The 288358-nt window shown below is 39.6% G+C and overlaps 6 protein-coding genes and 1 long non-coding RNA gene across 20 annotated transcripts in view; 3 read left to right on the top strand and 4 right to left on the bottom strand.

The window, feature by feature from the left end:
• Positions 1–4448: 4448 nt before the first annotated feature.
• Positions 4449–11967, top strand: cmc1 (C-x(9)-C motif containing 1). Of its 2 annotated transcripts, XR_003273849.1 has the most exons (5): positions 4449–4628; positions 5056–5148; positions 10971–11061; positions 11255–11507; positions 11688–11967. XR_003273849.1 is itself a non-coding variant. In XM_026185047.1 (4 exons), the coding sequence occupies exons 1-4, from the start codon at positions 4610–4612 to the stop codon at positions 11373–11375; spliced, it is 324 nt and encodes a 107-aa protein (XP_026040832.1). In that variant the 5' UTR covers positions 4449–4609; the 3' UTR covers positions 11376–11967. The 2 variants fall into 2 exon arrangements, 1 of the variants encoding a protein (XP_026040832.1); XM_026185047.1 differs by having other exon boundaries at positions 11255–11967.
• An 803-nt stretch (positions 11968–12770) lies between these two features.
• azi2 (5-azacytidine induced 2) lies at positions 12771–23509 on the bottom strand. The gene is given in 10 exon segments (XM_026184988.1): positions 12771–14681; positions 14683–14715; positions 14718–14809; positions 17317–17441; positions 18559–18623; positions 18972–19105; positions 20413–20518; positions 20767–20883; positions 21621–21875; positions 23345–23509. Coding segments are annotated over 9 exon segments (1221 nt in total). The 5' UTR covers positions 21855–21875; positions 23345–23509; the 3' UTR covers positions 12771–14366.
• A 1947-nt stretch (positions 23510–25456) lies between these two features.
• On the top strand, positions 25457–29293 carry LOC113032462 (uncharacterized). Of its 4 annotated transcripts, XR_003273879.1 has the most exons (5): positions 25457–25638; positions 26797–26873; positions 27491–27585; positions 28640–28801; positions 29069–29293. It is a non-coding gene; the product is annotated as an uncharacterized LOC113032462 (long non-coding RNA). The 4 variants fall into 4 exon arrangements; XR_003273876.1 differs by having other exon boundaries at positions 28640–29293; XR_003273878.1 differs by having other exon boundaries at positions 28595–29293.
• A 26934-nt stretch (positions 29294–56227) lies between these two features.
• LOC113032772 (RNA-binding motif, single-stranded-interacting protein 3-like) lies at positions 56228–219383 on the top strand. 4 transcript variants are annotated; one of them, XM_026185866.1, is made up of 15 exons: positions 56328–56385; positions 83951–84020; positions 135439–135617; positions 146892–146950; positions 157262–157353; positions 183185–183342; positions 184261–184340; positions 199646–199752; positions 204069–204112; positions 208140–208236; positions 209292–209342; positions 216229–216345; positions 216576–216662; positions 217041–217165; positions 217550–219383. In XM_026185866.1, exons 3-15 carry the CDS (start codon positions 135466–135468, stop codon positions 217551–217553), a joined length of 1173 nt encoding a protein of 390 aa, XP_026041651.1. In that variant the 5' UTR covers positions 56328–56385; positions 83951–84020; positions 135439–135465; the 3' UTR covers positions 217554–219383. The 4 variants fall into 4 exon arrangements, with proteins under 4 accessions (XP_026041649.1, XP_026041648.1, XP_026041651.1 ...); XM_026185864.1 differs by lacking the exon at positions 83951–84020 and having other exon boundaries at positions 56228–56385; positions 135442–135617; XM_026185863.1 differs by lacking the exon at positions 83951–84020 and having other exon boundaries at positions 56228–56385.
• Positions 219384–221714: 2331 nt separating this feature from the next.
• Positions 221715–231964, bottom strand: entpd3 (ectonucleoside triphosphate diphosphohydrolase 3). The gene is made up of 10 exons (XM_026185477.1): positions 231804–231964; positions 229384–229521; positions 228651–228768; positions 228337–228496; positions 226761–226920; positions 226420–226647; positions 225512–225775; positions 225313–225423; positions 223980–224108; positions 221715–223215 (listed from the first exon to the last, which is right to left on the bottom strand). Exons 2-10 carry the CDS (start codon positions 229516–229518, stop codon positions 223027–223029), a joined length of 1494 nt encoding a protein of 497 aa, XP_026041262.1. The 5' UTR covers positions 229519–229521; positions 231804–231964; the 3' UTR covers positions 221715–223026.
• A 6931-nt stretch (positions 231965–238895) lies between these two features.
• ddc (dopa decarboxylase) lies at positions 238896–270007 on the bottom strand. 4 transcript variants are annotated; one of them, XM_026185264.1, is made up of 14 exons: positions 269896–270007; positions 259581–259788; positions 259201–259314; positions 258975–259094; positions 256050–256184; positions 254781–254924; positions 254207–254273; positions 253838–253932; positions 252446–252513; positions 243544–243620; positions 242728–242747; positions 242544–242642; positions 240634–240735; positions 238896–240375 (listed from the first exon to the last, which is right to left on the bottom strand). In XM_026185264.1, the coding sequence occupies exons 2-14, from the start codon at positions 259779–259781 to the stop codon at positions 240175–240177; spliced, it is 1443 nt and encodes a 480-aa protein (XP_026041049.1). In that variant the 5' UTR covers positions 259782–259788; positions 269896–270007; the 3' UTR covers positions 238896–240174. The 4 variants fall into 4 exon arrangements, with proteins under 4 accessions (XP_026041049.1, XP_026041048.1, XP_026041050.1 ...); XM_026185263.1 differs by lacking the exon at positions 269896–270007 and adding an exon at positions 267096–267259; XM_026185265.1 differs by lacking the exon at positions 269896–270007 and adding an exon at positions 265689–265716.
• Positions 270008–273955: 3948 nt separating this feature from the next.
• grb10b (growth factor receptor-bound protein 10b) overlaps positions 273956–288358 on the bottom strand; it is a 64440-nt gene continuing 50037 nt past the window's right edge. For 2 of the 4 annotated variants that reach the window (XM_026185943.1, XM_026185944.1), the window contains exons 6-17: positions 284531–284687; positions 280577–280692; positions 280250–280324; positions 277787–277924; positions 277502–277612; positions 277080–277178; positions 276882–276959; positions 276636–276752; positions 276154–276220; positions 275949–276036; positions 275716–275809; positions 273956–274830 (exon numbers count right to left, since the gene is read on the bottom strand). In XM_026185943.1, the coding sequence (XP_026041728.1) occupies positions 274684–274830; positions 275716–275809; positions 275949–276036; positions 276154–276220; positions 276636–276752; positions 276882–276959; positions 277080–277178; positions 277502–277612; positions 277787–277924; positions 280250–280324; positions 280577–280692; positions 284531–284687 (1287 nt within the window). In that variant the 3' untranslated portion in view covers positions 273956–274683. Of the gene's footprint in view, positions 274831–275715; positions 275810–275948; positions 276037–276153; positions 276221–276635; positions 276753–276881; positions 276960–277079; positions 277179–277501; positions 277613–277786; positions 277925–280249; positions 280325–280576; positions 280693–284530; positions 284688–286223; positions 286632–288358 lie in introns of those variants that run through there. The other 2 variants (XM_026185946.1, XM_026185945.1) reach the window with 2 other exon arrangements.

Genomic DNA, 288358 nt, shown 5'->3' with positions numbered 1-288358 from the left:
ATAAAAAAAGTTCAAACACTACAATAATTGCTTTTCTACAGATCAATGACCCTTTAACATTCTCTGACAGGGGCCTTGTTTTGTGGCCGTCAGTGGACAGTTGGAGGAGCTGGTGGTTGGCCCTGAGCAGTGAGGCATGTCGTAAGAGGGTTTAACTTTGCTAACCTCCTTCTGCCAGGTTCATGGGGCCCTGCTGTTTGGGTAATATTGGATCAGTGTTGGGAGGCCATGTCCCTGCCATATCAGTCAGCACGCTACTTGGGGTAGTAGCGCTTTCCTCTATGGAGCCAACTGGACTTGTTCAGGATTCAATTTCTATGTTTTTTTTATATTTCATGTTTTTGAAATTCCTCGAACGTAGAATTTCATATGCGTTTAAGCCACATCAAGAAAGATTTGTTGACATCTCCGACAACAAATACTCTCTCACATAACAGAACAAAAACATGTGGGCCCATAGCAGTGAGTTAATTAGAAGCCAGGACAACAAATATTTTTCATGTAATTAGGAGTTCTCTTAAAGTTAATGTTCCAGTGTGTAACCAGTCCACAAACAGTACATTATATGTACTTTGTACGTGTGTTTTACCACAACCGCTTTTTTCACAAGAAAAAAAATAAAACCCACTGATAGAAAAGGGGAACCAGGGACTCTTTCACAAAGTAAATTAGGAAGTAGATTTGTAAAAGTATGTAGGTACTTTTGGCACAATACCACTTTTCTTTTTTTAAATACAGCCTATAAGAAAAAGAAATATCGTTAAGCACCTCTGCATTAGCTGTCTTTTCCCTTCCTTGTATTAAATAGTGAATGCAGCCAAACCACTATTGGTAACATTAAAAAACAAACAAAAAAAAACATGGAGTCAGAAGGAAACCACTCAACCTGAAAAATTCAAAGTATGCACCATACGTGGTCTTGGCCCGTTTAGGTACAGCCAGCACTAGGATCATAGTAAAACAGCCACACACTGTATAGAGATGAAAAACAAACATTGTTTTATATTTGTTTCTACAGTGAAAATCAAGCTTTCATAGAGATATCTGATTTATCACGGGAAAAAAAAGATTTTGGTCAGAAAGCTGTTGAGTGCTCATAAATATCAAATATTTGTATATTGTAGACTTACATTACTTTTTTTTTCAAAACAGTTTTGCAGGATGACACGTACCACATAAAGCTCTTGTATTTGTCAAGAATTCAAGCGATATTAAAATATCATTTTTATCATATTTGCTTCAGTGGTTGTGCAATCATTCGTATGAGGCCCATTTGGCCCTGCTGTGGAAATTTGGCGAATGTTGCATATTGGAGGAGCTCTGCTGATATTAAAATCTGCAGATGCCCACCTGGTGTGAGAAGGGGTAGAAACAGAAGAGTGTGCTGTCTGGACTTGGAGGTGTGTATATCCATCTGTTCGTTTAAGTTCAAGGTTCAAGAAAATGAAATAAAAAGCATGTACACGTGTGCATACAGGTGATGGCCTGTGGTCTCTTTTTGTTAAAGGAGTGGGTTTTTTGTGCTTGTAGAAATCATAGATTTGCTCTTTCTGGTCTTTGATTTTCAGATGAAAAGGCTGTTTTTCTCCACAGAGGAAAGCGACAGCTTTACCGGTGTAAGGTCAGAGAGTCGTGAGAACTACAGGCAGACGGGCTAGAGATTCACTATATCGCCTCTGGCGGTGGTGGTGTGTGGGTGAGTGTGAGCTGTAAAGGTGCACTGGGTGTGTGTCTGTGTGGTTTGGATGTGGAGGTGGGTAGTTCACACCTGTTTCTTATCGTAGTCTGTATGTGTGAAGACTGTCTTTTTCTTAAAGGTGTGTATATGTCTGTGAGCTGGGTACCTGTTTCTTTGATTGAACAGGTGGGCCTTCTTTGCATGGGATCCAGACAGCCGATCCGCTGCACAGCTGACTGTGGTCAGGCTTACTGTGCGCAACACACAGGCTGTGGTTCAGGTACAGATACACTGTGGTTGGATGCTGACTTTCAGGAGTCGTTTTTCAATGATTTTGCTATGATTTTATTTCACAATTGCCACATGGTACAAATATTGTTTTAAAAACAAGTCTTACTGCTTGCATTAAAAATGTGTAGCCACTGTACATAGTTTGAGAGTACAGAAAAAAGCCCTGGCAGTTAAAACACACAAAACTAACAATGTAATTGTATTTGATGCAACATAGCTTACATAATAGTACGGTTTTTACAGCTTCAGCCTCTTAACCTACTTTATTTGGAAGACAGTCATCAGACAAACTGGGACGTTTATCCGAAGGTGTTTCTACAGTTATTTCATAATCATTTTTTAAACCTGAATACGCCCTTTTCAAAGTTGACACAAGGGGAAGTACAGGTGTTACTCTGAAAATAGTCATTGCAATGACATCCCTGTAAAAGTCTTTTGTTTGTGTGATCCAAAAAAGGAGATTAGACACATGAAAAAAAGACACCACTATACAGGCAGGTTAAAAGAAACTAGGCCATTTTTATACATATTGCACAGTGCCATTGCTTTTTCAACAAAAAGTAAGCAAAACTGTAGAATCAGTGTGTAAAAAAAACTAAACACACTCCATGATTCAAATTCGCGTAGTAACACTTTCAGCAGGAATAACTGGAAATATGTTTTCTATATGACTTTCTCTGTCTCTCACTTCACTGCGGGGAAATTTTGGTCCATTTTTTGCTGCAGTTCACTGAAGTTTGCCAGCATTTGCTTATGTACAGCATTTCAATCTGGCAACATCTTGATTCTTTTCTTTTTCAACTAGTCTGTAATAGATTTGCTGATGTGCTTGCAATCATTTTTCTGTTGCATGAATTAATTTTGGCTAAGTTTTCACTGTCAGGCAGATGACCTCAGATTTGAGTTTTTGGTATACTTTGGTATGCAGAGGAGTTCCTGCTTGACTCAGTGACTGCAAGGTGCCCGGGTGACTACAAAACAAGCTTAAATCATCACCCTCCACCACCATGCTGACAGTTGGTATGAGGTGTTAGTGCTGTTGTGCTGTATTTGGTTTTCACCAAACATGGTACTGTGCATTACGGCCAAACAACTCCACTTTTTCTGTCCAAAGGCCATTGTTGTGGTTTGTTCAGATGCAATTTTGAAAAGCCAAACTGCGCTGCCATGTTATTTTTAGAGAGAAGAGGCTTTCTCCTGGCAAGCCTTCAAAACAAACCATACTTGTTCAGTCTTTTTTTAATTGTGCTGTCATGAACTTAGCATGCAATTTAGCATGCTGACTGAGGACTATAGAGTCTGAGATATAGCTCTTGGGGTTTGGGTTTTTTTGCAGTTTCTCTCAGCATTGCATTGTGTGATCTTGGGATGAATTTGCTGGGACATCTATATCTGAGAAGATAGTGTTTTCCACTTGTGAGTAATCTTTCTCACTGCAGAGTGAAGGACAGATGATTAGAAACAGCCTTATAACCCTTCCCAGATTTATGAGCAGTAACTGTTACTAAAATCATTACCGATATCTTTTCTCCTTTCTAATGTGTGAAAACACACCTGGCGAAAAAAACTGCCAAAACTGCTGTTAAAAGAGGTGCTTGCACTTGTTTATGATCAGTTAGTGAAGTGCATTTAATTACCCTCCATGGAGGTAGTAAGGGTTTCACAGGAAAAAAGAAGCGACTGCATCTTAATTTTGTTTCAATTTTTGTTAAATAAATAATGACACAGTGTAATATGCTACGTGTTGTAGTTCATTTGGGGTTGCATTTACCTCATTTAAGACCTGTTAAGGACCGAATTATATTTAATATGTTTAGAAATGTAAAAACTTACTGTATTTTTACCATAACTGTATATGGCTTTTTGACAGGCTTATGGAGTTTTAATGTTTATGATCTGTGGTCGCATTAGGGTCTAAAAGAAAGTGAAATTTATTTTTACAGTGCAAAATGTTAATTACGTAATTAGTTGTAAAATGTAAACATTTAATATCATCATATGATTAATTCCTAAAAACCAGCACATTACATAAATAAATGTTTTTTCTGCATGATATAACTTGCACACCGTTGTTTACAAAGAGCACTTACATGGAGCTTCACACTCCCAATAACTTCAATTTGTGAAAAAACAGAGAACGTAAAAGCTTTCGTTTCATCATTTATAACGAAAAGAAAGAAAATAAAACAGAAAAATAAGTGTTTTGAAGCTCTAAATGTATATAGTTCTGTTTTCTTCTTGTTTAAGGGTTTTGATTCCACCTCCCATCTAGACCGGCAACTTACTGTGGCTGGTGCAATCACAATTAATCACAATTAATATTATTAGCATTACTAGTATTCCCTGAATCGCATTAGTGAATAAGAGATATTTCTAATAATAAAGGTTGTAACTGAGACTGTCTCTTTAATATGATAAAACATAAGAAATCCTTTTCCTCAGTCTTCCACAAAAATGAGCGTGGAGCTAAACCAGTAAGCATCACTCGGTCACCTGTAGCCTCCTGCTTCTCCGCCCAGAGTGACTCTGGGAATTGCAGTTTTTCAGGCCACCATACTACGTCAGCGGAAGTGTTTTGAGCGTTCGCGAGCTAGGTCACATTGATTCAGTGGGGGTAATGTTTTAAGAAACATCATCGCAATGGAGGCAACAAATACAGGTATTAAAGTCCGTAATGCTCTCAAATGCTTTTCGTGTATTTCGTGGCATACTTTTAATCAAAGCTGTCCGAGTTAGCTCGTTCTTTATTGGCTGTATTGAACTGTAATGGACCTGAGACGCTATAATAACGTTAGCTAAATGCACTTAAAGAGGCTGTCGCCACTCTAAAGGAAAATGCTGAGTTAATTACTCATAAAGGAGAACTTCTGTGCCCAGCGTCTCAGTTAATGGTCCTAAACATGCCTCGCCTTTAGCTGCGTGCGGTAACCCGCGTTTAACGACAGTTGAGCACAAGCACGCATGTCTCCCACGTACACCTATGATAATTAAGGGAAATCATATTCAGTAGGCTTGATGCGGTTGATGCTTATTGTGATGCTTACTTGTGATACTCACATTTGCTTTGCTTTGCTCTGCCGTGTCAGAGGAAGCCCATCTGAGGCATGTGGAGAAGGATGTGCTGATCCCCAAGAAGATGAGGGAGAAAGCCAAGGAGCTCTGTGCTGACAAGGTTGAAGGTGGGATTTTCTCCTGTCCACACTAAAGTGTCGCTCAGGAATCGACTTTACACAGCAGGGTCACTTTTTAAGGAGGCCGTTTTGAACTGTCACAGTCAAGAAACATATGCCAGTTCACCTAATTGTTCCAGTAAGCCATTAGAGTCAACCAGCATACAACTGAACCCAAATAGAAAGCAGCCATCATTAAAACGTGTGTTTGTGCACTGCCTTATGTCAAACAGCTTTTAGTTTAAAAAAAAGCAGAGATCTTGGTTAAATCTGTGCCTCAAAGAGACTTTTCTTTGGTCTTCAGTAAGAACCAGAGTACCCAGAGCTTTGATTGGGATTGACTAGAAAAGTTTGAAAATTCAAGTTGCTAACTATAACACTGTGATGCTAGTCAACAAAACGAGGGCGAACATCAACATTTGCCTAATTTCACAATTGGCAGTAAGATGGAAATGGAAGTAATTCAGTCTAACTTGTCTACTTTGTTTGTTTCTTTTTCTAAATTATTTTTGATTTGCCACAGTTGGAAAGGTATAGGTTAAAAATAGAAATGTATTGTAACCAATGGATGTACTGGTAGCTGCTTTATCTTCAGGCCCTGGGTATATCCTGGTTCATGGTGACACTACAGTTATTCAGCTGCACAGTGATCATAGGTACCTAAAATATCTCAAGTTCTATCAAAACCAAAGTAAAAAAAACAAAACACAATGATAACTGACCACTGACTTGAGTATATGCCATTGACAGGCTAATTAGCTTAGTGTCCTGTACATCCATCACGTCAACAAACTTTTTCTGTTTTTTCTTCTTTTTTTTTAAGGCTGGAGCCTATCCCAGCTGTCCCTGCGTGAGAGCCCAGTTATACCATGTGTAGGTCACCAGTCTTTTAGATGGTTAGCACAGAGAGATACATTCACACCAATGGCAAATTTACAATACTTGGAAAGAGGGAAGGGTGTAACATTGCTGTTCTTAATTTGTCTTTTAATGCAGGGTTGTCAAAAATGTGGCCCACAACACAATTTTATATGTCAAGAGAGACTTTATTTTGTTGGACAAACCATGCAGCCAGTCACACGCAAAGGCAGATTGGGATCATAGCGTTAAATGAAAGAAAGGAGGAGGGCAAGTTCTGAAGACAGCAAGTGTAGTGGTTCAGGCCAGGTACACAGAGACACAGGGAAGCTGGATTTAAATGCAAGCATGTCAGGAAAAAGTGAAGAAATGAGTGAAAACGTGAAGTGAGCAGCATCTGGCTGCATTTCAACGATCTTGGGTTTCACAGGCCTGAATGTGCGCTTGAAGCCATTTATAATTCTTAACTTGTTTGATCTGCTGCTCACCACAATCAAGCACAAGCAGGAATTTTGGACTTTTAACTGTATTTTCAAAAGTTTTACAGCTTTTCATACTGATAAAAACCTCCCTTATGGCCATTCATACTACACAAAGTAATAGGCAATAAACAATTAACCTCTTAAACCGCAATGCTCCCAGTAACAGAGGCAAGAAGGAGAGCATCTGCTTTAATGGGATTTGCCACCAGATCTGTTATTTTAATATAGACCCGTGTGGTATCCACAGAAATGTTAAAATCTCAGCTAAAAGCTTACAAAGCAATTTCAACAATCACCAAACAGCTAAAATATTAAACGATTAAACAGCAGGTAAATAGATTCGGAAAAAAGATGTAAAACCAAAGGGTGAATCCCCCCGTTCACCCGACGACATGTACATGGACATGCCGTCAGGTGCTGAAAGCCAACATCTCCCAGATTCCAGAACCCGCAGGTCTCATCACTCTCCAAACAAAATTCAGCTGAACGGCAGCAAAACAGACCAAAATCCTGCTTTATGTTTAAAGAAACACTTTAATGAATCCTCACTTACTTTTGCCGTCTTGCTTCCACCACGATAAAATCGCACTTCCTGCACAGCTCTATCTCCCTGTGTGCTTCAAGACTAGTTTCCCATCAGAAGTCTCTACTTTCTGCTTTATTTCCTTGCTAATAAGGCACCAGTCTGCCATTGCGTACAGCGCTGTTGGCCACTGTTTTGGCGTCCCCCCCCCCCCCCAAAAAAAATGACCCCTGACAAGAAAGCCCAACTCCTCCTACAATTTAAGTCCAAAGACTCATGCTGACAGCATGTCACAGCAGCCTTTTCTTTATCATGTAGAAAAACATTTAAATATGTAGTTTCTTTGCACTGATAGAAAAGGGAGTTTCACCTGTCCGGTCCACTTAAGATCAAAGTGAGCTATATGTGGCCCTCGTGTAAAATGAGTTTGTGTTCACATTAAAGCAGGGGTGTCAATCTATCAATCTTTTAGAGAAATGACTTGATGTCATTGCAGACACTGAGGGTGAGGTAAAATGTTGTAGTTAATGCTGTTCATGTTATACAGTGGTTAGCTTAGCAACTCAGCAGTATGCACAGGAGACATGCCGGGGCATTGGTGTTTCATTGTTTACACAGAATTGATCTGTATGAAGCATGATTTGGGCTGGTTCAAGTAACTTCAAGGTTAACATTGGGTTTTCTGTTTTATGAAGGCGATCATTCCTTACTTGGGTGCATCACCGTGGTAACATGGTTAGGGAATCTATCCAAACCTACCTGGCCCTGTGCGAAACATAATTAAACTTTTAATTTTTTGAGCCCTGTTATATTTGGTGTAAAAATGAACACATCGTTTCATAAAAAGTACCAGCCATCGAACATGGTCTGCGCCTGCTGCTGTTTTAGCACCTGGATGAGTTACTGCGATTGATGGAGTCATGAATTGTGCTCTCTAACAAATCTTAAAGGCTCTTAAGTTCAATTCAAATTTCTCCAAAGAAGAGTGGGTCAAAATTCTTCTACACCCACAAGTCAGCTATTCACCTGCTAGTCAGGCTCTCCATTTTTATTGGTCAGATGCTGTCAGCGCCACACCTTTAGTGTGAATGCGCTCGTTGTTAAACCCTGGCTTTCCTCCCTGACTTAATATCAATAATCACCTTCGTCTTATTGGATGCTCAATCATCCAGGTAAGTAAATCTCCAAAAGTTTATTCTGTTCATCTGGATTTAGCGGGGTTTTTTTTTTTTTTGGTTTTTCTTTAATCAATTTTATATCATGCTTTTTATTTGTTTTTGTTCTTTAATGTCTCTGTAAAGCACTTTGAATCACCTTGTTGTTGAATTGTGCTATATAAATAAACTTGCCTTGGCTTCAGTGGGAGAAACGTTTCGCTGACTTCCTAGCGCATTGTTCCTTCAGTGGGCTGGTTTCAGTCATTATGCAAATGTACTGTTTATAAGATTGGGGAAACCTGCAGTCAGCTGAGACTGAAGAAGTCACTTGGATGAGTGACGAAACGTTTCTCGCACTGAAAACGCTCCATCCCAATGAACAGAATCAACTTTTGGAGAATAATCACCTTTGCGTGACCACTTAGCCTTGTTGCTTATGTTAAGTAAAGCCAGATGAGAGGGGTATGTTGCTTTATATTTCAGGCCTTGGGGAGCTCATTGAAACATGACAGCAAAATAATTAGACGCCATCAGACTGATAGAAGAGTCTAAGAGAGGCTTCAGGAATGGAAGCATAAACTTAAAGCGTTATTAAAACGTTGTTCTTCAAAATGGGGACTGCATGTGGCGCTGCATGTTGCTGCCCCCATTTTTGTGTCATATTGCAACATTGCATCTTTCCTTCCTCAGGAATTTACTTTACTCTTGACCTTCTTGAATCAGACCCTTCTACTTCTTCTTCTTTCCGGTATTGAGTAGCAGGCTAATTGGCATTACAGCAGTTGCCTCTTTATCTACACAGACGCACGCACGCACTTGGCTACACCTCTGCTCCAGTGTGCCCCGTTTACTGCAGCAACACATCAGCCCGACAGTCACGGTTTTATGTGGTTTTTAGAAATCTGATGACAGCTTCTATGAGCTAGGGTGTACTGCTCACACGAGGAGGCAGACAGAGGTGATGGGACATACATGGCTGGGCTGTGGGTAGTGGAAACCCCCCTCACATTACAAGTTTCTCGTCCCACTCATTTTCACACCTTCATCCTCCGCCCTCAATCATCTATTCTGTCTGTTTGTGTCTGCACTACTGGGCTCCTGTGTGTGTGTGTGCGCGTCTGTGATTGTGTTTTACAAAGACAGTGCCAAAAAAAAAAGAACCAACACAATCTACAAGTATGTTTTCCTGTGTTATTGGTATCTGCATATATGCCTCTGCACACCCCACAGTTGTGTATTGTAGGCTTTGTTGTTCACGCAGATATGTAGCACTGACCTGTACAGAACTCCTTTTGTAGTTTCACCTGATGAGTTTTCCTACTACGCTGATGATTCATGTCAGGACTCACATGCCTTTCAGAGTCTTAAGTTTTTGAACAACCCCCACACGTTCATTTTGATTACTGTTGTGTTTTTGCAGAAAAGTGATTGGCTGCTAATTGAATTCCTTAAATTTAAGGTCCGGATCACAAAATCAAAAATGTGGACAAAAGGTGGGGAAACAAGAATGAATGAATGAATGGATTTTTCAGTTTGTCGGTTAGAAATGAATAAATCCTGCTCAAGATCCTAACATTTATTTTCTACCATAACTAATTATGTATAAGGTCTTTTTACACCACATCTTCCTCTAAAGTACCAAATCTCCCGAAATGTTCAAGCCTCATGCTTCTGCTTTCCACTAACTGCCACTTCTGCGTCGGTAAAAATGGCAAACCGAACGACCTCAAAGCGAAGGTGGCATCACACTTTTCTTCAGAAGGGCCTCTTTTCGCATGAAACCAGTCTCGTAGATTCGTCTCCTTATCCTAACTATTCATGTGCGATCAGAAACGCAGCCTCTATTAGTGCCGTGGGACAGGGATGAGGCGCTCTTTGATTAGATTAGTCGCACAGTTCTGCTTCTCTAAATTGGTTTTGCAGTTAGTCTGCATCCTCGTGAAAGAGTGTGTGATAACCATACTGATGCCGCAGATGAAGGTAATTACGATGTCAGCTGTTTGAAGGGGACACAGGGGCAGCGGTTTTAATTAAAGCCTCGAGAAAGAGCTTGCTAACAAGGTGAAGACTCACTCGTCGACACCTTGTTCAGTGCCTTTAATGTGGAAAATACCACTAACAGGGGCATGAAGTCACTGTTGCATCTTTATAGAAGAAGGGCTTCTCGTTTTGGGCTCCAGTTTTATTTTCCGGGCACAGGCACCAGCAATTGATGTTGGCCAGAGAAGAAGGAAGGCAGCAAAGGTTGAACATATCTAGTAAAACTGCAACCATTAGCAGCAATTCTTAAGTTTAACATTTCTGATAATATCTAGTCTGATTTCTGGAAAAGCTCCACTTACTTGTTCAGTTATTGTAAATAACCTCGTCTATCTCCAGGCCTCACTGGGCACCGTGTTCAGTGTAGCATTACCTATATTTAATTCTTGGGGGCATAGACGTGTGTATATTTGAGGATGGTGGGATGACTGTTACAGGGCTAATGTGGGAGCAGTGCGACCACAGATATAACCACTCTGTGGATAGTACGGTTAAGTTCAGTCCTCATATGAACAAGGAAACATGGGTTTCGGTTTGATAAGAGGCTTGGCAGGGTGACTTCCGACTGGGTTCCTTCTCGTGGAGATGGGGCCCGTCTCGGTTTGCTCGTAGCTATTCGTTTTCTTGTTTGCGGTAAAAAAAGGTAGGCTCTTAATTGTGATTTTTGCTTTGAGGTTACTGTACGCATTGAGCCAGTTTCCCTTTTTCTTTTTTTTTTGTTGTTGATTTGTCCTTTCTGACTTCTACACTCCTCTCTCTCCCTCCCTCCAGCCTTCAGCCACTGCTGTAAAGAGTCTGGTTTCTTCATGGTGTTTAAGTGTCGAGGGGAGAACGCAGCCCTGAAGGAATGTCTGACACGACAGTGAGTATTGTGCGACAACACTCATATAGAAAGGTGGCTCCCCATGTGTTATAACAGAATCACGCCAGTAGCTTTTACACACGCTTGCCTACTCTCTCCCACTCCTGTTGACTCTCTGAATTGCCGCCTGTAAAGTCTTAGTAATCTCAAAACCTATCAGAGTGATGAAGGTCTACCTTTTGTGTTCCACCAGCTACCAGGACCCCGCGTTTTTTGAAGAGTGCAAGCAGGAGTACATTCGAGAGAAGCTGGAATTTGAGAGGACGGGGATTCCAGCCAAGAACATGAAACAAAAACTTCCGACTAGCATGTAAAATAACAACACAACAAGCTTTATTTTTAAAGTGTACACAGACTTACACTCTGCCCAGAACTGCAGGATTACGTGGCAGTGCTATGGACAAGTGGTTGTATTTCTTGTAAAGCTACATGCTTATGCGTGAAAGGTGAGTGAAATTATTTGGATCATAAAGAGTGATCAGAATGTCACAAATATGTGATTGTACTGTGATATAGCAGCCACCTGGAAGAGTTTCAGTGCAGGGCAGCACATGGTGCGCAGCTGTAAACTGAGGGATGCTTTGCACCTGTTGAACCACTTGAACATGTGTCTATTGCTCCTGCAGTGACGGCACGAGTGACGAATCTGCTCAGTTGCCTTTGGCTGGACCCACAGCTTTGAAATTCACCTGCAGAAGTTGTTGTGTAATAACTTACAAAGGAATTGATTTTAAAAAAGAAGAGAAAAAAAAGTAATGGAAATCAGAGATGGAGATTTGTACACTATAACTTGGAGGTAATAATAAAACCCTGTGTGATCATGTGATTGTTGCAAATATTAGAAAATTTTAAGGGCAGTCAACATGAAATGTTTCTGAATAAAGGTTTAATATCTGTTTAACTCCATCAGACTTAAAAGATGTGTTTTTTATGATGGTTTGCATTTTTCAGCAGTGGGACTAAAGAGTCGCACGGTGAAAATTTCCTTTCTGTTTATTTAGTGTATTCGAAAGCAGGATCAACAGAACTATAAAAATTGTAAAAAGAAAAAAAGCTACAGCTGACTCAGTTTGTTCTTTTACATGTTCAGGACTTTTACCTCCAGTGGCTAAATTGAGCTAAATGCATACTTTTTTTGCATTAATAATTTTTTTGTTATGGTTATAATAAGAACCAATTTACCATTAGCAACCAGCATAAGTATGTATTGTATATAATCTACAACTGCTTATGTACTAATGGCACCGATGGAAAGAGTTGCTATAGAGGTCCTATATTACTACTGCTTTAAATAATAAGCTACAAAATTACAAATTATAAAATTAGATCATTACAAACATTAGCATGTTTAACATGACAATAGCCTGGGATTAAGGTTGATAGTGTAAAATTTTCTATAATTTTTTTTTAAACAATTTTCCCCCTCTACAATTTTGTTTCTAGAAACTAAAATTTTGTTTGAAATTGTGAAACAGGATTTAAAATTTAAGATAATTTAGGAAAAACAACTTTTTTTTTTCTTTTTTTTTTTTAACATGGATGTTTCAATTCATCATTTAGGCTTTGTGGTACAGAGAAGGGCTTGCTGTCCCCTTTGCAGATATTTAGCTTTAAAAAAATGATTTAATCATCGTGGCTTTGTGTTCAGTGTTCAGTTTTAACAAACCACATAACATCATGCTTGAAGTGAAAACAGCGCAACCTCACGGTGTTGATTCCTTTCATTCATTTATTCGATCATATTTACAAACAGCCGGAAGTGCAGTAAATCTAAAATATAATCCATATCTACTGTACATTGCATTTTGGTTTGCAAATTGTTTACAGAAGTATGAAACTACTGCTGTAAAATAACATTTCTTAGAAATTAAGAACAAAAGACCACAATCATGATACAGATAAGAAAAAACTAAAACAAAGAAACTTACCCATGGGCCTTTGTGCTTTGTGCACCTATTTGTTAAGTCACATCTCATATTTAATCAGGTTATTACATTATTGTGTTGCCCCCAGCACAGGTAGCTCTTAGACATATCAGGCATCTTGGGGGAGAAAAAGCAAAAGCTAAGTTTTGGAGTGTATAACCATGTTTGGCAGAGTACTGAAGCCCACCATATACATTTATACAGATATGCACATTTCTTTCAGTTTCTTCTGTTTATTTGGTCTAAGATTCTTCAGTGCCCTTAGTTTATACTTTTTCACTACTGGGAGACCAGAGAGAGACTACCCTCAGTCCTAAACAGCAGGATTAACAATCAGCACAGTGCATAGTTCACATTTTCTAATGTTCAAAATGATGTGCCAAGTGTATGCGGTGCATTCTGCGAGTCCTTCAAAATAAATGCCGTGCTAAGAAACCAGCAATTCACAGCCTTACATCTACATGTCACTTCAGAGGTGAAAAAAGAAAGCAACACAATAGATGGTGTTGTCAGATACCAGACAGACTTGAGTTGTGAAGGTTATGAGAAATCATTGAACCTTCTCTGCCTTCTCTCTCTTTACTTTGATATTAATCCACCTCAGTAAAAAGAAAACTTAATTAGCATTTCAAATTTGGAGCCAAAACCTGTAATTATCCTACAGTCAGTGTATGTATGTCTGTCTTCACCGTACAAAAACAAACACATCAACTCCTCCTACCAACACATCTCCTTCACATGACCATTAGACAAACATGGAACTACATACCCTCTGTAATTTACAGTGATCAAATGTAAAAAGACTTGCATTGGAGGAAGTACAGTTATACAAATTCTAGCACTATGCTGTGGCTCCAGTGATCAACAGCCACAGTTTATGGTGGAAGAGGCCCTATGATGAGATACAGATACAGGCACACTGTTGGATGTGAATATACACACACACATGCACGCACGTGCATGTGCTCACACACAAATTAAACTGCTTGTATGCATACTTGCACACAGTTATGCATGCGCATACAAGGACACAAACATGGACAAACTATTCTGTTGAGGATTTCTCATCAACTTTTTCTCTGCAAAGTCAGAAATGTTCACCGATGCGGTGAGCAGAGATGGCAGATTAATGAGTTTAAAGTCTTTACCTCAGAAAAAAAAGAAAAAGGCCTCATCTGGCCTCGTTTAGTTCCCACAACCAGGAGGTCCAGTCTCATCCGCCCCACAAAAGTGGTCTTATCACATTAAGGCAGGTAAGGTGGTAGCTATGTGGCAGGGTTGGAGAGTTTATTCATTGTTCCATTTGTTTATGTTCCATCAAATTTCTAACATTTATTTATCTTCCAATAAATTATTAATCATCTGTTCTCCCACTGTAACTTAATAAGGCTTGGCCCAATCTGTATGGGGAGGGCTCCTGGGGCTGCAGTTACCCATTGAGGACGAGGAGTTGGACGCAGCGGAGTGTCCCTCCCAGAACATGGCGTCACTGGGTTTTGGGGGACTGGGGAAGGATCGTGAACTGTCATCCAGAGAGGCCTGGTTCAGGGGAGGCGGGGGAAGTACAACGGAGCAGGCGTCGCTCCCAACCAGACCCTCTCCCGAACAACTCTGGGGGGGCCATGGGCCGTTGTACCAGCAGTCCTCCCTCAGACTATCTGGCAGCAGGGTGCCTGACGGACAGCCGGTGGGGGGGCAGGGGCGGCCAGAGCATGAGGGCAGTGGGGGGGCACTGGGGGGACGAGGCACTGATGGCCGAGGAACTGGGGGGTGGTTGTTCTTTTCCACGTCGTCCAGACACTGGACGGGAACTGTTGAGGCAGCTGCAGGAAGAGAGGAGGGTGAGTGCAAGAAAAAAAAAAGGATGAGGAAAAACGAGGGTAAAAGATAATCAAATGTTAGATGTGGTTGCACAAAACTGCATTTTTCTAGTGAGACCTGCACAGACAATCACTGCATGGACTGTGGCAATGTCCGTAAAACAAGCACAAATATTAGAGGCAATTGTTCAATTACCTTTTCTATCATTTTGGTGATACTTCAGTGACAAATTTCACTGTTGATTTAGTGACACTACTAGCTTTCAGTCATCACTGCCAAGTACTGAAAGCCTTACATAACGAATAAACAAATGCTGCCTGCCTTCACGTTAGACATGTTTACAAGCGATATGTCACTTAGACCAATGGTTCTTAATATTTAGAATGGTGAGCCTTTCATGACGTTGGAAATATTAAATAAAGATTGATCAATCTGACAGATCTTAAGTGGTGATTTTTGGCTGAATGCTATAACTTTGCAAAACCCTGCACGACTCCAAGATGGTTTTTTTTAGTAAATCTGGAAACTTTAAAAAGAATAATAATTTTATTGCACTTATTAGCAGTGTTTTACTAGACAGTAAAGGTGTTTGTTTTAATGAATTTCTCTAGCAAATAAAAATAGCGTGTTTTCTGTCATTTTAACTAAATGATGTCGGCAGCACAAATGAAATGCTCTTTCCTCACCCAGCTAAACACGTCTTTTTTTCTTTTCTTTTTTTATTTAGCACTGAGATAACAACTCTGTATTTTTTTTCTTTTTTTTAACAAGTGGATTAAACTTTGGTTTCTAAAGCGGTTAAAAAAAAAAAAATCTAAGCTCTGATCTCTAACTGTATAATAGACCTCAGTGTAAAAACAGAACCGGAGTAAAAATCGCACCCTGTGCAGCGGGCGGCGAGTTCCACAATGAAACCTTTGCACCATGTAAAAGTCACCGCTTGGGAATCAGTAAATAACAAAAGCAATAATTAGATTTTGTCCTCGAGAACAAAACCTAATCAGACCTGAACGCACAAACACATTTTCTTTCATTTCATACAAAGCATATCCTTACACAAATCACATGTCCTAATCTCACACAGACACATCATTGCTTTGCTTTCAAATCATCATCTTGAGCGAATAATAAAGTTTAAATGAGAGTATCTGCTCCTGCTTTTTTTTTTTCCATACCTCTCTCCATCCACACATCTATCCATCCATCCCTCCCTGCTATGCTTCCATGAGATGGTCTCCTGAGTCTAGGATTTGAATAAAAGTGATTCCAAAGGAGGAACATTAGAAGAATACAGATACACAGTATGACTGAATAAATACATAGCACACCCCCCTCCTCCCTCTGCCCCGCTCCATTTCTTTTGCCGCTCCTGCTTTCCTCATTTCACTCCATCTGCTTCATCTAAGTTACAGGATTACCCTCTTATTCAGTGGAATAAATAGGGCAAGATTTATTTTCTTGCCATATTTCGTTCTAATTTTCACCTCCTGGTCTCCTCTTCTGACACTCCGAGGGAATCGACAACAGAGGTAATCCCTCCTAGGGTAGCATACATCATCACAGAGGGAGGGGAATGGAAGGATAGACCATTTCATGATGTCCTTTATCAAAGTGTTGGAGGACTTTGATAATATCCACAGTCTTATCACACTCTTATACAAACTGCAAAAAGAAGCAGGAGGAGAAAACTTCTTGGGAGGGGGAAAAAAAACACTCCCGTTACTGAACAGAAGCAGTTCATTAGTTTCCCTGTTGTAATTACTTCAAGTACTCATTAACAGTGTTAGATCAGCTAAATGTGTTTGTCTCTCTATTAATTTACTCTGTAGTTACATCTACATACAATTGTTGCAATTTGTTTTCTTAATCTTTCATCATTTGTCCTCACTTCTTTAATAAGTTGCAAGCTTTTTTCAGGGGCTTGGGTAAGAACTGCATGTGTGTGCAGATGTGACGTACAACAACAACAACAACGTAGGGTTTGAGTTTTTCTTTTTAAGAGCCCTCTATGGGAGGTGGACTCTGCTTTGCTAATATAATGGCATGGGGAAAAGAATGAAAAACACACTGAGGTTAAATCAGATGTAAAGCAGATCAAATGTAAAAGATTAAATAAAATATATAAATATTGGGAAAAAATGAAATATGATAAGAACAGGATAAACATTCAAGAAAATGTCAAATAAAACAAACAAAAATATTACCTGGTTCCTAAAGGGAATGATATAAATGTCAATTATTTTTAGGGTAAAGACATGAAGAGACTGAATACATTTTGTATGGTTGCTTTTAGGAGGTTCATTTAGGTGGCGACCTACACAACAATGCATTAATGCTATAAAGGAGACTCCTCACTGTACAGGAGCTGAGGTGGTGTGAAAAGGACACAGTGGAGCACAGTTGATTATCACACGCACTAAAACAAACATTAAGCATGGGATGATTTGTATTCAGACACCAACTGTGGCGCAATCCTGAGCTCACTCACATTTCTGCAGATGTGCCTCACCTTGTCGCGTCTCACTGATCAGTGGCCTGAGTTTCCTAATCAGGCCTGTTTGGTGCTTCAGCTCTGAATGGAGACGGCCGACCTCAGAACACAGAGCTTTGTATGTCTGCTGCATGCTCTTCTCCCTACACAATAAACAAAGCATTTCACTTAAATGCAAGTTTCCTCAAAGCTGGTGTTAGAAACACCCAACTGTCAGACAGGATCTTGTGGTAAATATCATGAGCAGCTATAGAGTACGCTCAGGAAAAGGAAATATTTTAGAACAATCTTATTCTGAAGTCAAATTCACCTGTTCACTGAAATTTCACAATGCCAAAATGCCACCCATTATGTCAATTTTAGTCAAAAATTAGTGGATTAAATGTACATATAAGATTAATCTATTAAATAAATTATAGACATACCAAGGTGATCATGTGCTTCTTTGCTGACACAATTAATATCAGTGACTACAGTCAGACAATACTTAAGAGGAAAAACAACAACAAGTACTGGTTGATTTGATGCTTAATCAGCCAATAACATTATCTGTATTACAAACAAGAAGACAAAATAAATAAAAACAGTGATGTATTTAAGGATGGCAACACCTACAAAACACTCTTATAAAGATGCAAAATGTATCAGCACTTGTTTTGAGTCCTAACACCTGCCTCACACAGCAAAAAACATGAACAGAAAGCCTATGGTGGAAAAACTAGGTTTTTGTGGTGCTTAAAATAATTAAAAAGGTAGACAAATTATAACATTTTCTTTCTTAATAAATGTTAATAAATAAATTCCATACAGACGTTAAGCATGTCAAAATTCTGGACTTAAATTTGACTTGTGTTGAGCACCCAAGTTTAGGGTCTAGCTCTTCATATACTTTTGAGGTTACCTCCACATCATGCTGCAGACATGCATGCAGTCTATGATGAGCAGATTCATAACGCTGCACCCTCCTCTAGTGGCCAAACAGGACAAGTACAATTGAAACTGTGGCCATACAGAGCACTGCATTCACAAGCTTTAGCTTTCAAAGCAAAGACATAAAAACAGTATATTCTGTAGTTTCGTGTAAACAGTGTTCCTACCTGATTCTCTGTAGTTTCATCAGGGCGGATCATTTAAAACTGATTTTTTTGCTTAAGACTGTGCTTTAGGCAAGACTTCCCATCTATTTACAGTTGCTTCGTAACTACAGGTTACAGAAATTATGGTTGGGCACTTTTTAATGATATTCATAAAACACTATACCTTGCATTATACTTTGCATCACAGGTCTGGTCCAAGTCTGGTCCGTTAAGGCCATGCGGCTCCCCCTAAAACAGAGTTAAGTTATGCAAAACAGAGAGTGGAGGTGCAGTCTCTTGGTTGTTTCGGACAACCCTCCCCCCCAAAAAAACCAAACAAATCTGCATCCTCCACTCCACAACAACTCACACTTATGTCCGTCTGTCTTTTAAGAGTTCATCTCCCAACTGTTAAAGATGTAGCATACCCACCCTGGCTTTGTCTTCACTACTGTGTTTCCCAGTGTCACCCTGTCTCTCTCTGCCCTAACACCTCTACCGATTTCTCCTCCTTTTGTTATGCGACAAGAGCGTCTCTCATCTCAAGCGCCCCCTCTATCCTGTTCTCTGAAACTCCTTCTTCCCTGTTTCACTCACCGCACTTCTCTCTAGTAGCCGATTGTTCTCCAGTGTCACCCTCTCCAGCTCTTCCTGCAGTTTGTGGATCTTTAGCTCAGTGTTGATCCTTTCCACCTGCCAGGAGTCCTGAGAGCTGTTCAGGCTCTTCATCACTGTGGACAAGCACGCAGAAAAACAGATGGAATTTGTGTTACAAATGGTACAAAAGGCATAATTAATTAAAGACACTGACTTTTACACTTTTAGCAACCAAATATTTTAACATCAGTTTAATCATAGAGCAACATTTTACATTTACATTTTCATAGAAAATCATAGGTAGTATGGAAGTAAAGGAGAATGGCACATGAGTCAAAATACTCGAGCCTGTCCTGTATTTAAATTGTACTTGAATCAACATATATGTTATATATAACCACAAAAAAACCAAATGTACTTAAGAGTATTGCAACATAAAAATGTTATCATATCATATAAATCAGGTTGCTGGATTTTTTCCCCTACTGACTATATGACACTATTTATTCTTCTAGTACTGTATTAGATAAAAGTGTTGAAATAAATGTAATTGTTACTCTGTTACTAATCACATTCTGGATGTCAAGGGTTCCTCTCAGCTTTAGGAGGATGTAAGTGTACCCTTTGGGATATTACAATTAGTTCTCATTATTTGAAAATGATACGATTTTGCTGGTTTCGTCAGACCTTCGACATTGCCTGCAATGGTTTTCAGTGTGAAGTGGGTAGGATAAGAGGCTACCAAAACAACTGGTGTTTGAGTAAAGAATCTGAGAACCGTGCCATGTTCATGACTGAGCATAAAATGGATTGACAGAAGGGCTGGTGCTGTGTCAGATGTAATGCAGGGGATGCTGGAATATGAATGACTGTTAACGCGCTCTAATGGCCGCAAGCTTCCGTTACAGAATAAGAGAAGTTACTTTCCTCTGAAGGGTGGCTGGTTAAGCAGGTGGGACATCCAGATCGAGAACAGACTGGAGTATCTGCAACTCTACTCCAAACAGGTGCCAGCTGAGATTTTTCAAACTTCTCATCAGGTTGTCGCTTCGAGGTATAATGGGCACACCCAACTAGTAGGTGATCCCAAGGTAGACCAAGAGCTCATAGAAGACATTATATAGCTTCTATGGTCTGAAAACATGTGGGAGAGAGGGACGTCTGAACTAGCTCAAATACTCTACTGCTACCATGGTTTAACTCATGAAAATGGATGGATGGAGATATTTTAAAGAGTAGATTATTACTTCGATTGTCCGACATAGCTAATTATCAAACAATTTCAGTCCTTGAATTTAATATGATTAAAATTCAGGAACAGGATTCTTTTCCTTGTATTTCATCCAAATCTCATGTGCTCTAAATGTCCACTATCTGTTTCATCAGAGGACAGAACCATTTCCACTGAACAGTTCAGAGACAGCAGGCCTGTGTACTCTACCTGTACCTTGGCTGGTGTCCATTTCTGTCCTCAGCTGAAGCAGCTCCACCTCTTTGGTGTGAAGCTGCTCCATCAGAATCCTTTCTCTCTCACTCGTCTCCCTTTTCTGACAGAGGAAAAAAAACAAAAAAACAAAACAGACAGTGAGCCAAAGAGCATGAAGGTAGAGTCAGTGTATTTAAAACAATGTTTCAAACTCTTACTTTTGCAGTCCCAGGTGGGCAAAAAAACCAAACTCTCTTTATTATCCTTATACTTGAAAATAAGCTACTGTCAGGTTTGGAAGACATTAAGCCTTTAAGCTTGGCTGCACTGTTAGTTTATGAGATGTTCAGATTAATCAGTAAAACGCACCAGTTTGTTAAGCTCCATCTGCAGGTCCTCCTTCTCTATATAGATACCTCGGTAAGCACTGAAGGCCTTGTTCACGTACTGGGGCCCCTCTGATGAATGAGCATCTGGCCTGAAAAGCTACAGTGGTGAAAGAAGAAATAACAGAGAAGAAAGTAGAGGAGAAAAAAAATGTTCAATTTAAAATGTTGCGGTAGGAAGTCACTTTCCTCCCACCACATCCTATCTTGATGGACCAAGTGCTGCAGCACATAAAACTAAAACTGACAGATTTTAAACAAACAAGCTCGTGCTCTGCCCACATGTTGTGCCCAACTTTCGCTTCGGTCTGCAATCGGTATTAAGACCTTTGCTGTTCAAATAACTCACTCTCTCACTATATCCGTTTACTGGATCCTTTGTTCTTAATTCCAATTTCAAGAGCATTCTTCTCTGCTGAATATGAGCACAGTGTTTGCCAAAGACATACTTCTCCAGACCGCCTTTCTTTTTTAAACAAAGCACATTTATTTCTCATTGTTGGGTTTTTTCTGTTTTGACAACAGACAAACAATATTAATGATGCTGACATGCATACACTCCAAGAGGTTATTTTTCTTTTTTTTTTTTTCTTTTTTTTTTTTTTGCAGTGAGATATTAGTATTTTGTGTTTGTCCATCATTCTGAAGTCGTGCACAATAGAAAAATCATTCATCTTTGTTCATAGGTCACCCTTTGTAAACATTGCTCTCTGGTTGTTTAGACAGCATGATAAGCTCTATGTTCTTAAATTTTGTCTCTCTCTCTCTTTTCTATCCCCATCTTCCCTTTGTTGTGCCATCCTCCTACTCTTTCCTACTCTATTCTTCCATCTATACCTTGTCTTCAAGCTGCTTCACTCTCTTCTTCAGCAGGGCATTGTCTCGCTCTGTCTCTCTCAGCCTCTTTTTGATGTCCTCGTATGCCGTGACCAGGGCAAAGTGGGAGGCGACCGATTCGTCACCGGCACACACCGACACAGGACTCTCAGCAGCAGTGGTGTAGGCTGTCTCATGTTTAAGGATGCAAATGTCATCATCCACTGCTGGGGAATCCATACCTACACAGGCCATATTCTGAGGCAGATAGAAGACCTGGGGGATACATGAAGAACTTCTTTAAATATCCTATATTTGTGTGAAGAAAAACAAAGTCAAACTATATTAGATTTATTATCATATTAAGAAATAAATATTTTCTATATTATCCAACAAACAGTCTACACTGTCAACTTGTTCTATTCATTCATAAGGCATTTAATGTCTGTAAGTAGAATTCTCCTAACAGTCAATGGTCTTTTTAAACCACAGTTTCACAAAAGAAGAAAGCCCCGCCAGAGGTTGACATCAGAAAAGCCCTAAAGACAACGAGAGGTTTTTAGCATGCAAAATCAGTTTGTTCACATATTGCATGCAATTTTGTGCTGGTGCTTCCTATTACCCTTGGGCACTTGACACTGGAATTACATGATTTTGATTTAACACCAGGGATGAATGTACTTGGAAGGTAGGTCCTCTTCAATTACCAACACTGAACAATAAAGGAGTCAGATCTGTAATAGTCTACAAAAGATCTACCCCCCAAAAAAGGCAATTTGCAATGTGTGATTTCCATAACATGTACATAACATTGTGTACACTAAGTTTCTGGCCTATGGCTTTGAATGAGAGGCTGAAAAAGAATTTATCAAAAAGAAACTTTAACTCTGCACATTTACAAAGAAATATCTCACACTGACTTGAATGCCTTTGTTAAAGGAAGTGCCAGCAGAGCTGACTTCCAGGAACGATATGAGTGTTTCAGTAAAGCTACTTGACATTTCCCCCACACCCTCCTGGATAATTTCTGCTCGGAGTAGCTCGGTTTCAGAGACGGTGCAGCTTCTTGATGATGTCAGCATGCAATGATGCAGCAAACACACAGGAGCCAAGTTTTTATCACTAAAGGCCTAAGCCTTTAGAAAAATAAGTTTAAGCAGAGTTACCGAATAGGTTGATAGACCCGCGGAGATGAATAGAAACGGAGAAATAGAGAGAAAAAGGAAAACTGCTGACTTTGACGACAGTCGGCATGAAAGCGAAAGCGACCCACAACAAGTACTTAAAAACGAAAGTGGACGTGAATCCAAAACAAGGCAAGAAGAGCGACGTAATTCCGTTAAGACTTCTCCACTTAAAACAGGAAAGCTAACAGCTAAAAATCTTATCTCAGCTGAAAAAACACAATCTTCCACACAAAGCGACAGCAGAAAACATCTATAATCGTTCTGAAAACAATCAATGAATTTCGCGTGTATACAAAGCTAACGTTACGCCGTTAGCTTCCGCGAACAGTGCTGACAAACACCAAACAACCCTGACGTCCGGTTGTGAAACAGCCAACAATAAGAATAACACAACAATTAAGCAACGGTCTTTAGAGAAACATAAATACATATCGACAGCTCCGCGCATCAAAATGATTGATCTATTATGATGATAACGGCTAGCTATGCTTGGCTAACGTCTTCTGGCTAGGTGCAGAAAAAGGATACGATTATTTTTTATTCTCGACTTTCAGTTACCGTGTTAAACGCTGTCCTCAGTTAGGTATCGACTGACCACATAGGACTGTCATTTAATTTGGAAAAAACAAGAGCTGGTTCAAGGAGAAAACAAAGAGACAAGGCTCGGCACTGGTGCCGTGTCTCGACCGAACTGACAGGTGAGAAAAACAAAAACTTCCGGGAGTCACTCCGCTGCTCAAGTCCTTTCAAAGTAAAAGCACAGTCTTAAAGAGCGTGTGCACTTTCTCACACACTGTTACGATCACCATAGCTCCCATTATCCTTTCCTCGGTATATGCATACCACACGCTTCATGAATTCTGCCATAAAAATATAAATATTTGCTCCATGTTCTATACTTCCAACCTTTTATGTTTCTCATATGACTCCTCCATTGTGAAACCTGGCCCCACCTTATCATGCGAATTCCTGAGGTCAGATGGCCCAGGATGTGAGTGGGCGTTAAGGCGTCTGGGAAGGGATCTCAAAACTGGATTATAGATGGCAGAGAGTTGGTGTCGTAAACCGCCGCCTCTGTTCAAAGATGGTCGCTCACAGTGGACATAGATGGATTCTTTCACTCCTCTTTCAAACCATCTGTCCTCTCTGTCCAAAATGTGAACATTGGCATCCTCGAAAGAGTGTCCTTTATCCTTAAGATGCAGATGGACTGCTGAGTCTAAACATATCACATGTCACAGTCGAGGGCAGAAGGCACTTCCTCTCCCCTCCTAAAATCTCCAGCAGCAAATGATGAAGTATTTGCTGCAAGTATCTGAAAAACTGAGATTTAGGGCTTGGTCTAGAAGGTGCTTTGCCGCTTCAGGACCTGGGCATCTTGCTGTAATTAATGGAAGCATGAATTCTGTTCTCTACCAGAAAATCCCGAAGAAGAATGTCTGTCCATCAGTTCATGTGCTGATGCTCAAGTACAAATGTATTACATGTTTAAAAGTTGAATACAAATTTAATGCCACAAACTTGAGTTGTCATATACATCTGTGAGTTTATGTGTACAACAGTATGCACATGTGGTCTGTGCATGTACACACACATTTTAATCTAAAAAATTTGCTGAAATTAAAGTCAGAAGCTTTCTCAGAATGCTGACTTTTTCCCCAGAATTAGTTTTTCTCAGAATTCTGACTTAAACCTCAGAATTCTGAGAAAAAAAACTCAGAATTCTGATGGAACTCTGACTTTAATCTCAGAATTTTAACCTTTTTCTTAGAATTCTGACTTTTTTTCCCGCGCAGAAGTCTGGAAAAGAAGAAAAAAAAAGACCTGCTGACTTTCCCCACCCCCAGTGGCTCTTCTTCTTCTTCTTCTTCTTCTTCTTCTTCTTCTTCTAAAATCACTCTTTAAAAAATGTGGTTTGTATTTGCTCCAGGTACCTTTTGTTGTAATATGCAATATATACAATCTGAAACAGGTAAGTGTCACAGATATGTCAAAAAAGGAAAGAAAGAAATCAGGTAGTGTGTGTATATTTTTCATGGCACTATATTAATAGATAAAGCTAAAACTTGGCACATATTTTTACTTGTGGTCCTTATATTGATTAAAAATTAGCTCTCTATTGTGTGTGTGTTTTTGTGTTAAAAGGACAAAAGAGTACAGGGACTACTTGTTAAGCTAAAGAATGACTTAAGAAACAGGCAAGAAAACAAGTAATGCCCTGAACCATGTTTAAAGGTAATAGTGAACAGGCAATTATTTCACGAGTAGCACGAGTGTTATAGCTAGGGTTGCCGAATCTTTAACTATCAAATAGCACAATGCACAGTCAGCTGGGCATAGCGTAAATATGCACTGTCCATCCATAATCTTATAACAAAAATACTGTAAAATGTTGGTTTTCAGTTTAATCAATACCTCATGTAAAACAATAAAGACAAATACAGTAAATTATAACAGAAGTCACAAGGGCATTTCCTTTGAAAAATAAGCAAAAAGGAAACAAATACTGTAAATACAGTCTTCATTTACCCAGCTTATTCTACTACGCAGACCAAACAAACGACCCCTTCTTTTCACTAATCACGTATTACTCCACACTTGTATGCGGGACAGGCCGTCACTGTATGGAACGCGAAGTACGATTGCGGTCAAATCAGATTTGGTATTTGTAAGAGTGCCATCTGTTGGTCAGAAAGTGACATTGCAGTAACGGTCCGGGGCATTTAAGGTCGAGTAAGGGACAAACCAATGACAGTATAGAAATCAGTTTTGCGCATTATACTGTGGTATCCCTTAGTTGCCACTTGCCTAAATTAGGATTATCTTCCAGTGACAATTCCCAAATATAACGGGTAAGCAAGAAAATCAAATAGTTATAATACTAATAATAAATATTTAATGTTAACAAAAACACAGGTTTGGTTCATTTTTTGTCACAGTACCTAAAACTGATTAGCTGCTAGCGCTAATGTAGCACTTACCATTAGCTTATTGCTCAGGTTCTTGATAACCTTTTGTTAAGTTTTCGTTTGTGACATACATCATGTTTTTTATATGTGGGTGTTTCTTTTAATTATAGCGATATTTACTTCTTTATAAAGTGATGCCTTTACAAGCAGTTAACCTAGTAAAAAGCAATTCCCTAATGCCTAGCAGCCCGTCCTTACTGATGTTTGTATTTTGTCAGTGCAGTTGATGGTAACTTGATGGTAAGTTGATGGTGTAGTCCTGAAGGTATCTTAAATATTAGTCATTCTCTATAGGTTTAGTGCAGCTAATTAAAAGTTTTACATAACAAGGCTTAACAGGTTGATATTCATAATCCCATCACATGATACTTTTAAAGCAGTAGATCTAGTCAGTCTGCATACCGAAAGACTAAGCCAAGCTGATCAAGAGGTTTTAACCTTAAATAGGTCCATAGTAAACATTGAAATTGCTTTATGGAAAGTGAGAGAAGCATTGGTTTTAGCCCTCATGAGTTTTATCTAAAGCTAGTAGCAGTATATGTGTAGGCTGCAATATGGAAGCGTGTTTGATTAAAATAAGAATTTGATCAACATATTGTATGGGCAGCTGTGGCTCAGATGGTAGAGCGCACCATCTATCAGTTGGAAAGCTGATTGCTCAATTCCTGATTTCTGTAGCCCACATGCTGAAGTATCCTTGGGCAAGATACTGAACCCCAAGTTACCTCTGATTCATGATCAGAGTGTGTTTGTGAATGTTATAAAGTGCTTAGGCATATATAAAATTGCTGTACGAATGTGTGAGTGATTAGGTGGATGAGACTTGCAGTAGTACTTGAAGTGTTGAGTAGAAAGGTGCTTTTTAAGTACCAGTCCATTTATTTATTTATTTCTAACTGAATTGTTTTCATGATTTCTGAAGTTGGGCATACTCCACTGTGCATTATCCTATTAACTATTAAGGTGTATATTTTTCTCTGTTCACTGTATCAGCTCAGTTGTATCACAGATATCCTAAAAGTGCTATGTTGTCTTTTGCAGTGTAAGAGAAGCTGCAAAGATCACTGACATGACATGTGAAGAGAAATCTGAGATCTCCATGGCAAAGACACGTCAGCGTAAGCCCAGCAATTGCATATATTAGCAGTATTTTTTACTCGCTTTCAGAAAAACATTTGTTTAGATTTGTTTTTTTGTGATTTGAAGAAGAAAATGTTCTCAAGATTCATTTAACTGTCATAATGCAACACAAGTGTTGTTTGTAACTGCGTGAGTGGAGGTGGTATCATAAATACATCTCACAATTAGAGTTCTCTTTATTACAGGCCACTAGATTGAAATAAAGATTTCTTTGCTGTCCATGAGATCAGGATTTATTTGAGGCTAACACAGTTACATATTTTTTTCTTTGTGGCGTTTGAATGTTATCCCTATTCCTGAGTGGGTTTCCTCACATACTCCAACTTGCTCCCACAGTTCAAAGACTTGTGTGTCAGGTTAATTGATGAGCCTAAATTAGACAGAGATGAATGGCAGATAATATGCTTAAAGTGTACAGAACAGAGAGCATTGCATGATTGTATGATTAAATGTGGCTTGTAGTCTAAAGTGCTCTGAGTGGTCAGTAAGACTAGAAAGACTTCCGAAGTGAAATTGTTAAAAATCAACTAGTAAAAGCATTGTGGGTATTAGTAGTGGTATCTATTATTGAGTATTTGCATCAATGTCATTACAGTGTTGTCAGAAGCTCAGTTACTTATGAGAGACATTGAAGAGATGATGAATTGGTGTGCATCGTTAGATCTCTCCAACCAGAGACAGCAAAGAATGGTATGTTTACAGTGAACCACGTGACTGTGCTGCAGACCACAGTCAGCCCAGAATCAAGTATTTTTATTTGTCAAATCTCAACCATATTCCTTTGAGGAAACTTACCCGGCTGAGTTTACATAATGTTTGTCTTCTTTGTTTCTAACCCACTGTCTTTCTGTTTTTAAATGGGTTTATTTGTTTAATTAATTTAATCCTGTCTCTATCATACTTAATGAAGCTGATACTATACTTCTGTTATAACAAGGTCACAAGTGGTCAGGTTATGAGTTCCCTATAGTTGCATAGCAACCCAGTTAATTTCTCTTCTTAGCTGCAAGAAAAGGATATGCAAAGTAAATCTGAATTGCCATTAATATAAAATATATTTGACACAGACGTTAACCGTTTCAGTCCATTTAGTTTCACTTTAGGCTTAGCCTCTGGACATCTCTTACATTGTCTTCCATTCCTTCCATGCACTCTAAGCACTAGACTAGACCCTCCTGACCTCTTTCCCAAAGTGCCACAGGGGGTGACGGATAAATAAAACTTTTTGCCAGAACCACTGGGCAGAATCAGAAAAAGAATTCTATTTGCTAAACCATAATATCTTTAATGCATGTCGTTCTGATTTAGGAGCTGTTATTTCAGTGAGTAGATTTACAGCAGCCTTGACAGCTGCATCAATTTCATCCGCACGTGTTGCCAGCCTCAGCCCCACCTACAAATGTAACGATTGGCCCAATCGTTTCAGGAAACAAGACGACCAGCGATCCATGAGAGACTGTTCAGTCTCACAAAAATAAAATTTGAGCTCCAGGTTTCTACCTCTAGAACCTAATTAGCAGGAGTGAGGACTCCCTATAAATAATTTTTCTCACAGGACAGATATAATAGTGTGTGTACGCACGCACACACACACTAGAAAACACATAAATGAATGCGCAGCTTCTGTCTATTGCAGCTGTTAACAAAGCACAAAGGATGCACAAATGACCTTGTTATTATTTTATGTGCTGAGGCATAGTGTGCACAGCACAGCCTTGTGTGCATGTTGTTGTTGTTGTGACAGAATCAGCAGGAGTGTCGGGCCAGCATAGAGGAGGACGGAGAGACCTTGGTCATAGAGGGCTTCAGGTTTGAGAGTGCAGCAAGCAGGCAGGAGCTGAAGAGGCTGAGTTCACAGGCTGCTGCAGGAGGATGCCAGGGTGACACGTGACTGACTTCCAACTTTGTGAGTCCATTATGCAGGCTGATCAAGGTCGCATGACTGACAGCGGTAGAGGAAAAAAAACCAACATAACACATGTTTACTCTTATATATATCTCTGAAGCCATATATATGATCTAGTATAAAGAATACTTACTATTTTAAGGAAAAGTGTTTCTAAATATTTTCTGTAAGACTATAAATTTCCATTTATTGTTGGTTTTTAAAAAAATATCTTTTATTAGTAGTTTGTCTGCTTGTTGTATTCAACTGTGGTGCATTTAATTATAGTGCTGGACATTTTCCCCGGTATGCAACAACACGCTGTGAATGAGAGCTGAGGGGAGGACATGGTCTGCTCTCTGATTACACGGAGCTTTTAGGCTGTTCAGTGTCTTTCCTGTTTATACTATAGTGTAGCTTGTGAGTGCTTTTATTATAGTGAAGTTTCATAGCTCACTGTGCTTACTAGTACAGCTGGCTTAACAAAGTACTGTATTATAAATAAAATATTACATTGCCTTTCTTGGACATCTAAGAGTCATATTTTTGTGTGTTTTTAATCCATGGTGAAACTAGTATTTACAAACCTTTATGATGAGTTTATAAACTTGTTTTACTACTTTTTGTCTGTAATTTAAAATATATATTAACATCATTGTATTCATTTCAAAAGGGAAAGGGCTGTAAAGATAATTGTTAAAATTAGTTTATTCACTTGGTTATTCTTAAATATTTGTGTTATCTATGTTTTACCTTACAGTTACCTTAGTATTCTTGCAGAAGCAAATGAGGTTACAGCTCAGGTCATTATATATTGTTTGACTGTACTGCGTCGGACAAACCAGAGCGCAGTGTCCTGCAGAACAATACGCTTTAGCCATTTATTATCTTGTCAAATCCCCTAAAATGTCGAGGGCTTTAGGATTGCAGTCCGGCCTCGTAACGTCTTTCAAAAGAAGCACCATCACTATGCTGACATTGAATTAAACATGAAAATCTGCAGTTTGTCAAATATATTCTGAAGCTGGTGAATCCATTGCTCTGTTCGTGGTCGAGAAGGACTAGAGGCTGTTTGGCTGCGACGTGAACCAACAAGACCTGGCAGAAGAATAAAAAGTGTCAGAGCATCAATGTAACCAATTCACAAACTCCCAATTAGAATGTCAGATGAACGATTAAGCCCAGAAGTTTACCAAGCATTAACATACTAAACAGACTGACATAATATATGCAAATAAGGTCATTATTATGCATGTGCTAGTTCAGTGCCCAAATTAAGTCCTCTTTTGGAGCACTCGGGATATGTTTGCAAGCACCAGCTCTATGACAACATGTTATAGAAATAATGGTCACTTGAAAAATCTAATTAGCTCTACATTTGATTGTAAGCTGTATTAGTCACTGGAACATGAAGAAAGCTTGAATTAAAATTAGCAACTGAAGCTAGGGAGAGGAATAGAAGGCAGAATCTAATCGTGGATTGTTTGGACATGCGATGCGCAGACATGCTGACGAAAGCATCCTGTAATCAGACTGAGTGGCATAAGAAGTGGTGAAAAAGCATTTAGCAGATGCTGAATTAGTGATGACTGAAGTTACTTTGTTGTTTATCAGTCTTGTGTTTTCATCCTTAAGTGCTGCATGAATTATTTATGTTTCAGCCCACGTAATTGGTGGGAAAACAAACAACAACAACAGAAAGAATGGGGAAAAAATACCAGACCAGGAGAACACAAGTATTAATCAGTTGTGTGGTCCTTAATAAATTTTTCTAACTCTCGGGACTTTGAACCTCTTCAAACTGTTGCTGCAGCTGCTGCAGCCCCCTCTTTAAAACGTCTTGTAAAGGAGCCATGGTGCTTTATTGCTCCGTGTCTTTTTGATTGCAGTTGCGGTTTGTTGTCGGCTGATCTTCTCATGTCTGTTTTTCATATAAACATCTGCTCTCAATAAATCTGCACTGATGAAACCACGAGGTCTGAACCAACAGCAGTTGCCTGCTATGCACACTTTCTGCCAGAAGGGGATGCCGTTTCTTGTGATTTTATGTCATTTGTCCCCGTGTGTTAGGCACTCGAGTGATTACAGCGAATGGCAGCATCTGTGGAGGTAATGTGCCTGAAGGCTGGGCCCTTAATCAGTTGTCTTTTACAGTCTTTATGCCTGATATAGAAATAGTAGAGAGTAAGGTATGCAGAATACATTCATCTTTGTCCCTTGGCAAAAAAGAACAATTTCACCTATTATTAATCACCAGTGAAACGCGTGTGGATGGTAGGTCACAGTAGACTCTCTCTGATCTTTTTCTCTGCTATATAACACCCCATCAAGTACCACTGCACTACTGCAGTTAAAGTTAAGATCTATGATACCAGCAGTACAGTCATATTTCACAGTGCTGAACTAAACTGCACCAACACTTACCCCGCTTATTCTTTTCTCTCTCTGTGTTTCACAACACTGAGGAAGTTTGACAGCTGTGGATTGCATGCAGTGAAGGCTTATCGCCCATCAGCTATGTGTGAAGCTGCACTGGCAGAACTGGTGTAAACTTTTTGGGGGCGAGATCTGAGCAGGAGTTCTGGATTTTGACAAACACACTTGATGAGAAAATGGCTTGACCAAACATTGCGTATTCTGTGATGTGATGCTCAGCCTCCAAATCGCCATTTGCATGTAGCGTTCAGGGGACCTCGATTGTTTGGAGCATTCTTGGCAACCCACAGGGTGTTTTCATATTGTGTTTTAAAAGTGCACTGAACTGAAGTGTACTTGCCTGCTTACTGATTCATCACAGACCCTGAAACTGTGCCATGTAATCAGAAACTGGCCTTCTTTACACAGCGCAGAGGTCAGCCATATCCAAGGACCCTGTATGTGTGTTGGTCCTGCAGAGGACATCCCTGTAGACTGGAAGAGCATAGCTGCAGCGGGGCATCCAAGGCCCTTCCTTTGTTTTTGCTGAGCCAATTAGAGAGAGATAGCATCTGCTGTGAAAGGAGAACAATGGCTTGTTCACTGTGTTTGAGTTTATGTGTGTGAATAAAGTTTGTGTGGGTGTATCTGTAGGCTAGTTAGTGCGTGTGTGTGTTTGTGTAGCTACACTATATGAGCATGTGGCGTGCTGAATAGTAATGAGAGAGGAGTATTGTATACAGCAGACGAGAGGAAACAAGAAAGTGACTGCCTACAAAGTATGACAGACAGCATATGGCTTCATCTACTTTGATTCAGTTAACACACACACACACACACACACACACAGCAAATCACCAGAGAAGCACATATAAATTGAGAAGACTTCCTGCATTTATGAGTGAGGCACATACAATGCTTGTAATTAAAAAGTCACTGTTGCTGAGTGACAGTCTGCCTCACGCGCAGTCAGTTTGTGTCCTCGCTCGAATTTCTGTAAAACTTTTTGACAGGAAGTGCGGTGATGATTTCACAGTCGGCCGTAACACCCCCATCTATCCAAAGAGCCTAGAGGTCCTTAACCCCTACCTGCTGCTATCTTGAGTTATGCAGTTTGATGGCTCTTCAATTCTAGGTACGGATTAACAAGCGAGATATTTGAGGATGTGTGAATGTGTGCGTGTTTAGCTTGCTAGCACCCCTGTCTTGGCCAGCCGGCTCCACCATATGGCCACATTTATCATTTATCTCGCTATTCATTAAGACTGCCCTTGCTGGGTGCAGAAGCACTGCTGGGTGCCTCAGCCTCACCTGCCTCACCTCTACAGTGCTGTGGACAATTGACCGCAGTCCACTCTAATTTTGGATGTGAATGCTGTAAAATGAAATGTCCAACCCCTTTTAACTTAATCTTTTTTTCCACTACAAGCAAGCTGTTTATCCATCAGAGGAGAGGGCTCATTAAAGGGCTGCATCAATATAAAAATAAATAATCTAAATACACAATTTTATTGCGCTCAAACGTCGAAGGATGCAACAACAAGCGAACATTTGTGGACAGTTTAACACAGGAGTATGTTATGAGCTTGAAAGTCAATATTTGGTATGATCAGGCACAGCCTGAGCTCTCTTAGGCAAGATTTCTTGTCTTAAAGTAATCTGTAGGAATAGTTCTGCAGGCTTCTTGAACCTCTGGGGAGACCAATCCATGACTAATGGTGTTCCTTTGTGTGTGTGTTTTTAATGCATTTATGCTTTTCCTGCATTGACAGTGTGTTTAGGGACATGGTGAAAAATGAAGCCATTGTCAGACAGATGCTTTCCTAGTGGTTTTGCATGGTGGCTCAAAATCTGATGGTACTTTTTGTTCATAATTCCATCAATCTGGACAAGATTTCCAACACCACTGGCTGAAATGCTGCCCCAAACCACGAGAGAGCCCACACTATGTTTTACAGATGATTCCAGACTCTCACTGTTTTATCTCTCCCCTGACCTCTTCTGCACAAATTTAACCTAAAAATTTCAAATTTCGATTCATCACTTCGTAAGACCTGTTGCCACTGATTTTCAGTCAAGTTCTTGTGCAATTTTGCATATTTCAACCTTTTCTCCCTACCCTAAGAATGGCTTCTTGATAGCCACCCTCCCACTGAGACCATTTCTGTTCACTGGCTTCAGTGAACACTAGATGGATCAACTGAAGGGCCAGATACATCTCTCAGTTCCTGTGCCAGGTCTATGATCTTTTTTCCCCCCTATTTCTCCAGAACATGACTTTCACATACTGTTATGCCAAACAGTCAGCTAATAGCTTTTTTAGAAATAACCTGTTAGTACAAAAATATTATGTTATGGCTGTCAAACTGTGTTATCTTTGTCATTTTTCATAGATTCAGCTAAAGAAATTGGAACAAATTACCACTTTTTGCAAAAGGCTGTTAGTAACGAAGCGCCTGAAGATACAACTTAAAATTGGTTCTTTGCTAAGAGGTCTGTCATGTGTAGACACAACGCTGGTTCATCCCTTAAGGTGGGTGCCTTTTTTATGCATGAATGATTCATAAGTCATTGTTAAAAGACTTAACACGAAAAACAAACACACAGAGAAACCCTTAATCCTCTCAGAATGGTCAGATAGAAGGACTGGACTGGAAATAAGCAGCCAATGTCCATGAAAGGCAGTAAACTACTGTTCTAGACTATTTTGAAAAAACACACAATCTGGCTTCTTAGAAGCAAAATAAAGAAATGAGAGGTGGCTCAACACTTTTGCAAACAAACAACAGCAAACATGTTGGTCAAAAATAATTGCGAAACTGCACATTTCTTTGGGCCTGTAATGTTTATGCTTTCAGTTTCCTGTGTAAGAAATGCATCATTCATTGTTACATAAAAGAAAAGGAAAGTGTACATTTCTGACATGATGTATCATTAAGAAACGCTCTCCTGCATCAGCAACACATAACACTCTGATTAACATATGAGTTTTGTTTCCTGAGCTAAGTGTGTCAGTGTGAAATAATTACCTGTGTGGGGGGATTTGTTCTGTTTTGTTTTACTTTCTCTTCACTCAGTGCAGCATATGAAGTGATATTTTTCCAATGCAATCATCATCTTTCAGTTTCAGATTTTGATTGCAGTAATTTTGTTAGAATAAATTATAAAAGAAAGAAAAAAATGGAAAAATCATCTCAGCATTGCAGAAAAATCCTGATCTGGTCTAGACACAGCCTGCGCTAAGCCTGGCTAAAGATCTGCATGGATGAAATGGAGAGGGATTTGTGATCTCATTGAATGGACCCATTTGATAGCTGGCTGTGGTGAAAATTGAACTGAATGGGCGGAGGTAAGCGGAGGTTGTTTTTTTTTTTTTGACAGAACCAAGGTTATTCATAGTTGGGCCAAAATCCGGTTGATTGAAATGAGTCACTCCTCCTTTAAAGTAGCTGGAGATAAATGAGGGAAAAAGTATAAAATATACCAGGGGAGTAGGTCTGAGCTCTGTAAGAAGGAAAAATAATCTGTAAATAGTAGTTTATGTGTGCTTTTGTGTTAGTTATGCACAATTCTGAGGGGTCCAGTGTGCATCTCACTGTTATTCATTAGTATGCATTCTACACCATTTTCTCCAGATACCAAGTAGGTGATTCATCCTAAAACAGCAGGACTATTTCACTTTCTGCAGCCTGTGTAGGGACTGTGAGGCCAGCTGTTGTTTTAGCGCGTCCCCGTTAAGCATCAAAACATCAAACAGCAAGCATGACTTAACTGCCCTCAGAAGATCACAGACTGTTGTTGTGCTTGTCATTTTTATCTCAGGAAGAAGTCTTTGCATTTCTCCCCTTCTCTGTAGTGCACTCTTGATTTTTCTCTTATCCTGCCTGTCTGTCTTCCTCTGTCTCTTCTTGATGGTTTGACAGTGTGACAGCGGTTCATCTTCAGTCTTGTGTGGGGATGTCAGCAGGAGAGAGATGTCTGTCTTGGCACCACTGATTGCTCAGTGTGTGGGTGCGTGTCAGTGGTTGTGTGATTTAGACACTTGCATGTGGATACCGGAGGTGTGCTTATGTGTTGTGTATGAAATATGTTCTGGTGCATACTCACTTTTGCTTATGAGAGTTTGGGTATTGACAGTCTCCAGTAATTTGTCTCTTTGTGAGATGGATAAGTATTTGTTATGACGTAGTACCAGGTTGGATTGTCTTTTTCCTTCGTAACTGTCTTAATTCTTTGTAGTATAGATTTAACGAGGTGCTGGAAACAATCAGAAATATCTGTCTGCATTGATGTGACAGCGTCGCACAGTTGCAGGAGATTTGTCAGCTACGCATCCATCACGTGACGCTCCCATTCCACACATCCCAACATCACATCCAAAGTTGCTCTACTGGATTGAGATCTAGTGACTGTGGAGGCCACTTGAATGCAGTGAACTCACTGTCATGTTCAAGAAACCAGTCTGAAATGTTTTGAGGCTCACTTTCTTGTTCTTAGCTGACAGGAGTGACAAGTGTGCTCTTCTGCTGGTGTAAGATAAGATAAGATAAGATAACCTTTATTAGTCCCACACGTGGGAAATTTGTTTTGTCACAGCAGGAAGTGGACAGTGCAAAAGTTATGACGCAAAAATTAGAATACAATAAGAATAAATACAGTACACAGCTGTACAGAATAGAATAAAATAAAATACTATATACAGTAGAATAAAATAGAATAAAAATATACAATAAGATAAAAATAGAATACGAATGCTATATACAACTGAGTAAAAATACAATGATGCCAGAAAAGATTATTGCACTTAGTGTTATTGCACATGTGTGGATGTGTGTGTTTGTTCAGTTAAAGTCTTTGTTGTGGAGTCTGACAGCAGTGGGGAGGAAAGACCTGCGAAATCTCTCCGTCCCACACCGTGGGTGCCGCAGTCTCCCACTGAAGGAGCTGCTCAGTGCTGTCACAGTCTGCTGCATGGGGTGGGAGACGTTGTCCATCAGGGATGACAGCTTAGCCGCCGTTCTCCTGTCACTCACCACCTCCACTGGGTCCAGAGGGCATCCTAGAACAGAGCTGGCCCTTCGGATCACCCTGTTCAGTCTCTTCCTGTCCCCAGCAGAGATGCTGCCGCCCCAGCAGACCACACCATAAAAGATAGCAGAAGCCACCACAGAGTCATAGAAGGTCTTCAGGAGTGGGCCCTCCACCCCAAACGACCTGAGTCTCCGCAGCAGGTACAGCCTGCTCTGCCCTTTCCTGTAGAGGGCGTCTGAGTTATGAGTCCAGTCCAGTCTGTTGTTCAGATGAACACCAAGGTACCTGTAGCTGTCCACAGCCTCAATGTCCATACCCTGGATGTTCAGTGGTTGCAGTGGAGAATGCTTGTGCCTGCGGAAGTCTACCACCAGCTCCTTGGTTTTACTGGCGTTGATCTGGAGGTAGTTCAGCTGGCACCAGTCCACAAAGTCTTGAGTCAGTCCTCTGTACTCCTTGTCGTCCCCATCAGTGATGAGGCCGACTATTGCAGAGTCATCAGAGAACTTCTGCAGGAAGCACTGGGTGGAATTGTGGGAGAAGTCTGCAGTGTAGATGGTGAAGAGGAACGGAGCCAGAACCGTTCCCTGTGGGGCCCCCGTACTGCAGACGACCCTGTCCGACACACAGCCCTGAGTCCTCACATACTGTGGTCGGTCGGTGAGGTAGTCCAAAATCCAGGTAGTGAGGTGATGGTCCACTCCAGAGTTCTCCAGCTTGTCCTTTAGAACCGAGGGAAGAATAGTGTTGAAGGCACTGGAGAAATCAAAGAACATGATTCTCACAGTGCTTCCAGCGGTCTCCAGGTGAGCGAGGGAACGATGTAGGAGGTGAATGACGGCATCATCCGCGCCAATGCCAGGCTGGTAGGCAAACTGAAGTGGGTCCAGTGATGAGCTTGTTAGGCGCCGAAGCTGAGCCAGGACCAACCGCTCCAGGGTCTTCATCAGGTGGGATGTCAGAGCCACCGGCCTGTAGCTGTTGAGGTCCTTGGGGCGTGAAGTCTTTGGCACTGGTACAACACAGGAGGTTTTCCAGAGCTGTGGGACTCTTCCCAACCTCAGGCTCAGGTTACCCAAGTGTACCCAAGTATTCAAGGCTTGACAGTTTGTGCATTCAGAGATTTTCTCCCGCATGTTGTTGTAGCAAGTGATTATTTGAGCTACCATTCTCCTCTGACCTCTGACATCAGCAGGGTATTTTCTTCCAGAGAACTGCTGCTCACTGGATATTTTCTGTCTTCTTCTGTTTTTTTGGACCATTCCCTCTACACCAGAGTGATAGTTGTATTTGGCTGGTCTACTGGAATTTTCAATCTTCCACCAACAACCATATCATGTTCAAAGTAATCTTCCTCATTCTGATGCTCATCTTCACCATGTCTACAGGCATGGAGTTGCTACAACTTCATTAGCTCATTAGATATTTGCATTAACAAGCAGTTGAATTAAGTTTCTGGTGAGTGTATCTGACAGTACCAAAAACATGAAAGGAGGGAGTTTCGTTGTCTTTAATTGAGGTTAAAGTTGTCAGGTAGAGCTTCGTCTAGGTTGGAGCACTTTCCTCTATGATGCCAGTGATGTTGAAGATGCTTCAAGTCTGAGGCAAGCTAAACTGCCTGACACAACAGCAACTGAGACTCAGGTTTTTTTAGGAATGTCAGCCACATAGATGTCACATATACAAATGATATATGGTATAAATGATTGACAATAATTTACTATTACTGGAAGACCACATTAGAATTATGGCATTATTCGTCAAGAAAACAATAATTCTAGTTAATTACTTGAGAGCTTCTTAACTCAGCTTGGCTATTCACAAAAAAAAATCTATATAAGTGCTTATTGTGTGGTTTCTTGCTTTCATCCTTCTTCTCACATTTGCAGGTAATATGATCTTATATGCATTTTAAAACCCAGCAGGACTGGTAGAAATAAGGAGGAAAGTAGTGCCTTTTGACAGTTTGTAAAATCTCATTGCTGTGCATTCCACAGTGGATTTGTTAGGATAGATGTTATGAAAGAAGGCCTAATAAACTACATGACAGTCTTGTCTCTTTTATTCAGACGTTAAAGTCTCTGTTTTTAGTTCTCTGAAATGCAATTACAGCTTTTCTCTTTTAGTTGACAGACTGTTTGCATGAAATAATGTGGGCAGATTATAGGTATCAAAGTATAAACTCCTGCTATTTGTGCTCTGCCTCTCATTGTTATGCAGCATGTATCTATGGACTGATGTTTATTCAGAGACTTATATATTTAGGACTTTAGAGTCTTCTAAAATCTTTTCTTTGTCCAAGCCTCCTTTTAAAATCCCCTTTAGATTCCCAGCACCAAAAAGCAAACACAATAAACAATGCTCTTGGCTCCTGTGGGTATACCTTAAATAGTGACTTGCCAAGAGGTCAGGAAACTGTGTTGAAGAAATGTATTTTCAAAGCAGCTTTACGGTGTTAAATGGCAGGTCGTATTTTTTCTTAGATTTTTTTTGTTTGTTTTATTAAGGTTATGTTTATTAGTTAGCAAACCGTAGCTTATATTTTACAGTGCTTTGTTTATGCTCAGCTGTTCCACTACTGGATTTACGGGAGATGGGTTTCAAATACACCCTCAAATCAGTTTTATTTGACACATAAATGTAAAACAGAACAACAAAGTTGCACTTTTTGGATTTTTTTTATGCCACCTTACTGGCAGCGCCCATAACAGAAGGCTGTCAGGGTGTCCATCTCCATTCTCAGTAGTTTTAAGTCATTTTTTTTTAAAAATGTGCTTCAAACTTCATTTTAACACATAAATGAATAAGGTGTGACCTGATAAAATATATATATATATATTTTTTTTAGTGGGATATGGTATTTACGATCAAATTTCCTGTAGGATAAACTTGTAAAGTGGTGGATATTTTATATCCAAAAGGTCAAAGGTTACCTTGACTAATCACAATGTTCTGAACCCAGGACAAAGAGGAAGACAGTGACCACAATTTAGTTTCAAATACTGAATTTTAGGCATTCACTGTGATGGCTTGTGCTAAAAAGCTAAGCTGGAGCTGTTGGGGCTCAGGAGGTAAAGTGGGCCGTCTACTAATTGGAAGGTCGGAGGTTTGCTTCCTGTCTCCTCCAGTCTGCATGAAAGGCTGGAGGAGTGTTGAAAGGAAAGTATCCTTGGGCTAAATACTGAACCCTGAGTTGAACACGTTTATTCATCAAGTGTGTGATTATTAGACAAGTTCCTTGTGTATTTGGAAAAAAAAGCAGTAGTATGAATGTGTTTGATTAGGTGAAAGCGCTTGTATTGCTTTGAATGCTCAGTTAGAGCAGAATAGTACTATATAAATACCAGTCCATTTACCATGCAAAACATTTGTGTACATGTTTTCCACTTTGTGACCCGTTATAAGCAAACGTATACTTACATAAATGCCTTTTATTATTGCTTCAGAATCTTCTCCACATAAACGAATCTGGACAGACATGGATGTAAGCTGCACCTTGACTGGTATTCAGAGCATTCAACTGTGAGGAGTTACTGTAATTGTAGTTATTGCAGGCAGGCACAAAGCAACGATGATGTCAAGTGGATACGTTTGCAAAAGAAACAACAAGATTTCAATGTGAAATGCTGAAATAAAGCAGCTGGCAGAAAGACACGCGGAGGCACATGAACCCAGTGGAATGAGAGGGTGGCCACAGATAAGAGTGAAAACCATGACATTAGCATAGTATTGATGACAGATTTGGTCACATATAATCTTTGATGACAAAAGAGGCCTTCATTGCTGCACGGTGGGGAACTCCTATGTGGGCGATGTTGGCATTCTGAAAATGAAAAACTAATCCGTTTTATTGTGTATGTGTTTTTTTTTTTTTTCTTATCTGTGATGGAGTATGCAATGGAATTTCCCCATTCCTTCTATTCCTGTCTATGGAATTACCCCTCAGGACACCTGATGCTTCTTAACATGTCTAACAGTCACACACTCAGCAGGCCTTGTCAAAGTGACAGGGATTTATTTGTCTGGTGTCTCTTTGGGTGTTGATAGGTCACCGCCGTTCTCTCATGTGTCATACCTATATGACATATTGCACTAATATGAAGCAATATAGAGGGGAGAACCTGCTGTTAGTCTACTGGCTTTACTCTCTTCTTATAAGAAGTTTTCTGATTTCTTTTAGATCATGCAGGTGAGGGGAAAAAAACATAATGATAATCCTGTAAATAGACTTACACTACCTCTAAAAGCAGTAGCTTTTAGCATGGCACCACTTCTTTGTAATTTTTGCCTTCATACAACATCATGGGGGTTTTTAAATGAAACATTCAAGATGTGATTGAAGTGACTTTAACAAAATTGAAATTCAAATTGAACTTTGACAAAATGATTGCATGAACATGAAGTGATGTAGTATTTTCAAAATGATATCACATGGTGCATCTATTCAAAATCTCGGACGAGCTTCAAGATGAGTTTGAGGTTTTCTGAAAATCTGGTAAATTGGCAGCAGCTACCAAATAAGGTCCACTAATGAGCTAATGACCTGAAGGTCCACAGAAGACAACTGAAGTGGATGTCTAAGGAGCTTGGAAAGAAAAGCGATTGGACTTCTTTAAGTTTCTTGAAGACGTTTCACCACTCATCCGAGAAGCTTCGTCAGTTCTAAGCTTCCTCTAACTGAAGAAGCTTCTTGGATGAGAGGTGGAACATCTTTCCAAGCTCCTTAGACTGCGATGACCTGGATGACTGAGAACCTTCGCAGACAACTGAAGTGGATGATGGCAGAATTCTTTCCAGTGTTAAGAAAAACCCTTCAATAAATCTAACAAGGTCAAGAAAACTCTCAAGGAGGTAGATGTACAATTTTCTACTATGAAAAAAATTGTCTTCATGAATGTAAAAATACAGAGTGTTTCAACCAAGGTGCTGGATTTTGAACTGTACAGGGCTATACTCTCTGCTTAGATCCAGCTAAATGCTGAAAACTGATTAGATGACACTTCATAAAGCAAATTGGCAATGATCCACAGCAAAATGTGAAATGGGATATTCTTCAATAGCCAAGTCAGTCACCTGATCTCCCCCAATACAGCATGCCTTACAGTTACTGAAGACAAAGCTGAAGGCAAAGAGACTCACAAACAAACAGCAACTGAAGATGTTTCCAGTAAAGGTGATGTCCAAAAAATGTTCATCCAATTACGAAAAACAGTATTTAAAATATTCAAATATCAAAAAAATTGTGTTAGTTTGTCCAATAACTTTTGAGCTCCTGAAAACAGCATACTATAAATATAAAATGCTCTATTGTCTGAAAAGTAAAGTAGTACTTTGTTAAATATCTTGAATTAAATCTAAAAGTCTGCACTCCAGTCACATTTTAATTATTTGATTTAAAATCCACTTTTGTGGTGTGCAGAGGCAAAACTACCAAAAAATGCGTAGTTCTCCAAAAACCTATGGACCCAAGTGCACACCAGTCTTAATAAGTTAGAGAAAGAAACTTTTGTAGTAGTGTTGCCTCTGCTGTGTTCAAAAGAGTCCTATTGTGAACACAGAAATATCGGCACATCCTTGTGCTGATTGTATGTCATTAAGTGCTCGGGCGCGTCAGTTCTTCATGTTTTCTATATGAGGCTCTAATCAAAGCCAGCTTCAGCCCTTCTGCCGGAACCCAGCACACACACAGAGACTTTGGACTGGAGTATGATGTTATTTTCCAGGCTGAGCTAATTGTCTCTGGGGCTCAGTTCTCTCTCTCTGGTTGCTGTCGGACTTTGCACTGTTACACGATGCAGCCGTGGATCCCTGGGAATGCTCTAATGAAGACTTATGAGAAGCTGGATGTCTCTTGGCTGTGGAGGGAGGGATGTAGGGAGGACACTGAAAGATGGAAGATGGGAGTGAAGCAGAAAAGGGTGAGGAGTGAAGCGTGAGAAGAAGGAGGGAGAGAGCATGCAGTGAGACAGAAAGATGGATGGATGGAAGGAAAGCTAGCAGGAGTGGCTGTACGAGAGAGACTCAATACTGGTTGAAGGCTGTGCAAACCAAAAGTCTGTTAAAACTTTCTGGCTTTCCTTCACGTGTACATTACACACACTTTATATGCAGTGTAATGTGCCTATAGGGGACTTGATGTCTTTGGAAAAGTGCTGAATCAACTTATTGAAATCTTTTACTTAAATGGGAAGATTGTTGGTGTTTTCTGATGAGAATGTATGTATTTTAAGCTTCCTATTTTTCTGTATTTTGGAGTATATATGTGAGATATCCTCATTCAGGCTCATGTGTCACCCCAAAAAGCATATTTCTATCCATAGGCATGCTGCAGAAGTGCAATTAGAGGAAATCCACCTCCTTTAAAGCCACTCTGTTGAAGCTATTCTTCTCTACTTGTCTGAAAAATATGAGCTTGTATGGTGATTACATGTGTAATTTTTCAGAGTTCTAAGCTCTCTGCCTGTCTCTTTTCTTCTTGCTTACACTTTTGTGCCAAGCATCTTGTTTTCATGCAGACCCACTGCGGGCTTTTTCACAAACATCTGAAACATTTAAAAAGCAAATCTCAGGATTTATTCAGTCTGTTTTCACAATGTGCCCCTTTATTTTCTCGTGCGGTAATCAAAGTGTTGTCTTCAGGTTTTGTTTATCACATTTTGATAAAACCAAATGGTAACAAACTGGCAAAAGGGAGTACCTTGACTAAGAGTCTATTACTTTATCTTGCAATGCACTCAGATCTTTCTTTCTTTCTTTCTTTCTTTCTTTCTATGCTTGTTGGCTAGACAGGGCTAACACAGGTATTTGGTTTTCTGAGGCTAAAGCGGCTAAGATAAGCAAGCTCACGTGAAGATAAGGATGTGAGGCCTCAGTTAGCCATCTTAGTAGGCAGAATAGAAAAACATCTAACAAAAAAAATGAAGATGTGCCTTTATAGCTAGAAACACCAGGTTGTGGATGTTAACAGTAACTGTGTCAGCATCTGAGCCACCTAAAACCACACACACAGGCCTAAAGACCAACTAGCAACCCCCAGGAACCTCTGGTTACTTGGGAAAAATGTGTGTTCCCTGACTGGTTGGTGAGTAGTTGTTGGTTGCTACTAGGTGTGATTGGTCACAAAGATGTATGTGGTGCTGCCCCAAAAACCTGTGGGTGGCTATAGGAGTCTGCTAGTGATCAAAACCGATCACAAGGAGGTTTTCAGCACAGCCCGATATGCCTTTTTGCAAAATACTTTACCTAGAAACTGTAAACAACCTCCTGCAGCCATCCACAAATCAGTCAGGGAATACATATTTTTCCCTAGCAACTGGTTACCATCACACATACATTCACAGGCATGTGTGACTGTGGCTCAGCGTAGAGTTCAGCCGACTGCTAGCGGCCTTCAACAACCACTTGAAACCGGTTGGGGAATGCACATTTTCCCTAGCAACCAGTGGTTGCCAGGCAATTCCCTCCTGATCTCTAGGCCTGCGTGACTGGGATCTAATTAAGATCCTCTTGATTTTACTTTTTCTCTGTTTTGGTCCAAGAAAAGCAGTAGAATGATAGTTATGTGCTGTTGACTTTTTCCTGTGATTTATCGAAACAACAGGAAACGCTGAAAAGATGAGAGCTTCAGCCTGCCTGGACTGCCAAACGACACCACATATTAATTAGTGTGAAATACATCACACAACACTCTGTCTCTTATCTTGATAAGCCGCAGTCATGCAGAGTACTTTATATTTCAAGTGCGTATAATTTCCCATAAGCTGCCATTTATTTTGAATGTTTCTTGCATACATAACAAAGACCCACTGCTTCTCCTGTGATTTAAATTGCCCCTCCTGTGAGTGATAGAGAAGCTTTGGCCGTTTTGATTTAAGATGGGGTTGACCGGGTTGAGCCCTTCGAGGGTAGAGAAGGCTCCTTCTGTCCCTTTTCAGGGGAGAATCCTTTCTTTAACTTCCTCTCCCTCTTCTGTCTTCACTCCAGTCTAAATGTCAGCCAGCCTGAGAGCGAGAGAGACAGAGAAAGAAAGAGGGAAAGCTGCGGTCTTCTGGGAAAAAGCCATTGAAAGCATACATGATGACACACTTCCTCCATTCAGTCTGATGAGCTATTGAAAAGCAAGATGACATTTTGCAATAATACACCATATAGCTCCAGAGTTTAGGGAGATTAAATATTATTCATAAATATGTGATGCCTGGCATTTATTGATGTTTGTGGCCAGATTTTCTGTCAAATCATTTTCTGTGTCAGCTCGCAGTTCCAGCTTTATACGTGAGGAAATATACCGCATCTACTCAAGATGATGAACCATGACAGTGAGCTGTTATAATCAGCTATCCGACCAGATTGTTTAGCCAAAGGAACGTAAAGAGTTGCAGAGGATAATATAGAAAGATTTATAATACACCTCAAGCGTAATTATGAAAAATGAGCTATCGTGCGTGTTGTGCAAGCAAACCATGTGATCGTTGAGGTAACAGAACACCAAGAATCGAGTTCAGGCTTCAGCTTTGTGTCCTACTTACAGTAGAAAATTTTGCTACATCAGCTTGCACACCAGCCTGGAAAATCAGTTTTAGGTGATGAGAAAAATGATTTAGTTGACATGCTTTCCCACGAGAGTGTGTCTGAAAGCTTCTCGTTTTTTATGCTGAGAGGTGTGTGTGTGGGTTTGTGTAGCTGCATTTGCCAGTATGTGCAAGCACACGTCAGGTGGAAAACTAACAATATAGCAATTTTGGGAAATCAGTTTGCCTTTTTGGGAGCGGCAGGCGAGATCATGCTTTTATGTCTGTTCTCCCTCCTCCTCTGCCTCCCTCAATTTTTACCCTTTTCACCTTCCTCTGTGTTGCGTTCTTCTATCATTCCTCCTTCTGTGAGAAGAGGAATGCATGTTATTTCCTTTTATGTCCCCAAATCGGTGTGAAGTCCCCATGAAGGGTAGCAGATTAGTACCATTTTCATCCAGATAATTTCAACAGCTGCAGCGATGGCGGTGCTGCCGACATCTGTAGCCTCTTGTCTCCTGAGAGACACTCTGGCTGTTGGTTAAATTTCTGTCGCTTCAGATCAGCCCAGCTGGAGAAACACTAAACAGGCACATTTTATTCGCTCTGGGCCCCCACGGATGTTCTGGATTCACAATGCTGGAGCTGAAGTATCAATGAAGTATTGACTGTTGCATGCAGAGAAGGGAACAGCGAGGGTAGCAAGGGGACCTGAGTTAAATTTTACAGGGGGAAAAATGTTTGGTTGAAGACAGCAGAAGACTTTTAGAAGACTAGGGAAGTTTTTAAGTTTGGGTTAAATAAGTAAAACAGCGTAAATCTCATTAAAGGCTCATTAGACTTGCAGTCATGGGTATTCATATTTTGCAAATATGCGCTTTTTATGTCGTCTTGTTCTTTATTTGATCTAATAATCTTTCAGTTTTAGGGTTTTACCTTTGAGAACATCATAAAAATAATCCGACCCCTAAAATGAGGTTAATATGACCTCAGATCAACTACAAAACATGGCACGTCACACTGTGAAATATTTATTTAACAAAACATAAGCCAAAATACAGAAAGTACATTATTACTGCTTCCATAGGAAATATGAGGGTAAGAAGCAGCTTGGTGCTGCTAATCAAACGCATGTGGTTCACCGATCGTCAGTAAGTGTGGGCACTTCTATAAAAGCAGAACCTTTGGCAGTTTGCTGGTCTCAGAGCATCCAAGTGTTTGTTAAAACAATACAACAGAGGAAAGACATCAGCACTGATTTTAGAGAAGCAATTGTTGCTACCCGCCAATCTGGGAAGGGTTATAAGACCGTTTCCAAACAATTTGAAGTCCATCATTCTGCAGTGAAGATGATTATTTAGAAGTGGAAAATATTCAGAACACTTGCCCAGCAAAGTAACCCCAAGGTCAGACCGTACAAGGCTGAGAGAAACTGCAAAACACCCAAGAGCTATGTCTCGGCTCTTCGGGCCTCAGTTTGCATGTTAAATGTTAAACTGTCAATCCACAAAACCTCTGAAACAGTGTCTTTTGGACAGAGAAGACCAAAGTGGGGATGTTTGCTATAATGCACAGTACCATATTTGGCATTACGTCCTGATATGCAAAACCTTAGATATGACCGTGACAGTATATTGGGGAAACTCCGTCTTTCATCTAGCTTTATTTCATTTTGTTTTAATTACTTGAATGCTATCACTGTTAGTACACTTTTAATAATATTATAATGAATGTTTCTTTTTTTTTTTGCTTTCGTCTCTTATTGAGTGCATCTGTTCAGATGTCTTGCTCTGACAGACTTACTCTCGAAAAACAGAAGCAATCTGGAAATGTTCAAGCTGTCATAACAACTGAGGGTCACAGATTGCTCTGGACCCTCAACATCCTTTACATGTTGAAATCCCTGATATTCTGGGTGCTTCAGTCATTTCTGACTGAAGCACCCAGAATATCAGGGATGCAGGTGCAATGAATAGATAGTCCCATCTTTTAAAACAAACTTTAACCTATAATCTCACAGCAACTCTTATATTGTATTACAAAAATGTAAATCAAATTGCCCTGCAGAGACACTAAAGTTTTACTCTCTTCTAATATGTTAATATCAGTGATCTATTTATGCACTACACAGCCAGCTTGCCTTGGACTCTGAATGCACTGAATAACAAGAACCCCATAAAACAAATATCACCAGTCATGTAGCTTTGTATTAAAAGGAAAACACTGTGTTTAGAGTACAACGAGTGAAGCATTTCTGATGGCTCTGACAGAAACAAAGGGTGGTTGTTTTTTTTTCAGCTCTCTAATCACTAAACTCAGTTGCACAGCATGAGTGAGTGTCATTGGCAGATCTGCAGAACTGCCTGTGTGCTGTGTTTGCATTGGGTGGGTATTGATTTTGTGTTTTTCCTGGTAAATACTGTATTTTGGAACCTGCTGCTTCACTGAAATCTGGACAGAGTTGCTGGCTGGTAACAGAGGAGATGGAATGACACGCATGGGAGAGAGGTAAAAGAGTGCATGGCGCAACAGTAATACAGCCTGTGGCAAAGAGGGAGGGAAAGTGTGCGCTCGACAACTAACAAAGAGAAGGAGTGTGGAGAGCGGGGAAACAATAGGAGGTACAAAAGAAGGGGATAAAAAAAGAAATAAGACAATGGGGTAAAAACGCAAGATTTGAAGAAAAAGAATAATGAAGCGGAGGATGAAGGAGAATTTGTGGGCTGCTAATTCTCACTTGGAATACATATACTCCAATTCACTTCCAGTACAGACGGGATTTGTAGCCAAATCATCATTCGATCCTCCCACTCGTTCCCCTCGCTGTTCAAGAACTTAATTGCAGAGTTATTTTGGCCTTGTCTGTTGTTGTCGTTGTTGCATTCAGTCAGCTAATGAAAACAAAGACCACACATCAGAGATGAGATCAGGTCCTTTTCTAAAAAGTTAAAATGAAAGAAAAGAGAAAAGTTAAGAAAGAGTCGTCAGACTTTGTGTCAGCGTTCTGACAAGGATAATGAACGGCAAAGCTTTTCCTCTGCACGCTGGTGCCAGGAGGCATGATTAAGAAAGAATCATCAGACAAAGAAAAGAATAAATAAAATAAAAATGAGTTTATACTTAATCTTGGCTGTTGACTGTCCTGTGTCATTTTTGGAAAATGAGACAGTGAGAGATAAATGATCCTCTTAATGCTTGCTTTGTCTTTAATTAAGTGAAATTACAGACTTTTTGTCATTTAAACATCAACTAAAAACACTTCAAGTTCCAGACAGGACTAATTACATAGAATAGCAGCATGCGCCAGAAATGCTGTTCCCCTTCAACTTCAGCAGTGCTTTAAATGGAGTGTTTTTTGGGCATAAAGAGATGGAACACAGAAGAATGTAAACAAATAGAAGAAAAAGGCAGATGAGTAATCTGTGACAAAGAATTAAGCTTTGATTTGGGATTTGGCCTGGGATGTATTTGCTTAGGAATAAAAGTGAAATCTGAGAATTGTTTTAGTTTAATGGCTTTTTAATGCTAACGTATAAATACATCCGGCTATGTTTAGCAAGTGTTGGCTGCTTTTACAATCATATTTTTTTACTAATTTCAATGGCCGATTTAAAAGCAGCAAGGGTGACCAAAGTTTTTTAAAAGTTAGTTCAGAAAAATCAAAATGAGATAAATAAAACATGACATCAATCAAACACAACAAAATTGATTAAGAGCAGGCTAAAGCAAAAAGACAGCACATTATAAAAAATGTTAAAAAAAAACAAAAAAAAAAACCTGACGGGGTTTAAACTGGACGAGGTATAAAATGGTAAATGGCCTGTATTTGTATAGCGCTTTTCTAGTCGCTAAGGACCCCAAAGCGCTTTACACAACCAGTCATCCACCCATTCACACACCGGTGATGGCAAGCTACATTGTAGCCACAGCCACCCTGGGGCGCGCTGACAGAGGCGAGGCTGCCGGACACTGGCGCCACCACCACCAGTAGGCAACGGGTGAAGTGTCTTGCCCAAGGACACAACGGCAGAGACTGTCCAAGCCGGGGCTCAAACCGGCAACCTTCCGATTACAAGGCAAACATCAACAAGAACCTTGATTAACAAGGAGCCTCAACACCATTCAAGTGGATCAAAATATCTGGTAAGGAACAGACGACTGAACTACAAAGCAGGATTTCATCTTATCCAGGTAACTTCAGGGTTAACCCTCAGTTTTCTGTACTACAAAGGTGAACCACCATGGTAACTAAATGCAAATCTAACCTGCTCTGGAGTGGGTTATTTGCATTATATAAGCATGAAATCACTGCCTACTGACAGATCAGTTCTCCAGAAAATAGCGTCGCCAACCCTGGAAGATCCCACAGACCTCTGCAGGGAGAGTATGAGGGTCTAAAATTTTTCAGTAGTGTCTAATGCGTTTGTATAATTATTATTATTACACTTGATTCCCCCCCATTGGTTACAAACTACTTTACAACAATATTGTTGTATATGCATTAATATATCATGAAAACAGAGGATCAGTTTGTACTTGTTGACCTTGCATCAAACTTGCTATGTTTGAATTCTGTTTTTATGTTTATTCTTTATTCTCAGACCGTTAAACACCAGTGGACCTGCAGCTGACGTAATGAAAAATACAACTGTCTAACGCAGATTTAAACATCAATTTAATGAAATACTCAATTAGAATTGATCAAATCCTCCTACTAACTCACTGTACAGTGATCTTTCACGCACACTGATTTGTCTCCAGCAGTTGAGTTGATTTGCCAACAACACACCTTTCGTGTGAATACACGAGGGAAACCCTGGTTTAATTTGGTGAGTTGATAACCTTATTAGTGGCGTAAGTAAATCCAGATAACATAAAGATTCCTGAGGTCGGTTGAACTCACTCCACGGTACAGCCCTGGAAGAGCTGGCGCTTATAGGTGAGGGGAGACTGGCTGCAAGTGTGGGAGCCAGCAGAATGCAGAGACCTGGAGAAAGACACACCTTCACTGAAAGGGAAAGGTGAAAGACAAAGAGAGATGGAGAAGGAAAGATAGAAAATGAGGTGCTGGAGGACAGGAGGGACCATGGTATGAAGTTGTATTTGCAGCTTATAAAACTTAAAAAATGAACTGCTGTATGTAGTTGTAGTCCTGAGATAGTAGTATTAAGAGTACAAGCCTGAGTAACAAACTGATCATCCAAAGTTGTTGCCATCAGCCTCAGTGACAGAAAAGAAGCTGGCATGGCTGGTACTTTAACCAGGCGAACTTGTAAACCTTAATTAACCGAGTCTCTAAAGAAAGAGCGAAAATGCACCTTGATGGGAGGACTGACATGAAAAGAATGTGGTGACATGTAAATGCAAGGGGAGCACTGTTTCACTTACTGATTACTGTCAAGTACAGAAAAGGTTAAGTAAAATGTCAAATAGCATTTTCACTTTAAAACTGTTAAAACCTGCTTTTTCTTTTGGATTCTACTGACATGTAAATGTATTAAACTGGAGGAGTGTTTTCGTCTATTTCCACTGAATGTTTCCACTGAAGAGCAAGTTTTTGAAAATTGAATAAGAAATGTCTTTTCCATTTTTTAATGTCAGATTTCAACAAATAAAACTGCATTTCAAGATGAAGCTTTTTTGAATAAAATTTTCATTGTCATTTTAATATAGATTCTTACGGGTTTCTTTAATAGTACAAATTAAATTACAATAATAAGCAAATTGATTAGAGCAGCTAGTAATAACAAGATACACAAAGATTTTAGAAATCTGTCGGAAACTTGTTTAAGACTAAAAATTGCAGTTTACTTGGCAAATAACAAAATTAATTCACATTTTTATGCCTAAATTTGAGCCAGCACATTCTCAGACTCAAATCAAGTAAAACACACTTTTCTGTTCAGGAATGTAAGTAAACAACTGTAATTTGACATCTTAATCACAAATATAATAATGTGCTTTACTATTTTTTCAGCTTTTTGGGGGGTAAAATAGTACATTTGAAAAATTTTGGATAACATTATTTATATTTTAGCATTAAATATATAATTTCAAGTAAATATTTTGCACATACTAGTAAATTAGCTATTACAGATTACATTAAATTACATATTTTTGTAATTACCGTTACTGTTAATTCAGGGCAGCTGTGATGTAAACCTTACATTGGGTGCTGTTCTAGTAAATTTCTTGAAGACCATACTGGTAGTCTCTCTAGTACATTTATATAATGTCAATTAGTATTTTCAAATATTTTCATTGATTCCAAGGACCAGAGTTCTTGCAAGGCTTTAGTGGAGAATTGTGTGAATTAGCAAATTGCTTCCACTAAGTTAAGGTTTGGATTTCCAACCCATACCAGATGCTTATAGATCAGCACAAGAAATACAACTGTGGAAATGGCCATCAGTGGAAGTGTGGATTTTAAGTGAGACAAAGGAACTGCCACAGTTGGAGACTGCATTAGTTGAAGTCCTGACTAGATAAATTGCAGACAAAGCTCGTCCTGAAGCACCACTCAGTCTCTAGAACCCTGAGGAGGTATTCAAGTCTGCAGGGATGCCCCCCTCCATTTATTAAATGATTTTGCCGCAGTTACATAGCTATATAAATGTCACTTGACATGTGGGCGAAACTCCATTTAAAGCTTGTCAGAGAGATTTATCAGGGTATTAAAAACTTTTAAATGTGGTCTCTCTCTGTCTCTGTCTCTCTTTTTTAAAGCTGTTTTGATGTACCGTATACTTTCACAGCTGTGCATCATTGCAGGAGGGTGAAATAAATTCGCTAGTAAATAAACAGCGTGTGTTTAACTCTCGCACCATTGATCCATTCAAAGTACAGTTATTGTTTTTTATCCATTGTGCAGCATATAGCTCAACTGAACCGTAATGTATAAAATATTATTATAGGCTATTACATTTGCTTAAGTACTGTTGCACGGTCACTTTATTAAAAAGAGGTTATCGTGGGCTTTTTAAAAAAATTAATACAGTAAAATGAAAGATAACTAGTATAGCAGAAAGGATGTAGTATATCACTGGCCTAACTAGGATGTGTGCACTCCACTAGCCTGGAAATACATGGGTCACATATCTGGCTTTGGCTCCCTGTGGTGTCAAATACATACCTTGACTAAGCACAAATGGGCCACAACGAGGCCACCACTGACCCCCACTTTCCAGATGAGACACACTCATATGTTCCACAGGCTGCATTGCTAGTCGCCTGGTGCATAACATGAAATTATGACAGCAGTGTCATTTTTATAATCCTTCTTCTGGAATTAGGGCTGATGCAACCAGGCCAACTGTGGGGTTTCCGTCATGGCGGCTGCTGTGCACGACATAAAAGTTCCCCTGGTGCTTTTACACGCATGCACACACACATACACACACAGAGACTGTGTGCACTGTCCCTTCTCATTTACTGATGCACAAAGCCACAGACTGTGGACCAGTGGATTTATGGTCTGTGAACAACACTCCCCCCCCCTCCTTTAAAAAAAAAGGGGGATTAGGTAAACAGTGTTTGGAGCCAACTGATCATTTTGCTGTACATTATCCCATTTGCTGGAACACAATTGCCGCTTTGCCAGTAACACTGGCTAGAACTTGGCAAAATGGGCCAGTGGACCAATTGCTTGTTGTTTCCTTAACAAAGGAGTTTAGACAATATATTTTTGAGCCAATTCTATTTTCTTTATATTGTCATCTACTTAACAGCTTTAATGGTATTTCTTACCACTACTATGATGATGTGTAACTGTACTTTTCTGTTAAGCAAGACAACCTCAACAGCCTTTCTTACCTCATCGACGACTTCACTGCTATTACTAATCGGATGGCTTTAAATTTCCTCCGTCTTAACCCTGGCAAAACAGGGGTTCCTGTTTTCAGCTCTGACAGCTTTTCCAAGAAGGTTCATCATTACATCAGCTTTCATGCCACCAATATCAAATGACCTGCTAAGAATCTGAGTTTTGACCAGCATTTTGGTTTCAATTTTTTCACCTGTCTAATGTTATTCAGTCTTGATGACCTTAGACAGACCTTATGTATCAAAATATCCTTAAATATCAAAGTGATGTCAGTGATGTCCTGTTTGATGTTCCATTATGAAACGTTATGCTGCAGCTAACATCATTAAAAAACAATAAAGGAAGCCTTTTGTTTTATAATCTGGTGCTTTATTGTAACACATATTACAGTTTAAAAAAAGAAGAATCCTTTTTTATGTGCCTTTACATAACAAAGGCACATAAAAACGGCTTAACAAACTCAAACAGCAGACACGGTCCTTCTTGCTGGCAGGTGCTCTATGCAGTGTGGCGCTGGATCAGACAGAATCCTGCAGAGGTGTTAAGAAGTCCCACAGCTATCTAAGGAGAGTAGAAAATGTCTGTAAGCAAGACTTCCAAATTTTTCACACAGTAATATTAGGTTTTTTAAAATAAAACAAAAAAATGGAAAGGAGCCATTTAAAGGGGAACAGCTTTGTTTTTGTTGTTGTCTCAAGATATACTGTATATAGGATCAACATGACTCCATAAAAGGAATATCAATCAATCTAACTTTTAGCAAGTGTTACATAGAGTATTTGATCATTTTTTCTGCAAAGTCAAAAAAGATACAATAATGCTTTTAGAAGTCATAAGGGGTGTTTTTTTTTTTTTTTAATAGTTAATTGGTATTTTATTGATATTAATTAATTCACCTGAATAAAAGCCTAGGAGGGTGCCATTCAGTAATTGTGTTTTTCATTGGTAGCTTAATAATAATAAACTGCTTGTTTACATTATTGTATTTTGCACAACTCTGTTGCTTGTGACGCTCGCACACAAGAATTTCACTCACATGTACTGTACCAATGTACCTGCACATGTGATGTGACAATAAAAGTGATTTGATTTGATTTGAACTAAACTCATAAATCTTAATCGAACAAGCATGTAACAACAGGAACAAGCAAGTGAACGAATAGGCCAGGTGTGACCAAAATGCTTGCTAAATATAAAAGCAAAAAGCAAACCGAAAAAATCATCTTGGAAAAAAAATCATTCTTGCTAATTAAATTTGTTTTAAATTGTTTGTTGTCATCAGCAATTGTGAGGGTTTTATGTAGAAAATTGTGTTTGAATGTCACTTCCTCATGACATGCAGATCAAGGAACTATTTGGCATGAGAGTCTAAAATTCTTTCAGCTTTCAGATGTTTTGTTTTCCTGCCACAATTCTGCACTTTCTTACTGATACAAGAGATTTGCTGATACTCAGAAGCAGCAGCCTCCCTCTACCCACTGTCTTTTCATGATGAGGAACAAGAATGCCTAAAGGACTTATGGATAATGCTCTGGGGAAGCTTGGGGAAAAGTTCGGTTTTAAAGTTCACACTGGTTCTTGCTACAAGGTACTGTTGATGTTCAAGTGATACTTGAGAAAAAGACATCATTTCTGTTACTGCTACATTAGTAGGTTTTGTCCATCTCTTTGGAAAAAATGCCATACTCAAAGTGGAGAAGACACCCTTACATCCAACTGGCTTGGCTAATTCAATTAAAGCAACATTTGATTAAGTCCAAGCCTGAGAGCTTAATTAAATACTAAGGGTTAGGGGGATGCAGTTGTACGTGCATGTTTAGTATGCAATTACACATCTGGGGGAGTGGATGCACATGAATGGTGTGTGTGTGTCTGTGTGTGTGAGAGGCTGCAGGTGCATGTCTAATTCAGTTTGTGTGCTTATGCTTGCATTGCTGTTTGGGTGTGTGTGTTTTATAACTGGTTGCTAGGCAAGGGATGAGATAAACTGAGACACAAGAGATTTCCAACTCGCTCTTAAGCTGCTGAATACACAATAGGATGGAGTTCAACAAAGTTCACATCAACCACTTCTGAATACTAAGTCAATGCTACATGAATATGAATTTGTGTTAGTTAGTCAGATTTTTTTCAAAGGGATAAAATTCAGAAAAACGCCTTGCAGCCAAAACAAACAGGCAAAGATGTTCACGCACAAGGTAAGGGCACGCACGCCCCCAAGACTTTGAACTATCAACTTGACATCAACAAAGACAGGGCATTAGCACAGGCACAAGGTAAATTATGTGTTTTGCATAGAAATATTCACAATCAGCATAGAACAAAACACTAGCTGAGGTTTTGACAAAAATGGTCTTCTTTATGGCTATGCACGCACCGTTGTTTTGGGTCAGAGCGAGTCTGATTTATGGGTCAGCCAGTATTATCAGACAAGTCTGGCCCATCACAGATAAATGGCTATGAGGATATACTGGAAAGTCTTTATCCTGGCAATTATTGGACAATAAATATGTTATCAGCACTGACTCTCAAAATGTAATCTCAGTCTATCTCTATAAAGCGCATGATAAGAAGTAATTCAAGAACATCTTTATTTATGTATAATTAAAAAGAATCCAGACAGCTTTATATTTATTATTTTAACATTTATTTGAAAGTTGAGTTAGGAAATCTGTAACAAAAAAGCTCATATTATCGAATAATCCAGTTTATGAATACAATGCACATCAAATGACGATCTTAAGTTAGTATTCATTTGAAGGTTGGCCTGTCACTTCTTCCTTTGTCCTCCTTCCTTTGTCCTCCACTTGTAGTCAAATGTTTTTAAACCCACATCACATACCATGCCATGATATGCCAGTTTTTGAGGCTAATGGCTCTATTGGGATCACCTTTTTGGTCCAAAAATACTATTTTATTCCTATCAAATTTGTTATCTTTGGCATTGATCAGAGACTTAACAAAAAAAAAAGACACACTTCCCTTGAGTAAACAAAAAATTCAAGGACGTTTGGCTTCATTGAAGTATAAAGAAATGTAATGAAAGAAGCAGTACAGTGTGTCAGTGCTAGGCCTACAGGTTAACATCTAAAATTACTTTTCAGGACTAAAGTAGTGAACCAAGGTGGCTGTGTGATTCAAAGGTCAGTGTTAAGTGGCTTAACAAAGAAAGAGAACACTTCTCTGAAAATGATCAACCTCAAGGACTCAACTAAAATCGAATGAAAAAACAGCTAATATCCAAAACTAGTTCGGAAAATGATTTTAAAAAAAGCCCAACTCCTTAGAAGCAAAATATACAGAAATGAGGGGTGGCTCAAGACCTTTACACAGTCCTGTACATAAACATGTTTGATTGCTGTATTGGGATTAAAAATCAATGTTTTCTTTTGTTTTTCTGGGAACAGATTTTGCATAGTTTTTCGCTGTAGGCAGGGATAAAGATTTTTGGTACTGGAAGTTTTTCTGGTTTTCTGCTTGTAGGCCAAGCAAAGTTTGTATTTTCTATACATCCAAATGATCACTTTTTAATTTCTTGGAAGCTTTATTTAGCAGGGGTCTAAGCCTACCAGATTATTCATTAGATTAGTCCTAATTTACAATTTTCAATTTTCATCCATTTAGATTCGATAAAGGTTTTAGGGGCGTGGCTTCTCTCACGGACAGGTTTGCCGCCACACCTGGGCTGATTGAAGTCACTGAAGCGGACCTGTGTCTTACCTTTGTGGTGCTGCTGCAGCTTTGGTGCATTCTTTTGGAATTATCTGAAAAATAATATGACTTGTCATCTTCAACAGCTTGTCCAAGAAGTTTGTGCTTCGGTTTTGGTGAGTGAAATTCTAGTATTTTAGTAGCTGTTATGTTGCACTAATTAGCAGGTATATGCGACCATGCGTAGCAGGTGCTGCTCGCTAACAACACTATAGCCTTAGCACTTCACACTCTCATTCAAATATTATTACTTCATATTCATATTACTTCAAATATTATTAACAAATAAAACATGGTGACGACTAAAATGGTAACATTGAGATTTCAAAACGCAGTATCACACTGTGGCATTTCCATGTCGTTTATAGTGAATAGCTCAGTGTGCAAACTGCACTACAACACAACAACACACTATGATAGTGCGTTTTCAATAAGTGACAGCAGCAGTGTGTGCATGCAGTGTTGTTTGAAATGATGAAGACAGTGTATTTTCATTTGGCTCCTAAATTCTCCTGCAGTATTTGTTTGGATAACTATTTTCTAACTATAAATTGTTCTTGTTTTTTCTTTATTTATTTTTTAGAAAGAGGGGCAATACATATTAATGAACATTTTAACAAATGTAAATATGCCAGATTATAGCCTTGGGCTAATTTCCATCTGCAGACCCTCTGGCAGGTTGGTGTTAAACACAAGTTAGTAAAAACATACAGAGACACTATTTACAGGTCATGTGACAAGGACAAAAACAGTGATCACATTATACTAGAACAAACAATGACAAGGAGAGTGGACACAGAGGACAGTATTTTTTTTTATTTTGGACTGTTTAAAAGTTTTCCTTACATAACCTGATTTGAATCCTTCTCATTTATGCAACTAAGGAAATAGTCACCAGAACATCCCTAGAAGAATGCTTGGTTGTCCTCCTTTGGTGAAACAGGGCTAAAAGCACAGTTTTGTGAAGTGATGCAGCCAGTGTTAGGATAGTGGCTTTTTTGCCCTCTTTGACACAGGTGGGCAGTGATTGAGGTTGTAGACTCAAAGCCTCTGCACTGAAGAATCTCACTGTCTACCTCTAAAAAGTAATTTTTGGGAGCAACGCCACTCTGTCTGCAGCCATAGCTCTTGAAGAGACACACATGGTCATTTCAGCCATTAGCAGCAGGATACCCATTACTCTTGGGGCACACCTGGACATGTAGTTAACACTGAGCACATGCCTGTGTACTGTGGCCCCATTTCCATGCTTTACTTAGAATGGATTATCATCACCTTTATGGCCATTTAAATTCACACTTGGAAAACACTTAAAGTTCAGTTCACTTAGTTTATAAACAGTGAACTAAATTTTCAAAGACTGACTAGTTCAAATTATTATTATTCTTTATTGTTCCGTGTGAGCCCTTGCTTCACAGACAGGGGACTTTAAGTGTTTTTGTCTTTTAGCATTTAAACAATGTTGCATAAACCAGAACAACTGAAAGCAGGCCAGCCTACAAATGTAATTCAGCTCTATAAGAATGTCTGCAGCTGTTAGTTGTTTGCATGATCTTATCCTTTGGTAGTGATTACTTCTTATCATCAATCACTAGCCAGATGCTCCAACTCAGTGTTGCATTTAAAATTGGTTGCTGATGTTCTGACTTTTGAAAATGTGAGATTTTTTTTTTTTTTTTTTGGTCACAATCTGAGGATCTGTACTGATGGCTTCCTTTAAATGTACATAAGGACTGACTTCAGCAGTTCCTTTGGGAGCTGCATTGTCTAAAATCTTTCACCTCTTTCTTCCTTTCCATTCAACAAGAACAGTCCACGTTAGTGGAGATGAAGTAAACAAATATGAACAATTTACCATACTAAAATAAGTTGAAAGTGATAACAGACTTGGTTTGACATGAGCCATTCTTTGAGATGTGCCTTTTAAAGTTTCATATGTTGAACTCTCCTCTAGGAAGTGGGCAAGTCTGTGGAAAATCTTTATCTATACATCTATACAGCAAAACAATCATACTAGAACTTGCCATGCTGACAGGCTGTATTTCTGTTTTGCAGCATCCTTTCATGGGTACCTGTTAACTTCTGAGAGAATGAGTGATGCTGACATCATGTTCTTTATTTGAAAACAATTGAAGCAATGCAAAGAAGTCTGTTTCTCACAGTCTTTTTTTATACAATGTCATAATGTGTATTTTTAAAGTTTTAGTCCCATTTACAGTAAACTTGATGATACAGCAGGATATGCTTTAGGACGTGGCTACCTTGTGGTTGACAAATCACCGCTGTATGGGTGTGGAATCCTCTCATTCTTAGTCAGATCCACTCCTTGCTTGTCACAACTTTAGAACTTAAAGCCATGTTGGCTAAAATGCAAAACCCAAGACTTCGAAAGAGCACAAACCAAATGCTGACTTAGCATAGTGGTTACATCCATCTTTTGTGTACAGGCATGTGAAAAAGAGCATTTTCACAGCTTTACTACTTCCATAAGAATTAAGAGGGTGGCAATCAGGTGCTGTTAATCAAATACACTTGACAGAGCATCCACGAGTGTGATCACCTCTATTAAAGCAGATGTTTTGGGAATTTGCTGGTGTGGAGTATTCGAGTGCGAGTCAACACAATGCCAGTTTTCCCAAGAGTGGACATATCTCAGCAAATTTACACCAAGGTCAGACCATACAATAATTAGAAAATTAAATACAAAAACAAGAGCTACATCTCAAACTATAGACTTTGGTTAGCTTTTGAAATGTTTATGACATTAAAACTGGAAAAAGACTGAACAAATATGGCTTGTTTGAATGAGTTGTCATGAAAAAGCCTTTTCTAATTATTTTTTTGGCCTTTTATCAGCCTTTATTGGATAGGGACAGTGAAGATGGACAAGAAAGTGGGGGTGTAGAGGGCCACGGGTTTGGACTCGAACCCGGCCTACTGCTCTCCAGGCATTTTTTTTCCCACTTGTACAAGTGCTGTGTTGTGGTATACATTAATGCTCTCAGAAGATTTTTTTTTTTTTTTTTTTGACGGGGTGTGTGTGATAAGTCGAGCATATTAATTGATTAATTATTTTCTAGCTAATTGTACATGTTTTATCACCCTGATACAATCAGCTCCTAGCTGGGGCTACAGCGCCCCCATTCTGTTTGTCTGGTTGTTGGTAACTGCCAAATTGTAAACTTTATTTTTTGTTGTACAAGAACAAAAATAAATCCTCCAGTCTTGTTTTTCTCTCCCTTTCTGACTGGCTGTAAGGATATTAATCTAGGGTGTGTTCAGTCTTCTCAGAGAGCCTGCTGGGCTGTAAAAATAAAATTCAGTCCATCCATGTGACACAAACTGCATTCAGCAGGTCACATGACACAGGAGAATTGGCTCCAGGCACAGGGACATCAACAGAGTAACAAAGATGGTCACTGAGACAATTTTCAGCAGGATATAAAGTACTTGAATTGACCTCTATTTTCAGCTCTAAATGACTCACCCAGTGTCAGGGGGCCTTTTATGGTCACATGACAATTGGAGAATGTTTGTTTATGAGATACGCCTGAAGGAAAAAAAAGGGAACCACTTCAAGTCATGCTAGTCTCCTTAGTCTTGCAGTGAAGCAGTGTAATACCTGTCTTTTTGATGAGACTGGAAAATGACACAAATAAGTTCAGACTTGCTGTTACAAAATCATTTAAGCTTGACTTTGCTGTTTGTGATGACAATTTATCAAGAGACCAAAAAAAAAAAGATTTGGATGCTTTCGTGGATAGCACACATTTATCCAGCTCGTCAAAACAAAAGTAGGTATTGCAGTTTCTAGCCTAATTCATTTACACAGTAGCTTATGTACTGTAATAGCTGATGGCAGTATGTGGGGTGATCTGGGAGCCTTTGGTGAAGAAAGGAACTGGACTTGATGTCAGATGAGTAGTTTTCAGCCTCCCATGCTGACTGAGAGCAGCCTCCTTCCTATAATTTACCTTTTTTGGAAATGATCTGCTAAGTAATTAAAAATTTATTTCCCCCTCAAATCCCATAAGGGCAGAATATCTGCAAGGCATGCAAAGAATATCTCGTGCCATCTGGGACACAAATTGCTGCAATATCCCCGCTCAGTACTGACTTACAGCATTGTGTAAACGATTACCTGCATCGGCTTTTGTAGTAATGATGCAGCAAGTGTGCACAGTAGGCAGATTCTGTGGTTCCCTCAGCATGAAAGAGCACTTTGTTTATAAGTAAGTAGTTGAGGAATACCCGTGCCTCTGTCAGGGTTCAGAGTTATGCTCCCATTGGAGCCACTAGTATTAAACACAAGAACACAGTTTGGCTGAGGCAAACAGCAAAAAAGGTTTGTTGTATTTGCCCGAGGTGTCTTAATACCCATGTGCACAGCTGCTTTTTTTTATTCAGAGTTAACTCTTCACCTGTCCCATTTTACTTTTGTAGTATTTTAAAATTTATCACTAAAAGTGAGTTTGCCTATGTGTGTCTATGGTCCAATTACAGTGTAGTTGTCAGTTATTTGATCATATTGATGCTACTTTTTGTCTGTTCTGTCAGGAGAGGGGTCCTCTGTCAGTTTTCCTACATCCCATCTGCCCTTCTGTCTCTCAGTACTTGTTTGTTCCACAAACATATATGTATAGCATTTTTCTATTTTATTACAGCTTCAAACCTTGTCCAATTCAGGAATACAAGCACAATATATATTGTTACGAAATCAGTTTCACCCCGGTTCTTTTATTCCTCTGGCATCCAGAGACGGCACTGGACCTCAGTAGTCATTTCACAAAACCTTTATTCATCTTCATTTAAGCATGCATCTTCTAGAAGGGAAGACGTGCAAGGCCGGTGTCCCTCTGCAGATCTTCCACTCCTTTGTTTGTTACAGCCAGCTTTATAGAAGTGACCCCATCATAAAACCCCCATGGTGTGCTGCAAACTCTGTGTGTGTATGCACGAGCACGTGAGTGCCTGTGTGTGCGCGTACCCGTGTGTCTATGTGAGTGACTGTGCATGTAGGTGTGGGTGCGTCATAACAGTCAAAGCACTGTGTGTGTGTGTGACTTCCTGGGGGTCATAAAAGTAATCTCACCCAAGCTACACCAAATTCCTTTAGACAACATACAAAACAGAGTTAACATATTACAAACACTGAGACCCCCACTCTGCATCCACTGGGCCAGTGGCCTCTTGTTGTCTTACATTTACAGATCATGTGGAGAGTCTCCTGCAAACCTACTTCTAAGTTATAACAATTATGAGTTTCTATTAAAGGTACAAGCATCAGCAACCCCCAACTGTAGCTTCCTGTCTCCTTTTATGACGGCAGAACCCAGTGTCCATAAATTCCTTTCTCTCTAAACAATTACACACAATCTCAGGCTACAGCTAAGCCAAACTAAAACACACAAACAAATCCTTCCCTATTCCTCTGACCTATTGCTGGACCCTCTCATCTAAGCAAATTTAACACATTACATTCTAATAATTATTTTCATGTATTCACTGTGTGTGTGTGTGTGTGTGTGTGTGTCTTTATAATGAAACAAGGTCATTAAGACTTTGTGGTGCAATATGAGATTTAAAATGTTGTTTAGATCATGAGTTCCCACAGCTTGGGTCTCTCTTCTCCTCTCCTTCTAGGTCTTTCTTTCTCTCCTCAGGTGACAGAGTGATGGATTAATCCCAAATAAACTCGTTCATCTTTCAATTAGAGCCAGTGTTGAGGAGGTGCCAGGCATTATGAAGCTGTCTGGAAGACTGGGACTAAGGTAGTGATGGAGAGAAGAAGGGAGGAGGAGAAAAGGGTGAGAGTGAGTTATGGCATTGGTGTGAGGGACAGAGATAGGTGTTTGTAAAAGACTGAGTGAGGAAAAAAAGTGAGCACAAAATAAGATTTCTGTGTACATGGGGGAAGAAATGCATTGGTTGAGGGAGCACATCCAACTATTAAAACATCAATCAGATTAGAACTCCCATGCCTGGCTGACCATCCAAAGCCTGCCCCCTTCCATCATCCCCACCGTGGTTTGCACTTTTACACAACTTTGGATTTCACTGATTTTGTTTTTTTGTCCCCTTTGTTTCTTGTGTGTGTGTGTGTGTGTGTGTGTGTGTGTGTGTGTGCGGTTTGTTTTTTCCCCCACTTTAGTTGTTTAGATTGTTATCTATCACATTAAAACTTCGTAAGCTATATAAATGCTAAAACCTTTTTTTTTTTTTTTTTTTTTTTTTTTTTTTTTTTTGGAAAAAGTAGTAAAACAACTTGAGTCAAATGAGTACAAAAGTAGCTCTTGAGTTGAGTTCTCTATTCAATGGTTCATTCTTAATTTGGTGATAGACTGCCCAGCCAAATAACTTTAGCTTTGATGATGTTTTAATAAGCTTATGTAATGGCAGAACATTTATTTTCATCTAAAATTGCAATTTTTTTTTTTCTTGCATTGATAGGGTCAAGTCTTCTCCTCCAGTGTATCCCACATGTTGTCAGTGGAGTTCAGACCCAGATTAATCACCAGATTAGTTATTTAAAGATATTAAATTGTCTTCGTATTGGTTTTATAGTATAGTGGTTAACATACATGTGTATTCAAAAGATCCTTGGATTGAGACCAGGAGGAGCCACAAATCTCTGAGAGGGTTGCGTAAAGGAAATGCATCTGCTGTTAAAAATCTGCCAGATCAAATATGCACTTGAATCGGCTGGTACTACTCCATTATTGATAAGAAATTACAGAAGCTTAAATTGTATGCACAGGGTTCTACAAAGCACTTTGTCATTCAGGTTGGACTTAAATTTTTTTAAATTGTATTGGCTTTGTGCAACACAGTTTTAAATCAATCTTTCAGCATTGTTGATTTGGTCTAAACCATGGGTCGGCAACCCTAGGCACGCGTGCCACAGTTGGCATGCGAAGGGTTAACTGATGGCACAACCATAGCTGGACTGGCCATCGGGCATACCGGGCATTTGTTTGGTGGCCCGATGATTTTTTTAATTTTTTATTTATTTATTTTTTTGTAATGGTATAAACAATGAAAGGTGGTGAATTGGCCAAATGCTGGCTGGTGTGTAAAAATAACTCAGTTGTTTGGTGGTGGCTATGGCGTAGCTTCCACAGATTCAGTAAAATTAACAAGTGGTGGAGGCCAGCAGGTGGATGAGGGAGAGGGGAGGCAGGAGGAGGAGAGACCCGAGGCGGCCGCCGGTCCGAGAGTGTCAGGTGAACTGAACTTCAGGTAAGAAGTTATGACCTGCAGTCTATCTGGGTCAGATATGAACCAAGTTTAGGTGGAGTTTATTTTCGTTGTGCTGACTTTTTACCGTCAGTTACAATAACTCGTACTTCGTACTAGCTAGCATGACGGAGTTTCTATACAGCTGGGTGGGTGCTATGATGTTACTGATAGTGAACTTTATTTTATTCATAAGGTTAGTTAGTAGAGTTGCCAAGCATCCAGTAAAAAGACGGAATCGTCCCGCATTCAGAGAAATTATTACTCGTTTCGTGTTGAGCTGAGAAGGGACGCAGTTTGTCTAGGATGGAAAAAGACACAAAGGTGGATTTATTCTGTCGTTACGCTGCACAGCTGCCTCTTCTTCTCCTCTTATTCTCTCCCCCTCCCTCTCCAGTTGCTACTTGACTGATCAATGATCAGCTGATTGGCTTTTCTCTCTTGTTTGTTTATCGCCCACTTTGCGCTAGAAAGAGGAAACCGCCGGATGTCGCGCTAAACAGCAGCAGCACGTTTAAGCTTGATCAGCTGTTGTTAGAATTTATTTAATATTAATTTTAAGTATCAGCTGATGTTTGCTGGAGCCACAGCTGTAAAAGCTCGTGGTCATGATATCGGTTTGGTTATCTGGTGAGAGGGAAACATGAAGATGAAACCAGGAGATGTCCTTACTGAATCATCAGCGCTGAACAGGTGATGGAGAAACAGGTTTACCTTTTAGGTGACATGAATGAGTTGAAGGGAAGTTATGAACTGTTTCTGAGAGACAAATAACCCCAGGATCCTTTTTTTAATGTAGCTGACAGCTGGTAACTGTGCAGGGGCGGGTCTAGAAAAGTTTTGCCAGGGGGCCAGGTAGGGCATTAACAGGGAAAGGGGGGCACAGAGAAATACTTTCTTATTCTCATTTAAAATGTCTAGTTTTTATTAAATAATTGTGTGAATCTTACAACCAAAGTTTTTATCTGACATAAAATGTATCATACATATACCAACAAGATTGTACATCACTGTCACAACAGCGTTTGTTTTTATTCAAAGGCTTTATGGCTTTAATACCCGGTGGGCCGGTCTTTAGTCAAAATGCCCGGGCCGATTTTTTTCGTCCCAGTACAGCCCTGGGCACGACATGCAGTGAATTAATCTGAGAAGGTGCATCAAAAAATAAATGGCCGCGCCAGTGGTGCACATCGCAAATCAGCTCGCATAGACACATTAGTTGTTCCTCTTCTTAATGATGGTATCTTAACTAACAACCCGAACTACCAGATTCAACTTGTAATTGGCTAAAAATAACAATAAAGCTAACAAAAAGGGACGTTGTTAGCTTTCCACATTCTGACACTTCAAAAGCTTCAGCAGCTGTCCGCTCAGCACAGCATTAGCACCACGGAAATACACGGATACATCCGTAGACTCGAGACACAATGCGTTTTTGGGACTTTCAGGTGTATGGACCAATGTTTTATTTTCTGATCAAACCAGAAATCTTTAATGAGGAGCTAGATTTGTCTCGCATTAACTGGCTGAGTTAATGCAACATCGAAGCAGCTGGAATCCACAGCTGTGCGTGTTCATGGAGCTTGCATTTTCACCTGCTGGACATCACTACCTGACAAGTTTAACTGTCTTCAGAACATTGCAGAGGCCTTATTGACAGTATTTGGCTCTACATATCTGTGTGAGCAGAATTCTTCTCACATGAAGAGATCAGAGATCAGTGTGTATTAACAAACATGCCATATTGGCTCAGTTTATTTTTCTTATCATTGTTGTGAGACCATAAATAGCATTTGCATTTTCTGTTGTACAGTTCATTTGCTGTTATGGATAAAAAGTGTCTTTTTTTGTTTTCTTTTTTTTTTTCCAAAATGGCTGATAACTATTCGCTGATAGCTGCCAACATCTGCCAACATAATTCTATAAAGTGGTTCTATATAGTGTGTAACTGTTCATATAGTGTTATTAAATTTATTGCTAATGTAATCATATGGCACACTGACTTCTGAGGAAATTTTAAATGGCACTCGCCATCAGAAAAGTTGCCTACCCCTGGTCTAAACGCTCTTAGGGTTTGAGTTTCAGAAACATTGTGCATGTTTTAACTAAATACAGCACTGTTAGTTTCATTGTGTTTATAAAAAAATTGAAATTCTAAATTGTCATAGATGGTGTTTGAAGACACTGGCTGAATAGTCTTACACGGTCTGCTCTAGTATGTTTGTTCTCTAAAAGATGTTAAAGTGGAACAGCGAAAAGATTGCAAATCATTGTGGATACATCAGTTTTTGCACCATGCAACAGATGGGCACGGCCCCCCATATACCTGTAGTCCTGATCTTAACATCACTGAGTCTGTGTGGGATTACTAGAGACAGATGACACTCCAATATGATTCCAATATGTTTGCAGTAACCTACCTGCCAAGTAGCTAGAAATTGTACATTTTTCAAATCAACTTCAGCACCCAAATTGTTTGCACAGTTAAATGTAGGTGTAAGCATTGATATTAGTCTGCAAATTTGTGTACTTAATCACAGTGTGTGCGCTCATATCCTATTATTGTGTGTAAATACAGTATGTGTATTTATATACAGTAATAATGTGTGGGTACAAGAGGAAGAATAAGGCGGTGGTGTTTGAGGAGGCTGTTATGACTTTGTACCCTCACTTTCATTCTCACCTAGAAACCAATACCGAGCTGTTGGCATATTTTCATTTCTTCCATTTTACTTCTTCTGCTTCTTCAAGGAATATTATGTACTGTAGGCACACAGGGACGAGTTCTAATGAATTTGAATGAGCGTCTCAATTTATTTTCCATGTTTTATTTATTTTTTCAGGGTTTGGGGAGTAAATTGAATCGACGGCGGTGATGCGTGTGCTAGTCAGGAGCAATATAGGGACCTGCTGTTCTGATTAAGTTCCTGTTATGGAGCCGTTCATTATTGATTTCATTTCTCCTCACTTCTCCTCCCTCTCGCATTCACATTTACTCCATATCTCTTTCTTCTCAGCAGGGCTCTCCCTTGTTCTCTATGCCTCTTATTCTTCCCTGCTTCTTTGCAGTCAACTTTCGTCTAAAAGCAGCGACTTGTCATTTATAAAACTAAGAAAAATGTAAAATAAAACAATTTTGAAAAAAATTTATTACAGTATTTGATTTCTTTTTTTCTACTAATCCCACTAATGTTTGGCTTTTGAGGTTACCAGTGTTGCTTAGTTCTTACAGGGACAAAACATGCATTCAGCGACATCTGTAATTCATTTATTTACCACATACAGAGATCCAGATACAGAGATCAAAATTTAATTATCATAGTTTGTGTTGATACACTGATTTAATTTTCTCTCTGTGCTCTTAGAGCTATGTTAGAACTTATGACAGGACAATATACAGCTAAAAAAAAGTAACAAGATTAATATTGAGTCATAAATTGTTCTTATACTGTTTTATATTGTGTTTGTGTAGATTACAACACTTTTTTTGTCTTATACACATGCCTGCATCACTGTAAATCACTAGTTGTTTGTTTTCCTTCTCGCACAAGAGCTCTGTGGACCACACTCGCACTGAGTCACTTACTGGCAGTCATACTCTTTGGGATTTCAAATCATTGTTTACCCTGCCTGTGGAGGTTCTGATACGTTCTTAGGTTTTCCAAATAATCTAGCTAGACATGCAGCCGAGAGTTTTCCAATAATCTCTCCAACCTTAAAATCCAACATTTCCAAACTTGATAGTATCAGCGGTGGCCAAGAAAACCATCTCACACACAACAAAGTCTTTGAATTTGGCAAATTTTGCAAATTTAAACTCAATGCAGATTTTGAGTTTTACATTTAATACAATTAGGACAGTCTCACTAGGATTAGCTGTATAAATAAATGTCTGACTTTTCAAGGTAAATGTTGTCAGTATGGAATAACTGATGGACAAACTGCTGCAGTGTAATGCTTCTGATGGAATTTGGTGCTCTAGTTTTTATGTTAAAAGTGCAAGTTTGACATATGACAATGATCTTTTGGTTGTTATTCTATACCGAACTTGGCAAAATTTCCCACCCAGCTGAATGGTTTGAGACAAATACACCCACTGAACCCCCTATTTGACCCTTTCTTTTCCCTTTAGCACCGCAGGAAAACATGGGTCTGAAGTGCTCATGGAGCTTTTAAGACATGGGTTCTTGAATAAAACAGAATTCCTTTTAGCGAGCCTGTGGTAAATCTCTTTTGTTTGCGATTAAGTAGTGCTAAATAGTCTGCAGCTGTGTTGAGACTGAGCTATGGTTAGGAGGCCATCTGAAGTCCTCTGTGTTGTTATGACTAACTTCCTATAACCTGACCTCTCCATGAGTCAAGAGCCAAGTCATAGAAAAAGGAATGCGGTGACAGGTTCCACGGAACAAAGAAGAGGACCTGTTGTTTTTAATGAGCCCCTGGCCTTTTCCACTGGCTGGCAGGTTCGTGTGCTGGCAGTGTGGATAGCAGTTTGGATCACAAATGGGCCAGTTACGGCTAAGGTTGTTTTTTTTCTCCTCTGACTAATAATCTTAATTTGCCTGGCTTCCTGAGGCCGCCTTCATGGTTTCTGGTGTGCTGACTTCATGTGTGGCAGTTCTCATGCTAAGGTATTAAATTTTTACCATATACATCTGTCTGGTGTATTTATTTATACAGTTCATCACGTATAGGCATTTGTGAGCTAAGCTTTAAAGTAAGCTTTCACATGTAGTTTTGTCTGGCAGCCTTAGTCTGCCTTTTTAAAGAAACCACCCTGTCAAAAGTTTGGCCTTCATACCCCAAACTGTGAGAGCGGCGGGCTGAAACATCTGTGGTCTTGGCTGGGAATAAGAGGCTGCAGAGACTTGGATTTAGGATCTAATATGCAATCTCTGGGGTGGGGTAATGGGGAACTTGGCTTGGGGTTATGAACTAGGATTGTGAGGTGAGGTGAGGGGTAAGGGTGTTGGGCTGGGAAATTTGGAGAGCTAAGAATTTAGCTCTCCAAATTTGAGAGTTCGGCATTAGGTGATGAGAGGATGGAGTGTATCAGGGTAGCCTGGATAGGGGGAAGGGCGTGGTGAATTTTGAGAAACTGGGGTTAAGGCTGGGACAAATGCTGTTGGAAAGACAAGGGATCTTAATTTTGTAGCTGTACAGTGTTTTTAAAAATAGCAATAAATATGCCAAATAGACGTTTACTTAAACACTTCAAATACTGAACAGAATAAATTACTATAATGCTAAGTCAATGTTTTTACTAAGGGATTTTGTGTAAGGGAGACAATAAGAATTAGGTCGCCTACATGGTTAAGGAAGAGGCTTGTGTTTCTGTGATGTGGAAACCGTGGTGAAGCATAACTCTGGAGCTGGTTTAAGGTCCATGAATTGAGGTTTGTGGGCAGGGGATTGGGTGTTTTTTCTGTTTTTTGCTTTTTTCTTTTTTTTTTTTTCTTTTTTTTTTTTTAAGGACTGCAAAGGGAGGCTAATGTTGAAAAGTGTCCGCTAAAGCTGTAGCAAATGAATGGATGGATTAGTTGGAATACAAAGAATTCGAATGGAGTTGGAGCATGTGTGAGTGCTGTTGGCTTTCCGGCTGGGAAATTGGTCTGGAGGGTTGGGTGAGGGTCATTTGATGCTATTTTGGCTGTTCCCGGCTCAGTAACGGCTGGATAAGAAGAGGGTCTCTCTTTCTCTGACGCCCTCCCTCCCCTCACTCAAACGCATACATGCACATGCACACACTCCTTTCATGTTCGGCCAGTTGCATCCAACACTGGGGAGACTTTTGGGAAGATGATATTATGGATGATACGGAGTGGAAGATGACTCAGCCACAGGAATCCCAGAAAACCCACAGTGGTTGGCTGGAGTACATAGACAGAGAGAGACAGTGAAACAGAGGGAGGCAGAGGAAGTGTGTGTGTGTGTGTGTGTGTGTGTGTGTGTGTGTGTGTGTGTGTGTGGTATAAAAGCCAAGGAGAAGTAAAGGAGAAAGGGAGTCATGGGAATGTGTCATTGAAGTTGTCATTTTTATTTTTGGCTGTTATTAATGTGACTTTCCTTTAGTTCAGTTTAGCAGTCCATTAAAATAAGTACTTTAATGTTTCATGTATTTGTGTGCATTAGATATTAATGTTCAATAATAACGTGTCAGATCTATATCACTGAGGAAGTATGGACGCCTTCATTTAAGCATGTGCTTTCTGCTGCTTTTTTCTGCAAAGTTACCGTAATGTAAAGGCTACCAAATGTAACATTAGCATCAGTGAATAATTTATGACCTTTCATGACTGACTGTAACAGTGAGCAACCCAGAATTATTCCAGCCTAAGCTTTAGATGTGTTTGTTAGGTTCTAGATGCATCATTTTGTTTTTCATAACTATAGTTTGTTTACTCGGGTCTGAATCAGTTGATGAGTTTGACATTTTTTTGCTTTTTCCTGTGGTTTGGTTTTCATTGACACAGAGAAAACCCCAAGTGAACTCCAAGCAAACCAAAACTCTGTCAGGAGCAACAAAAATAAATGCATGAAGAGGGGGCCATGTTCTGGACTAGTGAATAACGTTCATGTTACAGCTAGTTGTCACAGTTTGTGTTCTGGGATGCTGGGAAATACACAAAGCATACCTGGCTAGGTAAAGGCATTTATCTCACACCTGCAGCTTATGCCTGGTGTTTGGGTAGGATTGATGTTGCATCATGTTCTCACCATAAACAAACCAGATTCAGGCGCCCTCCTCTAAAGGAGCTTAGGGTTTGTTTGTTTGTTTTTGGGGGGGGGGGGGCATGGTTACACCTGCAATTGAACAACTTTGGCTAAATGGACTAAACAGCACAGGAGTGAAAACACCCTTACGTCTCTGACTTTATTCATTATTTGGTAACCTAAAGAGTTTGTAAGTTTTGTCATGTTCAGCTGTGCTCTTTGGTTCGGTTTCTAGCACAAAGAAGGAAAAGGCTGCAGCTATTCCAGTGCATATCTGGCTTTCTTTCGGTTAGTGATGGTAAAATGAGCAATTCCTAGTTGTGGAAGGAGATACCAATACTTTCTTAATAAGCCAAAGACTTCTGGGGGATGTGGTTTTAATGTTTTGGAACACCAACAACATTTACAGCGTAATTTAGACATTATGGTCTTCTCTAGCAAGGACTTAAGGTCATTGTGCAACAAGACCGCAACTAATTTGAGAATGATGGCTTAAATGTTAAATATCCAACATGTAAGTCTTGTCTTTTTTTTGCCTTTGACTCTGTGCTGTGATTGGAGCTGACATTGTGGCTTTTATCTGTTATCCTGCCAAGCTGAACTAGAGGCAGGCCTGGGATCAGCTCAAGTCCAATATGCTGTAAACGCTCAGTTTGTTGAACAGACACAAATGGAAGTTGAAATGTCCAGGTGAATGGGGTTTCAAGCTTTATTTCTGGCTGCATGCCTACCCACAGACTAGTTTTGTGAATTTGTCAGTTGATTCTCATTAATGGTGATAAAGCGATCTGTAAAATCAGATCTGTTTTCTGCCAGCCCATTTTCTCAATATAAAAGCTTTCTAAAATGCAGAGAGGAAAGCTAAGAGAGACTCAAATTGTGAGTAAACACTTACTTTAAGTGCGGATAGTAAAACTATAATTTGTGACAGTACGGCACAGATTTATTTTTATTGAAAGCAGAATTAGAGGCAGTTTGTGTAAAAACTGGATGTGAACAAAAGAGCATGAAGTAACATGGCCAAAACATCTGTAAAGCTGTGGTGCAACAGCAGATTTGACATTTTATTAACAAAGAATAGTTTTTACCCATAATGCCACCAGCAGTGTCATGCAATGGAGATACAATTTGATAATTAACAGCTTTTACACTTGCTCTTGTGCAATTTAAAATAAGCAGAGGAGTGGAAAAGTGCTGTCTCACCACTGAGCTCTTGGTATCGCGTGCCTTCCAAACTTTCACTGTGTTGCAGTGACCTTGAGCGCTGCAGAAAACAGCCTGTGAGTAACTCAGGAAAATGAGGAGTGGAAAAGAGAGAGGGAACCCTCCAGCTTGCTTGTCGACAGATAATCTGTCAACCCCCCACTGGTCCCCAGACTCACGGTACATGTGGCATACACACACATGCTATGCAGAACACACACACACACACACCTCTCACCAGCCACCTACTCATGCTGCACAGCTGAGTGTCTGACAGTGAGGTAGCTGGTGGAGAACGTACTTACCTCCCTCCTCTCCTCATCTGTTTCAGCTTCATCCATCACACCCTACACACACCTTTCTCTCCCTATCTTTAACTTTCTGCCCTCTCTCTTCTGTTGTCTCTCTTCTCTATCATAACCTTTCTCTTTCTTCCTGTGGGTCTATCATGGTTTGTCCCTCCCTCGGTTTCTGCTCCTTCTCTCCAATTTATCTTCTCTTATTTGTCTTTGCCTGAACTCCCTGAGATGGTTGCAAAAAGAGAAGGCGAAAAAGTCATCAGTGAAAAATGGACACTGTGGAGAACACACACTGGTCTGTAATCTAAGTACATGCTGGAACACTCTTGATTATATTAGCCCTGTGATGTGCTGGAGCTAAGATGTAAAACAAGGCTCGCCATGAATGGTGGCTGTTAATAAACTCAGAATTGCAAACTATTGATTGGCTCACTCAGTATTAATCGTGCATGTGTGTGTGAAATGCACATCCGTGCATACTTCAGCAGTGATAGCCCAGTAGTTTTGAAAATAATGGTATCAAGATCTGTACACAGTTCTGCTCAGTGATTGCCTCCAGGCCTTTAATACCCTACAACTGACCCCTGCCTTGGGTCAGAACAAAGCATAGTCTTTAGTAAATGCTTCACTACTACCTACTAAGAATGCCTAAGGATCAAACCTTTGAATGAATGCCAACCATTTGCATAGACCATGAACACACAGGCATTGTAGAAACAGTGCTGCTGTAGCAATCATCATTTCATTTAGGTATAATCTGAAATAATACGCCAAATCAACGCAATGCACCATATTTTTTTGATGGATATCTCAGGGTGTTTTTTGTGCTACAGAAAACGCTCCCAGAACGTGCTGTTCATCTACAAATAAGAGAGAATCTCAAAGCGTGTAACCAAATCTAGGTTTTGACAAAATGTCAACAGAGCTGAGGTTTTGTTTGTTGCTTCCTGCTGTCTAATGGTCTTCCTTCCAAGTTTATTAAGCACCAGCATCACACACATGAAAGTTGTCCTTTCATTAATAATTTAAAATTATATAACATCTGTGACGTGATGACAGGATCAGGCAGGATCTAAAAGTGAAAGATTGTTTGGTATGATCACAACTGGGAGAAGAAAAGGTCTTGACATTTGCACATCTTGACTGTTGGGTAAAGTGTGCATATACACATCTAAGCATGTAGCTTTTAGACACATAATATGAAGGCACTGTGCATCAGTTGGCTTACATGTTTGACACCTCGTTCATGCATGCACGTGTAGAATTGGTGCCGTCTTTGCACGTAAAAATAAAACTGCAACTTCTAAGTCAGTCAGCTACATTATCTTGTATGCAATGAACTTACTCAGTCAGTGGGCAAACATGTGAAAGCTACCCATGAGAGTTGTCATATAACATGGAACTGGATACAGCAGTTAAATTTTTTTTTCTTTTCCCCGTGAGTGGGTAGAGTGCAGAATGAGTCAGTGGGTTGACATTAACTGGCAGTTGTGCAAAGTGCGCAGATGTATTGCAAAAAACCCAGATGAGTCACTCCTCACTTCAGAAATGGTAATTGCACTTAATGACTCAATGACCACATTTGGATTGGAATTATTTCTTTGGAAGTTGTAGAACAAACTAAAGTGATATCATGGGCAGAAAGACAGGCAGGAAGGCAAATGGGAGAAATGAGTTGGATGGAAAGTGAGTGAAAGAAACTGATGAGAAAGATGGATTTAGAGTGGCAAAATATCCTCCACCACGTGGAGTTGTTTAGGCCATTACTGGCCATGTTGTTTGTTCTTCACTGTTCTTGTGCATCTTGCTGCCAACTTAGTGTCAGGGTAATGTGATGGTTAGATTTATAGATGTGTCCCCCTCTGGGCTGCCACAGGAGTTTGGGCAGCACAGATGTGATGAAGCACTGTCCAGAATCCAACAGCTACAGTTAAGTTCCCAGTCTGTGCCAAGAGCCACGTGAATTTGGGTGGGGATGGTGGAAGCGGATGGAACTTCTGGAGTTGCTGTGAACTAAATTCAATTTAACAGCTGTGGAGGGAAATGTCCACATGCTCATCATCTGGGTGGGTAAAGAGATGAGGTTGGGTTATGGATTGAATCCAAAACGTGTATTTTTTTCTTTCTTTTTTGTATATACACAGGTCTGCGGCATATGTAGTCATGTATTTGTCTATGACCCAACATTACTGAAACCTCCCAATCTCACCTAAAGGTCATATAAACCATTTCTACAACCATCAAACACAGCAAAAACAACAATTGAAAGCACAATTGCGACATTTTTGCATAATTTGCATAAACACAAACAACCAAAACCCTGTGTTAACATCACTGTGTCTAACCAGGCAAACGACACATTGTCTAAATGCCGAGATAAAAGTTTTGTCACGTTCTGACCAAAGTTCACTGAACCAACCACAACAGAAGATCACAAATGTTTTCACGCTTGATCAATAATAACATGATATCAGTTTTACCTTTCCAGTCGCTTCCAAACCAAACATCCTTTTGAGACTACGGCTTATTTCCTGAATAACTCAATCTCCCACAATCCCTCAGGAGATTGTCAACACAGCGTTTGTAATTGCAGAGAAATACGCTATTCATTTTTGGGCTTGTCATTTTTGAGCAGGCACCTAACAAATACCCTTGGGGCTAAAGAGGTTAAGACTGTCTGAGCAGCTGTATTTAAGAAGTGTTTAAAGGTTGTAGACTATGTTTAGTGCTATCTTTTGTCAGTACAGAACATGGCGTCACTGGGTTGGTTGGTTGTTGCTAATAGGCTTCTAGTAACAGAACCAGTAACTCAGTGGAAAATAAGGACACTAAAACTAAAAATCGGTCTAACATTAATGAGTTTTATGTTAAGAACCCAAGGATACACTGTCCACATTCACTCTGTCTCTGAAGCAGTAAGTTATTTTTCATTGTTTCCCGTTTCAGTGCAGCTGGGCAAAGTCCACCTGTTACCTGTGATGTTTGGATTTGTAAAGCATTTTATAATTGAGAACTATCTCATCAGTGAGATGAGGGAAAAGGTCTCAAAAGTACAGCATCTCTTCCTTCGTCACTTTTCAGACGGAGCAACGGAGAGCTAAAATGTGCTATTTAACCTCCTAAGACTCGAACTCTTCCACGGCATGCATTTTTAATTTCTCTTTGATATTTGGGCATATTGGGGCCCGATGAATGTAAAAACAAAGAATTACCAGATTTTTTTTTCTTACCTTTGTTTTTAAGAAAAATAAGGGCCACATGAGGATATTCATTTAACATTTTGATAGAACAGTAGCAGTATAATGTCCTCATGAGTGGATATCAGGCCCTTGTAGAGCAAAATTGAGTATTTTGGTCTAAATAACCCAAAATGTGATGTCCACATATGTGGACGCCAGGTCCTAGGAGGTTAATGTGGTTGAGATGTAGGCTCATAAGGTCACCAACATAAACCGTGTAAAATCACAAAACGCTGATCCATTTGTTTTCTGCTGATAATTTCGTTATTGTACTCATACCAATAAAATGATAAAGACCTCTGTACACAAAGAAGAGCTCTGAGGCAGTGCAAGTCTGTGTACATAAAGGAACTTCCGAATTCATCAGCCTGTCAAAACAAAAGCCATAGCTGTTGCTTAATGAAGCATTTCATTTCCATCATTGTTTCTGCTCCCTCACAGGATTTCACTGTATCTTTTTACTTGATGTATGTGAAGTGCAGCAGAGCACTGTATCTGCATAATTTTAGAATAGAGGGCTCTGAAGCAGTGCCTCAGTATTCAGAATGGACTGGTAATGAGTCACAATGCTTTATTGAAAAAGTGTGTGTGCGTGAAAAATAATTGAATGTAAGTGGTGCCTATCAAGTTGTGGTTGTTTCTCTCTGGTAGTGAAACCTACGGAGATTTGAAAACTCATTTAGCTGTGCCACTTCAAAGAAAAGGAAGTATTACGTAAAATCGTTGTTGGACGGGGTGGCACGCTGCTCTGGGAAGAACTGCGCAAAAGACCTGGCGTGGTGAAAATGAATCAAGACGATCGAGTCGCTGTTTTCACTGTACTGTGGTTTTGTGCGTGTATGCGTGCGTGTGTTCACATCTTTGTCTAGGCTAAGTAAATGTTTGTATTCATGCTAATTAGTGTGTCCATTGAATAACAGGAAGCTGTTCCCAGTCTGCAAAGATGAAAGGCATTAGAACTGTGTCCAGTATTTCCTCCCTGGTGTGTTCACTCTAGCTCTGCAGGCTTTAACAATGAGATCTCTGAAAAGAAAGAAAGAACCAGAAAGGAGTTTGATAAGCTCTCTTTAACAGCAACATCAGAGTGAAAGCCTCAGATGAGTGCAGCCAGGTCGGGAAGGTTCCAGTGCAGAGCAAACTAAAAAAGCAAAACACATGCTTTCTGTCAAATCCACGAAATAAAAAAATAAAAAGATAAAAATGTGTGTATAGGGTTATAAACATACATTTACAGTGTTGCATATCCTATGTCATATTTGTCATATCTGCCAAAAACTTGTGTGTGCATGTGTTTCTTTGTATGTTTACAACTAAGCCAGCCAATCTAATGAGCTGCCTGGCTTGAAATGGATTTAATTAAGTTAAAACAAGATTTGACTATTAAATTTAATTGAGGTAAATATTATTATAACACGGGTTTAATACACACAGTGGGAACATAAAATGGTAATGTAACATTGTAGTTTTGCTGATGCTGCTTTAATAGAAATCTAATTGTGATCTAATTGTTTTCTGGTATCTCGGGAATTGCTTTTTACAGTTAAACGGCATAAAATAATTATAGCATGTGTCACATGCAATTTGAGTGATTACTAAAGAAAAAGAAAGTATCCTATCTAAATCAAGTAAACAAACAGCCTAGTCTCTGACAGACTTCATAGTTTCTATAAACATAAAAACTGATAGGTGAATTATAACGTAGCTTATTGGCCTGTAGAACTTTTATAATTAGAGTGGAAAAGGTTTTTGTTTTGTTTTGTTGTTGTTTTTTTTTGTTTTGTTCCCCCCCCCCCCAGGCTTACATGACAGAAGTGGCTGAAGGGGACAACTCTCCAAGTCTAATTATACAAAGAAGCTATTCATAATATCCTATGAATTATTCATAAAATGTCACAGATACGCAGTCTTCAAATTTCATTTTGCGTTTGAGAAATCTTAGGAAAGCCTTTGTTTTAGTTGCCTGTCCTAGGATCACAGATCAGCTTGATACTGATAATATTGTTGTTATTGTTGTTATTAAATTTCTCTGCAAATTTAATAACAACAATGCATAAAGTCCCTTCCAATTTATCCACTTGTTTCAGGTAATCTGGCGTTTTAATTTGTCTGAATATGTACCCTGGTCTCTCTTAAACGCCACAACAGGAGTTTTAGTAACAGATCTGATTAAGCATCACTTTTAATACAACACAAGTCTGAATGCATGCAGTCACATTATGTTTGATGTTTCAAAATAATATAGATTTAGGTATCTGACAAATCTATAGCTGTTAGTAAATATGACACGTGAGCCTAGTAGCACAGCTCATCCTTTAATTCTTTTTAAAGAAGAAGACTCGATTTTCCTAGAGTAAAACAGGACAGAACCGCATTGCAACTAGAAGAAAATGTCTGGTAGCTTTGTTTTTTTTTTTTTTTTTTTTTTTTCTTTCTTTCTTTCAGGTTCATTATCCAATTGCAAGCAGTTGCAGGAACCACTTTTGAATGCAAGGTGATTGGACGTATTGGCTGATGGGATTCAGATTCACACTCAAACTGGCGAAGATTTGCAAATAATCAGTGTCTAATTTATGAATGCAAAAAGATTGCCAACATGTTGCAATAGCTGGAAGTTGGTCTGCATCTGCGATTCAATGGGGCGACTCAACTCAAATGATTACCACCTTTTTGCCAAGTACCTATGTCATTTTGCAGTTAAAATGCTTTTCTGCATTTGTGGAGGAATTTCTAAATTTGTTTTAATTTGGGGTTCTAGTTACTTACAATGTAAGCAGTTTTTGGGAAGTCAAATTCCCTGAAATGTCTCTGTCAACGCATTTTGGCAGTTTGTCCAAATTTTGTTCATTCTGCACTCCAGATGGGTTGAGCGTTAAATTTTTTTTTTAATCATGATGACCGCGTTTAAGCGGCGTTAACGCTGACAGCATTTTTTTTTTTTTTTTTGTTTTGTTTGTTTGTTTTTTGGAAACTAGTTTGTCCATGTTTGGACTGCTTCTGTGTTGTAAACGCGCAAATCAGTCCGTGCATGATTACGTTGCCCCGCCCATCAAAAAGTCTGCGCATGCGCAAATATATCGGCCATCGGCATTTGTTGGACTGACGATTGCCGATTGGAAAATGTTTACATACCGCCCAACCCTATTTCCAGTTTGATATATACCTGAGGTATCAAATAGCAGCACAAACCTGTCATGATTGTATTTTTTTTTTTTTTTAACTGAGTGTGTCATACCTATAAGCTAACACAATAGCATTAACAATACATAATAAATTCTCCCTGACATGAGGACAGGATTGATCAGGATATTAAAGGAAATGATGAGCTGTCCTAGAGAGTCACAGTTTAGTAGATTAATCAGACAGTTATAAAGTGTGTTTTTATATGCGTTTCTATAATCACTTGTCGGATTTGGCCTCTAATTATCAAAACAACTCTGAATATATAGCTGCTAAGTAGGTGTGGGCGATATGCTGATGAAATTATATCACAATATTTCAAGTAACTCTTGAAATATCTTTATCAATGTCAATTATATTTTTGTTTGTTAGCATAAACAAAATGAACATTTTCAGTCTTCGTTTTCCATTGAGCCACTATCAGCATAATGTCCAGTGACACAGCACAAGTCAAATGTAATTACAAAAGTATTCTAGGAGGTGTTTTTCTGGAAAGTTTAAGTATAGCATATAGCATATAGCATAGCATAACTGCTTAATAGCTTAACAGTGACTAAAATAATTTAACCTTGTACCTCCTCAGGAGCTGTGCAGTATTTTCACAAAGTAAAACAGAAAATATTTTCTCCGTGGGACGTATCTTGGGGTGAGCTTTTTAAACCAGCTCCTTAAAGCCCTCCTCTATCATTGTGTAATCACATTTTCCTGTTAAATGGAGTGCAACTAACAAGTGCTGGTTGAGTCATGTGTTTACTTCTGGGTCACACATCACCAGTTGCTAATAGGGCTAGGGGTTTGATCCAAAATGAATTAAAACTGACATTCAGAACCTCTGATCAATGTAAGCTTGTCCATGTCATTTATTTATTTATTTTATTGTGTTTAGACTCTCCCCTATTATATACTTTGGGCTGGGTAGACTCATAACAACAATCTGCAACATGGAAACATGATGGAGGAAAACTCAAATGCTGAGCTGACTGCACATCTCGAGCAATTTGGACACCGCATTTTCATTTACATTCTTTCAACACATTTTTGACTTAAGTAAAGACAACATCAAACAAAAGAAAAAATCAGAGTGAAAATTGGTGATATTACTTTTGGCCACAATCTGTTACAACATTTGAAGCACCGTCATATTAAAACAAAAGAAGAAAATCCCAGGTTTTAGTTGAGCAAATGAAACGAGAGAGTGTGTGTTTGTGTCTGTATGTGTGCGTGTGTATATTTGTGTTGCTGAAAATAATTTTTCATCCAAGTTGAGGTAAAATTTTGAACCAATTTTTTTTTGCGGTCACATGGCCCAGCTCTAGTTGGTATTATATCCTGCTTCATAGCGTGGTTGTAGTCAGTGGTGTTTTTGCCATAAGTGGTGAAACAAGTTTGTTGTTTTTACCTTTATCTTGGTCAGTTTTCTTGCTTATTTTTAAAGCAGTGTGTTGCTTTGCAGGTTGTTGAACATGGCTGTTGTGCGCTCCAGGGAGCTTAAATTCATGGTGTTGCTACATGACTGATATTTTATGTAAAAATGTATGCTTGTATCATCGTGCATGAGAGTTGGCACAGTCCCATCGCTAAGTTAAGAATATTCAGATCTAATGCATTAGGTTTAGTTCCACAGTTATTTAGACGATGACATAATCCTTGTAATCTTGCCTCAGTACAGAGGTTTTAAATCTGCTAGTTTAAAATCAAACAATCAAAATCTTATTAAGTGGAAACTTAGGAGTAGGAAATGTCACAAAACACATTAAAATACAACAAACTGTCATTCTTGAAGCATATCACAATCATACCATTTAAATAAATGAATCCTTCAACTGTCTCCCTTGTGTTTGATTGACCGTAACAAATGGAGGGAGCAGAGTAGCAGTCAGAAATCCACTGGCACAGATTCACACATTTAAACAGCAAAGGAAAGAATAAACAAAAACTCCACACTTAAGCTGAAACGAAACCAGTGCGCACAGATGCATACAGGTGTACAAAGCTTTGCTAAAGTTAAATCGGCCTTATCACAAGTTAACCCCACACCTAAAGGGTGTGTGTGTGTGTGTGTGTGTGTGTGTGTGTGTGAGAGAGAGAGATGACCAGCTATTGTGTTTTGTGTTATGTTTATATCTATTTTAGCATGACCAGAGATCTGGTCAAGAGGATACCACCATTATGTAAATTATATAAATATAAATCAAGAAAATCAAATGGGCAGCTCTAATGTTCTCTGAAGGTTAAGTTGCATCTTGCTCATGTAATGAGATCAGATGGCTACCCTAAAAATGAACAAAGTAATCCAACTGTCTGAAGGTGTTGGAAGTTCATACAGGCTTTGTATATAAAACTGTGCCAGTAAACCAAATTATCAATTAGACAGTGATGTGCACTAGACAATAAAGCTGATATAAAATCAAAAGAACTGTGATAGTCTAGACAAAGTGCAGAGGAGGAAGCATGCATGCAATTAATGTCATCATAATTAAGAATATTTAAGAAACCCAGTGAAACTTGTACAAGGATTTTCCCACTTAATAAATTCAGACCGGCCTTATTTCAGCAATAAAACAAACAAACATTGTAACCTTTATCTTTTTCACTAAGTGCTCATTTTGCACACTAAATACTTGTAGGATGATACAAGTCTGCTCCTAGGGTATGACTGCCAACATTGTCTAAGATTTGGATTCATTTCTGGAAAACATGAATGTTTTTTTTTTTTAAAGCACTGAGAACCAACTGTAAACCTTGCAGTGATGCCTGTAGTTGCTGAAAGGCAGTTTGAAGTTTGTGAACAGCTTAAATTAGAGTAGAGCCTACTGAGTAAAGTGCAGTATAATTTGCATAAAGGCACACTTTAGCTGTAGACATATTAGTCTTAATATTAATAGAAATGGGGCCTAAAGTTTAACTCCTTTTAAAATCCTGAGACAATTTGACTTGTATTCAGATGTATAAATGCACTGCTTCCTATCTGTAGTGTTTGAACCACCCTATAGCCCCAATGTCACTGAGACTACTCATGGTCAACAGAATCAACAAACAAATGGCAGAAGGCAGTTTTACTTAGTGTAAGGTATTATTGTCAAGTTTTTTTCAAATGACTTTATTACAAAATGTAGAATCTTAATATGAGAAGCTGCAGATATATGATGCTAATTTCATAAATCTGAATGATGCCCAACCCTAAATAAGGGCAGAGCATGGGATGCTTTACAGTTTGTTTTTTTTCTTCTTCTCTTTTTTTTTTTTAAGGATTATATTAGTCTGACTCAAATATGAGTAAAAAAATCCACTGTAAGCTTTAGAAGATGGGGATTCAGATGACTGTTTTTTTTGGCTCAGTAGATTTCAAAGGTTTATTGATTGTCACAAAAGAAATGGATCCAGAGAGAATTCAAATTAGAAAACTGAGACTTTGCTACATTTGGATGAAAAACAGAACTAGTTGATATAAATTGTTCATCAAAATGCTGAATATCAGTTTTACTTTTGATTTTAACTGAGTTTTCCTATATAGAACTAATGTCGTTTTGTGATGGTCAAACTTCCATCTGAGGTCTATTTCTTACCCCTCTGTAGGAAGTTCAGTCTGCAGGGGAATTTGTTGACCTAGCATTGGCATTCATTTCCCTGAGTACTTATACTGTGAACCATGTATTTCACAGATAATCCAAATTTCTTTATAGGAGCATATTCATTGCCTATTGTAAAAATGTTCCCATGCAAACTCAACATAATGTATTACATTAACTCTGCTAATATCACTATTGTACATGTAATTTAAAAGAGCTTATTCATCAGATTCTTTAAAATATCTTTTAAAAACACAAGGTTTGAACTAGTATGTCTTACAGAAGTGTTACCACAATGTTCGCGTAAGTCATTAAAAGTACTGCAGTGGATGAATAGTTGTTGGGTGGATTTGTAGGGTCTTGGATCTTTTGAGTTAACCCTTATAGGAACATTAAGAAATTGCATTAGGTTTAAAGATTCCTGCAGGCACTTGGATGCAGAACATGACCAAATCCCATTTTAAGTCACACAGGACAATTAATTTTGAATCTCTCAGACTTTGTAAGATGGCAGAGAGGAAATGGCATCTTTTATATCATCCTACTCATATTTTAACTGCAAGCAGTTCAAACTGTCTGGCTTTAGGTTTGTTAGATTTTGTTAAGGAGGTACAAAACTGATTTGACAAACATTGCAACTCTACCACCGTTATGATCAGTGCTGCAAACACTCTAGGAAAAAAATCTTGTCAGATTATCAGGTACTGACTCTTTTGGCTGAGTTTATAATAACACCATAATATCCATGTTAATTGGGGCAGCCGAGATCTTGATCAAGTCCATTTTATGGAGAGTTCTTCTAACATTAGCATACACAAAGCCAGGATCTACTATATTTTTAATAGTGGTAATATTTTTCATAGGGCCAAGGTTTGATTGCACATTCCCAGTTAAAAATAGCAGCAAAATAAAACCATTCAATATCCTAGAATGTGTGTTAGTCTCTGGCAGTAGAGCGTTAAGAGTACTTTTTGCACAGTGAGGATGCAATTCAGAGCTTTGAGATTGAAAATACAGCAGCGCCATCAATTGTGATTGGAGAGAGAGAGAGCCATCCAATCACATGGGATATAAAGGTTTTACTTAAAGATTAAATGAGTCTTTTCCCATAGAAGTTCTAAAACTTGGTGAGGGGATAAAGATCCCAGATGGTCCAGAGAGAGACATGTTAATTAAAAAAAACAACAGATGTGTGTTGGCAGCAGTGTCCGGAAGAGCCAGTCACACTGCTGCCTGTGGTCATTGATAAACAGCAGCAACCACAATACAGAAGGTAAGCTAGGCAACCAAACTAGGCCCCAATAAGCCAACACAATTCGTCCATAACCCAAGAGCAGTAGCTCAGTTCAGGAGAGTCCCTTAGCATCTCTTGTGTAATCAAAATGAGCTTCATAGGAGGTGTAAAGGTTTCTATCAAACAGCCGTGCCCATGTAGTCTAGTGCTAGCTGTAATCCATGAATGCAGCAGCACTAAAAAACTTAAATCTCCTGGCGGTATAAACTGCAATACATTTCTTTTGTTGATGTATAAAAATGTTACTATTCATGACTGTATTATCAATAGAACCCATATGGAAAAGATATATATAAATCTTATAAAGTTTGTATCTGTCTTGTGTGAAACTTGTATGAAAAGCATATAAGTGTGAAAACAGATATAAGATCCCTTGAAAAATTATATAATGAAACTTGTATGTTTTGGATACTTACTAAAACAATGTATGAAAGTAATGCGAAAGTGGCCACTTTCATGAGTAAATCATGTAAGCCTTATATGATTTACTCATGAAAGTGGCCACTTTCATGAGTAATCACATATAAGTTTTTACTATTTCTTTTCCGTATGGGAAGACACGGGAGAGGGGAATCAAATTTCAAATATCCCATGCAGGCACACAAACTGGTGAGACTGGTGTCCTCCTTGGGAGCCAACATGCTTAACTCATCTCTAAACATGCGTTTCAAATTAATGCCAGAAAGTTATACTGCTACAAATCATCAGACAGGGCAGATATTAACTCTAAAGATTGTTCCTTTGAAGAATAAAGACTCTGGGAGCTATCATTAAAAGAGTTTTCTTTTTCCTGTTTTCTCATAATCAGTAATCGTTGACTCAAACTGGAATCCTGCTTGATGCTAGACTTAAAGTAGGGTGTAGTTTACTTTCTCTGTATTAAAACTGCTAGATTAAATGCAACAGCAGGGCAAGGGCAGTATAACTTAATGACTCCTTTTTTATTGTAGCTTTTTAGGTCGTTGCCGTACCGCTCAGTGAACGACATCTTCATATTCAGCAACAGGGAGACCAGAGAAGGTAAAAATATTGTTTTCACTGATTTTTCTTTCAAAGTTAACAAGGGCAATGCATGACATATTTTGTGTTAACAAGGGAAATGCTGTCCCCCCCACTCAAATTGCCCCTCTCCCGTTAAAAGCCACCAGGGTATGAAGCAGAAGCCGTTGCTGTGAGGAATGAAAGCCATTGAGTTAAGCTTGTTGAGTTTAATGGAGCAGGAAGGCTATAGTAGAAGTAATGGCTGAGGGTGAGCTTAGCTGCAGGCCTGTCAGGTACCGCAGGGAGAGCAGAGGAAGGCTATATCCTGCAAGATCCTGCTATTATTTACCCCTGACATCCCTTCATTTTTTAAATTAAATACTGTATTTTCTTAGTTGTGGCTTTAGGTCACCATATATAGTTTTGTGCTGTTGCAGCTAGAGAACTTGATTAGTTAAGGCAACAGGAAGTGGACGCCGTTTTGTGTAAAATTTCTGTTAAATCATAAATTGGCTATTAGTCCACTCTTCTGTGATGTGCAACTTTAAAAGCGATACCACTATATCTTTGCAAAGTTAACAGATTGTTTTAATGTGTTTTGGCTTTTGCAGTATCCACTATTGGTGAAGTGTTACCCTTATTGTACTTCCTTTGTATACTTTGCGACTTCTTGATCAGCCATGATGCTTTTGAAAAGCAAACATCCCTGCGGTAACTTTGGTGAGGCTTGATTTGGAAGATCATTAGTGATAATTTTGGTGAGCATGGGTTGAAGAAAGTGTCCTTACAAAACCTTAGATTTTTGTTTTTTGTAGATGCTTTTAACTTGCCTTGATCAAAATAATCTAGCATTTGATACAACCAAATGGGCTATAGGGTTCTTCTTTTGCTTTTTTCCTTCTCTCTACTTAATTCAAAACAACTTTAAGAATTATTTTTACAATGACAAACAGGCAACTAAAAGACAAATGGCAATGAAAAAGAAGCCTTCTTGGTGGAGGTACTTGGTACCTCTCAGTTGCCTTTATGCTTTAAACCAGGGGTCTCAAGCTTAAATGAGCTGTGGGCCACTGTTGGTGCTGTCATCTCATTGGAGGGCCACTTTAGTGTTCAAGTAGTACAAAAACACAAACAAGAAAACACCCACAAATATTTCCTCACTCTTAACTGAAGTCTTTCATTGACCATTCATTGAACTACCAAAAAAACAAATTGGTACTCTCTTTCTGGCCAGACACGTGACAGCACTTCTGTTATAATTTTGTTCGTATTTAACAAAATAAGAATACAGATGTAAGTGTACACATTAGTTTTTGACTGCTAGTGAAAATTGTTTTCTCTACAAATAACTCTCACTGAACTAACACAGCCAATCCCTCAACATGTTTGTACTCTCTGCTCATATTGCCTTCATATTAAGTCTTTTTTTTTTTTTTTTTGCTTTTTAAAGAAATTATTTTAACATTGCACTCAACAACAAACATCTCCTCCCTAACAAAATAACTTCAAGGGCCACATTTTATTATATTTCTTCGTGGCCACAAGTAGGGGTGACGTGGGCTGCAAGTGGCCACCAGGCCGTGACTTTGAGACCTCTGTGTTAAACTAACATGGCTTTAGATAAGGCCACCTGTTCTTACCCATCACTACTTGTTGATAATAATGTCTTAAGTGATTGCTTGGTTGGCTAATTAACAGCAGCTTGGAAAAAGAAGTAGCAAATGATGACATTTGGCTCTCATAATATGCTAATGTCAACTAGATGTTGGCTACAGACACTGGTGGTTTATGTCTGCGTGATGGTGATATCAGGCAGGTGTTGCAGTTGTTAATGGTCAGTTTTATGTCTCGTATAGTTTGTTCTAGAGGCTGAACTGCAATTCTACTGATTGATTATAGTACAGACATGTCTGCATGGGCATAATGACTACAATGGCAGGATTGATTTTATTTATTAAAGTAGAGGTTACAGTCTCTCCTCTCCTCCTCTTTTCTCTTCTCCTCTCCTCTCCTCTGCCAGATGGCTGCTCCTTAATCAAACTCTCGTACCTTAGAGAGGTAAACACATTATGCTGCCCTGATTACACTAGCTTGGTGAAGCGTACAATGGAATGTGCGTGTAGGCTTTGCATGTGCATGACGGCTAGTGCATATGTACTTGTGTGTATGGACAAACTAGACAGGGGTGGGGGGGCTCCTATTAAGAGGCGGTGCTGTGGGGTATACACTTGGGAACCTTCAGTCTTACAAAAAGCTCCCGTCCAGAAGGGATACACACACGGGAACAGAAATTGTTACTCAGCATAAAGATCTTCAGTTATTCTCTCATTCTCGGACAGTAAACAATCCCCCGCCCACTGTAGCTATGGAAACACTAGCTGCCGCAGGCCCTCATATGGCTCCACTAGTCTGTTCTACACTGTGGTATACTATAGTTATCCCTGCCAAGTATTGAGGCAGGCATACTGCTGTCATACATTCCAGCAAATGCCATAAAGGGTCCTGTCATACAATCCAGCAGATCAATAAGCCCCTGGGCTTGATGTCACACAGTAATATATGTCTAGCTGTGAAAACACTGACATAGAGGCAAGCCATGTAACTTGCTTTGGCAAGGGGAACAAAGCAGAGTGGGGCTGCAGTGCTAATAGTCTGGCAACCCGATAGTGTTAGAGGCAAACACTACGGTTTTCACAGGACTCAGCTGACAGAGTGCCGAATGACTGCGGTGTGGCTCTGCACGTCTTGGTCTCTGGAAATTCAGAGGGGGGAAGAAAGCAGTGTTACATGCTGCTAAGTTATAAAAACAGTCTTGCACTGAGAAAACCAAGCTGCTTTAGTGTTATTGACCTTTTAGGAGGGTGCAGAAAATTGTAAGCGGGTCATATTTGGAGTAGAAATGTAAAGGAGGTGAATATAGAATATGGACCCTGACAGCTTCCGTCTCTGTCTATAAAAACCAGGAGCAATTTCCTACATGGCTGAAAAGAAAATCCAGATGAAAGAAATGAGAATGATTTTATTTGTCCTTTTGTGATTCATTGTCTTTCTAGTTACTGCAGAAAGTGGCATCTTTCTGAAATCAGTATTTCCTTGTAGTAGTTAAGCACTCCTGGGATATGCTTATAGGTCGAGTCAGTCAGAAAAAATGCTGTATATTTAATTAGCTACAGAGAGGATAATTCAGACAAAAATCACAATACGTTATCTGTTTATCTAATTTCTTATGGTAATTAATGTAGTTTGTATCTCCTTTAATAAAGTTCTTTGTAGATTCAGCTGTATTTTCCGAGTGGTGCAGCCTATATTTCAAGGATGCAAGGGTGAATAGTTGGGTGGAGGTTGCCCGAGCAGTTATTCTTCGGATTTAAGAGATGATGTCTAGATTTAAGTAATTACAGCAAACAGTAACCAGACATTGTTCAGTACTATCACAGCCGAGTCACAGCCAATTCAAACATTTTCTCTAACAAAAGGAGGACATTATTGTGACATAGTTGCCTTTTCCCCCCTTCCTCTTCTCCAATGATTCCAAATATGGGCAGTGACATTAATAAGTAGAAAATTGGTCTGTTCAGGTGTCTGTGCCAGGATACAGATGAAGACAGTCATTTTGGTTATCAAATTAAGCTTAGATCTAGAGTAGTGTCATTTGACTAGAGTACCACAATGATGTTTATTCCACTGTGGAACACGTAATTAGCAGTGATGATACTGGCCTTTGATGAGGCCGGATGAGATGTAGTGAAATCCTTCATGCATTATAATTTGTGTGGTGTGCAACAGCGTAGGCGTCAAGAGAATTAAGACTATGAATATGGATGTTGGGTGAGCATCATGAGAGTAAATGTGCTTACTCTATTGATTAAATCTCCCATCAGTCACCTAGCAGCGTGGTCCCCATCCCCTGTCTCTCCCCCCGTCTATCCTTTCCTCTCCTACATCTCTCTACTCATCTCTGTCAAGGCGGGCTCAGTGGAGTGGTTAAATTGTCCATAGCGCGTAAACGGTCGTTTATAAAAGTCGACAGACGTGGCGGTCGTTTGCTGAAATTAATTACCCCCTCGAAGCCACAGCAAGCATGGGCTCTAGTCAGTCAGTCACGGTCCACCACCTCACATGCCCTGTACCTGCACAGAAAGACAGAGAAAGAGAGGGCTGGAGAGAGCCAGGTAGACTGGCATCATTTTTTGCAAGAGTGCAGTGACTGAAGGACGGGGATGATTAAAACTGGGAATGAATTATGAGTGATATATTATTCCATAAAGTGGAAGAAGTGGAGGTACAAAATCGACCCCCTATATTATGTTGTGATACCACAACAAAACACAGAAGACATCTTGGTATTAATCCAACTTGTGCACTTTTTAATTGTGAAGTACCACCCCGTGTGCATATATTACTGGAGCAAAAGATCCATGGGGAGTTTTGCGCTGACACAGCCCAGGAAGATAATGTGATACAGACCACAGTGACGTGAAACTAATCAGAATGTGTTCATCTTCAGCAGGAGTAACTTAATGAACTTCTGCAGTATCTGATGCAACACTTCTCTAACATTAATAAAAGCTTCATCTCCTGTCTGATTTGCATAATTGTTAAAATGAATCCACTGACGCGCTGCTCTTTTTTTCATTTTTAATAAAATGATGATCTGTGTTAAAGTGAGCCATCCCTTACTGTTGAGATGGGAGGGGAGAGGGAGGGAGAAGAAAAGAGCATGGGAGGAGTGGGATTTGCAAAGGGGCCTAAGGTGATTTGTCACAGTTTTGATTCAGTCATGTAATGAAGCATACACTGTTGTACAAGGGGTTATTGGTTTGAAGTGATATTTCATATGGCCTTATGGCAGTGGAGATGGTTTGGAATTTTTCCCATATACTGTAACACAATCTCTCCACTAGCTTGTCTGCCTGTCTCATTGCCTGAAACATGAACGTGTGTCCTCTGTTCTTAATCTGCTTCTTGCTGTTGTCCATTTAAAAATGCTGTGCCTCATATTTCAGAATATTTTTGCTAGTGTCACTTGCTATCATAGATGCTTAAGTAAAAATACTTAAAGTTGGTAAATGGACTGGTTCTTGTATAGCGCTTTTCTACTCTCACTGAGCACTCAATGCGCTTTACACAACTTGTGCATTCACCCAATCATGTGCATTTACACAAGCACTTATCTAAGGTTTTTAGTGCTTCTATCTAACATTCACTCACATTCATGCTCTGATGGATGCATCGGAGGGCAACATGGGGTTAGTATCTTGCCCAAGGATATTTGGCATGCAGACTAGAGCAGACTGGGATTGAACCACCAATCTTGCGGTGAGTAGGTGTCCCGCTCTACCAACTGAGCTAGAGCCATCCCATTATTTGTGTCGTAGAACTGAAGATGATTTCCTGATTTATTTAGAGGTGCTGTATGTGATTAGTTTCAGGCTGAACATTACATTAGGATTAGACTACCTACAGCACAGTACAGCTACTGCACTAACAGAGTCATGCATTCTGTCTGTCAGTACTTCTCCAAAGCGTCGGAATACTTTAGATAAGATCTTACATTACTTAAAATTCCATGTATTTGGATTAACCAAATCTAACAACTAGTATCTGTTATAAGAAAGACTAGAATCTGAGCTAGTCTGAGCCGACACTGCCCCAGTAAGCCTACAGGCATTTTTGCTGGTTAAAGACAAGTGTTGGCTAGTATCATCCTGTAACATTTCTCAGTATAAACCCAGTCAAAGCCAAAATGACTGTCAATACATTCAATATTGGTGTAGGAAATAATTATTAAAAATTGCATTTATTTTCTTTTTGCTGCAAGCTTTCTCCACATTATCTGACATTACACCAGACACAAAAGAACTTTCCTTGGCAACAAAACAACAATATAATAGCTACATAATGGGGACCCTTGAAATTAGTTTTAAAAAAAAATTAAATGAATGGGGCAGCATACAAGTGTTCTAGCCTCTACACATGTTGAAGAAGGATGACAATAAACACAGTAAAAACTACAATGGTGACTACTGCAGCTGCCAAGATGGTGCCAACCTGACTTGTTGATGAAGGCAGTAAGAGTTGGGTATGGAAATACTTTGGTCATCCACCTCAAAATGCAAAGGGGAATAACTGATCCCTAAAAGGAAATATACAATAAACATTAGGTTTAGTAAAGCACCTAAAAACCCAACTACCTGATTTATTCACAGATTTCAAGGTGAATGAGTTTCAGTCAATATCCAGCAACATCCAAATGATCATTCTCCTTATGTTACTGCGAAGTATGCATTTCCATTTAGGTTGGGAAAGCTGGCATTGCAGTTGTAAAGTCAGCTACATCACAAAGGCTATAATATTTGTAATGGCTCATGTCATATAAATGTTTAAGATAATTTGATGTAAATAACTTGTCCTGTGAGCAGAATCTTAGCATTTAAATGGTGTGCTATAACCATGCCATTCATTTAAAAAAATAAAATAAAATAAAAATAATAAAAAAAAACAATTAAATTATTTTTTTTTTTAAAAATTAAAGTTTTTTTTTTTTTTTTTAATCGAGGATTTTATGTTTAGGTACATGGAATAATATGTATCAAATTGGGTGTGAAAAATTGTGTAATTATACTGGTATTGGTATTGACTGCTAAACTGTCATTCCAACTTACAGTAATACTTACAATACTTACAATATACTCTGGTAGCCCATTGACTGAGTTTAGCACTTAATCTTACTTCTTATCAATACTTTGAGGCTGCGTGTGGCTTTACTTACCTCTGCTATTAAAGAAGTCTTTGAGAATGTGGGAAGGTGTAAAGATTCACTAAATTTCAAGACTTGGATATTAACTTCAAGACATTTTATTTGTATATTCACATTATTTACAATTGTATTTAAAAAACAACAACAAATTAATTAGTACATAAAGGAGACCCAGTTGAAATAGATGAGTGGCAAATTAAATCAATGCAATAAATCAGCAGGGAAGTTTTGAATTGCAGGTGAGATGTGTAACTTTTGGTCTTTCCTAGCTGCTACATTAGAGGCTTGAATCAGTCTTTGTGTCCTACATCATCACACAGCAGGAGCAATCTGAGGTATCAGGGGGGAGGAAGAGCAGGTTATTAAACCACCAGCCTTACCTGTGTTTAAGATAAGATAGAACTTTATTAATCCCTCGGGTGGGTTCCTCTGGGAAATTCGGTTTCCAAAAGCACAGCACCGACAGAAGTTACAGTTACAGTTGCCAATTCACTTTCTTTAAAATCTTCAGCAGTACTGACAATGTGCAAAAAACAGTTGAGAGAATGTGGCATAGATGTAAACACACAATGCCAATGATATCATTTCTTTAGGTCTAATTTCTTCCCCTTTGAGTTCCTGGATTGAGGAAACCGTTTATTCTGCATTCTGTGTAGTCCCCATGTTTGTATCTCAGGAGACTCACAATGAGACAAATTTCCTCATGCTGTGTGTGGCAATTGGATGTAATAGTCCATTTACCACTGTAAATCTGCTGTGTGCGAATACCACTGTGTGTGTGCGCGTGTGTGGTGATATCCTGGCAAGTGTTTTTCCTGAATCCTACCAGTGCAGCTTCTGTAGAGGACTATCATCATCATATGACCTCTTGTATTTTTCCAGCTGTATCTGAACTAACATGTAAGGATTTGACTCTTGTTTTTTCTTCTTTTTTTTTCCCTCACTCTCTTTTGTGGCTCAGTGTTTGTTATACATCTGGTGGTCAGTGATGAGAGAAACGCATCCCTGAGACACAGCATGGCCTTTCCTGCTCCATTTACAAACTGCTTTGATGTCTGTTATTTGTTAAACATTGGACTTGGAAAAATCCTTAGAACAATGTCCTTTTTGTTAAGAAATGCAGATGCAGCAGGGACACATTCAGTCTGTAGAAACTGGCTGAGAATTAGATTGTGCTTATAAGTCTGTTTGATATTAAAATTAAGACAATTAACTGGCGTGAACTTACTATAGTAATTAAGGCTGTCCTGTCACTGGATAAGGTAATTAGGAAGCTTTATTCTGGCAGCGTATGGAGTGAGATGTAAAGATTGTGCTGCTCATAATAGAACTATGAAGTTGTGGAGGAATCAATTCCCTCTCTTTCGTAAACTTCAGTGTCAGCAGAATCTTAAGAATTCATGAAACATTCGGTTGGTATGCTACTGATATTACACACATACACATCCCTTGGCTCCTTGTATGCATTGTTTTTTGGCATTCTGCACATGGTGTTGAATGAATGTGCAACCTTACTCGATCAAACACTGTGTGTGAGAGTCTGACAGGGAATGGATGCTCTTTAAAGGTATACTTACATAATTTCTGCTGCTGGCAGTTTCTCACAAATCGCTTGTTTTATTTCCCCAACATAATAAAAATAGTGATTTGATCATTTGAAATGATTCAAGATTGGACATGATGGAATAGAATTCTGTGAAAACTACCCAAAATTATCTGCTCAAATCAGCTTTCCTTTTAATAAAACTGTTGAGCCAGTTTAGTTTCCTAAACTTGTGAAATTGTTGAATATCTGTTGCAATTTTCTTTTTTTATGATTACACTAAAACAGATCAGGCACATTATGATGATCATTAATGCAAATGCTTTTTTTTTATTTTATTTTTTTTATTTATACTACAGACTCACCTGTCTGGTATAGAAAAGTGTTCAGGAGTAACTGTTTGCTCCTGACAGTTGATTTTAGAGCAGAAATCTATGAAAGTCTCTCGATTTGGGGATGTTTAAATGGATCATGTCTAGAGACTCCTACGCACACAGCAATAAACTACCCTTCAAGCCTCATTAACATTTTGTTAAACCTGGATTGCATGAATCATCTAGAGCTTCTTTATTATCCTTCGGAAAGTTTAAGTGTTTAAACTGTCTCAGATGCCTTGTTGTTTATGGACAAGTGGTGTTATTAAAATATGAAAGTTGCCATTCGCACATTAAAAAAGACTTTGAGGCCTCTTCCTTTGAGTGTGAGGAAAAAATGAGTGTGAGAGTTGGTGATGCTGCTTTAGCTTGGATAATTTGATGTCCTGCTTGCCAGAATGGTTGCCATGGTTAATGTTACACATGTAATGTAGCAAAGTCCAGCACTGTTAAAGTTTAAAGCAACTATAGTAAATATGACCTTTTGAGCCTAACATTAACAGGTGCTAGCATGCTGTAACAGTAGAGGGATGTCACTGTTAGCCTTCAGCTCAGAGGAATATTGTTTCTAAGCCTCATAGAGCAGCTTGTATGGTTATAAAAATATGTGGCATCATATTTTAACTTAACTTTTTTTCTTTTTAATTGAAGAGTGTGTGTCAAAGCAGGAACCTGTTTTCTTCATGCAAAAGAGAAATCTTGATGGTTTGTACTTGTGCTTAATTGCTTGTCGGCTAATGACTTCAATCTGAGTCACTTGTCTCCCATTTCAAGTACATCATACACACTGTAAGATGAGCAGCCATTTATCTGATGACTTACTACCTTCCAGGATTACTTTGGGTTGAAAAGAATTTGATTTTATGGTTAGTAATAATTTACTGTAATGAATAATCACAGGTTCTTTAGAAGAAATATAGTCTAAAACTAAGTGGTTGACAGTATATAAGCAAATTTGAAGACTAAACCATGCAAAAACAATTCTTAAACATCACCTACATTTGCACAAAAACACAATTGTAAAGATCAAGTTATTTTGATTACCTAACACTCTTATTGTATTGAAATAAATGTATGCACTCCTGATGACACATTTGTTTCAGAAGCAGAGTAAACAAGCTCAATTTGTCAAATGGTTAACAAGGCAGATGAAAGGGATTTACAGTGCTGAATTCAGGCTTGCCTACGGGCACGATGAAAGGTTAGAACTGTGTTGCACACTTTGACTCAGACCTGCATTCACACATCAGTGCTAAGGTAAGACCGGTAAGATTTTCCTCAATTAACTCTTGAAAACCCAGTTAGATCCTAATAAGAGCTTTATTTGACCAAGCGGTTCTGAGGACTACCTGGTGGTAAATACCCACTGGGGAAATTCCCTGGAAACAACAAACCTTTTTAATGTTTGTTTTTGCGTTGCTGAGAGAAATTGGATGTTATAGCTGGCCAGCAGTTGGTGATGCAGCATAACCTCTTCTTTTATTTCCTCGTTATCCAGTTTCACCCTCTGTTTTCTTTCTATGTTGCTTCCCTGTGTGGTGGATGACTATAGGGGAGTTACGTGGAATTGGTAGTGAAGATTTAGAATATTTCATACTGGGTCAAAGTTGCCCTTCATTTCATTTATTGTATACACACTCCACAAACCTTGGACATTAAATTTGTTGTGTTTTTCTTCCATTTTTAAGGACTGTGTTAAGAGCTTTTGTTAACATGGGTAATATGTTGGCAGTGGCTGCTGGAGCTGCATCAGTGTGTTCAACCAGTCACCCTACAATTAAATCTGTACCAATTACACTACGCCTATGTCAGTAAGAACTCATATTTTGTACCTTCTCTGTAGTAAGAGCTAAAAGAGGACAATAAACTGAGTTCTAACACTACAGTGGTCTCTAATTCCTGCATTTTGGACACGGGACACAAGAGAATAGTTCATCCAAAAGTCAGAATTATAAAGTTCTCTGGGTTCAGAAGTGCATAAACTCTGACCTGAGTGTGCTTGGTCCACAAAAGGCTGTAAAGATCATCGTTATCAGTGGTATAGAATTTTTTACCCATCTCTTATATATGGAGCAGTGTTTATGTTCATCCCCTGAAGATGTCTGTACATAAATGTTGCAGGTCTGCTGCTAAGGGCGGTGGGTAGATTCTTGGCATCTTTACTCTGCATGTCGAAGTATCCTAGCGCAAGATGCTGAACTCAATTACTCCTGATGCATACGAACAATGAGTGTGTCTGAATGTTAGGTGTAGAAAAAAACAGTCCTTGTTTGTCCATTTCTTTTTGTAGCATGTCCTTATTTAGGCAAGAAGCATGGTGCACCAGCCTTTAGCCACTCTATCACCAGTCTGTTGCAGGGGAAAACTGCATGAATGCACGTGTCTTCACAATTTTGACGTTAAACAGCCCAACACAACAGTTTGTTTCAGGGTGACTTACAGCACCACATATCAACCAGTTACCTCAAGATTCTTAAAAGTAGAGATGGTGTCTGTCTTCCAAATCCAAACTGGAAGTTGGTTCCACAGAAGAGAGGCCTGGAATCTGAAGGCTCTACCACCCATTCAACTTGTAAATATTGAGTATCTAAGGCCACGGTGAAGAAAAGCAGGAGCATAAACATCATTTTCTCCTCTTGGGTTTTCCACTTTTGTGAACTATGGGGAAAACAACGAAACAGGGATTGATTTGGTCAATAATATTTAGTAATTTCAAGGACCATTTCACTTTCATAGTCTTTGGTCGAGAGCCATGTTTCTCAAACATTATGTTAGTAGTAGTAGTAGAGACAAGTGTTGCTGTCTTTACCACTACTGCCAAAAAATACTCTGTGACAATGGGAATAGTTCAACAGTCAGTTTTAGTAAAGTACGTGAAGTTTCCCTTTAAACCAGAGAGGGAGATGCTACAGTATATTTTTAAGGTGAAAAATATAATTTTGGTTATCCAGTTTTGCTTAAGTGGTTTGTCCTGACCAGTATTGCTGCTATTATGAAAACCTTATATGGTCAGAAGCTGTTATGTAGGAAAACGGTTTCATCTTCAAAAGATGTTCAAAGAATAAAGTTATATTAGAATTTCAGAGCAAAACTCAGTATAGTTGTTACAGTTTGGTTTTTGCTGAAAATGTGACTTTTTATGACTACAGTGAGTGTAAACTAAGGTAGACCGGCCGAATGTTATTTGAGTTAACTGACCAGAGCAATGACTTCTCTACTCACCAGATTAGCTCGACTTGCTTATAACTTGCACGACTCACTCAAACCTGTGGAGAGTGGTATGAAAAAATTAATGTACATGTAGGCATAGTGACAAATGGCTCTTAGAGGAGCCCACAATATTAATGTGTTTTTGCATCACAGGCTGTAAAGTAGTTTAATTGCCCACAAGAAATGAAGCTCTTATCTAAGAGTTTTCATGTATGCTTTCTGTTCTTGTGCCCCCTCTTTCCACTGCAGTGCATTGTCTGCCAACCCTTGTATCTTTCTTTCTCACAGAGAGCTGTAGTCAGAGGGCAGAGCAGCCTTTTCATGCATGGCTCACTTTGCTTATGTAAGAGCACTACTTAAACCTGGTTACATCACATAACAGGCAGCACTGTGTCAGTGGGTCACTGTGCCATACAACCACTGAACTACATACACCCTCCATGTCGGGCCCTTTTGCTGACATGTGTGAAAGTAGCATTGCTGTGTGCAGCAAGGCATCCTGTGCAGTTTGGAAGGGACTGTTTTAAGCTTATAAGCTTTTATGTATTAATTTATCTCTGCTGGTTATATTAGATAATCTCAACAGTCTGTTTAAACCAGGATGGCATTAATTAATCACGTACATGTAGTGAAAAATGACCATTTTGCTGCTCAATTGTTGCTGCACCTGTAGGGTGCCAGCAGGGGGTCCTCTGTTTTCCAAATATTCTTTATGTATCCTCGTTGCACTCTTCACTCCAGCTCACACCGCCACCCACCTCCACCTTTCAAGCTGAGCAGCCCTTATCGGTCTTTCTTTTTCTCATATTCTATTTAGCACAAACACACTCACAAGGGCTTGGAAGAGGGCAGGACCAGCCACTCCCACTGTTCTATAGTTCCATCATAAACACAGAGGGCGAGAGAGCCAGACAGCGAGAGGAAGAGAGAGAGCGAGGGAGGAGCATAGCTGCGCTGAGCCGAGCCCCTCTATGCCTCAGCACGCACAGTGGAGCAGACGCCAACAGCCACACAAACACACTCCCCTCTCAGTTACATGCACAGTCACACACATACCGCACGCACACACCACCACCTCCACCACCGCTGTTGCCGCCACCACTTCCACCACACACACACAGTGACGGCTGCCAGGCGCAGTGGGAAGCAAGCCGTCAGGGAGTGAGCTTGAGAAGAAAGAGAGGGGAAGAGAAGAGAGTTGGAGGGGGCACCTTGTGGATCAGAAGGGATTTTCCTCTGTGTGAGTGCACGTCTGGATAACGCCATCTGCTTCTTCCTCAGCTAGAGGAGTTTTCACCACGGCTTTTTCTTTTTGCTCATCCTCCACGCCGGGCTTCAGCAGTATCTACCTATCTATCCCCGGAGCTTAACAAAAGAGGGAGGGAGTGAGGAAAAAAAAAGGCAGTCACAGCTTCAGCTCTAGACCACCCTCTCTCCTCCTCCGCCTCCGCCTCCTCTTCCTCCTCCTCCTCTTTTCTCCCCAGCTCCACATCCATGTGTGAGTTCATCGCTGATTTCCCTGTCTTTTAAGGATAGAGAAGAGGACAGCGTGTGTTCTCCAGGATACAGCCGAGCTCCCAGAGGGATCAGGGTCTCGTCTGGTACACAAGAGGGGGAGGAAGAACGAGACAGGGAAACGGATACACAGGAAGAGAGAGAGAGAGCTGGAGAGAGACAAGAGAAAGACACTGGAAAGCAAATTAAGGGGCATGTTCAGGGCAGCACAGAAGAAGAGTGAGTCAAATTTTTAGAGCGGAGTGTGCAGGGAACCGGCAACCGAAACCCAGCCGTTCATCCCTCCTCCTCCTTATCATCCTCTTCTTCTTCCCTCTGCTTTCCCCCCCCCTCTCAGTCAGGCTTTTCAATTCCCTCTATTGTTTCCCGTATTTCTGCTATCCTTTCATATCTTCCTTTCCTCACTCCACACCTCCTTCTCCCCAAACCTCTTTCTGCTGCCACTCCGGAATCTCTTTCCAGACCCACGCAAGGAATGGTTCTGTGAGATTCCCTTTGAGCTCTCAGACAAGTAGACGGACTAAAATCTCAAGCACTATCTGTTCTTCTATCCATTCCTCCTTCTGCGCGTGTATCACCTTCACCAGTGAGAGGAGAGCGTTCTCTCTTCATCCCCCACTCTTGGAAGCAGTCATTTAAAGAATTCAGGCCATCCCCTCGGAAGTGATCAGCCTCCAGGACCTTCAACTGGATTCCAGCTACATGGGAAAACGTTTGGAACAGCAGCCAATGTACCCCCACTACACCTACTACTACCCCCACTATCTCCAGACCAAGGTAAGATGGTCAGCAAGGTTTGACTTATTGCGTTTCTGTGTTGCAAATGTAGATCAGCACGTCGTCTTAAAACTGTTGCAAAATTGCACTCTTCAACTCCCCTGTTAAAGTTTCGCCTTCCATATCTTGTATCTCTTTAAATCTTTCCTAACCAGTGTGAATCAGTCCAGAGTGTCGAAGTTGTTGCCCCCCCCACACACACACACACCTTTGTTGGGTCACGTTCCTAAGTCTGTGCATCAGGATCCAAAGAGTGATTGTGGCATATCTCAGGCGATCATTCTTGCCTGTGTTTTACAAAACCAGCAAACACTGAATGACGGTAAAACGAGCATCAGTGTATATATGCTGGGATTGTCTTGGAACAGAGCGTGCTAAATAGCACTCTGTCCCTTGTTCCCCCATCTGCCTTTAAGCTGGGAGATATTGATGTCACTCAACTGGATTTTTTTTCCTTTTCCAGCTGCGCTGAGTGCTTGACCCTCTCCTCCCTTCTCTGACCCCACCAGCTCCAAGTTCAAGTTCAGGGCAGGAGGCCCATCCTTCCCTCAATCCTTATATTCCCCCCTACTTTGTCCCCCAACCCCCACCACCCTGAGAACTCCACCCTGTACCCCTCCCTTCTCTGGCAGTCCCTAGTCCATGCAACTCACCCATTATGATATGTTGTAGAAATGATTGATGGAACCTGATTTACTTCTCGGATTACCTAGAATGCAGAAAAACAAGCTCAGTTTATTTATTTTTTCCCTCCGCTTTGTCAGTTTGATCCCAGTATTCTCGCGCTCGCATAGAATGCATACACAGAGCATCTTGATAAATTCATTTCACACATGCACGCACTGACATGTACTGGTTCTTCTACCACCGAGAAGGCAGAAAATGGGTTACGAAGGGCCTGATCGATAGCTCCTGCATCATATCACCCGCCATTCCCTCTGTCTGCTCTGATTCGTGTGTGTGTGTGTGTGTGCGACTGTCTTTTTTTTTTTTTTTTTTTTCTTTCTTTTGTCATGATAGTAAATATGAGGAGTTGGCAGGTTTGCTGCAATATTTAGTAAATATGTACATGTCAGTGGGCAAGAGCGATGGTGAGAGAGGCAATGAAAAAGTGTGGGAGTAGAATGCTATGAGAATAGAGAGATCATGTTACTGGTGGACAGAGTGTGGGAAGAACAGGTAAGAAAATTATTGCTCGGCTGTTAAAAATATGTTGAACTGTGAGCCAAGCAAAAACTGCACGGTGCGATTGCAGGCCAACAGCAACACGTTTATGTGGAGTTCCAGACGCTGTTGGTCGAATTGCCCTCCCAATTACCGCTTTCCTGCGCTCATTCTCAGTAAGCATCTAGAGAAGTCTTGATGCAGGTTATAGAGGATTTACCTTAAAATACCCAAATGACTCTCTTACTAACAAAATAAAAAGCAAAAGTGCAAGTGTCCATTTGAGCACAAAATATTGACCACAAAGAATAGAGACTTTAAAAATTTTCTAGTGTTTCTCTTGCGTCTCAAAGATCACAAGCGCGTGTTGGTCTGCTTTCATTTTGTAAATTGAAATGGTTCCACATGGAAGACTTTTTTCACTGCTCGTTAACTTTTATATTGCATGCCTCACTGCAACAAGTTGTGGACAATTACTATACAGCTCAAAGCTGGTGGAGTCCACTAAACAATTAAACTTTTTGAGGCTCTGTATAACTGAAACTGATCAACCAAAACATGTCTTAACTAGCCAAAGTATCAACTTTGAATTATCTGGTTGATCAGTATACTAATGCAGGGATGGGTAGATTTTGTTCATGTTCACATGTTGGGCACATGAACTCTAAGAAAAGGGTCATCTCACAATGACTAAAAGGTATTGTAGTCCAAGGCTTCAATACTTCCAGTTTTAGCAGCTATTTGGCTTCACCATATGAAGTCTAAGATTTTTTTCCTATTTAATTAAGGGATGCTTTTACAGATGACACATGCAGATTGTATTTGCAGCGTGTCGACATTACCCACTTATCTGCTGATCTCAGTGCTGCACACATTCACATCTGGGATCTGTCTGATGTTTTTAAGAGCGTGCTCAAGACGAACAAACAGAAGCTGAGAACTGTTTGTTAATGCACATCTGTGATTTGCTTGTAATAAACGTCTTCAATGATAAGCGCGCCTTTCTGTTTGCTAATTTGCACCAGAAAATTCACGTCTGCTAGTAGAGAATATGAAACATGTTGTTTTTAATTTTCCTTTTAATGGAAGAAACTTAAAGGCTATAGATGGTAATTGTCTCTTGGCACTCTTGTTTATGTTTTTTTCTTAAACCGGATGGGGGGGAACAAATTATTGAATTTATCATCTTAACAAACCTTTTTTTTTTTTTTTTGTCAGAATGAGTTTTTGACAGTGTTCATTTTGTGTTTAAATGCTGTGCATTTACGCTTGTTGTTATGATTGAAGAAAATTCACGTTGAACTTAAAAGATTACTTTTTAAATTCTGTGCCGATATCTAGCATATCTGTAAATCTGGAGCCATCAAAATAAAACTGACTGTGATTTGTTGCTTTATTACACCGTACTATGCTGCATGAACACGTAGGTTAGATTAACTTCAACACTTGATGCATGCCCGTTTTACGTGTACAGATGTCACTGTGTCACACTGCTGTGGCTTGTTCTATTATTTATCTCAGTCAGTTCAAGGTCATCTCATTTCTCACAAGTATTTGCAACAGGCATCTGACTGAAACCATCACTTCATTCCTCACACTCCATCCCTCTCTTCCACCAGACCTCTCTCTGCTCTCAAGGTCATATCAAATTGGATCCTTCCTACCCCAGAGTACACTCGCACTGCAAGCACAGCTGAAAGGGTGTGTGTTCACGTATGCATTCATAGACAAATAAAACCAGTATCCGTGACTGTACATGAGCCTGCAACTTTGTCAATTCATGTATGAGCGTGAACTGAATTTATTTGCTCACTTTTGTGTGGATAAGTGTGGGCGTGTTATCCTGTGTGAGGTAAAGTGACTCTGTGTGTGTGTGTGTGTGTGCGCGCGCGCGTGTGTGGCCTCTGAACAATGAGTCGTCCCCCCCCCCCGTGCCTGACCCCTTTTCAGTGCAGCTTGCTGTCATTAAAGCCCCCCATGTCCCAGAAGAACAGTCTCCTTAGAGTGTGCGTGCCCGCACGTCTAACTCTCCATAGAAGTTCAGGCTTAGTTATGAGTCTATATGGACCTTGACAAAAGCCTTGTGTTGGATCGGCTCTTCTACTCTGACTTATATCGGGCAGGGGTAGAGGATTGTTGGGTGGAAATGTAGCCGTGCAGGTATTTTTCTGGCTTCTTTCCTTTGTGTGCAGAGAGACTAAACTGGTAGTATGTGTAGTATGTATTGTGTGCTCTCTTCGTTACTTTCTCCTAATTTACAGATATCTTTTTCCGTTTCTTCCCCTCTTTTTTTTTTTTTTTTTTTCCCTCCTACTTTTGCTAACTGATCTGATGGGCCTCTTATTAATCTTGATTCCAGCAAGAGGAGCTTCTCCCTTTCTGAAAATCAATTGCGTGTGTGTGTGTGTGTGTGTGTGTGTGTGTGTGTGTGTACACATGAAGTTTGCCTTTGCTGCCCTTCAGTACTAGTCTTTAAACCTACACACTTCCTCACTGTCATTAACACACATGCACCACCTTCACATAGAGGCAGTTATGAAATGGCTGGCTTAAACTAACAACGGGGCAGATGACGGAGTGCGTGTAAATGCGCGGCTGTTAAACGGAAATTTACTCTTGCTCTGCTTCCATAATGGGCTATAGGTACAGTTGGTGTACATTAGCAGGGTGTGGGGAGTGATAGCATGGCCTCTTGCGTGAGCCCAGTGGCCCTTAATCATGGCTGTAAGAGGGTGTGAGGGGATCAGGGTGAGGGTTAATGCACAAGTGCAGCTGCACTGTTAGATTCTGTGATTTGTTAAAATTTAACCTGTGTGTGTGTGTGTGTGTGTGTGTGTGTGTGTGTGTGTGTGTGTGTGTGTGTGTGTGTGTGTGCTGCTGGATGGACTAAAGCTCAAATCTGCCATTCTTGAATATGAGCAATGTTTTGGATTTTTCTGATTGCGCTTGTGAGCTGGTTTCATTTGCTTTATTTTCTATGCTTGTTGTATTGCTTAATAGTTACAATTATTTAATGAAAGGATTTTTTTTTTTTTTTTTAAGAAATGAAGACTGCAAAAATCCCTAACAAAATGTGCAAAGTATTTTAGCTTGTTATTATTGCTGTAATTTCCTGTGTGTTTTCCTGAGGTTGTGGTGGTGTCACTGCAAATTTAGCAAAAACAACAAACTGACATCTCTCCTGTTTGAGAAGAGGAAACATGGCATTCATGACACACGACTTTTAGTTTTGACAAGGCAGATTTTCTTAACTTCGTGTTACATACCTTTTAATCTGTTACAGTGTAACAATATTAAATTAGCTCTATAACCTGATGGAGAAAGGCAAGGATTTCTTAAATCAATCAAGATGAAGTGCAGGCTTTCAGCTTTAATTCAAATAGTTTACATCAACCTTTGAGGAATTACACCCATTTTTACACACAGGCCCCAATTTTAGAGGCTCAAAAGAAACTCAACAAACTAATATCATTTTAAAAGTAAGATTCTTTCTAATACTTGGATGAAAATCCTTTCCAGACAATGACTGCCTGAAGTCTAGAACCCACAGACATCACCAAATTGTCTGTTTCCTCCCTTAATATGCTGCAAGGCCTTTTAATGCATCCACCTGCAGTTGCTGCTTGTCTTTTTCCCTTCAGTTTTGGATTTAATAGTAGAAAAGCATGCCCTGTTGGGTTGAGATCAGGCGACTGACTTGGCCATTGAACAATATCCCATTTCCTTTACCTTGAGAAACTCTTGGGTTGCTTTTGCAGAATGCTTTGGGTCATTATTTGTACTGCTCGATCTGGCTCAGGAGGTAGAGAAGGTCGTCTATTATTCGGCAGGTTGGTGGTTTAATGTCTGGTATCCTTAGGCAAGACTGAACAAGTTCATCCTGATGCCTTCATCAGAGTCTAATTATTGGATAGAAAACACTTAGGCATAGAAAAAAGTGCTTGCATGAATGGGTGACTGAGGCTTGTATGCAGTAGAGTAGGAAAGCGCTATATAACAACCAGTCCTTTTATATTTACAGTGTTCTATTATTTTTGCAATATTTGGCTGAACACGAGAGTGCAGCCCCGTTTGCTATTATCAGTTACCAGTATACAGTTAGTGGCCTGGTTCAACTGGCAGCTATACATGTCAATGCCCCATAACACTGTCTCCACAGTCTTTGACAGTTCATCATCCAAAGCATATCATTGTTTCTGTCCTTGTCCATATCAGTCTTCCCATCATTCGCTTCTCGTGTTGCAAGTAAATTTAGATTTTAGTTTTTTTTTTTTTCTCTTTTAGTCTCCAGTCCTTAAGATCGAATGCATTAGCCAGCTATCTATGATAATTGTTAAATGGCAGGCTTCTTCTGCCCACGAAACTGATTGTCATTCATTGTTCAGTTAATTGTGAGTCTTTGGTGGTGTGCAGAAGCAAAACCACAAAATAATTGTGCATTCCAACAATTTATGGACCTAACTTTTTACCTGCACACTTCCAAATATAAGCCAGCACTCTTGCTTGTCTTCAGTTAAAATGCAGAAACTTTCGAGTCTTTCTCAGCTCCCCAATGTTTTCATTTTGCTCATCTTTTTCGTGTATAGCTGTTTGACTACGCAAATGATTTTTGTCTCCGTATGCATGAATTTGCTAGTGAACTTTGATCTTTATCCATCATGCCTCTCTAACTATAGCAGCTATTCATTTTTTTTTTTTTTTTTTTTTATTTTAATCTTTGCAGCTTGTGGTGATGATTGACTGAGGATGTGAATCTTTGATGATAATCACTAAGAGGGAGATAAGAGAGGCTAACAGGAAAAAAAAGTCATATTATCAACCAACTAATCATTAGTTTGCTGCAGATCAGTGTGCTAATATGCTCAGCGGCACACAAGGAGCTTTAATTAGGATAATGAGAAACAGCATTTAGTTGATATCAAAGTAATGACACATGTGGACATGCCTGGACATCTAAATAGAATATTTTGTCCCTTCAAAAATGAGCTTTTCACATTCAATTACTCCCCATTATGTGTTAGATAAATGTGGTCAGTAGTTGGCTTTGTTGTGATGAGTAAACCTCATAAAGGAAGGAGGGAAACGGAGCACACAAAACATGCCTGACCTCTTTTCGGCTTAGCTCGCTGTCATTAAAACACCCTGCATTGTGTAAACACAAAGAGAACATTAAAAATTTGATTAACTCATTCACCCATCATCCATTTCACATAACCTTCCCCCTTCTTTCCTCGTCTCCTCCCAAGCTTCTGTTCCTCCTCTTGTCAAATATAAAGTACTTCGTCTTAGCAGAAACAGCCGCCATAAATTATGCAGCACACATCTCACACACACAGAGACGCTGAAAAGTGTGTGTTTAGTGTGCAAAGTAAACAGAGGGTATAAGCTTTATAGCCTTGCATGCATTCTGCTCATGCCCTGTTTCTTCTCACACATCTGCCTGCCTGCATCAGTTGTAGTTTTACAACCGGCAGTATTATTATGTGCATGTTGTTTAAAGACCCAGCTATTCTGTTTAGATTTCAACTCTGATCTCCATAGCATCGCATGCCAATGAAGAGAAGAGAGAATGGCCTTATGTTGCCGCCTTCTACTCTCCCTCCTTTTTTTTTTTTTTTTTTTTTTCCCTCTCTCTCGCTTTTCCAGCCCCTATCCCACTGTGTTCTGGGCTCTCTCTCTCCCCTTTCCTCTCTCCTACCATCTGTTCAGTTTGCTGGGCCTGGGTAGTTTTTACTGCTTAAAAGGGACTCTCCTAACCACCCATATATGTCCATTTATTATTCTCCGTGGGCTGTTCTATTCTTGTCCCAGTACAGTAGTGGTTGCTGACCATTGCCTTACTATGTTAAATAGGAATGAAAAAGCTTCAGTGGGTCAGCTCATGCACAGAGGGGTGAGAGAAGCTCACCCCTGCCAGTTTTGTAATAGAAAAATATGTGCAGGAGGGAAGGAGAAGGCAGGATAGAGGCAAAAAAGGGATGTGAAGGAGACATATCAAAAAGAGAACAGATGGCTGTAGCAAAAAGAATTCAAAAGAAGAAGAAGAGATAACGATCCAAAGGGAAATAAAGAGCGACGCTGTGAAGGAGACAGGAGTTGCAGGCTCAGTCAGGGAATAATGGTGCTGCTGCATTTTTAATAGTTGGCCACTTTGTAGCGACCCTTGTCTAATGGATTCTCTGCCTCTTAAAAGCTCCTGTCAGAGCCCTCTACCTCTAACGGTTACACAACGGAAATTACTGAAGGCTCCAACAGTCCCCAACACTTCCTGATAGAATAATAATATTGTCTGGCATCAAACATAATTCCAGTCCACAGATTTTTTTTTTTTTTTTTTTTTTTTTTTTTTTTTTTGGGGAAAAATATGTTCCGAGTTAAATTTACTTGCAGGAAGCAGAAACTAAAACACTGAGGGCTTAAGAAATGTCCAAGACTCGCACTGATATTACAACTCTTTGAGACGAACAGCTCTGGCCGTCACTTTGCTTCCTTTTAGAACACCGCTAAGTGCCTGACAAAGACTTTATTGGTGAGGTGAAAAGGGAGAGACACAGAGCACAACCTCTAGCTGTTAGCTATTTTAAGTGTGTGTGTGTGTGTGATTCAGTGTACAGACTATGGCCCCTGGCCATGAGCCTGATCTAGTTTGTAGAGATGGTAGATACTGTTCAGGTCTTCACAAATTACAGTGGGACAGCTCCAGATTTGCATTTTATGGCTTGTGGCCTAGAAACCTACTGTAAATACAGAATGTTAATAATCCTTAACGGTTTGTGAACAGATGGAAGGCTAAGAAATATGATGTGTAAAAAGGAAAACTTTTAAATACTTTGGTTAACATAATTTTGTTTTTCATAGAAAGAATTTCAGTTTTTGCAGTGGTCAGTCAAATGCCAAGTGTTTCAGTCAGAGCTAAAATAATACCATGTGTTGTGTTTTAAAGATTCTTGTAGAGCATTTAGTTGACTGGTCAAGAGGCATTACATCAGTGCCCCTAAAGTACATTTGGTGGAAATATGATCACCATCATTTCTGAGGTGAAAAGTTTAAGACCTTAAAAACTGCTAATGGGGAAAAAAAGTGAGTTATGAAAGAATCCTGGACACTTTGGTGTAAACCTTCAGCCAACCTGCACAAATTGGAGGAGAGCAATAACAGCATGACTTTGAACTGCAAACTAACTTGGCTTAGTCTCAGAAGTAGAAATATTAACTTTTATTTTGAAGACCAAGTAAAGTACAGTGTTGTGGCTTCATTGCTTCATCTGGAAAAGAAGAGGGAGATCTGCAACCTCAACAAAATTTATATGGGGATCTAATGCTTCAGAGGTGCTGTCGGAGGGAGGACATGGTACCTAGTACTTTAGCCACAACTAACATATTAGGGTGCTGCTACTTTGCTAATTCAAGATCATTTGTATGCCTTGGCATAAGATGAATGGGAAAAGCTTAAAACACTGCAACATATTCAGTATCCTTAAAAGTTGCATGCAGGAACATCTGACAAATAACACATTAAAAGATTTTTCTAGCTATCTGAAATTGGTTATTCTTCCTGTTTTCATGTCAAAGCAAGAAAATCATTCACATGATCATTTTTTTGTATTTCACAAAATATTATGAAACTTACAGCACAGTTGTGGTTCTCTTTGGCATTCAACCTACATCCTCCTGCCTATGATCAAATCACAGCTGTACATTCAGTACAAGAGCACTCCCTTGTGAAATTGTTTAATCAGTCTGGCTTCTGATCTAGAAGCGTCCTGTGATTCTCAGTACAACTGATTATATATCTAGGATTTTATGTAAGTTGGCAGAAGCCTTCAACTTAACAACTGTGTGTGAGATAAATGCATTTTTGGAAAACTGGCCAAACTTGTTGGACTCATAAATATAATAAATGTAATGACCAACAATGTTTGTTTGTTTTTTTTTATGATAAACTTTCAGATTTGTGCAGAACTCCAGTCTGCGTTGCTCATCTTGAGCTCTCTCTATATATCGCTGCACATGTAAAACTTTTCCTCTAATTATTTGTATTTTCGGCTAAGAAAATAGTTTTTAGTTGCCACTTCTTGTTTGCCAGTAGAACCACAAAATATACTACGAAATACACATTGAATCTATGAAGCAAAACATTCAGTTGTGATCATTGTGCTGTTTTTGTTGATAAACACAATCAGATTTCATTAAAATACTTTGTATGAAAAAGTGCATTTTTGGTCAGGACTGTAGTTAAGAATATAACTCTATAACAAACAGACATTATTTGCATGTATGGTGTGCATATAATCTTATAATCAATATCGGGGTTTGGTTTTCTTAATCATGTTTTCCATTTATTGTGTGTGCTCCCCGATGGAAATGCAGCAGGGTAGGTTTGTGCATTGGTGGATGTGTGATCTCTACACTAGGGACCAGATAGATAATTGAAAGATGGGCCTAAGGGATTTTCCCCATGTGGTGTTCTTTGGCACTTCCTCCTTTACATCTCCCTTTTTTGTCTCTCCCCCCCCCCCCCCCCATTGCCCCTCATCTCTTTCTATCTCATGCGGTTTCAGGATAGTGCTGGCTGTTCAGAGGAAAATTTCCCCCTGTAAAATTCCATACATAGTTATGAGTCATTGCATTTTGTTAAAGATGTAGCAGTGGTATTTCCCTTTCCTTCTCTTGAATACACGAAATCAGCAGTTGTGCTAGAGTAGTCATAGCTGTTGTACTTTGTTTAAAAAAAAAAAAAAAAAGAGGAAGAATGCGAAAAATCTGCATACAATATCATGGAAGAACCTCTTGACTTCTGGGCATGAATAGCTAATAATTAAAACCGTAAGTTGTAGAACTATGACCTTGATGTCAATTTGTACTGAAAATCTTCTCCCCACCCACTTTACCTGCTTGTCTCATATCTCTCATATTTCAAAAAGCTCAAAGCTTTCCAGTGTTGCGTAGAGGTTACTGGAGTATGACTGACTGGCGATGCTGTCCAATCATGTACGATAAATCCCTCCAGAGTTGTGGTGAGTCAAAACCAACTAAATAGGTGCCAGGAGTGAGACCCCTGCAAAAACTGTGCATTAACTAGAAATCCAGCTTAAGATGTGCACAGGTTGGGGGGTGGAAAATCCTAGAGCTCAGTATATCCCACAAATTTTCTTTGCTAACACCTATGGTAAACTTTAAAACACACATTAAGGTTATACCCCACAACATAAGACCTCAGTATTTAGAGATTTCTCACAAGTCTTTTCTGGGCCAAATAACTGCAGACTGATGGGATTTTGAGTGTGTATTTCTGTTTGAAACTTTCGTTTGTGTATGCTGGAAAGTAATGTGCATATGGAATGAAAGTTTCACTTTTCACTGCATTAAAGTGTGCTTTCAATGTGCAGTCAGTCTCTTCATAATGGCTGCTTCCCACTGATACCATTTCAGTCCTGGTCACTTTTAGATTGCTTGCAAAAACATTGTTTTTTTTGTATCCAGAAGAAAAATGGATCGTCTCCAAGTGGGAACAAAGTCTGGTGCTCAACCTCTGTACATTTTCTTTCTTTGTTTGAGAGGAATTTTTAAAGAAACCAAGTTTAACTCCATAAAACTGCCACAGTGTTTGCCCTTGCAGACAGTTTAGCTGGGTTACAGACACACTCTTGTCCCTGAGCCAGAGGTGGCTGGCCAGAACAAACATCTCCTATTCCCTGTTAATGAAATCCTGAATAAAATTCTCCCTCCTCAGCTTGCCCCAAATACCCCCCCCCCCCCCCCCCCCCCCCCCCCCATGTACACACACACAATTGCACAAGTACAAATAGAGACACCCTCTATCTACAGTTCTGGTACACTTTCACACATAAAACCATGTACTGAACCCCTATAGCCACACTCCTTGTCAGGGATTATCCTGTGAAAACACTTCTTTAGTTGGACCCCAGTCAAATTACTTTTTGGACCTCTTGTGCTTTTATCAGAGCTGTCTGTGTGGGGGGAGGAGTGGTATACATGTGAATGCAGTCCAAATATAGGCTGATGCTGATTGCAGAGTTAGTCCAAGTGAATGCCTACTAATGACACTTGGAAGTTTGTATTTCACAGAATTTGTGTGTTAGAAATTCTGTGTTGCCTATATGCCAGTCATTTTCTAAAGATAAAAAGAGCAAATCGCCAAGTTGTGTTGCCTGCTGGAAAGCTGGGTTGAGGTTTATGAAAAATGAATTTGACATTTACAAATAGCAGGCATGGATATGAAGAACACGGCTAAAGCCCCCAATCCAGTAGGCTTTTGGAAACGTTATACTAGCAGTCAGCATATAGTCATCCTTTTGTTTACAGGGGTACCAACTTACTGCCTGGGCAATGGCCAGCTCACTCGGCTGAGCACAGATTGTTAGGCTACATTCAGCTTTTATTCATTCACACTGCAGCATCTCCTCGGAGACTACCAGCCTTTTTCAAAGTTGTGCTAGAGTCTGCTGTAAGTATGTTTTGGTGTGTGACTTGAAGAGTGTGTGAGCATGCGCATGCACAGGAGTGTGCCTTTGTGTGATGTGTTTTCCTGCTTGTGCCTGAGACACAGAGAGATGAGGCGAGTGTGCCAAAGTGAAAGATAAACAGACTAACGATGAAGGAGGAGAAGTCAAGTGTGCGCCTGTGTGCACGTGCACATGCGTAGTGGATGTGTCGAGGATGCAAACTAGCTTTGTAGCTCTCAGTGAAGTGTTGATTTAAGTGGAAGTGGAGGGAGGAGATGGGATAAAAGGCCTGACTAGATTAGGCTGGCACACACTACTGAGGCGTGTTGTACTGCCTGGCCTTTCAGCGCACTCTGAGCGCGTGCATACGCGCCTGAGAGACGCGTTCTTGTGTGACAATGTTGGAATCGGGTTTGTGCGTGCGACTGTTGGACGCACTTGCTCTGGTGCTGATATCGGTGCTGCTGTACAATAAAGCAGCAGATTAGCCAAGCCACCAGAGCCGCTAGAACAGCACTGAGAACACTAATCATTGTTCTGGCATCTAGCAATACTCTTTGCTGTACATTGTTTGTTACCACAGAGAAGTGGCATTGTGAAGATGAGGTATGGAGGTTTTACAGTGTCAGCCACAGTGTATACCAGATTCTTTATCTCGGTGAAGATGGGAGGTAGATTACAGCTAATGCAGCTGTTTATTTCTTTAAAAGTACTTACAACCTTTCAGTTCCTGCCAGTACTGAGGCCAAAATACTACATATTCAAGCACCCCTATCCAGGCAGCCCTTAAAGAGTATCCAACCATAATAGTTCTTTGAGTAAGGCTTGCAGAACTGTCTCTCTGAGAGTGGGAGAGTGATGTCTGAGGGTTAAAAATAACTTTTAAAGTGGTTTCAAATGCTTGAGGTGAGGTTATTTTAACTTGAACAGACAACCTAGCCGCTTCAAAACGCTTTTTTTTTTTTTTTTGGAAGTCTTCTGCCTTTTACTGACTTTCTTTTTAACATTTCTGTTACATTCTGCAGCTGTTCAGGCAAGATGTAAGGGTTGCTTATAGGTGTTATTTGTGCAGTGCAGTTTCAGCTATTGAGACATTAACAAATACATGCTAACAAAACACTTGAATGAGTACCTGTCTATGGTTTGTCACATTTGGCAGCAGCAACCTGAGCGTAAATTGAAGATGCTGCTAAATAAGGGTTTATACAAATGTAGTTATTGCTTCTGTTCACAGTAAGTAAACAGTGAACTGTCAGAGGCAAGAAAAAGGGGGGAAAAATTTGTGAATTCCACACAAGCATGCTGTCATTTGTGCTGAACCATTGGAGGAGACAGGGACATTTGTCTGCTACATGTGGTACAAGAGCAATCTGCATTTTTCATTGATTTAACTTCCTGCATAAATAATTAAGAGCCTGAGAGGCAGTATCTTCATGTACTGTACATTTTCATCTTTATATATGCACAATCAATTTGTCTGGCTAAGTAGAAAGTGCATGGTTGATGGGTGCTTTTACAGGGTTAGTATGAACATGCGTCTAATTCTATGGAGCCCATTTTGACATTCATTAAAATGTACTTTGTGCATTTAGGATGTTTGGCAATGCAGTACATACTGCTGAACATCATTAGGAGAATTCTCTTATCAGAGCTTGACATTGTTGTTGGACTCATGCTGACTTTGAACTGACCTGTGACTTAGGACTGACTCAGTCTCCCGATGCTGAATTTCACAGAACTTTACCAAATTTCCAAATCAATGCTAATATTGAACTTTATGGTGTGTATTCATTTTAATTAATAAGTGCTGTAACATTATTGACTTATTGACATCAAGAGAAGATTCATTGTCCTGGTATAGTGCCCACCATAATGATTGGGACAAACAATTTCTGTAGTTTTGCCATTTTGTACTTTTGCGTTTGCACATTACCACAGCAACATGTAAATCAATATATGATCAGAGTGCAGACTTTTAGCGTTACTTCAGTGGGTTTCAAATTTTTTATTTTTTTTTTCGTACAAACTGCTTAAGAATTACAGCCATTTTTCTTCAGTCCCACATTTCCAGAGGTTCAAAATTAATTGGACAATTGACTGACAAACAGTTCTACAGCAAGGTGAGGCTCGCTCCCTTGCTGTTTCATGTGAAATGAAGCAGACACAATATCTGAAGTTGAGTCAAAGTAGTGAGTTTGTATTTTTATAGCTCTCACTGTTATGTTACATATGAGACCCATAGAGATGGCAGTGAAAGTGAGAGAATCTCTAAACCCAAACAAACCTATCACAGAGAAATGGGAGGAGGCAGGTGCATCACCGTCAAAGTCGAGACGGCTTTCTGAATGGAAACGGAAAGTATGTACAAAAAGTTACAAAACACTGAATATACTCAAGAACACTAGATTTGGCCACAAAACATCTAAAACGCCTGCAAAGTACAGAAAAAGTCTGTGGAAAGATGAAACAAAGATTAACTTGAAACTGCTTACGATTCAAAGCAATGCCACATTATCTGCTAAACATCGTGGATGTAACATGGGTATGGGTATAATGCCTGCCAGTCACTAGTGTTTATTAAAGATGTGATTGCTAATAGAAATAGCAGGATAAATCTTTAAGGCTATACTCTCTCCTCAGATTTAGCCTAATGCCACAAAACTGACTGGACAGTGGGTCATTTACAGTACACTGTGAAGCAAGGCAAAGAAATGAGAGATTCTTCTATGGCCTAGTCATTCGCCTGATCTCAATTCAGTAAAGGATGTTTTAAAAACAAAACAATGCAAAAAGACAACAAACAAGCAGAAACTGAAAGTGGCTGCAGTAAAGTGAAGCTTGGGATCAAAAGCAGCATTTATTGGTGTCCATGGATTGCAGGCTTCAGGCAGACACCGGCTGCAAAGGAGTTTCATCCAAGTATTAAAATCTTTACATTTATTTTATTTTCATTTTGAGCCTTTGAAAGGAGAACTGTGTATAAAAATGACTTTAATTCCTAAACAGTCCAACAAAAATTTTGTGAAACCTCTTGAATTAAAGATTACAGTCTGCACTTGAGTCACACATTCATTGTTTGTGTACAAACAATGAATGTGGATTGTAAATCTGAGGCAAAACTACGTCTTTATACAGGACACTGCATATAGAAACAATTACTATTTTAGTTTAGGAACCGTTTTTATGGTTTTTATTCAAGTTTTTTTCCCCACAGCAACATTAATAGCACATAAATATTACTTATTTAGTCCTTGCAACAATTTTGTAAAATTATAGCCATCAGACCCCCAACTACCATTATGATTAAAATCAAAGGCCTATGCGTGCACACAGGATTAAATGAGACTGATAGCAAGTAGTTTAATGTAAAATCTCACACTCCTCAGTTACACACAGAGACACACAGAGAAAGTGTCAGCCCCTAGATTAGATGCAGTGGAGACTCTGCGTATATCAGGAGGAGCTTTCAGTGCACTGCAGATAATACTAACTGTAGCACTCTTACCAATACCAACCCTAGAATTATCCTCTCAGTGGAGGTCTCAGAGTCCTCTCTGTCTCTCTCAAGAAGAAATCAATGATGTGTGGGACACTCAGGCAGTACAGTGGGGGACCCACCTGCATGCAAGGCATACAATAATTCCAGATTAGTCTCTTCTTGGTACAGAATAAGAAGATAATACAGTTGTAAGCTGCTGATATTATTTTCAGTCTGAAAGATTTAACAAGCAGAATGTTTTTCTTTTTAAAGATAGTTTAGAGTGCTTCCTATTATTAAAAAATAATAAAAAATCACACTGATGAATTCATGCACTTAGGCAAAGTGGATTAAATACGAAGCATACAGAGGTGAAACTGCTACCAATCCTCTTGCACTGCAGTAAGTTCATCCAAAAGATTATTTTCAAAAAGTCACTGTATTCCAGTCATGGATATTTCTTTTTACACGGCACAGTGACTGACTGCATACTAAGGAACAGACCTGCTTATAAGGATGGGTGGGTTAAGTTAAGACCTTAGGAGCATACTGCAGTGATACAGTTGGTAGGTGTCCTGCTATGAATTTTAGGGTCTTCCACAACACATAAGTTGGAATAAGGTCTTTGACTTGTCCAATAGCACATTATCATTCCTGGACATTTCTTTTGGTAGAATAACCTGAGTGCTGAAGTTGTCCTTCTGCTTGGCACTCTCTTTTGGGATTTAGCTAGTGAACAGGTGTCCTGACATTTTGATTCAGTTTAAAGATAGAATGATGTTATTATGCTTAGATTTTTTTTCTTTCCTCAAACAGAATGCGCCTCATTTTAAATGAAACAAAATATTGTTCCAACAGCATTCTGGCTGAGCAGTTGCTTTCTGCGTGAAGGTCCCACCCTACCGTAATAAGTGTTCTCACCCCTCAGACTATTACACACTTTGTAGTCAGCGAGTCCTAGCGAGGACAACAAGAGCCTTGAATTTTCTTCATTTGTAATCAATCTGTCTGAGGAATTTTGGAGTTTAAACTCAAAGAAGTCTTTCTTGGAAATCTTACAGTGAATTACTTCCTCCAACATGTTGTGAAAATCAGATCTTCGTCATCCTGTTTATTGAAAACAACTGAAATCTCTTTACCGGTTCCTTTTTTCCCTCCTTTTCTTTTAAAGACACTAAAAGACACTAAGACGCTAAAGTGAAAAAGGAGAGTTGTTAGTTCGCCTGGAAGCATGTGGTAGTTTAAACGTCCACAGAGAATTCTGGGTCAAAAACAAAGTTAAAGCAAAACAGCTGAGGAAAAGTGAAGCAAATAATCGGATTAGAGTAAGGAGTGCAAAGGCAAAAATAACCCAGTCAGGGAAAGAAAGGGGGGGGGGGGGGGGTGTAAAATATGTAGAGCCTATAAGATAATCTTACATGAAGAGAGTTGTTTGGTTTAAAGATCTACTGTCACTCTGGTATAGGAATCTCATTGTGCATCCCTCTGTATTGCCAGTGTACTAGAGTGGTATATGAGACATGTCAGGCGAAAAGCTGAAAGACAGTCCTAGAGAGTTCAAAACATACAATCTGGACTTTACAACAGTCAACCAGAGACATAGTCTAGCTGAATTCCAGATTGAGTGACACACTCAGACAGAAGGAAAATGGGGCTGACAAAAGAGGAGTGGCAAAACAGAGACAAAGCAGTGGAGACAGACTTTTGCTTTCTTCCAAAGTATTGCCACAAGCTGTTGGGCTCAGTCTGCCAACCTAACACAACTTCCCAGCCATAGATAAGCTTCGTGTGCAAGCGCATGTGTCTGTGAGTGTGTGTACATAATTCATAAGCAAAGCCAAATCATGATCTAGAGATTATCATGTCCAGTGGCACAGAAGTAGAGCAAAGAGAGAAAACTATAGATGGACTGGTGGATGGACGGAAAAGTGTTTATAAGGGGAAAACTGCAAGGTTTATAGTACAAAATCATTTATAGGATATATATATATATATATATATATATATATATATATATATATATATATATATATATATATATATATATATATATATGGAATAAGAGAACAGCACCACCAAGGCTGGAGACGGAGCAATACTGGAAGAGCATATGGGAGAAGGATGCAACCCATAACGGCAATGCTCAGTGGCTAGAGGATCTGAGGGCTGACCACAGCGACCTCCCTGAACAGGGTCCAGTAACCATCACAGTGGCAGATATCCAAGAAAGGGTCTCCAGTATGAAGAGTTGGACAGCACCAGGGCCCGACATGGTTCACGCCTACTGGCTGAAGAAGCTGACTTCACTCCACGAGCGTCTGGCAGCACAAATGAACCAGCTGCTAGTTAACGAGAGACACCCGGAATGGCTAACTGAAGGCCGGACGGTCCTGATCCCCAAGGACCCCAAGAAGGGACCGGTCCCCTCCAACTACCGACCAATAACCTGCCTCAGTACTACATGGAAGCTCCTGTCAGGCATCATATCGGCTAAGATGAACAGGCACATGGGTCAATACATGAGCGGGACACAGAAAGGAATTGGCAAGAATACCAGAGGCGCAAAACACCAGCTACTGGTAGACAGAACAATCAGCCGAGACTGCAAGACCAGACTGACCAACCTGTGCACTGCCTGGATTGATTACAAGAAGGCCTATGACTCAATGCCCCACAGCTGGATACTGGAATGCCTAGAATTGTACAAGATCAATGGGACCCTAAGAGCCTTCATCAGGAACTCAATGGGGATGTGGCGTACAACACTAGAGGCCAACTCCAAGCCCATAGCACAAGTCACCATCAAGTGCGGGATCTACCAAGGAGATGCTCTGTCCCCACTGCTGTTCTGCATAGGCCTGAACCACCTCAGTGAGATCATTAACAAGACTGGCTACGGATACCGACTACAGAACGGAGCAGTTGTCAGCCACCTCCTGTACATGGATGACATCAAGCTGTATGCCAAGAGTGAACGAGACATCGATTCACTGATCCACACTACCAGGCTATACAGCAATGACATCGGAATGTCGTTCGGACTGGAGAAGTGTAGTCGGATGGTAACAAAGAGAGGGAAGGTAGTCAGAACTGAGGGGATTGAACTACCAGAAGGCAACATTGCAGACATAGAGGACAGTTACAAGTACTTGGGGATCCCACAGGCGAATGGGAACCATGAAGAGGCCGCTAGAAAAGCTGCAACCACCAAGTACCTGCAGAGGGTCAGGCAAGTCCTGAGGAGTCAGCTGAATGGTAAGAACAAGATCCGGGCCATCAACACGTACGCCCTGCCCGTGATCAGGTACCCTGCTGGGGTAATAGGCTGGCCAAAGGAGGAGATAGAAGCCACTGACATAAAGACAAGAAAGCTCCTTACCATGCATGGAGGGTTTCACCCCAAATCCAGCACCCTGAGGCTGTACGCTAAGCGGAAGGAAGGGGGCCGGGGACTGGTGAGTGTCAGCACCACAGTCCAGGATGAGACAACGAACATCCAAGAATACATTAGGAAGATGGCCCCAACTGACCGAGTGCTCAGTGAATACCTCAGGCAGCAGAAACCCAAGAAAGAGGAGGGAGACGAGGAACCATCATGGAAGGACAGGCCCCTGCACGGTATGTACCACCGGCAGATAGAGGAGGTGGCTGATATCCAGAAATCCTACCAGTGGCTGGACAAAGCTGGACTGAAAGACAGCACAGAGGCACTAATCATGGCAGCACAAGAACAAGCTCTGAGTACAAGATCCATAGAGGCTGGGGTCTATCACACCAGGCAAGACCCCAGGTGCAGGCTGTGTAAAGATGCCCCAGAGACAATCCAGCACATAACAGCAGGGTGCAAGATGCTAGCAGGCAAGGCATACATGGAACGCCATAACCAAGTGGCCGGCATAGTGTACAGGAACATCTGTGCCGAGTATAACCTGGAAGTCCCGAGGTCAAAATGGGAGATGCCCCCAAGGGTGGTGGAGAATGACCGAGCTAAGATCCTGTGGGACTTCCAGATACAGACAGACAAAATGGTGGTGGCTAACCAACCGGACATAGTGGTGGTAGACAAACAGAAGAAGATGGCCGTAGTGATCGATGTAGCAGTTCCGAATGACAGCAATATCAGGAAGAAGGAACACGAGAAGCTGGAGAAATACCAAGGGCTCAGAGAAGAGCTCGAGAGGATGTGGAGGGTGAAGGTAACGGTGGTCCCCGTGGTAATCGGAGCACTAGGTGCGGTGACTCCCAAGCTAGACGAGTGGCTCCAGCAGATCCCGGGAACAACATCGGAGATCTCTGTCCAGAAGAGCGCAGTCCTGGGAACAGCTAAGATACTGCGCAGGACCCTCAAGCTCCCAGGCCTCTGGTAGAGGACCCGAGCTTGAAGGATAAACCGCCCGCAGGGGCGTGCTGGGTGTTTTTTTTATTTATATTTTTATAAATAAATAAATAAATAAATAAATAAATAAATATATATATATATATATATATATATATATATATATATATATATATATATATATATATATATATATATATACTTTTTAAAAAAAATTTTTTTATTTAGTAACCCCATACTTAATGCAACAGCGTGTGTTCACATACCCATTCCCAGGCACCTTCTGTTTCTCTATCTCCTTTCAGTGGCTCCCTCGCTCTTTTACTTTCAAGGAAGGGTAATCCCTCTTGTAGTTAATGTGCTGTGACATTTCATGGTACAATAGGATTTGGAAGACACTATGTATTCTCATGGTGCCGGGGTCTGGCTGATAACCTTGCTGTCTGGGTGATTTTGGACTCCAGCAACTCTTGGGCTAGCTTTTATCTCACTTTGGAAATCTAATTCTCAAGGTAGAAATGCAATTCACGGTAACACAGACTGTGAGGTGACGCACCGGGGGTTATTGTAAAACCACAGTAACTGCATGCTGTCATGCATCATCTCAATTTCACAAATTCACTGCTAGTAACATCTGATTCATAGATTTAATGTGGCATCAGCTGCTGTGACAGATTAACGTTTTGCTGAGCGGCAGTGCAAGTGACAGCCAGTGAAATCTTTATACTTATGGAGTGGTGCATGCTGGATACGTACCATGTGCTGTTGGAGCCACTTGCCTTTGAGAAAAGCCTTTAATATTAGACAGTGTAAAAATATTGTATTCTAGGTTGTTTCCTGGAACGTTAGGGATGAGATGAAATGGTTGAGAATTTCCATGTTTTGCTGAGGGACATGAAGGGAGCAGAACATGTAATCATAACCAAGGAAGGAGGGCCTGTTCTCTGCTGCCACTTTTATTGTATTTGAAAACATGGTGCCAGCTATCACTGTCACCTGAAGAGGCATGTGAGATACAGCTCAACTTAGAGGAAAATCAAGTGAGTAGTCCATGGTGAGCTTTGACTTTTACTTGAAGCAAGTTGTGTAACGTGACATCATGTCATAGACCACATCTGTAAAGTCAGCCACATTTAAATCTTTGCTCTGTGAGAGTTTTGGGCTTCTTTATATGGACAGTAAAGAAAAGTGCCAACTGCAAACAGTAAAAGAAGAACAATTAGAGAGCAGGACAGGACAAAAGTCTCCAGCTTCCTGTGCTTTTTTGCTGAATTGAGACAGAATGTCTAAATTTTAGGAAGTATCTTGGCGTATGCAATTTGACATGATACAGGCAGCAGGGTTTCGACTTTGGATGAGCTCACGGCCAAAGTTCTTATCATGCCTGCAGAGCTGATGTGAGACGGTTGGATATAAGGATTTTCCCCATCGCCCTTCAGACCAACTGCCTAGACAAAGGCAGTGTTGGAAGGGATGATGTTAAATGTTTTACATGACATTTCATTGTTTTCTTCTTTGTTTGGAGGAAGTTTAAGTGCCATAAATAACAGCATTAGCAACTTAATTCCCCTCAGTTATACCTTCTCAGAATTAAAACAAAACAGCTTTAAACAACCTTTGATTTGGATATGACATAATAATAATAATAAATGTTTATATTATCACTTAGTTATTTAAACTGTAGTGAAGCCTCCTGTCTGAAAAGGCTAATTCGATTCACAGGTTGTCATTTTGATCTACACTAAGACGAGCCTTAAATCATCAAATGAATGACTTTAATCCAAATCATGCAAAAAGGCTCCAACATAGTACAGAACATCTTCTGCTTAAGCTAAATGCAGATTACAGCTGAAGTGAACTGAGTGTTTATCTAGCTAACAGCCATACCAAGGGACTAACGTCTTGTCGCTTTGATTTGCCGTAAGATTTCTTTTGAGAGCGTGACAGCGAGCGTGAGACAGTGAGAAGTGTCACGCCCAGATTTATGAGACGGGCTTGGCAGCCCTGATATTGCTGTTTTGGCTGACTGTGTTATACCTGGAGGGAACTCGCTGCTGCCGCCGCTACACTGTAGCCAATTTAGCTGGAGCACAGCTGCTAAGAGGCTCCCCGAGGTGTGTGTGTGTGTGTGTGTGTTTCAGGATTAGCCACGGCACCAATTAAAGCCTCACACTGGTTTTTAAAGGATAAATTATTAACAGCAGAAGTGACCCCTCTGGTGGCCTTTCTTTCCTCCTTTGCTGTTCGCATGTCTTTTTTTCTTCCTCCTTTCCTCTCCAGTATTCACACACTTTTATCAGACTTGCTTCCCTTTCGTTTTCTTGTATTTGCCTTTCCTTGCTCTTGTTCTTATTCGCTACATTTCAGTCCTTAAAACTTAGTCTTTGTGCAACCTCTAAAAGATTGGGGCAGGCTTTTTTTTTTTTTTTGTCCTGAAATCAAGTGTCCTTAAAGCTGCAATTTTACATCATATGTGTATTCCCCGTACTGAGTTTTTAGGCAGATTGATGCCTTCAGGATACAGCTGGGTAAGATTGTTGCTCTATGCAGCTCTGTTTCATTCTCCTTTTTCTCCCTGTGCTCAATAGCAAAAGCATGTTAGCCGGTAATGGATACTTTTAACCTTTTCCAGGTAATTTGATCAGGCCTTTAAATCAATCCAAACACTGTGTCGGGGTTATGATTTAATGCGAATACACGACTGCTACTTCTGTTGAGCTTCTGTGTTTTTAAATAAATGGACGAACCATGTCTTTCTGTTGTGAATGCTTTAATCCTGGATTCTGAATTGCAGACGTGAGATGCTGTGCACCATCTCTCACAATAACAAAAGACATGAGACTTGAAATGCTTCACAAGCATAAATGTATTAAACACCACTTCATGTTGCCATTCAGTATTCCAGCTAATGGAATGTCCTGTGGAAAATTCTGCGACATCCCCTCGTCATAGTTGCTCATCATTATCCAGATGTGTTTTGATTTGGCAGTTGACTCTAAAATGTGATTTTCATTTCAACAGTAAAGTGCATTTTTGAATTAGAGTCCCTGGTGTAAAATTATTAAGCTTAACTCACTCCATGGACATCAGATTTTTACTCTGCCTCTGCCTGGCCAGCTGTGTTATGCATTTCCTTTTAAGTCATGGTTTGGGTTCCTGTCCAATCATCCACCTGCAAAATAAAAATATTAATTCTCTGGCTCAGTTATGACTTTGTTCTGGTATCAGAATCTTCCCTCTAGATATCGTCAGGTCATCATCTGATCTCACAGAGGGCAGATTTCACTAAATATGTTCCTGTTTCTCACACTCTGATTTCTTCATCCTTCTATCCCACCAATTTTCCCATTCCTCCCACCTCTGTCTTCTCTCATTCCCTGAATATTTGCCCCTCTCAGATTTGATTAAGGAATTTAATTACAGCGAGGGACATAGTGGAGGAAGGCAGGAAGCGGCTAATAAATGTTCGGTGACCCAGAGAGAACAAAAGGTAAAGATAAGTGTATTTAAGTCAGACCTGGGGAATCTGAAGTGGAGGAGCTTATTGAACCTTATGTCAATAGCCAAGACTGCATAGATTTAGTTGTGCATTGATGCTGCATCACTGCTCCTACAGGTAAATCCTGCAGCACCCTTGAAGATTTACATTCACCAACCACTTTATTAGTCACACCAGGCTGGTGCTAGACAACTATTTACTTTCAGAACTGCCTTAATTCTTTATGGCGCAGAATCAACAAGGTGCTGAAGAAATTCCTGAGATTCTCGTGCATATTGAGCAGCTGTATCTCTATTAATTGAAGATTTTACATGTTGTGCATTCAGAGATGTCTTTTTTTGGTATACTAGCGAAGGATGGTTGGGAGAATGACCCAAAATAGGATATGCGGTAAAGAAAGATGCCACTTGCTTAGGTTGTGTTCCCTTTAAAACTTATTCCTTAACAGAAGGTAGTAAAACATAACCTCTTATGTTTACTAGATGATGGTGGAGGGTACCATATTGTGTTGAAGTATGGCTGAGCAGCTAGCTGTACAATGCTGTCTCTAGAAGCACATACTTTGCTGTTTTAAGGGCATAGATGCACTTAAACTGCATGTAGTACACTACAAGTACCTGGATGTTGGCGCTATGTTGGCGCCTTAGCAGACTGGGAGGGACTTCAAAGCACTTTTCAGCCAGCTGGAGAATGTCGTGGCCATGAAAGAAGTAACCATAAAACGGGCACTTAAGCAGGACCCAGGAGACAACAGTCCAAAGTTCACAGATTTTACTGGCACAACAGGTGTCTTCACAAAAGGAATGTTAAACAGGATGTTCATGGGAAGGAGTCTCTGGCAACTTGGGACAGCAATCCTGAGACAGAGGAGATGAGCGTTGGAGACAGTCCAAAGTATGAGTGAGTCCAAAGCTGTGAGCAAAAAGCACATTTAAATTGTGAGGTCTTACTTGGAAGTGATGTGAGGTGAGCTGTGGGAGGAGCCACTGATCAGGGTTTGAGTGGCAGAGGAGGCAGGTAAGTCCAGAGGCTTAGTATTTGACAAAGTTTTCCCAGAGAAGGCAGGCCAGCTCAATAGAAACAGGTGAGTGAAATTGGATTTGTAACTACTATTCAGCCACAGAGGAATCACTGGAGGAGAAACACAAGGGGGTTAGCATGGGAGATACTGAGGTTTTGCTTAGAGCCATAGAGAAGTCTGATTACCGCTCGGTAGGACAACAATCTGGCAGAGACTCTGTGTTGGAGCAGGTGACAGAATAATAGGGGACAGGTGTGCAGGCCGAAGAGCAGGAACATGGAGACCTGCACCCTATCCTCCTCGAAACAGAAAATGTTAGCATTACAGAAAATGACAGATGACCAGTGCAGACTATGACAGAGTGAGATTTGTCAGCAACAATGGTGACTTTAATCGTGACCAGCTATAAAACAGTTGCTTATTATTATTTTTAATCAGGCACTGATAAAATATTGTTTGGTCTTCATGCATATTAAGTTGGCATCATCACTGCAGAAAAAAATATTGTGTGGCTTTTAAGTGTGTTCTACTTACAGTGGCGATTGTTACTGTAAGTGCACACCTCAACGCTCCTCATTTGAGAAAAGACAACCCTGTTAAAGAATTCAGGCTATGGAATTAATGTACACAGTGTATTACAGGTATTTAGGCTTGTTTTTTTTGCATTATGGCAGTACCTGGAAAAATGTCATGTATCCATGTATTGTGACAGTAAATCGGAATGTCTTAACTTAATTTAAGCAATTTGGGCTAGTGAATCTAAACCTTTTTGTTCTAAAATCCATCTTTACAATGTTGAATATGCGCACAAACCTTTTAAAAATTTTTGTTTTAATAATGTAGCAAGTTACTATTCTGTTGCCTTGCATTTTTCGATGTACTGTATGTCCCCACCTCTGATGTTGCTGCATTTGGCATTTTAATTGATTCACTAATGAGAGTAGACCACCCCCAACACCCAAGCCTAGACACGCATGTTGGGGAATTACTGAACGATAATTCTTATCGCACTGTTTCTTATTGTTGTAAGATGATGAACCCAACACACACCAGTCTGTACACTCAGACGCATGCAGATACACATACAGGACTGCACCAAATCCTATCTTTTCAGCTTCTCATTGTTGCTGTGGAGAGACATTATTCTGTCTGCACACTTATTCTATAGTCTCCATTCTTTGACCTGACGCTATATAAGCATTCTGTCTTATTCTTATGCCCTCTTATTCTGATGGTAATTTGACTGCCTGAAAAGACTGGCAGAGGATTGTTCTGTCTCATTCAACAAAATACGGTAAAAAGTCATTCCTGGGATTTAAAAAAAAAAAAAAAAAAAAAAAATCCTCTGCGGTGGATTTCCAGGGCTCTGTCGTCGTGTCTGCAGTTGCCTGTCGGCCTCCCGTTCATATGCTAATGAGCCAGAGCTTGATTGTTTCCTCATATTTTAATCTCCTGCATGGTGCTGGAGGGGAGGGGGCAGCAGATAGGAAGAGGGTGGGTATGAGGAAGAAAGATGAGACTGAAGGGAACGAGATGATGGATGAGGAAAACAGGACAGGGCAGAGGATGTTGGAAACTGAGGAATGGAGAGGAGAAAGTTGAAAGGGAAAGATTTTTTAATTTTTTTTGAGACTGCTGACTGAGATGATATATTGAAGGAAAATGTTTGACAAGAACAGTAAAGAGGTGAGGGACGGGGTGGGGGGCAGGATGAGGTTATTAATATGCAAGAAGTAGGCGATAAGATAAAGACGGATAGAATCACTGCAGGATGATAAGCTGCAGATGGAATACACAGTTCACCTTATCAGGAGACATCCAGAGTTTATTAGCGGTGACACAAAAGAGGTACTACTACAGATGGAACTCTGCAATATTTTATATTACTTAATTTTAAACTTCAAGGGGGGTCATTGAAGATCAATGAAACTTCTGCACTTTTTCTTTTTGTAGAAGTCTGTTTTAAACCATTCATGATTCACCAACCCTGTCTGCCACCGCTTTTCATACATACTGCCGGATTGAAACACATTGACCAGGGGGCAATGAGAGGAGGAGCGAGAGAGACTTTCTTGAATAAACCAACGTTGAATTTGCATAAATATACATAATAAAAGAGCTTTGTGCAATGCGCCTCTTCAATATGCATGTTTTTTTTCCTCTTTTTGTAACTTGTATGCTAGAGGTCATGCAATTTAGAAGGAAGAATGTAGAATGAGATTTGTTTTTTTTGGAGGGGAAATATACTCGGAGAGGTGGAGATAAAATCATCTGGGTGGGTTTTGAAGTATAATGTAGTGGAATGTTTTTGTTGGGTGTCACTCAGGAAGGGTTTTCTTTAGAAAAAGCATACAAGGTCAACCTTTTTTTGTAGTTGGATTTGAAAGTTGCTGTGATTGTGGCAGGCAGCAGAGATGGCACACATGCAAGGATATGGCTTGACCAAGGACTTGAATCTGAGCCAGTGTGTGCACCGCACCTACAGGATGTATTTGGTGGGAAATACAGTACCTGCACTGGTGGAGCCTTTCTTAAAATGAAAACTACTGAAGGAAAATGACAGTATTGCCAAATCTGAGCATACTATATGCTAGCCATTAACCACCAACCAACAAATTTCATTTTTGGAAGCACCTGCTTGGCCAGATATATTTCTTTGGATGTTCTGACACACAGAATTCAAACTACCTTCATTTTAAACAGTCAGAGCAGTATGCACCCATTTTCTGTTACATACAGCAGAAGATCACACAGGTTGGGAAAATGTTCCAACCTCTTTGAGGCATACGCTGTTACATAACTCCATTATTTAGACAACTGCCAATATTGCGGTAATTGTTGTAATATATGCTTTCCAGCATATTTACAGTGCAAGTGCATTCTTGTTGATATACAATTCAGGTGCCTGTGTACATGATAAGGTGTGGTTATAACAGCAGGTTTGTTGCTATGGCTACAGCTTGATAAATATACGGTTAAGATCGGCAGCTAAAAATGTTAAGACACTGATTACAGCCAAAGAAACAAAAAACAAAACCCAAAAACATCAGATGCAGGTAGAACTGGGCCATATCATACCGTTCACGGTGATACTGGTATAATGTTGGGCAATGATAAGAAAATGAAATATCGTGATAGAATCTGGGTTAAACGCGCGTGCACAGTGCCTTTGTTTCCGCACATGGCAGAAAAAGCATGGCGGTGACGGAGAATGAGAAGGGTGAAAGCGGATTGTTGAATGAAACTGATGAACCAGAATTGGTTTGTAAAAATGCTGCAACTTCAGTTGTGGAATTGGTTTAGCTTTCGTCCGTCAGATACACACCACAGCACTATTTTTGGTAGCGCATGCTAGCGGACCGTCGTTATTACAGTGTTTTTTGGAAAATACAGCGCACATAAAATCAATCCTTTGATTTTTCTGAAAATCAAACCTTATAATCCCGTGTGCCTTATGTATGAATTCTGGTTGTGTTTACTGACCTCAAAATGATTTTAAGTGGTACACGGCGCTCGAAAATCTGTCAATGTTTTAGTACGACTTTGCTAAGCCACGAACCCGCACTACTTAATGGATTGTTGGAGCATTACGGCCATCGTAGGCAGGAGCCACGCGGAGTGATACGTACTGCGCTTCAACATAATATTACTGTATTGTGTGTATAACCTCTTTTAAGTTTTGTGGATATTATACATGGTTATGCTGAGGATATTTGGGTCAATTTCCACTGGAAATGCCTTTTGCTTAAACTGTCAGCGAGGAATTTGCATTTGCACTGTTAAATTCTTGATGTTTTTTTTTTTTTTTTTTTTTTGTACTAATAAAGTTGTGGAGTTGTAAAGTATTTTGTCTAGAGTCAATTATATCGTCAGTTATATCGGTATCGCAAATTTTCAAATGTATATCGTGATAAATATTTTTGGTCATATCGCCCTGCTCTAGATGCAGGTCAAAAAAGTCCATCATCCACACTGATATTCACATGCTATGTTTTGCTTTACCACCAATTGGGCGTATTACTTAACAGCTGGTAACTGTGAGGTGCACAATTGACAAAGAATAGCAGGGATGGCTGTTTAATAGAAAACACATGGGAAGGCTCAAAGATGCTTTTCAACTCTAATTTCTTTGCTGTAATGTAATGGTGCATTACTCTGTGTTTAGGTTACCTTTTTCCAAGTGAATTGCTGTCTGACTTGAGATGCAAATGCATTTAGATAAAGTGCCATATGTTTGTGCTTTTCAACATTTCCCATAACCCTACACACCAACGGTGACTCAGCCTTGGTCTCCAGAACAATAGGTGGGCAGCCTAATACAACTTTGAATCAATCACAGCTTGCCTGTATATGCACAGATAGCCTGAACCACCCCTCCTCGACCCACCCACCCACTACCCTCCCCATGACCTTCTCAAAAACACAGCCGCAGGAATTCGCTGAGAGTTCAGCAACCTACCACAGCCTCTCTCCATCATCTCTTTATCTCCCACCAGGCCTGTGAGCACAAAGTCCAAACTGCATGCCTCCTGGGATGCTTGTGCAACATGTTTATGACAGCCCAAGTGTTGTTGATGCTGCTATTGCTGATGTTAACGAGAGAGGGAGAGGTAAAAGGCTGGAACATGTCGTTCCACTGGGAAGCAACCTTGACGACCTTGATCTTCTAAGGAGACAGAGAAGTAGAGAAGGATTCATATGGGAAGGTGGTGGCTGAGGAGACTGGAGAAAGGGAAAAGCTAAAAAAAAAAGATTCTAGAAAGACTAAGTGGCAGCAGATTAAATATAATGATAGATCAAAAAAGTATTGAGATTTTTATCATTTAGACAACGAAAACATTTTGATGAAAATATGAGCAATTTTCAAGTCGAATATCCTGCATCTATATATTAAGTAAACAGTCTATATATTAAACACCTTGCTGCAGTTTCCTGCTGCACTTTTGCTTTGGCAGCAAGTTAAATAGGTCAGACTGTTTTGATTGGCTCATGTTCTGTTTTAATTAAAGTGAAACTCTTTGGTGTGACTGACCTCACACTTAGATGTAGTCTGATGAAACTTGCAGACACCCTGGTAAAACCTGAGCATGCCTTTGAACTTAGGAAGCCTTCAATTACAATAACCGTGCTATGGTAGCTCAAAGGGTATGGTTAGGTTTAGTATTACAATTATATATAATGCTAAATATAATGCTTGGTCTGATATGACAGACATTGGCACAATACTGTATGTGTATGGGTGCCACAGCCTGGACCTCTGAACCACGATCTGAAGGTCCACGTGATGACAATGCTATATAGAGCTGTTTAAAATGACAATAGGTTTACAGACTGACAAGATCATTTTGGTGTGGCATACTTTGAGTATTTTAGTATGGCTTTGTCATACAAAGTCAACAGTTTAATTACGTTACATTTACATTGTTCTTGAAGGGGTTTATTTTCAATATAATAGACTTGTGATCAAAATCTTTTTGTATTTGATATTTATGATAAAACATTGGAAATAATTTTACTAAACAGTAAAATAAATGCTACACATGTCCTGTAGCACCAATAATAAAAATCATAAAATAATCTTCAAAAATTTATGGAGTAAAAGGCTCGCAAAATTTCAAAATCCCTGGTAGCCCTTCGGGCCGGCACTCTTCAGTTTTTGGTATCCCAAAATAAATTTAAGTAGCCCGAATAAAAAGAGCAATTTATGTTTTGTTTCCCGTTTTGTTTCCATTACAATATTATACATTAAAGTATAATATTGTAACAGAAACTAAAATTAATCAAAAACTTGTTAAAATACAAATCACAACAACTGAATAAAAATTACAATCATCAACTCAAATACTTGGTTCTCATTGAACAGAAATTTCTATGACCTTGTAAGAACTGTGTAGAACATGAATCAGTCTGTGCCAGATCCTGAATCTGACATTTCCACTGGAGTCACTGGTAAGAGGTAAGTGGAACCAAGATCTAGGCCATTTGCTTTTTGAAGTTTGCAAAGACTGCTAAATTTTGCCAAAGGTAGTTCACTCTTTGCAACATGGTACGCTGTTCTAAACAGCTTTTTCAGGACTTCTTCTGTGTGCTTGGTTCATTTTTAGAATGTTTTTTGCAATTGCTGTTTGTTCTGGGAAAGATATTGCAGACTGAGCAATAATGCATTTCTTGCATTTCTCATGGGTTCTGATGGGGTCTTTCTTAAAATTACTGGTCCCAGTAACAAAGGTGCTTGTCGACTCACAACACACCTGGCAGAACATCATGTTATTTAGCTCGTCATATTCCAGCCACAGAAATTCTTTTGTCCATGAAACCAAAAAAGCTGCGCTTTTTTTGCCTTATAGTCTGATTTGTCATAACTTTTCCGTTTTGTGGTTGGCTTTTCTTTGGCTGCCCCTTCTTCACCCTGACCTGTCTTATCTGGCTGAGCAGAACTAAAATACCTGCTACTGAAATCTCTGCGCAATCAACCTCACATGTTTAAGCTTGCTGTGGGAGATTTCACTTGTCATGTCTGAATAGTAAGCTAATGAGTGATAAGACGATGCCAGAGGAATTGGTGCGCAAATAATCGTCACTCACCAATCAGTGCTGCTGCTCTCTACACAGATTTTGGTAGCCCGACTGGAAAAATCGTTAGCCCCGGGACATCGGGCTAGCGATTTTGCAAGCCCTGGAGTAGATTAAAATGGGTTTCAAAAAGGGCAAATAACAAAAGCCTGCACTTGTTTTGTTTTTTTAACTGCACTATGCACTTCCTAAAGTACATTTAGTAGAACAAAGATAACAGTATAATACCATTCCCTTAAAAGTAAATAGTGCCCAGAGGGTGAGCTGCCTTGGTTTGGGTTTGTGCTCTTGGAGTGCTTCTTGTTTGTACTGTCTTGATCTTGACCACAGTTATCACTTTGACTATTTATCTGCATATTTTCTTCTTAATAAAGCATGTAGACCATCTGTTGAATCAAGGTTGCACCTCATGTAGGGACAAAGGACTGCAGATCTTCTTTTACTAGGAACTCGGCTGCTAATGGAGATAGTTTTATTAAATAACCCTACGGTGTGATTTACCCAGGCGTATCATATACTCTCCAGACTAATCACAGGCTGGGCTACACCTCTTGCCTACACATTCCTGAGCTTGACACTTGGAAACAAGCAAGTATTCTGTATTGGATATCATTAGGCTTGTCTCCAAGAAGACTATTTATACCTGTGCACAGCATTAGCTGAACTCTCTGCAGTCTTCTCCGCTTCCCCTAACTTACAGTAAATGTGCTATTTTTCTTTTCCTTCATTAAAAACAATGTAAAGCACTCTGTGTAGAGCTTTAATATTCAGCTGCACCCTGAAGCCACATCTTTCAAGGAAACAAAGCCTGGATACAATAGTTTGACAATCAAGTTACATTTATGAATTCCTGAAAAGATGATTTGTTGTCTTTTCAGGCATTCTGACAGAAGCACTGGCTGAGGCTTAATTTAGCTGCTTGTGTAATATCAAAACAAGGACAGTATATTGGGTGCCATGTTTCCATTCGGATGTACTGTATTCATAAGCGCTTCCTTAAACCCTTCCGCTGCTGTGTTTAGAGGCACAGTGAGTAAGAGAGAATCTTAGAACTGGACCCAAAAATAGCTCGCATTCTTTCCTCTGTTTCAGGAAGCATCAGAAGAGGTCAGAACAACCCTCTCTCTCTCTCCCATGTCCGCCTCTTTCCTTTGTCCCATGTATCTTTAGCTTTACCCGTATCCTTTCTTACTTAACACTCTTTATCAGCCTTTCCTCTTCTATAGTTTTTTTTTCTGTCTTCCCTCATGTCATCCAAAGTTCACCAGTATGCGATGTTGTGCAATACCTTCACCCACATCTATACTTAGTTTGTTTTTCCCCCCTCCCCTAATGTTGTTGCAGATAAGTTTGGAGATAAGTTTGATCATCACAAAGACACCTCTGCACATACAAGACTTTTCAGTAGCTATTCATTGTTTAGAAGTTAAAGAACTGAGTTTAATGTATTCTGTTTAAATTATTCCTAAAGCAAAACAATAGCGGGAAAGTGGAGATTGGCAGATTTGGGTGGGTGGATGGGAAAAGTCTACAGAGTACAATGAAATAAGTTATTTTGCAGGAATTACTGCCATGACGAGAGTTCAGTAGCTGGAACAAGTAAATATTCCTGCATTATTTTTTTTTTTTTCCCTTTTTGAGTAAAATTCAACCTCGATGCGGTTGATTGAGGCATCCTTTCATTACACTTTAAAAAGAAATGCAACAGATTATTGTTATTGTTATAGTTCTCATTTGCTTTTTCTCTATTTATTTGCTACATGCAAGGACTAGTGTGAAATATCATTGTCATGATGAGCATAAATGAAGATCAATGCTAGCACATCTACTGTCAGACAGTTAGGCACACAAAGGGTAATCATACTCCTGCATCTTCACAAAGCAAGCAAATGTGTTTAATAAAACCATGCAAATATGGAGCAATGTGACTCTAAAGTGTATTAGAAATGTAAATGATACAGAACTTCATTCTTGAAGTCTGCAGTAGAAAGGAATAGAGTAACAGCTGAAAGTGGGGTTGATCTCAGCTGGTACGTGACAGAGCTTGGATCTCCTTCACATGGCATGTCAGACTCATTTTCCATTGTGGACCACATACAGCCCACTTTGATGTCCATTTTCCTACATGATAAAGAAATGGGGCTATAGTCAGGGGTGCACATAAGTGGTCCGCAGGTGCGCATTCGCTGTCAAAATAAAAGACGCGCACCGGATAAGAAGTTGCAACGCGTGTTTGCGTACGTTAGATTTTCTGGAGGAGGACAGACATTTGTTTAGAACTCTTAAAAATGTCGAAGAAGCAAGCTCCTTTAAGCAGTTACTTTGGTGTTTCTCCACCTCCAAAGAAATGTCAGGAGTCCGAACCGCAAAAGAAACGCGTATTCTCGGAAAAGTGGTTGCAGGAGGTGAGCTGGCTTCAAACAAATAATGAACGCACAGAGATGTGGTGCAGAATATGATGTGAAAATCCCACTCTAGCTGACAAAAACACTGCCTTTTATATGTACACAAACACGCGTTGCAACTTCTTATCTGGTGCACGTCTTTTTATTTTGACAGCGAATGCGCACCTGCGGACCACTTATGTGCACCCCGGCTATAGTAAATTAAAGAGATCTGTCACCGTGACTCTTTGGGACTTAAATTACAGAAATCTGTCATTTTATTACTTTCAGGTAAAACTTGTGAAAATACAATTAAGTCCAAAACTTATGGCCTCATAAGTTTTGGACTTCCGATGGACGGTCAGTGCCTTGAAAAAAGTAACTACTTCATAGTAATTCCTCTGCTTTTGCTCTGAAATGTACACCAGCATCAGTCAGCAGCATGCATGTGCGTCACACTAAAATAATATTTCGCAGCACGTTTGTGTTTCAGGACTCAGTTGTGCATGAAATCTGCAATAATCCCAGTGACTGTGCTTGCCTTGTGTGACAGTTTGTGTCGCTGCCTCTGAGCCTTTTTCCCAGTGTGAGAACTGCTCCACTGTACTAAGTGTGTCAACAATACCAGCTGAGAGGCAGCCTTCAGTCCACACACAGCAACTGCAGACTAATCCTTAAAAGAGAGAAACTGGATGAAAGCACGGAGGGAGGGAAGCACAGAGGAGGAAGAAATATAGAGCAAGCATATGGGAAAGTGGAAGGATGGAGATGATAAGAGCAAGAGACGGAGCGATGGTGGAGTTGAGCTTGACAGTGAAAGACGGAGAGAGGAGAGGTGGAAGTGTGAATGCTAGAGAGAGAGAGAGAGACGGAACGATTTTAATGTTTCAAAGGATTTCCCTATCACAGTCTCTGACACATTACATACACAGCTCACTATCAGCCCAACCCTGACAGCTGCACAAATTGGCTGAAAGAGGTTCCCTGGGCAAGGCCTTTGATCAGGTTTGTGTGTGTGTTGTGTCAGCAACACGAGGGGAAGGGGAGAGGTTTTGTACATTTGTGCATACCTGGACATCTGCGTAGTGGAGTGAAGAAAGACTCTTTCTGCTCCAGATCAGTGTAATGAAATGAATGTACAAAGATAAGGCTAACTGTGTGCATGTTTGTTAATAGTCTAACAGTCTGGTTTTGCTTCATGAGCTTATATTGTGTTTACCATGCAGTGGTGTGCAGTGTGTTATCTTAAGCGTGTATAGCTTTTACCCCTGTGATATTTCTCCATAAGATTTCAGCCCGGTGTCTTTTATGTGTCTGACACTCCCCATCAACCATGTGTCTGTGTTATCTTTCCGAGGAGGTTGGTAAACAAACCCATTGTTGAAAGGCTCATATCGAGCCGGTCCGCTGCACAGTTCAGGCTTTGAGGCGGTGAGGTTTCCAATATCGTGATTGCAGACACCACATGGGGAAAAAAAGATATGCGCTTCTTTACTTTCCTCTAACAGTGACACATTATACAATAAACTTTTATAAAATGTCCTGAGAAAGCACACTTATGACAGACTTCACGTGAATTGTTGATTCTAATGATTGGTTGTTTAGCTTTGTCAAAAATGGTGTAAAATGACCATAATTTTAAAAAGTTTGAAATTGTGAAACCATTTGTCTATGACTCAAAAATATAAAGGCAATTATGTCCTGTCAACTAGATTGACTAATTAAGGAATTGATTATATTTAGCACATTTTAGTATATTATATAGTTCTGTTTTGTGTCTGAAGTGGCTGATACAAAGTTGTTGAGCCAGTATCAATATTCTTCTCAGTGAATACTGCTTTAGGAGTAGAGGCTGGAGATATCACGATATTTAAAGAAAATTTGCACTAACGATGCCTCTGATGATGCAGAAAAAATGATAAACGATGTTTTATGTTTGGAGCATGAGAGCAGCAGTAAGTAAATGAAGAGCATTTTCCATCCTCTTCCTGCGAGTTATTGTCATTGATGACACACTACCTAATTCAAAGTGTGACACTATTGAAATGAGGACCGGTAGCAGAAGCATTCTAATTCAACAGGGGCGACATAGCATGAGCCAAATATTAGAGCAAAAGTAGCCCAGCTGCTTTAGTTGAACAATAAACTCTTCAGGACCCTGGTCAATATGGTCACATAGTAAAACTAAAAAATACTTTATACCTGGGAAGCTGTTTAACCAGCTCTGTAAAGTTCTGCTTTTCCAACATTTAACTGTGTCAGTAATTTGCATTCACTGTTTGCCCATCCTGTCATACGGAGTTCAGCTTGCAATGCTTGGTTGGGTCTTTTTTTTTTTTTTTTTTTTCTAACCTTTGCGTCGCATATCAGTATCTGCTCCATTGTAGCCTTGTTGTACTCGATGTGTTTTTCCCTCAAATGGTGAAACTCGTTGTTTCCACATTACCGGGAACAATTTTCTTGCATATTTTGCAAAGTAGCGTGCTGCTTTGGAGGTGATTTAAAATCGCTTCTGTTTTAGTAGCCAAAAATGATTCTTTCTCTCTGACATGCTTGGAATTGTTTCATTCATTGCACTGGTAAATGTAAATGTGTGGCATTGCTACAGCAACGATATGACATCTTTTTGACATTATCATGTAAAAATTTGTCGGTGGTATTGTGAAAAATGTATGGCGCAGCCCTAAATTGAAGTTATTCAGGAAATAACATCAAACTGCAAATCTCAGAGACACTGGTAATACAGAGTATTATTTGTCCCAGCTGTTAAACTGAAGTATTACCCAGCATAGCCTCTCTTTCACCTCTGCACTTTGTTTGTGTTTGAGCTGAAGTGTACAGGCTCATTGTTGGCTGCTGGTGTGAGGTGCTGGCCTGTAAATGACATAAGCGCCTTCTCCTTTTACTCCTGCGTGTCTTCCATACATGTGTTGAATCCTGTTAGCGCTGTCTGTCTGAGCTGCTAGCATGCGTCTGAGTGTGTGTTAGGATTTGTGCACCAGCTGAGAGAAAATACAGGTAATGGATTAATATCAGAGCTGGCTCAGACTCCACATTGCTCTGTGGTGACAGCCTGTCATTATCACAAACACCGGCTCACACTCGTGCACGCACACACAAGCTCACACAAGCTTCCTTGCAATTGTGCATACATATCCACACACAACTCCAAATACAGGATTCACCTTAAGTATGTACACGCTTCCTTTCCTTACCTGTCTCTATCCTTTCTCTTCCTGTCTCTCATTTTCTCGTCATTACGGCACACAGTGCTGCTGCGCTGTGATCATCTCAAGCTGCAGCAGCTTCTTGAACTTGTTCTATCCACTTTCCAACAGTGGAACCAACACTGGGACTACACATCTTTGCGGTGTAGCTGTTTTCCTCCAAGGCAGCAGACGGAGTGTTTTGAATGCTGCTGTCATATGGGCCATCAAGCTTGTTTGCTTCCTCCAAACTTAACCTAATAGTTTGCCTAAGGCAGCGGGCAGGCAGGGGTGGGTGTGCCTTCAGTGCCAGGCACTCATTAATCCTTGCACTGCTCTTCTCCCTGCCAGAAATGGTCATCTTATTAAGCCATTTAGTCAGTATTGAGCTGTGTAATTGGACAGTGGAGGCCAATAGGAAATGTTTGAGTAAGTTAAAGGTGATAAAAGGACCTTGCTTGATTTAAATGCTGTACAGCCTGCTCGGTTCACCCATGGCATAAATTTATTAATACAAATTATAGCGGTGTTTGCTTTAAGACTTTCTTGCCTGACAGTGGCTTGATACCTTTGCATTACAAGAGATGTTTTGAATATCTTTCATTTTTCTGGTCTACGTTTGCTTGCATTGTAACTAAGGTTAAACAACCAGAAAGCAATTTGTGCTGCTTTTAATGTTTGCTGATTTGTGCACACACACAAACAAACCTGTTTTTCATGAAAATTATCAATGGTTTGAAACATTTCCTTATCTAAATCACTGTAGAAGTCACTGCACCTTTACACTTCAGTCAGCGCTGAAAGGAAGTCCCTACTGCCTTGTCATTATGTGCAGAACCTTATGTGAAGATTCAGCACAGCACGCTATTGTTATTTGGGCAAGCCCCAGTGGTTGGGTACCATGAACATCACGGACTAATTTCAGATCTCTTGCTTTCCTAATTTTATGTACTTCCTCTAGAATAAAGAGATAATTGGGACAGGAAAAGATGTGGATGTGAGATTGGTAGATGGAATTTAGCTGAGGAGCGGAATCTGCAGTGAAGTACTTTTTTTGTGGTGTTATCAAATACGTGATTCATGTGACACCAAACATAACAGTAAAGACCTAATGTGACGTTTGCCTTTCTGTGTGTTTTTCTGTCTTTGCAGCAGTCCTATGCCCCTCCCCCTCCACCCATGGCTCCACCCAGCCCTGGCAACACAGGAGGAGGAGGTGGTGGTGGAGGTCAGGGAGGAGGGCTAGTGGAGCAACTTAGTAAGACCAACCTGTACATCAGAGGCCTGCCGCCTGCCACCACCGACCAGGACCTCATCAAACTCTGCCAGCCGTGAGTTCTATTTTCTTCTACTGTCCCTGCCTTCGCTCTGCAGATGCATTAAACGTCCTCAATACAGCTGAGTTCAGTTCATTCCTGCTCAGTTCAGTTTAGTTCAGCTTGTGGTAATTAGTGTTGCGTGAGTGTGACAGGAGCTTATAATGGGTATCAACAATTTGCTCTTGACCCCTGTGTTCCTCCTCTCTGCTTCCTCAGAGGAAAAGACACAACCCAGCTGGGCCTAGCCCATCCGCTCCTTTCTGCCCTGCGTCATCTACACACACAAGGATAGATAATCCTCCTGTCCATCGGTGGAGGCTTGAAACTCCTCAGTCACACGAAGATTTACTTCTCACATGGATGACAATATGATGGATCAGTCCACATTCCATGTTAATAGTAATATAAATGAGCTGTGGGAAATTAAATTGCATCAAATTACCAGTTCAATCTAAAATTTGATGACTTGATGCAGCAACTATATTTGATAAACATCTGAATATTTTAGTAATGGCTGTATCTAGAGTGATTTAGAAGATTTCCATTGGAACTGATGAAGGCATATTTTCATTTTTAGCAGCTTTGTTACGTCTGAGCAAACTCTGATCCAGCGTTTATTTTAACCCATTAGGCAGCTGTTTCCTGATCAGATTTTAGATCAGGGTTCTCATCATAGTGTCTAATCAGATTTAGACTAGGTTCAGAAATATACAGAGTTACTGTTTTGAAAAAACGATGAGACTTTTCAACATGATTTTGTTTTTCTAAGCTTCTTTTCCTCTTTTTAAGGGATCCTGTCACATTTGTTAAAAGCTAATTATTATAGACATTTAAAAAATATCAATTTATCTGTAATTGGAATAATAATACTACACAACAGCGGCTGTGATAATACTGTAGTGTACTTTTCCTGATTAATCACTGAATGTAGTAACTTAAGCTGCAAGAGCAGAAACACTTGACAGGTAATAGGGCCGTACTCTGTTAATTTCAGTATCTAGCTTTGTCCTTTTCTATTGTTTCTTTGTGTTAAAAGTTGGTCCTGCGCATTTAATCCCTACATATCCCAAATGTGGCTCAGGTGGTAGAGTGGGTTATCTACAAATAGGGACGTCGGTGGTTCGCTCCCTGGCTCGAGGTTATCCTTGGGCGAGGTACTGAACCCCAAGTTGCCTCTGATGGATCTGTCAGTGAGGATGTGTGCGTGAATGTTAGACAAGGTGCTTTGGTATAGGAGGGAAAAATGCGCTTATATGAATGTGTGTGAGATTTGGTGGTTGGTTACAGTAAAAAGCTCTATATTAGTACTGCTGCCATTTTCCATTTAAATTTTGTAAACAATTTAAACCTGCTTTTCTTATTTGCCTTCTAGCTTGTGTTGGTCGATAATATCAAATGTAATTAGTGAGTTGTATGTTAATAATTATAGTGATTGCTTGTCTTGAAACTATGGGCTTTAAATATTTTCAAAAGCAATTTGATTGTATAGATTTTGTGAAACAGAGAAGACGGATAAAAAATAAAATGCAAAGACACGTTCACATATGCACACACTGTATCTTTCCTTTCTGTGTGTCAGCTGCAGTTCAAGCCTGTTGTATTTCAGCTCAGCCCTGGAGGCAGTTCTGGAAAAACGGGGTGAAAAATGGGGGCCAATAAAAGTTTCATTAGAGGCCCAGTCAGTGTGCCAAGTGGCCAGTAACATTTAGGAAAGGTCATGGAGGAGTGGAGGGGTGCGTGTGCTGTTGGGCAGCATCATAGTGTTGGGTTTCTAACTTGCTCCAGCTTTTGGAAATAGAGTGGCAGCTTCCTGTCAGTCACTTACATGATATGCACGCATGCACACACAAACAGGCCTTTCTTTCATGCACAGTTGCAGTGAGTAACAGGAGGACAGTACTTACACTGATGCACATATACAGACATGCACACTCTTTCAATTCAGTGTCATCCATAATTGGTCGCCAACCATGGCTTTTTTTTTTTTTTTTTGATTGTACCAAACCTCCCATCAGCATCACACACACCCTTACCATTCTTTCATCCTCCTCATTTCCTCCTTCCATCCTTTCCTCTCTGTCCGCCCTTCCCTCTCTCCCTCACCCCTGTTTCCCCCTTCTTTCTCTCTCTGTCTCCGTGCCAGTTCTCAGAGTGTCAGTGAAAAGTGCTGTTGTCAGCTGACATTTCCAATCACTCCCCCGGTCGCCAAAACTATGGACACACTTTTAACGTCTGGGGACAGAGCAGAACGTGAGCGGAATCTAAAGTGTAGCACAAGGGCAATTTCTCTCTCTCTCACTCACTTGCTTTCACTTCCCCCTGTTGTCTTTCTGTCTCTCTCTCACGCTTGATTCCCAGCTGTCTGTCTGCATATCGATCTATAACTTAATCTGTGGTTAAAACCTGCAGTGTAGCTCATGATGATCTTAAAAAAAAAAAAAAGTGCTTCCTGTTGTGGTTGATGGATATGAAACTTAAACCTTACAAATATCTTTTTGTCCACACATTTCAGAGTTTCCATCTTAAATTTCAGTTTCCGTGATATTACTCATTACATCAGAGTGAAACTCATGGATTAAAAATGTTCAGCTGCTAGAGAAATCTGTTATGGGAGCCATATTGTTCAAACTGTAACCATATTGTAAACACCTGTACCTAGTCATTTTTTTTTTAATGTGATTAAACTAGAGCCTGAGGAATATAGTATTTTTAAGACCTCTAAAAATTCCCTGGAAAGTGACAATTAATCTACCAGCATCTGGAAAGAGATCAGAGTTCCCCTATATTGGAAGTTGGAGTCAGCACTTATAACTTTTTTTTTTCAAAGGGTTTTTGTCCAGTTTGCATTTATCAGATTTTAAAACATGATGAGTTGTAAATGTTAAAAAAAATGAAAAGGCAGAGCTGACACCAAGACTTTCACTGGGATGGACAAGGTATCAACACAGGAATGAGTATATCAGAGGGACAACTCGGGTTGAAAGCTTTGGAGATAAAGTTAGAGAGGCAAGCCTGAGATGAACATGGGACATGTGCGGGCTAGAGGAGTGATAGTGGATTTATTTGACAAAGACTGCTTGTGAAGCTGCAATGCTGGAGGAAAAGAAAGACCACAGAAAGTTCATGGATTTAGTGAACAATGATATGCAGGGGGTTTTTATGACAGAGGATGCTTGGGACGGATGATCTGATATCCTCGTGTTGGTGTTGTTCCCACATCATCATAATAAATGTTGTTCCAGGTTCGATATTGCAAGTGACCAGGATAAATTCAAATTGCTGGATTGGCAGACAGAGGCAGTTTTTCGCAAGTTAAGTAGATTTTTTTTAAGGTGTTTTTTTTCCCCAAAGTCGCAAAAGTATGATGTCACAACAATGTGATTGGTCACTTGCAATGTTAAACCTGGAACAATATTTATTATGATGATATGGGAACAACACCGACACGAGGATATCAGATCGTGCGCTTGGGCCAGCAGGTGATGGAGGCAAACGATCCACTGTTCCATCCCTTAGAGCAGGGATGGGGGAACTCCAGGCTTCAAGGGCCGGTGTCCTGCAGGTTTTAGATGTGTCCTTGATCCAACGCAGCTGATTTAAATGGCTAAATTACCTCCTCAACATGTCTCCAAGTTCTCCAGAGGCCTGGTAATGAACTACCGTAAATGTCGGGCTATAAGCCGCTACTTTTTGCACAAGCTTTGAACCCTGCGGCTTTTAGTCAGGTGCGGCTTTTCTATGGATTGTCCGTGATTTTTGTCATATCGTAAGACGATTTGTTTTGTGTTCCGCTGTTGTACGGCACTACGTTGCCTGGCGGAAGGATCGGGGTTCAAGAGTGGTATGTTAGTCACATGTCCGTCCGCCAGGCAACGTAGTGCCGTACGAAGTAGCGCGAAAAACAAACTTCAAAGTAGCGCTACGCGTTCAGCGGGAGTCGTGGATGATGAGCGGCGATAAACTTGCAAGTTATGCCCAAAAAGCAAGTTATGCCCAACTCCACCGGTGGATTCTGACAGCGTGGAAAAGTGTGAAAACATCCACGATCACCAACGGATTTTGAAGAGCTGGACTGCTGCATGATGGAGAGGAGGACACCGCCACGGCCCTTCTGAGGGTGTTTGACTCTGACACTGACAATGAGGATTTCTTTGGTTTTGAAAGTGACAATGAAGGAGAGAAGCGGAGAGTGGATGACGAAGCCATCATGAGCCTGTTTGTATCCGACACTGGAGAAGAGGACTTTGGTGGTTTTAGTGCGTAGGAAGAAGAGAAAGATGGTGAATGACTGACTTTTCTTCTTGTTAAAGCTGTGTCACTGCACCTGAGCCTAAAAGGTAGGCCGAATCTATTGTTCTGGTGTGCTGTAGGTTATTGTTATGTACTACATGTGCAAATATGTACCCATAACTTGTTTTTCAAAATATTAATAAAAGTGATGTCTCCAAACAGCCATCTCTTTCCTGACAATTCCCTTTGTGCATATTCTCTTACATATGATAAGTCAACATTGAAACACCTGCGGCTTTTGGTCAGGTGCGGCTAATGTATGTACAAAACAGGATTTTCCCCTGATTTTAGCTTGTGCGGCTAATATTTAGGTGCGCTTTGTAGTCCGCGAAATACGGTAATCATTTGATTCAGGTGTGTTGACCCTGGGTGAGATCTAAAACCTGCAGGACACCGGCCCTTGAGTTCCCCCACCCCTGCCTTAGAGTTAGCAGCTGGAAGAGGAAGTGCTTCTTGTGGTACATCGGCAAATGTCAGCTACCAGTGTACAGATAAATTAATCAGGCTCAACCTAAAATGTTTGCAAATGCTCGCCGAGCATTGAAAGGGCTCCTTATATTTTGAAGGTTTTAATTTTTTTTATTTAAATTTTTTTATTTCAAGAATTAAACCAAAGCAACTGTAAAAAAATAAATAAAAAATGCCTGACTAATAACCAGCTGTATTACATATATCATGCACCAGTATTGGTCCAGTAAGATCTTCTGCTCTTTATCTGAGCCTCCATATTGACGTGTCAAAGCAGCAAAATATTGTTATTAAAATGACTATATTCCTTTTCCAGGCTTTTGTGCAGTCTGGCTTTTTTTTTCTTAACCACTTAATGGCACCACAGAATAACTCGTAGTGCTTTATTCAAGACTAAAGAAGTCTGTTGGATGACTTTTTCTTCTTTTTGAGCAAATAATGTTGGATCTGATGCTCTCGAGGCCTTAATGTCTTAGAAATTATTTAAATGTTTAAAATAACCCTCTGCTTGTAAGATCCTAAATGAAATATTGAACTATCTGATCTGAAGCGTTGTGGTTAGGATGAAGTGGAGATGAAACTATATTTAACTCAGATTAGAGTTTGGTCTGACATGGATCACCACACAGCATTATCTAATAAAAGCAAACAAAAAGTTGATAAAAGACAGCTCTTTGTTTGTTGCTTATACTAGTGGCTGTTTACTCTGTCATGGACACAAATTACTTTTCTGCTATAATGCCAACTCTTGAATGTGCCACCTAACTGGAGAGCCTGGGAGCTTATGATTTACACTTCATGGAAAGGTCTTTTGGCAGACAAACCTAATGTTTCAGTGACATTAAGCCATCGTCTAAACTCACAGCGCATTGGCTTTTCATCATGGAAACAGTCCAAGACTTTATTTCTTCATAGTGCCTAAAGATGTTAAACTACATATGGGGAATGGATTTGAAGACTTCTGAAGCATTGCTGTCTCGGTCCTCCCTCTGTGTTTGCCTGTGTGAGTCTAACTGGCAGAGAGGGAGGAAAATGAGGGAAATGCGAGAGACAAGACAGCTGTATCGGATCCCCAATTAGGAGCTACCACACACAGAGACCAACCTGCACGTACACTAATGCATGCACAATCGCACACATGCAGACAAACGCACAAGTTCTGACAGAACTCGCACAATTTGCAAGCGCAGAGGACGCGTACATATACATAATGTATATAAACACTCTTGGATATCCTGGAGAGATGCAGAAATGATGCACGTTGGTGTGGGTGGGAACTGTGGTTCAGAAGACATCAAACGGTGAGCATCCATAGGCTGACTGTGTTCCACAAGGGAATGAAAACACAGATCTGATGCTGTGAGGGCCCTCTGAGGACTGTCATTAACACTTCACTCACACACAGACAGGGTTGCACACAGATTTTGTCAAGCCTGCCAAAACGGGGTGCGTTGAGTTTCGTATCGACATCCCTCCTTAAATCTCGGCAGTCTAGAAAATGCTGTCAATTTCAGTGGTCTTGGCAAGGATTCGGAGGAGTTTCCATGTGTTGAGGAAGACACATGGCTCATCCTTGAAAGACTGTCATTCTAAAAGTCAGCTCTACCCCCCACCAAACTAACCCAGACTGATGCTACAGAAAGACATTCTTCTCTGGCTTAGCACAGTGTTATTCAGCTTTGTAGCATTTCTATGAAGCCAAAGAAAACAGATTTTAGGTTAGCTCAGTGTCCTCCAGCGGCGATGTGTCTTCCCCTTTGGATTGCATGAACTCTTTGATTTCAACCAAAAGTGACAAAAAACGAAGCAAAATCCGTCCCCTGCTGAGTCATCGGATTTCCGTATGTAGTAGCAGGTCACCATATTCAGCTGACAGCTCCTTCAATAGCACCTTGAATGTTCTGTGCTGTTTAGCTCTGGAGCGGATGCTGTTTATGATCTTCACGACGGGAGTCATTACGTGCTCGAAGCCGATCACCTTTGTGCATAACGCCTGCTGGTGAATGATGCAGTGGTATTGCATGAAGTTTGGGAACTCTGTGTCACCTTTACAGTGAGCGATGAATCCTGTATGTCGGCCGATCATAGCAGGAGCCCCGTCGGTAGTCACTGATACCTGCTTTTCCAACGGTACCTTTTTCTTCGCGAAAACTCCTTCACCGCGTTATAGATGTCAACTCCCTTCGTAGTTGTCTTTAGCGGCAGTAGTGTCAGAAGTTCTTCTTTTGTGGAGAAACCATCAAACACCATCCGGATAAAGACCATCAGCTGTGCTGCACTGCTGCTGTCCACGGACTCGTCACACTGGATGCTAAACCACCTGCACTTTGCCAGATCCTGATCCAACTGATCGGCCAAGTTCCCGGACATAGCCGACACTCTTCTAACGATTGTAGTTGCCCCCAGCTGGACATCGGAGAGAGTGGAGATTATATCGTTTCCATATTTCTCGTCTTTAAGCATAGTTTTTGCAATTATCATCATTGCTTCTTTGAAAACCTCCCCGTCTAAAAATGCCTTCTTTTTCTTAATCATGAAATGTGTAGCTCTAAATGAGGCTACGGTTGCTTTTTGGGAGGTTTTTTTTGCTCAAACCTGTCTTTAGCTCGCGGGCTTTTTCCACTCGCAGTGTGCTGCCCTTTGGGTAGTTAGCATGGTAGCTTGTGTGACACGTTCGGAAATGTCTCTCCACGTTGTGCTGCTTTGCCGTTGCCACAGTCGCCCCGCAAATGAGACACACCCATGAATCTTTCACAGTGGTAAAAAACTCTTCCTCCCATTCACTGTGACAATGATATGTTTTCTTCTTCTTCTTTTTTCCGCCATTTTTTCCTTATCTCTTCACCTTTGCTGGTCTTCACGGCAACTGTTTCCATGGAGACCAGCTAGAGCTCATCTAATATTTAATAATAATTTTTTTTTAATATATTATCTCTAACAAATTGACACCAATGCAATTGTGATTTAAAAAAAAATGGCAAGAAAAAATAAAAATAGATGCAGCTAACTGGTAAGTTGTTATGGTGAGCTATTTTTAGAACAGGCCCGCGGGCGACTCATGTGGTCCTTGCGGGCGACCTGGTGCCCGCGGGCACCGTGTTGGTGACCTCTGGGTCAGAGAAATGGCAACTCCCTTGCCCCAAAAAGCCCAACTAAGAGCTATATCTGACTCCACAGGCCTCAGTTAGTGTGTAAAATGCTAAAATTTGTGACAATACAATTAGGAAAAAGCCTGAACTAGTGTGAAAGGGTTTCCAAGAAAGAGCCTCTTCTCCCTAAAAAGAAAATGACAGCTTAGATTTACAAAGTCGCATCTGAAGAATCCACAAGATTTCTGGAACAAGACTTCTGTCCTTTGGACAAGCAAGACCAATATAGAGATCTGTGGCAAATCAGCACAAAAACCTCATACCAACTGTCAAACACTGTGGAGAAGGGGTGATGATTTGGACTTGTTCTGCAGCCACAGGACCTGGGTATCTTGCAGTCACTGAGTCAACTATCGAGTCCTCTGTATACCAAAGTATTCTAGGGTGAAATCTGAAGCCGTCTTTCTAACAGCAAAAGCTTGGCCCAAATTAGTTCATGCAACAGGGCAATGATCCTGTGCAAAGTAGGAAATCTACAACAGAACAGTTAACAAAGAAAAAAATTAAGATGTTGCAATAGCCCAGTCAGTCCAGACCTCATCCTGACTGAAAAAAGAGAGCTGTGCATAAACAAATGTCCACAGACCTCAATGAACTGAAGAGACTGAAACAGTCATACAGAAAATGTATTTTGTTTCTCTTTCCAAAGTATTTTGTTAAAGGACTCTGTGTAATAAGCCTTGTGGTGGTGTTCATCTGAGGGTTGTCTGAAACCTTAGAATTAATAAGGGTATGTTTTTTCTTTTGGCTCACCGTGACTTTTCAGGGATTTAACTCAAACTTCTAGCCTGTAACCTGTCAATACAAATTTACTTTAAAATACAGTTAAAATACAGAAAGAACAGAATAATTGACAATGAAAATAATAGGTGTAACCCTCCATTTGGTGCTTAGGAAATAGAGAAAATAATCTAATTTCTTCTAATGAAAGTTACACATGTAGCCGTAGGTTATACCAATTTATTTTTTTTTGCTTCCTGGAGAATTACTTTAAATTAGAAGTAAAATTACATCCCCAGATATTTTTCAGAACAAATTTCTCTATTTTTTAGGCACAATGGAAAGTAATTGATAAGGAAGTGCTGACCTTTCCTTTCTGGCTCCTTGTAGTCTTTTATTGGTATGTTTTAAGTATTTCAGTAGTTTTTATGGCTCTCTTACGTGTCATTGCTATTGATTGAAGTGTAGGTCGATGTTATTTGACTCCAGGTTTCTGTTGGAATCAACCAAAATGTTCCAGTTGGGACTTGAAGAGGACATTCTGCACTTTCCTCTCCTCTTATTCCATGATCTAAAATTTCCTCACTTAACCATCTGATCTGTTATCAATACTTTTTTCCATTTCTTCTGCACAATAGTAGATTGTTGTAGCTGTCTGGATAAAATGAAATGTTGCCATTGAATCACAGATTTGGATGGTGCATTGTTGTTGTAATAGGACATTTCCCCAAGGCCATGGCGTCATCCTCTCTCTTCTCCTCTCCTCTCGCTAACCTGCGTAACTACAGAGGGAACAGGTGGACATACAGTCTGACAATAATGTACCCAAACATGGAAACATGTTTTTTGTTTTCCTCTTTTTGAAATTAGACCAGTGCGACCATTTTTTATTTTTTATTTTTTCCCTCTTCAAGATTCATAGTGTAACTACCCAGGCACCCCCATCCCCCCACACCCCCGCTGTCCAGAGTCTGGATATGTTTCAGTCTTCTGCTGGGAAAAACAAGTTGGCAAAACACGTGGATGATGTATGAGATCTTTGACATGGATTCAAACTTCCACAAACATACTCTGTCACACACGTAATTACACCTACACAAGTATTTGCATGCTCAAGTGTTCGGTCACATGCACTTGAGTCATGCTGATGTAGAAGTCACTGAGAGTTGGTCTTGCTATTGCCAGATGGTGTGTGTAGTGTGTGTGTGATTACTGCTTTGGTGTAGGTTTTTTCTTTTCTTTTTGATCTGTGCCGTTGCGTATACGTGTGGGCGATTAGCCTTGTTTTCTTCAGATATAGATTTAAATTGCAGGAATGAAAATGTGTGAAAACTGAGTGTTGTTCAAATGTTTGATTTTTGACAAAAACAGTGATTTTTCTCTCTGCCAATTGCGAGATCATACGCTGCTCATCTGTCATGTTAGGTGTGATAGCAGTCCTTTAAAGCCTTTTTTCCTGTCCCAATAGAGTTTGATATGAGGCTGTCAGGCGAGCTAGACTCGGTTCTCTTCTTCTTAATGACAGAGTTGGCTGACAGAGACTCTCCTGATGCTGACAACTAAATGATCTCTTCTTTATTAAACACCTCTTACTATCTCTCCATCTCCCCCGGACTATCTCACTTCCTGCTCGCCTTGAGTATCTTTTTATCTTTTGACTGACTGCTCTCCCTCTCCTTGTCTATTTCACATTCCTTAGTCTCTCCAACCCTTCCGCTGCTTTTCTCACCTCCTTTGCTAGTAGGAAGCTTCTGCATTGTTTTCTCATTGAGTTGTTTTTGCTTCTACCTTCATTGTTTCCCTTTTTTTTTTTCTTTTCTTCCCATCTCTCAAACAGAAGAGGGAATATACTTCCATCCTTTACCTGGGGCTATCAGCCAGTCTGCTAGCCAGTCAGCGAGCTTGTCGGGCAGAGTGTCAATCTGTTTGATAGTCAGCCAGCCAGCCAGTCAGTCATTGTGCACCAGTGTGAAAACATTAATTAAAAGTCTCATCCACAAAGCCAGGCAGTGATCCAGGCTGATCTCAACAATTCAAGCTTTCTGTCTTCGTCTTTTTCTGACTCTACCTTCCTTTCTGTCTCTGTTATCCTCTCTCTTCATACCTTCTCAGCCTCTTTCTGGGTTTTGTCTGTTTCTTTCTCCTCTTTCCTTGAGCACTAAAAGACTGGTCTGATAAGAAACATTATTAACTTCTTTCTGAGAACCCAAGAACAGAAAGCTCGAGAATAGAAGTGGGATGTGGGGGGAAAATAAGGAAGTAGACAAAGAGAGGCAGAGGTGTCAAACATAAGAGAGTAAGGTGGTGAATCGGACAGGAGACATTAAAAGTTGGTAGAGGGAGCAGATGGAGAGACGGACTTTTTGTTTCTCCATCTGCTGGATGGAGGTTGTGTGTCTATCTTGTTAATAATTCTGACGCAAGTCATCCTGTGGTGACCATTTCGTGTACATATTTTGTGGTAGTCCATCACTGCGTTGTTTCCTTTGACTGGACCAAACTTGTGACTCAACGATAGACCAGAATTATAACCCTGCAGCTCTGCCTGCAGCACAGCTAAATATTTACCCAAGACTCAAATAACTAATATTGATCCAGATGTTAAAAATGGGCCAGCAGCAAATCAGAATGTTACATTGTTGTTGTTTTTGTTTTGCAGATATGGGAAAATTGTCTCTACAAAGGCCATCTTGGACAAAAACACCAATCAGTGCAAAGGTGAGTGAGTTTCATTCTACTTGTTTCTGCAAGGATGCAGTATCTGCACTCTACTTCACAACCTCAGGTCTTGATTTGATATTTAAGTCTTTTTATTTATAGAGACCATTTCCTTTACTTAAACACCGACAGTGTAAGTCCATGTGTTGGAGAACACATGGCCGCTGACTATAAAGGCCATGTTATCCTTTAATCTATCGTAATAATGCACTTCTAGAGAATCTCTATTTTGCTTAACTTCACCGTGATGATGATTTCAGGATTGCTCTCTAATGATACTCAGAGTTGAGCGCATTTTGAAAGCAAGCTGTTGGTATTGTTGTCGTATGCAAAATCAGGATGGGGAACACCAGACAATAGACACAATATGTTTCAAATCGTCTCTGCGGTAAACGGGGCTCACTCAAGTGTCCTCTGATGAGGGTCTGCTTGATTGTTAGAGTGGTCTGAACAAAGCACTAATCAATATGATTGTAGTCGTCTGTTTTGAAGAGGCACACAAGAGCGTGCGTTCAGAATGATTGCTGCTCATCTGTCAGAGCTGTACTCAAAGGTATCCTGACACGGTTTAGGACAACAGCACAAAGGTCCTGTAATCACAGTTTCAGGTTGGACGGTGTGAGTGAAGGAAAACCCAGACTGATTGGTTCTGATAGGAGAAATGTTAATGTGAATTTTAAGTCTTCATCTGTGCTGATTACTTAGGATAAAATATTTTGATTCCACTCCTGCTTGTCTTAACATAATAATGGGAAAACCAAATCTCAGTAAGGCTCCTCTGGAAAGTCTTTTACTTCGCTCATTATCTTGAATCTTTCTAATTGGCTAGTTATGTAAATCTTAAACTTCATCTTGCTGCTACCTGCTTCACCATCACATAATCAAATATGGCTTGGGAGTCTTGAGCGCATATTAAAATGCCTTTCCTGACTGCTTTACAGCACAGCCAAAGGAAGGGAAGAAAATTCTATAAGTCCAGTGATAGTTATCAGTTATTCTTTCTCGGCTCATTAATTTTTGTCATTGGTGTTTTGTGAAATGAGTTTTTCAAAACCTGTTTCAGTATGGCCTCCAGTTCATAATTGTGATGTCTGCCAATTATGTCTTCGTGTTCATGCTTCTTTATAGTATGGAAAAGTTATCATTTTTGATCGTACTGCACGAGTGCTTACAAATTAAATGGAAAACGAACGTAATTTCTGCTTTCAATTATATTTCCTGGATATGGGTGATGATATGGTTTCATTGTTCACCAATCCCAGGCAAACACAGTTTATTTGAAAGTCTAAAGCTTATTAGTGTTTACCAGTGCTGTACTTTTGTATAAAAATGCTGTTAGGAGCACGTCAGTGAGCCACGATATTGGGTGAGATCTCTCTAATGGATGCTGACACTCTGTTTCCAACCTGTGCACATCTGGTGCTCAAATACATCGGCTATGTATCAATCCATGGTAGAAAGTAGTCCACAATATAGATTTACACCTATTATAAAAACATTGTGGAAAAGCTGTTTCGGCTAATACAATATGTTTGTGACTTGGGTTTTAAACAACCACATGGGAAGATAAAAAATGATTAAATGAACAGTTATGTATTGACTTTTCTTTGCAATAAATAAAATAAAAGACTAAGATTAATGCCACATGGTGTCAATTTTGACTCATTGGCACTTCATTAAATATACCTGTGCATCTGCTAATCAACTCGTATCCAATCGGTCAATCACATGGCAGCACCTCTATGCATTTATGCATGTAGACGTGGTCAAAACAATCTGCTGAAATTGGACCCAAAGATGCTTTACGAAGAAAAGGGAGAAACGTGATTTAAGTGTCGTGTTGTTGTTCAGACAGGTTTTCTAGGAATTTCCATTCAGTTGTCTTTAAGGTTTCTAGCAAGCAGTCTAAAAGAGAGAAAATAGCCAGATATTGAGCTAATAGACAGGCAGCCTAAACCTAAAACAACACATTGAATGTTAAAGCAGATGTGCAAGAAGACCACACTACCCATATGGAAAAGAAATAGTAAAAACATATATGATTTACTCATGTATAAATCATATAAGCCTTACATGATTTACTCATGAAAGTGGCCACTTTCTCATTACTTTCATATATATTTTTTAGTAAGTATACAAAACATACAAGTTTCATTATATGATTTTTCAAGGGATTTTATGTGTGTTCACTCTTGTATGCTTTTCATACAAGTTTCATACAAGACAGATAAAAACTTTATAAGATTTATATATATCTTTTCCATATGGGTATGCACCACTCCTGTCAGGAAAGAACAGAAACTCGGGTTACATTTTAAACAAATAGAAGATTGGAAAGATGTTGCCTGAATACTCTCGATTTCTGCTTTGACATTTAGGGGATGTGGTCAGAATTTGGCATAAACAACATGAAAGCATGGATCCATTCTGCCTCGTATCAACCGTTCAGATTAGTTGTTGGTGGTGTGATGGAGTTGAAGATATCTTCTTGGCACACGTTGGGCACCTTAGTACCAAGTGACAGTCATTTCAGTGCCACAGTCTACCGGAGTATTGTTGCTGACTATGCTCCATTCCTTTATGACCACAATATACCCATCTGCTGATGGATGCTTCCCGCTGGGTAATGTGATATGTCACAAAGCTCAAATCATCTCAAACTGGTTTCTTGAAGATGGCAATGACTTCATTGTGCTCAAATGGCCTCCACAGTCACCAGATCTCAATCCAATAGAGCAGCTTTGGGATGTGATGGAGTGGGAGATTTGTATCATGGATGTGCAGCCAACCAATCTGCAGCAACTGTGTGGGGCTATCACATCTCTGTAGAATATTTCCAGCACATTGTTGAATCTGTCCCAGTGAAGAATGGATGCATTTATAAAGGCAAACTGGCCTTCCCACTACTAATAAGGTGTACCTAATGAAGTGGCTGAGGTTGGACCCTATTACTATGTGGGTTTTATATTTAGAGTCCAGAATTTGTAACTGCACAGACTTTTATTTCTCTTCTGGGTTCAATTTCAAGTAAGATAAAAAGTTTAGTGAATAAAATTTTATTCTAATAAGAATAAAAGTCAGACTGTGACTTAACAGTCTGACTGTTAAGTCACTGATTTTTTGCAACGTCAGTTAATGGCTTCAGACCAAAGAAGACAAATTGACAGCTTGTTTTAATCACATTCACTCACATTTTGTTTGGCACTGTTGACTAATCAATCCAGAGAAAAGTTCACGCAGCTCGTTGCCTGTAATAGTCAGCATGGGAGGTAAGAGCATACACGAAGCTGGTGTCTTTGTTCCTTGTAAAAAATGAATAAATAAAAATTACATTTGAAAACTTGCCACCCTGTCCTAGTTATATTGCAGACATGACTAGGGAAACTAAACATGAGAGAAACTTTTTTCAGAATGCAATCACTGTACAACAAGCTATGAACTGATGCACAATATTTAATGCACAGTCTACCATAATACACTAGCTGCAGCAGCATAGGCGATTACAGGCTGTGGCTCTCATCAGCAATTTCGCTGCTTGTGATGTAGACTTCATACATCTTTTAGCCAGTTGTTAACTCACAATGAAGGAGTTTCATTATCAGTCGGCCATTAGAGTGCCTTACAACCGGATAAGTGTTGGTTTGATTGCAAAGGCATTCAGTAGGGACAAGATAAGTGCTTAGCGTGACTAAGAGAGTACAAATTGGCACAGAGAGCTCTCTTGGAAAGGGAGGGATGGATGGGTGGAGGCACAGAGAGGTGGAGGGACGGGGTAAAAATAAACTGGGGCTGACAGAAAAGGAAGGAGACCCTTTGAAACTGATGATTTAGCAGACAGCCTTTTCTTTTCAGGAAGACTATGCAGAGAGCCAGAAAGCATGAAAAATGTACTCAAAGAGACAGGTACATAAATAAAGCCATCTTCCCCTGCAGTCCGAGGAGACGCACAGTTCGATTGGTTTGCATACTTTTGCTGTCATGCGGAACCATGTGATCTCAGTTTCTGTGATGTTTTTCTTGGTCTTTATCCCTGAAAAATTGATGTTTCGTCTTCAGGGCAATGTAAATATATTGTTTGATGCCATGAAATGAGATGCACTGTTTTTAGAATTACTGTTTAATTAAGTAAACAAAGAAAATAAAAGTTTTACTTTATTCTCTGAAATAAAAGTATTATGTTTGTAGAGTCCTATGCTTTGTTGGGAGCTCGGTGTTAAATACACTGGCAGTTTTGTTGTTAGCGGGATCTCTGAGGGAGGGAGAGTGTATGCTGCACAGGATAGAGGAAGGGAGAGGAAACCACTAGATTGTAAAGGACTTCCATTTCCTAAAGCAAGCACCCTCCCTCTCACTGTCTCTGTGTCTCCAGTAGAATCCCCCCCTCCCTTAAAATTCAGTCTGCCTGTGCCTCTCGCTTGCCCTCTGTTCCCATCTCACTGCAACCCCCAAATTCCTCCATTGCTTCGTCTCTTTCTTTGAGTTCCTTGTGTTTCCTTGTGTACTCGGGCCATTAGAATATGCTAACCAAGGCCAGGAGCTCAGGAGATTGGATTGAATCTAGTGGTGTTTGTGTGTTCATGCTCATATTTATCTGTCCTTCCATCGGTGTCTATGAATCATTTGTGCATCTTTGTGTGCACTTAATCACTTTTTGTATTATCACAAGTGGAATATTTGTTGGAGTGACCACAGAGGAGAGGGTCAAGTGCACAAACATGAATGATTAAATGTTTTAGATTTTCAATTTTTGTTATGTAGACTTATAACATGTGTTCAATCACATTCACATTTTGTTTGAATAGAAAGCACACAGTCTTTCAGTTAAGATTTGGCATCTCAGGACATAGTAAAAATAACATGGTCCTTACACCATGTAATTATTTAACAAAAACCTAAACCAAAATGCTGCTTTCATTAAGAGAAACTGAGACTAAAAAATCATTTGGAATTGATCATGTGATCATCAGTAAGTGAGAGCACACCTATAAAAGTAGTTTGCTGGTCTGGAGCATTCAGATCTGTGTGTGTGTGTGCGTGTGCGTGTGCGCGCAGTGCCAGCAATCTGGGAATTATCAAGACAATTTGACATCCATTAATCTTCAGTGAGAAAAATTTACAAGTGGAAAATATTCAACAGAGTCACCAATCTTCCTAGGAGTGGACCTGCCGAATGCACCCCTATTCACCTCAGACTGTGCAATTCTGATAGAAACTGCAAAAAACCCAAGAGCTGCATCTCAGTCTCTACAGGCCTCAGTTAGCATGTTAAAGTCAAAGTGGAGACCTTTGGCCATAATAATTTGTTTGGGCAAAAATCAAGAACATCATATGACTACTAACGCCTCATACCAGCTGTCAAGCACAGTGGTGGTGATTTGGGTTTGTTTTGCAGCCACTGTGTCAACCATAAACATTTGTATAACAAAATATTCAAGATATTAATGTGAGGTCAAATGTCCAACAGCTTAAGCTTGTTCCAAATTGGGTCATACAAAAGACACCAACAAATCTACAACAGAATATCTGAAAAAGAAAAGGTTTTTCCGTGGAGAAGTGGAAGTCCAGACCTCAACCTGAAACTGTATTCCTCCAGAAATATGCAAGAGACTAGTACAGAAAAGGATTACTTCAAGTTAGTCAAGTAACTGTTATTCTACCAGAGTCATTTTTACTTAGGTTATTACTTAGGTAACAACACAGTTTAATATGTTAAACCTGCTATGTAAAAACCTTAGAATTGAGATGCTCTTTTTGGGGGGGGGGGGGGTACTTTCTTTTTACCATGACTGTATTGTATGATTTACAAATTACAAAGTGGACAGAAGTTTGTTGTATTCACCAGCAGAACTGTCCATCAGCTTGAAAGGCAGGCATATGCTCGTCAATTCAACAAGCGTCCAGGCTTCTGAAGTGTCCTTGAGGAAGACAATGAATCCCTACCAGCTTCTAGGGTGCACTCTGTCACTGATACTTGACCTCAGACCTCGCTGGAGAGAAGGCCAAATAGATGTTCAGAAAACAGAACTCTCCTTGAGTGATGAATAGATTCAAAACAAATGGCACATTCTCTTCAAGGCTGATGTTTTGTCAAACCTAACCAGTCAGTGAGATGAGCACTTTGAGGGAAAAAAAAACTGTCTCCATCATTCTTGCTTAAAGGAGAGTGAATGGTGCCAGGGCTGAGCAACACACACCTGTGCTAGGAGAATAAAATGCACACTAATTCCCTGAGGTCTTTAGATGTAAGGACCAACTTAAATGTGCAAGGCAGAGCAAGATTACACGCCAACAGCTACAACTCAGTATTTTATTTACAGAGCGCGTACAAGGCTCCTGAGACACACTCTTGTGCTACTTTAGCACAAGAACGTGTTGGATATGAGCCTCTGATCAGTAAGTCACTGTAAACAGAACGGCTTCAAGGAGTGACTGTTGGTTACATTACAGATCAGTCTGGTATTTGAATGCTGTAAATATGATTACACCCAAGTTGCTTTCTTTTAACTCTGTTTAATGTTACTACCATAACTTTACTTAATATACTAGTTCATAATACATAGATTATATATAAAAGATAATATATAGGTTAAGAAATCAAATGTAAATCATCATATTAATGCAAGAAACAGGAATTAGATGTAATCATTAACACCAGCTTAATTGGCACTAAAAACACAATTTTTCTTATGTATGATAACTTATTCTTTTTTCTCAGTTTTTCACAGGGTTTGCTGCAATGATTCTGTAAATTATGTGACACAAATAGTAACTTTTTTTAATATATTATCGCAGATGGGTCCAAAAGGCTTTTAAGACCACACTTTACTAATAGTGGGTTTTTATATAGATCTGGTATACTGTGGAGCTACCTGCTGCTGTGATAATAGACAAACCTAATGAATTTCATTTTTAATTATTACACAAATGAGATTTTTTTTAAAAAGATCTCGATAACTGCGCTACAATAAATGAATTCAATTTGAAGGAGTCGTGTTTCCATGATTTTATCAGGCCTCGATATGCGTGAGTGTTCAGGCAGGTGTTTGTCTTTCTGGACACATTTTGTCAGCACAAAAGCATCACAGTCATGGACGTGCGGTTAACGTCACAGTGAAGGCTTAAAGTAAAGATGTTGTATAATAACTCACTGGTGTTCAGATCTAAGTTAATCAGAAAACTAGTGAGTGAAATCATTTTACACACAGCTCTGATTTACAAATGTTGTCATTTCTGCCCATTGAAGCTCCAGTTATATCAACACAGCTGTGCTATGCTGATGACGCTGAAGATGTGCTGTCGAACAAAGGGTCTCAGATTTGGATTAGTGGTGACTGACTTAACCAGTTTCACATCTGCTTTGGGTTTCCTCCCCCCACTAATTAAATGGACACTCCAAAATTAAGCAGCACCCATTATAGTTAGTGTGAGAACTGATATGGAACTTTTCAACATTCCCTGGAATAAAATGAAAGCATCCCTAATGCACAGCTGACAAATACTGTGTGCGCAATCTCAATTAGTGGAACTGTTTCAGAGTGGCACTAATTAAATAAATATAGATTTAAAAAGCAGTCAGTACTGCTGTAGGTAGCGTGGATATTTGCATGCTTGCATATATTGTGTATCCATCTGTGTTTGCCACAGAGGCTAATGTGTGCACATCACGTGTGTGTTCCACAGGAAGAACTTGAATGCGTGTTTGTGTAACCCTATTTAGGCTAAATTATGAGTTTCTCATTAGCAACAGTATAAATATTTGTGTGTGCAGTGCAGATCTTGCTGTGAAAGCAGCTTGCTGCCTTTGAACAATAAAATATCATCTGCTTATCAGCAAAATGGAGCGCATTTCCAAACCCTGGAACAGACAGACAGACGACAACAGATGTTAGGGATGAGGCGTATGCGTGTTTCCAGCGTTCTTATCATGTTTACACTTAGGATTGTGGTAAGTGAGGCTTTTGACATGTGGATCATTTAACTGTGTTAACATGCAGCCCACTCCATACCACAGCTAGAATTTCAAGGCTTTTGTGCTCCCCCCCCCCCTTTCCCCCCCCTCTTCATGCATGTTTCATACAGATATACAGTCAAAATCACTCACACAAGCATTTTACAGTTTTCTTCACATATGCCTCACGCAATTGCATCCAAGCTGTCTGACACACTGCAGACAGAAGTCTTTCTTTCCTTTTCCATTTTTTTTTTTTTTTTTTTTTTTTGACATCTCACTTAACTCGGCCCCATACCCAGTAAAAGAAAATTAGATTATTTTGTGTGCTCCTTCATTAGTCAATCTAGATTCACAGAGCTTCAAATTAAATGGATATCATTGTACATTTTACTTTTAACTTATTAATTTGACTTGAGCAAAGGTAACTTCAGCTGTTGCAAATGCTGCAGTAATTGTATGTTGCATGAGTTTTTGTCTTTTATATATACTGCAGAGACATTCAACACTGATCATTACTTAAGAATATATGTATGTATCTCTAGTGTTTTGTTTGAGAAGTCAGATACAATACAATGGAAGTAATTAGAAATACCAGCTTTTTTTAAAGATAATTCTGATTTCTGAATCATGGGGTTACTTAACCTTATTTCTTATTCTATTCTTTCTTTCTTATTCTATATGTTAAATTTGACCTTTTAAATACAGTTTTTCTTTTTTGTTTTTTTGCATATTCAAATTTCCTTTCTGAGAAATGTAACTGACAGCATACACATACAATACACTTTTCTTCAATGTAGAATTTTACTTTCATTATAAAAAATTATTAAACCTGACAATTTCTCCCAAACTGCAGTAAGTTACAGGATCCTCTCTCAACTGAAAATGTAGTAACTGTACACCCAATGTTGCTTGGCATATTTTAGCTTATCAAACAAAAACAGATGCAACAGATTTTATATAACATAACAAATGTCAGTTATTTGCTGGACAGTAGCTTTTTGGTTGATTTTTCATTTATAACCTGTGATCTATAATCTACTTCATAGTCAGTAACAACCCTTGTTGCACATTGTTTTTGATTTCTTTTTTGTGAGTTTCAATATTGACTTTTAGGGGCAGGGGAAAATCTATTAATTATCAAGCTATTTTGCATGGCAATACAGTGTAAATACCAGGAGACAAATAAATTTCTGTTAAATATGAATTTCTGTCTACATAGACAACAACAGATATGCGATTCTCATTCTCAGTTTATCACAGGTAATTGATATATTATCAGAAACCCATTGCATTTTTTTGCCAACTTGACCCCATTCAATTACAGACTGATATCAGACCCATAGCAGACTGTCTGTCTTATGGCAACGTATAAGGCGTGCTTTTAAAACAGTGTTGGTTCAGTGCTTGACAATCTAAAATGAGACAAACTGAAATGAGATCTTTATCTTCTTGGATAAAACAGATACTAACAAAGTTAAACTTTGGGGCACTGTGATAAACGTATGATACTATAATACTCAGCATATCAAGAACTGTTAAAAATCACAATAACATTGGATTGTGAGTGAAGTATTGCAGTAAGGTATTGTGAGATGCCCGGTGCTTCCCTCCTTTGAGGTGGATCAGCTAAACCTAAGTGACACTGGGTCATATAACAGGACAGTGGCAAATGTACAACAGAATGACTGAAAAAGAAAAGAGCCGAGGTGATGCAATGGCCTAGTCAAAGTCCAGACCTCAGCCTGGTTGAAATGCTGTGGCAGGACCTTAAAACAGTTGTGGACCACAGTGAAATGAAAGACACTGTAAAGAACACCGGACCAAAATTCCTCCACAGAGATGTGAGAGACTGATGGTGATATAGAAACTGTTTGCTTCAAATTGTTGCTGTGAAAGGTACTGAAGAACTTGGTTTTTCACAGACCTGCACAGAGCGCTGTTGAAGTTTTCTTTTTCACATAACTAATCTACAGAGACTGTACAGTGAGCAGCTTTTAGTAGTGTATTTCAGTGCTGTGTTGCACTGAAATACACTAAAAATCATTACAAAAACATGGATCATAAACATGGTATAGTTATTGTTGTATCACCAGTTTTCTTCTGTGCAAAAATGCATTCAAAGGGAGAACTAGCAGCTTTCATTAAATACGTGACCTGACTATATTTCGACATATTTATTGCATTAATGCACTGAAAACACAGCCTCAGGTCTGTGATAGAAATCAGTAGTGAGCTTCCTCAGCACTATTCAGAACTTTACCCATTCCTGATTATTTTTTAATCATTTTTTTCTTTCCTCCTTACCATCCTCCATCTTCCTGACACTTTCTGCATCTGTGTTACTTCTGTTGTGTGTACAGGGTATGGTTTTGTGGACTTCGACAGCCCTGCAGCAGCTCAGAAGGCTGTGGCCTCGCTCAAAGCCAGCGGAGTCCAGGCACAGATGGCAAAGGTAAGCTCCGTCACACGCTCCAGTCTGTGGTCTGATTAACTTGGCGGTGTTGGTGTTGATGAGGTGGTGTTGTAACTCCTGAAGAAAACGGATTATAATAGATGGTGAGATTACTTTTTTAATAGCTTGCGATGACATAAATGAGATGATCAAAACTTTTGCCGTGACCGCTTGGTTTACACGCGAGTAATACTTTTGGGTTGACTCGAGACTGACAGGTGCAGGTTTGCTTGAGTCGGTTTGAGATTACTGATCGAATTAGTCCTGGAGTTAATTTTTTCATGGCAAACAAACAAAATGACGCAGATTAAGGCTTGACTGCCTTCCTACATTCCCACAATCTTTCTTTACTTTTTGGTCTTATGTGGCCCTTTAGTAATGCTCTGTTTTATTTTCAAAAACGTGTGTGAAAGACAGATGAGATTAGAGAAAGTGGGTGTTTGTTAAATTTATATCCTTATGTTAGTATATCTTATAAGACTGCATAGTAGCAGGGAACACGCCTATCTTTCTTTTCTCTTAAGGAAAGCATGCAGGTTAATCTGCAGTGTGCGCATGTGTGCATGTTAGAGGACAACAATGCTGTGACGAAACTTGGACCTAACCAGCACAATCACATTATCCTGCCTGAGAGAAAGACAGAGAGACAGTGAATAGCCTGTCTTGTTTTCAGATTCATTAAAGCTGTATTGCTGCATACTTCCTTTTCTAAATGAGAGAGGAGTGCAATTAAAAATAGGCCAGTCTTCAGGCACCAAGAGCATCCCATTGAATTAAACAGCAGCAAGCCTTTGAGCCACCTTTGCCTTGCTCTTCTATTAAACCTCTTTTCATTAGACTTCCATCTCTTATTTTGTTCGTAACGGCTTAGGGGTGGTGGGTGGGGGGGTATTGGGATAGGGAGGAGCAGGGTTGATGTGTTTAGCTGTTATAGAGGGGAGAACCCTCGACTCCTTGGAGATTGAGTTCTCTGGAGGGATGGAACGGAGGGCAAAGAGTCCATTTCAAATGAAATTACAGACTTCTTCCAGTTTCATGAACTAATTATGCAGAAGAGCTGCTGACGTCCCACATAACTTTCCCAGATCAGTGAGCAGTAAATAAATCTTACAGTCTTAAAACACTGATGGAGGATGTTCCATCTCAAGCCTAACCTTGAACATTTTGTAAGTTGAGCAACTTTTTTTTTTAAATTAGAGAGACTGACAATTGAAAACTTATAGCAGTACAATGAGATTTTGTGTAGGCTAGCTGAGACGGTAAGCTTTGATGTTGCGTCTAATCTGCAAGATAGTTGAGTCTTTCAAACAAAGTGAAGGGCGGAGAGAGAGAGAGAGAGATGATCAGCTTGTTTTAAAGAGGGATGAAACATCTAAGACAAATATTACCTATTTTGGGGTTTCGGGATGTTTGGATAGCGTCACTACTGAGCCAGTGCTGGCCTTAAATGTCATAGCATCCAATCTGCAAAGATAAATCTAGCCAAGCATGCCATATGCATATTACGTTTAAATATCTGAAAACATATTCTGTGTTGAAAGCAATTGTTCAGATAAATAAAGGCAGGCTTATAATCCCATATTGAGAACATAAATGGTGTGGGATATTTCATGATGCTCCCTGAAGCTCTTTACGTACATTTTTCCTACTTGTATCAAAGTCTCATAGTGTTGATCTATGCAGCCTATACAGTATAAAAATTATATCTCACAACTTTATATTCTTATTTTATAGTTACTCCCAGCTACCAGGAAGCACAGAGGCTTACTATATTCTGATACAGTAAAAAGCATGAGATCTACTGCCTTTTAAAACTGATTGGAAGAGACTTGAACATAGTAACTGGGGATAGAATAGGTTTTGAGAGGAAGTACTATATCATTGACCTTGTTTGGAAGGATGAATAAAAAAAAAATGAATCTGTAGAGACAAGAAGAGCATGGAAATTGCTTATCTGTGGATCTGGTTCTTAAAATATCTTTTCTCTTTTCCTTTCTTTATATTAAAAAAAAGGAAAAGGCAAACATGATTGTGAATCTACAGATCCCAGGATCTAGGTTTTGCTTAACTTCCTCTGCAACGGTATAAATAGTTAAAAGTTGTGTTGTATAAAAAAACCACTTTTAAGAGCCATTGTTGGACAAATAAATCTACACGGGAGACGAGATGATATGTCATAGATGTAAGCATTTGTGCCTACAGGAGCTCAGAAGAGAAATGGACTACACCACATAATGCTTATAGCCATCCCTAGTGTTATCTGCGTGTTTGTTTAAATGCCGAACCAGCAGTTTGGTCAGTCAAGACAACGAATCAGAAATGTCAGACAGGTTTATACACATGACAGACGACAGAAACGAATCAATGGGCAGCAGGAAAACCAAACACGGGAACCATCATGCTGCATGTCAGATAATTTAAGAGATGTAGGGGGCTTGTGCTGAGAGGTTGCATTTAGGGCAAGACGCTGGAAATAGCTTAAAATAGAGCTGGAAGCAGCAGTATATGTCACAGTGTAAGCAGTCTGTGTTAGCCATGATTACAGTAACTTCCTGACATCACTCATGAATTAATTAGAGCACAGTTGAAGCAAGATTAGACTGCTAGTGTGTATATAACTGGATTTACTGCGAGAAACCTTTATCCATTAAACCCTGCAGCTTGCACTGACATCTTCTTTTGTAGCAGGTGCATGTTTTGGTTGTGAAATAAATGAGACGAGAAGAAAACACAGCAAGCCAAGATGAGAGAAGAGACAAGAAACTGTGTGTATGTGCGTGTGTCCTATACTCACTTCCTCAGTCTTCTTGGTAATTACTGTTGACCTGAAAGATGATTACTTCTACAGCTGTACTCCCTCACGCTCTCGCCAGCTCACTCACAGTTAGTTTTTCTGTCTCCCAGCCTCATTCTTGCTTTCTTTTTGTAAGAGTATCTGTAGGTTGAATCCCCCTAACATTATTACACAGAGTACAGCGAATGATTTAAATTCTAGCTCTGATTTTTAACCAATATGTGAATCGGTGCTTCTCTGCATTTTATGCACTACAAAATGTTTTGTGAAAAGCATGTGTAGCCCTGTAAGAACATTCAGCAATGTGAAAGTATTGAATATTAACATTCATATCAGGGCATTATTTTATTTTGCAAACACAAAATCACCTAAGCCCGTGTGTGTGTGTGTGTGTGTGTGTGTGCGCGCGCGTGTGTGTGGGTGGGTATATAATAACAGTTACACAGGGCCAAGGTCACTATGCTAATTAGAGAGATGGTACTACTGGCAGTGACACTTCACACCTCCCTCCCTTATTCTCTCCCTTCTTTCTTCTCCCCTCCACTTTGTCCTTGGCACCTCCTGTCTTTGTATTCACTTCTCTCTCTCTCTTTTTTAACCCCCAATCCCACCATTTAATCCTATTTTAGGGGTTGGTTTAGTTGCGCGCGCGCACACACACACACACACACACACACACACACACACACACACACACACACACACACACACACACACACACACACACACACACACACACACCCCTCCCCATTTCCTCTGTTGTACATTCCCCCCAAACCGTGTGTGTATGTGTGCAGCAGGTGCTGCAATGCCTCCTCCAGAGTCGTTAGTTACAGGGTTGAGAAAGGACAGTGTGTGAAGGGTAGAAAGAAAACGGGCACTCGTAAAGTTAACGACACTGGTTGACTGTCATTTATCTGCCTCTTTTTTTTTTCTTTTTCTTTCTTTCATTCTTTCTTACCTTTCTTCCTTCGCTCCCCCGGACTTTATTTACTGATATAAACGGTGTGTGCAAGCTTTCTTGCATGTGTACTGCTTTTATGTGGCTGTCTGTGTGTGTCTGACAGCTGAGGTTAGTGATGGGAAGACGTGGCCAGCAGGACCAACTGAGACATAAAATAAAGATGAACCAGACAAAAACACATACACAGGAAGACAAGAGCATTTCTTTTTCCCCCCACTCTGCTTCCTGCTTGTCTATCACTCTGTTACCCGTTTGTTTCTAACCTGTTTGTTTTTTTCCTCTTCTTTTTTTTCTTTCAGCCATTTGTTTGAGTGTATTTTTTATTTTGTCAGCCAGATATACAGTAATACACCTGAATACTTTCACCAGCCAGCACATATAATGTAAATGTTGGTGTTATTCTGCTTTGTAAAGAGCAGCCTGTGACTGAAAAGCCGAGTTTTAAATTGAAAACCCTGGGCTAGGTGATAATGGTAATGTTCCTTTCTTCTGTTGTAAAATCTGAAGTGACCCATCTCTTTAGAGGACTCTTCTTTTTATAAACTATGTAGATTATTTTTGAATACACAGCTATGACAAAGAAGGTTGTCTCTGTGCAGTTAAACAAAATGTATTTGGATTCTCTATTTGTGTTCAGAGATATCAACTATAATATTTCTATATTCTTTAAAAAAAAACATGCCATCAACTTGCATTGCAAGTTGCTCAGATCTGAGTGGTTAAGGATGTTATAAAGCTGAATTTACTGTCTTTTTGTTAGACCTGACAGCCCCTAGCCAAACAATAGCAGGAAGAGGACATTCAGGAGGAGGACAGAAAGGAAAATAGGAATGGGAGGGATCCTAGTGAGTGAAACCCAATCGAATTAAATGTAATCTGGCCTGAATGTGCACAACCATCAGCTGCTTTCCAATCATATTAACCCTGCATTACCATCCCTTGGCTTTGTGTGTGCGCGTGTATGTGCATGTGTCTTTTTATGTTAGTGTGCGTAGAGGGTGATGGGAGAGAGATGTAGGAGTTAAGTGGATAAGTGAGAAAACAAAAGAAAGAGATGGACTGGATGGGGGAGAGAGCGTGAGAGGCAGGGAGACTGAGAGGAAAATGAAGATGAATATAGGTGTTTGGGTGATTAATGCGCCGCTGTTGCATTGCTAATGAAAAAATATTTCTCATCATTACAGTAATCATGATAATTCCTAGTGACACACAACAGTTTCTTCATTTTACTGCTTTACTAAGTTGTGTATTATGCCATCAAAAAAGATTACTTACACAACAGTAAATGTTAGAGTACTGAAAACAGAACTGAAGTCTTTTAGTATATGAGCATAAAGAGTACACGAGAACACGTATACTGTTTTTGGTAGAGACCTTTATAAATCTGTATAATGTCAACGTTCTAGTTGAATAACAAAAATGGTAAACATTGAAGATGTTAATAAAAGATAAGTGACTCATTATCCGTTCGTGACATTTTTTTTCTCCCTCCTCAGTGTACAGTACCGCTAAAGGATAGATTGCAAGAACCTGAGGTTATTGAGCTTATGCAATATGCAGCCACGAAGAGCATTCTTTCGAAAGGCCCTGGCTCATAAATGCTTCATTAACAAAAGTAATATCAGTAAAATGCTCGCCTTTTTTGAGATGGCAGAGCAGGCAATAAAAACAGAGGATACTTTTTTCTTTTGTGGCAAACTTGTTGCTGCTTACACCAAATGCTGCGGCTTAGATAATGCAAATGCTGTCATGGGTTGTTCTGTACTGAGTCCTCCATAGGTCTTTTGATGAGACAACTGAAGAGGGGGTGTGTGTGTGTGTGTGTGTGTGTGTGTGTGTGTGTACACATATGTATGTATAGATCAAAGTCCCTGGTTGTTAACTTAAGTTATTAGCTTCATAACTTAATTTGCTATATGTTTTGTAGTCTCTGTGGGCAGCAGTAGTAGTTTTTCCCAGACATCTTACCTTCCTCACAGCAGATGGAGCCACATTTTTGATGTGGCTCCATACAACACATGCTCTTCCTGACACAACCTTCTTAGGGATTTGTTTCCTCCTATTCTCAAACTTGGGATCTATCGCCTGTTGTGTAAATGTACAAACCGCTGCACTATGAAGCTGGTGTAATGGCCAAGAAAAAGAATAGCAAGGTGCTTGTGACTGGGATAAATTGTTGGTTGGCCACTGATTGCACTGATTTATTTTCACATTTGGTGACCAATTGCAAGTATTTGTGGACCAAAGCGATTCCACAGGTGGGAGGCCACTTGTCTCTAAACAAGCACTATCTGACTCTGATGATTTGCAAATAATTGCCATCTGATTTATAAACGCAGCCAGTACATTGTAGTAAATCTGAGTCACTTTGAAAGAGAACTAAAATAGAGCGAGAGCGTCATGGAAATGGAATCAAGCTAACAATCATGTTTGCTAACATCAGTACAGGTTGGGGATGAATTTGAAGTTTGTCATGTTTAAGAAGACAGTCAGTAAAGGATGGATTCCCAAGCAAATGCACGATTTGTTTGGTGGTGAATGAAAGCATTACATCTTCATAGCCTCATATTTCAGCAATGGAATGCAATCAGCTACAGCAATAACATGTGAAATTATATTATTTTAGAGGAATTGCATAATACATTTCAAGCAATTTTCAGTCATTTTGGTAGAGTAAGATGCTTTTCAACTACTGAATGGCTCATTAAGAAAAACCCTTCAGATTTGGTTTCACCCCAGCATTACCCGCGAGAGAACGGAAAACAAAGACGAATGAGGGAAGTACTGCCATGAACAGAGGAGGGATGGAGTAGGCAGCTAGAGAGTGGGGGTGGTGCTTGGTTTGATGGAGCTGGGTTGAGAACAGCTCTATAAGGACAGAGATAACTGGAAAACACTATAAAATGCCTATCCTCACATTTTCTCCCTCTGTGGAATTAGCCTTTGAGTGGGCTGCTGGAGCGAGGGAGGGTGCGTGCGGTGATTGATGGAGGGAGGGAGTGGGAAGCCCAAACTGTAGCAAGGGAGGGTGGAGAGAGATGGAGTATATGTGGAGTGGGCAGCCTGAACTATGAGAGGGAGGAAGTATAAGAAGGAAATAAAAGGCTAGCAGAAAAGGAGGGTGTGAGGAAGAAAATGGTGGCGCTGCATTTACAATCTTTTTTTCCCCACACACTCAGTGGAATACATATGAGTGAAGTATATTAATGGCAGTGAGAGAGGCTGTGTGAAAGGTCCCTTTTTATGGGGACACTATTGCTTCTATTTTTTGATTGGCTGTTCGGTCCTCACATCTCTCATTGTTATTGGTGGCCAGGCACGTTCGTTGTTTGTCATTGGGCAGACAGCATAGTCGGCTAGGTTCGCAATCCGATGGCATAATTCAGCCATCGATCAAACTTTGTGGACAGCAGTAGCCAAACTGCTCCTCCAGACAGAGACAGAGCCTTTAGAGTGGAATATCACAAATCAAATGCTGTAACCTTTTAGTACGTCTGAGTCTGTACATGCCCACTGAAAACCAATGAAGCCTTTTCCTCTCGCTCTGCCATGCAGTCTGACTATTCTTCACTTATCTATTTTTTAAGTATTTATTCATTTCAATTACATATCTCCATTCTGCCTCTTCATTTAGAAAAATCTCTTCACTGAAATCCTTGAAGTCATTTGTGCTTGTTGATTTAGAGGGTGGTGCACAGAGTTGTGGTGATTATTGAGTTGGACACCTGCAATGCTTACCAGTTGCTGTTACCTGGATGCCTGGTGGCGATATCTTTGAGACTGATTACAGCTGATAATGACCACTCAGTGGGACGATAACATTTGAGTTGGGTGTCCTTGTAACATTTACTCAGATGAAGGATTTGTGGTTTCAGAGAAAATAATGGCACTTGTATGCTAGAGATGTATTGTGTTAATTACCTCAGCTCTTGGTCCTGTTGTATTTTTCTAATGATTATTTACAATGTGCAATTTCACACATGGAGGGTTTAGATATGTTATAGCTACTCCACCACATTTGTAATACAAGGTTCCAATTAAACTATACATAATAAATTGCAGTGAATTGTATGGCGCTAGTTGTAGTGTGAGTGGGGTTGTTAGCAACAATTATATAACAAGTACCTAAAGAAATCTTAATCTTTCTGTTGACAGTGTTATAAATACGTATGATTTATGACCTACACTTAATTTGAAAGGGTTTTCCAAATATATGCTAGTATCTCTTTTCAAGCCATTGGTTAGGACAGTTGAGAAAAACAACATGTTTGAAAGTGAGATGAAAGTTGTGTATTAAACAACACTACAGTGAAAATTGGCTAAATATAATAATAATGAATGCACTTGTAATTCTGTGTGTATTTATAGAAATAAAAAATGATCTATATGTATGTATATATGGAAACGTGTGTGTGTGTGTGTGTGTGTGTGTGGGGTGGGGGGTAGTCCATCGTAGTCAACATTTATTATTTTGCAGTCTGTTTCGCTCCTGTTGCATAAACTGTTCTTCGTCTGCATCATCTGTCTCTCGTTGCATATCCTTCAGGCAAACTTTAGCTGTTTAACATCTTCTCCAATTTTGACTGGAGCAAAAACATTGATAAAGAGTATTGCCCACTTAGCAGAATGATTGCTTGGAGTTTTGTAGAATTATCCTTGTGTCCCTGACACAAGTTTTCTTAAATCCCTTCCATTGCAATAGGTCATTCCATGATTATCTATTTCTTCTTTTCGCCATGTGAGGATGCACTAATGTTCTTATTATTATTCAAGTAAAAACTCAAGTTCCACTTAAGCTTAATAGTTAAGCTGTTTTGTGTAACAGAATCAGACTGCAGATTGTGTACTAATGCAGTGAAGCAACCCCAAACAGCATAACATTTCCGCCGCCATACTTCACAGCCGGTTTGACATTCTTGTACTGAAAAGTTCTTTGATCTGCACTCTGCGAGTTACTTGCAGTTTAGTGTGACCAAATGTTTCTGTTCTTGTAGACTTCTTTAGGCATCAAACAGTCTGTTCCAGAGAAGAGTGGGGCGGTGGAGGGTCACTTGCCAGACTCAAAGCTAGACAGAGCTTATTTTTGAAGGCCTTAGAGAGCTCTTTAGATCTTGGTGTAGTGATACCACATACCTCTATAGCAATGAAAACAACAGAATCAAGATGTCACAAGTTTTAATTATCCAGGGTCTATTTGTGTGGGGAGACCCAAACAGACATGGAGAAGATCTGTCGAGAGCGAAGTGAAGGCCGCCGGAATGACGTGGACCCAGCTGAAGAGAACGGCCCAGAACAGTCCGTTGCCGTGGTGTTGTTGCGGCCCTATGCTCCACCAGGAGTCTACAGGAAAATTGATTGATTGAGGGTCTATTTGTAACTCCTTAAGGAGGTTTGTATTTTTATGGCAAAATCCTCATAATTTGAGATCTGATTTATAGATTTTGTATTACAAAAATGTGCATCTCTTTTTAAAACCATATTTTTATACATACTTTAGGCTAACTTTTTTTCCTAATATTTTTGTATGAAGGACTTTGATATTTATCTTGATGAGGTCCTATAGAAACAAAATTGTACTTATTTTACTTACTGAAAGTATATGAGCCTTGTCATCTGTTTGATTGTATCTCTAGTTTATTGAAAAAGTTAGCAATTTAACATGGGATGTCCCCCAGGTTTCATTTCAAGATCTTTTTCTAGATACACACCAAATGCTTCAGATTTATATTGGATGCAAATATAAACAAAATGCAAATAGATTGTAGAGGTGGAACTTCAGTACAGACAAAATGATATATTAAATGTCAATGAATTTGTTTATATTAAAGCTGATATAATCAGTTCTGTAAATGTGCCAAGTTGAGTTAATGCTTGCTAAGGACATAAATAATGTTGCTCAGTATAAAAGAACCGTATGACCAGACTCCATCGTTATGACCTTTGGCTGGCTTAATTTGAGGGTGCAACTAAAAATGAAAATGACTGATAATGTCAAGAACTTTGAGAATCCTAATGACAGCCACTGGCTGTCCTTTTTCAGGAACGTTCACATTCTGACTAGAGAAAGGAAATTGGACATTAGCAACCAAAGTTCAGCATGAGGGTAAAAATTCCTGGCTCATCCTATGAATGTTAAATATAAGGGTGGTTGGCTCTCTGCTGCTATGCATACTATTATAATAAATCATATGTAATTGCTTCTGGTTTTTCCTTTGTGTGTGTGTGTGTGTGTGTGTGGAGTGTGAGTGTTGGTAGTGGGGTTATTATTAATTATTTCACTGCTTATTCCTGGTTATCAGATCCTATACATGCACAATTTGGGGTAATGCCCCTGAAATAGAAGACAGGCCAGGTTGTTGCGGCTGCTCCTAATGACGCAGCTTTAACAAGGTTCTGTCTCAGGAGGACACTAAACCTGCTCAGTTTGGACTGGGAGGGTTTAAGAACCCTTGTTAAGGCATAATGGCTTTGTAAGAGGGGAGGATGTGGTCTGTACATGTAAAATGAATAGATGAGTATGAGCCTGCCATCATGAGGTGTCCTTGGTAGAGGATATGATGGTAATTAGACTGCTGTTTTCTCAATGGTGTTCCTGTGATGAGACTATTTAAACTCTTGGTGCTGCGTGTGTAGGTGTGTAGTTCGGCAAGGGTGGGATGTGCGTATGTGTCTTCGCTTGAGTGTGTGTGAATGTGCGTATGTGTGACTGCCCTTTAGTGTTTGCTGACTCAGGCTGGTTTTCCCTTTCTAAAAGTAAATAACCTTGGCCCAACAAGCTGTCAGCTGGCCCCACTGTGCCCTCGTCCCGACATCAAAAGATGGCGAGAAAATCTCTACTCTCTCATCTTAGCTCCTCAGCAACACACACTGAAAACGCATCTTCACAACGACCACATACTGCAAATGAAGTTGCATCTTCAAAAGCCCATCTCCTGATGCAAAACGGCTGCAGCTGAAATTCTTTTTTATGCTTCCATGTTACATTAATTCCATTAAATGTCTCTACATGTGCTTTCTGTGTCTGTAACACAGACACTCTGCAGCCAGAGCCCTTGGTTCAAACTCTCACTCTTGAAGTTGAGAAAGAGGATCATTTGCTGTACTATGTTTTTCTCAGCGTGTAACATCTATGGCTTTTGTTGCTTTTCACAACAAAGCATAACAACTGAAAATGAAAAGGCAACATCTCAGTGAGAGAATCCCAATATTTAGTTTTGAAATGTGCTGTGTGACAGTGGTTTCTGTGTAGCCCAAATCAACAGAGCTGGGCCAAAAGAAAAATTTAAGAAGGGGATCAAGTTGGCAGTATTACAGATGTAAATAAAGTCAGTCACAGATTTGTTTTTATGTTTTGTCACTTGTAAGATTATAGTGCTGATTATGTTTCTAGTATTGCAGGTACACCAGTCCTTTCTATTAAAAAGAAACGGTTCGAATCATGTGCTTTAAAAAACAATATGGGGAAAAAACAATTCATGGTACCCAGTGTTTGTTCAGTTATTTTTACTTAATCAAAACAACCCAACAGCAGTGTGATTGTTGATTTATACTCCCTGTGGTGCAGAAAACTTTGGGGGGGGGGAAACAACACGTCACATTTTGGGGGGTTAATGGACACTGCTGTGTCTCTGGCCCTCTGTTTATTATTGTCACTTTGGCTTATTTCGTTACTCATTGGATTTCTCACTCCTCCTTGTTTTTCCTACACCTTTTCCCTCTCGTTTTGCTCCTCTGTCTCATTTTTTCTATCTTCCTGTCTCTCTCCCAAGCCAAACAGAGGTTAATCCCTCTGGTTTCAAATAGAGATAACCATGGCAACAGGCCACAGCTTTTGAGCTTTGGGTCTGTAGGACAAAGGCATTGATCAGGATGAAATAGTGTCATGTGAAAGCACAAAACACACAACTGGCAGATGTGTACACATGTTTGTGTGTTTGTATTGGGGCAAAAAAAAAAAAATCCTCTAGTGGCTGCTCAGTCACTCGTGTAGACTGTGTGAAAATGAAATATGCATTTGGTGTCTAAGTGTATTTCTGTTTTTAAAAAGTTGATAGACATGCTGAGAATTAAAGATAAGGTCAGAAGTATGCATTTTAGCTTAACATGTGTTTGGCACTGAAGAGCTAAGCTAACTTAAACTGCACAGAGTCCTTGAGAAAATGAAACCCCAGAACTCCATTAGAGCTGCTCAGTGGCCTCTTAAGGAAAAATGATCTGTGCAGGAAAGTAGGTGTGAATGTTTAAGAGTGAAATGATGGAAGTGCAACTATTAGATTAGATGCTAGTGCTTTGACCCAAATAACACTTTTCATTCAGGCCACTCTGATTGAATCACAGTTAGGAAAAATAAATATTCAAAGTTGTGGAGGAAAGTTGCACTAATGCTGTTTTCCTTTATTTTGATTGCCCTGAGATTAAACTTGCCTTCTTGCAGCACACAGTCATTCTCGCATACTCACGCACATACACATACTTGACCTTGATGGTTGGATTACAGCGAGACTGATGTAGTCAGAAGAGCAGAGTTGATGAAAAAGGTCTTTTATTGAAGTGTAAACCAGTATTTCTCTCCTCTTGAACTTTATAGCCGAGGCCAGCGGAAGGTGTGGGCGGATACAGACGGCTTAACCGTTATACAGCAAATCTACCAGCTCGTCAAAATTTCTGCTCCTTTCATAAAGTACTACAAGTGTTACATACCCTGGTATGACAGCCACATTTTTTTGACTTTTATGGCAATTCAATGAAGTTGAGAGTACGGTTGTAGCTCTTGCCTTAAAATCCTGCATTTATACTTTTTTCATGCATTTTCTCAAATGTTTTCATGAAGATGAAACGAATTAGATGGTATTTTTCCTGCACCAGTTTTCAAACGGCAGCCTCCTTTACACTTATGTATCTTGGCATTTTTACATGTAACATGAAATAATGGGGGGAACAAATACATCGTTGAATACCTCATCTTCTTTCAGAGTTTGATTCAGAACTCAGAAGCGTTTTAATCACTGCCAAGAGCACAAATCTTCTCTTCACTTGAATTTTTCAGGACCTTTTTTAAAAAAAAAAGATATTGTAGTTTCCTTTTAATTTGTTTTCTCTCTGGCTGTGGCTCTTCACTTCTTTTTCTAGTGCTTTGTCTGACAAGCTACATACCATTTAAGAAAAGGGGGGGGGGGGCAAAGGAAAAAAATGCATTTTAATAAGTTTGTCTGAAAACTTTCTTTATTAATTTTCGCTTTCCTTATCCGAGAAAGTGCTTCCTCAATGATAATCCAGCTATCCAGCAGGCCTTCTGGTTTATTGCATTTGTCTAATGAAATGCTCCAATACAGACAGACAATCAAGGAACAATTCAGTGAAAGAAAGAGATAGAGAGAGTGGGGGTGGAAGAGGTAATGTGTGAGTGAATTTAGGAGCTGAACTCCACTTTGTTTTAATCTGTTAAAGTGGTATTAAGAGTAGCAGAGTTACTGTGAAGGATGCAGACCATGTATCCAGGACTGCAGGCTTTGAATCTTTGATTTTCTTTGTAACTTTTCCCTGCATTTTACTGGCACACTGCAGGGTGTTACAAAGCTTAAATACTCCTGTGCAAAGTGCTGACTTTATTTAAAGAAAAAGAATGAAAACTGATGAAAAGTCCAGTAGCTATAATTGGTTATTGTTGCTTGTTAACACAAAACACTTGTTTTGCTCATTAGAGAACGTAGGGGCACAGTTAACAAATCAGCATTGTGTTGTAGTTTAGATATTTGACAATTTCAAGAATGATAATTACTATACTTAATATAAGCACTCAGGATCTGATCCTTCCTAAAAGATTTCCTGAAATAACATCAAAATGAGGAAAAAAGATGATTTAAGTGACTTTGAATTGGCAAAGGTTTACAGAGAATCTTCTGAAAATGAGAAGATATCCAGTGGACATCAGTTCTCTGGGTGAAAATGCCTTGTTGATGCCAGAATGAGATGACCGCTATGAACTGATAAGAATGCAACAGACAATACCTGCAGAGGAGCATCTGCTACAGCAGGAGAAGACCACAGCGTTCTGTTAGCTAATAGGAAAATGAGGCTGCATTTTGAACAACAAAATATTGGAAAACATCGCCCGATCTGATGAGTCTCGATTGCTGCAAGATTTGGATGGTAAGGTCTGAATTTGGCATAAAAAAAGTTGAAAGCGTGGCTCTGTCCTTAAACCACCACCTGGCAGGTGGTATAATAGTTTGGGGGATTGGTTTTGGGGTGGGGGTTGTTTGTTTTTTGGAACAGTTGTTGCTGACCATGTCCATGCCTTTAGTGTACCCATTTCCTGATGGCTGCTTCCAGAAGGATAAGGCTCACAAAGTACAAACCATCTCAAACTAGTTTCTTGAACTTTAATGGGCTCCACAGTCACCAGTAGAGGACCTTTGGCATGCAGTGGAATGGGATATTTGTATCATGGATGTGCAGCTGCTAAATCTGCAGCAGGTGTGATGTTGTGTTAATATGGACCAAAATCTCTGAGGTGTCCAGCTCCTTGTTGCCCCTGTGGCTCAGAGCAGTTCTAAAGGTTAAAGGGGTCCAGCCCAGAACTGGTAACATGTATATTTCACATGCGTTCTGCAGTCACGTGATAGATAATCATTGTCATCTATTTAAAATTTCTTTTTGCTCATCTCTTTTGTTTACCCATCACTTCCTCTCCAGAAGTTCTGCCTTGATCATTTGCAGTCAGTGTGACACCTCTGGGTGTGTGTTTGTCTATGTAGTTGTAATCATTAACAAATCCCTCTGAAGTAGCTTTAAACAGCCCTTCAAATGCTGACCCCAACCCACCACACACACATCGTTCCCCACCCCACATACTCAAAGGTGTTACATGCTCTATGTACCTGCAGAGTGACAGACAAGTCCTCGCCTTGGTTCCAGGTTGTATTAATCATTTAGATTGAGGATTTCCCCCGAGCCCATTCTTTCCTCAGGCAGACAGTATGACATCAGGCTGATGAGGCCTCGGATGACACAGACACATTCGTCAGACATACAAAAGATTTGTTTCAAAATCTCTGTTTTTATGAACATTTAAGTCTTAAAAATATCTTTGTTGTTCTATCTCGTGAGACTTGGAAGACTGTTGTTGTTGTTGTGAAATGTTTTATGTCCTTAACAGCATTTCAGTGTGCCCTATTTCTACTATAAAAGGTACAAATTCTTGATCCTTTTATTGTATATTGCATTATGTGAGGCTTTCAGAGTACTAGGTGCTGCTCTGTCACAACCGTGGCAGAAAAAAGAAGGTTTAACTCAAGGTTATTTTACTTTAGTTTTGTTTCTCCTTGTTTCTCAGCTCCTTCAAGAAGTTTTTCTTTGTCCAGTCGTTGGTTAGAGGTAAATGGCACAAGTGAAATTAATGGGAAAATATAGCTAGGGAAAATCACTGGAATCATTCGGTTAATATAAAACTGAGGCATAAAGAATGAAGAGGTTTTGTGTAAATTTAACAACGTGATTTTTCTCTGCCAGGCTTTTTACTTGGACTTCCTGAGTAGGAGAAGAAGCATAAACAGTTAGAAGCTAAATGTATTTGCTTCTTACTGACTTTTTGCAAATGCATCCACACGCAATCTCTAAAAGCACATGTCGCCAAAACACCACATAAAACCAAGACTGCAGAGAGACACACACACACAAAGTGGCAGGTGCATGAAAGTAAAATACTGCAGTGTGTGTCTGTGTGCAGTGGTATTAATTATACTGTGGGGACAAATTACACAATCACATTGTGAAGACATGTGTTTGGGGATAAACTCAAAGCTCCATTAGGCAAATCATTACATTTTAAGGTGAAGACTTAAGGTTTAATTTTAGGTTTGAGTTAGGATAAGGACTCGAACGAAGATATTGGTTGTGATTTAGGTTAGAGTCTGTCTTTAGGAAATGAAGTTAATGTAATGTCCTCTGAAGTGATGGAAACCTGACTCTGTGTGTGTGTGTGTGTGTGTGTGTGTGTGTGTGTGTGTGTGTGTGTGTGTGTGGGCCTGCTTCAGTGATCATCTGTCTGCATTCCAGGTAATTAGACTGGCCAACAGCTGAGTCCCATTAGTGTTGATTACAGCATTCAGTACTACAGAAGAGAAAGAAAGGGAGAACTAAATAGAGAGAAGTGTGTGTACAATGTGCACACAGGGTGGGCTGTGGAGGTGTTTGTGTGTATCATCCTTGTGCTTGGATTTTTGTGTTATAGTACTATCTTCCCATGGCTTATTACCTTGCGTTCTAGCAATCAGCTATAAGGAATTAATGTAACATTTGTTATACATTTTCTTTAAAAACTTCTCAAGGAGGATCCTCAAACTTTTTACCAGTCAGCTAAAAGCATAGTCTTAATCCCAACAGGGATCACTCACCTGTTTCTGCTGGCATCGCATAAGATGAGAAACTTGAGATGAAAAAGATTCAGCGCAGTGCCAGAAAGCAACAACAGCCACATAACCACAGGAAATGACACCACTTCTACTCAGCTGCTAGGAATCAGGCCCACACTCATAAGTTACATTTGTGTGGTCACTTTGAAGAATAAACAGCAACAACAACAAAAAAAGCAATATGACTGATGGAACGTTACATCTGGACCAGCGTTTTGTTTAGTCTATTGATGTTGCCTATCTCATGATTTCTGTTCTTATTTCAAATCACACCCAAGGGAAATTAAATTGCTCAACTTATGAAACCTTTTTGTCTGTATCCAGTCAAGGAAATGTTTACTTAATCCACACAAGGCTTTTCTGTCTGCATGTCCACCTACACTCTTTCTGTCTTCCTCTCCATGTACTTGTGTGTCTCTTTCTCCTCTGTCTGACCCTCCCTGATGGTTTCAGTGTCTCAGGATTGGGTGATTGATTCCAGCTCTGGGCGGCTGGAAGACGAGCAGCCTGCACACTGATGTGCAGCAGGAACTGCACTTTGTGACGAATTACTGGCCTTTTAATACACAGTAGAGACAGAGTGAGTAAAACATGAGAAGAGTGGAAGAAGCCATATTGAAATTGCAATGCCAGGACAGGGGAGAAGTCCAAGAAAAGAGGGAAAAGGAAACAAGTAAACATGTAAATTAATGGATAGATGGGTAAACGGATTAATCGCTTTATGTGTAACTGTGAGATCTTTGTGTGTGTGTGTGTAGCGCCAATTATCTAGAAAGGCATCTCCTAATGCTTGAAATGAGTCATACAGAGTGTGAAGATGCAGTGTTAGAAGCCTGTGGAAGAAAAAAACTGTCCTGTAATTGAATTAAACATTGAAACATAGTCAGTCTCTCACTTAGTCAAGAGTGATGCCATTTCTTTGAGTCATCAGGGTTTCTTTGCCACTTCACAGCCACTAGAGAGTCACAGAGTGGAAAACAGCTTTTCTACTTCTGAATATATTCTCATATGTCATCACTCGAAAAACCTTGAACTACAGTTTTAATGATCCTGGAACGTTACTGCAATCCTTTAAAGGTTAGCTAAGCTAATTGACCTTTTGTAGCCAATTAACCAGAGCAGAAAACTGGAATTTACAGAGTGCATGGATTTGTCTCGTTTTTATCTTATTTATTTTTGATTGAAAAATGTGTGTTTGGATGTTGAAAGCATGTGCCCCACTCACAGAAAGTTGATTCGGGTCATCTGGGCGCAGCGTTTTCAGTGGGAGAAGTCACTTGGATGAGTGATGAAACGTTTCTCCCTCTGAAAAACGCTTCGCCCAGATGACCCGAATCAACTTTTTGGGATTTTCTTACCTGGATGATTAAATAGGGCATGTGCCCTATTGCATATCAAACCCAATTCCCTCAAAATACTCACACATCCATTAGGAATAAATTGACATGTAGTTGGAATTGCAAAGCAGTTTAATATGTGTGGGTGGCGTATCAAAAGCGTTAGAATTACTACAAAAGATACATCCCATGTATCGCTACAGCTGGGTAAAATGGCATCTTGCATAGACAATTTTTTAATGATCTGTCTGTTACAGACACATAAACACACGTAACTTAGAAGCAGCTGCAGCTGCCATTGCTACGATAATATGTACTGACCAGAGACTAAATGATGATGTAATCAGTATCCAGTGTTGATTTCAGTGAGCTTCCAGTCATGTCGAAGATGTAGAAAAGTGTATATCTCCATGGCTAATGAAACCCTGGGGATTTCAGGGTTTAGGGTTCATAAAGTATTTATGGTATGTTCATTAAGTATTGATTAAGCCGTTAGAGAGCATTTAGACACTCAGACAATCATTATGAAAGATTAGAACTTAAGGAAGAGCAAGATGAAAGAAGTTAGAAATGCAGATGGCGAGAGCTGGCCATGAGAGATGAAGGAAAATGACACAGAAGCAGAGAAAAGTGGAAGGAGGACGGGAAAAGAATGAGAAGGGAGAGGAGGGAAATTTCTGCCCTTTAAATATTAATTAAGCATTCAGATAGTGTTTTAGACTGCAAGGCTACCATTATAGGAGATTCGGTTTTAATCTGAGCAGAGAGGAGCAGCAAATAGCAAGTAGGGGAAAAAAGGAGAGAAAAGGGGGAGGATGAACAGATTGGAGGAGGTTAGAGCATTGGAAGGAGGTGAGTGAAGGAGAAGTAAGAATGGATGGATTAGGTAAAACGGAAGACTCAACACATAATGCTTTCTCAAATCAGCCTGCTTCTGGTTGAAAGTGGTCAGCTGTCTGTTTTCAAAGCGTTTCTGTCTACACTGTTTTTCTTCATCTTTCCTTCCATACATGTTCAATTCCTGCTCATTTCTTTAAGGGTCGTGGGAGGTAATAAAGTGTTAGTTCTGATGTGAAGTGTTGGGATTTCAGATATGAGCTGAATTGCGGAGAAAAGTGATGCTCGAGTACCGTCTCAGCTCATGCAGATTGACACGCAGACTGATCTGGCATTTCTCACAGATATTTAACCGTTGCTTTGCCCTCGCTTTACCCTCCAGCTCCTCAGCAGGTGCCTTTGCCTTGCAGTGTAGGAGCATTAGAGGCATAGACCTGTTATAATAATGCAGCAATGAGGTTTAATGGGGCTGAAAACACTGGCTGACTAGCTGGCAGGCAGGCTACCCAGTCAGAGAGAGGCACAGTTGGTGTGAAGCAGCTTCCAGCTTGCGACAGATGTTACAACGAGAGAGAGCGAGTGAGACATAGAGAATGATGTGGGGACAGAGGAAGAGAGAAGTGAGTCATTTGCAACATGCAGAGTGAGAGATCACTGTGAAGTAACTTTGTGCAAACAGCAACTTTAAGCAAAGTCAAGTAGAGTTCATTCACGTGTGGGTGCTCCAGAGCACCTTAGCTCATATCCCACTTGCAGTGCAAATGCACAGGTTGTGCAGAAATCTGTTTTGAAAGGAGGTATTGTAGTAAAATTTAAATTGTGACAGTAAAACATTACATTGCCCCCATTGATTTTCATGCTCATCTTCCACGAGATTTCCCCCGATGGAGCCAATAAGAATGATGGAAAGAGAGCCTAAAATTTTTAGGCACGAAAGACATAAATTTAGAAGAATAGTAGTGAGGTTATGACTTCCACCTTGTTTTTTCTGCATTCATTCCCCTTGTTAGAGAAATTACAAACTATATGTAAAATGTGTGCCTAAACAGCTGACCCAGTTTTTTTTTCTGAAATTGGCGAACTGCTGAAAGATACTGTATAAGACACATGATGACCAAACTGACCACAGGGTTAGGAAATTTTCTGGTTTACCATTTAATCTTTTAGTGGTTTGCAAACAGCAGGAGAGGGGTTCTGTCAGTGGTACCACAGTAAGAGTAATGCACAGCATAGACTCTGCAGCTTATTTGTTTGAATGACAGAAATTCAGACTTTCAACAGTCTAATTGCTGTGTTTTAGTTTCCTCTGCGATTTCTCTAGTGGTTTCCTGTAACTTGGATGTGCAGCGATAGAGTTTTGCAGCTTTCTCCCTTATTAGCTTTGGAGTGTTTCACTGCTGAATCTTCTCTTGGGTTTTTACAGTTTAGAGAGCCTTAAAACTGGTTGTGCATTGTAACAATTTTTCACATAGCTATATAAATCCACTGGACATGTTATATTAAGGCTTTGGTTGACAAATAATAATAGAGCCTGGCTGATGTAGGATTTTTAAGATCGATGTGATACCGATATTAGATGATTTAAAAATCTGGAAATCTGATATATTAGCCAATTTTTTTTCCTTTCAGACAAAGGAAACATGACCAGATTTCTCAGTTATGTGTAGTTATTTATTTAATGATTTATGCTCTGCCGAACTCTGATTGGATTAGCTTTGGTTGCATAAATGGCATTCCAAAAGGGAAGTTGCAGAGTGCCTTCTGGTGGACAAACTATGCAACATCAACATAAAATGTTTGAGGATATTTTTTTTTTCATGTCTATTTGATCTTTATTAAATTTTCATCTATTGCCTGTTATAAATGCACACACCAATATTTTGGCTAATAGCTAATATCACCCAACAATATTGGCCTGCCAGTATTATTGGTAGATTATTTCTTCAAAATCAAAGCTCTGTGTTGAAGCAAAAATTGATTTTTCTGTGTTATTTTCATTACTAGTAAACTCACGGTATCGTCAGACACACATGTTTGTTTGTTTGAATCATAATAAAAGATCCTTGAGATCATCTTTGTGTGGCGATAACATTTTTAACCACTTTAAAACTCAGGTGCCCGCATTAACATACTCATTCTTTTTCTTTATAATGGGCATGAAGACATCAACCCCTGTCCTTACTGTGCTTCCAGTGTCTGTGACAAATTACAGGAAAGAAAAATGGAAACTGTGCCACTCCACAGTAAGTGGACCCAGTGGCTCTGTTATGCTATAGAAGGAATTTCTTTGGAATGGTTTGGGAACCGTCCCACCACCATCATCAAGAAAAGGGTGGGGGGAAGGTAGATGCAAATCAATACAAACTTGCTTTAGTGACCACCGTTATCATATGTTTTAGATTTCTTTCATGACTGAAATTGTCTCTTCTAGGATGGGGCTCAAAGGGTCATTGAATGGTTTAATCGGCATGAAAATTATGTGAAAAATATGTGAATTGTATGCCTTCATGGTGACCTTGGTAAAGAAGATTTCTCAGAACAATTCTGTCTCAGAATAGTTTCGTATTTCTCTGCAGTAGACCCAAACCATGCTCACAGCACATCATAGCCACTGGCTCCCCAAGGTTTAGAGATCAGCAGTTTGGGTGTGTGTACATGTGTTTGTGTGTGAATACCTTTGTGTTTATGCAATAAAAGAGCTACCTGATGAGCCTGTCTTTAAATCTAAATGTTTTCTTCATCCACTGAAGTCTTTTCTTTGCATGCACCAGAGATGCTTGGAAAGTGGGAGACCCAAGCTTGGCAGACTGTGACCGAAGCAATCTATGCAATCAGTGACTCAGAATCAGCAGAACGAGTTCAGTGAAGAAGTCTGAAATATTTTACCTTTCTTTCTAACATCTGAATATATCTCTCCATCAGCAAGGGTTTTCCTTTGGCTGAGTGTCCAATGTAAGATGACATAATTGTCTTCCCACACAGAGCCTCTGACTTTGGACATACTCCTTTACATTTGCGTGCATGTTTCTGTGCGCTCCCATTTATAAAAGCAGTGACAGACGAAAGAAGCAACATCAAAGCTGCAGAATTTTACAGCTGTAGTATCTGTCATTGCTTTCAGAGTCATCTCCCTGAAAGAGTTACATCACTGAAATCATCAAAGTCTTGTGCTCGCTTCAGACCTGTGTAAATTGTAGTTTCTCTGCTTTTCAAGACAGACCTTATTAAAATGTTTTCATGATGAGATCACAGTGTTTCAAGTCTGTCTTAAAACTACGGTCAGGTGGCCGTATGGACATAGAAACAGACTTTTTTTGGGCTATATTCATTGGTCTCTTTCAAACAAGGAGGACCCCTTGGTGATAGGGCTGTTCGATATAATGATATATATCGGATGACGATATAAAAACGTCGTTTATCTCCAAAAAGATGATTCTGTTCATCTGGACGTAGCGTTTTGTGGGAGAAACGTTTCGTCACTCATCCAAGTGACTTCTTCAGTCTCAGCTGACAGCAGGTTTCCCCAATCTTATAAACAGTACATTTGCATAATGACTGAAACCAGCCCACTGAGGGAACAATGGGCTGGGAGGTCAGTTCCTTAATCTTAATTATGCAAATTCTCATGACCATTGATCAACAACCACTGACCAAAACCCACTGATCAAAGACCACTGATCAATGGCCATGAATACCATTCACAGATTTGGGGAATGGCTGCAATCACAGCATTATAAGATGGCAAAAGATGTACCCTTAGGTACGTAAATGGCCTCCTTGACTCCACGCTCAAACCAGCTTTCCTCCCTGTCCAAGATGTGTACTTCCTCATCCTTGAAAGAGTGTTCACTGGCCTGGGCTGTGCGATATGACCAAAATCTCATATCCCGATATAAGAATTCTATCGTCCCGATAACGATATAAATCACAAAAATGTAACATTTACTGTAAATTCTGTGAATCTCGGGCAGCTCGACTTGCGTGAAGTGTTTCCAGCTGGCCGTCACGTACCTGGAGTCGAGTGTTTTAACTGATGCATGAAACGATACATTTTTAGACATAAGTTGTAACACTCTACTGTAACACCGTACATGATTTTCAGACTGACAGAACTTAAATGTTAAATGGCTGCTTGATTCAGTAGATGGCAATTATTTAGTCAAATAAGAAAAATAAGTAGTAATTATTTTTGCAAAGAGCAATGTTGGTTTTCTTTGCTGTATAATAAAGCTTTATTTGTAATTGGTCTTTATAGGTTATAATCATAGCCATTATTAACTTGCTCTCCAGATTTTTCAGTAATTTGCAGAGGAATGGTCACTTTGAAGACTCTTAGTCAGGTTTGTTGTACACTGTAACACAGAAACAGCACTAATGACTGTTACTAATGATCTTGTCGCGGTCTTCGACAGTGTTTGTCCTGCTTGAGCTGAGTGAAACATTTAGTATAGTTAGTTGCATTATTTCACTACAGATACTAGAACACAACACTTAAGCAAATGCAAAGCTTTGATTTGTACTTTTGTTAAAGCTGGGACTGATGCTTTTCACCTTATGCTTCCCTTATGTACAATGATTAGAAAACACTTCAGTTCAGGTGATATAATTATTGCTCTACAGTGTAAAGCCAGATTACAAAAATCAATTAAACTCCAGGCATGGACATGTTTAGTTTTCTGCTTTTACTTTCTAACTAATTATTTTTGTCAAGCTTGTGTCCTTCAACACAAACATTAACCATAGCCATGACTGCCTATCGTGGATGTGGAGCCTATCCCAGCTATCATAGGTCGAGAAGCAGGGCACACCGCTGGACAGGTCGCAGGGCTAGGGGCTGGTTCCCTGTTTAAATCCAGAATTGAATTTAAAATATTTACTTTCACCTACAAGGCCTGAATGGTCATGCCCCATCCTGTCTCAAAGACTTCCTAGTACCATGTTCACTGTTGGGCCACAGGCCTAATTGTGGTTCTTAGAACTTACCCTAACATTCAGCTATTAGGGTTTGGGAGACAAACTCCATCTTTACTTGATGAACTTGCTGGACTTCTGTTTTTACTCACCATGTGTTTACAGTATATGCCAATGTTTATATTGTAGGATCTTTACCTTTACATTATAAAGCACCTTAAGACGAATATTATTGCTGTGAACTGTTGCTTCAGAGATAAAATTGTGTTGAATTACAGCATGTTACATGCTACACACTGAATTATTTTTGCATTATAACAGCAGAATTGTTACATATAAATGAGTAGTGACACTATTTATGTTATGAAATGTCTTGTAGACTCTGGAGACACTTATCCTTGCTGATTGTGTCAAAATGCATTTTAGTTTAGAAAAAGCCAAGAACAGAAATTGTAGGTTTTATAGTGGTCATGAGTCAAATCTGCCCTCATGATTTGTAAGATATTACCAAGCTTAAAGTGGATATGTACATAAGCATTGCATAAGCATTAGATTACAGCAGTTGTGAGTTATGAAACATCACAGAACCATTTACAGCATCAACAGAAACTCTTGGGGACTGTCTAATAATATTCATGAAATACGGAAGTAATAGATTGAAATCATGTTGTTATGGACCGTGCATGTATTGTACTTAATCGTTTGTTTAAAAAAAAAAAATACCACTCTGTCAGACCATTTTCTAGATTCAATGCTATTTTAATTTGTAAGCACCACACACACAGGCTTTGGTCTCCTGCGGAGGATCATTTCAGTGGAGCGCTGCCAAGCAGAGCAAAAAATAATTGAAGTATACTAGTATAACTAACTGAGAAGCACATAAGGAGGAGGTTCCTTCATTCCCCTGGAAAAATTTAATACATCTCTGTTAACATTTATGAATCTGGAGGGGGTTTCCTTATTGCTTCTGGGGTCTGAGCATGAAGTGAATGTTCTGCCTTTTCAATGAAATTTTTATTCCCGTTTGCAAAGATATGCTTCTTCTAGAGTTAAATTCACAGATGTTGCAGTGGAGTGTTCAGTCATAAACATGGAAACAAACAGCTTAACATTTAATGCATTTATTGCTGGAAAACCAGATTTGGGGGAAGCAAAATAGTCAGCTTCTGAACCTTTTACACAAAACGCAGTGTTAAGTCAACGTCTATTTTCCATTTCCATCACTTTATATTTGTAACACATTTTAAGAAGCTAAATTATTATGAATGAATAGATGAAATGGTTATTTTCCTGTAACATAATATTTTACCCATTTTCTCTATTGATGAGCAGCCATTTTACTGGCTTAAGTTTGAGAGAATTAAGAGTTAAGTCCTGAGTCACCTCTCATTTCATATTTTCTGAGGAAAATAGGAAACAGGTGTAGGGATTTACTGAAATCTGTAAACAGAAGACAAAATTGTGACAAGCTTGAAAGTTAATATTTGGTATGGCTCTGCAGAGGCCAATCCATGACTGATAGTGTGTGTGCGTGTGCGTGTGTGTGTGTTTAAATCTGAACTTGCTGCACTGGCAGTAAGTTTGAGATCATTGTTATGCTAAAACTGAAGCCACAGCCAATTTCGGGATGGTACTGTATCAAAATCTGGCCGTACCTTTCTGTGTTCATAATTCCATTACTTTCAACAAGCCGTCGACACCACTAGCTGGAATGGAGACACTCACCGTTGTACACCTCTGAACATACTGACGACATGCGGCCTGTTACTGACTTTCTGTCCAGTGGAGTGATGATTTGGCACACCTCAGATTTTTCTCTTCGTTTCCCTTCTTTAAAAATGGCTCCTTGCACTGACACCATTTCTGATGAGTCCTCTGTGAACAGTAGATGGATTACCTGAAGGTCCTGAATTTTGTTTCTATTTCTTAAGGACATGACTTCCTCCAATTGTCCAGTTTCCTCAGATACTTTTTTTTTTTTTGGGAGCACACATTGCACACCATGCTAATAGATGATAAATTTGCATGTAATAGCTCTTTGGGGAATCACCTTGTTGGTACAAAATACAGTTTTATGCCCTTCAAGCTGTTACAATTTTTCATATACTCCACTAATCAGAGGGTACCACCATGTTTATTGCAGCAGGCTGCTACCAGATAAGTGCCTAAACATACAAATTTAAAAGTGGTTGTTTGCCAAGTTGCCTGTTAGATGTAGACAGAAGGCACAACACTGGCTCACTTGTTTAGTTTGATTCCTTTATGCTTGAACATTCATGTCATTTTTAAGTGGCTTAAAAAACATTCCTAAGAAAAGGTGAAGTACAAGGACTGGACTGAAAATTTGTGAAAAAACAGCCACTGTCCACTTTTGAAACTTTGAAAGACCCTCAAGAAAGCCTCGTTGCTCAAAACCACTTTAAAAAACAACAAGTACATCTGCCTCCTTGGAAGCAAAATATGACGAAACGAGAGGTGGCTCAAGTCCTTTACACATTGCATAAACAGATGCATCTGCTCTTTCCTGGTTTGAATTGACACTGATTGTTCACCCTCTACCCCTCTCTCTTCACAGCAACAGGAGCAGGACCCCACCAATCTTTACATATCTAACCTGCCTGTGTCGATGGATGAGCAGGAGTTGGAGAACATGCTGAAGCCTTTTGGTCACGTCATTTCCACGCGGATACTGAGGGATGCCAATGGCCTTAGCAGAGGAGTTGGCTTTGCCAGGTACCGCAGGATACTTGGGATTCTTGAGTTACTGAGATTATGCTTTCCGCTACTAGCTTTGATTTTATTTAATTTTTTTAAATATTAGATATTACTGCACTGCCTTAAAGGTCACTGAGGGGAAAAAAATAACTTGTGAATTATCGACCATATGTTTATTCTGATTGCTATAATTACATATTAGGCACATAATAAAAAAAAATGTTAATATAATTACTATAATCCACATTCTTTAAGATAATTACAATGTGATCCTGAGCTGATTCGTTTCCATTTGCAGCTGAAGGTATTTTAGCTGTACAGATCCACTTTGAATGTATGTGTATACGGAGGGGGGGCCTTCTCAGTTGCATCCTAGAGTGTGTCAGTGATTAGAATGAAGTCGGCTACATTCAGGGTCACTGGCTACATGAACAAAACCCACGACCCACACAGTCATGCGTGTTCCCATCCCGAACACACACACAGCCTCTAACTCTTCAGTCACCGTCACCGTTTTGCTGTTCTCCACACACACAGAGACTGACACACTGGCTTTTGCTTGCCAAGCAGGCAATTAGTCATTGAGCTGTGATTGGGTGAGCAGAGCTGAATAGGGGCAGACAAAGAGGACATGACACACAACAGATCAGACTGAATGGAGCTTTTAAACTGGGACAAAGGAGAGGAAACCCCATAGAAAACAGACACACAAACACACAGACATGCACAGTCCTACCTAAGGCCTTTTTCTCAGGCATTCATAGATAACCAAGATGCATAAACCAGAAGGCACTTACAAGACTGCCCTTATATCTGGATGGATTACTTTTAAAGAACCTCAGTACCTTTTGTGCATGTTGAACTAAGCAGAATTGTAGCTTCTGTATTTTGTAGCAATTGTCCTAAAGTTCCTCCTCTTATTTTTCTTCATCCCAGGATGGAGTCAACAGAGAAGTGTGATGTGGTGATTCAAAATTTCAATGGGAAATTTTTGAAAACCCCTCCAGGCATGACTGGTAGGTGTCATTCTGAGACTGAGATTACAAATCCTGCCCGTAGACTCTGAACGTTATCCATCTTTGATAAAATTTCAATGTGTATTGTCGAGAAAAGAACTGTGTCAGAAAGCTGACAAAGTTGTGTGGTCACATTTATTTAATCAAAGTCAGCGTTATGGAGTTCGAAGTTTTCAGCAGTTTTTCATGAATTTATGGCAGGTTTTATCAGTTGCAGTCATGCTATAGCTGTATGCACCTTTTGGTATTACAATGTCAGTCTACATCCAACTCACGGTCAATGCAACTGATAAATCTTCTCTAATTATCTTCTCTCTCTCATGTTTTTTTCTCCCCCACTCGTTGAACTTCCTTGAGCTTATTTAGCAGGAAGATGTGAGTGATTAATTCTTTCTCTGAACAAGATGCAGACTGAGGCACACACGCAATGAGGCACATGTACAAACATCAGACAAGCAGCTCCCAAGGCAAACAATCTGTCTCCACATTTTCCCTCAATAAACAGCAAAAACTTGATGCCTTTTTAACTCTGAGCTGAAGACATTTGAAAAGGGTGGGGTGGAGGGATATCAGTAGATGTATAGGTGACATGAAAAAAGAGGAGAAAGAAAATGATCAGGATTTGACTGAGGATGTCACGGTATTTGAAGGGAAAAAAGCTCAGAGACAAGATTAAGATACAGAAAGATAAGGTATGGTGTACTAAAGGGAATTCAAAGACAGAGGGATTTGTACTCTGGCAGTACGGCACACACATGCACTGTGTATTGTGTGATATAGTTGTGTAATTTTATAGCAAATTAAAGATGTATCCATTCCCCCTTCTGTCTGCAGCCTCTGTCCGTCTTTGACAGAAAAATAACATCACAGCTCTTCGTATAAGAATAATTAATACAGTGAAAATCACAAGACTTTGCAAGTTGGTTTCCATGGCAAAGCTGAGAACACTTTTTTCAGATTATATGCTGTCAAAGTAATCACAGTTATAGATTGTTGCCTCGGTCCATTTAATCAAAGCTGCAAAGAGGAATCCCACAACGGATTATTATGTTAATAATTTATACATTTATTAACTTTTGCCCACAGTTAATGTGACAAATTGCAATATATTTAATGATACTTCAGTGTGTATTGATGCATATTTGAGTAACATGAAGCATTTTCATGCTAACTATGGATAAAATTATCATGCACAAAGTGAAAGGAGCTGCTCATATTACTAATCCAGTATAACACGCAAGTCTGTAGTCAGTCTTAAAACTGTAATATTTTCAGGTGCGTGTGCAGCCCACAACTTAGTTTTACTTTTTTTTTTAAAGCAGCTTTAAGTCGATTGGTTGGGACTGAACTTAAGTGCATTGCTAACTTCAGCAGGAACTATGCTTATATTTCTCTCTTATGCAGTGTTACTATAAAGTTCACCAAGTTTTTAGCCTCAATTTAGACGATTTTTGGATGAATTGAATTGACTTCTTTTAAGTTCTTTCCTTGATGAGCTGTGAATGTATGTTAGAATTTTTCTGTCAGTACGTCTGTTCTGTCAGTACGTCTGTTCTGGGTTTTTTTGCTCCTGAGTTTCTTTTCCTTGTCATTTTTTTTTTTTTATTTTAAGACTTCATTTTTTGTCTGTATTCTGTGTTGCTCATTTATTTTAATATTAGTTGAGCCATAGACTGGAGTTGATCCTTTATATTTTGTTACAAAAGATAATATCTAACCGTGCATAAAAAATCTGTCTCCCCTTAGTAAGCAAAAATGTTAAATATCAGCTCTGGGGTCTCATAGCCTCCCTGGGGCAGATACTCATTCAAACAAAATATCTACAAATAAACAATGTGTATGAGCGGGTCATTAAAATCCAGCTTCTCCAGCCTGCAGAGGCACTGCTGTGCATACTCTTTAACATTCACACACCTGCCGGTCTCCTCCTGGCCAAAATTAAAACGTCACCAGAGGGTTTCAGCGTGATTTTTAGTGTGATTTATGGCATGTTGAAGAAGGAAAGGAGAAGATGTCCTCTGCTTGCTCAGCAGTCCCCTGTTGGTGAATGTGTAACGTCTTGGTCCACTGCTGGATAGCTCTGTAAGTCAACAACATATCTGTAAGACTCAAAAAAAAAAAAAAAGGTTCTTTAGGGAGAAGAAAGTGGGTGTATACCTTGTCACTCTAATCACATCAAATACATACTAACCAATATCTCTTAGGTGATATTATAATTTTTGATTCGCTGTAGGTCAACATGATGAATATCACATGTGTGATCAACAATCATAGGTCAATTTAACAAATCTTTTTAAAAAGTATTATTCATACAGTTTTATCCAATATTAAATTAATATTTTTAAAGTATGTAAAATTGTGAGAAAGTCCTGTTTACTCATAAAAATGAGTGCAATTCCGAAGCAGTAAAGCACCAAGACAAGAAGGAAAGTGAATACTGCAGTGGAACGTATCAGCTTTTACAAGGTGATTGTACACTTTGAGTTCATAGTCAGCTCTTAGTTTACAGTGCAAGTCTTGCATTCAAATACAGTTGCTAAGTCCACCAAGTCACTGACCTCTACGCTGAAAGAGTGTATTGCTTGTTGTTGCCGGGGTTATCTACTCCGTTTACTCATTTTATACATCTGTTGTCTGTGTGTGCGCACATGTGTTTGGATGTGTACAGAATGCTTAAATTTTACTGCACTCCCACACCGCTGAAATTGGGAGAACCCGTCCGCCTGTGTACTCCTCCACAAAAGACTTTGACACACATACTGTGCTTATTCGTTTAATACTTAAGAACAAAGTGTCTCTCCAGAGCCAGGTTTTGTAGATTTATGTTCTGTGTCACTGACAGTCTGTAACATTTCCAAAGATGCTGCTGTGACATTATGACAGGCTTTTGTACTTTGTTTTGTTGTTTGTCTGCTTATTACTTATACTTGTTGCCTTAAAAAATGTTATCAAAGGTTAAAGCATCTATGCTGGTGCAGAGTAGTCAACAATATGCATGCATGTCACTGAACGAGGATGTTTGTGGATTTTTGCCTGTATTTCTCTGATTCATACCACAGTCTCTGCTTCTTACACACAGCCAACAGTAATATTTAACTCTTAAGCTTCAGAATGAATGCTTACATTGATCACATGACCAGGACTTCTGTTAGCCCGTTTTACCATAAAGTTTATCGATTTTTGACTCCTATTTTTTTTTGTTTATACTTTGGTCTCGCTCTATTTACATTTCATTTAGAATGTCAAAGAGTCTGGGTTTGCAGATCAAAAAGATGTTCATTGCTATTTTACCAGAGAACACACAGGGATGTAGTGTTTAGCACTATCACCTCACAGGAAGAGGATCCTTGGTTTGAAACTTGTGGTTGATCTCAAGGATCTCTCCCAGTTATTGTGCAGTAGGGAACCACACCATTAAGACACAGCACAGAATATCAGAAGCACAGCAGGCATCTGATATGACACTGATATGACTGCCATGGCATGAAAGGTGGATGTGGTTTGCAAAGTGGCTTGCAGGTGAATTTTTTTTAAATTACTTAAATTATATCTCTGCTTCACAGATTAGATTCCTTAGGTATTTATTAAGTTGTAAACATCTTTACCCCTAATCATCAGCCACAAATTTGAGATTCTCATCTAAGATGTAAATTAAGTGCAGACAGTAGGTGTTTGCTCTGTGTTAACATTTGATAATGTTATGTCCCCATACTGTGAGGTGAAAACATAATTCTGTTTCTACTTCTTCTTCCTTATCCCTTTATATTAAAGCTTGACATGATTAAACTTTAATAAATGTTGACAAATTTAAAATCAGTGCTTATTTAAATAAAAATAAATGTAAAGAAATCTGAAGACCATTTCAATGTTGACTTCAAACACTGTTTCCTTTGGTTTCAGCGGTGGAAGTCTTTCCTCTCTCAACACACTATTCACATCCTAATCGCTCACTATTTGTACTGGTCCAGTGACATTTCTTGTTCACTCAGTGGTCACCCCCCCCCCCCCCCCCCTCTTTTTTTTTTCTCCTTATCTCATCTTTCACTGTGTGTCTTCCTCTTGGACTGTTTGATATGGCGTATACTGTTGTAGTTTTAATAGCTCTATTTGTCCTGCCTTCCCGTAATGATAAGGCAAACGGGACAAGAATGAACCAAATCCAAATCTGAGTTAGCATGTTATCATTCAGTAGTTTTTATAATAATCAGAGAGCTTTAAAAATGCATGGAGCCTTAAATGTCTCGTAAGATCATGAGGCATTAAGTCCCTATTCACTGGTGAAGCGGCTCAATGCTTTCATAAATGGAAACTGAGTTTTATTTGATGTTCCTGATAATAGAGGAAAAACTGAATGATGCTTTACTGAGAAAAAGATTGTGTGGAAGTATTGCACTGTGAGACTTGTAATCTTACATATGGTTTTTTTTCAAGGCACTGTTTAACACTCAGACACAAGTATGGGTATAAAAATGTGCTGCTTTTGAAACTGAGACCAAATAACAATGATGCCATCAGGTTCTGATATTTGCAAAATATTTGCTTCCATCTTTGCATAATGCCTCATTAAATACATCTCAGCCTCAATACATTTTATTCTTATGTGACTAAAAGGCTGTTTCATATTAGTAAGTTGAATACGTTCACATTTTGTTCCCTATGTCTGTTAATGTGTATGACAGTGGAGTTAACATCCCTTTTTATTCTTTTTTTTTTTTCTCCTTTCATTTTGACTCCATTTGGTTGTTTGTGTTATTGAACATTTATTTAACCCTCCTTTACTTTTTTGCCTACCTTTTTTGACCTACCTGGCTGTTTTTTGCAATTTGGTAACAGTGTTACAAATACATACTTATTTCAGCCTCTTGTGGATTCTTCATTTAGCCACATTTGGGGACTGGATCCCATTTTCCAACTGAGCGACTTCCTATATTTGCTAATGGATTGGATTTTATTTTAAATAACTTTTTTCCCATTTGAAGGATTTGTTCCCACTCATATGATAGACCCCTTATTGTCTTCATAAGCCAAGTCTTTCTACTTGTCTAAAGACTGATGCGTGGCTTAGAAGCATCAAAGCTAAGATCAATATAATTTTCTGCACCTAACCAGGTATATCGAGAATAACCTTTCATCCTTCCTCATACTTTTCTTTCCCTCCTTTTTCTTCCCATGTGTCCCTCTAGCTAGAGCTGAAATAAATGTATGTTTGCCCTGCTGGAGTTTGAACAGTTTCTTTAGTGCCCTACCGCAGTTTGCAATATCCCACAGCTTCAGCAACTGGTAACAGTATGTGATTCACTGTTCACAGTACAAGCCACCCACCTTTTTACCTATGAACAAGTCCTGTTGGCTGAACATAAAATGCCACAGATTGCAAACTTTATTTCAGATCAATAAAATACTTTTTTTTTCTCAACCCCACTGCATTCACCTAAATACAGACACAATCAGACATGCACATTCAGGCTGGACTTAAATCTTACTGAGATGCTGTGGCACGAACTTAAACAGGCAGTTCATACTCAAACTTTTCACTGTGGCTGAATTCAAACAATTCTGCACAGAAGAGTTGGCCTATACAGTGATGTGAAAGACTTATGTTATTAGGTTTAGGAGGCAATTATTTTTATTTTTATTCATGCACTATATGTTTCTGATATTGTTGCCATTTTTTTCCTTTAGTTGTGTTTTTGCATTGGATGGATAACATGTTGCAATGGTTGTATTTAACAGAAGAAAACTGTAGTCAAACAATTGCACGGTGATTGCTGCTGCAAGTCTTAACTAATGAGTACAAATAAATCCCCGGTGTGTGTGTGTGTGTGTGTGTGTGAGTGAGAGAGTGAGAGAGTGAACAGGCACTTGTATCTTCTGACCACTGTAATGTTTCTCTTTCCCCTGTAATTACTTTCCCTTATCATGTAGCTCTTGGCAGGTACTTGCTTAGTAACACTGAGTTCTAGTAAAACAAACACACACTGACACAACAACACACAAATCATAGTAGCTCAGTGTGTGGGTGGCTTGGTCCTTTTAGTTTTGGTTGTTGAGTAGTTTAGTTTGCACATTGTTCAGAAGGATGCAGGTGAGAATCACCTAAGAATGACAATAAAGCAAAAACAAAGGATAAATGTAAAAACCCTAAAAGTTGACAAATCAAATAATTTGTTAGTTTTGTTCAAAATAACACACAACTCTTGTCTTGCAGTTTAAAAGATTTTTTTTTTTTTTTTGCACATACAAAATAGCCAGTTGCAGTTAAAAACCAACTCAAAGTGAAGTCCAGATAGTAACACTAAGAATTCAAGCTTTTTAGTGAAAGGACTGAGGTCCTGTGGTCTTCTCTGCAATAAAAGGATCAGGCCTAGTATAATTATGAAGTTTAAATGATAACCCTGTTTGCAGAGAGTAATTTGAAATACTTGAATTAAAAAGAAATTAAACAAAGGTGTAATTTGTAAAACAGTTTTAACATTATGTGCAGCTTCACTCTGTGAATGCCTCCACAAAATAATCCTTAAGAACATATGATTTCATCCAAAAGCTACTTCAGGGGGGCAGTTTAGAGAAAGAATATATATACACAAGTTTTCACAGACTGACTTTGCTCAGATATGCTGCTCATAGTAAAAACTCTTTGAAAGAAAAAGATCTATGACTTTTTTACTGATAGTACACTGTATGGATAAAAGTAATGGGCTTTAGCTCTTAATTCAGTTGCTTTCACATGGTTACAGACTCAAACCCCTACCAGTGCAGTCTGCTTTTACAAGCATTTTTGAAAGAATGGGTCACTGAATATAAGTGTGGTGCTGAAAGAGGATGGCACTGTTGCAATAAAATTGTGACATTTCTTCTCTTATTGCATAATCAATTTTAAGTGGTGTGAGTGCTATGTTAAAGTGTTTAGGACCTACAGTAGCTTAGCCATAAAGTGGCACACCACGTAGAGTTACACGATCACCAAGTGCTGAGGTGCTTCAAACCACCACAGCTGCCATCAAGATTAGCAACAAAAAAACTGTGTGCAGAGAGCTTCATAGTTTCAATGGACGAGTATGAACATGTAGTGTAGTTTAACCCGTAAGATGGACAGTAAAAATATATGCCTCCAACCAAGAAAGTACTGGGATCGAATCCACTAGCCAGCTGTGACCTTTCTTTATGGAGTTTACATGGTTGGGTTTCTTCCAGGTTATCTGGCTCCCTCCTACAGTCCAAAGATATTTGTGTTAGGTGTGTGTGTGTGTGTGTGTGTGTGTGTCCCATTGTCTCTCAGAAGTGTAATACTTCCAAAGTCTGGTGACCTGTCCGGTGCCTTCTCTCGGCTCACAGCTCAGCTTCAGCTACACTGCAATCCTGAATTTATAAACCTAAGAAAATGAATTGATTACTATTGTTAGTAGTAGTAACAGTATAAGGGAGGGATTTGACCATGTAGTTATTTAAATGATAGCTCTACTAACTAGCTACAAGGGATTTTTCTCAGTGGTTTCTTAAATTGCTGGGGCAAGCTCCTACACAGATTCTAATTAAAGTCATTCATGCCTCCCCCTGAAACCTAAGAAATTGAGCTGAGAGTTCTCATACAAAACTATATTTCTCCTATCTGCCTGCTCTATGCTTACAAGGAAAAAAGCCTTAAGAAAAAAGAATGTTGTTTTGGTTAAGGGGCTTCAAGTTACTCCTGAATTCAGCAATTACATTTTTTTCTTGTCAATGGATTAGAATTGCATTTTATTGCATCACCCCCATGTCCTGTTAAAAATAAATAAATAAATAAGATAACAATCTAAACCAAATATCCAAGCATTTGTTTATGACAGCGTTGGGTAATTTGATATGCCCAAAAGGATCTGACACAGCTGTACCCAAATTCATCATAAATTCATCACATTGTGTCTTATAGAGCGAGGAGTGCGAACATTAGGGGTCAAACTAGCAATTAAAAGTGTCCTCCTTTCTTTTAAAGCACCCTTGTGAAATACAACAGATTGTGGAAACGAAGCTGTGAAAGCAAGCTGAATAATTAATGCGGTGCACCACTTTTATTTGCTTTTCCTACAGGTAATCTTGTCTCTTGATGTATTGCACTTGTTGACCCCTGACTGAGTGGCGGCTAGATTCACCTCCCTGGAATAAATAACATTCATTGGTTGTCATTATCATCTTCACTATTTATGACTTGTCACGTTGTGCTCATGAATGAATATAAAATGATTTGCAAAGTGTATTGTGCATATTTTTTCCTCCCCAGGAGAAATGCATGATATCATAATTCTGCTCATTCAGGCGTCTCCTGAAACTAGTACATTACAATATTACAATTTCATATTTTTCTTGAATTTTTTTTTTTTTATATAGTGTGTTGATAATGCAGTGATTTACATTTCTTTTGCTTTTTTATATTGTATATTCTAGTGCTACACACAAGTACTGGTAGGGGCAGTAAGTCATTAATTTTGCTATATTTGCTGTGTGTGTCTTACCACAATCACTTACAGATTAGAAATGATAAGAGACCCATTTAATATTTTGGAGGTAAGACATTGTCACTGGCTATCTATTTGGAGGTAAATCAATCTTTTAAACTTGGTGCTCCATTGAAATTCTGGTTTGCAAGACCAGTTTTACAAATTTGTGCTTACCGTATTAAAAAAAATAAATAAATACATCAGTACATCCATGGACAGCCTTTTTTAATAACTTACACTAAATGAATATTCTCTTGTGGAACAGTAAGTATCCCATGGCCCTCATAAGCCATTATTGCCCCCTTTATGAGATTAATAATATTTTGTTGTAGCCATTTGCTCAGGCAGAAGCTTTCTGAAATTCCTTCAGTTGTGAAATATTTGAGATTTTTCTTGTACGTACTGCTTATTTTGAACCTCCATGTAACATTTCTATTTAAAGTCCATGCTTGGAGAATGCCTTTTCACAACCTTACGTTTTATCTGTTTGAGCTGTTCGTAGGATCGTTATGCTATTGAAAGGGCCACTTTTGGTTTGATATCAATTGTCAGACAGATAGTCTAACATTATCTTCAAGTACTCTGTGATATGCATGTCAGTGACAGCAATTTATGCGGTTCCACGGGCAGCAAAGCAACCCCAAACTATAACATTTCTAAAGACATGCTTGCTGTTTTTCTCCTAATAAGCAGTGACCTACGTCACACATGTTAACAACTCACCCTTTATTGTTCTGATCAGAGTTGGTGTGGACCTAATAGTTTTGGTGAACTTTGGGTTTATTTTATTTATTATTTATTTGTTTTATTGGGAAGCAAAATGCTTTTTGCCTTATATACCTTTTGTGCAACCCACCAGTTGCAAGTTACCCATGTCGCAGTTTTGTGATTGCTTTGTTTTGCAGGTTCTAATTATACGAATTTTAGAATCAGAAAATAATTTTATCCCAAGTTGTGGTTTAATGCTGACCACTTTTAACTGAACAGTTTACATCTGTACTTATTGTCACGTAATGTTTTTGTTATGTGCATAGTGAGTTTTAGCAGTTTTCCCAACTTCCAGCATCATTACATGCTGATGGACATTCATATGTTCTATTCCCTGTTAAAATAACAAGTTGGAAAGTAAAAGTTTGCATTTCTGTTTCATGTCACCTTATTTTGTAGACACTGTTGCAAAGAGGATCGAGCATTTGTTTAAATAAATGAGATGTAAAAATTGTCAACAGTTGTCTACAGGATGATATGAACGCCATTGGCTCTGTGCTCCTTCACTCAAGCAGGCACACACTGACACAGCCATAAAATCATAAAAAGTTCCTCGAGCAAATTACAAGCCAAGCAGCTTGGCATAAATCGACTCTCCACTGGAAGCAATGGGGATATTTTTTTTCTAATTAAAAAAGCATGATGGAAAAAAATAACTAGGATCTTTTTATTGTTACGTTGTTAGTTGTTCAGCAGATGTCAATCTATAGATACTCATGTGTGAAGCAGTTTGTCCAAGTTTGGGTGCTGCTTCTGGTGTTTCTCTCTCTGTCCGGTAATCAGGAAATGGCAATGGATTGCGCTACATTAACCAGGCACAGTGTTGCCTACCTCCTGGCAAAACTCGACTCTTACCAGAAACACCCTGTATATACTGCACATACAGTTTCAATCAATGCAAAATATAAATATAAAAGTATAAATCCAGGCTTTTGACATAATTGGATTTGCTTAGTTTCCACAGTTCCAGTAAATCTCACTTGTGTTTTATGGTAGTTTTGTTCTTCTTTATTTTTGTTTGTTTGTTTGGCAGAATTATGAAATCATTGATACCTGAGGTTTAATAGGGTTAAACTCCAGGTATCCAATGAGATGGCAAAAGTGAACAAAAATCTATTAAAAACAGAAACTGCTTCTGAAACTCTCCAATTTGTTTCCCCAGATTAATATATTCAACCCCTGCAGCAGCTCCATAGCACTGATGCAGCCAAATCGGTCTAACTTTACTGATGCATATGCATTTGCAAACGGTGGCCCACAGCAGCTGGCCGGTGTTTAATGTTTGAGTCATTTCATAAGATCAGGTATATAAACAGCTGACAGCAAAAAATGTTTTACATTTTTAAGTCTGTGTGGATAAAATGTGTGCTGCTTTCAGGGCCTTAAAATAAACACAATTAAATAAGGTCACTGCAACTCCTGTAGTTACCTCACAGGAATATCTTGTTGTCATGTTGCTGCTTTGCTTACTGGATGTTGCTGTTAGGAATATCAAGAACGTTAATGAAGAAAAACCAATCCAGAAAAACTCTGAGATTAAAAGATTGTTTTTCATCCTTTAGCAGCCAGCTGTCACATCTATGGGTGACGACATCTAAGCTTTACAATTCTCCATTCTCATGTTTAGGTACTTGTTTTTTTAATTACTAATTCTAACAATAAAAGAAACTTGTTTTCATCTGTTGTGCCAGAAAACAAACTGTGCTAAAGCTGGAAAATAAAAAGAAAGTTTCAAAACACACATAATTAATGTATAATTATTTTCAATCAACTGATGTTTTTGTCTTTATAGAACACAGACAAAGTATCGCAAATATAAACTTGACAAATTATCTGCCATCAATAGCATAGCCTTCTGTCTGTCACAGCTGTGAGCGGAAAAAAATAACAAATAAAATAACAAATGCAGCCTTTATTTTTAAATTGAGTGCCACTGTTAATGGTAGATAGCTTTTCACATTAAAAAATAGAAATCACAGGACGCGTGTCTAATAAGAAATAACTTATAATTTATGATTGTATTTTTGTTAGTTATTATGTCTAATCAAAAATATAAATGTGATATTTTTTAACTATTTTTGATCATAATTGATTATAATAACTTTAAACTTAATGTGGTAGGTGAACTGACGTCTTCCACTTTTCTTTTCCCCCCAAATATCTTCAGTCCATCCATTGTTGCATCCGTGTGACTATCTGTGATTTTAGTAAAAGTAAAGGTCATTTAATGCATGAAGCAGAGCGGGTAAAAGACAAGAATTGATTCAGAAAGATGAAAAGCAAAGGATGACAACAGAAGGCTACACCATGTGACCTGTTGGACAAAATCAAGTTAACATAGTTGAATGAAAAAGTTCTTCTAAATGTGTTATAATCAAATGGAAATGTGTCTTTATATCATTACCCTTAGAGTGCCCGTCATGGCCCCAGGCATTCTAAAGAGCTCTCATCTCAGTCTTTAAGCTCTAAATGGTTTTCTCCACTGAGAATACCTCTTCTCATTTTTCACTTTACTTAGATGAAGAAATATTTTTCTTGAAGTAGGCAAGATAATTGCATAGTTTATTCTGGCATTCATAATGTTAGTCAGTACCAGCTTCAAGATATTGCAATTTGCAGTTGGATTTTGTTGTTGTTTTGCTTTTCTTTAAAAAAAAATCGATACTACACACATTGATGCTGATTTGACTTTCTTTGCCATTTTATCCTATTTGACAGTAATTTCAGAGTGCCAGCTTATAGCCTCTTCAAAGATGCATCAGTGAGTTAAAACCTCACTTTGTGGATATATTAAAATAAAATAAAAAAACAGAGGCATTGCATAAAAGTATGCGGCTTGTTAGGGGTTAAGAGTGCATAAAAGTATGTGACTTATTCAGTTTGAGGGTTTAGAGTAGTCTTTACCAGCTGAATAGAAGACTTGTCCCAACAGTTTGCCTCTGCTGAAGCAGTATAGCACTTCAGAGTTTTTGCATCCTAGAAAGAAATTACATTTGCCTTGGTGGCTGTGACAGATTGACAGTTGCATGTGGAAATGTTTGGACAGTGACAAAATTGCTCTGTATGCCAACACAACATATATAAAGTTGAGATGCAACCTCGAAGAATAGTTCCTAGTGCTTTCAAGGGCAATATGCCCTCGGTAGAGTCTTTTAACCTCCTAAGACCCGAACTCTTCCATGGCATGCATTTTTAATTTCTCTTTGATATTTGGGCTGATTGGGACCCGATGAATGTAAAAACAAAGAATTACCAGATTTTTTTTTTTTTACCTGATTTTTGTTCCTAAGAAAAATGAGAGCCACATATAAGGATATTCGTTTAAAATTTTGATAGAACAGCAGCAGTATAATGTCTTCGTAAGTGGATATCAGGCCCTAGTAGAGCAAAATTAAACATTTTGGTTTAAATAACTTAAAATGTGATGTCCACATATGTGGACGCCAGGTCCTAGGAGGTTAAGGCACATTGGGCCTAGGTGATGAGCCAGACCCCTACAAAGAAGAAAACCTCTGGGTACTGGGAGCCCCGTTCTGGAGCCAGGTCTTGGGAGTACCCCACAACTCTGGCCGGATGGCTGGCCTTAGCCTTTAGATTTTTGCCCACGTCAAAGGTGCTTCTGGATTAATTTTTTTTAACAGATTGTCTAAGGACAGCGATAAGTGGAGACTGTGTTGGGTTAGGTGGTCTTAGGATCTCATTTCTGCTTTTTTTTTATTATGGTTCTGTTGTCTTTATGAAGCAAATACCTCACTGCACTGTAGCACCTCACGTCAAATAAGAAGCGCTTAGCATGAGAATAAGCATAAGTGTGATGCTGTGGTACTCGATCAGAAAGGTTGGAGTGCCCACTCCTGGTCCAGCTGGGAGGAAGCCCTGGGGTTGAGCCAGGATACGCGGGAGAGATTGTATCTCTTTGGCTTGGGAATGCTCCGGTTTCCCCCAAGGAGAGTTTGGGGAGGTTTCTGGGAAGAGAAAAGCCTGTGCATCTCTGCTTAAATTTCTGCCTCTGCAGCACCTGTATAAACAGCAGAAAATTGATGTATGTATGGATTTAACCGAAGAACATATTTAAAGCTATATTTCAAGAGTTCGGAAAAATTACATTCAGTTACCTAGATTTAGTTGGATGAATTAACATAATCATTAATAATATGCAAATTTTTAAGACTTTAAGAATCTATTGCCACGAGTGAATGCTTGGGCACTGTTGCCTCAGAGCCAGAGCTCTGGGTTCAACCCTCTCTGCTTGTATACATTTTCTGTGGGTGAGCTCATTTCAGTTACCACTGGGGAGAGAATAAAACGAAATAACATGCCAGGTTAAATCTGCCTATGTCAGTCCTGGACAGTCTCACAAAAAGATGGCGTTAATGTCAATTTTACTTCCTAGTTAAACAAAGGTTAAAAAAAAATACTTGGAGTCTGTGAACAGCAGTAATGGGTTTGCCCCTTTGCCAGGACTTTACTTCAGTTGTATTTGTTGGCGGGTCTTTCTTGTTTGATCTTTGTCTCCTTTAGGGTAAATACAAGCTTAATGGCTTTTAAATCATGGAATATTTTAAATATATACACTACCAGTCAAAAGTTTGGACACACCTTCTCATTTAATATTTTCTTTCTTTCTTTTTTCTACTTTCTACATTGTAGATACTTACTAAAGACATTAAATACATGAAGCAAGATATATGGAATTATGGAGCAAAGAAAATTTTTAATAAATAACTCTAAATTTGTTTTATGTTGTAGATTCCTCAAAGAAACTGTCGGACTTCTCTCAATGACTTTTTTTTGACGTAGTCATCTGAAACGGTTTTCACTTCAGATGTGCCTTATCAGGGTTCACTTGTGGAATTTCTTGCCTTCTTAATGGGGTTGGCACCATCAGTTGTGTTGTGCAGAAGTCAGCCCTATTTGAATGTTAGAATTCATATTATAGCAAGAACCAATCAGCCAAGTAAAGAGAAACAACAGTCCAAGAGTGTGCAATGCAGTGATCAAAGCAAAGGATTGATATTTTGAAGAATCTAAAATCAATTTTGTTTTTGTTTTTTACTACGCAACTCCATATGTGTTCATTCATAGTTTTGATGCCTTCTATGAGAATCTACAATGTAAATAGCCATGCAAATTTCTTTACTTAATCAGTCAAATATGTGAAGCAAAATGCTGGTTGTGAAGGGTACATGTTTTTGGCTGCAGTTGGTTAAACTGCAGCTGGAAAGTCTAAGAAATATGCCCTAGCATCACAGTTGCCATAAAACAGATTAGCGTCTGTTTATCCTCTAAATAGACAAGGCATCAGATATCTTATTTGAGTGTCCTGGTTCATGTTATGGTAATATGTTTTAATGTTAAGACATGTGGCTTCTGAAGCATTTCCCAGAAAATGAAGTAACTGTCCACTCCTGCTTGCTTTCTAACCATTTTTAAAGATATGCCTTTAAAGTAAATCATAGTAAACACAGACTTTTAGTTTTTCTTTGGATAATCCTCTCACAATCTGACAACTTCCTTCTGTTCACAAACCCTGAGGGTATATTCAGTTTAAGCTTGGTGAACTTAGACATGGAAGGTCACTGTAAGTTAATCTTATTTGTAACCAAACATTTCTTCTTTCTCTCATCCAGGGAGGGACAGTATTTTCTTTGGAGGACTTACAATTGCAGTCTGTTACCCATGGGTCAAACTACGTGGAGTTATTTAGCGTATTAAGTATGCCTGTTTGGGTTGCTGTTTGAACCTCGCACACCATGCACTATTGATTAGCCTGTGGCTTTGTTCCTACGTCAGCGTTGCTGTTTTGAAAGCATGGTTGAAGGGGCTAAAAAGAGATGGGGTGATAACTAGTGTTGTGTAAATGTTTGGATTACGGGTGGCTGAGATAAATCTAAGAGCTGAAGTGCTGCTTTCAGGACCAACTAACTTTTAGTTTATTTAAGCTGTAGCATAAAACACTTTAAGTGTAATCTTTTAAATTTAACCTAAAACATATAGTTTGACTTTCTCCTACTTATAAGGTGATTAATCTATAAATGTGTTTGTCCTTGTCTCACTCTATAGCTCCCTCAGAGCCTTTGCTGTGCAAGTTTGCTGATGGAGGCCAGAAGAAGAGACAGACCCAGGTCAAATATCCCCAGAATGGACGATCGTGGACACGGGAAGGAGAGGTGAGGCTTAAAAATATATTTAATCATCAAAAAAAGCTCCCTGGGAGACTTCATAAAATATTCTCTTGGCCTGCTGTCAAATATAGTCTCTTGCTTTTCTCAATTAAAATGAAAAAACAAAACTGAACACAAGTCTACTGAGAGGACTTTAAAAAGAGAAATTACAGTTATCAAAAAAAATCATTTACACTTCTTTCAATTAAGTTTTATAGCTGAAGGATAACATTTCTTTTATTATAATAGTCAAAGAAATGAGTGATTATGCACAGCGGTGTCCATATTATGTTTTAGGAAACGTTACAGTTGTAAATCATCTATTCTAATAATTTTCAATATGCGGCTGATGCTCCCTTTGACTCCATTTTTTTTTTTTCTTCAACATACCGCAGAATTTAAAATCATAATAGCTTGACAGATCCCCCTCCTCTCCGTGGGGTCATTATCCACTTTCATTTCTAGTAAGGCACTGTAGGTTCAGTTAGAGATGCTGCTGACAGTATGAAAGCTGGCACACAAAAAGGTTGTTAAATTTAAAGTATAAGGTTTCTGTAAGGTCCCAATTGCAAACTTGTTTTTGCTTTTGTTGAAACTCCCACCTCCTGTCCGTCATCTTCAGAAGAAATGAAACCTTGTGCAAAGGATTGAAAGCAGATTGACTGTTTCACAATGCAGAGAGTTCAAAAGTTTTTAGTGTCAATACCAAAGCTTTAATTTACAGAACAAGGGGAAGTGAATAATAATGCTGCCACCCACACACCCCGGTGCAGTTTTTAACAGTTTCCCAGTGTTCTCGTTACACGAAGGTTGGGAAAGAGCAGGGTGGTGGAGTGAAATGAAATGGAACCAGGCTGAAACTATGCACTGTAACAAGAGGCGCCGCAATGAAAACAAGATGTTGCAGTGTTTGACCTTTGCTCATGGCTGTGTGGAGCAGGCACAGATTGCAGCTTTAGTCTTTTTGTATAAGAGCAAACGTGTGTGTCATAGCCTGGCTTATCATTGGCCGAAAGGCTGGGCACACCCTAAACAGGTCACCAGTCTGTCACAGGGCTAACACAAAGAGATAAACAACCATGCACACTTCATTTTACCAACTGTGGAAGTGAGCCACAGTATTTGGAGAGAACCCACACAGGGACAACATGCAGGGAGAACAGGCTGCCAAACCCAGGACCGTCTTAATGTGATGCCACAGTGCTAACCACTGCACCACCATACCATCAATTTTGGTGGTATTTTTTGTAATGTGTCATCAACTAGGAATGGGAGTTAAAAAAACAAACAAACAAAAAAAAACTCCAACTGAATAGTATAAAACATAACTCATAAAACAGTCAGAAATGAGCAAAGTCTGCTGGCCAAGGTTAAACATCCCTGCAAAAAATGCATCTGCCTTTAACCACCACAGTAAATACCTTAATCACATTATTAAAAAGCTCAACTTAAATGTATTCACAATTAAATGTGTGGTATTTTGCACAGTGGATTTCACATATGCAGTGCCATTGCTTGGAGAGTGTAGCTAAATGAGCAGTTAAAGCACATACAGCCTTTTTTCAATGCAAGTTAACGTCCACACAGCTTTGCAGAAATGGGTAAAGTGAATATGTCATTTTATTCAGATTTCGCTTAAATACAGGCATTCATTTGCTAGATAAAAATACTATGGAGCTGTGCCGGTTTTGTATGTCTTAATTTCCAGAGCACTCTCATTCCCAACGTGTAAAATACAATTTGTCACGTCCCAATGCATCTCGTAGTAACCTGAAAGGTAGCCTTCCACTTACTCCAGATTCTCAATTGAATCCAATAGAATGGCACTCGCGGTGGTAACACGTGCCGCAGCTGTCTACCTCTAACCTTAACCTAAAGCCTATCAGGTAGTGTTTTCCAAAGTGATTCATGAACACAACGAAAAAACATATGTGCATGTATAGATTCATTCAAAACCACTGTCATGCCTCTGAACGCCTAACATACCGACGATTTGTCACATGTCAGTTTTCCGTTAACGTACTTCCCTCTTGTCAATGTCTGTGTGAACTTGAAATAAGTGATGACTGCTTTCAGTGAGACACCTCACACATTTGTCTGTGGCACACGTCGTGACAAGCCCCGCTCGGCCCTGAAGCATCTCTTCAGAGGTTTATGCATTTGTCAGAGCCAGGCCTCAGAGTCCAGGCTGACTTATATAAACTAATACTTCTGCTAATAGAGACATCTGGCCAGGGAGATGCTTTGAGGTGCTTCACTGCCTACTTATCTCAGTCAACTCATTCTGATACGAGTCTGGCCTTGGTACGGTGACGTGAATACGTGCGTTACACATGTAATCACACGCTTACAGAATTTGTTTTGGAAAATGGATAAGGGATACGCATGTAGCTGTGTAGCAGCACAGAAAGAGATTTGCTGTTAGATGAATGCAAATCCCTGGAGTTGATCAGTTTTTCTATTTGGTGTCTAGCAGTGCTTTTTGTTGCTTCTGGAGTCTATACCTACCTACCCAGCCTAGGCTTGGCTAAAACAGTGTTTGTGGAAAAACCAAACACTGAGCTGGGTTCAGCATCAGGGCACCCTTTCAACTCATGTGCCAATTTGGAGAGAAGAGCCTTGTGTAGAATGTAGAGTAAGTACAAATGACTTGTGCAGGGCCGATAGATGGTGATAGGGTGGTGACAGAGTAAAAAAAAAAGATTAGGAGCAAACAGTTGTTTTAAGTCTGGTCCAGAATTGCCAAGAGGTAGTCAAGTGGAAGCAGATCTTATTCAAACCTCAAAGAGAAGCCCAGCCTCAATCATTTGAACATGGTAGAAGGAATGAGACAGACAGAAACCACAAAGGGGCTAGTGTCACTGATAAATGCTTGGCTAAACATATTTAGTCACTATTTAATAACAGCTTTATGAAGGGAAGAAGGGACAGAGGGAATATAGAAATATACTAATATAATGCTGTTGGGGGGAAAAAAACCTTTAACTCAAAAAATGGATCAAAAAGAAAAGTTTGGGCTGCTTCAGTGAGTAGTTTGAGTGCTTTTGGCAATTTTTGAGTGTGTGTGTGTGTGTGTGTGTGTGTGTGTGTGTGTGTGTGTGTGTGTGTGTGTGTGTTTTATTGCTATTATATAACATTATCTTATTTGCCACTGAAAGAGCCACATTCATCCATACAGTACACACACTGGTACTCTACTTTGTGACAGTTTGTGTAGAAAAAATCTCTTACACTCTCAGGCACACACACAGATAAAATGTGTGTTAGGAACATGGGGGGCGCTTCCCAAAAACACTTAAACTTGGACTAGAGAAGGCTGGGATCAAACAACTGGCCTTCTGAGCAGATGTCACTTACCTCCTGAGCCACACCCTTCTTATGGACTTTTGAGTAATCTCTAACTTTCCTATGTTGGGCTGTTACCTCCATTAATGCCAATCAGCATGGATTTGTTTGACTTAGGTGGTAGTGCAACTTCTTAATGTCTTGTTTATTTATTTGAATGCTCCTCAGGATAATCAAACATGGTATAATGTGAACTGTTTTTTGTAAAAGAAAATAAAGTACCATAAAACTTCTATCCATCCATTCTCTTCCACTTATCCTTATCAGGGTCGCACTCATAGAAGCAATTTAGAATTATCAATTAACCTAACCCCAATAATTGCATGTCTGTGGACTGTGGAAGGTAGCTAGAGTACCTGGAGAGAACCCACGTAAACCCAGAAAAGCCCAGCCAGATAGTGGAGTTAAACTCATACCATAAAAGTTGACTTTTAAAAACCTTTAAGGAGAAACGGTAAAGAAAATCTAAAGCGTTCCACTGTCTTTGGTCTGCTAAAATTTAGAGTCAGTTAGAACTGGGAACTTATTTTGTTCCTACCTATTTTATATAGTCATATACCACATGCAACAATCGTCCCTCACTGACCTTCATGTGTTTGATTTTGTTGAGCATGTTAAATAAAACGACTGCACTTATAAATGGCTCTTTTGCTCAAAGGCAATTATTCCAAATAATTTTATTGTACATAAGAGCTTTTAGCTGGCTTATTTTGGAGTCTTTAGACTGCTTATCTATTGTTCATGCAATAGGTCCTTATATCCCAGTCACTTTTGAATTTTGTGTTTTTTGTACAACGCTCTTGTATAGTTTGCTTTCTCTGTTCATTACACATTATAACGTACAATAGCTATATCATACTTTATTGTTTATTTAGTTGTATAGAGTAGCTGTATATGTGATAAAGACCACAAACACAAATTGGTTAAAAAGGCAAGTCATGTATTTAACATTTCGGTGTATGTGTTTCTTTCTCCAGAGTGGTATGGCGTTGACGTATGATCCCACAGCGATGCAGAATGGGTATGTAGAAAGTTTTTTTTTTTTTCTTTTACCTCTCGCACGAACAACCTCGATCTAAAGAGTGTCTCCAAACTTGACTTTTTACTTACATTGTTACACGCAGCCTGTTCAAGAGTGACAGTATAAAATCCTCCTAAGATCAGTGCACTGAAACATGGCAACAACCTGCAGAAATATGCACAAGAGCACCTGCATGCAAACGAGAGGGTCACACATAACACACATTAACCCATATACCTGAACTGATACAGAACACACATACTATCTGGCGTTCGCTCTTATTCTTACACCTAACTGATGCAGATGGAGCATTTATTTATGCACCTATGCATACAAGCTGTCAGAGTTGTAGGTTTTGATTGCAGACAGGAAGATGGGCGTTGTTGCAGTGCTGCTGTAATACTTTCGTCAGCCGAGGCTATCTGCAGTGCTCCCAAGTTGGTTGAGGAGAGCAGAGTGCCTGCCTGTTTCAGGGGGAAATTGGAGATTGGTGTTGTCTGGTAGGAATGCTGCTGGTGATGTGATCCCTGGAGATGCTTCCCTGCAGCTCTGCACTCTTGTTCTTCTCCTCCTTTTGTCAGATTGGTCCGCCACTTTATACCTTAAAGCCACTCTTTCTTTTTTCTTTTTTTTCTAGTTCATCTGAAATTATACAGTCCTTTTTCTTTTCACTGTTTTTGACTTGTTTCTTGCCCTCTCCACATTGTTTTGTATTGCTCAATTCTTCTCATTCGTTCTGTTTTCAAACAGCTGCTTTGCTTTGAGTCGTCTTTGGTGTCTTTCGGTGCGAGTGTGCTCATTCGTGCATGCATAAATGGGCACTCTCACGCAAGCATCTGTGTGCTTGCTGTGTGTAAGCCCTCTCCAACCTCTCTTCCGAGGTCATCGTAGCTCCTTCCGGCGAAGCACTAAATGACTGTGAAATGCTAATGCAGCTAATTAGAGAGGCAAAAAGCAGGGAGGGAAGTGGGTTGAATAAAAATGGAGGGCCGAGTAGGGTCAAGAGGAGGGCAAAGGCAGAAATAAAGTCAGTCCAAGGAGAGGGGAAAGGTATGAATCAATTACAGGTTTCACTGTGAGCTTGAGGACAACGTTTTTTTTGTTTTGTTTTGTTTTTGGGTTATTTTAAAGCATCCATTGCCAGACACACATTGTTGGAAAGCTTATAGTTTGTCTTATCTTAACCTACTTTTGCTTATTCTGAATCTACTAGCTCCCATTAAGTGTATCTCCTGTCTTTTTTCTTGCCCTTTTTTACTTCCCTTTTCCATCTATAGGAAAAGTCACTGGGGTCACCACTAAATCACTCAGTAATTTTTCAGTGTAAACGCCTGACAGGGCATTAAATCACACTAGGGATCCACAGAGGCTTTAAAATTCAGTCCTGTAATAATGTTCTGTTTGCAATTACATGTTTAGTGCATTGTTTAAATAGCAGTGCCGGGGTCCCCATTGACAGTTGGCTGCTCAGGGCTAATAGCCTACATCAATAACCTTGGGTCTGTCCTCTGCCTTCTGCTTCTCTCTCTTAATACACATCAGTCTAATGAAAATACAATAAACACAATCAGAAAACCACATTGAATAACCTGGCCCTGTCACCTCATTTGTATTCATCAGTGACAGTAATACAGTATCTGTAATGCAAGTCATTTATTAACTGTACAGTGAAAAAGATGGATCCATAGCACCGCATTGTGTTTTTCTCTTGATTCTCATTCATGACAAGCAAGTTCCAGTTTGTACTCCAGCTTATCTACATTTATTTAAACCCTGCAATATAATGTCATGTCCAAAGTTGGAATATGCAGTTAATCTAAGGCAAAAAAGAATTGGAGACATTTTTGAAAGTGAGTTGTAGCTTAGAATAGCCATCATTAATAAATAGTAAACTGTAAAACTACTTGGTTAGATCTCTGAATACATGGTTGTTAAAAGGCCAATAAAACATTAATAAATTGGAGTTAATTTAAAATCAGTCTATGACTATTTGCAAACCTTATTATCACACCAAGAAATTTGATTTCATCCACCTTTTCTTTGTTCCATCAGTAATAACACCAAACTTCACATTTTTACTGCTATTTCTTAAATATTTTGTTTTGTGTATGTTCAAAGTTATTCCATTGACATTAAATCATTGTTTAAATTTGACTGATTCATTGACAATAGCAACAATGTATGTAACTTATTAGCAGGACAGTGATATCATAAGCAAAATGTACATATAGATTTTTTTTTCTGAATTACGATTACCATTCATGATTAAAATGAAAAGTTCAGGACCTAGCATCGATCCCCGTCCAACTCCAACTGTACATATTGTTTTCTCGTAAATAACTCTGGAACCAATTATAGGCTATACCTCTGATGCCATAGAGCTACAATTCAGAAAACAAAATACTGGGGTTCACAGAACAGTCTTTTTCCTTTTGCACATATATTTTCTATGAAATCTATACTAGCTATTTCTGTAGATCTTTGCTCTTTCTGAAGCTGTACTGATTTTCACTTTGCAACAATACGACTAATGTTTGCTTGTTGCACATGGTTAAAAGTAGACAAAACACGTAATCGAGCCGCAGATGAATTAGAACCAAACCTGCCACAAATTTCTTTTTCTGGTTCAACAGAAGTGAGTCATGTTGTGTTAAAAGAAATAAATGAACAAATAACTGGCGTGTCTCTATTATATATGTACAGCTACTACTTAGGCCTCGGCACACCAAGTAGGGCATAAAAATCCAACAGGGAGACTGAATGTCTGTGAGAAGCACAATCACGCTCTGCAGCTTATCGCAGGCAGTTGGGAACCGGCTGCATGCACAAGCCTTGAGCCGCAATAGTTTAAAAATATCTGACGCTTTACATCTCGCAGTTGAGGTTCAAAACTGCTCATGCCGTCACTGACTGAACAAATGTAATGTGAAACAGAATGTGCAATAACAGAACAGGTGGGTACCTCAGGAACCCATTTCACCCTTGAAATGAGATGTGTGCATGTGTCGCAGGCGACTACCACCACAGTCCTCCTAGGTTTTTCTGTCTTTGGCTGAGCCCCATTGTCATCTCCGTGCATGGGCTATTACTATATGTTGTGCTCACTGCGGATTTTAAGAAATATTATGGAGCGACCTAACAGTAGTTTGAAGTTGCCTTTTAAAAGTAAATTAAAAATGAGTTTGTCTTTTTATTCAGGTAATTTTCTTCCCTGATTGAGAAACACTTGATATGTGGCAAGTACCTTTTTTCTACAATCATGGCTGTGTTAGAGATGGATAGGGTAGGGCTTCGCTTTCTGTCTCTGGCCCTTGGTTTCCCCTCCCCTCACTGGCTCCATTATTCAGTCAACAGACACTTCGGGATCGATCGGGCACAGCAACACGGCTTGGCGGATGAAACATGTCCTCTCTAGGTACACAATGATAAATAAAGCACTGCGAGCCACAGCATTCTACAGCTGCAGAGCTGAGGGGGTGAAATGGGGGGAAAAAGAGATCAAAATGAGAAGGGCAAATAGAGGCATAGGAGAAGTGAATAGATTATAAAATGCAGATGTTACAGATGCAACCGATGGGAAGTAGGGTGTGCGTAGGTGGAAACATAAAGAGCAATACTGAAGTATTTCACCCACTCACACATTAAGGTAATAATTCATTATTATGCGTAGCAGTGGTGCAGACTCCTTTGTAACATGATGTGTAGTCTGGTGCGGTGTCAAGTCTCATTCTAAGATGTCTTTGATTGTGCTACATAGAGTGAAGCTGCAATATTTATTGTTTCCATGACAGCCTTGATGATGTCTGATCCATTTTGTCAGTGTTGTCTTGAAGTGTACTGGGTAGTTCAAAACAAACTGAGACAAAAGCCTCATTTTCAGCATTACATGTGGTTATGTAGGGTGAGCTGAAACTGCAGAGAAACCTCTGGATTGTTAATACACGCGTTTGGTTCCCTCCCAGGTGATTATTAGAAGTTAGATGATGTGGACAGTCAAAATTAAAATGTATGTCTTGTGCTTTCATAGGTTCTACTCTTCTCCATACAGCATCTCCACGAATCGGATGATTGCTCAGACATCGATCACACCCTTCATTGCTGCCTCTCCTGTCCCCACATATCAGGTGAGTTTAACCTCTCAGAAGTTTGATGAGTGCCGTGGCCTACTTAAAACCAGAAAATCCCATTCCTGACTCTATGTAGAGTAATTCCTGGATGTACAGGTGGAGTTTGTCATACTTAACCAAAGATATGAACCCAAAATGAAGTTATCAGCTCTGTAGAATCAATGCAATTCTTTGTCTAGCAATGATAAAATGCAGGCTTACGTTGCAGAACTCCTCCTATCCATCTCCCATTCTTGAGCACAAATGCTGCTTTTAACTCTCAGCTCTCATGTGTCGCACCCGTTCTCTTCCACACACAAACCATATCAAGTTATGTCAGAGCTGGCTGGCAGCTGCTGTACCCAAAAACAAGATGGAGCTCTAGAGCTCTATAAGAAAGCCAAATTCAAAGACTCATGACTTAAAGTATCATGCTTTATAGGGAAAGAAAAAACATTACCTTTCATTGTTTTAACTCATCATTGACAGATGTAGGTAAGAGATCATACAGATGCAGGTACAGAATGCATGCATACAACAATAACGCATGAGACAAAGGGACCCTCAGAGACTCATTTCTGCCTTCAGTTTGTTAGAGTTGAGCGGTCGGAAGGAGAACAAGATGAAAGTATGATTTGTGGCCAACTTAAGCTTTGATGATGAAACCCTCACTGTGAAGCAGTAATTGTTAAGACTGTTTTGCTCTCTGTGGTCTTCATATCCTTTTATAATTACGACAAACTTTCTGTATAGTGGACCCTTAGTTACTGCTGTAATATTCTTTAAGACGTGCTGCCGCTGGGACTGAGGCTCTGAAATTGGCTTGTAAAGGCTTGAGATAATGATTAATTTTCTTACTTCTCTTCTTTGGTTTTCTCACTTTCACTCGCTTCCTGTCATTCTGTCTTCCAATTGTCATTCTCAATGTTCTCTCTTCCTCAATTCTTTACCCACTTACAACAATCTTGCTTTTGATCTTTCCTTTCCTCTCATCTCGTCATGACCTCCCCTCTGCATCATCCTACTCGTGTCCGTCCTCTCCTTCTCCCTTCCCTTCTCTTCTCTTTCTTCAGGTTCAGAGTACATCTTGGATGCCACATCAACAATATGTTATGCAACCTACAGTAAGTTTTTAAACCAACATTTCCTTTGTTTTTAAGCCTCGTTCTGTAAAGTCTTGTTCTCTATTTTCCAACCCTTTTCACTCACTCCTTTATTTATTATATATAATAAATGTACACATGCTGAGTGTACAGCATGTGTCAATTTTTCTCCCTGGCATACTCTTTTTGTCTTAAAACTTTCAGTGTGTGTGTTTAATAGCTTCATTACTCATGTGAATGTCAGTGGCAGGATTTATGGGAGAAAAACTACAAAAGCTTTTAAAGCATAGGCTGTATTGGTCTCGAGGACTGCCTGCAAATGCTTTTATAACAGTATTTAATGTGCCCTGCCTTTTTCTTCATCAAATGAGTATTTAATAATTCAGGAATGAAAATGTTAGTAATAACAACAGGTCACCGACAAGTTGGTATGAATCACGAAAACTGCGAAAAGCCAAGTAATAAAAGGAAATTCTTCCAATAAGTGCTTGAGAGCCAAACCCAGGTCAGAGAAGGAAAATAACTGTAACCCGTAATCCCAGCCCCACTCTGCTGAATCAGCCTGTGAATAGCCTTCTCAAAGGACCTCAGAGAGCTTGGCGAAACTCACTTTAGAATCTGTAATAAAAGGTTGCTCCCTGCTGGTTTTGAATGAAACTGCATGTACAAAAACAGGTTTCCAGACGGCTAGTTTAAAGCACATTATTTATCTATAAGTCATGTACATGTGTAACTGCTGCTCAGTTTCATATAGTGATGCATAAAATTTGCATATCAAAAGCAGCAGTGCATCTTTGTGTATATGATGCATAATGCAGTGATGTAAAATCCAACCCTTGGTGTTTATAGCTCTTTTCCATCCATCCTTGGCTAGAGCTTTCTCTCACATTTTGTCTCTCATACACATAGCTTTGATTGACGTGCAAAAACGTTTTAAAACACACCCACACATTCTGTATATTTACATGAAGAGTCATGAATCGACTCTGAGTGTAGGTGTACAGTCAACATACTCTATAAACCCACACTTACCTACAAATTCTCTCTTCTTTTGGCAAACACAAACATAACCTTAACACAAACTGTGGGCTTTTCCTTCCTTTGATACAGGGACTATATACAGCCGCTCTATGTTATTAAGCCTCCACAGGCTTCGCTCTAAGCATAGTCCAAAGCCTCAGTCTCTCTGACATTCACTGACTATTGTAGCATAAAATATAAAATCTCCGTGCCTTCATCTTGTCATCTGACAAAGTACTGCATTGAATTAGTGGAATTAGAAAGCTATATCATATAAATTGTGGAATAGTCCAAGCTTAGTCCTGCTTACAAGATGATTACTTCTCAGTGTAGCAGGACCGATGCATTATGAAATCACAGGCAGAAGAGATTCATATTACAGTAACCTTGAAAGTCTTTCAGATAAAATTTAACTTCTATCTCCTCTTAAACATTTGTTCAACAATAGTTTAAAGGTCTATATCAAACACTATATGGACAAAAATATTCATGTTTCAATTCTGGTGTCTTTAGTCCCGGCGATGCTGGCTCGTTCTTAAGCCTGTGCCTGTGGCATTAACATCAAACTAAAACTGCTACGCAGCTCCTGCAGCTCTAATGGTGCCCCAGTACCTTCGTCAATATAGTGTATCTGTTAAAGTAGCCTGTAAGAGATGAATGTGCTTACATTCAGGGGGTTTATCTGTACACCTGTGCTAAAAAAGGTTGTATGATTTTGTTCTGTCATTCATGGGGTGAAGGAGTTTATCGGGGCAGGTACGTAAGGCGGTGCAAATTTCTGCAATCGTATCCGCCGTGGTTGCCAAAAATCTTTAGTGTTCAGATTTGTTGCTCCTCCTCTGTTGTTCTCTCTCCCTGTCTTCTGTCTTGCTCTTTATATCTGTCTGGCAAATCTTAAACACATTCTGTTGTCTTGTCTGATTAAAATTATGTCTCTGAGCGGGGATAATACCCTTCTGTAAATGTGTTTTCAAACAAATGTCCCATCTAATTATTTGGCAGGCCGCTTGATATGACTTCCTAAGACTTGGGAAAAGACAGGGTGAGCTTGAGCAGAGATTGATGGTTTGGAGAAAGAGAAAAATAAATAAATAAACACGGCGGATTTGACAAGGAGGACAGGGGCGAGAAGGAGGTGCAGGGAAAGAGGAAAGAAGGGATTACAATGAATATATTGAGAACAAAGAAACGAAAACAGCCGCTGCAAAAGCATGTTTGGGCTGTGCACATCTGTTCTCCACCCTTGTCTATGTATAGACAAATTCCCTGTTAGACAACAAAGATGAGGGGTAGTTATTGTATTTCCTGGATACTGAAGAGCTTGACAAATTAAAGCTGCATCAGGGAGGGAGACTGAGAGACACAGCAGCTTAAGTCTGTTCCTATGGTAGCAGAGGCTTCCTCACTGCTGTACTGCAGTTAATGACTGGTAACTTTGATAAATGCTATGCACTCATTGACACTTTTAGCTAGATGAACATGCGCACACCTCCTCTGGTTAACAGTCCATCATCTACTTTGAGATTTTTAAACGCTTGTGGCACCAAAATTGGAATGTGAGACACTCTGTCGCTAAAGAAATTAATGAGTCTAATTAAAAGGTTAGAACAAGAGAACAAACATCAATGCTGTGTGCTGTTTTCATGGCTCAGGATTAAAAATGCACATACACTATTGCTCATAGGTTTGGGGTCAACTAGGATATTTAAATTCATGAAAACTTAATCTAACAGATTTGCAGTGAAACGAAATAGACATTAATAACATTAGATAAAAATATTTTTGATTGATGGAACAATTTTATACTGTGTACTGTCTCAGTTTTGCAGCCTTGCAGCCCTTTGGCACTCTGGCAGTTTTTCTGTTCCCATAACAGATGAGTAGTTAAGAGCCAGTGACTGCACTGGCCACTCCATTATAGGCAAAACACCAGCTGACTGCTTTTTCTGAGTAGTTCCTATAAATGTCAGAGCTGCTTTGGAAATCAACTCCAGTCCTGCTGTATCCACAGGCACTGTATGGCACTACAAAACAGAGTGAAAGCCTGCCTTTCTCTTGTTCAAGATCTTTTGCTGTACAAATCTCCCACTTTAGCACGACCAAAGCCTCAAACCATCAAATTTCCTCCACCACACTTAGCAGATGCTGTCAAACACTATTCCAGCATCATTTCATGTCTGAAAACTGCTTACGTCTGCCCAATATTTGTGTGTTGTGTTTTGGGGATTTTTTTCCCCCGTCTTTATTTTCTACTTTTATTGACTGATCACAGTTATGGCTCTTTGGACAACTCTTCCTAGAAGGCCAGCATCTAAAAATCACCTGCAGGCTGGTGTTTTACAGGAACCATTTAATGCAGTGACCAGTTGAGGACCTATGAACGATCTTTTTCTCAAACTAACCACTTTGTACTGTCACCGGAGAATACTACACAATGCTGACATAAACACACTTAATTTCAGATTGTTCAGTTTGCCTCATGCAATAGCATTTACTTCTTAAAACAAGAAAACTGAGTTATTTTTTTAGCCATGTTGAGTGTAATCAAAACCAGGAACCCTTATGTTTCAGACACAGAAGTAAATTTATTGCTTATGTAATCAGTACAATCGTTTTCAGCTGTGCTAACATAATTTAAAAAACTGTGGATTTTAGGAGGGGAATTTGAATTTTACATGATAAATTTGCATTAGGTTGCATGGTTTGTAGTGTTTTTTTTAAATATTACTTAAAAATAATACATTATTTATGGTTAAGAATTGCATTTTTAAATGGTCATTTGTAAAATTACTGATGAGGTTGACGTTATTTCAAATAAAAAACAAATGTGCTTTACTTTATTAAAAGGAGCAGTAGAGGCTCACACAACTGTGATTACCGACAGACACCAGTGTAGCTACACACTGCCTGATTAATGTACACACACATTAAACACACCTGTACACACACTGCCTTAAGGATTGTGCATTTCTGCGCCTTGGTGGGATGCCCAGATTACTTGAACTGCCTGTCTTTACATCTTAATTAGTGAGAGGATGTCTTTGTGCATAATTACTCACAAATCCCCCTACAGGAAATGAATGCATTAGCCAAACCACGCAAAAAAAAAAAAATCACACACACACAATCAATGCTGCTTATTGAGGAGGGCTGTAATGAGACATCTAAAGAACTGGGATTTCAGCTCTGCAGGAGACAAAGGCAGTGTACAATATCAGGGCTTGCAAATAGAGCTCTATACCTCACGTTTGTTTTGTTTTGTTTCCTAACCGCGAGATCCCGTGTGTGCAGAACTGTCACAGGTGCATGCCTGCGGGTGCATGGATAAAGCCGGGAACTAAGGAGTACTTGTCTGGTTTTACGCCGAAAATCCAGTGTACTTTGTGTGTTGATAAAGAGGGTGTGGTCTCAGGAAATCAGCTTATAGAATAATAGAAACATCTGCACGTTGTAGCACACCACCTCAGTAAGAACAAATAATGCCAATTCAAAACTCGTTGCATTCTCACGCACATGGAGCGCCCATCATAAAAACAGCATTTAGGGGTTTTCTCAATAAACGAGTATCATTATCACTAATACTATGTATTTGATGCTTTCAGACTGCCTGCAGCAGTCAGTCTGCTTCTCTTCTTTAATGGGAAAATGACAGGGGAGAGGGAGAGAGGGCAAGTTCAAAGTTGAAGTAGATTCTGTGTGGGGTTTTTGTTGTTTTTTTTAAGTCATGTCCTCAGGGAAACGATAACTGTCATGTGGGCTCATTTATACCCCAGGAAAATCATCTGATGCATTAAAAACACGCACACCATAACATACAACTGCACTCATTACATACTAATACATAGTGCCCGGGTGCAGACCCATACAGAGATGGAGAGTTGATCACTTGTAGAGCTATAAATCAGAGCAGACAGCTACTCATTGTGGGTTTCATTTTTTTGTTTCTGCCTGGAAACCTGCTGTGAGATTGGATGAAGTGAAAGAAAGAGAAAGGGAGGATGAGAATTCATTACAAGAGAGAACGCATTATTTAGATGGTTGAAAAGCTCGGGTGTTAATACGATTCTGGCTGGTAAATTTACCTGCATGAGCCAAAGCTTTTGTGCCGGTTTGAGGGTAGATCTGTTGGTGTGTGTGTGTGTGTGTGTGTGGGCTTTCGTCTCATTCACTTGTAATACTGAGGAAAGTGTTTACAGAGCATTTCTGATGCTGCTGTGTTCTGCAAACAGATCTCTCTATGAAGACAGCAGTCAGGAAGAAAAACATTGTACCTTTGTTAACAGCTCTGACAATCTTTGTTTGCACAGTGTGTGCACGCGTGCATGTTTTTTTCCTGTAAAGCCTGCAGTCATAAAGGTCTTACCTTACAGAATCTTAACTGTGAACAACTGTCAGACTGTATATGCATTCAAAGCGAGCACTTCAGATATCTAGAACTTTCCTTGTTTTGAAAGTGTGTACTGTATGTGCTTATGTGTGGTTTTGTTGTTGCGAGCCTCCCAGAGAAACCCTACAGATTCAAAGCTGTTAAGTCGTCTGCCATACAGCCAGGCGTGTGCCTAAAATACCTAAATTTAATACTTGTGTTCTTCTAACGTTATGTCTCAACTTGAAGCTGTAGAGGTGCTGACTGCTCTCAAGAGCAGCACCAATACATAACCACTGATGCTGTCTGTGCTCATGGGAAGTGTAGTTAAACATCCATCACAAATAACCAGAGCACACAGTCTCCTATTAAATCTTTACAGAGCTGTTGAAGTTGTAGCAGAGCTGCACTGGAAAAGTAGATCTCAGCGCATCAAGGTGTTAGACTGCTTCAAAGGCCTTCACACTCAAGAGATTTAGAGTAAAAGCGTCTCTGCTCCATTCACAAGCAGGTTCTGTCAAGCCTTGCTGCCAAGCCTGCTGACTGGTTGTGTTGCTCATGTACAAACTCGCACAATTTGCAGTCACCAAATGTAACTACTTCTTCTAGCTGCAATTTTTTTTACTTCAGCTTAAAAAAACCACAATGTGTCATTGCTTTAAAACACGTTGTACACTACACTTTCTTACTTTGATAGGTTAATGAGTGATCAGAACCCTTTATACTTTATACAGTAGTTTATAGATGTTTTCTTAATTATGTGTTTAAGCTGTAAACAGTGTTGGGGAGTAACGGAATAAATGTACCGGTGTTACGTATTTAAAATACAAAATATGAGTAACTGTATTCTGTTACAGTTACTGTTTAAAAGGGTGGTATTCAGAATACGGTTACTTTGTTGAAATAAATGGATTACACGGGGGTCTTTTCCTGTTTCATATGTTAGGCTATGCCCTCTCTATTTTTGGTAATTCCACGCCGGTGGAAACCCAAATGAAACGCACATTAAGACAAGCCCAGTTGTAAGTAAGCTATTAAGACTCGACTGGACACAGTGTTCGTGTTTTCCTCTGAAACAATAAGTTCCGTTGGAGCAGCCTTTCAACGCCTCTCTGTCTCTCACTGGCAAACAAAGTAAAGCTAGTTTTCGGCCACGAGCCCGACACAGAACCGACATATTAGCCAGAGGTCCCTTTAGCAATTTTGCCATTAAGGTCTCAGCATTGGTTTTTTTTGTTTTGTTTTTTTAAACCAACATGTCAAAGTTGTTCTGAATCCTTTTCTTTGAGTTATGTTTGCCTGCAAATTGCTTAAAGCTGTTGTCTCTTTACTCAGCTTATTTCTTTCTTTTTTAATCTCCACATTTCTTCCGATTTAATTTCCTTTCTCCACCATCTGATCATATATTGATTCCTGCATCTGAATTAAATATCACTGAGTGACTCCAAATCACTTTTGACTCCAAATAACAGTTATTAGCTATAAGCTGACTGGATTTGTATCCTTCCATTTCTACTCCAGGGTGCTGTGATCACTCCAGCTGCTGCCATTGAGCCCAGTTTGTCTATTCACCCCTCCAGTGTAATGGCTCCTCTAACCCAGCAGATGAACCACCTGTCTCTGGGCCCAACAGGCACTGTAAGTCTCCCCTTTGGCCAGTCAGCTCATCGTGCTGTATGTGCATGTGTTTGTTTTATCCTTTGAGTTATATGTGTAATATAATTGTACACTTGCAGTTTCAGTGTTTTTCTCAGAGTAGAAGCGCTAGAGCAGAGGAAAACTGCCCCGGTGCTTCTGTTTTCAGTCTAAAATGTGAAATGACCATAAGACAAATGACACAGTCTGTGTTCTTCCCCTTTTATCTGTAGTACATGCCTGCTGCAGCGGCTGCTCCTATGCAAGGAACCTACATTCCCCAGTACACTGCAGTGCCTGCCTCGGCCATCACAGTGGACGTAAGGACCGAAACAACCTGCAAACTTTCATTTGAAATGAAAACTGCTGATTAAACATATATATTTTGTGATATATTAGTCTTGCTTAGCCTTTGGCAATCCGTATACTTCAATGAGAGAAATAATTTACACCAAACCCTCCCCAAAGATCAGAGGAGCTGTTTTACAAGTTCACAAGTATATAAAGTTAAAATCACAGACAGAAAACTGACCGCACCAGATCAACCTGTCACCTTTAAAAAAAAAAATGCTAATTGAATTTTTCTCTTTGGATTCCTTATCTATGTGCCATAAAGGAGTCCCTACTTTTATATGATTGCCCAAAGTTTCAAGGCTTTCTTTTGTTCCTTAATATCTGGCTTTCCCCCCCCTGTTCAGGGTGTGGTGACAGACCCCTCTCCACAGACAGCTGCCCCCTCCTCACAGGACGCCAGTGGGCAGCAGCCTTTACCTGTGGAGAACACAGGAGATCACGCCACAGCCTACTCTTACCAGCAGACTAAGTAAGTGTGATGATTGCAAGTCTGTAATTTTTTTCACATGGTCTTGTACAGCTGGTGCATCCTAACTGGTACATTAACTGTATCTGGAAAAATGAACAGCATCAGCTATAAAGGACTGCAGTACAATTCCCAGATTATGCCGCGCTTTTTCTGTTTTGGTCACAGATGCATGGCAACCTTTGTTTGCAAAATTCTCCTTCTGGCTTTTTATCTTTTTCCTGGTGTTTATCTTGTTTTTCTGCCTCCTAGATAACCGACGGGTGGTTTCCTTTACACATAGTGATTGTACAAAGACTGTTGTGCCTGCTTACAAAAAAACCCGGTAACATTGTTCACGGTTCCCTCAGTCACGTCCTCGCTCACTGACTTTTCTGTCTCTTTTAGATAACAGGATTGGTAGGAATCATTGCTGCGTTGCCTTTAGGAGGACTGCACGAAGGCGCTGGAGACGCAGAGTATCAAAAGGAAACGGGACAAAACAAAAAACAAAAACAGAGGTGACATGGACATCACTGACGGGAGAATGCTTCCACTGTGCACGGGCACCAAATAAAAGACAAAACGAAGAAAAAAAATATCTTTCTTACCTGGTTGAACTAAGAAAAAGACAGAAGAAAAAGCAAATGATGGTTTGCTAAACTCAAAGACAATGAAATCAATGGCAGTCTCCAACTTTGAGTTTTCATTTTTCACCATGAGACTGGACTTTGCCTCCAAAGGAAAAAAAAAAACAGATAAGGGGACATAAAGAGAAATCTAAAGTCAACCAACTGTACAGAAAAAAAATGAACATTTGAATGTGCAGGTAGATTTTCAGACTTTTTTATTGAAAATAGAAGGAAGCCAAGTCTTGAACAAAAACGGGCTGTCTTCCTTTGATATTAAGCTACATTATTTTCATTCTTTTTATTATTTGAGTAGTTTTCTAGAATATTAGTGTTTTCGTAAATCTTTATTGCCTTAATTTTCTCAAACTTTGGGGAAAAAAAGTTTCCAAGTGTTGAATTATTTAAAAAAAGGACTGAGTTGTTGAATGATTTTTTTTAAAGGGTTCTTTGAGTTTGAGAGCCTCAGAAATGAAATCTACAAAGCTATCTGTATAAGACAAAAAAAGGTTGTATTTGTATGAAGGTGATTTTAAATTATGTGGTACAGTGCAGGTGATGTTGGTTGACTAGGGAAAAAAATCCTTTTACAACTTGTGGGAGCGGTCAGCCCACCGCTTCCTGGAAATGCAGTTTAGTTCAATCATGGGAAAGAAATTCAGTTTCTCCACCACTTATTTTGTATTTTTATTTTTTTCATTGCGGTGCTTTTAAAAGTTTTTCCTTTGCCTGCTTGCTTGTCTCATTGCAAAAAGAAAAAGGAACATTTCTGACTTTGAGAAAAAGCAGAGAAAAAAAAGCTAGGATTTTTAAATGTGCAAAAAGCAATAGTTTTAGTAAAACTGTTGACAGTTTCTTGAGTCTTTCTTAACTGTTGAACAAAAATACAGCCCGCGGGTGGCATATTTTATACCAAAGATGAAGAAACTAAGTTGTAAAGAGATCTTCCTGTTGCTTTTTCTTAATTTTTTCCACTTTGAATCTGCTTTTTGGTTTTTGTCAAGCTGTTGCTGTGTGAAATGATCAGTGAATGAGAGCATGCAGTTGGTCCTTTAGCACATTTGCCTCAATGGGACGAGATGTTTTGTGCGTCATGTGATCAAACTACCACCGCATCTAAAACCCTGTGGAATCCTGGTGAAAAAGCTACTTTTTATTAGACACCCAACGACATCCTGCCGAGGCCTCATCGACTGACCTTACATAACAACGCCCAGACGGCATAGCTCGCGATGAATGCTTCCCAAAATATGACAGATGTCATTGTTTTGCATAATCTAAGTCCAACTCACTGTTTTGTCTCGTTCTTGCCAAACACAAGCCACTGAAAATATGAGCAGGTCAATGATCTCTGTGAGAGGAAAGGGCATTCCTGTTGAACGAAATGATTTCAGCTTATATATATTCTCCTAAAAAAAATAAGGAGAATTACTTTTATGTTGCCTTTACTTTTGGTTTTTTTTTCTCTTTTTGATGATTATGTGTGAGCTGCTAAACACTTTTCAGTATTGGGGATTGAGGTTGTCTTCTGTTGGGTCTCCGTGGAATATTTGCACCTCCAGAGTGACTGTAATTGATCATTTTAAGCAGAATAAAGATGAAAGAAACACAAACGTGCATTATTGTGCCTAGAGAATATCGGTTGAGAACAGAAGAAAACTTAAGATGAACTTTAACTGGCTCGCACTGGTTCTGAGGTCACGCCTTCGAAGACTCACACGCCTTGACTTTCCACCAATGAAAGGAAGCTAAGGAGAGACACAAGAAACAAATGGACATAGGAGAAAACAAAATTGGTTTAACCAAAATCAAATGGATAGAAAGCTCTAAAATAAACAGGGGTAGGGAGTGAAAGAGAGAGAACTCAAAATCAAAAGTAATATTTATAAGATCTTTTTTTTGTACAGGTGTGTACAAGAAGATGCAACAGAAGTAACTTACAGTGGGGCAAAAAAGTATTTAGTCAGCCACCGATTGTGTAAGTTCCCCCACTTAAAATGATGACACAGGTCAGTAATTTGCACCAGAGGTACACTTCAACTGTGAGAGACAGAATGTGAAAAAAAAATCCATGAATCCACATGGTAGGATTTGTAAAGAATTTATTCGTAAATCAGGGTGGAAAATAAGTATTTGGTCACCTCAAACAAACAAAATCTCTGGCTCTCACAGACCTGTAACGTCTTCTGTAAGAAGCTTTTCTGTCCCCCACTCGTTACCTGTATGAATGGCACCTGTTTGAACTCATCATCTGTATAAAAGACACCTGTCCACAGCCTCAAACAGTCAGACTCCAAACTCCGCCATGGCCAAGACCAAAGAGCTTTCGAAGGACACCAGGAAAAGTATTGTAGACCTGCACCAGACTGGGAAGAGTGAATCTACAATAGGCAAGCAGCTTGGTGTGAAAAAATCAACTGTGGGAGCAATCATCAGAAAATGGAAGACATACAAGACCACTGATAATCTCCCTCGATCTGGGGCTCCACGCAAGATCTCATCCCGTGGGGTCAAAATGATCATGAGAACGGTGAGCAAAGATCCCAGAACCACACGGGGGGACCTGGTGAATGACCTGCAGAGAGCTGGGACCAAAGTAACAAAGGTCACCATCAGTAACACACTACAACGGCAGGGAATCAAATCCCGCAGTGCCAGACGTGTCCCGCTGCTGAAGCCAGCGCATGTCCAGGCCCGTCTGAAGTTTGCCAGAGAGCACATGGATGATACAGCAGAGGATTGGGAGAATGTCATGTGGTCAGATGAAACCAAAGTAGAACTTTTTGGTATAAACTCAACTCGTCGTGTTTGGAGGAAGAAGAATACTGAGTTGCATCCCAAGTACACCATACCTACTGTGAAGCATGGGGGTGGAGACATCATGCTATGGGGCTGTTTTTCTGCCAAGGGGACAGGACGACTGATCCGTGTTAAGGACAGAATGAATGGGGCCATGTATCGTGAGATTTTGAGCCAAAACCTCCTTCCATCAGTGAGAACTTTGAAGATGAAACGAGGCTGGGTCTTCCAACATGACAATGACCCAAAACACACCGCCCGGGCAACAAAGGAGTGGCTCCGTAAGAAGCATTTGAAAGTCCTGGAGTGGCCTAGCCAGTCTCCAGACCTCAACCCCATAGAAAATCTGTGGCGGGAGTTGAAAGTCCGTGTTGCTCGGCGACAGCCCCAAAACATCACTGCTCTCGAGAAGATCTGCATGGAGGAATGGGCCAAAATACCAGCTACTGTGTGTGCAAACCTGGTAAAGACCTATAGTAAACGTTTGACCTCTGTTATTGCCAACAAAGGTTATGTTACAAAGTATTGAGTTGTATTTTTGTTATTGACCAAATACTTATTTTCCACCCTGATTTACGAATAAATTCTTTACAAATCCTACCATGTGGATTCATGGATTTTTTTTTCACATTCTGTCTCTCACAGCTGAAGTGTACCTCTGGTGCAAATTACTGACCTCTGTCATCATTTTAAGTGGGGGAACTTGCACAATCGGTGGCTGACTAAATACTTTTTTGCCCCACTGTAGCTATTTTTTTTATTTGCTTGGTCACATGCCCCCCATGTCTTTAAAATTGTGATTTTTGAGAGTGTCTGTAGAACCAGTGGATATTCCTGTAGCTTCAGATGTGTCTTTTTGTTTGTTTCTTTGTTTTATTTTCTTTTTAGTCGAAACTTTCAATAAAAAATAACAAAAATGAACTCGTCCTGGATATTCTGCAGGAACAACACACTACCACTGGAGTGCGCTATTGTTTTCTGTAGAAGGAAAGGACTGAAAGTCCATTGGTGTGCACGTGTGCAATTTTAGTAAGTGACCAAGTTAAGTTCACACACGCAAAATGGTTTTAACTGCTGTAAAGGATTAAAAACGTTTAAGCGTTTAGTTTCACCAAGCGAGATTATGAAACTACAGCTCCAAAAGATGCAGTTAGTTGAGAAGTTTATTGCATACAGTACTGACAAGAGAGTTCATTATCGCCAAAGCAGAAACGGTGCAAGCAGTCTGCATCAAATGACAATCATGCATCATTTTCTCCAGTGCAATGACAACAAAATGTCAAGAGACAGTTTTATTCATGCAGTTTAGTCATACATCATACTTGCTGTTCCTGTGAACAAATTACTGTCATGAAATCTTTATTTTTATTCATCTTTTCTTTATAAAGAAATAATAAATAACCAGGAAAGTACCAAAATATTACTTTGTAACAGTTGCCAGTTTCATCTACCAGCTGAATCAGCAGGATGTAAAAACAGTGTCTCTGCTTCAAGTCCATCCATCCATCCATGTGCTTCACCACTAATGGATTGTCATTGCTAACAGGGCTTAATTTTTCTTTTCCCAACTGCTCCATTTATACAACTGAATGAACCACTTGTGTACAACTATCCAACAATACTTTGCTCAGAATGCAAGCCTTTTATAACTCACTGCAGCAATATACGACTATGATGCATTTAGTTAAATCAAGAGAAGCACGTAGAACTGCTGTAGCACTGAATGACTTTCTGTGATGACCAAATTAGTTAAGTAGGTTGTATGTCAATAATTTTAAACTGATATGAAAATAATGAGACAATGGCATCATTTATTAGGGAAATGTTAATTCAAAAAAAGCTATAGTTGTGCGCTTAAAGTTTGGCAAGACCATACACAATATAAAACAATACATTAAAGCTACAGTACAACAATTTGCAACCATTTTCAGTGCTATAACATGTAAAATGCAGGGAAAGAAACAGTAACTCATGCTCTGGTCTAAAGCGGGCGTTCGACTCATTTTGGGAATTGCACAACAAGAACAAGCACATGGAGACTGATGGATGCTCTTATATTTTTGTGCGATTTAGACAAACACTATCACTATTTTGTTGAGCGCAGTCAACTAAATTAAAAAAAAAAAAGTACATTAATTTTTGTAAGATTCCCTGAGGTAGAGAATGAAGAGTGGTCTAATGCTTTTTAAAGCTGCTTTTACATATTTTATCTGAAGCTAAAACCCTCAAAGATGCCAGCACAACGTACTGCATTGATTTTGAGGCTCTTCAGTTTTGTTTGTTTTTTTAAACTAAAAGCTAGTTCATGTCTCAACCTGAATAATAACACATTTGATTGTTAACGTCCAGTCCAGGCGTCTTGGCACATGCAACTGTAGGATTCTCCGAACCTCTTGCAGAATTACAGCAGTTCCCAGGCCTTTCAATAGCCAGTGATTTCCTCTGTAACCTACGTTCTCAGTAGCAGGTGCGAATGAAGATGATGAAAACTAAGACGGCAGTCATAATTGTTAGCGCCGAAAATAGAAAGATGAGGCCGGCAAACACGGGGTTTGACATAGGAGGGATTTTCTTCACTTCGGAAGGAATCATGTTGGACATACTCAGCATGTAGCCCAAACTCCAGCCTATATTAGTTTTCTTTACCTACAGGAAAAGAAAGAAAACAAGTAATTTGAATGTTTTATATTTAAAACCACTTGCTTCCAACACCAGTACACCACCTTGCATGTCAGCGGGATGAAAATCATGAAATTGTATAATTACAGCTGTAGGGCAAAAGATGAGTCATAGCACCCAAAGAAGAAGAAAAAGAACAGGCTGTTTCGTAACTCAAAGTCTTGAAAGAACCTATCAAGCAGCAGACATCCCAAACTGCACACTAACGCCATTGTTGGAAATTGGGAGAATTGCCAGCTGTTTAAAAAGTCTTGTCTTGAGTGCAAAAGGCCGAACGCTCTTTGCAGTGTGGAAACATTGGCTGTAATCGTTCGTCCTTTATGAATCATGAGTAATATACAGAGTGTCAAAGACCAGGAATCCCCTTCTACTGAGGGAGTTTCTTTGTGACAAATTGATGGCATGCCTTCTGCTCTTTAGCTTTTTCATTGCAGACTATTCCTACGACATCAACAACAGTTTCAAGTGGGTGGCCTCATTCACATACGACTGCCAAAGGCAGTTAAATGGCTTCCTGTATTTGAACATGTATCAGCTGTCAACAGCTTTCCAAAACAACTCTCACCAAATTAGTACATCTTACAGTTATATTTCAAGAAGAATTAGCGCACAAGCCATCCATAAACTTTGAACAATGGGAGGATTGTAATGTACTAGCCTCATAGAAGGCAGTATTGAAACTTACAAATAAAAAGAATACTATTTGTCTTATTTACTGCTGTTTAACCAACCTGTTGTTGAAAGTTGATGTTTTTCCAGGTGTCTGTGTCAAATTTGTATCCATCTGCCAGCAAAGTAAAGACGTAATGACCTGCGTAACAGTGGGTCTCGATGAATTTGACGTTCTTTTGTGCGTTCAGCTGAAAGGTTGAACAAAGATCAGAGTTTAGCCTGTGATTGTAATGACACAAGCTAATTGTATTAATTTCAGTTTAATCCCATTTCAGTGAGAAATAATGATTATTTAATCAAGATCATGAAAATATTGTGTAACAAAGACGGAGTGCAGTTTATTTCATTACCTTTATCCTGAAGTAACTTTGTTTCTTTTGCACAGCTGCACTCTACAGCTTTGGTTAGCACAAGCATGTCTCTCTAAATCACTTTTTTGGCCTGACATTGAGTTTGTTACCTAACTGATCATGTTTTTAAAAACTGATGTGGCAGACACTCGCAACAAAATCGAGGGTCGAGGAGATGCTTTCAAAGATGCCGTTGGTGTTGGTGCCGAGAGAGGGTGCTCTGAGTTTTTTATAAACTGCAGACCTACTGGGAGTTGAGTGAGTGGTATTTCTCTGGGGAAAAATGCCTTGTTGATTTCAGAGGTCATCTGAGAATGGCCAGACTGCTTAGAGGAAAGGGAACAATAACTCAAATAACCACTTGTGACATGGTTGCTGGGTGCCAGACAACCAGGGTATACAAAAGCACAGGCTCACTAAAGGGCAAGAGAAGAGCGGAAAAATGTTGCCTGGTCTAATGACCCTGGATTTCTGCTGTGACATTCAGATGATAGGGCCAGACTTTGGTGCAAAAAGCCTGAAAGCGTGCTGCTTTGTATTAATGGTTTAACGTGGTGTTGAGGATATTTTCTTGGCATATTTCGGGCCCCTTAGTACCAATTGATCCTCCTTTAAATGCCACAGTTTTGAAGGTTGAAGGGGGTGCAACTCATTAAAGGTGTACCTAATAGAGTGTCCAGTCAGTGTATATTACTAGTAAAAAATGTGGACACACGAGCAAAAAGAAGAAAATGTGGGCGCACAGCATTGTCAGAGCTGGTGAGTAGTTTACTTTCTGTTGTGCCTTCTGTTCTAATCTTGATGAATGAAAATGACAATGTATTTTATGTAATTACCTTCATATTAATTCTGTCATTCTCTCCTTCCTAAACATGATTTCTGTTCTTCCTCACCTTAATTTCGTCCCACTCCTTTTTCAGGCAATTTTTGTTTTTTGTTTTGTGCATTTTATGTTCAATATAGGTATTTGTTGTGCCTGAAAATGAACAAATAAATGAAATGAAATGAAATTTCTTGATTTTCTACCTGTATGAAAACTTACCGTTGCCCAGTTTTTGTGGCAGAAGTTCCTAACTGAGGTGTTGAAGTGATTAATGTTTGATGTGCCATTCAACTGCAGAGCCAGGGCAGTCCAGAAGAATCCAGCGTATGCCTGGTCGGACCAGCAGAAACACACACACTAAGTTGTTTTGCATCGTGATCTATTTGCTTTCATGTGTTATATTTGCACTGCGTGTTACCAGGAAATCTCCGGTGACTGGTGGCTGCTCCACCCCGTTGAAGGAACACTGAGACGAGGAGCAGGTCTTGAAATCAAATATGGATTTCACTACTTTCCCACAGCCGTCTGAGTCGCCACCACCAAAGAAGATCAGCTCTTGATTGGGGTCGTAGTTTTGCGGTTTCTTTGTACACTGTGACTCAAAAATTGATGATGCCTTTTTGGAAGTATTGAAACCTTTAGGATAGCAGGGGTTTGTTATGTTTTTGGGGTTAGATGATTGCTGGAAAATAAAAAAAATAATAAAAAAAATGTCAAAAGATAACGATTTTTTTAAGAAGAAGGCAAAATCTATAAATAAATAGGACAGAAAAAGACCCCAACCCTGAACTGGATAAGAGGAAAAAATGAATGGCACATTATCTCCACACTGTAGGGCTTATTTCTTTAAATTATACAACACCGCATACAAAGTCTGAAGTAAACAGAAACTATAAGGTTAAGCTGTCATACCATCACTCTGATGCACTTTCAGCATATTTCTTGTAGAATCATTATTAGTTTCAAGAATGAAGCTATGAATTACCAGAAACGATGCATTTCTCCCAGACTAGCTTGACGACAATCACGGTTCGATCAATATTCTTAATGACATAATGCATCCCTGGATCCTTTGGCTGTTAGCAGCTCAGGGACAGCAGCGTTCACTAATCATTCCACAAATTGGCCATTAATGGATTTCGCAGTGCACATGTGTGCAAAGAGCCAGACGTTCCCACTGCACTTAAACGATAGCACAGTAACGCATAACAACCTAAGGAAAGAACCACCACTCTTGTAGTACCTTGGGAATATGAGAGTTCAGTGAAAGACACTATTTTTTTTCTGTGCATACTTGTAAAAGAAACGGAGGACAAAGTCATTCACCTGCACTACTTTCTCCAGAACCAACTTCCCAGCTTCATTTTTGCCATAGCAGAGGAAACTGTGTGTGTAGACATTGTAAGGGTAACCATACAGTTTGACACGCAGGTAGTCGGCTCCCTTGAGATCATCCTGGACCGCAAAGGCAATCTGTGTTGATGCTCCTCCAAGATCCATGGAGCCGACAGTCTTTGCTCCCTGCGGCCGTACGTATGCGTTCCACACGTTTTTCTGCAAAAACAACGAAGATTAATAAACGATGAAACGTACAATAGCAAATTTTTAAAGCTGCAATTATCTTGTTTTTTGGGCAATCGATCAGACAGGTGAAGGCTGTGTCATACCTCTACCAAGTTTCCCTTTAGGTAGTTGACAGTGATCCAGCCATAAAGCCCTTCTTCCTGCCCAGTGATGACTGAAGCATTTTGAAACATGAAGGGGAGGGAACTCAGGTATTGTCTGAGTTTTACCAGGACGTCATTGGCCCTCTGTGCATCTTTCATTCTTAACAGCACAGCAGAAAACAGAACTATTAGACATCACACTAGAAACAGATGTTGACAAATGGATTCACTATCATTAATGAAGCAGGTAAAGATTTTGCCAAATACACGTATTTTAGATGCTATTATTTGCTATTATTTTTATTTTAAACTCATCTAAGCCAGAAGTCATGACGGTAGGCTAGAAGGCTTGGCTCTGTTTTTTAAAATGAGATCAGTATGTCATTTTAAAAACACTAAGATGTGAAGATTTTTTTGAATGTTTCTGTCATTAACTGTTTTATGTGTGGGTTTTATTTATTTTTGGTTGTTTTGTTTTTGTCTTTCTGCTGTTTCTCTGAGCGTTGCACGGTCTGAGTTTGGGGTGCATTTGCTGGAAAGTCCACCGCTCAGAAGATTCGCGTCTTAATAATTTCTCACTTGTGAATAATCATTTTCACTGTACAATTGTAGATTTTATAATAAGATCCTGTTTGGCGTCGTGCTGACACAAAACTAAATGCTCTAAACCAATAAACTGCCAAAACATCATCTTTTATCCATGTGCTCACACTTGCTGATGAGCAGTTAATCAGATGCATTTGATTCGCAGTGCCTGGAAGCAATGAGGAGTGTTCATCTATTTAAATAATGTTAGAGTCTGGAACAGATGTTATGTTTTTTAAATTATGCTAAAGAGGATGTCCTTTTTCACATGACTGTAAATCATTTCATGCAAACTAATCAACCTTTTTTTGTATGTTTGTTATACTTTAACAACAATATACGCTGTCCCCTACTTCTGCCTAGAAGGTCTGCTTTTGTCATCATCTTTCCTTGGGCTGGAAAGTATGAAAAGCCATATTTAATGCCGGGCCCAGAGTTCGACCCATGTGATTGAGATTCCTAAGTTTTGTCCTGCCCTTTAGTCTGAATGTGTTTTTATTGCTGGGGCTTCCCCAGGCATCCAGAGGGAAGGGGGGTTATCCATCAGGCAAAAGGGGGGCAATATAAGACACAAAGCTTTACTGTGAAGCAAACCTCCCTTTTTGTCTCTTGAATGCTTGCACAGCAAAATCGGCATCCATAATTCAGCACCAATGAAGTTGAATGGACTTTCTTAAACTCAATCCACAGCACATATTTGAAAGTATTAAATACATCACTTTAAGAACATTTCTGCATCTCTGTCTTGATATTCTCATCTTTAAAAATCATACATTGTACCCATTAAAAATTCCCACCACACACACACAAAGTCACAGATCTAAATATTATACTTTTTAAGAATGTATTTGTATTCATTATGTCTTGCAGTTCTTCAGTCATCAGCTTACTCCTCTGTGCATGAAAGGTCAAGAAAAGCTTAAAATGAATTAATATAAAAAAATCACTTTTGACTCTTCAATAATAATATAAATAATCAAAAGCTTCTTACTGCAGGAGTCTCATTCCAGCTGTAGCTCCGAGAAACAGGCGCGTACTGTTGTGTTTTGTTGGAGGAATGGTTTTAGTGACGATGTCCATGCATTTCCTAAATCCTGCCATTGTCTTTTCTTCGATCTCGGGGATAACCTTCATGTCGGAGATGGCATTACCTGAGGACACAAATCCAAGCTAAAATTCTCGTGTGTCTAGTAACCAGAATGTCTCCAATTTAAAACACACTCTTTATGTTTTTTCTTTTGTTTGCAAAAGCCTAAAAAGAGTTTGCCAGCACCCCCCCTCCTCTCTTTGTTATATGTGACTCACCATCAACTTTACAGTTTAATGTCTCAGTCACTATTCCTGTTTCGTTCTCCTTCGCTCCTGGCCATTCATACAGGTATACATTGGAACGAGATGAGCCAGCGTCTATCACTATGCCGTACTAACAGGAAGAAGGAAGACAAAAATGTTATTGCACAAGCATTTTCCAATCAGCTTAGCAGGTTGCTGTCTATTAAGCACAGAGTAGCCACCATGACTTTCATCAGGCCTCTGTGTGAAAGATGTTGCATAACAGCAGTAAAAGCCTATTTTCTTTATGGAGATATAGTGGGGTAATGGTATCCTTAGCAGAAAAGAAAGTCTCAAATTAGAGAATTGTGAGAACTGCAAAAGTAAAAAACCACTGGCACACTCCTGATGAAAAAGCATACACACATACACAAAAAGAGAACTGACAAACACGCAAAACGGCAACTGAAAGTCATCACAATGAGTTTTTTTCCTCTTTTTTTTTTTTTTTTTAGCCCTCGTTTCAAAAAGCTTTCAGTTCTAATTAAAAGGAAAAGGGGAAACAGCAGACGGACAACATGCCTGTTTGTTTGAATGCCATTAACAGTACACGCAAAGTTAAACGTGTTTCATCAGAACCGCCACTCATCAGCAAGCAGACCGATGAGGAATCCCCCGTCTCTGATCCTTCGGTGCAGTTTTTATAACAGCATGCGTATTTATATTTGCATCCTGGAGTATTGCGCTGATGTGCGTATGTGCTCACCTCTTTGCTGTATTCTAAAAACCTCCAAGTGTCCTGGATAACAGCAACAGCAATGAGGGCAGCGATGCTGGTCAAGAGGAGAAGCATCACTCCTGCTATCCGACACTTGTAGCCCATCTTGTGTTTGGAAGCCATTTCCTGTTGGCAAGAAATAGGGTTAAAGAAGATGTGTGGTTCTCACTAAAAGCATCTTTCAAGGTGAAGATGTGCAGATGTTTAAAAAAGTCACGATGAGCCGTAACAGTGACCAGGACTGCTACAGATGAGTAAGTGCTCGCAAGCCAAACGGATGCTTAACCAAATCCAAATCAGAGGGAGGTTGTTCAATCAGAAGAACTCTTTTAGGGAGAAAGTGCTAAAATGCAAAAAAACTAAACGAAAACATTTCTGTTTGTTGTTTTTTTGTTTGTTTTTTGGCTACGATTACACATCACACACAGGCATGCAACATGAAATGCAGCTTTTTTTCATGTGTGCATAGATGGGCTGCACACAATTTAAACCTTTAAAGCTACTCTCATAAACATTGTGCAATATATATCACAATCTATATTCATCACTTTGCAAGGACTCATTAAATTCAAAAACATCCATGAAGTTTACTGACAGATGAATATGCCAGTTGATATGAATACTCTTTGTTATTCAATCAATAATCAATTATAATCATGTTATTTAGATTTGCTGAAACTGCCACACCACACTATTCTGCTCATGTTATGTTCCCGTGTGATTGCATCACTGTTATTGCAGCCATTTGTCAGTATACAGCCGTTAGGTAATTCTCCCTCAGCCATGCCAAAACTGTCCTCACCAGACTGACAACCACTTTGCGGATTAGGTGGAACCCTAGTTCTGTGTCTCTCTTGTTTATTGTCCATTTAAGCTTCATAAATCCAGGAATAAAATTTGCTATCTGACTCCTCTTTTATAGGCAATAACAACAATGACAAAACCAGTGTTTGTTAATCTATGAATAACTCTTAAGTTACCACAGCAACTTCTGTAGAAACAAGCAGGCTAAAGGTGCTCGACAAGGTGCGATCACAACTGGCTGACATGGCAACAAGCGAGTTTAATGTTTCTGATACATGTTGCCCGCAAGATGCTTGACATTTCGAAGCCATGTGTGCAATACACGTCCTAGACTTTCACTTTTGAATGTCTCTTCTTTATAACCGCGTGCTTAACATTTCCCGGAGCTGTTTCCAACACAAAGAAAGTAAAGTGTCAGCCAGCACATGAAGAGAAATAGCAACCAATCTGTTTTTGCTGTGTCTATGTTGCATTCACTACAAGGTATGTTTCTGTAACTACATGAGATTATATCCAATCAACCTGCCAAGACAAACACAGTACAAGTTCTTATACTCCAAGCAGCTCACAATGAAAACAAACATAAGGAGGCATGAGTGACGGTGTGTCTGAGGATGGAATAGAAAACAAATAATTCTATAAAGTAATAATGCGTGTAAGTGCATAATACTGCTAATTTGCAGTTAAGGAACAATGTGTCTTTTGAGCCACTGGTAATGTGAGCTCACTCATCTCTGGCTTTACGGGCTATCATCGCAATGAGCCGGGCTTAAAAACTAAACTGTATTTAAGGTTGTGGGTGATTTTAGTAGCACTGAGACAAACACTTCCTCCCTGTAAAGTAAATTTTGGTTTCAGTTCTTTCCCACTGCTTTCTCACCTTTTTTTTTTATTATTATTTTTTTTTTAAATGCACAGTTGTTACTTGTGGTTTTTAGTAGCATTAATAAGCTTGACATATTACATATTTACACTGCAGTGCATCTCAGATTTGCTGGATGTAAAGTTTCACACAGTGGAGAAACAACAAGATTAGGCAAACAGCACAGTTACTTATAGTTTGTTATTGTAAATGAACCGCCTTTTGGGTTTGTAATACAAAGACTTACTGAATACATTAATTGCACTTGACTTGCACCTATTTTACTTTATATGTCAATAGTTTTCTAAAGCTTAATTGTGAAGTTACTTGAATTTTTTTTTACTATCACCTGAATAGAAATGCATGGTCCTTATAGGATTTTGAGTTGGCAGTTGCAAAACTACACAATATCTATAAAATACTCAATGTGATATTACTGGTTCTGCAGTTTACTTAAAATTCAGCCAGGTGAATCAACAAGTCATATCGACTCTGTTAACACCCACTCAGTAAAAAATCAGCCATGTGTCGCTGGGAGTCAAATAACTTGAGCTATCTCCCCTGCTTGTAAGGACAGGTTCTTATGGTGGTGAGGAGTGGATAGAAGCAAATGTGTCTCGTCACACTCGGTACAGTAAAACTAACTTGCCAGTGTTGATTAACCCTTTGATCATGTCTAAATACCTGTTGTGTTCAAAGGTTTAAAAAATAAATGCATGTGAGGAAATGTTTTGTTTCTTACCTTCTAGAGCTGATTTTTAGAGCCTCGTTGAGAATAAGAGAGAGATGGTTCTGACGAAGGGATGTTGATCTAAAGCAGGAAAAGTGGTTGCAGCAAATCAAGAGAGAGAGAGAGGAACAGAGAGAGAGAGAGAGAAGGTGCTCTGAGTGCTCTCAAGAGTGACTGGCCCACAAGAACAGGAGTGGCGTACCCCAACATAAGTCACAGTGCGGGGAGGAGCATTGTGTGCAGGACTCCAGTTTTTGCCACTCCCAACGCACCAGTGCAACAAAGCAGCCAGCCTACGAAACACAGCTGCTCCTTGCTCATTGCCTGCGTCTGGTGATTAAAACAGATACAAGTATTTGTGAGTATGAACAATGTGAGAAGATGGGGCTGGAGCTGGGATGCTAATTGATGTGATCAATAAGAGAGACTGCAGTGTGGCTGAGGGTCTGCTGTGGAACTTACTATACATTCAGGTGTTATTTAATAGGAGTAAATTATGAGGCAATGGAGGCTATGAAAAGCAAAGGCTTAAGTGCTGTATCAACAATCAAGGATTTGTTGATAGCTGCACGGGATGCCAGCGTTCTCACAGACAAAACTCTGAGTCATTTGTGTGACAAACATGAGTCATTAATTTCTCTGACACAGTGCTGATGGACGAATGGGAACCTGAGCTTTTATTGCAGCATATTTGTTTGTTTTTTATGGGAAGACAGCAGAGAGTTAAAAGCATACTTTTAACGGTGTGTGCATTGCTCCTACTGCTGAACATTTTTGTAAGGGCTCATATGTTAGGAGTTTTGCAGCACTATCTGGAAACATGAGAAATGCTTTTCCAGACTGATACAGACTGATGTATGTGCATCAGTCTGTATAATATCAGTTAAGGAGTGGAGATACTGTCAGAATGCATCTGTCTCCATGCGCAGCCTACTGTAATGACCAAAACACCAGTTAATGCAATATTCCCAAATAATGCTGAGAAGTCAGACACCACTGCATTCTGCTGCTATTTTAAGTATTTTCTATGGTACCCACCCACCAACCCATTTGTTACCTGTAATACAATTTCATCAGGTTACCTTATGTTTTATGTTGGCAGACAACAAATGGTTCCATTGCATTGGAAGTGGTTACTTTGTTATAATACTGTGACATACTATGACATGGCCTCCTCACATGGGTGCCAGCGTCTGGATCTGCTAGCTTTGTTTATTGTCCTGGCATCTTAATAGAAGTTATTACAGTGGTCTGAGTTGTTGAGTTATTCAAAGGTTCAAAGGTATTTCAGATCATTGTCCCACAACAGCAGGACTCCTTCAGGACTTTAAGGTAAAGAGCAGAATTTATGGTTCCACTATACCAGGTCCTGAAGCAGCAAAGCAACCCCAGACCATCACGCTACCACCAACATGTTTGACTGTTGGGTTTTTTGTGTGTGAAACATTGTGTTAGTTTTCTTCATTTGTGGATAATGTCACTCACCACCATTCACTGGAATCCCAGACCCTTTTAAAATGCTTTGTAACCTTATCCAGCCTGATATATGTCAAGTTCTTTTAGATTGTGTTGCTTTTTGAAATCTTTTAGCCTACTTCACTTTGTCAGACAGGTTCTATTTAAGTGGTTTAATCCAGCATGTGTGGCATTAATTAGTCCTGGGTTTATCTTGTCAATTTCATCAACATGATAAAGTCACAAGTGTTCAAGATGCAGTCATGAAACTTCTCAGATGTGTAGTAAACACTGAAATGAAGACCCAGCTCAAAGAACATTGATACTGTGGTCTCTCTTCGTGACTGTAAATTTGCAGCAGCCTTTGTTTTTTTAACCACTGAATCTGTTGCCTTTTTAACACCAGCACTGGTTTCTGGGTTGTCTACAAAGGAGACACTAGTGGTGTCAGTGAAAGTGAATTACATGTCTGATTCAATGGGCGGTGAATGTATATAAAGTATTTTTGTTGCCTAACGTGAGACCTGAAACCTACTGGCCTGAATTAACCGGAAGAACAGGAAGCTTAAAATTAGATTAGCACCAAGAGATGAAAGAGAAGAAGCAAGTATCTTACAGAAAGATTGCATACTTTCTCATAGAGGTAGTACTGCAATACTTCTGTTAGAATGCATGCTCTTTCCAGCTTTGCTGCTTTGCACATGGGTTGTATGGGTTTAGTCTGTCTCTGCAAGACAGACTAAACAAGTTTGCACCCACATGTCTTCTCTTGTGTAAGGAAACATGTGAACACAGTGATTTCCTCTTTAATGCAGAAGAAAGCAAATAAATCAACTCATAGTGAAGAATATATGTATATGAGTACATATCTTGTGATGATTTGGGAAGAATTTAGTAATCATCTCCAATATGTTGCATGTTTTATTTCATCCTAAGAAAATACTGAGTTTCTGCTGTCTGCACAACTAAAAACAAAGTGGAAGTTCCGTCATCCTCAGATAATTACCAATTCAGCATCAGTGCTGTTTATAGTCTACTCGGATTTGTAGAGCCACCAAGACATATTCTCACTAATTGTTTATGTCTCTTTCAGTGCTTTTAAAATACATTAAACACCCTGATGAATCTCTACTGCAGGTCACAGGGCAGCACAGAGAGGTTTAGAAGCTCTTAATGCATCGTTGATAAATTAGCTTGACAGACCCATACTTGCATGCATATGCTGCACATAATGACAGCATTATGCGGTGTCAACTTATCAGATAATTACACCTCATGCCTCTAATGTATGGGTGTAGGAGGCTGGTCCACTTTAAACCCTGCTGCCTCCATTTCCCTTCACGCACCCTTCAGCCACTCCCACCACATCGCCCCATCTACCTAACTATTTCAACAGGGCTGACTCTCACAGGGAGCCGCTGTGTGAAACACTGTACACAACCCTCTTCCCCACCACTGCTTGACAGAAAGTAGTCCCCAGACTAGCTCAGGACAAACCCATATCTCTTACATGTCAAAGCTGTGTACCACTCAGCACGCTGCAATTGAATTATCAAAAAGGAAACTCTTATCCTTGTAGAATTACAGATATCAGAGTTAACAGCAATCAGTGCACATTTCAACATGGGGCAAATATGCTGGCCATGTAATGGGATCTCTGTGGTCTCAAACGCATTGTGATTTGAGATTCAGTTACGTGCTGATGGCTAGTAGATTATAATGTTTTCCCATCTGATCCCTCCCAAGTGAAACAGCATCTTGGGCATGCTTTCAGGAAAAACCTCACATACCAGATATTTGAAGGCTGCTGAGCCTAGTGGGCTGACAGCATGTGTTGGACTGGACGAGTCCAACACATCAGGGCTCAAATATGCATTTTCAATATGAGATTATATATTTGTAGTTTTCTGTTCTGATCTATTTCTATCTGTTCAAATAATTATGCACTGCAATACAAATGTGCTTTGCTCTCTGAATGTTTTGGCAGTACCGTAAAGACTCATGTTTGAACCTAGTTTGGAACAAAGCATAGGTTTCACATCACAAGTTCAACTTTGCAGCTAAGAATAGATGCTAGAAAAACACTTTTCACAGGTCCTGCCCTCCCTGTCTTTATGTATCTCTCACCTTTGCAATTACCTGCTCTGCCCCAGTGTGTTGCACCTGTGAGTAATTCCCTTCCCTTGTATTCAAAATGTGTTTTTTGCCTGTCCTTTGTCAGCTCGCTTTTGTTTATGTATGCACTTCAGTAATACTGCTCTTGCATTGGATTTCCCACGCGCCTAACCCTGTTTTGCCTTTTGGCTTTTGCCTCTGCTTGTTCCAGGTTTTGTCTGCTTTGATCACGGGTTGATCACCTGTGGAACAAACTGTGCTTTACCTCAGTGAAGTGGTGAACTCTCATGTGGTCTCTCATACATTTCAGTTCTGTGTTGTTACAACAGGAATGCTGGTTAGATAAAAAAAAGAAGGCTGATCTTTTACTATCTCTTTGAGACTTATTGAATTCACCGCTGTTTCTACGCTCATTCTTTTATTTCTTTTTTATCAACCAATCACACCCTGTGAAAGAATGCATCATACCAAGGTTACCAAGCACCTAGCTAAGATAAAAGTTTCCACCCCGTCTAAGATTCCTTCCATGAAAATGTTTGCACTCTCTGACAGGATTCTCTACTGTCCAGAAAACAACGGAAATGAGCGCAGACACCAGAGGGACAAATAAACAAAAGACCGATACATATGTGATTGCAATGCTGTATAGTTGCACAGAGCCTAGAAAACTGTGATATACAGTGAAGTTAGTTCTTTTTCTGGACTGAAGCAGTACTGGGGATCTTATGCTAAGTTAGAGGAAAAACACCAATACTTTAGATCATTTATTTTAAATAAAACTGCTGTTCCTCAAATGTTACTGAATTCAACTGAAAGACTTTCTTTGAAACTTTTAATAGAGATTTCGTAGCGTATGTCCCTGAGATAAATTCTTGGGAATACTTTAGTGGTTTTCTGCCTTTGGTCACTTAATATCTGTGCAATCAAAAGTCACTCTGTGCATGTTCACATTCATGTTCAACTGAAGACAAAGAAACGTTTTTAGAAGACTTTTCACTGTTAAAAGACTTTTTCATGAGCAGAGAGTGGAAACTGACTCATAAAATCTAAGTCTTGATTGAAATACGGTAGATTATGTATAAAAATTCCTGAACAGCTGATCAAATACTTTTGTGAGAAGCTTTAAATTAAAGCTGAAAGTCTGCACTTGAATCACATGATGTTTGTTAGATTTAAAATCCTCTGTACAGCAACAACAGTTGCCACTGTCCAAAACTGGACCAGAGACAAGTTATTTCTCTTTGATGAAATAACTTGTCTCTGCTTTATTTGGATTAAAGGTTAATGTCAGATAGCTTTTGAGCTGTCTGTAATACAACCTAATAATATTACACTAATGTTACCCCCCTTTGTCTCGCCCTGCTTTCTTCTCTTTCAGGCTCTCATTTGCAACCTACTGGAGCAGATGGCAGACTCTCCTTGATCCTGGTCCTGCCTGAGATTCCTTCCTGTTAAAAGGGAGTTTTTCCTTCCCACTATGACCGAGTGTTTGCTCATTGTCAGTTGTCTGCTTGTTGAGTCTTGCAATATAAAGTACCCTGAGGCAACAATTACTGTGACTTACCGCAATATAAAAAAAACTAAATTGAATTTAACTACAGAGTACACACATAAGATTGAAGTCAGTTTACTATGCATTGAATATTTCTGATTATAAGCTTGATTATTTTAATATGGAATCAACATTTCTCAGTGCTGGGTTGTTCTCATTTTAAGGTAAGCATTATTTAAAGATGTTACCATACTAGTATTCAACTAAATTCATTTAAATGTTATTTATATAGGGCTAAATTACAACAGCAGTCACCTTAAGGTGCTTCATATTGTAAGAAAAGGGCCTAACAATAATGGAGAGAAACCCCCAACAATCAGACAACTCCCTTTGGTCAAGCACCTCATAGTGTGGAGGAAAATCTCCCTTTGAACAGGAAGAAACCTCCAGCAGAACCAGGCTCAGGGACAGGCAGCCATCTATTAGGACTGAATGGTGCTGAGCAAAGAAGAAAACCAAGTGTCCAGTCTTTCTCCCAGATCCAACCTGGGAGCTATTTCCACAGAAGAAGAACCTAAAAGCTGAAGGCTCTACAACATTTTTAAACCATTACTCCTGTGTAGCTGTCAGAAATACTGATCATGTGTCTGTTGGCATCTCCTTGTGGCCAAACTGCAAAATGCATGTCCAGAAACATTTGTAATGCTTGAAGCAAAACTCTCTCTCTCCTTTTTTTTTTTTTACACATGTACACTCAGGAGGAGCAGCAATAAAGCTGCCAGCAAAATTATTGTAAAATCCCCAACTAAGAGTCAGTAAAATATGTGCTTCCATCCCCTTCACCCCAAGTGCTCAAATAAATGTTTAATTATAATTGCAAGGCCTTATGAAAGCATCTGAGGACTGAGACAATCACTCAGACAAGTCAGCAACTGTGATAACATAAAAGCAGCCTACAAAGGATTTCAAAGAAGAACGCAATCTTTGCTTTTATCTCAGTATGAAGTTGATTCAAGCCTGATTTTCCCCCTTCAATATTTAAGATGATCACTTCATTACCAGGGGAACGACATTTTCTGTTAAACTGACACAATGATAACAAATAAAAATGCTGATTAAAGTAAAGAAGTAAAAGTAAAGAATTAGTAAATAATTCACTGAAGACAAAAGAATATTCATAAAAAAAATTCTTTGCATTATCCTCTCTGTAGATAAAGAGTTAACATTTCACTCAAGTCAAGTGAGTGCCTGGTGGAAGCACATTTTTTATTCATAAAGTCTATACAGGTGAAGTTCTCTATTGTAAGCACTAGAAGTAAGACCTCTCAAGTAGCATTGTTATGTCTCGTGTCTCCTATCATCATGATTTACAATTTTAACTGAACAGACAGACCATGTGACCTTTTTCTCTTTGGCATTTTCAAAAGCAGCCGTATCATTTTTAAAGAGAAGTCTTCCTCTACAACTGTTGCTGTGTGATAGTTGCCTGTAGAATTTATATTTATATTTTTGAAGCAAGCAAGTGAACTGGCCAATAATACTGACGAGTAATCAGGGACTAAGAAGTAACATCCAATACTGAATCCTCATTTGTATTTATAGAAGGCCGGCCTTTGTCCTCAGGGATTAAGATGCTCAGAGGAGGCTGATTTGCAAGACATGCTGTTTGTGTGTGTGTGTGTGTGTGTGTGTGTGTGTGTGTGTGTGTGTGTGTGTGTGTGTGTGTGTGTGTGTGTGTGTGTGTGTGTGTTGAGCAATTTCTGGACTGCTGGCAGGTCAGTTTATCCACTCACTCTTTTCATGGCATTTGGAATAGCTGCAGAACATTGCTCGGCATTGTCCTGTTACCTTCCCTAGCTTACCTTCCCTAAAGAAGACGTCACCTGGAGGGCAGCATGTATTGCTCCTAAAGCTGTATATATAAGTTAGTATAGTCACACATGTGCATGTTATCCATGTCATGTGCCAAAATGCGCCCCATACCATCAAAAAAATCAGATTGTATTTTAAACCTTGAAAGAGGATTGAAAAGTGACACCATGCAGACTACAGCAGACTTTATTCAAAGAAACCACATCACTCCATGCAGCACAGTCTAGCCAATGAGGAAACACTTGGGTCGGACACCGCCACTGACGTTAGCACAATCATCTGAAATTACAGCAATGCGTGGTGATGCTAGAGCACAGATTTCTAAATCCCCTAAAGGGCAGGTGTAAAGGGTCAGGTCAGGTGCAAAACTATAATGGTTTGGCAGGGGATGTAGTTACATTTGATCATTATGAAAATTTATCTGAGTTCTCCAGGTTTTAAAAATATATAACAGGACAGTAAAGTGTGGCATCCTATATTTCTGGTACATTACAAAGACAAATGCCAAATCAGTGACGCAGAGAAAAAAGTGAGCAAATATTTAATAAATTTGCATAATTTAGGTTTTAAACTTTCATCTTAATATTTTTTTCTGTCTGAGCACAGAAATGTAATGAAATTTAGTTTATTTGAATGTACGAAAAAGTCCCAAAGGAGCATAATTTCACTTTAAGCCCACTGACAGTGACTGAGTGATTGTCTTGTACTGCTGTTGTGGAATACTGGCCAGCTGTCATAAGACACAATATGAATCAATAACATATAATCAGCCCTAATCTGCCATTGTATATTTAAAAAATACTACTTTTGCAAATTAGTTAATAAATAACTTAATCACTAGGATATTATATTAGAAATCTTTAGCCTGACACTTCATGAAGCCCTCCATGTATCACGCATATATTCATTTGGAAGCAGTTTCTGACTGAGCACCTAAAAAAAAAAAATAGTTGCAGACAAACACTGAGTCAGAAATTCACAAAGTGTGCAATACATTCTTTGCTGAACTCAAAAATAATTTAGCCTCAATTCAACCACACAAAACACTGAATTTACCCCCAAACAAGTTTTACACACAGAAGACACAGAAGCGGCATAGACAAGTGCACTGTGACGTGGACAATAACGTGATTAGTGATCCGTGAGAGACAACGTGGAGTCAACAGAGGGAGAAAATGCAGATATAAAATGTTATTTTTGGAAGTCTACATATGTTTTTGTCATAATTAGTAGATACATAAATATACAATAATTTGCGACAATGTAATATTTACCACTGTTAACTCGACTGGATTCTTTGCTGCAGACAGAAGGAGAACTGCCTGTTAGACAAATTACTCCACATTCCCTTTATGACATTTTACATCTGCAAAACTCCATCAAACGTCAGTCACAACTTTGGTTATCATTCAGGGATCGGAGTGGACGACCCCTTTTCCAGCGTTTTTTTTAATGACTGGCCTCCTGCAGAAGCTCAAATGTCAGCTGCGTGATGTGCTGCCATGCTTGCTGGATGTGATGTGACTCAGTAGTGCGTGCACAGATGGCAAAGCGCAGGACAAAGCGGCCTGAGAGCTGGCAAGGCACCAGATGGATCTCTCTGCTCTTGGTGATCCTTTTCAGCAACTCTTGGTTCAGTTCATTGGAGCCCTGAGAGGAGAAAGCAAGGAAGAATTACACCAGCTAGGCTTTGTGTCATGACTACTTAATAATTAGGTGACTGGATTAAAGTAATCACAGTCTTGACAGTCAAATTCCCATAGACAGGGAGCTCTGATATGCATTTTCTAGCTTTTCTAAATAATGCCCTCGGTGTTATTGAACCTTTGAGGTTTCTAGGTGACTTTTTTACTTTTTGGGACCACTGCAGAGATCAGATCATAGAGCTGTACCGTTGGGTGCTGTTACCTTGAGCCTGAAGCAGACCAGTCCCAGGACAACTTCAGCACAGATCTCAAACCTCTTGTCTGCTCGCACCAGACTCTCAAACTCCTTGGCCAGGGCCACTTGCTGTAACAGAGGATGTGAATTATTCATAAATATTTCATGAAATGTAAAAGATTTATTGTACATGCAAATAAAAGTGAAGTTTTTTTAAACCAATAGTTTTTTAAGCATTTGCTTTAAAAAAAAAATCCTTCACCTGCAAACAATATTAGCTGTAATTGGCATTATTTTCCACTAGATGCCAGTGTGGTTTGTTACGTAGCCTCGTGCTTTAGGATTGGAAGACTTTTTTCTTGTCATTCTTAATTAAAACCTTTCTTTTTTCTTAGAGCATCACTGCTTACTGTGAAGTAAATGCGTTCATCTGATTAAACAAGCATGCAGTGTGATATTTCACATTTTAGAAGAGACAATTCCTGGTGAGCTCAAATCAGACAAGTTCAAAATTTGTACTCAGCACCCATGAAATAGCCTTTATCAAAGTCTGCTCTGAAAATGTCATCTTCCTCATACTGATTTTTCTAAACATGGTACTTATCAAAGATGTTCCTAAAGTACAATTTATCCACTTAAGATCAAAGACTCTGCTGATGCATGCTGAAACGTGCGTCAATGCAGTTATCCCGGTTATATCGTTGAGCTTCCACTCAACTTTTCCAACTGGTAAATAAAGCCAAACCTCTGGCATAAATGGCCAACAATTGGTTGACTGTGATCTTGTTTCTTAAGTCCCAGCAGATAATCCAGTATCACTGTATTTGATTACAAGCTAAACTCCAGTGACCTCACTTCCTGTCCTACTGCTGACTGTATGCCAGGCAGAACTTTTCATACATATTATTCATATTTTGCGGTTTCAGATGACTGCAGGGATCGATTCTGCTCCTGTCACTTTATTTGAAATGGAGCATAAACACAAAACAGGCTGATTTGATTGACAGAGCAGACTGGAAGAAGAGAGAGCGAGTCAGACAGGGGTCATGCATCAAAAAGAAAAGATGAAAAGAAAAGGCATGTGCAGGGTTGGGAAAGGAAATGTAGTTTTAAATAGAAGATACATGCCAGACATATATGACTGCAGGGCTAATTATGCCGATGAAGAGATAGAAGAGGAGGGAGGGCAATGGCAGGACATTAGTGGTAAGGAGGATTAGGAGCAAAGAGTTCTAGGAAGCAGGAAGGCGAAGGCATTTCCCATAAAGGCATATATGATTTCCTGAAGTGTTTTTTTTTTTCTTTTGGAAGTGACTGAGATGTAGAGAAGTGGTGTGTGACAGATAAATGGAGGTGAAACAGCAAAGTGAGACTGATACCACTGGCACCACTGTTGGTACAAGGTTAATCTTTTTACTACATGGAGGATAAGAAACGCAGGTTAGCAGGGTTACAAAGCCTGAATTAGCACTAACACACTGCTACTTCTTAAAGTAATTGATCTGTTATTTACATCAGCTCTCACACATTATGGGGAATAATTGTCAGTAATCCCTGCACAGCTAAATGAATGGAATAAGTGAAATCCATCCATGCTCTTCTGCTTTAGGGTCACGGGGGTGCTGCAGCCTATCCCACCTGTCATAGGGTGAGAACCTGGAGAAAAACAACACCGGAGAAAATATGCAAACTCCTGGATTCAGACCCAGAACCTTCCTGCTGTAAGGTGACAGTGCTGACCACAGCACCACTGCACCATCCACATATGAAAGCATATATTTGAATAACCTCAAATTTAATGTGTAACAGGCAAATAAATGATCCTATTACTTCAAATTTTGACCACAAATGCCACAAATTTGAAGAAACCCTTCACATCCCCAGGAACAGGTACATTTGCCGATGCTGAGTGAGAGATCATTTTCCTGCGTGTTTACCTTGCGTATATGAGCTTGCAGACCTTTGAGCCCATACATGCGAAAGACAAACCACATCTTCAGTGAGCGAAATCTCCTTCCCAGTGGGATCTGCCAGTGCTGCAGGCCAGAATTGGATAAGGAGAGAAGTTATTACCACAATGTTCAAATCATGATTATTAATCATGATAATAATTCATCTTACCCGATAATCGGTGACCAGTCCTGTTGATAGAAAAACAGATAATGTTGTCCATTACATGTGCACAGTCTTAATTTTAAATAAAACCCCTTTAAACTACTCGTGTCAGCCAGCCTGCTTCCTGGTTAATAAGAATCGTAAGTGCAGTCAGTGCATTTTGAATCACAGACTAAACGCGTTTTGCACAAACAGAATAGGCGAAAATGGCATTTTATAAGATTATAAGATTTTATAAGATACAAGATCTATATTTTCTGAATGTAAAGCAACACGCCACAGATTACAACTTGCATCGACTTAACAAAGCTCCAACATTAAAACAACCCTTTTAAATTCAAAATGTATCTTCTATAACAGCTGCTTTTTGCTATTATCTTAGCGTACTGTTGATTGTCCAGGTGTTGCTGTCACTGCGCTCAGCGCCTCTATCTCACTAATCACAGGTAGCTCATCTCTGCAGAATAGATGTCTGTGTTAGCCTGGACTAATAACCACTAATTAGATTGAGGAGTCCAGAGTGCACGAGCATACGCTTTTGTAAGGTGCTTCACAGTGGTGGGAGGCACTGCAGCTCTCAGTCTTTCTGTCTGCTTGACAAGTAAATTACAGTGAAAATCTGAGACCATCTGCAGGCTATAGGAGAATTTGCACAGACACACAAAGTAGAAGCAGACAAAATTGTTGTATAGGAAATTCCCTGATTATATCTTTATAGTTTTTGTTTTTATTCAAGTCTCCAAGACAGGACAATAGTTTACCAATGGAATTTGGACAAATACTGTCGACTTCTAAAAGGATATCAGTGAAAACTATAACTACCTGATTCCTGGTTTTCATGTTTCAGGTAAAGTGGTTCCATTTTAAAGGCTCCAATGATGTCTGCTCTCTCCTTCACCCTGTGGACAAAAACGTCTTAATATGGCATTAAGCTCTAAGAAAAATGTCCAAAAATTTAAAACTTGTATATCAAAATTGAGTGTTTTACTTTATTCGTGGGGGTTTGCCACGCAAGATTTTTAGGAAAATTCCACCTCTTTTCAACCAATGAGTTGCAAAGTGAATATATGGTATAGAAATAATATTTAAACACTTTATTAAAACTTAATAAATGACCTTTTGGCTTTAGACCTGTATTTTTAAGGAAATCAGCATATGCTTTATGAAACAGGCTAGTCTGCTCTAGTTTTTGCATAGTTTGGAAATGAGTTATGGTTCATTATCCTGTAGGAGGAAACTGTCTCCAGTTGAGCAGTTTCAGAGTACAGGATGGTACCGTGATGTGATCAATTTCCTTCTGTTATCATATTTTCTCTTTTAATCTTATTAAGTGAATTTCTCAAGCATTTATCCATTTATTTTATTTTGTGTTGTAAAAAAAAAACCCCATAACATCTAATATTAATATTTTCATTTGTAACTTCAACATCCTGATAATGCCTGTCGGCCTGTTGTTTTGCTGTTATGATTTAGTGAGACTGAGAATTTAAGACCTGTTAAGTGTCTGTTTTTGAAACATGAGACTCTGATGCACTTGTCCAGTTGCTCTGCTGTGCACCTGAATGTCCCACTTCTCCTTCTATTCTGGTTAGAGGCAGGTCATCAGTTTTATTTAGACATCACTGTCTGGCATCTTAATGTGTTGATATAATTGACAAAATTCATTAGACTATTCATCTGGTGAATAAGTGTTACTAGAATGCTGAAGTGATAGTTACTGAAAAAAACCTCTGTATTTCTACACACCTACACTTAATTATATCCATTTTTATATAATAATAATAATAATAATAATAATAATAATAATAATAATATTTACCTATATATTCTATACCCAGATGTGAGCCAGCACACTGGACTTCTCTGAAAATGAAGAAATTGATCAAGCATAACATTTGATCACAATTTTTTTTCTTCAGGAATTCTAGTGAATAACTAAAAAAATATATGTATAATGTGATTTCCTATTTTTCATCTATTATTAAAATAGTTCATTTGAAAATTCATGCATAACAACATTATCTATATTGAATAGAAAAAATATAATTGTGATTAAAGTGCTTGTGCATACTGGTAGATTAACCATTACAGAAACAGTGGTAATTACCACTGCTGTTTATTTAGGGGAGCTTTGTGATCGGGTGGTTTGCACATTTGTTTAGCACCAGAAATTCACCACCATGTAAAATGCTCCTATTAGCCCATACTTGACTTGTTCGTCCTCCAGATAAGCAGTTTACTGTACAGGGTGGGCCATTTATATGGATACACCGTAATAACATTGGAATGGTTGGTGATATTAAAGTCCTGTTTGTGGCACATTAGTATATGTGAGGGGGCAAACTCCTCAAGATGGGTGGTGACCATGGTGCCCATTTAGAAGTCGCCATCTTGGATACAACTTTTGTTTTTTCAATAGGAAGAGGGCCATGTGACACATCAAACTTATTGGTAATGTCACAAGAAAAACAATGGTGTGATTGGTTTCAACATAACTTTATTCTTTCATGAGTTATTTACAAGTTTCTCTTTGTTCATAGCCATTGACATGTCGAAGAGGTTAACACATGAGGAGCGGATCGAAATTGTGTTGATATCTGGTGAACGCAGTAACCGGGTCATTGCAGCAGATTTCAATGCAAGACACCCTACGAGACCACCCATCTCCCATGCTACAGTCAGCAAACTGCTTGCTAAGTTTCGTGAAACTGGTTCAGTGTTGGATTTGCCAAAATGTGGACGCAAGAAAACTGTCACTAATGAAGAAACATCAGTGGCTGTCCTAGCTTCATTCAGCAAGAGCCCACAGCGTAGCACTTGCCGCATGTCACTGGAGAGTGGCATTAGTCGAACATCCCTTCGGCGGATATTAGCTACTCACAAATGGCACCCTTACAAACTCCAGCTACTGCAGCATCTCAACAAGGATGACCCAGATCGGCGCACAGAATTTGCCGAATGGGCAAAACAAAAATTGGAACAAGTTCACGCAGAAGATTTTGTTCAGTGATGAGGCAAACTTTTATGTGAATGGTGAAGTTAACAAACAAAACCACCGCTATTGGTCTGACACTAACCCACATTGGATGGATCCCTCCAAGACTGTTGGAAGAACAAAAGTGATGGTTTGGTGTGGTATATGGGGTACAACGATAGTGGGTCCATTCTTCATCAATGGTAACCTCAAGGCCACTGGATATTTGAACTTGCTACACGATGATGTGTTTCCCTCTTTATGCACTGAAGCTGGCACGTTCCCTGAGTTTTTCCAGTAAGATGGTGCACCACCACATTATGGGTGCCAGGTCCGAGCATTCCTAGATGAACAGTTTCCTGGAAAGTGGATTGGTCATCGTGGGCCAGTTGAATGGCCCCAAGGTCTCCCGATCTGACCCCCTTAGACTTTTATCTTTGGGGTCATCTGAAGGCAATTGTCTATGGTGTGAAGATACGAGATGTGCAGCACCTGAAACTACGGATACTGGATGCCTGTGCTGGCATTTCTCCTGCGGTGTTGCTATCAGTGTGTGAAGAGTGGGAGAAGAGGGTTGCATTGACAATCCAACACAATGGGCAGCACATTGAACACATTTTATAAGTGGTCAGAAACTTGTAAGAAAGAATAAAGTTATGTTGAAACCAAGCACACCATTGTTTTTCTTGTGACATTACCAATAAGTTTGATGTGTCACATGGCCCTCTTCCTATTGAAAAAACAAAAGTTGTATCCAAGATGGCGACTTCTAAATGGGCACCATGGTCACCACCCATCTTGAGGAGTTTGCCCCCTCACATATACTAATGTGCCACAAACAGGACTTTAATATCACAAACCATTCAATTTTATTACGGTGTATCCATTAGACCCCATTTCTACAAAACTGCTCAAAGACGTCCTGCCATTAATTAATGCTTCAATCTTAGATATGATCAACCTATCTCTAATAATCGGCTATGTACCACAGGCCTTCAAGGTGGCTGTAGTTAAACCTTTACTCAAAAAGCCATCTCTAGACCCAGCTATCATAGCTAATTATAGGCCAATCTCCAACCTTCCTTTCATATCAAAAATCCTTGAAAGAGTAGTTGTCAAAACAGCTAACAGATCATCCCTCCGAGGGCCGACGCAACAGCTGCCTGTGAGAAAATACACACAGTCACAGCAAGACTTCAGACACAAAACCCCGAGGCTTTCATTATTATATCTGGAGACTTTAACCATGCCACACTGGATTCTACTCTGGCTGCTTTTCACCAGTTTGTGAATTGTCCCACAAGGAGCAACAGGACAATTGACCTACTGTATGCTAATGTGAGAGATGCATACGGAGCCACCCCCCTCCCCCCACTAGGGAAGTCAGACCACAACCTGGTTTACCTACAGCCACAATACACACCCCTCGTCCAAAGGCAGCCTGTCACAACGCGCTCCATCCGGAGATGGACCCCAGAAAAGGAGGATGCTCTGAGAGACTGCTATGACACCACAGACTGGGATGTGCTCCTGAGCCCACATGGTGAGGACATAGAGGGGGCGACACACTGTCTTACAGACTACCTCAACTTTTGTGTGGACACAGTCGCCCCTGCTAAGACGGTACGGTGTTATCCTAATAACAAACCGTGGGTAACACAGGAAGTCAAAGCTGTCCTCAACATGAAGAAGAAGGCTTTCAGGAGCAAAGTGAAGGAGGAGATGAAAGCAGCACAGCGGGAGGTGAAACGCTGCCTGAGGGAAGCAAAGGACACCTACAGGAGGAAGGTGGAGCAGAAGTTGGAGAGGAACAATATGAGGGAGGTCTGGAATGGTGTGAAAACCATCACAGGCCACAACACCAAGAAAAGCACAGTGGGGGGGGACTGTGGAGAAGGCAAACGAACTCAACAACTTCTTCAACAGGTTTGACCAGCCCACAACCCCCCCACCCTCACCCTCACCTTCACTACAGAGTCCTCTCCCCACTCTCCTGCCTCCCTCGCTTCCCCCCCTTCCTGACACCATGACACCCCCCTCCTCCAATCCCTCTCTCAGCAGCAAGACATCTCCCCCCCTCCCCTCCTCCCAAACATCTCCCAGTGTCACAGTGGATCAGGTCAGGAGGCAACTGAGGAAGCTTCGCCCCAGAAAGGCAGCAGGCCCAGACAAGGTGTGTCCTAGGATGCTTAAGGCGTGTACTGCTGAACTTGGGGAGCCGCTACAACGAGTCTTCAACCTCAGTCTGCGACTGGGGAGAGTGCCCGCCCTATGGAAGACATCCTGCATCGTCCCGGTCCCCAAAAAGAACCGGCCCAATGAGCTGAATGACTTCCGACCGGTGGCACTGACGTCACATCTTATGAAGACTCTAGAGCGGCTCTTCCTCAACCTCCTCCGACCACAGGTACAACATGCCCAGGACCCACTACAGTTTGCATACAAGGTGGGTGTCGGAGTGGAGGATGCCATCCTGTACCTCCTACACAGAGCCCACTCACACCTGGATGGGGGAAAAGGCACGGTCAGGATCCTGTTTCTTGACTTTTCCAGTGCCTTTAATACCATCCGGCCCTGTATGCTTCAGGAAAAACTGAACAGGATGGAGGTGGACCCCTGCCTGGTGGCTTGGATCTCCGACTACCTCACCGACAGACCACAGTACGTCAGGCTGAAGGACATCACGTCTGACACAGTGGTCAGCAGCACAGGAGCACCACAGGGAACTGTGCTGTCCCCTCTTCTCTTCACCCTGTACACCTCTGACTTCTGCTACAACTCTGAATTATGCCACATTCAGAAGTTTGCAGACGACATGGCCATCATGGGGTGTATCTGGGATGATCAGGAAGAGGAGTACAGAAGTCTGGTGAGGAACTTTGTCGCATGGAGTCACACAAACCACCTGCAACTCAACACCTCAAAGACTAAGGAACTGGTTGTGGACTTCGGGAGGTCCAGAGAAGGTCCACTGCCAGTTCAGATAGAGGGGGAGGAGGTGGAGGTGGTCAACAAGTACAAGTACCTCGGGCTGTGGGTGGACAATAAACTGGACTGGTCATGCAACACAGAGCACCTGTATAAAAAAGCCCAAAGCCGACTGTACTTCCTCAGGAGGTTGAGGTCTTTTAACATCTGCAGGAAGCTCCTGAGGATGTTTTACCAGTCAGTGGTTGCTGGAGTACTTTTCTATGCTGTGGTGTGCTGGGGGAGCAGCACAGCAAAGAAGGACTCATCCAGGCTGGAGAAACTGATCAGGAAGGCTAGCTCTGTGGTCGGCATGAAGCTGGACACTCTGGTGACAGTGGCAGAGAAAAGGACATTAAAGAAACTGATGGACATTATGGACAATGCTGGGCATCCTCTGCACACGGCCATTAACAACCAGAAGAGTCTGTTCAGTGACAGGTTGCTTCTCCCCAAGACAAGAACTAACAGACTTAAAAACTCCTTTGTCCCACACGCCATCAGACTGTTTAACTCCTCTCTGGAGGGGAGAGGGAGGGGAAACAGGAGGACAAAGGAGGGGGGAACAACTAAGCTGCAGTGCCTCTTCACCTCACTGTACAATACCTTGTGCAATACTTTTTGTAAATAGTCAACAGTGCAATAGACTCAATACTTGAAATGTGCAATTCACTTGTATTTTTATTTTTTATTCCTATTTATTCTATTTATCCCCTTTGTATATTTTATTTATATTTGTCTCTGTATTTATATATATGTGTGTGTGTGTGTGTGTGTGTGTGTGTGTGTGTGTGTGTGTGTGTGTGTGTGTGTGTGTGTGTGTGTGTGTGTGTGTGTGTGTGTGTGTATATATATATATAACAGTTCTGTAACTGTAACTTCGTTCTGTAACTGTAACTTTTTTTGGAAGTCGAATTTCCCAGAGGAACCCACCCGAGGGATTAATAAAGTTCTATCTTATCTTATCTTATCTTATCTGTGGAGGAATGGCTTATTAGAAGAGCTTCAGTCAGGTTTCAGAGCTCATCAAGATTAGGCTTAAAACTTTCCTTTTTGCTAAAGCATATAGTTAGGGCTGGACCAGGTGACCCTGAATCCTCCCTTAGTTATGCTGCAATAGACGTAGGCTGCCGGGGGATTCCCATGACGCATTGAGTTTTTCCTTTCCAGTCACCTTTCTCACTCACTATGTGTTAATAGACCTCTCTACATTGAATCATATCTGTTATTAACCTCTGTCTCTCTTCTACAGCGCGTCTTTATCCTGTTTTCCTTCTCCCACCCCAACCGGTCGCAGCAGATGGCCCCGCCCCTCCCTGAGCCTGGTTCTGCCGGAGGTTTCTTCCTGTTAAAAGGGAGTTTTTCCTTCCCACTGTCGCCAAAGCGCTTGCTCATAGGGGGTCATATGATTGTTGGGCTTTTCTCTGTATCTACTGTACAATATAAAGCACCTTGAGGTGACCTTTGTTGTGATTTGGCGCTATATAAATAAAATTGAATTGAATTGAATTAAATGGCCCACCCTGTACATTTACCCCTGAGACCACTTTTAAGATAAGATAAGATAAGATAACCTTTATTAGTCCCACACGTGGGAAATTTGTTTTGTCACAGCAGGAAGTGGACAGTGCAAAAGTTATGAGGCAAAAATTAGAATACAATAAGAATAAATACAGTACACAACTGTACAGAATAGAATAAAATAAAATACTATATACAGTAGAATAAAATAAAATAAATATACAATAAGATAAAAATAGAATACAAATACAAATACTATATACAACTGAGTAAAAATACAACGATGACAGAAAGGATTATTGCACTTAGTATTATTGCATATGTATGGATGTGTGTGCTTGATCAGTTAAAGTCTTTATTATGGAGTCTGACAGCAGTGGGGAGGAAAGACCTGCGAAATCTCTCCGTCCCACACCGTGGGTGCCGCAGTCTCCCACTGAAGGAGCTGCTCAGTGCTGTCACAGTCTGCTGCATGGGGTGGGAGATGTTGTCCATCAGGGATGACAGCTTAGCCGCCGTTCTCCTGTCACTCACCACCTCCACTGGGTCCAGAGGGCATCCTAGAACAGAGCTGGCCCTTCGGATCACCCTGTTCAGTCTCTTCCTGTCCCCAGCAGAGATGCTGCCGCCCCAGCAGACCACGCCATAAAAGATAGCAGAAGCCACAACAGAGTCATAGAAGGTCTTCAGGAGTGGGCCCTCCACTCCAAACGACCTGAGTCTCCGCAGCAGGTACAGCCTGCTCTGCCCTTTCCTGTAGAGGGCGTCTGAGTTATGAGTCCAGTCCAGTCTATTGTTCAGATGAACACCAAGGTACCTGTAGCTGTCCACAGCCTCAATGTCCATACCTTGGATGTTCAGTGGTTGCAGTGGAGAATGCTTGTGCCTGCGGAAGTCTACCACCAGTTCCTTGGTTTTACTGGCGTTGATCTGGAGGTAGTTCAGCTGGCACCAGTCCACAAAGTCTTGGGTCAGACCTCTGTACTCCTTGTCGTCCCCATCAGTGATGAGGCCAACTATTGCAGAGTCATCAGAGAACTTCTGCAGGAAGCACTGGGTGGAATTGTGGGAGAAGTCTGCAGTGTAGATGGTGAAGAGGAACGGAGCCAGAACCGTTCCCTGTGGGGCCCCCGTACTGCAGACGACCCTGTCCGACACACAGCCCTGAGTCCTCACATACTGTGGTCGGTCGGTGAGGTAGTCCAGGATCCATGATGTGAGGTGATGGTCCACTCCAGAGTTCACCAGCTTGTCCTTTAGAACCGAGGGAAGAATAGTGTTGAAGGCACTGGAGAAATCAAAGAACATGATTCTCACAGTGCTTCCAGCGGTCTCCAGGTGAGCGAGGGAACGATGTAGGAGGTGAATGACGGCATCATCCGCTCCAATGCCAGGCTGGTAGGCAAACTGAAGTGGGTCCAGTGATGAGCTTATTAGGCGCCGAAGCTGAGCCAGGACCAACCGCTCCAGGGTCTTCATCAGGTGGGATGTCAGAGCCACCGGCCTGTAGCTGTTGAGGTCCTTGGGGCGTGAAGTCTTTGGCACTGGTACAACATATACCTTCTTTTTACATTTTCTGAGGGGTTTTTAAACAGGAACTGTTCCTGTTTTCTTACAGCAACCTCGTATGCACTCTTTTTTAGTGTTGCCATGTTAATCTGAGACAGCCTTATTATGCTAAGAATATAAGTTGAATTCCTGTGTTTTTAAAATAGTTCTAAACCTTCTACTCTTTTTAATAATTTCCATGATTATATAAATATGAGATTTTTGATGTGCCCTCAGGCATTTAAACCCTACACAGGACACCTTTTTTGAATAAGGTTCAATGATTTTAAAGAACAGTATCAGACAACTAAAACATTAGGCTGTCTTATTGGTTATATTGTTATATTGTCAACAGTAAGAGAGTACGAGACAGGCAATGGAAAATGTTTTTTAAGATCCTCTTCCTCTAACCACATGTTGAGTTTCTAACTTTTTCCATCTTGTGAAACACATGTCTTGTTTTGTGGATGCTGACAGAAGAGGCAGGTGGAAGGCGTGAGTCTATTTTTACTGTGCAAATGACTGAGGTGTAGATGGATATCAGTAGTCATTGTTACTTCATGGGAGCATGTGTGAGGTGAACTTGAAAAGAAATTCTGGAACAAAACAAAACAGTACTGGATACTATAAATGGTGTGTGTAATGCTCCCTTTTTTAAATAATACTTATTTAACTATTGCTGCTGTCATATCTGGTGTGTGTTAGACATCTTACCACATCGCGGAGCAGTCAAAGTTGACTAAAAGCCACTTGTGTGGGTTGAAGTTGAAAGAGTCTGCAAACTAAAATAAAAACCAAAAAGTTAGCCACAGTGCTAAATCTTGAACAAAGTGATCGGAGACCAAATAATCCTGTAAAAAAAATAATTTTTTTTGTACATGCTTTGTACATGCTTATTTAGTCTTACTAGTGCCAAGAAAATCCTATCACCAACATTATTATCTAGACAGAAGGTGTCACAGTGTATCTGAAATGCAAAAGAGGAAGATCCAGCCATCAAGCTCACAGAATACACTGGAAATAACCCTTTCCTGACAGGGTTCATTCAAAGAGAGACAAACCAGTCTTAATCTGCTCTCATCTTTTTGTTGGCTATCTTCTGTAATATCCTTTTCCCTACCTCCACAAATGCAATAAGACAGCGCAGAGAGACAATGTGATATAAACCCCTGTCTGACAGTTGCCATGCTGACTGATTCAAAGTGGGGGGTGGTTGCTTCCTCGTCCCCGTCATTCATATCCTAGCAACCATCACTTCAGCAGGGCTGCTCTCTCATCCAAAAAGGACCGGGCTTCCTCTTCATGCCCTCATCCAGTCATTTTCACTGACCTCATAATGCTTCAAAGTTATGCAGTAGAACTACGGTGCTATAAATGAAATCCAACTATTGTTACATGTGGCTTAAATACATTTTTTTTTTTGTCAGTGACGTTTAAATAATATTAGAAATTCTAAAATGATGTGTTACAGGTACAAACCCAAAATCAGCACTGGCAACAGCCACACTAAAAGAGAGGATGGAACAACAGCTGTTCCTTTTACAGTTAAGTCTGTTTTCTCTGTGTCTCCACCAACGTTGTTTGAACTTGTGTGTCTAATAAACAGTGATATATAAAGGTCTAACGCTGCCTCAGGAAATTACTCTGTCCTTATCTCTGCGTCTCTGCACAGCTTGGGGAGCAACAGCTGCCTCGGCAGCCTCAAAAGGCAGATTGATGCTCAGCGGTTTATGCTGATTGTTCGGTCTAACACTCAGCCCTTCACGCTTCCTCCTTGACATTAACGTTATGCCCTTTTCAGACAGTATACGGTTAGTGTTTGCTTTCATAGATGCAACGGCCGATACTACATGTGCAATCTGGCAGGATAGGTTTAGCACCGCCTAAATTTCTGACCACAATTAAACCACATTAATCACACGGAACCACATTAGTCACTGTACCGGCAATGATTAGAGTTAAAATTGTGCTGTGCCACTTTTGTGTTGGAGGTTCTTGTAGCAATCGTGATTGTAGAACCTTCATGAAGGACTAAAACATTGCGGCTAAGATTAGTCAGGGTCTTAGTGCACTACATGAACATGACAACTTGTACGTTTTACTCACCTCAACACCGTTCAACAAAGGTCTAAATTCTGGACAGATGAATGCACTCCCAGCATACGCCGCATCAATGTGCATCCACATATTTTCCTCATTACCTGAACAAGAAAAGGAGACATTATAAATGTTTGTAAGACAGTTTGTCAGTATAGATAACTACTATCAAATATTCTGGACCATCATAAAAATGAACTGAGATTATTCAGAAAACTGACTTTTTTGTTCTTTCTCAGCAAATTCATGAAGTGCATTTGGCATTTCTCTTCCTGGTCTTATTAAATCAAAGTCACTCTCAATGTGCTTGTTAGGATTTATTTGTGTGCTACAAAACAGAAAAAAACGAGTGTGTGCGGCAGCGACTTGTTGACTCACATAAGGGTCCCAGCTCAGTGAGGTGATCAAAAGCACAGGAGGGAGTGGTGCCCAGCGTCGCACAGAACTGAAACATACAAATATTGGACACACCAAAGTGCCGTGTTTCCTGTGTTTCCAATTTGACTGTCACAACTGTAACAGCTGCTGTAAGACATTGCTTTTATATCAATTTCTAAAACATAGATTAAAGATAGGTTATCACTCCTGACACAGCGATGATTCAGAGCTGCTGCCTTTTCTTTAATATTCACTGATAGTGATCTGTAGGTCCAGATGAGCCAGGGATTATTGTCCTTAACCGGATAGACATACATTATATTTAACAGAAACAATGTTATCCTTCAGCAGAAGCCTCAGGGTGCATACAGCTGCATCACAGGCTAATTGTATCATTGTGGCTAACAGCTGACAGACGTGTTGCTCAACTGCTTGTAAGCTTTAGTAGCGAAAGCAAAGCAATGACAAATGAGAATTTAATTCCAAACTGTTAAAATCTATATTTTTTGGTTGCCGTATGTGTCTTTCTGTGTGATAGTTAAGTAAATGCATGGGGAGTTTTGTCTTTTCCTACATAGAAAGGGATGAGTCCAGCTGCTTTGTCCTCCTCCACCATCTTCTTAAGCATTTCCCTTCTGACAGCATAACGGTTATCTGTGGGCACCTTCCTCATCATGACTGCTCCAATCAGAGCAGCACGCTCCACTGAAGAATGGGCCTTAGGACAAAAGAGATCCAGCTCAAGTGAGAACAACAATTCAATCAAGTTCTTGGAACACCTGCTCCTTTAAGTAGCTGCATAAAGCTGCCATGCAAACAGCTAAGTTCAGCTTTATGGATACTAAATGATTTTATCTGATTATTATGCAGGCAAAAGGTCAGAGAGCACATGTCAAGTCTCACAGCAATCAATTGCAGACAATCAGCTTATTAAAACAAAGTGTTCAAACAACAAAGTACTATGAACTGCACAGTATGAAGTCAAGTATCACTGTAAGTGACTCAAAGTATTTTAGTCAAAAGTAGTTGTGATGTAGTTTTATGCCATTTGATTCATGCTGTAAAATTTAAGTAACACAAACTAAAGATGAAGATTTCTTTCCTGTGCTTAATTTGTTTTTGGCTAACAGTGCACAATACTAAACGGCACAAATCAATCAATTTTGAATTACCTGCAGGAGATTATCACTAAACATAACTATTCACTGTGAAAAAGGCATATGTTGGATGGATTTGTTGCTCCTGAACAGGCAGTAGACAAAAATCGCCGATCTCCCTGTAAAGGTCGGTGTGGCCCTCGGGCGACTCCCTAACACAATCACAAAGTCAGCCTGGTATTAAACCTGATCCGAGCGCGCTACTGCCTGGCTGACCCTCTGTCTTCCTAAATTGCTGTTACTGACGTAACCGCTGCCGTCACATGGACTGCCGTTTAACTGAGTCTACTTAAAGAAAATCTGTGTTTGTAATGCATTTCATTTATCTTTATGTCACAGTTGCGTAACTTAAAACTATATACCTGCAGATATATTAAGCTGTTTTGAAATATAGCAAAGCTAATAACTTGCATGTGAACTTTAGATGAATGTAAACACTGTGACTATGGTTCTTCACAGTTGTAATAATAAACAAGTAAATGTTAAAGTGATGGAAAAAAAACTAAAATTTAAGTAAAGTTAGTCATTTTGAGATGAATTGTAGAATTAATGTAGAATTATGGACATGCATCAGGCAAGTAATTGCATCGTTTATATGCAAGTAAAGTTGATCATTTTGATCACATCAGGAGTTTGCATCAAATAACAGAAGAAGAAGAATAGTAGAAAGTATATGTTGCTCTTACTTGGTCAGATGTGTATGCCACCAGCTTGGAAAGGATTTCAGACTCAGACTTTTTGGCATTGATCGTCTGGACCCGTCTGACTGCTTTACAGCGTGCAGCGAGCAAAGATATCAGGGTGGCCTCACTGGCAGTTCCCTGTTGAAGAATTAAGGAGGCTGTGAAGCAAAGCCTTGCTGCTGTGGATGTTATTTGACTGTAAAAAAAAAAAAAAATCAGATGCTACATGGTTGCCAGTCAACGCCAGTCATCCTTTTGTTTACGATGGACTCTTGGAGCTTAATTATTGGTTTTTAAAGGCAGGGTTTCTGCAGGTGTTCTACAAATTGTCTAGAATGTTGCTGCTGTGTCACATTACTTCTATCCTCTTTGCACTGGTTCCCTTTAAAATTTAAGGTTCAGTTTAAGATTTTGTTGATCCATTTCTTTGCTCTTAATAGTCCGAAGCCTCCCTTTATTATTGAACTACTTCATCTGTAACTGTTAAATCTTAGATCAGCAGATTAGTGCTCATTGACTGTAGCTGAGTTCAGGTTAAAGACAAAAGGAGAAGACAGCGCTTCTGTTTTCTTGCTTTTATTTTTGTGGCTCCCAAGTTGTGGAACTCACTTCCATTGGAGGCAAGATCAGTGAACACTGTTGATAAAAAGAAGCTGATGTCCTGTGCAGGATTGCCTTTCATTAGTTTTATTAATTTATATTATTTTAATTTTTGTATTGTTTTGTTTTTTAAGGACTTTGTGACTTTTGTTTTTTGAAAAGTGTGCTATAAGTAAACTTTAATTCTTTACTTGTAAAAAAATTAGGCATTCAATTATTATTTATATTTCATTTTAGAATAATGAAAGCTATTAATAGAGAATTTAATTTCCATCTTTAAACCCGAGACGATATGTTATGCATGTCTATATACATTTCAATCTGAGATGTCTGTGGTCCCCTATGAAAATTATTTAATGATAAGGATTCTGTTATATCTCTTTTGTTAATTAACTATGTCTGTATGAAACTTTGAGAAACTTTGTTTGATTAAACATGTAAAGTTTTTGTGCTGGTGGATAGTCCCTTTGACTGCATGACTCATGTTTAGACCAGAAAAAAAGAAATTTGGAAATTGTTGTTTGAAAATAATCATCAACCAGCCAGCTGATACAGTGGCAACTGTTGGAGCTGGATATTAATAAAGTGAAGCATGGCTTCTAAGGTTTGTGGAGTCCTTTTCACAAGGAGATCAATGAAATGTTAAAATCACCCAATTAATAGGCACAAATCAGCAGAAAGAAATTACATCAGTGGTTTTTAATCAAACTTTTGTCACTGACTAACTCCAAGGGATGAGTGTGAGGCTTGAAAACTCGTGCTAGAGAGCTGGGTGGAAGGCTTGGTTGAATGTGATTTTAGGATTTTGGACATGCATATAGATCTGTAACCAGCTATAAGGACATCTGAAATGTGAAGATTTTGTAAATATAATAATAACAATGCAACCTTTCACCAGAAGCATATTGTAAGTATTTTCAGATGTGAAGGCGGGAAGCGCTAACCAATCACGACTCTGAGAGCTTGTGCAATGTAGTCATCATGAAGGAGTTTAAAGCTTTCTGCCTAGTCAGGTGGTAAAACTGGGTTTATGACTCTGTGTGTAGAAAGTTGCCTTTTTATTTTAAAAGGCTTTCAGATAAAGGGTCCCTACTCCTCTGTAAATGAACAAACCATGTAACAAACTGTTTTATGAGGCGATGTGAAAATCGCATTAGACTTTGGGACCATATCTGGATGCACTGAGTATCCTGGTTTGTAAATATATCAAGAACTTTGAAATTCTTTGAAAAGCATGAGGACACAATGGGTTTTTCCAGCTTTCACACACCCAGCTGTACTAATAGGAAAATGTAGCCTTTTATTTTTCATGTATATTTGATTCTACCTTTTATCAGCTGAAAAGAAGAACAGAAGCCAAGATGTAGTACTGCTAAAGATGAACTGTGTAGTTTCAAGAATTTAACATGTTTTTGAAATAAATGTATAATGGTCACACACACAAACATACACACACTTTTTTAAATTGAAGCCATTAGTCAATTAGCACATGTAATCTTTTTAAGTAGTATTTTTCTCTGTCATCACGATTCATACGGGGTAAAAAGGGAACTCTAAGGTCACCAGAGGTTTTTTTTTAACCATCCCACTTCCCCTTTGTGTTGGTATAAGGTTTATAATAATAGGTCTGCAACGTGCGGTCACAACACTCAATTAGCCTTGCTGCAGCGAGAAGAGCCCCATTCGTTGCCATAGTGAGCCGTGCTAAAACAGGAGAGAGGCAAGACAGAAACAAAAACACGATGAGCCAGATGAGCACGCACACAAAAAACACGCCCTCACACTCAGGTGGTCACAATAGAGGAGGCATGAAATGATCTGTCATCAGAGTGTGCTCTCATGCTCCACCATTCAACATCCCATTAACACACACACACATATATATAGAGTGTATCCTCAGCTATTGCTTTCTGTATTTCTGTCAATGGAACACCAAACTAATGCTTAGCCTTTTTCCACACGAAACAATCCCAGCACCATCATTGTCATCTCTGCCTGCCTGTGGATGACACATTAAAAGGCAATTTCCTGCCAATTTTCTGCTGGATTGAACCAGACAGAGGCAGAGACAACAAATCAATAGCATAAAAGCTGGTGATGAATATGAGCACAGGGGCAACCAGGTTATTTGTATACACATAAAGACTCTCAAAGTCAATCTGCACCGAAACTTTTAAACAATAACATGTATAAAAGTGTCAGTTAGAGCCACTGATCTTCAAACTAGTGTTAAAATATGCAGAAGCTGGTTGGACTCCTTGATAGTGGTAGCCAACCAAGTGTTTGACCAAAGCACACATGCAATGAACACATACAAATGACCGTTACCTGAATGACACCACCTCCACGGCCATGTGTCCCAGCTATAAAACACTCAGGCAGCTGAAGCATCTTCCCAAGCCAATCTAACATCACTGTCTCTAGCTCGGTGCAGGCTGGGCTGGCAGCCTGAAACCACACGGCCAAAATGCAAATGAAAATGTCAAACACTTCAGATATGGATTAATTTCGAAATGCTGAGTCAGATACAGGAATACAGAAAGGTTTCAGTTACCCAGGAAAATCCAATGCAGCCAATAGCTCCACAGAGCATGTCGGCCACCATGGCAGGGTAAGAGGATGCTGCTGGAAAGTAAGCAAAGAAGTACGGGCTGTGCCAGTGGGTGACCTGGAAAAACACAAAACATAGTACAAGTGGTTATCTAAATTCATCTTATTCCTTATTTTGAACAGCTAATTGACCATCCTATATGGCCCAACAGAGTCCTAATATCCTGCAAACAACCCTTTTAAAAGCTGAAGCTTTAACCAGCAACCAGTTTCTACCAGATCATCTACTAAATTTAAACTGCTACACCAGAGTTGCCTGAACCTCAGAGATATCTAAATCACAAATGAATACATTTATACCCCCAAAATATATATAATATATACCCCTGGCATTATGACCCTCTCGACGTCTTTTATAATGTCCTCATAGCTTTCTGGCTCCAGTGGTGCCTCATTGGGGATTAAAGAGCGAAGATATCCTGGTTCCAGATCTGGGTAGACGGGTCGCTTCTCTATGTTTTCTAGGTAGTCGGCCACATAGTCTACCATCTCTTTGCCTCTGCGTCGAAATTCTGCTGCATCCATGGTACAACTGTAAGACACCACAGACACTCATTACCTTTCAGTTTTTGTTGTTGCTTTGACTGCTTATAAATGATTTTGGTGTGTTTTAAGATTAAGATACTACAGAGTGGTACCAAATATTTAAAAGAGCAGCTATATTAGCACACAGAAGTTTGACCTTTGATCTTGCTGTAAGATGATGCTAAGTTATGTCCGGAGTTTTTGATCATGAGGCGTTTAAAATACATAAAAGCAGTTAAAAGTTACATTTAGTCACTCATTAATAAATACATATACACTCACATTCACTCAATCATATACACTTCATCACCTGTACTGGCTTAGATCCTCTTTTGATTTCATAACTGCATTAATTCTTTGCTGCACAGATTCAACAAGTTGCTGGAAACATTCCTCAAACATTTTGTTGCAGCAGATTTGTCAGCTGCACATTTAAGATGTGAATCTCTCTTTCCACCACGTTGTCGTCTTTGATTGAGAACTCGTTGTGTTCAAGAAACCAGTTTGAGATGACTAGAGCTTTAGGGCGTAGTACGTTATCCTGACAGTAGTGGTATCTGACGCGGTCTTCTGCAGCTGTAGCCGATCTGTTTCAAGGCTGTGTATTCAGAGATGCTTTTCTGCAAACGCTGGTTAAAATAAGTAGTTATTTGAGTCATTGTCATTATTTTGAGCATTTTTACACATGCCACATATCCTGATTCTTTAATATTGAGGATAAGAACAAACCAACACTGGCCCAGATGAGTTCAGTCAAACGATGATTTTATTAAACACACGCGTGGGAAGATGTATACTGTAACAACATCAGCATAGATCTCCGCTAAAAAGCACACTTCAAAATGGTTTTAATATGTCAGGGTTCAGCCCTTTCTTGCGTCAGCGAAGAATATAACATGCATCAGTTACAGTTAATGATTGATTAACAGTTAATGACAGTTAGACAAGTTCCCATTATCAGCAACATTTTTACCATACATGGCTGTTTGTTTCAACCGTCTCCCCCTCCAGATGGTTCCTGATGACTTGTTCATTTCACGTTTATTTTAACACCTCTTGCATCAACTGTTACTATGCAGGCACAAATGCAGTTACCAGCAAAATGTATCTCTCACCTCTGACCTAGAACTTCATCTACAGTTAGTTGTGTCTGTAAGCGTGCTTGCCTTGGCCTTCTTGCACTCTGGTCACCTTACACAATAGATCACCTGGACATTCACGCCAGACAAAGCTTATGACCCTCAAAAGGACTGAGCACCACATTTGCGAAGTGTGTATAAAAATAGCTACAACTACAAGTTTTAATAAGGTGGCACTAAAGCAAGCCATGTTAGCACTTTTAATTCCGCACACAAAACTTGATTAATCCTGGAGTCACGTAGCCACAGTCGTTCGGGTTTTTCTAATTGCTTTCTTCTTTTATTTTAGTCAGTTTATTGAGTTTTTCATAGCGAATAGTTCTTCCATTGAATAATTGTTACAGAGGTTTAGAGGCAAACAACATCCTGGCATCTGGATTTTTAACATGGGTCAGACATGGATCCCAGGTCCTTTCAAATAGCCTAATACAGCCTTACTGGCCAGGATCAACTTAATTTCTTCCAATGTGAGAGAATAAAGGACCTCCCCAATTTAGCATGTATACAGTAAATAGGTGAGGCTGGAGATTTCCTGTTTAATAGCATTAGTTATCTGGCCAGCAGAACTGTGAAAGCTTTTAAATTTAACAGGAGTGAAAGTAGCCTCAGTGAATAGGGCAGTCATGGCATTAGGAGTAACGTCGCTTCCAGTTAACGTGGAAGACATTTAAAAGATTTCAGACAAGAAATCATGGCCTTTTCGCATAGAGGAAACACAGTATCAAATATTTTGCGTGCTGAGCTTTAGCATAGGGAGCTTGATGTAGGATCTGACATGGGACAAGATTGTGTCTGTTCATTCTGACAGTAAAATGAGAAATTCCTTTTGTATTTATCCTGGCAGCCATGGAAAGATTTAGGAGTAAGTATTTCTATTTCTATTTATTTATTTATATAGCACTTTTAATAACAACAGTGGTGTTGACCAAAGTGCTGTACAAACATACAAATTACACAATAAAATAACACACAATAAAATAGCAATATCAATTAACATCAATGCCAAATAGCTAATAACAAGTGAATAAGTAAATAACGCTCATGCAGTCTTAAAAGCCAGTGAGCAGAAATGTGTTTTAAGATAGGATTTAAAAAGGTTAAGGGTAGGAGCCTGTCTAATGTGGAGAGGCAAATCATTCCACAATTTAGACTGCACGACCGCAAATGCACGATCACCTCTAAGAACCAGGCTCGACCTTGGTGTGGCCAAGAGCAAAAGATCACCCAATCTAAGAGCTCTAGGGGGAATACAAGTCTGACTGATACCCTGGGGCCTGTCCATTCAGTGCTTTATAAGTCACCAATAAGATTTTATAATTGATTCAAAAATGTACAGGGAGCCAGTAAAGCGAGGCAAGCACCGGGGAGATGTGCTCATGTCTCTTCGTTCGTGTCAAAAGATGAGCAGCAGCATTCTGGACCAGCTGGAGCCTTGCAAGACAAGTCTGACTAATGCCTAAATATAAAGAATTACAATAGTCCAGTTGGGATAGCATGAAAGCATGAATTGCCCATTCTAGGTTTTTAAAAGACAAAAAATATCTCAAAGTGGATAAAAGCCTCAGTTTAAAGAAAGACCGCTGTACAACTAAACTAATCTGTTTCTCAGAGGTGAACTTATTGTCAAATATAATCCTCAAATTTTTAGCATGCAATTTAATAAAAGGTTCTAAACTGCGAAAATTAAAATGTGAGGTTCTAGAATTGCAACTTGGTCCAAAAACGATCACTTCGGTTTTATTTTTGTTGAAATTGAGGAAATTAGAGGCCATCCAGACCTTAACTTCGCCAAGACACTGAAATAACGTTTCTTGGGAGGCAGAACTGTTTCTCTTTAGCTGAAGATAGATCTGAGTGTCGTCAGCATATGAATGAAAAGTGATATTATATTTCCTGAAAATAAGACCCAGATGCAACATATAGATAGAGAAAAGAATTGGCTCCAGTACAGAACCTTGGGGAACACCACAAGTAAAGGGGGCTGTGGAAGAGGTAAAATCTCCAATCTTCACTGAGAAAGTCCTATTAGAGAGGTATGACCTGAACCACTCTAATGGAGTGCCTTTGATGCCGCAGTGCTTCAACCGAGAGATAAAAATGCTGTGGTCAGCAGTATCAAATGCAGCGGTCAAATCCAAAAGCAGAAGCACAGCTGAATCGCCTGAGTCAGTGGCTCGTAAAAGATCGTTAAGAACTTTTAAAAGTGCAGTTTCAGTGCTAGGAAAAGCTTTAAAACCAGACTGAAACTCTCGAGAACATTGTGACCATATAGAAAAGATTGCAGCTGAACAAATACAATCTTTTCTAAAAAAAAATTGACTGAAAGGGGAGCTTTGAAATAGGCCTGAAGTTTGCAAGTACAGAGGATGAGAGATTAGGTTTTTTTAAGCACTGGTTGCACAACAGCATGTTTAAAACAGGCTGGCACAACACCTGATTTAAGACTGCTATTAAAAATCGCCAAAATGTAAAGGGCTGTGAGGACCGAGCATGACAGATCGGACAAAAGTAACCAAAAGGTCATCTCCGTAAAGGGCCATGCAGATGACCCATGGTATTTCTGACTGTGCCAGGATCATAACAGGATCAGACAGTAACGCAAAGGGCTGCCTTGTAGAATGATATAAATGAAAATATTCAGAATTTGAGTCATTTCACTCAAAAGCTGCCTGAGAGGAAATGTATGGTAATATCACACATGAAACAAATTTTTCCCCAATCCCAATCTACTCTGTCAAACGCCTTTTCGGCATCCAGAAGAAGCATCCAGCTTTAATATGAATTGAAACTTCTAGTAGAGCAGTTGGAGAGGAGTTATAAACTATACTAACGACTTGTTTTTTTAATCAGTGAGATACAATCCTGGTTCAGAGTTTGAGGGAGTATGCCTGTATTAAAAGACCTGATAAACATCTCTAGCAGGAATGTGACCGCCTGCTTCCAAAAGGTTCAGCCTGGGCTTTCACAGCTTTGTGAAACCTCGACGCTCCAGTTCAGATTCTGATCCAGAGCAGGGGTGTTGAAACTGTTTCAAATGGCCTATAATCTATCGAACATATCTCTCTTGAATTAATTTTCTCTGTTTTCTTTGTGTTATTGTTGGGTCTCCATCTTACATTATAAAGCATGTAGTGATTTGGTGTATATAAATAAAATGGAATTGAATGACATCAAGTCAATTTGCACCTGAAAAAACATTCCTGTCACAATGTAAAAGCCAAAATCATTTTTTGGAAATTAGACATTTATATATGCTTTATTTATCTACATAAAAGGTATCACTGACACTAAAAATGCCAAGGGCAGCAGAAATGGCACCAATAACATCCCAGTTTTATAAAGATTTTAATGCAGAGTAATAAAGACACTTTTATGCATAACCCTTTCTTAAATCCTGTTGACTACAGTCTATTTCCTAATATACGCAAAGACAGACATTCAAAAAAAAAAACACTCAGAAACATCAGAAATTGGCACAAACCTGGCAGCACTGATAAAACCTGTCTAAAAAGGGATTTTTCCATCACATTTGGGAGCAAGACCCACCTTTATGTCAGAAATGTGCTCCAAGAAGATTATAAACCTGCCAGCAGAATCAGAAATGCTTTTACCATGAACAAAAGGAGAAGCTCTACAGTATGTATAAGAAAAGCAACATCTCTTAATTTACTGGAAATCGATGAAAGATAAGTTTTCTCAACGCAGGTTCTTTTCAGTCTAGTATTATCTCTAAAATGAGTTTCCTGCAAGTATATGACAATCAAGGTGCTGTAAATACTAGAAATGCTAGATGGTGATTTCTTAAGCTGAGCCATAAAGAGACAAAGCTTTCAACATGTGACCAGAACAATAAAAGGAAAAGACAAGAGAGAGGAAAAAAGGACAAAGACAAACAATTCTAAATATACAAGAGCACACTAAGCAATAGTGAACTTAGAAAATATACACAAATTGTGAAATTGCACCTCTTTAAAATGCAGCTCAATTAAACCTAGCTCCAAGAATAATTTTCACCGACAGTTCTGAGATAAGCTGCATGTTATTCTTGGATGCGGTTGTAGGACCGGCTTTAAAATCGCATGACAAAAATATCATACACATTAAAAAAAACTGTATCACCAACGTAGCCTGGACAACATTTGCTAGTTAGATGAAGTCAGCTATCTCATCTTAGCATATTTATATGCATATTTATAATTATACGCTTCTTGGAGTGAGTGCATACACTCATGAAGTTTAGTAACTTCAGGTCACTGCAACAAGCCCAGGTACAGTTTACCGACGGATGGGTACAGGACCTTGAAATGCACCGTGTAGAACGAAAGACCATCGTACGTATCATAAGTTTACCAGTCTCACAAATTGTCGTCATAAATACACATTCCTTAACCGTTTATTAATAGGACCTTTGAGCTCAACGGTAATTAATTAGTAGTGGAAATAATTTCTGGTAGCGTTACAGAAATGTAGCAGTGACAACAATATTGTATGCTGTAATCGTACTGGGCAATTAGTGATACAAAAAACCTGTTTTAAACTGTGAATAAAAGTATATGTTTTTGTCAATGTACCTTAATAACAGAAGCGAAACGCAATATTGTGTCAGGACAATTCACTATTTATGCACAATAAACAAAGGAGCATAGCGCGACAATTTCTGTTCAGCGCCAGACTTGCTTGTAACCTATATCACCAATTATGTTATGAAAATGACGTATTAACTACTAAAAAACACTGACCTTCGTGTAAATGCTTGGAGCAAACTAACCTGTGAGCTGGAGTGTTCTGGGACGTTATATTTGATCTTTGAATGGCTGCAATCCAGGCCATCCGTCGCATCTTTGTTACTTCGGAAACATGGCTCGAACAATTTCTCTTCAACGACGTAATCCGATAACAACCGATCTCTTTACCCGTCGGCTTCCCGTGGCTGTCATGTGACCGGCTATTGCAGTTAATAATACAACGGCTTCTTGACATTTTTGTGTTTCTTTTTATCGCTGTATAACTGATTTTAATTGAAAGCCTGCGTGCGCTAGTACCGCTTGCCACGAGTTCCCAGAATCCTTTGCGGTTCTACCCGTGAATGACGTCACATTTTCAATCTCTATATAATATGCATGTTAAATTTTATATTTGGGGTAAAATATCAAGTCTTTTCAAGTAAACCGGTTCAAGTCCAATTCAAGTCCCAAGTCATTGGTGTAAAAGTCCAAGTCAAGTCACAAGTCTTAGAACATTTTTTCAAGTCAAGTCTAAAGTCATAAAATTAATGACTCGAGTCTGACTCGAGTCCAAGTCATGTGACTCGAGTCCACACCTCTGCTAAGCACAACAGAAGCATCCATACAATTATGTGTGTTACTTCTGCCCACAATAAACCAAAACAACCTGTGAACAACAGAAGAGACAGTGATGTCATTTTAAATTAAAAAAAGAAAAGTAACTTTTTTTTCAAGTAAACAAAAATTTTTTTTTAAAAAATACGAGTAATTCAGCATCAGTATGCTTCAAGTAGAGCACTCCATATTATATCCAAGTCTGTGAACAGAGACAGCAGCAGCACAGCACATAGCTGATGCTACATGCTGGAAATGTAGTTTTAAGTCACAATATTTAGGGGAGTTTTTGTATCTGCCAGAATAACAGCTACAAGTATTCCTTTTTCAATCCTGCTTAGTTTATACAAACAGTCATTGAAAATGTGCATTGCTTGCACAACTTAAACAGCCCAAAAGCTCCGTTTGCATTCACTGTATAGAGTACAGGCATGGTTTCATAACAGAGTGTCAGTTTCATGAATCTGTTCAAATCAAGCCACCATCAAGGCTTCCTTGTTCGTGTTAACATTGAATTATTTCAACGCATTTAATTTCCATTTCACACGTCTCACAGTAACAAGCAAACCTTTTGCAATTAAATGAATAGCAGCACAAGAACACAAGCTTTAAAGACACCGTATTTGAACAGAAATGACTGTCAAACTGCTGATTCAGTGCCACAACAGCATATGAACATTGCCCCCTGAGCTCCACTACTGCTATCATTCAACAAGTGTTTCACCCTGCAAGTCTCTGTCCCTTGTTGAGATGACAAGTGAGTCCCTTATCCTTATCCTTATCCCAAATAGGATTACACATGTTGCATGAATATCTGTGTGTGTCTGTATACTCACATCTACAGGTGAGCTTCAGCTTCAGCAGCGGTGTTTGGATAGTGGATCTCTTCCTTTAGCGTCCACAAAGAGACCGACAGCTAGGCACGTGGTGAGTGTGTTTGTGTGTGTGTGTAAGCAGGACAAGAGACATTTGCTCCTTTTATCTTGCCACTTACCACCCTCATCCCACCAACCCCCACCAGACCAGCCAATGGGAATGGGGCTCACGGCCAACGTAAGAAAGACTGATTCACAAGGAGTTCCTGGAGCTGCTATTACCATGTCTCTACACACACATGTACATTGCACTTGTGCACACAGTGCATACAAACACACAAAAACGGGCACTCAGTCTTTTTACATATATTTTTACCACATCCTCTAAATGTACACAGATATAGACATAAAGACATATTTAGCACTAAAATAATGTGCACATAAAAATAAAATAAACAACTAATAACAAAAATAGTGTTAGTAATTTGTAATTTTATGATAACGCATTGTACTTTTGCACAGTTAGGAGGTACTTTTTTTGTGACAAAGGAAAAGCCTAATGCATCCAATTTGAAACCACCACTAAATAAAGTGGTTGTTTACACAATTTCTTTGAAATCACACTGAAAAATATGTTTTTGTAAACCAGCCTGGTGTTATTATTGTTTTCATTTTTGCTCATTATGAGCTGTCCATGTGTGTTACACATATAATGTGGAAATCAACCTGAAATAATTAGAATTCCCTGTAAGTTTATATGAATTTGAATGAACTAGAGCACTCAAAGTGCTTTATGGTAAAAATGCTATTCTACTATTTCTATCTACTACATACAGTCAAATCTGTCAAAATGCTTTAATGCTATTAGTACTCTTTCTTTATAAAATGCATCCTGACTTAACAAAATGAGGTTCGAAATACTCAGAACCAGCATCCACATCTTGAAATAGAAGCCAAAATGTAAGCTAATGTGCAATAGCACTGAGGTAAGACAGGAGCTCCTACTTACTCTGGCAACATGTAATTCTCTATCAAAGCAGCAAATTATTGTATTCTTCCTGATCACTGTGCTGGTGGGCATGATCACTCATTTCAGCAGATGTTAGTCATCAAAGTTAGATATTTTTGCATGCGTGACATTTTTGATTGATACACCTGGATTGAGGGAATTTACAATCCTCAGGCCAGAAATGTCAGAGTGTGAGTGAGTGAGTGAGTGAGTGAGTGAGTGAGTGAGTGTGTGTGTGTGTGTGTCTCAACATTTCTAGCTTGAATAAGCATTTAATTGTCCACAGTGAGTTTTTCAGTTCACCTCTTTTATTCATTTCAATCAAAAAGGGATTCTGGTATATCCGTTTTTCTTCTCCTTTTTTTTCTCCTTTTCTTAATAGTTTCCTTTGAGAAAATGAGAACATTGCATTTTGCTTGTTAACTCAGTTCAGGAATTGCTATAATATTTCCCAGAGCAGGTGCTAACTACTGGACTACACCAAAGAACTTTCAATGCAATTTAGTATGCCAAACCCCCCACTGTAAATCAAGAGGGCGGCTCCACCTGGGTTCTTTCAGCTTCCCGAATGTGCACTATATTAACATTAAATGTGACTTTGGAATTCAAGGTACTAACCTATTTGATTTCCCCTTTTGTCACTTTTTTTCTGAGCATTGAGGTTTGAGGTTCACTGCATGTTTGACTTTCCCACTAGATGGCTCATGCACTTTCACTGGGCTGAACTTATAAGAACTTAACACAGAGTGTCTGTGTGTGAGTGAAAAAGATTACATTTCCTGTGACAGTGAAAGAGACAGTTTGACAGGTGGTGTCATCCAACCGTGTAAGGTAACAGAAAAGATGCTTATTTTACATTATTTATTCATCATTTGTCAATACACTGATTTCCCCCCCCCCCCCTCTTCAATATTTGTTAACGCACAGTCTAAATGAATGTTATTTACTTTTATATTAGGTAAGCAATCAATCTAAATGGTAAAAATGGTAAATGGCCTGCATTTGTATAGCGCTTTACTCAGTCCCTAAGGACCCCAAAGCGCTTTACACTACATTCAGTCATTCACCCATTCACACACACATTCACACACACTGGCAATGGCAAGCTACCTTGTAGCCACAGCTGCCCTGGGGCGCACTGACAGAGGCGAGGCTGCCGGACACTGGCGCCACCGGTGTCTGACCACCACCAGTAGGCAAACATGGGGTTAGTATCTTGCCCAAGTATATTTGGCATGCAGCCAGGAGGCAGCCCTGGATCGAACCACCGACCTTCTGATTGGTGGCTGACCTGCTCTGCCACCTGAGCTACAGCCTAAAGGCAATCGCAGCAAACTACACACACAGCAGTGTTGGGGAGTAACGGAATACATGTACCGCCATTAAGTATTTAAAATACAAAATATAAGTAACTGTATTCCGTTACAGTTACCGTTTAAAAAGGTGGTATTTAGAATACAGTTACTTTGTTGAAATAAATGGATTACACGGCGGTATTTTCCTGTTTCATTTCCTGTCTCATTGAGTAACGTAACACGTTACAAAATACATTTTGGGGCATGTATTCTGTAATCTGTAGTGGAATACATTTTAAAAGTAACCTTCCCAACACTGATACACAGAAACACTCAATGCACAGACATAGCACCTCCTATATTAAAGTCTATTTAGAGCTGTAAGATTAAGAAGGTAGATGGAAAAACAAATACTGGTTCATAAAGTAATCCATTTCTTTCAGAGTTTCACAAATGTTAAACTCTCTCCAGCAAAGTGGGCACAAAAAAGCTTTAAGCAAAAGTATAGGCAACTCACCTTGTGTCCGGATGTTATAAAAGTTTCTTTGGTTGCAGGCTGCGAAGCTGCAGACATGTTAATCTTTAAACTTTTTCTTTGCCCACAACAAAACTGAGCCTCAACACATGACTCACAATCCAAAGGGCGTGACAGATGGTGTCAAAGGGCAATTTCACGATGCCTTTAATGACAGCCCCGCAACTACCAACTTTTCTTAGCACCACTAACCACATATCACAAAGATTTATTCTGAGATTTTAATGTACTAAATCCTAAATCTATCAAATACTTCCAGAGACACTTTATTTGCTAGCTCTTGAGCTGGCTGTAGCACTGCACCATCTTCTGGAATAACCAAGTATTACACTTCATGGGTGAAAACACGAGGTTATATGATATCACATTTTTAAAGTTTCCAGGAAGGCTTTCTACAAGATTTTGGCATGTCTGTGTGAATTTTTGCCCTGGAAGAAATTTCACACATTTGTTATAACAGAAGCCTCCTACTACAGGACCACACCCGAAATGAGGGAATACTTAAAGCCCCCAAGAATGGGTCGTTTTGTTTTATGCAAAAGGACTGAATGAAACACCCAAAATTAGTTATTAGTAGATGTGTCCATTTAGTGTATACAGCACTTGACTCAATTATCTGTTTTACCCAAAGTAGCAGATAGAATAGCTTTATAATTTGTTTTTCACATTCAATTTAATGTACTGTGTTAGTCCCTCACAGAAACCTTCACATGCTACTTTTAATAAGACATATGAAAGGGAAGCTTCTCTGCATAAAGACAAACACTGTCTTTTTTTATATCAATGTATTAATGTTTTATTCTAATTACAATAAACAGAATATATCAGTCCCTTATTTGTACAAAAATACCTGAAAAGGTTACAATTAAGATTTATCAGCCATTAAACTCTTTACAGATTGAAGCAAAGCACATTATGAATACAGAAGCTCTCTCTTACAAAAAGAGAAGTTACCGTTTTCTTTTTTGCATTCCCTGAAATACATAAGTTTATATTTTTATAGACATATTTTTACTTTTACTCATTTGTACAGCCACATTATCTTGCATTATGACAATGTTATGAAAATGCACAAGAGTCAGAACAGATTGCGCCACCTTTGCAGAATAAGGGCCAAATGTCTGAGCTCCAGAAGCACACCAAAACTGCAGCTGAAGAGAAAAGCATTCATTCCTAACAGCTTATACCAGATTCAGAGTGTGAGTGTGTGTGTGTGTTTTATATGTAGTCATCAAGTGTTTATGGACAGTAGCTTTGCCATTGGTCCACATCTTAGACCTAGTTGGTGCACAGCAATGGTGGTGGGGTGTATCAGAGGCACGATCTGTGGGTACAAGTTACCTGACTGCCAAAGCTAACAACATGCTCCAACATGAGTGATATACGCTTGTCTAATTTGAGTGTGTATTTGGCGGTGCGGGAGGGGGGTTGAATCAGCTCAGGAAACCAGTATTTCAGGCCTTTAACAACAAACAGAAAAAAATACAAACAAATTATGGAAAAACCAAAAACACCGTGTTCTTTAAAAATTGCTTGTTCTGTTTGATTTTCTCCATATATACTTTAAGTAATCACAACTAGCAAATGGGTGGTGCATGCAATGGAGAAAAGTCTCAACTTAATTAAACTACAATATCCAAGTTTGTCATCATTGTGTACTCGTCTTTTGACAGATTAGTAATTTTAACATGCTTCAAGTGCGCCCTGAGCAACCCAGGTGTATTCAGTTCAGTTAGGCAAAAATATCGATAACCAAAAATACTTACTCCACCTTCCACGTGTTCCCCAATTTAAACTGAGTTTCGCATTTAGTGTTAGTACAACCCTTACCGTTTTTATGTAAAATATAAACCCACACTTACAAAGCTCCCTGTACTGTCCCTCACATGGTAACATCTGCTACATCAAAACAAAGCCTCATTGGGGGGTACTTAACATTTTCATATTACAATAAAACTAACGGTAAGGACTCAGCAGCTTAGGATGACTTCCAGCAACTGTGAAACACTTTGTGTGATAATCCATATTCGTCCAAATCTCTGCAAGTAAAACATCAGTGACAGACTCCTCCCACATTCATACAATGATTAAAAACAGCATCGTCCTTTTTTCATTCTTAAAAAGATACCATTATTGTAATATTGTTTATTATATCCAATCTAAAATTTTTACTTTAATTTCTAAAACTCCTTTTTAACAACAATGTTGTCCTCTACCTGACCGAGTTTCCCAAAACATTTGTGGATTTATTACTTTAGTTCATGTCTATGGTTCTTTAAGGACACCACGAGAAAGCCAACTTTAGAGGTTTTGTGTTCTGGAAAATTTTGATATCTGGAATAAATATCAGAACTGTCAAAGAAAACTGAAAAAAAAAAAATTCAAAGTGATCAATGCTTTGGGAAACCCAGATACCTTTCATTCTTTCATTTTTCCAGCGTGCCATCATTTGGAATGACAATGTTAACACTACGGAGGCCAGTGTGCTTTAAACATGACTTCATAACAAGACTGATGATAACAAATCATTGCTGAATAATCAAAACTAAAAAGTCAATATAGGTCATGTCATTACAATTCTATTAATCACCCTGAACAATGAATTTAAAGTAATGACAAAAAACAAAAACAAAGTACTGAACAGCGCTGAGAAAAATATCTAAAAATTTCAAGTAATCAGTCACATCCAGGTAAATAAATAAACATTTTGCTGCAACAATAAAAACAAAAAAAAGCCATTGCATCTTACATAAATAATGGTGAACACACGGAGTGTCAACATAGCGCTGCTATTCTGCATCTCACTTCTAAAATACCTTAAGACAACCTGCTGGCAAATAATAGATGGCTGTTGATGTAAAAATGGTAGAAAAAAATAAACACTCCGCAGAGATTGTTGATTCTGAACCTACTTAAGTGGAGGAAAGCGAGAGCCTCCAACATTTACGTCCAGTGTAACTTTGAGATGCCAGTTGTGCGTCATCTATAGTGGGAGTGTACGAGTCTATCCAACGAGAAAGCTGATCTATATGGAGACTCCAAACTGAAACAGGTGATTCTAGGAGCTCCATCGCAGACAAGTTTTCAGCCAAAAAAAAATTTATTTGTATTATTCAAATTGTTTTGTGTGGGACAAAAGGTAGTCACAACTGCTTCCAGACCAACTGTATGAGCTGTTCTCAGTCTGATGCTCCTATTGTTGTCACTCAAACACACATATTTAGTAATATTTCCAGTTTTCCCTCTCTGCTTACAGAGTATGTTCACTTTATCGAAGAGCAGGCTGAAGAAAGAGTAACAAGGCCGGGATAGGAAAAACGAGAAGGCGGCGATACAGGTATCACTGTTGGATGTTCTGATGGTGTACTTTTGTGAAAGGTCTTTCCTGGTTGTAAAAAGGTGGGCTGTAAATGTATGTGTGACTGTGTCTTGGTACAAGTAGTTCCAGGTAGAAAGAAAGAAAAAAAAAAAAAAAAGGCAACATTATGTGAGAAGTAATGCACAGAGTCTGCCATTAATGTCAGAGCACGCCAAACTGTTTTCATTGCCACATGTTTGTTTTACAGCAGTTATGAGGTCATTTATGGAGCAAAGGAGCGTCACTGTGGGACGGAGGCTCCCCACAGGATCGTCTGCATCTCTGGGGGGAATTTTGTGTTTTATTTATTTTTTTAAAACGAACCACATTTCCTTTGATGTGTTGGTAGTTACCTCTAGAGGAAATGCTAGTGGTTATCCTTCCCTGTGCTGTGGCAAAGAGAAATGAAGCACTGATACCGTCCTGCATACAGCTGCAATAGTATTTTTTTTTCCCCAACTGAGCCTCAATTTAATTTGACCAAAATTCACTCTTCTAGTTTGTTTTTGTGGAAGTTGCTTTAAGAATGTCTTGGAAAACTGAATTGCAGGTAGAATAGATAAAAAGCTTATGTGAAAATCAAGAGCTTTTAAAATCCAGGATGCAAAAAGGTGGATTTTGTCTTTAGTAATGATAATAACTGAAGCTGTGTGTGGGAAAAGATTTTGTACTTATACCAAAAGCTTTGTTTCAATAACCTTTAATTTTTGCAAAACTCAATGGGATTAAAAAATAGAAACCCTGGTGCCTCAAAATGTCCATGCATTCTTATGACACTAGAGGGCGATGGCACCACCTCACAGTTAAGTAATGCGCCACTTGAGAGATCATGCGGCATCCAATGCCATGCCCACTTCCACGAGTACAAAACTAAGAGACAAACTCTTAATTCATTCTGAGGACATTTGATAAAAATGAGCGAGACTCGTTTGTCCTTAAAGAGCAGAGTAGTCCGCATGAAAGCTTCAATTCTCCTGCTGATTGTCCAGTTGAAGGGGAACGGTGCTCACATTTGAGCTGCGTGGTAAAACCTCGAGGGTCCACGCTTTTCTGGTGACTATTGGTAAGAATAATGTGGAAGATTCTGCAACAGCATCGACACAAATGGCAGTGTTCATTTCTTTCATCTTCTCTTAAAACTGCGAGCCTCTGGAGTGAAGTTGTGCATCAGACTCCTCGAACCTCCATGCAGATGAAACGAAATCCCCCCCCACCCAAAAAAAAAAAAAATATCAGCAGTCTCCAGCAAGCTCACAACAATATAAAAACAAGTGTAACAACAACAACGTCAGTCAATTCACCAGCTTCTTACAAAGATAAAAACAAAAAGAAACGATCAACGGGGAGATTCTTTTCATTTTAGGCAGAGTCAGGTCAAGTGTTGGGGGGCGGGGTCATGTGATCCGAAGGTGTCATAAGGCCACGACGGTGCACGGGTGTTTGAGTTTGCAAGGCAGCACTCCTCTGTTGAGCTGGTAGAACTCCACCAGCTGAATCAGGTCGGTGAACTTGGTGGCGCCGTCATCAAGGCTGAAGAAGCCTTGGCCATCCTCTTCACACTGGCGGCACAGGCGAGAGCGAACGGCAGAGGGAGGGAAGAGGTGGAAAAGACAACATCAGACTTTCCTCTTATGGATCAACAAAATAATTTGAAATGTCTGATCGGTGCATTTTTTAACATAGCTTATGAAATAATGCTTTAACCCTGAAAAGCCTGGATCATCAAGTGGAGTGATTACTGAACCTTATGACAAATTTAAAAATTAAATATCAATTTGCATATATGTGTTTTGATTTTGCCACATTTGGAATTTCTGTGCAATTTAGTTTTTTATATTAGTGCTGTCAGCGTTAATATCGTTAAAATGACGTTGACGCCGTGCAGCGGCTACATACCATACATACAAATAAAAAAATAAATAAAAATATAAAATATAAAAACACTGGTGGTTTAAAGATCACAAACACTCATAACTATGGTACACTTGGCATTACAGGGTTAACAGACTAAGCTACCATGGAAGATGCAGTATTTAACAAACGTATTAGACCAACACCCAGTGTGAGTTTTATGCCACAGCTGCCCTAAACAACAACAACAACAACAACAACAACAACTGCTTGTAATTATCAAATAATATTTTTCTTTCTGTAATGGTTAATGTAATGGTCCAAATTTAATATTGTATTTTAAAAAAAAGTTGAAAACAATAACAAACATTTAATTTGGCATCTTAAGGGGAAAAAATGAGTTCATTACTTACATACCTGAACAGGAATTATACTTGATTAATTTTTGACAGAGTTCTAAAACTCTTGTGTTTACTTACTTTAATTGTGGTCTAATAGATTTGGCAAGCACTTAAATGCAGTAAAGTAAAGCCATCAGGTGCAACAATATACAAACACGCACGAGACATGTAACAAGTAAGCGAGAGTCTTACCGGTAGGATCTGGAAATGCTTGATTTTCTGGTGATGGCACAATGTGAGCACAAACGCCTTGGGATTACTCTGACTGACTCTCAGCAGAAACAACCTGTGCGACAAAAAAGGAGACAAAATGTTGTAAAAGCCTTCACTTAGTGTTACAGATTATATATCTATATAGACACACCGATATATAAATAAATAAGTGTAAAAATATATAAAGAAAAAAGCTTTGCCAGCTTACTTACCCATCTACTTGTCCCTGCTGGTGGATAATGCGGTGGGACTCTTCTCTGGTTATCCTGCCATGGAACCAGAGCTGAGCTATGTGGATGACTGCAGAGAATAACATTTTTTTTTAAAGTACATTTTTATAAAATAACATTATATACACAGAAAGAATATGCAAAGTTAGGGAGCAGTTGCAAGTTTTTTTTCCTGTTTTGCATTTACCTGAGCTTAGTGAGGAGTGGTGTAATGGACTGTGGGACCCCAGTATGTTCATTCGTTGAGTCCTCTTCTGAGAAAGATGCCACACAGAGACAAAACAATGTGGTTTAGTTCATGGTCTGTTTGAGCGACAGTAAACAGCAGCAATTTGTAGCTTCTTAACATAATTCTGATAACTTTAAGTGAAAAACAATCACTAAAACAGTAAACAGGCTAAGGAAAGATCAGATCAAATGTGGTGAACGCATGGTCTAATTTTAAGACTGTGGAACCTGATCATTGTCTCCTTTACAATTGGACAGAAAATGGAATTTCCGACAGCCTAAATCAAGTACTTAAAAGTCACCTTGTACATTTATAAGTTAAATGAATTTTTCCAACTAACTCTCTATAATCATCGGAGCAAACATAAACAGAACTGCAAGGATCATTAAAAAACAAAAACAAAAAACCTAACAGGTAACAAAAAGCCGAGCATCTCTCACCCGCCACGCGTGCCCCTCCTCCATGGCAGCACTCTGAGCTTCGACCGGGTTGTCAATCACTCTGCCTATCCTCCCTGAGAAATCCATTGCCACGAGGGAGTTCTCTGATACGCTCCTCTAGAGGGAGACAAAGACACATGACAGTCAAAATACAAGAGTGCAGACAGACTACATACGAAGGCAGATCATTTACCTAAACTAAGTCAGACTATATCCTTACATGCATAATCACTCCAGTAAACTTACCACAGGAGCTGAAAAGTGTGAAAGTAAAGTTTTCCTTTGTTGAGGAATCTTGTAATTCTGGTACAATACGATCCCATACTGCAAAGGAAAAGGAACAGAGTAGTGAATAAAGGCCATCAAATTACTTGCATTACAAAGAATTAAAAGTATGCTAGAAGTCATGTTGGCTGTACTGTGATGTAGGCAGTGCAGAATTACCTTAAAGATTCGAAAAGCAGTCATCCAACAGCTTCTGCTCTGTTCGTCCTCTGCACACAGCATTCTCAGCTCCTTCATATCCCCTCTGCTTTTATTAGGCTGCCAATGAACAATTTACACAATCAGAACAGAGACTACGCTCACTGCATCAAACTCTTATTTTTGACACCACTTCTATCACCATTATTATTAATTGGAGAGAGAAAGATGATATGAACAACAAAACCAAAGACAGTTCATCTGAGTTTATAACTCATAAATCACAGGGAGGGAAAAAAAAAAAAAAAAATTGCTGCGCTGATAAACCAGTTCCACTGAGACAAGAAACGGCACAGGATATGAATCATACTCAGCTCATAATATTTCATCATTCCACTATTTCATAATTAGATAAAATCTGTTTCATCTCACTTGCGTCTCACCTTGATGCAGAAGCCGTAGTCTGTGGGTGCGCCGTGCTGCTTCTTGCCTGTGATGACAGTGAAGATGTTGCTGTCCTCAAGGTCTGCTAGTAACTGTAGATGTCTGGGCTCCTGGAGACAGAAATTAATAAATCAAAATATCAGAGAGGAGACAGCCCGGAGGCACACGAACAGACAGAGGCGTGTGCAACTCGGCCGTCAATAATACGGAGTTTCTTTCAAGGAGATTACATTTAAGGTGGACTGTATTTCGCGTCTGAGATGAATGGAGCGAGCCGCCGTTACCTTTGAGGTTCCTTTTGTAGAACAGTAGAGCCCTGAGCGCCGCAGAAACATGTAAACCTTCTTCCATGATTTCCTTCCCACGTCCTTCATGTACAGATGCCCCTGGATTTCTGGACAGCTGTTGGTGGCTAGGAAGTTCTAAAACAGGGAGCAGGAAAATGCAAATAAATAACAATTTATTCCCTCTGTCATTTCTTTTGTAAAAAGGAGCCAGATTACATCTGAAGCCTTTGAACCCCCTGTCACTACCACAGGCAGAAAGCTGGCACCATCTGTAGGGGTATCAAAGACAGGAGGCTCATTGTGACAATGTGTGAAAACTCAAAGGCTGTCACAATCCTGATAGTGACATTTGTACATTTAATTACAAAAAATAAGAGAACAGTATATGCATAATTTACTAATACTGCTTGGAAAAGATATGTCTGTTAAACTCAAAAGAAAAACTCCATTAAAACTGTGTCCTGTTGTGTTTTGTGGCTTTAAAATGAAAATCGTGCATTTCTACAGGGAAGCCTAACTTGTCTTATAGGTGTTTGAAGAATTGGGTGTTTGTGGTTTCCATGTTTTAGGAAAGCATTTCACCGTGAACTGCAAGTCAAGTTACTGAAGCTGATCTGGAATCTGTGGCTTGCGGGTAAAGGCAAACTGTTCCACAGTACTTTTGAATATTTAAAGCATGTGTTTCCCAGTGTTTTGGAAACAATTTGACATTAGGCTTCGTGCATGAACATTATCCAAACTCTGCACAGTCACACGGAACGTTAATACAAAGAGCTGTCCCTTGGAGGCCGTTCGCTTCAGTAACTTACTCACATGCATCTTGCATAATGCCAAATATTGCAAACACCTGGAGGAGCTCAGGATTAGAGAGCGCCTTGGTTTACACAGGACTCTAATTGAGTGCAAAGATCTTGTGTTTGGAAGAATTCCGGCTCTGGAAATTCCTGACAACTCCAGCTCACCTCATTCCGATCCAGTTATTAACTCCTCTATGCAGAGGATAAGTGCGCATAACTTCTATATGATCAGCCGGACTTAAAAGCTTTCTGTGAGTGGCTACCTTGAAGTGATGGATTCCACTTGTGATTTTAACTCTGACAGCTCCATTACATGATGCAGGAGAACGCCAGCCAATCCCATTAAGATATTTCAAAAAATAAATAAATAAATAAAAAATCTCCTACCAGACATTTTCTCTTTTTTGATATTTGTAAAGAGTATATTGGGAGTATTAGTGAGAAGCCAAAAAGTACACATGACACACATGTGGAAACAGTACTGAGAAAACATACAACAGGTAGGTGCAGATCCCAACTTGGCTAATAAAAACAAACTGAGTGTAATTACCTAGAACCCCAAAACAGAACACATGGCTCGAGGCCCGAGTCATTCTAACCAAAAGGTCACCATTTGAAAATTTTCCACTATGGAACTACACAAATTGTTTAAATCCTATTGCAGAGACACTCAGAAGATGGATGTATGAACATAAAGATATTTGGAGATTTATACACAGGAAATCCCACGAATATAAACCTGCCTCGGCCCAACCTGTCTAAGTCCTTACAGATTTCCTAAAGGGTGAGAAGTCTGGAGAAAGGATCATTCAACATCTAACATGTATCGACAGCCAGCTTTTCTGACAGCCATTTACAGCATCTGTGATAAAAACATGAATAATTTCCTAACATGTACAGCTGCGAGTTGGATCTGAAGCTCTGAATATGATGATACTGACAGGCACAATTTTGTCCACTAAGCAGAAGCCACTGGACACACCCACTGCAAATTAAAACGACAGCACATATTTGTAACTACATTAGAGAAAGTCCACTAAAAAACTTCAGCAAACCTATCAAGTTTTTTCATTTTGGTTGCTACTACAGCTTTGACAAAAAAAAGCATCTTAATATATCCGACCAGCCTCCTTCACAAAAGCGGCTCACCGAATTACCATCATAATCCTCCAGTCCACAACCTGCCCCCACCCCAAACCTCCCACAACATTAAAAAGGTAAATGTTTTAGAAGATATTTTATTTTTTGCCCCATCATTCATTCCGCTGTCTGTACATTTTAAAAGACACTGTTAAAAAAATTCAATTCAGCTGTGTTTTGCTTGTATTTCAATCAATAAAAAAAATAAAATAAAAATAAATAAATAAATAAAAATTCCCAACCGCACAAGGGTAGATCCGAAACTCTGCGTTCTATTTCTGATGGCTTAATTCCATCCATCACAAGAGCCGGACCTGTGGTGTGCGCCGAGACAGTCGTGTCAACAGGGGATCAACACTAGTTATTACTGCAGGCTCTGACGAGACACACTGTCTAAGGGTCAGAGGTGAGGTATGCCAGCTTGATTGTACAGTATGTATGTAGCAGGTGCTGACTCTGAAAACGAAACTGTTTGCGTGTTAAGAAGAGCAGCGAGACTGCAGCGTGTGTGAGCTGTACGTACCTGAAGGAGCTGAGATGGTAGAATTGCATGATTAGTTTCCTGGCACCACGCGACCATGTGCTCTGGGAAAAACGTCTGTTCAAAGAAGGAGGTGTGGAGAGAGAGAGAGAGAGGCAGAATTACAGATACTGTGACGATAATTATAGTGTCAGATTTTGTGACAGAAGCACAGGTGACTACTTTCATTATTGCAGTCTGCTGTAATTATGAAATAATCTGCAAGGTTAAGTTGGCTCAAATTTGCTGTTTTTACAGGCTCTGTATTTCAACAAGATGCCGTCACGAGTGACGTGGCAAGTAAAGAAGTGTGTCAGGAAAAATAATTACCAGGGGGTTTCTGAAGAATTCATATTTGGCATAGTTCTTCCTGAAGAGGAATCTACCGTCGCTGTTCATGGAGGCCTGGACCTGAACCACCAGCTCATGGTCTTCTAGACAGCGCTCTGAGAGGAGACGGGAAGAGAAAGTCAAGCTAATTTCACAAGCTTGGCCGAAAACATCTTCAACATCTCACAAACACCCTCGCACCAAACTTAAATAATTAAACAAGAGAAATATTAGTCATCAACATTTCTTGTAAACCAGAAATTAAACTTAAAGGGGGGAGAAAAAAACAAACAAACAAAAACTCAGTGGGGTACTTTCGGCTGCTCCCTTATTTCCCAGGAGATTGCCACGGTGGATGTTTAATTTGGCACAGATTTTACGCCGGATGCCCTTCCTAATGAAACCCTCCCATTTGTACAGGCTTGGCACCGGCATGAGGAGTACACTAGCTAGCTTGTGAGTTTGCGTCTCCTTCCGTGCTCAAACCAGGAATCTTTTACAATTAGAAGTAACCGTGTTTACTACTACTACACAGCAGAGCCAGAAAGGAATCAATCGCAGTCATTTGGTCTAAATTTAAAAAAACAAAAACAAAGATAAAGATTTTCCCAAGATAAAAAAGGACAGGATGTCATTATAATAATTGCAATGTACATATGTCCGTATGTTCCCCATCTCTGTCGCTGACGAGTGGACCAATCTTGATTAAACTTTGCATAAATATTGCTTAGGGCACTGAGTGCCAACATCTATATGGGATATACAAATACTTTATGCTAATCCCACAAAAGTAAGTATTTGTACATCTGACAGTTCAATTAAGCACCGAATAGAATCTCAGATTAGAATGGAATCACAATAGGATTTCTCACAGCATCAAACTGTAGTGATTCCTGGCATATGTATGTTTATATATTCCCTATGTAGTATATATCCATATAAATCACTAAACTACAGATGTGCTTTATTGGTTCGTGCCCAGTGCCTCTCAGTGCTACTAAATAAATGGTTAAATCTGCGAATCAACTAAAAGTGTCCTTGAAGGAATGTGGAGTCAGAGGTCCTGCTGATTTAGAGTTTCTGATTGTGACACATTGGACCGGAACATGAGTCACACGGTTACAGCCTCCGAGTCCTGTCATGTCTTAAATTAAAGACATCCTGCCTTTTCAAGTGCATCTAATTAAATAGTGGAACTTACCAAACTTTTTGAGGACCATTAGACACCAGATCAGACACAACTCTTTCATGTAAAAAAAAGGAATACTCGAGAGCAATTTTTCAGTAAACTCATCTCACATTATTATCTCATTCCATGAGCCCCCTCCTCTTTACCCCCGCGGCCACAATCTCCACTCTGTCACGACTCATCTTTCTCTTTCCGTTTAATCCTGTTGCCTGTCTGATGAGTCACTCATGTTCGTGACCGTGACTCACCCTGGCAGCCCCACCTCCCCGCCTGATAGTTGTTAACCTTTGCAAACCCACTAGCAGAGGTCAGTGTTACTTATCTCAAAGGGCCATTCAGCAGCATAGCAAGAGTGGGCAGCAGGAATAGGCACCGTATTGTTCTAGACTCCCGGAAACATCTATTCTCGTCTACCGTCCAACTGCATGTGCACACATTCGGGATCACATGCCGTGTGTGCTGACCCGACATAAAGCGGGGGTGCGCACGCAAATGGAGGCAGGAGTCTCACATACTGCTACAATTCAATTTCACTATATGAAAGAAATATTTAATGCACATATTACAGTGGCCGGCACCTCTCACGCAATTAAATATCAGCAAACAGCTACCGAACCGAGTTTTGGATATTAAAACGTTCCATCAAATACTTAACTGCATTTATCACAAATGCAATTTTGTCTTTTATGGCCACAAGGCTATTAAAAAAAAAAAAAAAAAAAAACCCAAAATCAATACTTGAGGGAGAATAAAGTAAACAAATGTAATTATGGCCTGTGACAAGCAATTAAGCACATCTGTTAGCTACTCAAAAATACTGACGAGAGCCACATATATGGAAATGTGTCAGCAAATGTGTTGTGATGCATACACTGAGCTTACTTTGATTTTTTTTTTTTTAAGAACACACATACAAATGGAGTGAAGCAAGTATAACATTAACAAACGGCACGCTGACGTCTCACTTACTGAAACGTCTAAACACTGGAGATGATAAGTAGCAATTCCAGACCTGAAAAGAACAGCGTTGCAGTACAGGTGTGCCAGAACAGAATAAAGGGCTCCCAGCCAAAAATGATGTCACTCACAATAAGCCAACTTAACTGTATTTGGCAGCAAGGTGCTGGCAGGAGTGATGAGAAATGTAAGCAGATCATGATAGATGGTGAAATGTAAGGTTAGAGCTTTGGGACTTTTACTTGCAGAGAACAGATCGTATTATTCCAAGTTTCCTCACCTGACAACATTAACAGCTAGCACAAAAAAATAAAATAAATAAAACTACACAAATATACTGACACAAGTTACTGGTTCATAAATTAAATGTCTTTTTTTTGTGTGTTAAACCGTGTTTCTGTCTACTGTGCACTTCACTTCCAGACATGCAGCTCTATATAAAATTACACCCCCTTCTCTCCCACATCTGTTCAACTGTGCAGACATGAGCAGAGAGCACAGGCTCAACTTGTCTCTCATAAGTGCTTTATAATTGCCCCCTCCTCGGGGGTTTCTTTCCTTTTTTCTTAAACAGTCAGCTGGCCACAACCTTCCAAAGCCCCTCTTATACTGCTGAGTCTAGCACAAAAATCACCCGGACATAAATGTAAACCTCTGCGGCCTTCTTAATGCAGCACCAAGTTAAAATAGAGCTGTCTTTATAATGCTACATTAGTAGTTTGGTAGTATTCGAAACTAAATGTCACATTCTTATACTTTTTAGCAAATCGGGGTAAATGTTAAGCCAAGTTGGCCGCACTGCGTTACCTTCTTTCCACCTTTTTGAATAACTTCAGCAGTGTTTACCTCTAAATACAAGAAGAACATATAGTATAACACACTACACATGTCCCTACTAATGAGCAGCAAAATCATCCCCATCAGGTCAGCATCTGGTGCACTCATTGGCTTCACCTCTCCATCAGTTACAATAGCAGGTCTAGTAACAAAAGCTTTAAACAACTCCATCTGCTAACACATAACCACCAACCTCTCAAACCGTATCAACTGTAATCACATTTTAGGTCAAAATATTTCCCAACAAATAGATCAGGGCTCATAATGACAGGTGGAAGTGTCCTGGATTCTTTGTCCATTCCCATTATGATTGTTTTGTATTGTTTTTATTTGATCTTAAATCAGTCTGCCAGAGTTAAAAATATCAGGACGTCCAATATAATTACTCTGCACTGGAACTACTTTCTCAAAAATTAAACAACAATCAAAAGCATACTAAAAGAACCTCAAGATATTGATTTTAATGTAATCGTGCACACATGGAGATTAGACTGTCTTTTGCTCTCATTTAACTGCTCGGTTTTGAGCTTTCTTTTAGATATTTCTTCCCCAAATAATCTTTTGTCTCTTCTCTATTGAATGTGAAAATAATTAACCTGTCAGTACTAAAATAACCCTCCTATCGGCTACTGCAACTTTCCACACAGCCACTGCGTGATACTGGATAAGATCAATGGAATTTTTGACTTCATGCATGCATATGCTTTCTAGCATGCACTCATGCTTGAATACACGCCTGGGTAAGAATCAGCGCCTCAACTGTCCAGCCAAGTATACGGGCATGCATGCATGCATGCATGCATAAATATCAATGCACCTGTAACTCAGTGATTGAATTGCAAGTCTGAGCCCACCCATGAGCCCATGGGTTTCTGTGTGGGAAAATGTGCCTGTTCATGTGTGCTCACGGGTATGTGTGTCTGTGTATGAGACTGAGAATGTTTTCAGGCTTCTACAGCTCTGTTCCTTACCTAGCCCTAGCAGTGGGTGGTGTTCAACAAGTGCCCAACTGTTGTCATCCACACAATGGCTTTTATAAACCAGGAGCTGGCACAGGTCCCTGGCTGTCATGTTGGCTGGGATCTCCACAACTTTACCCATGCCGTCTTCACTGAAGATCTTCACAATCTGTGACAAGAAATCCAAGGTTTCAGTTTGAGTGAACAGAAATCACATGAAGGTAGTCTGACAAACGAAATACTAAAAAAAAGTGAGAAGAAACTTTTACAGTAAACCCATCGTGACTTTTACACAAATCCTTTTTTTGAACACTAGAGTCTAATAGGTGGGTGAAGCCAGCAATTTTCCTCAAACACTGCAATACGGTTTCTCATATAGCACCTTATGCACTATAGCATACGCAGCCTTGTAATTACGGCACACAATAGAAAAGAACAGACATTCAAAACTATACGGTAATTGTGGCGTTAGAAATAACAGATGAGATTTTCTTATAGCAACTTGTCGATGTAATACAAAAGCAAATACACTCCAGTGCATAACAAGTGTCCGCTCTTGTGAACACAAAGCCGGTCCAAATGGGTACGTACTGAACACAGCTCAAAGAGAAGTAAGCACAGTTTTAAGTTACAGTATATAAAAGATGAGGAATACGAACACTGTGCTTTCCAGCTTAACCTCAAACAAAACTGTCTTAACTCGAACTGACTGTTGTTAAATTGTTTACTTTCTTTAATAACGCATTTCACACAGTAGCATCATGAACGTTGGTAATAGTACTCTAGCCAGCTCAAAAATAAATAATATCAATAAAACCCATATTTCTATTAAAAGCATGCTCGTTTGGGGAAGGTTGTAATATTTGGAGATGGTTGAGGTGGAATTTATTTTTATTTTGTACGAAACAAAAAGGACAAACAAATTTGGAGCGCTGTTACACCTCTGCATAAAATGTAAACACATCTACTCCACTGATCTTTCTATATATTGCTGTACAGCAATAATGCATGAGGTGCTGAACAGCTAAAACCTTCCTCTAATATCCCATCTGTGTGAGAGCCTACCATCACTATCCAGGCGTCTAATATTAGCATTAGTAGCACTACATCTATACTGTGGATAAGCCTTTTATTCCACCACATAATCCAGGGGATTTTGACAGTCCAAGTTCCCAGAGCCATTTTTTTAATAAACAGGACAACATGTGTTAACATTTACTTGATACATTTCTAATGCCCCCCAGAGAAACTAGAGCAACCTACTTAACCTACAGACAAATGCAGCCCTTAGTAGGCTGGATTCCTGTGTAGGCTAAGCTTTCACATGTATGCATGCCTCCCACATAATATCATGACAAAGAAATTCTGTTCTCTTCCTGAGCAAATACCCAGCTTATAGCATCACAGTTTGCACAAGCCAGGCCTAAGGCACTCTGCCCATCAAAGATGTTTAAGATGAAACGCAATGGAGCATATACCCCTTTTCAAGGGTGCTGACGTATTTGGATCCTTTTGCTCTGCTCACATCTTGGAAAAGGGAAAAAAAGAAAAAAAAGAAAAATGTCTTCGGCCTTAACAGTATTTACACATTACATTTCCTGCCTCAGGTTTAACGTGAAAGTACTTCAAAGAGAAAATGTCTTAAATTGTAAAAAGAGGAGAGGGAGGCGAAAAGAGAAATGAGACACAGGAAGAGGGGTCTTACCTCCACGGCCCGCAATAGGCAGCAGTCCGGGGAACACGAAGGCATTTTCGGAATGAATCGGCTCCCACAAACACTCACATAAGCGCACTCACTCCAATATAGTCAATAAGACAGAAAACCTCGCTGTTCTGTCGCCCTGTGTCCTCCAGAAAGAAAGGTACCAATTTGAATGCCAACAGCTGACAGTTGTGCTACCTGTCATGAGGCTAGTCCTCAAGTCTATCTGTAGACTGCAGTCTCCAAAAAAGAAAAAAGGAAAGGAAAGGAAAAGAACAAACTGTCTGTGTGACCTAATGCCGGTATGTATACAGCGCACAGGACGAAGACACTGAAGCAGTCGGCAATCAGATGGTACAGTAGAGTGCTTCCAGTGCCGGTTGAGTCTGACAACTATGCTCTGTCTCTCTCTCTCCCTCACAAAGGGTTACAGCCTCAGCCATGGGCTCTGAGGCACACTGAATCAAACCACACGCTCACTAACCAATCATAAAGCTGCAGCAGGCTGATGTAATCATTCCCACACAGACCTAGGCGCGCACACAACACACACGCGCTCCCTCCGAGGCACTCAAGTAGACACACATACGCACAGTCATGCACAAACACAGCCAACTTTTTCAGACCTCTTGACGATCTGTGCTTAAGTTTCTTTTCAGAGCTCGATGCAAGAGGGGGCACGTTTGGAAAGAGTGCGGCACAGTGAAGAGGACAAAGACAACAACCCCCCCCCCCCCCCCAAAAAAAAGTTTCTCTTTATTGCTCCTCTTGTTCCAAAATGTTCGCAAGTTTTTAGGTGAACGTTCGGAGGCTTGTCCATTTTTCCTTCTTTTGTGTTCACCTTCCCTCCCTTCTTACCTGCATTCCTCCCTTTATGTGGCTTAACTTTTAACTCCCAGCTTACAGCAGTAACAAGACTCATTACAGTGCAAATGAAATGAAACAGACCTGGGCTGGCACTTCAGCACTCCAACCTCCTACTTCTCCCGTAGTGGCTCGCTTTGTGCAAACATTCTTTCTCTCTAAAGAACAAAAAAGCTAGAGACTTCTGCACACATGCACACACACACACATCACACCGCTCCTTTCAACTCTGATATTTAATATAGCATCAGACAGACAAAAGCTTTGACACACCCCGTCTGGGAAAGGCAAGAGGAGCTTTACCTTATCCTTGAAGTAACTTCCCCTTCCCCCCCCCCCCTTACTTCTTCTGGGAAAAGCAGGATGCGTGTGCTTATACATGTGTGGGTGAGGTGTGATGACAAAATGAGCACAGTTCCTCGGAAGAAAGGAGGAAATAGTGGTTAAAGTGGTAGCGGGAAACTTTGGGGAGAGAGCGGGAAAGAGTAAGGCTGGGAGAGAGGGGAGACAGGGGGAGAGTGAGCGAGCAAGGGAGAAGTGTATGATTGAACATGGGCAGTGGCAAGTATGTGGGAGTGTGTGTGGGATAGGGAGAAAGAGACAGACGGATGTGAGATGTGAAGGAAAACGAGTGGGAAGCAGAGGGAAGTGAAAAAGAAAGACTGTCTGGTGACACGCTGCAGCAGAATGTGTAGTATGAAAGCTCTCTATTGTTAACCGTCTCTAGCCTGCACAGCTGTTCCCACACACCCCCTCACTGTCACTGCATTCACCCTCACTGAGACCAGGACACACTCCCATGCATACGTCACAGTTTGTTGGCAAGCAAGGAAAGTCCCAGGAAGGCTGCACGCATCATACATGTGATTTAATCAAACTGTTTAGTAGCGAGTTTGTTTTGTTGTTGGTTTTTTTTTTTTTTTTTTTTTTTTTTTAAACCTTGCACATTAGGGCTGTGAGGGTCAACAAAAGTGCTCTTCTTTTGGTAAATTAGAACTCCTTTGCACTAACCATTTAAAAGCATTGTATCACCATCTTTGCCAATTTACATTCTATGACTGTGCACCTGTTTTATTAAGATCACTCTAAAACTGAACAAAACTGCCAAGTAAACAAATATTTTTTGAAACCATGCATAGCTGGTGGTACTCTGGTACACACACACACACACACACACACACGCAAATCAACCAGAAATCACCAGTTACTAGACTGATGGCATTTTCTCTAATCCACACAGGGTCAAAGTTGTACATACCATAGACCTCCACTAA

This window comes from Astatotilapia calliptera, chromosome 11 (assembly GCF_900246225.1).
Source record: "Astatotilapia calliptera chromosome 11, fAstCal1.2, whole genome shotgun sequence".
In the NCBI taxonomy this organism is placed as follows: domain Eukaryota; kingdom Metazoa; phylum Chordata; class Actinopteri; order Cichliformes; family Cichlidae; genus Astatotilapia; species Astatotilapia calliptera.
Note: the sequence above shows the minus strand (reverse complement) of the source record. Positions and strands in the feature narration are given on the sequence as shown.

Coding starts and splice junctions, on each gene's coding strand:
- LOC113032772 (XM_026185862.1), top strand. CDS start 98,086: ATGGGAAAACGTTTGGAACAGCAGCCAATGTACCCCCACTACACCTAC. Junction 157,354..183,184: donor TCCAGGCACAGATGGCAAAG/GTAAGCTCCGTC, acceptor CTCTCTTCACAG/CAACAGGAGCAGGACCCCAC. Junction 209,343..216,228: donor AATATGTTATGCAACCTACA/GTAAGTTTTTAA, acceptor TTTCTACTCCAG/GGTGCTGTGATCACTCCAGC.
- entpd3 (XM_026185477.1), bottom strand. CDS start 229,518: ATGGCTTCCAAACACAAGATGGGCTACAAGTGTCGGATAGCAGGAGTG. Junction 228,497..228,650: donor ATTAAACTGTAAAGTTGATG/GTGAGTCACATA, acceptor TTGTGTCCTCAG/GTAATGCCATCTCCGACATG. Junction 226,921..228,336: donor GCTGGAATGAGACTCCTGCA/GTAAGAAGCTTT, acceptor TGTGCTGTTAAG/AATGAAAGATGCACAGAGGG.
- ddc (XM_026185264.1), bottom strand. CDS start 259,781: ATGGATGCAGCAGAATTTCGACGCAGAGGCAAAGAGATGGTAGACTAT. Junction 259,315..259,580: donor AGAGGGTCATAATGCCAGGG/GTATATATTATA, acceptor GTGTTTTTCCAG/GTCACCCACTGGCACAGCCC. Junction 252,514..253,837: donor CTTTGTTGAACGGTGTTGAG/GTGAGTAAAACG, acceptor TTTTTATTTTAG/TTTGCAGACTCTTTCAACTT.
- cmc1 (XM_026185047.1), top strand. Junction 5,149..10,970: donor CTGTGCTGACAAGGTTGAAG/GTGGGATTTTCT, acceptor CCCTCCCTCCAG/CCTTCAGCCACTGCTGTAAA. Junction 11,062..11,254: donor AAGGAATGTCTGACACGACA/GTGAGTATTGTG, acceptor GTGTTCCACCAG/CTACCAGGACCCCGCGTTTT.